Source organism: Carassius carassius, chromosome 7, assembly GCF_963082965.1.
Source record: "Carassius carassius chromosome 7, fCarCar2.1, whole genome shotgun sequence".
NCBI classification, from domain to species: domain Eukaryota; kingdom Metazoa; phylum Chordata; class Actinopteri; order Cypriniformes; family Cyprinidae; genus Carassius; species Carassius carassius.
The window spans coordinates 19,628,869-19,917,226 of NC_081761.1; the positions used below are offsets into that span (position 1 = coordinate 19,628,869).

A 288,358-nucleotide genomic window follows, 5' to 3' on the forward strand; every position below is an offset into this window, starting at 1 on the left:
ATCACTGCCAAAGGTGTTTCAAGTAAGTACTATGTTAAGGATATAAATACTTGTACTCATTTCAGTTTTCCTTTTTAATAAATTCAAGAAGTTATCATAGATTTTTTTTATTTGCCATTATAGTGAACGAAGTGGAAATTGAAGTGGAAAAACCTTTTTAAAGCAGTTTAATATAAGGCTGCAACAAAACAAAATATAAAAGAAATGTATAGGTATGAATACTTTTACAAGTCATCATATATGTGCTATGGTCGGTACAAGGCTACAGTGGTTAAAAGCACTTGGGCACAGGCATATATCTTTTCTCATAGCTATCTCAGTTAGTAAAACAATCAATAAGGCTCATAATTCATGTATCTGGAACTCCCTTGAGCCATTTAAAGTAGAGACCATGGCAACTGGTGCATTTTATTCTTTCCCTTGTATGTGAAGAAAGGCATTAAAAGATGGAAAGGAATAGCAAGAAAATGAATAAAGGAACAGAATAAGAAAAGCAGAGGAAGAACATTGGGACTCCATTCAAAGCTTGACTGTCTGCCGGGTGACTGTCACTCTTTATTAGAGGGTGGAGAGAAGTGTAGCTTGCAGGTTCAGTGGGAGGGAATGAAGGATAGCAAGAGGAAGGGGTGGCAGCTGTGGAACAATGACAGGGTCTGTGTCCAAGGCTCCTCAGGCAAAACACCAGTTTTCCTACTGCTGTGAATTCATCTCACTCTCTCCTGTGGATAGAGAAAGATAGAGAGAGGTGGAGGTCACTGCCAATCATGCATGCTGTCCATCACACTGGATGCTGTGTTCACAGAGGCAATTAAATGTACTTTGGCACTACCGCATATTTATTTACTCACTATCAATTAAACTATGTACAAAACCACACAATGCATAATTCAGTTATGTATTAATTTGAAAACCATGTAATTACTTCAGTTTACATAAAACACTTTTCAGTTGACCTAGATTCAGTCTGACCTAAACAGAAACTGATACAAACTGATACAACTAAGGGGCTTGAAACTGCTTCTCTATAGAAACTAAAAACTGTTTGTCTATAGAATTTGTTTTCAAATTTTCCATCTAATTCTCTGCAGTTCACAGAGGTTTCAATTATATATATATTTTAAGCTGTTTAACTTATTATTATTTAGTAACTAGTTCCAGAGATATTTTACCTTCACTCAGTTTCTCTCTTTAAAGTGTTATCTGAATTGTTAGTTTTTAGTTGGCTCAAACTAATTTTATATTCCATTCAGCTAAAATGTTTTAACTGGTTAAAAACAAAACAATTTAGAAAACTACAACAAATTATGTCAATTAATATCAGTGTGTTTTATATGTAACCTAAACTAAGATTTATTATTTTGGCATCATAAGAAATTGTGGTGTAGTTAGTTTTTACATATTATATATTTTATAGTTTAACAAAATTATTTAAAAAAATATAGCTGCAAGCAGCAATTACAGGGCCAAGCATTACAGAAGCAAGCATCAGACCAACTGCAGTAATGAGTAATTAAAACCATTTTAAGATTATTTTAGTCAAAATGGTTGACAAATCATAAATACAACCAACTAGTAATATGATTTATTGACATCACTTTTGACCAACAGGTTGCGCTGTTATCAGATATGTGTGGTGTGTTCTGCTCTGTGAGGTGACAATGGCAGACACAAAGTTTGGTGTCAATATGTCAAAGTTTTGCAGAGATACAGCCTCAGAGTCATTTTGGCATCATGCCTCAAATTGCCAAAGACATTGTCTTTGTAAAATATTGCATTTTATTACAAAATTCAGAATGGCTGACACCCAAAATGGCTAACTTGGGAAAATTTGACTCAGCATGATCCACAGAATCTAAAGAGATCAGTTTTGTGATTTTTGGCCAAACCATTCAGAAATTATAAGCAAAAATAGTAGTTTTTTCATATATCCTCACCAGTAAGTGGCACTGCGCCGAAACACTGCTGGTAGCCTCAGGTTATGCTTGTTATAACACACACCAAGTTTGGTCTCAATATGCCAAACCGTTGTGGAGATATAGTCTCACAACCATTTTTGCATGCTTTTCATAGAATTCGTTCACGTCTTATTTGAGAATGGTTGGATGAATCAACTTAAACAGCAAACATAATATCAAAATATAACAGTCCTGCATGTTGTTGATAAATAACAATGGTAACATTTTACAAATTGATTGATCAATTTTCCCAAATCCAATGTTTACTGAGCAACGGTCATTCCAAGTGCACAAACTCAGTGCACAGCCTTCTGACTCTTTACCTAGGGAACTGACTGACTGTGACACTTTGATAATGGCCTTGTCAAGGGATTCAGTTAATTTTCAGTCATTTTCGTTCAGAGCGACGAACTTCCCTTCCGAAATGCCATTCACAAGACCAGAAACGCAGTTTGGAATTTACCCTGTACCTTGATAGGAGTGTTATTTCAGTGTGGCTGGTTGTTAGTCAAATTTTTTTTTTTTTTTTTTTGTTCTTGGGGTTTTCTTAAGACTCAACTAATCTCTGCAATTTTCCATCTGTGATCCAGTGTAAATTCCAGTGTGGCTTGTGCTACACAAACACAACACACACACTTTATTGGACAGGTCAAACACAATCACAGCTCAGCCACACAGGGTTGGCTAATTATGGGTGGCAGCTGGCAATGAGGGCTACCTTTAGGGGCCGGGTCCATGCATGAGTTGTGTATGTGTTCACACACCATGGATGAAGTATAAATCTTGTTCTGCTGTCTAGTATGAGCTGTGTGACAGCCCCTAATTTGCAGAGTTGAATTAACAATGTGAATGAGCCTCAGCCCCTTTGTACATGCAGGGATGAACCAGTGATGCAGTTGCATGTGCCTACAAAGTGTATGGCTTGCTTATGATTCTAGTTTTGAAATATGTTTCACATAGTTTGTTTAGAAATGTATCAACTATGAAGCCCCTTTTGGTGTCACTTTATTTGATGGAAAATTCAATGACTTAGAAAAGAGAATATTTCAGCCACACACTGGATGTTCTGTAAATTGGACAGCACAATGACAAAAAAAAGTAATTTCGATGAAAATCAATATAAATATCTGTCTGTAAGGAAAGAACATTACACTGTCCCCCATAACCTACTGTTGGTGGAATATGAAAGAGAAGAACGGTTGGAGAAATAAAGGAAACATTCATCAGACTAATTTTGTCTGCGAGCAAACAGCATCCTTTTCATCGACTGAAAAATCAAAAGAAGGATAAAATGCATTCAGTTTGGCAGATCTAAATGGGATATATCCAACGAGTATATTTTGAATTCCGCTGACATAGCTGAATGATAAGCTCAGAGGTGTGAAGCTTGTAAAGAGAAGTAACATTTCCTGAAGCAGAAAAAAAATGAATAAATGAATGGGTGTTTAAAAAAAGTGAAATATCACCTTGTTATTTCCACCACTGAGTCCGACGGGACATATACAAAATAGGCCATTTGCTCATGTCAAATGATGTCTCTCTGCCCGGTTTTCCGTTTGAATGCTCGCGCTACGATGAGATGGTCGCGCGCTGAGATGTGCAGGCAAGTTTAAACGCATCTGATATGCTCCTTGGATATATCGATCCACTTCATCCCAGCAGAATGAGATGCAAACAGCCTTGTCCCCATCTGTAGCAACCATAATCATGATATAATGGTTTCTTCCAGCCTCAATATCTGATTTGGATATGATGAAATAATTCATACGATGTCTTGTTACGCCAACTGTAGATGCAGTTTCTTTATTCTTTTTCTTTCTTTCTTTCTTTCTTTCTTTCTTTCTTTCTTTTTTTACTGTCCTAGTATTTGGTAAGACAATACAAAAGAATCGTGCTTTATAAAGGACGGTATCAAATATACCAGATACGAAATTTAAAAAATATACCTAGTTTTAAAATCTAGTTTTACTTTTTCTTAAGAGAGTTAAACCTTTTTTCTCCGACTTTCAGCACCCTGGACAGCACACTTGTATTGCTTTATGACGACAAATGTACTACTAGCCTATTGTACGTGTGGTTGTGTATATAAGTTTTATATTTGCACTTTATTTTTTCTCCACTCTACAGCTTTTAACGACCAACACTTTTGAGTCCACGCAAACCAGATAAAAAAATCTTAATATGACTTTAAAAATGTCAAAGGGTGAACTAAAACCCTCTTCAGCAGCCACTGAGTGAGACTGGTTGGCTGATTGGTTAAGGATGGTGGATGTGGGCCAGGTCACAGAGGCTCAGTGGCTGTTTGCCTGCAGGACTCTAGTCTCTGATGAGAGGGACATGTCACATGTTGTTTCTTCATCTGGCCGAGAGGCCACAAATTTATTTGAACACAGACTGAGAGCCAGTCAGAGATGTTCCCAGCTGTCTTAGTCAACAAGCCTGTGCAGAGCAACACATCTGAGCCTATGTATTTATAGAACAAAAACTGATGCTGCGTGTATAAGCACTGAATATTAAGAGAAATGGATATTATATGCAGAATGTCTGATTTCTAGGTATTTAAAAAGACATGACCAGAAGCGCTGATCAAAAAAAAAAAAAAAACACTTGCAGCTGTTACTTTAAGGAGATATTTCTACATGATTTACCCATTTAAAGTAGCTTTGGCAATTAGGTATATAGATCAATATTAAATCATATTTTGCCTTAAATAAAACCAGTTAATTTGGATGTTACCATTTTTTAAGTGCAATACCAAATATGCTAATAAATGTTTTCAACAAAGCATATTACCATGAATTATTTTTGTCTTTTTGTATGTTTTTTTTCCTCAATGTGGCAAAAAACAAACAAACAAAACAAGAAAACCTAGAACTGTTAAAGAACATCCATATGTATACAACAAAACAAGTAGCACATGCTATATGCTGGTAAGGAATAGTATTTTCTTTTGTCAATACTAAGAGGAATGACAATAAAGTGAAACTTGAACTTCAACTTGAAAAGATACTACTGTTCTAAATATCTCTTAAAATGTCCTAAATATATTTTATTCAAGTCAAAAATATTATTAGCATTACAGATTGTAGCTAAATACATGGTTACACCAACAAGACATTAAAGGGTTAGATCAAGTATGCAGTAGCAATTTCAGGTTACCACTTTTTATAGTGTTATAGACATATAGTAGAGGACACTGTAAGGTTTTGTGTACAACACATTAGAAGTCATAGAGTATTGTAGCAAGACAAATAAGAAAGGCCAACAGCATCAGAATAGAAAATAAATAAACAAACAAACAATAGACATAAGAATTGCCACCACAAACACATTGGAGTGCTAAAGAGGTGTGATTACACAAAATGGTGTGAATAAAATTAAATGAAGTGAAAGGAAAATTAGAATGAGAGGAAAAAGGGGAGAAAATGTTATTAGAGAAAAAACAGATGGCCAAATTCAGCATACACTGGGGAATACAGGGGACAATTCACTGCACCTACGGTTATGAGTGCCAAGGAGGTTTTTATAAAGTGTATGCATGTGTACGTGTAAGTGGGGCTATATTATGTTTTAGTCTAAGACAAAGACATTCCAAAAAAGTGAGCTCATGCTACATGAATGATGATGTCATAAAAAGGTTGAAAGATAATACCAATGAATGCTTACTGTCCTACAAGGTATACACATCACGCACATAGAGCACTCTCAGATGACAGGCAGTGAGTGGAAATGAAGGATTTGGGGTTCCATCCCGTTACATTATGCAGCAGATGGCGTGTAGGCCGAGCCAGGCCGGGGCAGTCCCAGAGGTAACGCACACACATAGACACACTCACAGGATGGGAAGGGGAGGGGCAAAAAGCAGTATTGCCCCTGTACAATGCTGTTCTTCTCTCTTGCTCTCATAGAGCTTGCTTTAGTCCTGTGTCTGGTTCAAGGAATCAGGCAGGCTTCTTAAATCCTTCTTCTCTTCTTGAATCTTCTCTTTTTGAATACTGAGTTGTTGAGTTTTCTGAATCAGTAGTTCCAAGGGTTCTGAGAGGGTCAGGGGTGAGAATTCTTCTTTTTTTTTTTTTTACAAACTGTATATCATTCTATACTTGACTTATAAATGCAACATAAAATGGAAAATTTAATTACATTGTTTGGCTTTTGCAATTCATGGTTATTTCTGACATTTTCTATCACTCGTTCAAAGACAGACTGTCAGTCTGTTTTCAGTAATTGCTTCTGAAGTTTGGAATAATAAAAAGATGCAGAAATTTGAATGTTAAGAGTGAGTCAAGAGTGAGTGAATTATTCACTCAGCCAATTTTTTCAAAAACCTAGATTAAGTAGCGTGTTGTTCAGTAATACATCAAAGTTAATTCTGCTTTGGCTTAGTTTAGAACTGTATTTGTTTAGCAGCAGAGACAATAAAAGTATAAGTTGTTTAATATGAACTTTTTGTTTATTAAACTGTTGCAATACAATGTCACATTCGTAATCATGCTTTTGGTCTGAACATCAACTAAGTCATTTGCCACTTGATGTCCACTGTAAACTCTGGGTCCTGAAGCAGTTATAACTCTATCTCTCCTTCTCTTTCTGTCTTCTTTCCACTCTGGTGGAGCTGCACCTGAGGACCACTGCAGAGGGCCATGACCCTGACTAACAAGTGTGTGTGTGAGAGAGGGAGATCACGTCGACAAGGTGTGTGGGTATGAAAAATGAAAACAGCAAGTGTATTCATGGGAGAGGGAGACACTTATAATTGCAGTCACCATCAGTATGGTTCCGGTTGCTAGTTTTAGTGTTATGTTGATTAGTGTCATTATGTTTATGATCATATTCGCTGTGCAAGTTCATTAGTTTTGCTTGGCCGATTATGGACCTCCTGTACCTGAGTCACATGTTCACACAAACATAATGGACACACATTTCAGTCTTATTTTCAGATGGACTCGTGTGGAGATATGTCTTTATTTGTGTGGATTTACAGCATAAGAAACTTAAAACATGCCCCATAATGTTGCACAATAGTAATTTCAGTTAAACCACATTATTGTTGCTGTCATTTGTCATCAGAAGGTGATTTGTTTATTTTAGGCTAAATGTAAGCAGCACTAGTACAACACTGTAATTACAGCAGCAGGGATAATAAGAACCAGTCTGGTCTTTTTACACAGACAGAGTGAAAGACCTCTATTCTGTCACGTTAGATTGTTGGATTCCCTGGCATTCCAACAGTGTGAAAAACAACTTCAGCTTCCTCATGTGCAAAGATGCCATCAAGTGAATGCATTTTTACAGCACAAACACAGAACACAATACACAGGGAAACGATTTATGTGACCATTTTTAAGGTAGTTTTATTTTTTCTTAGTATAAATGTAACATCTTAATCATTTACCAGAAAGCCAACTTCACACTTAGTAACCTATAATCAGTGCCAAGAGTCTGCATATATCTTTCTAAATAAGTAGCTGATGATACAGACAATTCACAAACAAGTTCATTAAAACAAGAGACCCATATCAAAACCCATCCAAAATGTCCTTCCCACTTTGCACAGTACCATGTGGTCATCTTGCCCCCTTGTCCCAATAGAAAATAGATGCCAAGGGTGCAGCAAGCCACCCCTCCCCAAACTACACATACACTCTTGCTCACATGCCCCTTTGATTTAACCGAACCATCATGGAGGTTTGGCATGGCGATGAGTTTAATGAACCCATCAGCCAGCTGGAGCAAAAGGAAAAGAGTCAGTTAAAGAGGAGTGAAGAGAGAGAGAAAGGGGTGACCCATTCTGCTACATGCATCGCAAGCCAAAGGGCCAAAACGATAAGAGAGGAAGGAAAGCCAAGTACTGGAGAGCAAGCGCAAGGGCACAACTAAAGGAAAATGTATCTTTGGAGTCAAAAATAGGAAGGAGACAGACTTGGTAAAACAGTACAACCAAAGGTAAAAATTAGAGAAATGTAATGTAAACTAAAGGGCAACACTAAAGAGGGGGTGTTTAAAATATCAGAGAATGTAGAATGAAGTGAGAAATGAGAGATCATGGATTGTTGCATCCAGATGCTTAGACATCTGCACCCACCTGAATCACTAGCTGACTAATGGGGCCTCCAGACTGCAACACACATCCCATCCTTTGTATCTGAGATTTTTCCCCACTGATTCTGTTGGCTTTATTGTATGTGTAAATTGGTCATACTGTTGACTCAAACTTCACAATTAATCCAAATGTTTGGCAAACAGCAATGAGCAGTTGTCTTGTAAAAAGCTGTCAACTAAATAAATGAGGATGATGTGGCACACAGGCGCTAGAGACCCTTGTAGATGTTAATATACCTCGCAGTTCCTCTCTCTTTGTACATTGCACTTTGTGTGCATTTGTGTGTGTGTGTGGGCTCCCTGCTGAGACTACAGATGGTAGAAGGGGCTGGCTAGGGCCATGGTGATGGTCACATTCTCACATGGGACCACAGGCCCCCTGTTCTCACACCTACACCTCCTGTTCGCTACTGGCCAGCTCCACTGTCATTACCACAGCCTGCTACCCCTGTAAATGCCATGCCAGTAGTGGTGAATAAGGCAAAGGATGTGCCAATCTATTATAACACACATGCACAACACATGGTTATGTGGCTTGAATTACATCTATAGTTGCCATAAGAGCCTCATTTTAGATGCAGCATGGAAGTGCATTAGAATCCTCAGTTTTAAACAGGGCGAGTAACAGCTTCTGATTTTCTGCATAGATTGAATTAACTTAATTTAAACCATCAATAAAATTTATGTTTTCAAGTTTAGTGGGTTGAAATTTGTAGGTTTGGTGGGTTGATCATTTGAACAAGATAACATATTCTTAGTACAGTAAATTCTAAACCTTTCTGAATCAGATTTTGGATATATCTCATCGACCTCATGTGACACCCAAGCACATGAATGTAGAAACCATTTATAGCTGAAATATCTTATCCTATGATGTATCTTTAGGTGGTTCACTTAAAGGTATAGTTAATCCAAAAATGAAATTCTGTTATAATTTACTCACCCTCAAGTAGTGCTAAACCTGCGTGAGTTTCATTCTTCTTCTGAACATAAAGGAAGATATTTTAATGATTCTTTTTTTTCAGATAATGAAAGTCAGTGGCTACCAGCAACTGTTTGGTTATCCACATTCTTCAAAATCTTTATTTGTGTTAAGCAAAAGAAAGAAAGATCTTTAGGGTGAGTAAATGTTGGCACAATTTTTGGTGAACAGTATGCCTTTAATGTAAACCCATACGCAAATGTAATACAGTACATGTACATTTTCATGTTATTATAAAAGTAAAAACCTATATAAAACCTATTAGAAACAATTTAATATATCAACATATATATCTAGCCCATATAATCATGTATGTTTATGTATGTGTAATAATAAAAAAAACATCAATTTCAAAAACTCAGCAACACTCGTTGATATAATAGAATATAAAAAATGTACACTGTTAAATATTACTTGCCTTGTAGTTTGATTTATGTACTCTGTAAATCTGTCTCTTTATAGCACTCCATCATCACATCCATTTGATAAAAAAACTTCATGTGTGATATTTCAAATGTAACTGCTTTTCAAGGTTAATGGCTCTCAATGGGCCCTTCTGTAAGTTCAAAGAAAAATCCTCAGATAACTTTTTTTGCACAGTTGTTTGGACTGTCTTGGTTTATTCAATGTAAGATTTAAATTAACTCTAGATTTATGTTAGTAACTTATATCTTCATCTACCCAGTGCATGAACATGATATATCACCTCATTGGTAACATATATGTCAATCTCACTCTAGATATAGGGCAATATATGTCATATATTACAATTACAAATATGTTTAAAAGAAAACACACAAGATGAAAAGGGGTACCATAGGGACTACAAGTGAACTTACTATCTCATATCATAGGTCAGTGCACCACTGGTGATTCTAGTGCTGACTGAGAGTGATTCAGCTGTTCTTAAACTGTTTGTGTTCTGTAATTGCTCTTGTATGACACAGATCTCTGTGAGTTGTAGTTGCAGGACAAGAGGTCTCTGTCTGCCCCTCTGACCCACTGCAATTAGACTGACTCCTTGTGTGCTTCCTGTCAGTATAGCAATTCCGTTGTCATATGACATGCCTCTGATACACACATGCACAAAGACACAGACACAAAAGTCATATCAACTTGGACACAAGGCTTAAGGCCACTTGTCTATCACAGTACATCCACCCACCCCCCACGCCAATTTTTCTGTTGCCAGCACCAGCTCTTTGTCTCCATACATCATGGCAATATGAAGCAAGTTGTAACTAGCTCTTGTCTCCCCACCCTCCCTTCTGTGGCTCAGGGCCACAGCAAGTCAGTGGAGCCTCCCTCATCATTTTAATCAGCTTGTTAGGCATGGTCAGTCACCATAACACACAGATGCCTGATCAACAAACACACATACTTCTTTGATCCTGCTTTGTGATCTGGGAATATTGTGCACATAATCTCACTATTGCGAGGAAAATATTGATGCTGAATAGCTTTAGGAAAATTGCAATTTACTTTGACAGGATGGGGTTTTAACAAAAGTTGGCTGTTTGGGGAATTGTTCATTGTACATTTGGGAATTGTGCAAATCATACATACCATCTGAACTTGCCTGTTTGATTCCCCCATAGCCACAAATCCAGCAGGGTCTCCTCAGCATCATCTGGACCCACCAACTGGCCCCCAGTTCCTACTGCCCACTTTGTCCCCACCTCTCGCTATGATTGGAATTTTGCTTCAATTCCAAAAGTCCAACAGCTTCTGTGGACTCTCCATTGGCCATTCTGAATTTTGAAAGAGAAGTTCAGGTCCACAGATAACCTCTTGTGCATAATTGTTTGGGCTGTTTTGGTTTAGGTCATGCTGGTTTGAATATTTAAATGTAACTTTTAACGTTAATCAAATTCATACATTTAAAAAATGTGAATCTGAGTAGTCACTTATATTCCACAAATTAACAAAATAATGACTGTTTTCACATGTCATATTTAAAAAATATGATTTCCCTGTGTCTTTCTTACTATCTTATGTGTTAAGATAATGAAGGAGAATATATATATATGTGTGTGTGTGTGTGTGTGTGTGTGTGTGTGTGTGTGTGTGTGTGTGTGTGTGTGTGTATGTGTGTGTGTGTGTGTGTGTGCGTATCTGTGTTTTCCGGCGTTCTGACATCTCTGCTCGTGGGTCTAGATGATGTGTGGAGAGGGGCAAGAGGAAGGTATGATGTGAAGGGGCGGTGTTAGACAATACCACCTCACAAATATATCCCCTCTGTCATTCTGAAGAGATTTTACTAAGAACTATTCTCTCGTACACTGATCCGTTATAGCCCGATCAGGCGACGGAGCTCCAGCGAAATAGAAGAGAAGACAGGATTTACCGGTTTTCGAGTCGAGGGCTGTTTTTGTATAGCCAGTTCATTCCAAATAATCGCAGTCTCGCCCAAGAGGACTGACAACATTTCAGTACTTTTCTACAATCTTATCGACACTGCCATCTCTATTGTCTAGAGTCTGGGGTCACGAGGCATCACCTCCAAATATTTTTATCTCAAGATAAAAGGCATCATCTATTAGTATTTTTACAGACGAATAACAGTGAAAAGCAGAATTGCTCGGCATCATAATTTTGACAGAGACATATTTTACTCAATTTGTTTTCGGGGGATTTCAAAGTAGCTACTAAATGAAGAAATATTTAACACGGTGAGATGCTCCATGAAAGAAATTACAGAAAGACACGCGGATAGAGTAAAGAGTTGGACAGTTTGTAAAGGACAAGGATCTTCTTTCTGGAGCTGTCAAGTGCATAACACGGTTTGTTGAATTATTCGTGTAATAATTATATTTAACGGCTTTATAATAAATCTGCTTGTATGTTTTTAAAGGTAGCAATGTAATAATTATTATAGTTTGTAAAGATGTTAATCAGTAGGTTTCAATATTCGTGTTCTATATTAAATATTTAGACGTTTAGTTTGTTTTAGGCTACAGTTATTTTTAAAAGTGTTCGCGAAAATGCTTTGTACAACTGTTGTTTTACACCTTTTATTCTATTTACCAGTCATTCAAGATTTTTTCAAAACTAACAAAAAAAAAATCTAAAATAATGTAGTCTATTTAAAATGAATTAGCCACGTAGATGTTGCAAATATATTGTATAAATGTTGTATATAATAATTGTGGGTGTTCATTATCAGTTGTGAGAGAGAAATTATGCTGATCTAAAAGCAAAGTTCCCACAACAGATGTTAACCTTTTGAACCATTTATTATTCTGGTTCCGTTTTGTCCTGTCACGCAGCACGCGCCAAGCGTTATAGTGTGACAGATGGATGGCTTTAATTGCAGAACGTGACTCTAGAATTATCATATTTGCACTTAATATTGTATATAGGAAGGACAACAAAAATGTGCGCATTTTTCATTTGTCCGTTTTAAACTGATTGTGTGTGTGTGCGTTATTAGCATTGTATACACACATTGTTATTAGCAATGCTAAACTGTTTTTAACAATGACAATTTCGTTCTCCTTTTACTCTTTTATTTATAGAATTTCAGATGCTCAAAGTGGAAATATGCATTTCCCCCAATAGCTATAGTAGTAGTGCAAAATGCTTTAAAAATGTAGCCTATCACGATGTTTGCTCTGCATATTTTGCTAATGTCATGTACAATTTAGTGTGAGAGCTGTTATGAGAATATAAGTATTGTCTTGCAAATATCGTCGTGTATAGTGTGCAAAGAGGATAATAATAGGCTATGTAGCCTATATTTTGGGGAGCATAAACATGGGGGGAAAAAACAGACAGTGAAAGAATCTTTAAAAACACTACAAAACTGCGTAAAACAAAAATTCGTTTGTTTTCTTTAGTAACCCAAACGTAATTATGAAATATTTGTGTTTCAGGACTTGAGAAATTTCTAAGTCGAAACTGAAAATGATGCTGAGTCCGGAACAAACTGATTCAGATCTACCGTGGAGCCAGTCAGACGCTGAGACAATGCTGAACGATATCAAGGTTGGCTGCATCACGGACGAGCCCATGGAGGGAGAGGGCAAGACGAAGTCGCTGGCCCCGCAAGCCCTCAGCAGGGAGGAAAAGAGGCGGCGCAGGCGCGCCACAGCGAAATACCGTTCAGCCCACGCCACCCGCGAGAGAATCCGGGTCGAAGCCTTTAACGTTGCCTTTGCCGAACTGAGAAAGCTGTTGCCTACACTGCCCCCTGACAAAAAATTGTCCAAGATTGAAATTCTGAGACTAGCTATTTGTTACATTTCATACCTAAATCATGTGTTAGATGTTTAGCACAGGACCCTTTTTACAATGAGTAACGCACTCCAAGGACACATGAGGACCTGTCTGCAGCAAACAAAACGGTATCCTAATTTTTGCAGTTTGCAACTCTTTGCGCATCCTACATTGGAAGTGCAATTAGAAGAGATTGAAACCACATGAGATGGCTATCACCCAAGTGTTCATTAGACTTTAGACATGTATTCATAAATTTAAATGAGATATTAGGCTATAGCTTAGAGCGAAGAGAATACCCTCTTCAACCAAAAATGGTGATTGCTCAAAGAGTCGTGAACCATTTAAAAGACTGTGGTCCCTGCTTTAAGCTAGATACAGAATAAATGATGCAATAAGGTCGAGAGGGACGTAAAACAAATCGAATAACCAATGTTGTAATTTGTGTATATGGGCACAGCAGTGTATAGTGTTTTTATAGCAGGTCAAAGTACAGAGAACACCCGTTGCATCACTCTGTAGAACAGTGAAGAATAAACCAGCCCCTCTCCTCCTCTAATAGCTGCTCGGTAGATCTAGTTAGTAGTTGTATGATCAGGAGGAAATTACGTAAAAGTGCCACTCGAATTATGACATCGTGACCATAACCACTCGCATTAAAATATTTATTTGTTATTTATTATATACTTGTTGAATATATTTTAATATGATTCATGTCATTATTATTTTTATTTTTTTGTTGTTGTTGTTGTTGAAAGATTGTTGTTTAGATTAATGTATGTTGGTTGTATGTAGCTCAGAGGAAAGTTAGCTTGTGTGTTAGATCTTGTCATTCAGTAATGATGAGATAAAAATGTTAAGCATAAACTTGCACCTTTAGTGTTAATTGATTTTATATATATATATATATATATATATATATATTAAATCAATTAACACTAAAGGTGCAAGTACATCTATATATTTTGTGATGCAGTTAGTTAGATAAATTGGCTGTTTTTGCTCACCAGTTTGTCATACATTAGAACAACAAATTCATTATAAAGAAATCTTTTTAATGAACAGCCATTTTCATCAATGGTCTATTAATGTCATCTGAATTGTAGACATATGATTTATGTGACAATAGACTGTCAAATTACTGTATGACCAAAAATGTAATCGTAATTTTTCAATTTTCACGTTTTCACGTCTGAGATGTTTTTGACCCCCACTACCCCATACAACATGTGATATAATGAGTTATATAGACTAAAGTTATAACGAGTTATTTTTTTTATTTTTATTTTTTTGAAAAACATATCTGCTATCCAAAGATATATATTGTATTTTCAGGGTCGTGCCCTTTATTGCTTCATGCACTTATTTTGTAGTAAAGTTTCTGTGACAGATTTTTTTAATCGAATTATTTTGTTTTTCATATTTTGATGTTGATTGTTTTTTTTAATAAAATAACAATCAAAAATGTTTGACTCTTTAATCACAGATTCCGAATAATAAAATAATATTGTCTTATTTAAAGATTAAATAGGTCGCCTGAGAATTACATTTGTGCTTCTGAGTGATAGCCTACGTCATGTAAATTTGATTCTTTATTAGCAGTGACTTTAGTAATTGTGACGTAATTTGTTTTAGGATATTCCGATTACTTGACATAGTCTACCAAGAGATGTGAATTAAGTCAGAAGCGCATAGAAAATGATGTAGAGTGGTCAGTCACGGTAAGCGTTGTCGAGGTTTTGCTCTCCGTGTGTTTGCTCCTCGTTCTCCCTCTTGGCTGAAAGGCCGTTTCCCTAGAGAGGGGGCAGGTGTTACTCCAGACGAGCCAAGACAACCAAATTACTGGCCGTCTGGCACCTCCCGTGGGAAACAGAGTGAGTGAGTGAGTGAGAGAGAGAGAGAGAGAGAGAGAGAGAGAGAGAGAGAGATTTATTCTTATATAACATTTATTCATATATAAACATATTTTACATTTAGACTACATATACATAACGCTTATATTGTATATATATATATATATATATATATATATATATTTAAAAAATCGTGCTGATCATGGTCAAGGGCATACTGAACAATGTTAACCAATAAGTAAAAACATGCAAGGGTTAACTTTGTTCAATCTGCCCTTGTCGATGATCAGCACAATTGTTTGTGTGTTATTAGTTTAGCCAGACTGACACTGACTTCTATGAAGATCAAAGTGTTCACAAACTTCTTCTTGTCACTATATATATAAAACTAAATGATTTCTCACATCCAAAAGATTCAGCAAGCTAATAGCTGCCTACATAGTTTCTCAAGCCTACCACTATGCATGTGTGATTATCAAACCTCAGTTGTCTCAGATCAGTGTTTTTACCCTTGTAAGTCCAAAGTGTTTTTAGGAGAACCATTTTTTCTTGATCAAATCTTTTTTATTTAGATCTATTTAATCTGAAAATCTCTTCACTTGCTGGCAATAAATGAACATTTAACACTTACACAACAGCACTCAAATTCAAACACTGGCTCACTGAAAGGATTTGAAAGAGCTTCTCTTGTAATCCATGACTTAACATGCGTTTTCCAGACTTTGTGTCTATGATGTCTCTAAAAGGATTTGACAGTACAAGTTGTAGTGCATTATAACATAAATACTGTGTCTACAGCCAACAAAAGACAAGTTTCATCATCAAAATGTAAAGAGCATCTTTTTTTTTATGACTCTGGAGGGAGAGTGATCTTAGAGTGATCGTGGTGACCTTATAGCTATAAAGCACCAAATCAAGTATGTGAGTATGATTTTTAGTTCAAAAATGGTTTAAACAGTAATTATAATATTTTCTGCAGTTTGGTTTGGCATGGTTTTCTCTTTAACAAAAATTACTATAATTTGTTAGATTAGTTATTTAATTTTATGTGTTTAAGAATATTTTATCCTCTGAAAGTTTACTTCTCTGGCATTGTTTATTAGCCTACCTGTTAATTTGTCTGTAAAAGGTAACCTGTAAAAGGTTAATTTCAGAAGCAAAGACTAAAATCATCATACTTTCCAATGCCAGAAGGATCAGACACTATAAAGCATAACTTCCTTTCTAAATTGTTGTTAATGCATTTATTATTATTCAGTGGGGTTCTGGCGTTTTAAATGTGACTGAAATTAAAATTAATGAAATGCAAACACTCTAAATTTAAACCAAATACATCACATGGACAAATGCATCACCAACTGATAATAGTTTGTATGTTATTGAAGAGTATTTATGGTATAAGGTGGTATATATTAATTTACTTTACTTTTGTCCATACTGCAGCTCCAAAACAAACCCTAATTTAAATAATATGTCAGCTGTAGTCCTGTTTTGAAAGGGTAACAGACTGTGAATGCAGCCAGCACATGTGTGTTTGTGTATGAGAAAAAGCCATATTGCCTCTCTGTTCACCATGGATTATGTAATGGCAAAGACCTACAAGTGACCATATGTCAGGAAGTGTACAGACGGCCAAGAATCCTATTCACTATAGCCCTGTCTGTGGGTTCTCCCACCATCATTATTCAGGTACACTTTTCTAGAATCAAACATGGAACAATATAGGCGGGAACACATACCCATTTTTTCCAAATAAAGCTTCTTGTTTTTCCAACTAGAGAAACACAAGAAAAAGCAACCATATGTCCACAGGTCTTTACACAGCATTTAAAAGGCAGAAGGGAGTGTTTGCATCTTTCCTCTCCTTCCATTACAAGTGTGCTCATCTTCAATGCCTAGAGGTGTGTGTTGTAGAGTGAGCGTTGCACTAGCAGTGAGGTACAAAGGCAGATCCATGTGTTGAAATGTGGCCCCTGGGATGGGCCACATTATGCTTGCCCACTTCACCAGCAGGGACCCAGGCTGGAGCTGGCTCATGGCCCTTTGTCTCCAAACAGATGGAAATACACTAGAGTAGAGAGAGTGGGAGAGAAAAGAAGAAAGGGGATACAGAAAAAAGAAGTCAGTCTGTTCTCATTACCTCACATATTGTGAGCGACACGCTTACAATACGTCAGTATCGGAGAGGCTCTGTCTTATTCAAGCTCATGCTCAGGCCATCTGTACACACAGCACACATGCATTTAGACATGCAAAGCAGTCAATTTCATATATTTAAGTACCTTTATTGCTATACCACTAAATTAAGTGGCAATTTTAAAAGTATGCTTACTGCGTCTGTTTTTTTTTTTTTTTTTGTGGAGGTGTATTGTAGTTTGTATTTCAACAAGAGCATAATATTGAATGAAGACATTTTAAGTCTGCTATACATTTTCATTAAACGGTATAAAATATGTCAACGCAGGGCATCCATCCCTCGGACTCCAAACAGAATAATCTCAGGGACCCAAACAGACGTGCTGAACAGCGATCATCTCCACAATGACTTCTTACAAAGCACATACAGGTGCATCTCAATAAATTAGAATGTTGTGAAAAAGTTAATTTATTTCAGTAATTCAACTCAAATTGTGAAACTCATGTCTTAAATAAATTCAATGCACACAGACTGAAGTAGTTTAAGTCTTTGGTTCTTTTAATTGTGATGATTTTGGCTCACATTTAACAAAACCAACCAATTCACTTTCTCAACAAATTAGAATATGGTGACATCGCAATCAGATAATCAACACGAAACACCTGCAAAGGTTTCCTGATCCTTCAAAATGGTCTCTCAGTCTGGTTCACATTCATGGAGAAGACTGCTGCTCTGACAGTTGTCCAGAAGACAATCATTGACACTCTTAGAAAAAGAAACTGGCTGTTCACAGAGTGCTGTATCCAAGCATGTTAACTGAAAGTTGAGTGGAAGGAAAAAGTTTGGAAGAAAAAGATGCACAACATCTCTGAACTCTGAACCGAGAGAACCGCAGCCTTATGAGGATTGTCAAGCAAAATCAATTCAAGAATTTGAGTGAACTTCACAAGGAATGGACTGAGGCTGGGGTCAAGGCATCAAGAGCCACCACACACAGACGTGTCAAGGAATTTGCTGAACCACAGACAACATCAGAGGCATCTTACCTAGGCTAAGGAGAAGAAGAACTGGACTGGTCCCCAGTGGTCCAAAGTCCTCCTTTCAGATGAGAGCAAGTTTTTTATTTCATTTGGAAACCAAGGTCCTAGAGTCTGGAGGAAAGGTGGAGAAGCTCATAGTCCAAGTTGCTTGAAGTCCAGTGTTACGTTTCCACAGTCTGTGTTGATTTGGGTTGCAATGTCATCTGCTGGGTGTTGGTCCAATGTGTTTTTTGAAAACCAAAGTCACTGCACCCGTTTACCAAGAAATCCTGGAGCACTTCATGCTTCCTTCTGCTGACCAGCTTTTTGGAGATGCTGATTTCATTTTCCAGCAGGATTTGGCACCTGTCCACACTGTCAATAGCACCAAAAGTTGTTCAAATGACCACGGTGTTGGTGTACTTGACTAGCCAGCAAACTCATCAGACCTGAACCCCAATAGATAATCTATTATATTGTATTGTCAAGAGCAAAATGAGAAACAAGAGACCAAAAAATGCAGATGAGCTGAAGGCCACTGTCAAAGAAACCTGGGCTTCCATACCACCTCAGCAATGCCACAAACTGATCACTTCAATGCCACACCGAATTAAAAAAAGGAGCCCCTACCAAGTATTGAGTACATGTACAGTAAATTAACATACTTTCCAGAAGGCCAACAATTCACAAAAAATGTTTTTTTTTTTTTTTTACTTCTTCAATACTTCTTATGAAGTATTAATTTTTTTTGAGATATTGAACTGGAAGGTTTTTGTTAAATGTGAGCCAAAATCATCACAATTAAAAGAACCGAAGACTTAAACTGTGTGCATTTAATTTAATACACAGATTTCACAATTTGAGTTGAATTACTGAAATAAATAAACATTTCCACGACATTCTAATTTATTGAGATGCACCTGTATGTTTTAGACCCCCTTGCACATCCTTTCAGAAAACCAAAAAGGTGTTGTTTAAATTCAAATGTTATTCAAACGTTGTTCTCACACTATTCGTCACGTCAAGGATCCAAGAACGAATTAAGACATAGATCTTTCTGAGATTGCATCGCCCTCTGTCGGTCACTTTCAGTTGTTGCATATTCAAGCGATATTCTCAGAAAATAGATGTGCACTACATGCATTTGTCCACAAGATAGTGATCTTTGCTTAATAAAGTGAGAGACGTTTCTTCACATATGTGTGTGTGTGATACGTGTGTACTACCAATAATTCTCATATGCTTACTAACAGATACATTGATGCTAGCACATTGTTTTCAGAAAAAAAGATACACTACATAAAACTGAATGACAAAATTGCTAATTAACCTGAATGGCTGAAACTGCTGTAACACTGCTTCGATTCAGTTACATCTTATATTTATATCTGTCTGCAGCCTCAAGAAGTTTGCCAGAGACTTGGCATGAATAATTTAATAGCTGTAATGCAACTGGTCTCGCCATGCTTGTTTAGCCATAGGGAGCAGGTAAAAAGGTCTAAGTCAGAGGTATTGAACTCAGCATGACCCCGGGACATCCTTAATCTTAAGTGTTAAGAAGGAAATTAGTAAAAACATCTGGATGCTAGCGTCAGCTGACTAACATTTTGACTGCATTGTGACGAGAAGCTTTAAGAGCTATAATTATAGCCATTATTTGTTGCATTTGTCATCATTTGTTGATTTAGGCCTACAGTGAATTTAGGTCATCAGTCACCCTTATAGTGCTTTGTAAAACAACTCTAAAATACAATAGTGTCATTCATAATTCGGTTAGTTCAGATAGCAGAGTGAATCTATCAGCTTTCGGCAGTTCTACAATGAGCAGTAATGATATTGTTCAGTTCGAGTCAGAATTCAGTGTTGATTTGATGCAGTTATAGTATTGATGTTGCGAGATGTGATTCAGATAAGCAGCTCTACAAAAAACAACAGTGCCATCACACAGCTTCAGTTCAAGTTTCCAGCCAGTAGTTTTAATCAATGCTGTCATATCGATATATTACAAAAACTTTATGTTATTTATTTACTTATTTAGCTTTTATTAGTTTTACTCCCTTCATTTAATTTATTTTACATCTATATCCTTACTTTTACAAACGTTTGTTTGAACACGGGAATAAAATCGTGTGCTGTTTTAGGCTAATTGTATATTGTGTAGTACATTGTTTTTGGTCGTTACATAATGAATTCTATTCTATTCTATTCTATTCTATTCTATTCTATTCTATTCTATTCAAGGATTCTTAGCCTACCTATAGTAGGCGTTTTCAATAAGTCGGCCACTGTTGTTCCCCTAGCGCGTCATGTTCGTACTGCACTTTTGCCTCACTTCTAAAGGAAGCACTGCCCTAGAGCAAATCCCAGTGTTTCGAGCTGAATCTACCACAGGAAATTCGGTCAGTTTAAGTCTCGGACATAACCGGGGATTATATATAAAATAAAGTCGTTGTTCCGTACTTTCCATCAGAATTCAACGATTCGATAAAGGTGAGTTTGTTAACGTTATATCGACGGACTGTGATGAAGCATTCTGCCGCCGTGAGCTTAACTTAGCTTGCTATAGAACTGCTGTGACACTTGTGAATTCGCAACTTTGCATTGTTTCAATATCTTCTCTTCAACTGACTGTCAAATATTGTCCGTGGGCTACTGTTTTATCTTTTTATGTGGATACACACATAATTCATTTTAATAATGGTGTCATTTTGTTGGCCACTAGCTAGACAGCAGAACATGATTAGATGCCCATACATGTAGGTAACGTTACAGTGATTGTTACCGCACTAAAAATGACACTATTTGCAGAGAGCTCCAACATTAACAGTGGAAAACGCCTTGGAAAGTGCGGGATAGGGATAAAAGCTGAATATCGCTTCTTCTCTTCCAAACTTAATTCTCTCCTGCTTGGGGGGAGTTTTATTCCTTTACAGCGGTCTTTCCCCTGTCTGGGTCGGTTAGTCGTGAGGTAGCCTATACTAACTAGGCTAATATAATTTATGGTTAAAGGAGTAAGGCAAGACGTTTCAGGCCTTGAACAGACCGGGGTTTTTCCTACAGCGTCCGCCATTTATTCGAGTTGCGGGATGCTACAGGTACAATTGGGAGTTGGCAAACAAAAGTTATGGGCTTTTCGCCATTAAATAAAACACAAGCTTCATTTGACCAGTGTAAACAGTACTTCAGTAAAAAGCCAATGTTAAAACTGAGCTGACAGTTTAGGGGAAACTGTGGTCAATTTATAGTTGCAAATCCACAATGTAATATCTGTCTTTTATGCTTCACTGAACACCATGGACTTGATGCTTGTATTGTTTATCTGCAGAATAATTTGTCATCTTTGTTTGCTGACTATCCAAAGCATTCCAGCAGTCATTTCCTGAAGCTCAATTCTTTGTAGCTTGTCATACAGAAATATGTGGTGTGATGTCTTTTTTGTTATAAAACATGCACAACCTGCCACCAAACAGAAAATCATTTAGCAACTTGGAGATTCCCACCATCCTATGAATTATTCAACACTGTCAGTTATATAGATTATATCTGTGCTTTAATCTTTTAATGGCTGGAAATTTCATGATTATTATCTGTGCAGTTTACACAGGATTAACACAGAACCGTGAAAGTGTCTGCTAAATACCTGTCATGCAGCTACAATTTCAAAGCCATTTAATAATTGCTACACCCTTTTTTGAAAGACACCAATGAAATGGCTCTTTAAACGGTAGACCTCTCTCTTACAGTTGTTGAATGTAAGTTGTGGTAACAGTGCAGTTAGAGCTGAAACAACGAATCGATTTAATCGATAAAAATCGATTAATAAAATAGTTGTCAACTAATTTAGTCATCGATTCGTTGCTAAATAACTTTTATTTGCCGTAAGCGGCTCATTTCGTGCATATTTCAAATCTGCGGTGACCAAAGTGTGGCAGTAATGAGCCACCGGAGGTTTTACTCAGCCAGTACAGCAGGAGAAGTAGCGAATAGCCAATAGCTGGCCTCGTTTTATGTCACGTGCTTCCCGAACAGCGTCTCTGCAGCATTCAGCAGGATGTGGGAGACTGGGAGTACTTTACTTTGAGCCTTCAAAAAAGAAGAGTAACCTGTAAACTCTGCACTACTGAACTGTTTAAGGGGACGTTCACATATCGCGTCTTTTGCGCGCTCAAGTTCGTTATTTCCAACACCGCACCGCATCGAGTTAAAAACATCTCAACTTTTCAGAATGCAGCAACCGCACCGCGGGTCATGTGACAAGAACTAACCAATCAGCTTCATCCTTTCCCGTAACAACGTTAAAAGCTCAGTCAAGATGAAAGGAACAGCTGATCATAGTTGTATATGGATTTCCATTTTGAAATAAATTTAGTAGCAGAGCTACTGCAAGCGATTTTTTGAGCTGCAAATCCATTTATCCTTTGCTGAAATTTCCGCGTCTTCAAGGAGAGAGCACGTCATGGTTGCTTAGCAAAGGCAGACGCCTCAGGGGCGCTTCTGCACGAGCGCTTTGGAAAGGAGGAGAAAGCGGCGCGCCTAGCGTTGTCCACGCGTTTTTAGGCACGATATGTGAACGGCCCCTAAGACTTTTATTTGTGCAGATTCTCCAGTACAATGTTGTTTGCAAATGTTTAGTCGTAAAAGCTGATAACATTGCTTTTTAACAGTTAACATTTAAAGCTTTACAAACATGTTCTGTGATCAGTTTGTCGTTTAACAGTTCAAAATTCAGTCGTGCAGCCTAATTATGACTGAATGAGAGAGGTAAATGTTTAAAGATATTTGAAATGCACTTTTTTTCTAAGTATTCACTGCTCTTTTTCACACAGCAGGTTTTTTGTGTGTGACTGTCCAATTTTTTTTTCTGGACAACCTTCTGATGGATTTTACTTTAAATTGTGAGTTCCATTCAGGTTTCATGCCACTGGCACTTTATTCGAAGGATTGTTTACAATTTCACAGCAAAAGCTATAAAGCTGTTTCCCAGTAAATAATAAAATACAATGCACTGCAATTTTATTCTGTTTTATCCTTATTCTTCGTGAAAATATGTTCTGAAAGATTCCGGTCGGGATGTTAAACTACTTTAGGAGCTCTAAGGACTGCCATGGTGAACACATTATTTTAAATCTCCTTGTGAAATTTGCTAGAGTATGGGTCAGTGTTATGATTGCAGAAGAGTTCCACAAAGGATTACTAACACAATAAAACAACTCCAGGTATATTTTTGATTAGGATATGACAGTGCAAAATGGTTAAAATCTCTTAAAAATCTATGCTGAAGGATAAAGACCATTTATTAATAATTTACTTGGGAAAAAATGGAAAAAACTAAAATATAAGTACATAAACCGATTAATCGATTAATCGTAAAAATAATCGACAGATTAATCGATTATCAAAATAATCGTTAGTTGCAGCCCTAAGTGCAGTGTGATTCAGCTTCAATCAAAAAAAAAAATTACATGATGGTTTCAATATTTAAAGGGGTGATATGATTTTATTTCAATTCTTCCTTTCTCTTTGGAGTGTTACAAGCTCTTGGTGCATAAAGAAGTTGCAAAGACTAAAGTCTCAGATCCAAAGAGATATTCTTTATAAAAGTTAAGACTTGTCCACACCCTCCTAAAACGTTTAAACATGCCCTTACATCTACGTCACTGTGTGGGGAAGATTTACATAACAAATTTCCAAACCTCCCAAATGTTCACGCAAAAAAAAGGTGTAACTTTTATTCTCGCTGTAGTATTGTTTGCTATGTGTTTCATTGTGAAAGTTAAACTACTTTGTCTGGCCTTCCAAAAGAGGATGATTTCCGCTTCCATCATACCTAGAGCTGATCCGTGCTGGTCGCTGAAGAAATCATTATGTCCCAACTGGATGAAACAAATGCATTGTTTGTAATGGGTTTTTTTGGTTTTGTCTCGTCATGCCGAAAGATGGCATCACAGTATGTTAAAGGGTTAGTTCAGCCAAAAATGAAAACAAAGCCATAAATTACCCACCCTGAAGTCTTCCTTGGTGTATATGACTTTCTTCTTTCATATTAATCCAGTCAGAGTCCAGTCTTTCCAGCTGTTTGATGCAACTCAGTGGGTGTTGCACTCCATCAGTCCATGAGAAGTTTAATAGAAAGTGCATGCATTAAAAGTGTCTCACACGGCTCCAGGGGATGAACAAAGGCCTCCTGTAGTGAATTGATGCATTTCTGTGAGATGATGTGGCTTCTTGCACAGATCATGCTCTTCTTGCATCTTTCATGCTCTATGTCATAGGCTCCGCCCCAACAGGAAGTCAGCTATTCAGGGCGGTTTAAAAAAAGCATGCTCTGGAATTTGAAATACTCCTCTGAAGTTTTCCACCCGTTCGCCACGAAACTCGGTGAACATGATCTCAAGACATTGGAGATGAAAAATTGCAAGGGGATTTTTGATATCTCGAATGGTTTTCCCGTGGCGAGGCGTTAAATTTATGGCAAAAAATTAGAAACAGGAAATGCCTAATAACATCCACATACATTACCTGAGTTTGATCAAACTTCATCAAGTTTGTTCGTTGTATGATACCGATCGTATATATGTGACTATTAGGAGTCAAAGTTATAGCGCCACCAACTGGCAGCAGGAAGTGAGTCATTTTCAAAATGGTTTGAATTCAGCATTTTATTTTTACTCGATTTGCTTCAGACTTCATCAGAATAATGACAAAACACAGCCAATATAAAACTGTTGAGTGGATATTAATATCTATAATATTGTTGCCATGGCAACGCGTTAAACCTGAATATTCTTCTCTGGTGATTTTGAGGCAGATAACATACATAGAATTTCATGAAACTCGAAACACATATCAGTATTAATGATAGTTTGGATGCCGCAGAGACTTAGACCTGGGCGTGTCACAGGGGTTCTACGGCGCCCCCTGAAACACAGTCAGAAGTCTTGAACCATAGCTCACACACACTTGCATGTATTTATATGAAACTCTGTACACTTATAAATCTCATTGAGCCGAACAACTTTTGCTATTCTTGCAATAGGCTCCGCCCAACAGGAAGTCAGCTATTCAGGGCTGTTTAAAAACTGCATGCTCTGGAATTTGATATACTTGTCATAGGTTTTTTTATCCGATTGCCACCAAACTCGGGTCAATATGATCTCAAGACATTGGGTATGAAAAATTGCCAGGGGATTTTTGATATCTCGAACGGATTGCTCATGGCAAGGCGTTGAATTTATGAAACGAGAAACAGGAAGTTTCTAATACCATCCACATACATTACCTGATTTTAATTATACTTCATCAGTTTGTTCGTTTTATGATGTTAGTCGCATAGTTGTGAATATTTGTAGTCAAAGTTATAGCGCCACCAACTGGCAGCAGGAAGTGTCATTTTCAAAATGCTTTGAATTCAGCATATTATTTTTTACTTGATTTGCTTACAACTTCATCAGAATAATGACAGAACACAGTCGATTTAAAACTGTTGAGGGGATATTGATATCTAAAATATTGTTGCCGTGGCAACATGTCAAACTGGAATAATTTTCAGGTGATTTTGAGACCGATAACATGCTTAGAATTTCATGTAACTTGAAACACATATCAGTATTAAGGACATATAGACACTGGCAATAGCTCATAAAAGGGCATGGAGGAGCCAACAGGAAGTCAGCTATTTTGGTTTAAATGTGGATTTTTGGATCAGAAATTCTTCTACAGTCGTGGCCAAAAGTTTTGAGAATTACATAAATATTAGTTTTCAAAAAGTTTGCTGCTAAACTGCTTTTAGATCTTTGTTTCAGTTGTTTCTGTGATGTACTGAAATATAACTACAAGCACTTCATACGTTTCAAAGGCTTTTATCGACAATTACATGACATTTATGCAAAGAGTCAGTATTTGCAGTGTTGGCCCTTCTTTTTCAGGACCTCTGCAATTCGACTGGGCATGCTCTCAATCAACTTCTGGGCCAAATCCTGACTGATAGCAACCCATTCTTTCATAATCACTTCTTGGAGTTTGTTAGAATTAGTGGGTTTTTGTTTGTCCACCCGCCTCTTGAGGATTGACCACAAGTTCTCAATGGGATCTGGGGAGTTTCCAGGCCATGGACCCAAAATTTCAACATTCTGGTCCCTGAGTCACTTAGTTATCACTTTTGCCTTATGGCACGGTGCTCCATTGTGCTGGAAAATGCATTGTTCTTCACCAAACTGTTGTTGGATTGTTGGAAGAAGTTGCTGTTGGAGGGTGTTTTGGTACCATTCTTTATTCATGGCTGTGTTTTTGGGCAGAATTGTGAGTGAGCCCACTCCCTTGGATGAGAAGCAACCCCACACATGAATGGTGTCAGGATGCTTTACTGTTGGCATGACACAGGACTGATGGTAGCGCTCACCTTTTCTTCTCCGGACAAGCCTTTTTCCAGATGCCCCAAACAATCGGAAAGGGGCTTCATCGGAGAATATGACTTTGCCCCAGTCCTCAGCAGTCCATTCACTATACATTCTGCAGAAGATCAATCTGCCCCTGATGTTTTTTTTGGAGAGAAGTGGCTTCTTTGCTGCCCTTCTTGACACCAGGCCATCTTCCAAAAGTCTTGGCCTCACTGTGCGTGCAGATGCGCTCACACCTGCCTGCTGCCATTCCTGAGCAAGCTCTGCACTGGTGGCACTCCGATCCCGCAGCTGAATCCTCTTTAGGAGACGATCCTGGCACTTGCTGGACTTTCTTGGACGCCCTGAAGCCTTCTTTACAAGAATTGAACCTCTTTCCTTGAAGTTCTTGATGATCCTATAAATTGTTGATTTAGGTGCAATCTTAGTAGCCACAATATCCTTGCCTGTGAAGCCATTTTTATGCAACGCTATGATGTCTGCACGCTTTTCTTTGCAGGTCACCATAGTTAACAATGGAAGAACAATGATTTCAAGCATCACCCTCCTTTTAACATGTCTAGTCTGCCATTCTAACCCAATCAGCCTGACATAATGATCTCCAGCCTTGTGCTCGCCAACATTCTCACCTGAGTTAACAAGACGATTACTGAAATGATCTCAGCAGGTCCTTTAATGACAGCAATGGAATGCAGTGGAAAGGTTTTTTTGGGATTAAGTTAATTTTCATGGCAAAGAAGGACTATGCAATTCATCTGATCACTCTTCATAACATTCTGGAGTATATGCAAATTTCTATTATAAAAACTTAAGCAGCAACTTTTCCAATTTCCAAAATTTATGTAATTCTCAAAACTTTTAGCCACGACTGTAGTATTTTAAAATAATTTAAAAATATTTAGTGGTAATATAGTTTTATATGATTGGTTTACCAATGTTCATAGATAATTAATAGATAATAACTAGCATGATCTAAAAATGAACAATATATTTTAGTTAATTTATTGAAACTTATTTATTTACTGGCTCTTTGACAAAAGTCATGTGGCTCGCCAGATCTCTTACCTTTTACAAACAAATGATCCATTACAAAAATAAAAATACATGACTACACAGGGCCGGCCCTGACCAATTTGCTGCCCTAGGCAAGATTTTACCTGGCACCCCATGCATCACAGCCCATTTCACCCTGTCATTGTGTTCATGATTTAGCATATATATATATATGTATATATATACAACCCGAATTCCGGAAAAGTTGGGACGTTTTTTAAATTTTAATAAAATGAAAACTAAAGGAATTTCAAATCACATGAGCCAATATTTTATTCACAATAGAACATAGATAACGTAGCAAATGTTTAAACTGAGAAATTTTACACTTTTATCCACTTAATTAGCTCATTTAAAATTTAATGCCTGCTACAGGTCTCAAAAAAGTTGGCACAGGGGCAACAAATGGCTAAAAAAGCAAGCAGTTTTGAAAAGATTCAGCTGGGAGAACATCTAGTGATTAATTAAGTTAATTGATATCAGGTCTGTAACATGATTAGCTATAAAAGCTTTGTCTTAGAGAAGCAGAGTCTCTCAGAAGTAAAGATGGGCAGAGGCTCTCCAATCTGTGAAAGACTGCGTAAAAATTTTTTGGAAAACTTTAAAAACAATGTTCCTCAACATCAAATTGCAAAGGCTTTGCAAATCTCATCATCTACAGTGCATAACATCATCAAAAGATTCAGAGAAACTGGAGAAATCTCTGTGCGTAAGGGACAAGGCCGGAGACCTTTATTGGATGCCCATGGTCTTCGGGCTCTCAGACGACACTGCATCACTCATCGGCATGATTGTGTCAATCACATTACTAAATGGGCCCAGGAATACTTTCAGAAACCACTGTCGGTAAACACAATCCGCCGTGCCATCAGCAGATGCCAACTAAAGCTCTATCATGCAAAAAGGAAGCCATATGTGAACATGGTCCAGAAGCGCCGTCGTGTCCTGTGGGCCAAGGCTCATTTAAAATGGACTATTTCAAAGTGGAATAGTGTTTTATGGTCAGACGAGTCCAAATTTGACATTCTTGTTGGAAATCATGGACGCCGTGTCCTCCGGGCTAAAGAGGAGGGAGACCTTCCAGCATGTTATCAGCGTTCAGTTCAAAAGCCAGCATCTCTGATGGTATGGGGGTGCATAAGTGCATACGGTATGGGCAGCTTGCATGTTCTGGAAGGCTCTGTGAATGCTGAAAGGTATATAAAGGTTTTAGAGCAACATATGCTTCCCTCCAAACAACGTCTATTTCAGGGAAGGCCTTGTTTATTTCAGCAGGACAATGCAAAACCACATACTGCAGCTATAACAACAGCATGGCTTCGTCGTAGAAGAGGGCGGGTGCTAACCTGGCCTGCCTGCAGTCCAGATCTTTCACCTATAGAGAACATTTGGCGCATCATTAAACGAAAAGACGTCAAAGACGACCACGAACTCTTCAGCAGCTGGAAATCTATATAAGGCAAGAATGGGACCAAATTCCAACAGCAAAACTCCAGCAACTCATAGCCTCAATGCCCAGACGTCTTCAAACTGTTTTGAAAAGAAAAGGAGATGCTACACCATGGTAAACATGCCCTGTCCCAACTATTTTGAGACCTGTAGCAGAAATCAAAATTGAAATGAGCTCATTTTGTGCATAAAATTGTAAACTTGCTCAGTTTAAACATTTGCTACGTTATCTATGTTCTATTGTGAATAAAATATTGGCTCATGTGATTTGAAAGTCTTTTAGTTTTCATTTTATTAAAATTTAAAAAACGTCCCAACTTTTCCGGAATTCGGGTTGTATATATATATATATACACACACACACACACACACACACACACACACACATTACAGCAGAACTGTTTCTAACACTCATAATAAATCAGAATATTAGAATGATTTCTAAAGGATCATGTGATAGACCGGATGTCACATGTGACACTGAAGAATGGAGTAATGATGCTGAAAATTCAGCTTTGCATCAGAGAAATAAATGATAATTTAAAGTATAATAAATTGAAAACAAATTATTTTAAATTGTAATAATATATCACAATATTAAAAATTTTTTCTGTATTTTTGATCAAATAAATGCAGGCTTGATGAGCAGAAGAAACTTCTTTCAAAAACATTAAAAATAGTAATTTTTCCAAACTTTTGGCCTGTACTGTATCCCCCCAAAACTGCACAACTGTTGAGTAAAACATTAATAAAAAAGTTATAATAAAAAATGTGTCTTAAAACTGACATGATTATACAAAATCACAGTCTGGGGACTCAGAACTCAGAACAACTGCTAACATTAAGTTTAAGGTAAAAATAACTGCCATGAAATTATAGTATCTTACTCCTATGCAATAAATTGTTCTTTCACTACATCTCTTTACCTCTGTCTTTATCCTCTTCTCTTGTTTTTGGCACTGTATCTATCACAGACTATGCTCATTTATAATGTGTCATGTAAATTCGGCCTTCCGTCACAAACAGGAAACTTTCACCGTGTCTAGAACTGGCGCGAGCTGCCAGGCCCGTTTCTACGAGCTGTGTGTTAACAAAAGCAGTGCTGTCTACATTGGATGCGGCGTCGGGCACGCTACACAACAAATTACCAACAACTGATCGTGCGCGTGCTCTGTTTCTGACGCACTTCAAGCACTCGATGGTTGGGGGAAGATTGAAGATTTTTTTTTGCTTTCTTTGGTAGTATTTCGAATTAATGGTTTTTAAATAGTAGCCTATTATTAAAAAAATATGTAAAAAAAAAAAAAATTTCACTCGTTCACTCATTCTGGCGCCCCTATGGATGAGTGGCGCCCTTAGCATTTGCCTGTACCGCCTATGCCGCGGGCCGGCCCTGTGACTACAGATCAGCGATTTGTTGCAGAGTCTAAGTAAGCTGATAAAAGGCATTAAATAGTATTTTTTACCCGCCAATGTGCGTTTTCAGTGCACATTCAGTGCTGTTCGCGAGAGTCACGACAGCAAACCACTGACTTGTCTATGGTAAAAGAGCTGATATACTCAAAATGCTTCGTAGCTTGTTAGATTGTGGCAATAGCGAGAAAAAAGTTTTTTTTAACCACAGAAGAAAGTGTAAAAGTATGAAAAAAGTCACAAGACTGGCCAAGAGCCAGTATGAAACATTTTGCCGGTTACTTTCGCTTTTTCCACGCAGTTTTCAGTGGGAGGGACTGTTAATATTAATAAAGGAACTAGGGCTGAGCGATATGGACAATTTTATTTTTATTTTTTTATTGAATTGATTTCGATTTCAATCACGATTTTGACACACACAGACATGCTTTACTATGACATCCTGTGACATGATATTTATCTGAATTTACATAATCTCTTGGATGTAACAGTAAAACTGTTCAGCTCACAGATCAAGACTAAGCTGCAATGCAAGCAAAACTATTTCACAAATGATCATAGGTCAATAAAATCATTACAAAACACTTTAGTCATTAAAGGATTTGATAACACTGTAAAATAATGTCTCATTTGTTAACATTAGTAAATGCATGGGTAACACTTTATAATAACTGCACTCATTAGCTAAGCATTAGTAAATAGTCAGTTCATGCTTTATAAAGCCAAAATTAATAGTCATTAGTAAGTTTATAAATACAGCTATAAATAAATTGTTCTTGGTTGATAAGCACATATATTACAAAGGAGATTAAAGGCAGGGTAGGTAAAAAAATTTATAAAAAACTTTTTTTCCAAATTTGTTTAAACTTTATTTATATATCAATACATAATTAAAATGTAAGTACTCTGAAAAAGAAAGTATAAAAATCGAGTGACTGTAGACCTCTCACGACTGTTTTAAAGACAGCTCATTATTTCCATTCACTCTACCCCCTCCCTTCTGGGCTCCTTCCAAAGCCTCTACTACGGCTCGCTAAGTAATGTTATGTTAGCTATATTACGCAGCTACGTGTGCTAATGACACATGCTTCATGAAAAAAATATGTATGATCAAAATACAAAAAGAAAGATTTACCTGTCCAGCAGAAATAAAGCCATCAAGGAGTCACTTTTCAGCCCCTTGAGTTCCCTCAGTTCTCGCCATCGCTGGAAAGCCACGCCGATATAAACTCGCGTTTTATTTCTTTGTTTATCCAAAGACTTTTTGTTCATTGCCTTTTCTTGTACTGTTACTGTCTTCCTTTTTTTGCCTGGTTTGCCTTCACTAACTGCATAGGCTGGTACTGTGAAATTTGCTTGCTGTTTCTCTGCCATTGTTTGCCTGTTGAATTCCTCAAATCAAACGTGCACGCGCAAGTGGGCAGGTCATGTGTGGCAAAAGGGTGGTTGCCATGGTTGCGAGAGAGTGACAGTCGCCTAAGCCAATCCTATGTTTCGTCCCGAAATGGAAATAATGAGCTGTGTTTAATACAGATTAAACAGTCTAGAGTCACTCGATTTTTATACTCTTTTTATCAGAGTACTTACATTTTAATTATGCACTGATATATATAGAAAGTCTAAACAAATTTGGAAGAAAGTTGTTTATAAGTGTATTACCTACCCTGCCTTTAAATGCTCAGTTATTTTTATAAGACAATAAGATAAAAAATAAAATAAAAATAAAAACAACACAGATTGATACAGAATTTAGAAATATTTATTTCAAGATGCAATAACAGGAAACTGTACACTTGAATATATATATATATATATATATATATATATACACAGTACAGACCAAAAGTTTGGACACACCTTCTCATTCAAAGAGTTTTCTTTATTTTCATGACTATGAAAATTGTAGATTCACACTGAAGGCATCAAAACTATGAATTAACACATATGGAATTATATACATAACAAAAAAGTGTGAAACAACTGAAAATATATCATATTCTAGGTTCTTCAAAAAAGCCACCTTTTGCTTTGATTACTGGTTTGCACACTCTTGGCATTCTCTTGATGAGCTTCAAGAGGTAGTCACCTGAAATGGTCTTCCAACTGTCTTGAAGGAGTTCCCCGAGAGATGCTTAGCACTTGTTGGCCCTTTTGCCTTCTGTCTGCGGTCCAGCTCAGGTTCAGGTCCGGTGACTGTGGAGGCCAAGTCATCTGGCGCAGCACCCCATCACTCTCCTTCTTGGTCAAATAGCCCTTGATGCCTTCAGTGTGACTACAATTTTCATAGTCATGAAAATAAAGAAAACTCTTTGAATGAGAAGGTGTGTCCAAACTTTTGGTCTGTACTGTGTGTATGTATATATATGTATATATATATATATATATATATATATATACTATATATAAATATTAGAGCCCGACCGATATATCGGCCGGCCGATATTATCGGCCGTTATAAGCTAATTGCATTTAAATCGGCATCGGCATTTATAACGGCCGATGAAACATGAGAAACAGAGTCTCATGCTTCACTCATGTTATGAGTGTTGCATAGTGTGCCCACCAGAGGGAGCTCTGCAGCTCCAGAGTTAACAACAGCGCCAGAAGTCCACTACAGAAGAAAGCGATCAACTGTTTTGACGGTGAGTCTGTCGTTCGTCATGTGAAATGATTGTAGATTTAGTTCATACCCTGTATATAAAAACTGTGTGGTAGTTCTAGCTAACAGTCCTATCATTATCACTTCTAAATAGGGCTGCAACTAACGATTATTTTGATAATCGATTAATCTGTCGATTATTTTTACGATTAATCGGTTTATGTACTTATATTTTAGTTTTTTCCATTTTTCCCCCAAAGTAAATTATTAATAAAGGGTCTTTATCATTCAGCATAGATTTTTAAGAGATTTTAATAATTTTGCATTGTCATATCCTCATCACAAATATACCTGGAGTTGTTTTATTATGTGTTAGTGATCCCTTGTCAAACTCTTCTGCAATCAAAACACTGACCCATACTCTAGCAAATTTCACAAGGAGATTTCAAATAATGTTTTCACCATGGCAGTCCTTAGAGCTCCTAAAGTAGTTTAACATCCCGAACAAAGCTTATTAAGGAATCTTTCAGAACATATTTTCACGAAGAATAAGGATAAAACAGAATAAGATTGCAGTGCATTGTATTTTATTATTTACTGGGAAACAGCTTTATAGCTTATGCTGTGAAATTGTAAACAATCCTTCGAATAAAGTGCCAATGGCATGAAACCTGAATGGAACTCACAATTTAAAGTAAAATCCATCAGAAGGTTGTCCAGAAAAAACGGACACACAAAAAACCTGCTGTGTGAAAAAGAGCAGTGAATACTTAGAAAAAAAAGTGCATTTCAAATATCTTTAAACATTTACCTCTCTCATTCAGTCATAATTAGGCTGCACGACTGAATTTTGAACTGGTAAACGACAAACTGATCACAGAACATGTTTGTAAAGCTTTAAATGTTAACTGTTAAAACGCAATGTTATCAGCTTTTACAACTAAACATTTGCAAACAACATTGTACTGGAGAATCTGCACAAATAAAAGGCTTAGGGGCCGTTCACATATCGCGCCTAAAACGCTAGGCGCACCCATAGACTGTGCGCACCGCTTTCTCCTCCTTTCCAAAGCGCTCGTGCAGAAGCGCCCCTGAGGCGTCTGCCTTTGCTAAGCAACCATGACGTGCTCTCTCCTTGAAGACGCGGAAATTTCAGCAAAGGATAAATGGATTTGCAGCTCTAAAAATCGCTTGCAGTAGCTCTGCTACTAAATTTATTTCAAAATGGGAATCCATATACAGCTATGATCAGCTGTTCCTTCATCTTGGCTGAGCTTTTAACGTTGTTACGGGAAAGGATGAAGCTGATTATTTAGTACTTGTCACATGACCCGCGGTGCGCTTGCTGCATTCTGAAAAGTTGAAATGTTTTTAACTCGATGCGGTGTGCACGCGCCTGGAAAAACGGGTGCGTCGCGACCGCGTCGCTTCCATTATGGGCGCGCATACTGCGCGCCTACATTGGAAATAACGAACATGAGCGCGCAAAAGACGCGATATGTGAACGGTCCCTTAAACAGTTCAGTAGTGCAGAGTTTACAGGTTAATCTTCTTTTTTGAAGGCTCAAAATAAAGTACTCCCACATCCTGCTGAATGCTGCAGAGATGCCGTTCGGGAAGCACGTGACATAAAACGAGGCCAGCTATTGGCTATTCGCTACTTCTCCTGTTGTACTGGCTGAGTAAATCCTCCGGTGGCTCATTACTGCCACACTTTGGTCACCGCAGATCTGAAATATGCATGAAATAAGCCGCTTACGGCAAATAAATTATTTAGCAACGAATCGATGACTAAATTTGTTGACAACTATTTTAATAATCGATTTTAATCGATTAAATCGATTCGTTGTTTCAGCTCTACTTCTAAATATTCTGTAACATCACTTACAGCCGCTAATGCATTGCTATATTAGATAAGCCACAAAGCTAATACCATTTTTATCAGTGGAAGAGCGCGAACGTTAATAGGAGGTCAAACTATAACGTTAGCGTTTAACTTATTCTTATTCTATTGCAGTGTGTTTCCCACATAATGACCGCGTAATTGGGCCTTTCACACAGGACGCGGTATGCACGGCGCTTGCCGCTGGGTTCAGCGTTGCCCTTCAGATACAACGCGATTTGCGCTGCGCTATGGCATAGGCGGAGTTTTAAAAACGTTTAGCGGGAGCTCTTTCATAATCTGTTCCTCCTCCTTTCGGTCAGCAGCAAACATGTATCTGTCCCGTTGTAAGAAGCGAGCGATAGCGCTAGTCCTGCTGATGAGAATTAAGAGAGAAGCAAGGAAGAAGAGGCTACCCTCAGGTCCAGAGAACAATTTGGTGAATTCAGGCTGGTTACGTTACTCTAACGCTAATAGCTTCCTTTTTAGCAGGCCCCTTAAATGCTTGCTATTAACTTGTTTGAAGGTGGTTCTTCTCAAAATTGACAGCGGTGTGTTCATGACACTAACGTTAACCATTCAACTTCGAATTGATTCCGTAATCTTCCGGTAATAGTAGGGCAGACGATGTTCTGTGAGAGCAAATATAGTGTAGTTACAGTAACTACAGTAGGTGCGTCAGAAATGATTAAACCAGAGGGGTCATGTAAATAAATGTGAGCTGAACAAGCGCTTTTTTTTTTTTTTTTTTACATATTGTTTCAAAGCAGCTTTACAGACATAACAGGAAAATGTTGAAATAATATTGTTAAATATAAGTAGGTAATACCTATTGCTTGACAAATAAAAAAATATATATATTTCTCATTTTTGCCTATGTAGGAGATCCCAGTTTATTATTATTATAATTCTAATGATGACATGAGTAATTTTACATGGTGATATTATTAATACACATGCTTATTCTTTCTCTGTCTCTCTTTCTGCCTACAGATGGCTGAAAAAGGTGAATGCTGTAGCAGCAAAGTGTGGGACTACTTCTGCAAATACTTTAACTTTAGTATTATAATTTATTTACAGTAAACACACAGACTGTTAAAACCAGCTTCAACTGGAAGAAAGTAAAAGTGTTAAATGTTAAAAAAAACCAGACTGTTTTTTGATCATTAAAAAATATATACTTTTGATGTGCAATTGTTTAGTCATTGAGACTGTAATCTAAGGCTTTTTTTTAAACATAGTCCATTCTGGAAAATGGTTTATACAGCCCACATACATAGAACAGGCAGATATTTTGCTATTGAATGTTGTGTAAGTGCAGTTTATAGGAAATGGGTCTAATATCCAGATTATTTTTAAAATCAAAATATCGGCTTATAAATCGGCTCTTTTCGAGTTAATATCGGCATCGGCATCGGCATCGGCCCCCAAAAATCCATATCGGTCAGGCTCTAATAAATATAAATAATGTAGTAGGAGCCATTTTGGGGATGGTAAGGGTTTTTTCCACTGGTTGGTGCTGTGGCTATGTTTAATTAGAGCACCTGAGCAACAAGTGTGTGTGTGTTGGTAATTGGGAAACACACAGTTTTTGAGTGCACTGCAGAGTAACTCGCAAGGTGGATTCTAGTTGTATTCGGTCCATAAGGTATGGCTTTGTGTGTACATGTGAACAAGGAGAGACCACTAGAAGTTTGAGATCATGTTTAATGGAGCTCAAGTAATAAAGAAAGACATTTGTTATGCATCTACATCCATCTGCATGGTATCTGATTGTACACGATCTAAACTTTCTTACTCCTGTTATCAACGGCAAAGGCATTGCAAAGCTAGTAAATGATACATTTATATTTCATTTTTTTAATCAAGTGTATAGATGTACAGTTAATTTTTTAATCTTGAAAAAATATTTCTGTTGTCTGTATCCCTCGGTGTTGTTTAACTTTTTAGTTTGGTAGATGAATGATCCTTTAATTCTCCTTTGTGAATGCTTTAAATGTATAAATGGTCCTCACTTTAGATGAGCTCACAAAAATAGATAGCTGGCAATTAGTAAATGTTTTATAAAAACATGACTTTATCATTAATTACAGCAGGAATATATGTTAATAAAGCAGTTATTAACACACTGACCAACAATTATCATGTCTAAATAACAAGATTTATATATTTACATTGACATAGTTTATTAATCATTTAATTTCACTTTCTTAATGATCTCATGAACCACTGACAACTCCTAAATAACTGGTTTGTAAATAACGTAATAATTTATAAATAATAAATTGATCCTTGAAATTATATATGAAATTATACATTATATATGAAAATATAATGATTGATCTTTATAGATATGCTGAAGAAAAAAAAACTTTATAGCTGTATTAATGAACTGCTTTATAATGCCTATTAAAGGAGTGCTATTATGCTTTTTCACTTTTTCAGCATTAGTTAGTCTGTAATGTTGCTGTTACAGCATAAAAAAAGGTCTGCATAGTTACAAAGCTCAAAGTCCAATTCAAAAGGAGATATTTTATTGAACAAAAATCACAATTTAAAAGCAACAATAAATAACTTGTTTGGACTACAGCAAATATTTTCCTGGACTTGTGATATCACAAATATCAACGAATGAGATGATGCTTTGGTTGAGCTACACTAGAGAAGGCAACGAGTGTGATATGTACGTAGTTGACCATGAAGGCTGGAAGAGAAAAATAAACTCTTTATATTCAGTTGTGAAGAATTATTAGGCATTTTTTCCTTTACTGATAAAATGGGCCAAAAAAAAAAATGTTTAACTCCCCATGAGAATTATTCAAAATTAGAGCAGTATAGTACTTGCAAAGTTAAGACTTGACCACTGGACAGCAAAATGCTTACTGGGTAAGAAGGGTGGAGGATAACAGAAACACATTAAATACAAAAGAATTAAGAATTAAAGTGAAGAATTAGGTGTGAAACTATCAGGAAGCATTTAGTCTACAGCACCACCAATTTCCAGAACTGCAACATTCCTGGAGTCTCCAAAATTACAAGGTGTCAGGTTCTAAGAGACTTTGCTTGGGTAAAAAATCTAAAAAATGACTTAATTAGAATAGCATGAAGTATTGTGAAATGCAATATATTATGACTTTATATATAGGCTTCATGAACAGATGGGTTTTGAGTGATTCTTGAAGGACCAGCACCACCTCCTCTTGTACGACAGTTTGAGGAATATATCTTCCAGAATCTGGCGTTAAGATTTAGGAGCTCAGTTTTATTCCATCTCCTATCCTGAAAAGTCTGTCTTGCAGAATTGTCTAAAAATGAATCTTCACATTAATCCTTAATTCTTTTGCAATTCTTTTTGTCATTTCTTCTCCACCTGTTTTTTTTTCTGACCCCACTGACAGCCCACAAGTCAGCATTTTTTTTGTTTTTTTTTGTTTGGCATTAGTTTCTGATATTTCTCATGGGAATTTAATAAGTTTTGACTATTCAGTTTGAGTTAAAACTCTTTTTTGGCTCATTTCATCTGTAAAAGAAAACATGCCTAATAATTCTGCACACCTGAATATAAGGAGTTTTTATCTTCCAGCTTTCATGGACAATTATCTATCACTCATAAATGATTAAATAAAAAATTAATGGTAGTTATTAAGATTGATATGGTTTGTAATTGGTAAAACGTGCTTGGAAAAAAATTACAATAAAACAATATTTTAATGTTTAAGTTTGGAATATTAACTGACATTAATAAATGCAATATAATTATTGATCATGTAAACATAGTTACTGTTAAGTAATGATATCTTATTGTAAAGTGTTACAAAAGTTATATATATTGTTCTGTGTATGTGATTTCAAAGTATAGATGATTTGGATTAATACTTTAACTGCCGTATCCCTTAAAACCTGACTGCCAGAGAGTTACTATAAATGCATGTGGCCGCTGGGCACAGTTTTCATGATGCCACCGGGATGGCGTTGCACTGATGGCTTGAGCCCGCCATCGCTGCTTGCAGCTATATTTTACAATTGTGTTTAAAGTTTTTCTAAAAATAATATAATTATGAAAAACAGTATTCCCCACTCTCAATGCCAGCATAACCAGACAGGTACTGTACCATTAGTTCTTTGACCAGAATCCATGATTTCAAGGCTTCCTGCAAGTGCAACACTGCTTTAAAGAAAGCATTGTAAAATGTTCCCAACAAAGGAATCTGGGCTGTGCACCATTTTCCAGTGGTTCTGCTCCTGATGAAAACAGTTATATTCTCAGAGAAGTCTGCCTTATATTGTCTTGCCTAACAAGCACAAATATGTGAAAATATAATGTGCTAGGAAAATAAAAATATAAAAATTGATAATTAATTGATATGGAACTTCTCAAAGAGCATGTTTGCATGCTGCATTGTTCTCTGACAATTGACATTTATGCATTTGGCAGATTCTTTTATCCAAAGTGACCTACATTGCATTCAAGGTACATTTTTCCTATTCTTGCTTTTGCTGGGACTCAAACCATTGGCATTGCTTGTGCCATTATACTGTTTGAGCTATAAGAAGGCAAGTGTTAGGATGACAGCAGACCCAGACAGCAACAAACGAAGTGACCTCATAACATTAATTTTCATTAAGATTTACTGATTTCCTACAATAGGAGCAGCAGTCATCATTGACAATTCAGCAAGTTAAACAGAGCTCTACTTCATGCAATAAACATAAAACCACCAGATGCTTGTTCTTAGTCCTGCAAAGGATCAAACGCTTTTCTTTTAGTTCATGTAGCTACACCCAACAAACCCACAAATTCGTTTACACACCTATGTGTTTAGACAAGGCTCAGCTTGTTACTTTCAGTCCAAAAACATGTCATTGTGCACTTTAGTTTTTCATCCACCCAGCTTTAGAGATTGTATTGAAAAAAACATGTCTGTCTGAAGAAGAGCCTCACAATGATGTAATTCCAAAATAAGTATATCTGGATTTCTTTTCCTTCTCCATTTCACCTCAGAGATATTCTTTGAAAAATTTACTAACATCTGTATTGGTAAAAATGTCTATTGAGTCTTATGTTCTTTTTCTTTTCCTAACAAACAACAGCAAAATAATATTATATACACTGTATCTTTCTTAGCAATTTATCAGGCCTTTAATGCCTCTATTTACTCAGATTAAACGATAAAATGCTTGTGAAGTGACTCAGAACAGTTCTGGTGATGTTGTTTATGTATTCATGTCCTCTTTGAGACTGGAGATGCTGAAATCACTGCAAGGGTCACGCACTTCCGTCTATGTAGTAAACAAACCCACACGTCTCTGCCATTCATTCATTCACACAGAGATGCACAGAACATGCAGGATTCATATTTCAACCAACTTTTGCGGCATTAATATTTACAGATACTGGTCCATATGGAGATTTGATTTGATTAATTTATGCTAACTTTGACAAATTCCATGACTCCATATTAAAATGTAAGTTTCATTTTCATGACTAGATTTTGAGATTCTGTCCACGTTTTCTGCTTCGCGGAAATCATAGCGCTGTATGCGTCAAGAACCGGGTTGACCGGGTACTCGGTACCACCGGTACTTAAAGAAACCTGGTACCATCACATTTTCTTTTTTTTAGTACCGACTTGGTACCGAAGTACCGGGTCTTTTGACAACACTAGGCATGTCTATTTATAAGCGCTGTAGTCTAAAGTAGTTGATTGACTGGTAAGAAGGCAGACTGTTGTTGTCCAGGATGCAAACAAGATAAATATTATGACGTGTAGAAAGCTGTATTGATTGTTAAAGGGGGCCTATTATGCCCCAATTATACAAGATGTAATATGTCTCTGGTGTCCCCAGAATGTGTCTATAAAGTGTTTGCTCAAATACTCCACAAATAATTTATTATAACCGTAAATGGCTTTCTTGTGTGGAAACAAAATCATGCAGTTTTTTTTTGTCCCCTTAAATGCAAATAGGCTGCTGCTCTCAGCCCCTTTTTTCAGAAGAGAGCAGGGGCGGACTGGCCATCTGTGTGATCTGGAGAATCACAGAACGGCCGGTACTCCAGGATGGCCGGGGGGCCGGCCCACCACGCACGCAGTCATCACCTCAGTCAGACTATAAGTCGCACCTTAGTATAAGTCACATAAGTCCAAAAATACGTCATAACGAGGAAAAAAACATATAAATCGCACTGGATTGTAAGTCGCATTTATTTAGAACCAAGAACCAAGAGAAAACATTACCGTCTACAGCCGCGAGAGGGCGCTCTATTTTTTCAGTGGTAGGCTACAGGAGCACTGAGCAGCATAGAGGGCCCTCTCGCGGCTGGAGACGGTAATATTTTCTCTCGGTTCATGTCAAATTAATTTTGATAAGTCGCACCTGACTATAAGTCGCAGGACCAGCCAAACTATGAAAAAAAAGTGCGACTTATAGTCTGGAAAATACAGTAAGTATGGAACATGAGAGGAGAAAGAGTTACTTGCTAGGGATGATGTTAGGAAGTGATATTCAGGTTGCTGCTACATTTTTAATGATTACAGTAGTTAGAACAGCTAAACTTCAACATTTTAGCTATAAAATGCCACATGCAGTAGCTAATATTAAGAAATATTTTGTGCTTTTACTTTTAAAAATGTTGGTAACGTTACAATTAATGCTTACAAACTTTGAAGATTTTGAATACAGAAGTTACATTTGTAATGGTGTATTTTAATTTAGATGTGGTATTATTATTTGTGCAGTAAGATTAATTACTGCATAAATTAATCAAGACAGCATGGAATAGATTGTATAATATGCTGTTATAACAGCATATTATATAGAGCTGAAACAACGAATCGATTAAAATCGATTATTAAAATAGTTGTCAACTAATTTAGTCATTGATTCGTTGCTAAATAATTTATTTGCCGTAAGAGGCTCATTTCGTGCATATTTCAAATCTGCGGTGACCAAAGTGTGGCAGTAATGAGCCACCGGAGGTTTTACTCAGCCAGTACAACAGGAGAAGTAGCGAATAGCCAATAGCTGGCCTCGTTTTATGTCACGTGCTTCCCGAACAGCGTCTCTGCAGCATTCAGCGGGATGTGGGAGTACTTTACTTTGAGCCTTCAAAAAAGAAGATTAACCTGTAAACTCTGCACTACTGAACTTTTTAAGGGGCCGTTCACATATTGCGTCTTTTGCGCGCTCATGTTCGTTATTTCCAATGTAGGCTCATAATGGAAGCGACGCGGTCGTGACGCGCCCGTTTTTCCGATACTATTGGGCGCGTCCGCACCGCATCAAGTTAAAAACATTTCAACTTTTCAGAATGCGGCAAGCGCAATGTGACAAGAACTAAATAATCAGCTTCATCCTTTCCCGTAACAACGTTAAAAGCTCAGCCAAGATGAAGGAACAGCTGATCATAGCTGTATATGGATTTCCATTTTGAAATAAATTTAGTAGCAGAGCTACTGCAAGCGATTTTTAGAGCTGCAAATCCATTTATCCTTTGCTGAAATTTCCGCGTCTTCAAGGAGAGAGCACGTCATGGTTGCTTAGCAAAGGCAGACGCCTCAGGGGCGCAACTGCATGAGCGCTTTGGAAAGGAGGAGAAAGCGCTGCGTCTAGCGTTTTCTACGCGTTTTTAGGCGCGATATGTGAACGGCCCCTAAGACTTTTATTCGTGCAGATTCTCCAGTACAATGTTGTTTGCAAATGCTTAGTCGTAAAAGCTGATAACATTGCTTTTTAACAGTTAACATTTAAAGCTTTACAAACATGTTCTGTGATCAGTTTGTCGTTTACCAGTTCATAATTCAGTCGTGCAGCCTAATTATGACTGAATGAGAGAGGTAAATGTTTAAAGATATTTGAAATGCACTTTTTTTTTTTCTAAGTATTCACTGCTCTTTTTCACACAGCAGGTTTTTTGTGTGTGTCCGATTTTTTTTTTTTTTCTGGACAACCTTCTGATGGATTTTACTTTAAATTGTGAGTTCCATTCAGGTTTCATGCCATTGGCACTTTATTCAAAGGATTGTTTACAATTTCACAGCATAAGCTATAAAGCTGTTTCCCAGTAAATAATAAAATACAATGCACTGCAATCTTATTCTGTTTTATCCTTATTCTTCGTGAAAATATGTTCTGAAAAATTCCTTAATAATCTTTGTTCGGGATGTTAAACTACTTTAGGAGCTCTAAGGACTGCCATGGTGAAAACATTATTTGAAATCTCCTTGTGAAATTTGCTAGAGTATGGGTCAGTGTTTTGATTGCAGAAGAGTTCGACAAAGGATTACTAACACATAATAAAACAACTCCAGGTATATTTTTGATGAGGATATGACAATGCAAAATGGTTAAAATCTCTTAAAAATCTATGCTGAATGATAAAGACCCTTTATTAATAATTTACTTGGGGAAAAAAATGGAAAAAACTAAAATATAAGTACATAAACCGATTAATCGTAAAAAATAATCGACAGATTAATCGATTATCAAAATAATCGTTAGTTGCAGCCCTAATATTATATAATCTATTCCATGCTATCTTGGAATAAAACTTTTTTTTTTTAATCCATTTCATAATTTGTTTATTCAGGTTGAGCTTAGACCAAGAGCAGAGAAAGACACTCACTCCAGCTCAACTTTAAATTACTTTTAAGCGCCCCAAGTCAGATAGTCACATCCCAGAGTTTTTTTTTTTTTTTGTCAAATCACCCTCAGAAGACAAAATACCTGACAGTACAGAAAGTGTTTAAGTTGAGTGTTTAAATCAACAGTACACAAAGATGGCGCAGACAGACTGTTGTCGAGTTTCCGCACGCCGATTGCTTTGGGCCGGGTTTAGTCAAAGTCCAGGGCCGTTTTTTATTCCCAGTCCATCCCTGGAAGAGAGCCATGCCTTTTCAGCTTATGCTTTGGAAAATGCAGAAGAACCAATATGACTTGACACTGTAAATGCCGTTTTAAGCCTTATACATGTATGTTTGAATCAGTCAGAAACTCTGGCAGAAGTAACAACTATGATGATAAACCAGGATGAATTTCTCAGCCATTTTGCAATGATGGATGAACAATACACACACACACACACACACACACACACACAAACACACACACATACACACACAAATACTACTATATAACGAGACGTGAGATTTTGTGGGACACAAGTCTCTAATATTTTTGGAGAACATACACTGTTTGAAAAAAGACAATCATCAAACTGTACTGTGCATAATAAATTGCAGTTATGAATTATACCAACAGTAAGCATTTTCAGGTTAAAAATAAAAATAATGACTGTTCTAATTTATGTGAATACAATAAGAGATGATGGTTTCTTTAGATGCATTAGCTGTGAAACTTGCTAACAAACAAATTTAGGTAGGTGATTTGAAAACAGTGACAAAATATAAAGTGCAATGCTTATGTCTATTGGGTGTGTAGCTGGATCCTCCCCACCTTACTCGGTGGAGGATATCCACCTTATTTTGCAAAGCGGATGTAGATACAATGATGTATTTCCTTATAATGTGTTAAACTTCCATTTCACTAGCCGGTGGGTAAGAACCTTAGGAGTGATATGTTGGGTGCACACACAGAACACTAATAAACACAGTGATGGTAAATATTTACCACACCCATGGTGTATGACACAGTGGGAGGATGAAATTAAGAAGTGGCCTGTAATAACTTTTTAAATATCCGTTTTGGTGCTTGGAGTAGACGGGTCTATGATGCGAATTATTAAAGTTATAAAAACGTTTTATTTTGGATGCAATTATTCATTTTATAGTACTATTCAGAATGTTTTCCATTTGTTCCATGAATTTAGAAAAAAATGACAAATTGACCATTATTTACCTAGCATTACTAAACTATATAATTTTCAGTGGGGCAAGAAATCAAAAAAAAATTGCACCTTGACATTTCAATTGTGTGTTTGTGTGTGCATATATACAAGGAGAAAGAAGTGAAACAGTGTAAAAACAGTATATTTAATGTTAACACTGAATAACTCCAAACAACTACACAATGTATCCACAATTACTACACCATTCTAAATTTCATATGAAATGACATGAAATGTAGAATCAAGTGCTCCTCCTCAAAGCATTCAGGAAGATCTCCTTGAAGTAAATTCAACTTCAGCTTCATCATGGTCATCAGAATATGATCTATTATCTGCATCTTAAAATTGGAAGTGTAGAACTTAACAGTGTACAATAAAGAGCTAGTGTCATTCTTAAGAATGGCAAGGGTATGGAATTACATTTGCTTCAACAAAAATGAACGAAACTTTATAAAACTGAACGTAACTTTTTCAGAAACTATCAAAAATATGCCATTACAAAAGAAGAAATCTTAACACAGTTGCACAAATGTAACAGGCTCTTCAAATATGCTTCATTTTTGTTAATGTTTTTCAAAGATTCGTTTTCGCTGATCGTGGATTCTGAATGCATTGGCACAGATTTCGCTTTTGCTTCGCAGTTTTTCGTTTGGAGTTTTGACACAAACCTCTCGTGGGGGCTGGGTTAACAGTGATCTACTCTGATTGGATAGTGAGCTTTTGATGGACAGGTGCTCTCTGACCGGGAAGTACAGGCGCCACTCAGTGGTGCCAGAGAGTGGTGCGCATATTGGAAAGCTCTCGCTGTGATTTGTATTACTAAATATGTAAATAATATTTGACCTCCGATCGTCTCAGTCTGTAAAGATGAGCTATTGTCCTTCAAGGCAGCTTGAAGTAAGCCTGTGTTACTGAATGACAATAATTACCCGCAACAACTGTTGCACACTGTAACATTAAAAACTTGTATCGATGTTATTGGTTACTTCAATAACACAAGCTTACTTCAAGCTGCCTTGAAGAACAAGCGGAGGAGGAAGATGACGCCGCTCCGTGTCTCCTGAGAGCTCATCTTTACAGACTGAGATGATCGAAGGTCAAATATTATTTACATATTTAGTAATACAAGGCACGGCGTATTGCATACAAATCACCGCGAGAGCTTTTTTTTCTTTTTCTTTTTTTATTAATGCAGAGAACAAAAACACACAAGTATACACATACATCACATAATATCAACCACAAAAAAAAAACAATAAAGAATAAAATAGAACTAAAGGAAAGAGGGCCAAAATCTAAACAAAATTACACATGATCAAAGGCGGAGCGAATTCTAACGGTCCTTATAGCTTTCTTATTAGTAGATACTGAGATTACATTCAAATAGTTTTCCATTTCTTTTAGAAAAACAGAGAAGACATGTTTACAGTTGGAGAATTTGCATTTGTGAATGTGAAATTTGTTTAGGAAAAAAATTTAAATTAATAACAAAACTGATATTTTTGTTTGTGGGGTCAGAGTCATAATACCCAAATATAATGTTTTTCATATGTACTGAGAAGCCTGGCAAAATCTTACACTTGACAAACACACCAATATCATCCCAAAGTTTCTGAGTGTAGTGACATGACCAAAATAAGTGTACAGCTTAAAATACATGTCTTTCACTTTCTGTGAAAAATAATTTTTGGGGTAGAGACCAGATTTAATCACCGCGAGAGCTTTCAATATGCGCGGCGCGCGCCACTGAGTGACGTCTGTATTTCCCAGTCAGAGAGCACCTGTCCATCAAAAGCTCACTATCCAATCAGAGTAGATCACTGTTAACCCCGCCCCCACGAGAGGTTTGTGTCAAAACTCCAAACGAAAAATTGCGAAGCAATAGCGAAATCTGTGGCAATGCATTCAGAATCCACGATCAGCGAAAACGAATCTTTGAAAAACATTAACAAAAATGTAGCATACGTTCATTATTATTGAACTAAATGTTATTCCATACAAGGGCTAAAATATCTTCACTGTGGAACTGCATTGCCTTGTGTAACATTATTTTATCCCCTGAGGCATAAGTGTAGTCTGTCAATGCCTGGACTTCAGGCATCACTGTACTGAAGGGGCAGCTGCAATGGTTCCGTTCGTGCGGTCTCATGGTCACCTTGCTCATCTTCTGCCAAACACAACACTGAAGTCAGTCAGATGCTCAGGAGAAACTGATAAATTCTCCACCCCCTATTTACAAAAAGTAGCAAAATATTTTGTACATGGCACCATTGTTCCAGTCCCAGTACAGTGGTACTTTTATTCAATACTATCACAGTAATGTTACCTGGCTTTCAGGGATAGTTTACCCAAAAATGAAAATTTTCATCATTTACTAAACCTCGAGTTGTTCTAAACCTGTATAAATTTATTTGTTCTACTGAACACAAAGGAGTATGTTTGGAATAATGTTAATATACAAACTATTCTTGGATCCTTATTAATTTCAATAGTATTTTATCTTACTACTATGGAAGTGAATGGGACCCATATTTTGCTTTGTTACAAACATTCTTCGTTACAAATAGATTCCTTTGTGTTCAGCAGCAAAAAGAAATTAACACAGGTTTGCAACAACTCGAGAGTAAGTAAATGACAATTTTAATTTTAGCTATCCCTCTATGCGCTGTTTTGTTAGTTTTCTTCTGTTATCAACAACTTCAGCTTAGCCCTAAATATTATTCATGCCCAATAGGAGTGTCATCGATAAAGAAATAGTTTAAACAATGTATTTTGCACGTAACTTAACAAAAAGCTGTAAAATACTTGTTTTTAGATATATCAAGTCAAGTCACCTTTATTTATATAGCGCTTTAAACAAAATACATTGCTTCAAAGCAACTGAACAACATTCATTAGGAAAACAGTGTGTCAATAATGCAAAATGACAGTTAAAGGCAGTTCATCATTGAATTCAGTGATGTCATCTCTGTTCAGTTAAATAGTGTCTGTGCATTTATTTGCAATCAAGTCAATGATATCGCTGTAGATGAAGTGACCCCAACTAAGCAAGCCAGAGGCGACAGCGGCAAGGAACCGAAACTCCATCGGTGACAGAATGGAGAAAAAAACCTTGGGAGAAACCCGGCTCAGTTGGGGGGCCAGTTCTCCTCTGACCAGACGAAACCAGTAGTTCAATTCCAGGCTGCAGCAAAGTCAGATTGTGCAGAAGAATCATCTGTTTCCTGTGGACTTGTCCTGGTGGTCGTCTGAGACGAGGTCTTTACAGGGGATCTGTATCTGGGGCTCTAGTTGTCCTGGTCTGTCCTGTAGAGGTCCTCTCTAGGTGCTGATCTACCATCTGGTCTGGATACGTACTGGATCCGGGTGACTGCAGTGAACCTCTGATCTGGATACAGACTGGATCTGGTGGCTACGCTGACCTCGGAATAAGAGAGAAACAGACAAATATTAGGGTAGATGCCATTCTTCTAATGATGTAGCAAGTACATAGGGTGTTATGGGAAGTGTTCCGGTTTACCTAATTAATTCAGCCTAAAAATCCTTTAACGGATTTGGATATTAAAAGCATATTAGTATGTTAAGTGTAAGCCAGGTTAAAGAGATGGGTCTTTAATCTAGATTTAAACAGCAAGACGAGACGAGGCGTCACCTCGAAATCTTCACTGTGGAGCATCGTTTCTCGAAGAATAGATCATTTTCCATGGGTCTACCATCAACGAAGTGGAAAGAGCAAACGTATGGAAATTTCAATGGTTTCTTGGCTTTTAGTTTTAACCAAAGCCGACGAGCTTCTTCTCCTTTCGGAAGGGCCTGCAAATCATAGTGTGCCCCCATCCACATTCAGGTATTTTTTACTCTTGAACCAGCTATTATGACACCCCTTAACTACACAAAGTACGCCAGTCTTTCTGTGGTCCATATTAAAAGTAAACTAGCCTGTGAAATCAACACAGTGACCGCGAAACTAATGAATCACAATACAACTACTATTAGCGGAAGTGCTTTACCAGAAATCTGACACATTATGGTTCTAAAATGGCAGCGCCTGAGTTTAAGTGAAAAATAAGGTGAATATGCTGATGGGGAAGAGACTGTCACCAGTTGTGGGCAGTGCCTGTTTCAATGTGTTGTTACAATGTGTTAAAAATGCTAATGACTAATTTTAAGGCACTATTTATGATTTTTAGGGAGTATAAAGAAAGGAGTGGGTCGGCAAAGATAGCCTTGTGGGCAGTGTGCCAACATACAGCACCGTAGCACTACGGGCATCCCGATCCCCCCCCCCCCCCCTCACTCCCATTTTGCTTCCTGTTAGCTCTAAACTGTCCTATCACAATAAAAGTCAAAAATGCCAAAAATAAATCTTAAAAAAAAAGTGGTTGTGGACACACATTGCTGATCTTCTGGTCAAACACCATGTAAATGTAAATTTAGCATAATAGCTCCCCTTTACCTTCTGCAAATGTGGGACTGAGCATTTCGTGTTTTGGTAAAGCCATAACCGTAGTGGTGGTATCTTGTGTTATGTCACGGTGAATGAATATACATTGACTAGATGGCATTTACATCTCTAGTCCTCGGGACTCACCTCCCAGAATGTTTTAGATGTCTCACTATTCAACACACTAAGCTGATAAATTGAATTAGTGAGACATCCAAAACATTCTGATAGGTGGGTCCCCGGGAGGTTTACACTATACTGGGATCCGATCACAATGCATATGTGGACATCATCTGGATACTGGTCACATGTTAATGGCAATTGTAAATACTGCCTGAGTAGCTGTATATAGTTTGCTTTGATAAATCAGATCACAAAGCGATTTGGGGCCCGTTAACACTCGTATTTAATGTGGTTCAATTGTGAGCAGAGATGTACACAGAACAGAGACACACAATTAGACACCGGAAACAGATAGGAATCTGGGGAAAAAAATAAAATCTTTTGACTGGAATACAGGAAACAGGAGTGTCAGCTGTATTCTGCTGCTCTTGATTTGACTTTTTTAGTCCCACAACTAAAAATCTAACTCTGTCTTTTCAGAATGAACCCTGCTGGTGTAAAGCCTCCAGGCACACATCCAGGATTGAGAACTGACAGATTACTCTCATTGTTCATCTGCTGAGTAAGCTCCTTCTGATAAGACTCTCTAAAAACTTCTGCCTGCCCTTCATCCTGTCAACATCAAAAAAGCCCTCAGCCATTTGCTGGGGCAAAACAGTGCCACCATGGATACAGAGTCCACCTACTCTGGCTACTCATACTACTCCGGACGGTCGAGGGGATCTCACAGACATGGGTAAGAGTTTCCATGAGGGTCTCTTTCTCTTTCAGCTTCCTTTATGCCTGTCAGTTGTTGAGTGGCAAGTTTTAAAGACACTGCAGTGTGATATGCAGCAGGTCACTGGATACTGTCTCCCCTCTGTCTGCCTGTCTTATCTTATGAGATCATTGTCACTCTTTTCTTTTTGCCCTCCCTTTCATTTTCCCTTTCTCTGATGAATTTCTTATTTATCAGATGATTTATCAGCCCAACATCTAGTTAGTTACAGTATTCTAAGGCTCACTCAGGGTTTTTCTATACCCATCTCTTTAAGTTTCCTTTAGACATGGCATGTAACCCAATGTGTCCATGCAGCTGCACTCCCTCATGTCTCTGTTTCTGAATCACTATCATTCTCCATTGGTGTCAGCATCTTGAAAGATAAACTTGGAAGAAAATGAAGGTAACTTTTGGGAATCCTTTAAGTTTAATCAACTTCATTTTATATTTTTTCCTTCCAGTTGGTTTGTGTTACAATAATTCAACGCATTTAATTAAAAAATAATAATGAATTTACATATATCCTTTAGATCTAAGTTCAGTAAGCTTGCATTTTAGAAGTTTAGTTGAACACAAATATTGACTCAAAAGAAGTTGAAATATTTCTAACATGAGATGTCCAGCAGGTTTTTACATGTTTTTATTTACACCATGCATTTACATGTTTGGCAGCATTTTCACCCTGGGTGAAAATTTCAACCTTAGTTCAGCACATTTAAACCTGACAGCAATCTTTATGTTGGTTTGGGAAAAAGCAATACAACAATAATTGAGATGATCATGAAAGCATGATTTGCATAGTTATGGGGAAACACAGTCCTGGTCAGTAATGACCAGTCACTAGTGATTTAGTACTTAGACAATGTCAGTCTATGCTGAAATTAGAAGGATGTAATGATAATAGCCTTTCTGCAGTACTAGTTTTGCCAAGTAATGACTCAATGTGGTACCTGTGAACTGAATGTCTGACTGACAGACAACTGCTTTCAAATGCTGATATGAATAAAGTTGGCTGTCTTGAATGTGAACAGATGGGTCACAAATGCTTGTCAAATGTTTGACAAGTCAGGACTGTGCCTGTGCTTCAGGCCTTGTCATGTAAATGTGATGCTTACTTTGGAGTCTGGAAGTTTGCACACAAACCATTAATATTGATCCCTCTTTCAGAGGCAATCTTTGCACAACTCCAGCGCTGAGCTGACCCTCGTTTGTGAGGCATTCAAGTCCGGTGTAAAATGTTGTGCATGTCAAATGATTGACAAGTCATGTCTGTGCCTGTGCTTCAGGCCTTGTCATGTAAATGTGATGCTTAATTTGTCTGGAATCTGGAAGTTTGTTCACAAAACGTTGGTATTGATCCCTCTTTCAGAAGCGTATGCGTATTATAGATTATATATATATATATATATATATATATATATATATATATATATATTATATATATATATATATATATATATATATATATATATATATATTATATATATGAAGCTGAATACCTTATTCGAAAAAACCTGAATAATGGCTTCAAAAATGAATAACGGATAACGAATAATTTACACAAATAGCGCACAGATCCAAATTACCGTAACACACGTATTTTCATTCTCAACTCTTTACATTAATTTATTACATGACCGATGAAGGTATACATGAATAATCACTAAGCACAGCATTTCGACACATTTTTGCGTGTATTTGAGTGTTTAGGCGCGCAGCTTGAGCTTAATGATGACTTTACATGTCCGTGTTCTGTTCCATCTGTAAGCGCATATCTCTTCCTGAGGAGCAGCGAAAGTTCTCTTTCAAGCTTTTAAAAACATGAATAAATATACTTTTATAAATAAAGCATGTCCCATTATGCAAATGTCATGTAACATGATTTTACTGATTTGCACGGGAAATTGGGCTTTTAATGGAGGAACGAAAGAGCAGCACTGCAAAAAGGGGGCGGAATGGGGCGCACTTGTCATTTTATCTTGATTATTGTATTTTCATGGTCGTTGGAGGCCAAAAATCGAACCGTTTATTTTTCTATTAATTGCACAGCCCTAGTGGCATATGCACTTTTTTGTTTAGTGAAGTTCAAAAACGACTGGTTTAAATAGTTGATGTTTGTCATGAAATCTTCCTACTTGTATGATACATTTATTTTAAATGTATTAACAGTGAGTCATAAACAAGACTGTCTGGATTATTTATTTATTTTTTTTACTTAATGTTTGAAACGTACTCTGTTACTAACGTAACCTCCGTTCTCTCTTAAAGAGGGAACGAGTACTGCGTCTTAGCTAAGACGCTACGGGAAAAGTCTCTTTTCACGAAATACTGAAGCAAAAAATTATCCTTAATTTTGAATTATTGTAAAGCGCATTTGCAGCAGCACACAGCCATAGGCGAGACGGCTCGCTCGCTCATTGGCTGCTCTGCGGCAACTGCACAAGCCTATCGAGCGCAGGCTGATGCAACATCAGACCAATAAGGGCGCTTCGCGCCCTTCATGCCACTTCCCGCCGAAACGGGTGTGGCCCAACCCTATAAAAGGAGCTCGAAAAGGCTGACTTACCTGATTTATTTCATCGCCGAAGCAAACCAGAGTGAATCGTACACACAGCAGAGAACGCAGTACTCGTTCCCTCTTCTAAAGAGAACCGAGGTTACGTTAGTAACCGAGTACGTTCTCTTACGAGAGTTCTCTCGTACTGCGTCTTAGCTAAGACGCTACGGGAACCCCATGTAAAGCGCCGTGCGCGCAGGGGTCACACACCAATAAACCTGGAAGCAACGCCCAGGATTTACAGTGCACAGTCACCCGAGGGACTCACAGAGAGTCCAGGACAGGAGAGGGGGGGGACCCTCCGTCCCATATCTAGCAGCATCCGTAGATGCGGCAATATGACATCACACAGTCGAGGCAAGGACTGACCAATACTGCCCATATAACAGTCGGCAGCGCATAACGCTCGCGATCTCAGAGTTCCAGTCAGGGCCCTGATTCGACTATACCGACAGCAGCCTTGCTTGCAAGGCGGGAACCTCCAGGTTATAGAACCTGATAAATGTAGACGGCGAGGCCCAACCTGCCGCCATACATATATCCTGCAAGGAGATCCCCGTAGACCACGCCCACGACGAGGCGACGCCTCTTGTGGAGTGTGCTCTGACGCCCAGTGGGCACTGAAGGCCCCTGGAAGCGTAAGCTAACGCTATGGTGTCAACTATCCATCTGGATAGGCTCTGTCTCGAAACAGCCATTCCTTTGGAACGTCCACTGAACAAGACAAACAGCTGCTCAGTCCGTCTAAAGACAGCGGAGCGAGACACGTAAGCTCTTACAGGGCAAAGAAGACTCGAGTCTCCATCCTCTCCTGACACCGGCAGGGCAGACAGGGCAATAACCTGAGCCCGAAACGGCGTGTTGAGGGATTTCGGCACATAACCGTGCCTAGGTTTGAGTATGACCCTTGAGTCATTAGGCCCAAACTCCAAGCACGACTGGTTTCGGCTCTGCCCCTATCCAACAGCTCCTGTAGGAAGGAGAGAACCTCCGTCACCTCACAACTAAGGGGTGAACATCCCCGAGCTGTGCACCAGCTGGAGAACACCGACCACTTCGAGGCATACAGCCGTCGTGTCGACGGAGCTCTAGCCTGAGTGATGGTATTTAGCACTCCCACTGAGAGATCAGCGGGTAACCGTTGAGCGCCCACACATGGAGGGACCACAACGGTTGAGGGTGCCAAATCGAGCCCCCGGCTTGCGAGAGGAGATCCCTCCTCAACGGCACTGGCCACGGGGCAGTGTCTGCTAACTGCATCAAATCTGGAAACCATGGTTGGTTCTTCCAAAATGGTGCTACAAGCAGTATTGAGCATCTCGTTTCCCTCACCCGTTCTATCACCTGCGGAAGGAGGGAGACGGGGGGGAAAGCATAAAGCGGGCAGCACGGCCATCTCCTTGACAGCGCGCTTTCGTTCTTGGAAAAGAACGCGGGGCAGTGAGCGTTTTCGTGGGACGCGAAGAGGTCCACTTCCGCCCTGCCAAATCTCTCCCACAACAGCTGGACTGTTTGCGGGTGTAGAGACCATTCGCCCGTGGGAATGTTGTTTCTGGACAGCCTGTCTGGACCCAGATTCTGTAGCCCAGGCACATGAACTGCCCTCAGCGAGCGCAAGTTGCGCTGAGCCCAAACCAGGAGGCGTTCCGCCAACCTGTACAGGTTTCGGGACCTGATACCGCCATGGCAATTTATGTAGGACACCACAGACATGTTGTCCGAACGGACTAAGACGTGGTGGCCTTTGATTCGGGGACAAAAACGCGTTAGCGCGTTCTCCACTGCCAGCATTTCCAGACAGTTGATATGTTGGAGCTTTTCCCGTTCTGACCACAGGCCAAAGGATGGTCTGCCCTCGAGCAGCGCTCCCCCTCCCGAAGTGGAGGCGTCTGTCGACACCATCTTCACTTTCGAGGAAGTCCCCAGGCTTACACCTGATTGGTACCAGTCGTTCGCTGTCCAGGGCTGTAACACAGCTCTGATTGACCCTGAGATGCAGCTGACCGGATATCCACGCTCCGCGCGGTACTCGCGCTCTCAGCTAGAACTGCAGGGGGCGCATGCGGAGCAGGAGAACTGGAGATGCTGAGGCCATGAGACCTAGCATCTTCTGAAATTCTCTGAGCGAGAAGGTCACGCCGCAGCGGAGTGAGGGAGGGCTGAGCGGGTCCCGTGGGACTCGTGCTGTCTATGAGTAATTGTGGGCTGTAAGCGTGCACATTTACTGCTTTAGACTCGCTGTCTGCCTGGGCAAAACGAACGTGCACGGGTTTCGTTGTTACAGAAACCACATGACGCGTGTGACATAGTGTTTGTGGGCACTGAGGAGTGGGCACGTTTACTATGTAGTGCACGCGATCGACTTGAGTTGCTTTTATGGACGCGAGCCCTGTGTGAAGGGCTGTGCTTATATGTGGAGATGGGCACTGAGCAGTGGGCATCGTCACTACATTTATAGCACCATCGGCCATGGCCAGGACACCAGAAATTATACCTTTTTCGGGAAATATCTGGGTAGCCGTGATAACGGTTTTTGTGTGCAGGCAAGCGGGCAACCGTACAGGCTTGCGCATTGCAAAAGACGCTGAAACAGTCACAATCCCTGGAACTGAAACAGCAACTGAACGGTGCTTTCCTAGGAATGCTAGGATGGCTTCGGGGCTTCCGGCCTCACCGTAATCCTCTGCCGTGGTCCCCGCGGCGCGGGGCGACGGCCGGTAGAGTGAGAACGGGGTCTCGAGCTGTGTTGCTGACGCTGTTGTGATAACGGCTTTTGTGTGCAGGCAAGCGGGCAACTGTGCAGGCTTGCGCGTTGCAGAAAACGCTGAGACAGTCACAATTCCTGGAACTGACACAGCGGCGCGCTTGGGTGAGAGCTCGGCCACAGCAGAACTCGTACACCGGCGCTTCGATGAAGCAGCTATAACTCGTCCCATGGCTTGTGCAGCGGATTTAGTAGCGAAGCACTCCTAAAATCCGCGAGACAGATAGCCTCAGGTCCCATCTCGTCCAGTTTACAGAGGAGATCACGCTGGAATATCTGCAGCCATCGTGTGTAGTGCAGACGCAGCCTACTCAGCAGCAGAAAAGATTTGCGCGAGCAGAGATGACGTCATGCGGCAGGCTTTAGATGGCAACACCGCTTTCGTCCGCCGTCCAGCAGAGGGGGGGCAAAGGTGCGTCGCTATCGCCTGTTCCACCGGCGGAAGTGACTGGTAGTTCCTGTTTTTAGCATCATCCAGTGTGGAGAATGCTAGTGAGACAGACGAACGAGTTTGCGCTGAATATGGAGCGTTCCAAGCCTTTGCCACCTCTTCGTGAAGCTCAGGAAGAAATGAGGCGGGCTTTGAGAAGTACGCTCATCCGAAAGGAAACTACCATCCAGCCGGGAACGAGAGGGGGGCGCTGGTGCAGACCACTCGAGGCCGAGACTCGTCACGGCCAGCGTGAGCACTCGCCTCGGCTCCTTCTCGATGTCAGCTCGTTTGCTGGGCTTCTGAGCAGAAGGCGCGAGATCCCCGGAGCTCGCCCAGCCCTCACTGCCCTAAGCTAGCAGAGAGCATGTGTCCTCTTCCCCCGATGCGGCCCTGAGATCGACTTCCGGCGAGCTCGGTTGAGCTGAAGATGGTTCCGGAATCCGCTGGAAGCGACGCTTTTTACGGCGCCCCAGCGCAGCGAAAAATGCATGCTCAGAGAAAAAGGCCAAGCGAGTCCTCAGAGTCACCATTGGCAACAGCTCGCAGTGAGGGCATCTGCCGTCAGCGAGCGCGAGCGCTGCATGATCTTCACCCAGGCAGGAGACACAGATGACGTAACGGTCTCCCTCGCTGAGTGGGGCTCTGCACGAGCCGCAAGAAGGCATCTTAAAAAAGACGCAAGCTCTTTTACGAGTTTACTCTTTTAACACACGCATAAAGAACAGTTGGAAATAATAGAGTTGAAAGGATATGGGCACCGGAACGCGCAGCAGGAACGGCAGTGGAAGGCGGCGTTGGCCAGCGGCTTCAGGAATAGCTCGTCCCGCTGAGATGCTATCTGACGGCGCTTGCTTCCTCCGTGATCCAACGATGCGTGAGCTTTGCTTAAGAGATGAAAAATCAGGTGAGTCAGCCTTTTCAAGCTCCTTTTATAGGGTTGGGCCACACCCGTTTCGGCGGGAAGTGGCATGAAGGGCGCAAAGCGCCCTTATTGGTCTGATGTTGCATCAGCCTGCGCTCGATAGGCTTGTGCAGTTGCCGCAGAGCAGCCAATGAGCAAGCGAGCCGTCTCGCCTATGCCTGTGTGCTGCTGCAAATGCGCTTTACAATAATTCAAAATTAAGGATAATTTTTTGCTTCAGTATTTTGTGAAAAGAGACTTTTTCCGTAACGTCTTAACTAAGACGCAGTACGAGAGAACTCTCGTAAGAGAACAGCAGGTTATCAATTTAGAATATCAAATTATATGAAGTGCCACTATGCATATCCCACAACATTAGACTAAATGAAAAAAGAAAAAAAACTATTCAGAACAGGCACAAACAATAATGTGACAACTTAACCTGTTAGCCAGCACCCCCCATTATGGGACTCACAGCTGAAAGTGCTCTACCTAACTTTTAATTGTAACAGTTTCCTACTTCAGTGTGTTACAAACATAATTTTGGTGTCTTTGGAAAGAAGACACTTTGGGCTTTACTTTCTATCAACCAGATTTGATAATGCTCAAAAATATTAAAAGTTATAGACACTGAAGTGCCTTGACATTTTTTTTTTACCACACTTAAATATTTTTTTATTTGATATAAAAATACATGAAATGAGTCCTGGAGAAATCTAGAAAAGTAATGGGTTGAAAGCCACATGTCTCATGAGTTTCTATTTCAAATCTGAATAAGATATCATGAAAAATGACTATGTCTAGACCCCCCACCCCCCAAATATAAGAAAATAGATTTCCCAACAGTATTGAAGGCTTCTACAAACTATTTAGTCAGTAAACATACCACTGCATAGTTTTTTTCAATTATAAAACACTAGACAGAAACTAAGACATCATATGAGTGATTTATTTGAGCACTAGAAAAATACAATAAGAATAATTTGAGTAAAAAAATATTAAGAAGAAAAATAAAAAAAGATTTAACTTTGTTCGCCAATTACAGAAAATCCTGAGATTGCTAGAAATGCAGCATTTACAATGAATTACGATGCAAATAAGTGCTGATGTGCTGATGGCCACTTATACAAATGGTAATAAATCAAATGTGCCAAACTAAATAATCCACTCTCTCTATTCACATAGACGCGTTCACTTTGGTAGCCGTGATCATACAGTAATAGCGAGCTGATTTGGGCTGATTTGCACTCAGATAGTAATCATGCAGATACATTCACATTCAACATAAAACACACTCTGACATATATAAAAACTGTTGAAAAATAAAACAAACAAAAAGAAAAAGGCGATCGCTATAAGTTCCGCCTCCATCAGCTGACAGGTGCGTCAGAGCGCGTCACGAGGGAGCGCCAAAATTCAAATATACTATCTTTCATTCAGTCTTTTTTCTGGTGGATTGTCTCATTCTGTTTGTGACACTGTACGCTGCAAAACCATGCTGTTTTTTTACTACCAACACGCAGTTTCTGACCGTGAGTTATTCCATAATGGACGCAAACAGTTCTGTTGTGGCTGAAGAACTGAAACGTAAACAAAGGAATTATGATCCATATTACAACGTTATTGCTTCGTTGGACTAAACGTGCTCCATGAGATGTCATTGAGTGGACCCTTACCTTTCTAACTAAACCGGGATTTACAGATGTGGATGTGTTTATGACTCGTTATTACGACGGATCTGGTATGTACAGCGTTTCCATTGCTCATGTTTTTATGTGAACTGCTTACACAAATGTACTAAATACAGTCTTTATAAGCTTTCCATTGAAAAGCAGTGATCTGTCGTCGATGCTTGAGGCTTAGATCTTTATAATGATACATAGTTTGTCAAAATTAAATTTGTCCCGTTTCATTTAATCTATTCGTAAACACTGACACGTGCAAGTTGAGGGGCGTTCAGGATGAGGGCGTCGGGGTGCTGGCTAAGAGGTTAAACAGCAGCAGGAGTAAGGCGCATAGCCTAGCCTAATTCATTTCTTAATATTGTTTGCAAGAAACACCAGTCTATCAACTTGATCTGGATTAAGTGGGGCTCTCTTTTTATTTACAATGTTCCCCGCGTTGGAGAACACTCATTCGGAACGCACAGACGTGCCTGGTTACTAGCTTTTATTCGCTTGATTTGGTCATGGGCCTAAGCTACAATACGTCTAGAGTGCCCTCTACTGGATAAGATGCCAAAGAATAAAATAAAAAACAAATTGTCTAATCATAGATTGTAAAAAATGCGCTACACATGGCATTTTAAAAAACGGATATTTTATTTATAGTTCGATTACGGATATTTCACGTCATGTTCGAATGCATATTCTAATATCAAATAAAAAGTGACAGCCCTAATGTGTGTGTGTGTGTGTGTGTGTGTGTGTGTGTGTGTGTGTATATGTGTGTGTGTGTTAAATATTTTTTCTTTTTTTTACTTTTTAATTGTTCTGTATTGCTTTTTTCCATTTCAATTTTTTCAACTCATTTTTAATAGTTACTTTTTTATCATTTAAAAAGCATGTCTAATTAATTAAAATCATGAAGCATATACATTTTCATATCAATTTATTAAAAGTTTAACAACAATTTCATGTTCAGGGCCCTATGAAATGTAAAATAAATTCTCACTATATTATTTATATTTTTTATTGTTACCAAATTCTTTGTTTTAGCATGTGTAATTAATTATTTGAATGTATAAACAAATTAATTTATTAATAATTTTTTTTCTTAAAGTAGCGTTATGAATTTGTTTTTTCCTCATAAATTCTGTGTTGTGTATTTACATTTTTCTGGTTATCAAATGAAGGCATAAAACATTAATTTCATTTATCTTTTAATTATAAAAAAATAATTAATTAAACTTTTTTTTGGCAAACAAAGGGGATTTACTATTACAATTAAAACATGGAAGAAATGTGTGATTAATCTTAAAAAAAAATCATTTTAGTAGTAGTAGGGGGGACTTTTATTTTGATGGTTTACCGCGAATACATTTACAGTTCTGTGTATGTGATGTGACACTAGTTTTACTCAAATCGTTCATGTTAAAGTCCTCATTTAGTGAGACAGCAGACTCTGAAATCACCGCGAGCGTCTGGCACACTTCAGTATATGTGTAGTAAATGTAACCATGCGTCTGCGCTATTCATTAACAGAGATACGCAGAACATGCAGGATTCATATTTTAAATTGACTTTTGTGGCTTTATATTTACAGATATGGTACATATTGTGATTTGAAGTGTAATGACCTACTTTTTTTTATTGATTAATTCAAAGTTTGACACATTCTGTGACATTCCACGTTAAACTTTGAATTTTGTATTTATGACGGGATAAAGTCTACACTGCGTGATTTTCCTGCTTATCAAGCGGCCACTTGCCTGATGTGAATATAAAATATCTTACAAACCACCACTGGTGAAAGGACCAGTGTCATGCAAATATATTTGAAAGGTCTCGGCGAAGATAGTCACGTTCCAGTCAGATCTCGTGAGATCTCATGGCACCCCTAGTATTTAGACAAATTTATTTAGTCTCAAGCTACTCTCAAATGCGCATTTCTAAGGGACAAAAATGTGATATTAATATTGCAACATGCACTGCAAACTGCTGAAGATACGGGTAAGTGTTAAGCAACACAAACCTGTTTCATGACTTGAAACAATATCACTCATTAGAAAATGCCGAAAACAATAATTTATATATATAGATATATATTTAGATATTTTGTTGAGAAAAAAATGGCTGGTAAAATGTCTAACACAAAAGATATATATTTAATATTTTTATATTTTCTCACACATACACATGGACAAAGTTGTGCTTTTTTTCTTCCTGCGAAAATGACAGTGTAAACGTATCAGGGTGTACTGTCCCGAATCGTACCATACTGTACTGACCCATACCGTTCATTGGAAATGAGACATAAATTGCATCTTGAAACTAATTTTAATTTTGCTCAAAAATAGACAAATGTATCTATGATAATCACATAGGAAATGATTATGCTTCAAATTACTTCCTCATTGCTAAACATCATTTATCAAAACAACCAAGCTTAGTAGTCTGACAGTTCTTCACTACCAAACTGGTTTGATCCAGCTGTTTAAATGTTGCTTATATGCTAAATGACTACTACTACTACTACTACTACTACTATTATTATTATTATTATTATTATTTTCTGTGCACACAAACAATGGTACACTGATTAAATGCATGCTGCAAATCATGAAGTGCACTGATAATCTATAGGCCATACTAGGTTAGGTGAGAGTAGAAGAAGTGCATTGCATGTGAAACATGAAACTGGTTATCCTGGTTTCACCTTTGTCACCCTGCCAAGCTTTGATTTAAGGTCATCAGTATCTGGAGAAACCATAATTTACTGTCAACCCTAGTAATGCATGCTGTCAGATTCCACACACATACGTGCTCAGTTACAAACACTGCACATTTGCAGTGCAACACAGTAAGACTGGCTCCACGTACTGTTGCATGAAATGTCTTCAGATGGAAGAAAGTTTGTAATAGAGCAGCATCACATTAAATCATTACCAACCTATTGTGTGTAATTATTAGGGATGTAACGATTCACTTAAGTCAAGATTCGATTCACAATTCGATTCGATTCATGATTTTTTATTTATTTATTTATAAAATTTGATTTGACAAATTAAATTAAGTGCAATATGTGAATTTTTTTTTGTTATATAGATTCAAAGTCTCTTCAAATCCCGATAGCAATCATTTAAGTTAAGTGATTTAAATGTATTTATATATTCTGTGGAAGGTGTAGGACCAAGAAATTACCAAGCTCGGTCCGAGCGTTTTAAATATCCTTCCTACCTGCCTGTCAACGAATGTATCTGCATACCTCTGCGCACCCTATTCACAGTTTTGTAGTACTTTTATAGTTTTCTCGCTGTTTAATGACACATGATGTAGCCCAGCGGTTCCCATGCATGTCTTACTCAGTTAACACACCTGATTCAGATGACCAACTCGAGATACGTGAATGAACGGTGTTCCAATCGATATTATCCCTACACCATGTTTATTGCTCCCTACTCCCTGAGCAGAGGTTTAGTTCACTTTGTAACATGGACTGGAATTGGGAACCGCTGATGTAGCATATTGTAGTAAGGTTGTCTCTGGTATTCTGGTCTGTGAGCATAAATGCATAAATAAATAAACAAAACAAGGCTTTGTCGGTGCTCATTCCATTTTAAAATTAGAGGCAACCACTGCATTTTAATCATGATCCAAACAAAGGTGACGCATACATGCAACGAGCAGTTTTTGATCTAAATTAGATTACTTTGAGTGAGTGATTGAAGTGACATACAGCCAAGCTGGTGACCCATATTCAGAATTTGTGCTCTGCATTTAACCCATCCAAAGTGCACACAGCAGTGAACAACACACCCGGAGCAGTGGGTGTAACTGGTGTGAATTATTCATTGATGTGTTTCTTTTATATATATTTTTTTTCATTCATTTATTTTCTATATTATTAATATATAAGTATTCTCTCTACTTTTATATTTAGTTAATGAACATCACAAAATTTTGTTCAGATCGTTGTTCATAAGACGACATAACAGTAAAATAGCAGAACTTTTTCTTTGGGTGTTTGTTGGGGAGGGAGCGTCATCAGTGGAACACCTCTGGGTTTTCCCTCGTGCGATCTGTAATAGCCTCAGTCAACCTGTGCGCGAGGCTCACGAGCACATGCAATGTTGCTTCTCTCCGTGATTATTACTGGTATGGTGATGTTTATTGTCTAAAAGCATAACTATCGCTTAAGTGTGATATGAGTGCATTTCATGATCTGAGTGTGTTAGTAGTGATGAGGTGTGTAGCAAAACGATTTTATGAAATTCATCATAGTGCTAACTGATTCATATTTTGCATTCATGCTTAGTTATATGAGAGAAAGAGAGAAGCTGATGTTCCATTGGTCCACTGATGACCTCTATTCGTTACAGGTATGTTTGTAATTAGTTCTGTTTAGTGAAATAATAGAGATCTGGTTTACTGTCAATGTGTACTGTATGAAGAGGATCATGAGGGGAAAGAATCAGATTCATTGATTCACGTGTGAAGCACGTGGTGCGGCCTGCTCATGGTATGTTGTTAAATGCATGTTATGCTTTTCTTTTGGATTTATGTGTATAAATAGTATTATAATTGATATCTGTTTCATCATAGCATGTTATAACATAAATATTTGTAGTAATGCATATTATTATACACTCTAGTATACAATTAATGTACTTTACACTATTGTAGTGTACTAATAACAGAATTGATGTGATGTATCACAAGGAAGATTATGAATGTATGGTAATCAGATTTATTATTTTATTTACATGTTTTATTTATTTTTGTTTAAGTTTGGTAATAGCCTCAGTCAACCTGTGTGCGAGGCTCACGAGCACACGCAATGTTGCTTCTCTCCGTGATTATTACTGTTATATGAGAGAAAGAGAGAAGCTGATGTTCCATTGGTCCACTGATGACCTCTATTCGTTACAGATTAAAAAGAAAACTTTGGATCTCATTGTTGAGTGGTGGTGTGGTCCTTTGAGGTGCGAGAGTCCGTTCCAGACTTGCTACATAATTTGGTGCCGTGACCCGGATGCACCAGATCTGCTGCAGCTGATCGCTGGGGTTGGACAACGCAAAATCACAACGCTTCTGGAATCGACGACCAAAGAATCTTCATCGTTGACGTTTTGGTGGTAGTGTCTGGACACTGATAGTATTGAACTCTCGCTTCACACACCACGCACACGCTCATTGGACTGTTGCAGTTTTTTTGTTGTTTCTTTTTTAGTTTTCTTTACTTGAGAAGAATACAAAAACTGTAAAGTTAATTTTTGTTTATGATCTTCATTGGTGTCATTTTCCATTTCTAAAATGGCCGAAGGGGGATGGAATGAAGACCTGGTAACACCACATATTGGCAGGGGTCAAGGATTTTTTGGGGTAGGCGTTCCTAGAGTCGTTAAACCACGTGTGTTGGCCTATGATTCTGTGACTGTTCCAACTGCGCTTCCAAATAACAAGCCGTGTAAACCAGAGTCTTCCACTCCTGCCAATACTGGTTGTGACAATGTTACACAGCAACTACGTGACCTTATTGGTGAGCTTGGAAGCCAGATAGGTGACTCCATTGTCACACGGTTGCTAACAAACCAGACTTCAGCATTATCTGGTTCCGCTCCGTCGTCTGAGCAGCAACCCTCTAGGACAATGCCTCCGTCCCCGAATCTTGATCTGTCCAAATTAAATCTCATAGTCAAAGCTGACATTAAGGAACCACAAGTGTTCAGAGGGGATGGTAGTGATAAGTTCACCATCCTGGAGTGGATTGAGCAGATGGAGGTATATTTGTCCAAAAAGGGTTGCAACAAAGCCGATAGTGTGGAAGAGATATTGAATCATCTCTGCGGCCGGGCTAAGAGCATTGTTAAGGTCAAGCAGTACTTTGTCCTGAGGTTGTCTATGAAGTACTACGGCGTTATTTTAGCGAAAGCCCTGGCTCTTGCCAGCCATTAGCTGTTTTTTATGCGACACAGCCAAAGCCTAACGAGCACCCTGTTGATTATTGGGTCAGGTTAAATGAGGCAGCCGAGCTAGCAGATGCTCACCTGCAAAGATGTGGTGGAAAGATGGAAAATATGGGCTCAGAGATTGCAATGATGTTTATCAGGAACTGTCCCAATCCTGACCTTTCCAGTGTTTTTAGGTGCAAGCCCATAAGCAAATGGTCAACTGAGGAGGTCCAAGAGGCTATCGACGAGCATGAGAGAGACTTTAAATCTCGGAGGCTGGTCCAGTCTGCACCTAAAGTTGTTGTGAATCAGGCTGTTGTTGCTGAAAAACCTGTCAGCACTCAGATAGCAGTAGGAAGCGAAAGTATGGGCATAACCTCTGCTTCGTGTACTGCAGTCCTGCACCCTAAAACAAGTGAATCCGCAGAATTGGGTAGTTTAGAGCGTGTATTGAAAATGTTCGAAAGGGTGCTGGAGCGCACGACCCTACCTGCTTCAGAACCACATCCCCGAACATCACAGTGGTATCGATCCCCTTCATGTGAAGTCTGTGGAGACAGATCTCACTCGACTCGCTTCCACTGTATGAGAGAAAAAAGATGTCTCGCTTGCCTAGAGATTGGGCATCAACGTAGGGAGTGTCGCAAGGTTGCTGGCCGAGCTGTGGCCCAGACTGGTGACGATCAGGGAAACTAGATCACTCACATTGGGGAGGGGGCAATGTGAGTGTTGAAAGTCAGCCTCTCATCAGTGAAGACGATCCAATGGTCATCTATAGCAACCATTGTCAGGTTGAGTCAAGTGACAGTATAATTTTGTTTCAGGACATCGCAAAGCTGGAAAAAGCTGACAGTTTGTTTTATACCAATGTGTTGGTGAATGATACAGTCACTTGCCAAGGCCTGTTAGATACTGGTTCTATGGCATGCACTATTAATGAGGAAACTGAGCGTAAGCTGTTGGATGCATGCGGGACCCTTGAGCCTGTTCAGCCTCCCACTGATGTCTTGCTAGTCGGTTGTGGTGGTGTTCGGGTCAAGCCCAAGTGCATCCATCAGCTAAAGTTGCATGTGTATGGACATTCGGTTATTGTGCCTACCTTGGTCGTACCAGGGCAAAAAGACCAGTTCATTATTGGTACTAATGTGATCAAGTACGTTCTCAGTCAACTTAAACGGTCTCAAAGTTATTGGCGTGTCATGAATCAGCCAAATTCTACAGGGGAACCAGAGATTCAACGGTTTTTGAGTATGCTGTCTGGGCATAACAGATGGGAGGGTGGTAGTATCCCAAACATTGTCGGTACTGTTAAGCTCACTCAGGCTGTTACACTTTTGCCTCAGCACGAACACCTTGTGTGGGGCAGACTCCCAGCAAGTTCCACTATTTCTGTGGGCAGTACTGTCTTAGTTGAGCCGTCTAAGGCACAAACTCACCAGAAAGGTGTTTTAGTCGGGCGTGTTATAGCCACATTACCTGGTGACAGATGGGTGCCGGTTAAGGTGATCAACCCATCTAGTAAGCCGGTCACTTTGAGGCGGAATGCTAAAATAGCCGATGTATCTCCTGTTTTAGCGGTCGAAGACCTGGACGTGCAACCTGAGTATGATAATGGAGAGACTGTGAGTGTTCAGAGCCAGTCTGTCTCCTCTGGTGTGGATACGGGTAGTTATCCCTTTGATTTTCACAGTGCGATGCAGAAGCTTGGGTTACGTGACCTTGATATCGAGTCTTGCGAAGTAACTCCGTACTGGAAAGAGCAGCTTGTGCAGTTGATTCAGGGATATCAAGATGTATTTTCTAAACACAAGCTAGACTGTGGTAAAGCCAAAGAGTTTGTCCATAGGATTCACCTATCAGATAACCGTCCGTTCAGACTTCCATACCGGCGTGTTCCTCCAGCTCAGTATCAGGAACTGAGAAAAGTGCTCTCTGAGATGGAAGAGCAAGAGATTATCCGGAAGTCATGTAGTGAGTGGGCGTCTCCGCTGGTCCTGGTATGGAAGAAAAGCGGTGATCTTCGCGTTTGTGTTGATTACCGCTGGCTTAATGCCCGGACCATCAAGGACGCTCACCCCTTACCGCACCAAGCAGACTGTTTGGCGGCCTTGGGCGGAAACGTGATCTTTAGTGCGATGGATCTCACTTCCGGCTTTTATAATATCGCAATGGCGGAGGAAGACAAAAATCTTACGGCCTTCACGACACCGATGGGTCTTTACGAGTTTAATCGCTTACCGCAAGGGTTGTGCAATAGTCCCGCTAGCTTCATGCGCTTGATGACAAATATCTTTGGCGATCAAAACTTCTTGACGTTGCTTTGCTATTTGGATGACCTACTTGTATATGCGCCAGATGAGGGTGAGGCAATCAAGAGACTCGGTATGGTGTTCAGTAGGCTCAGAGAGCACGGGTTAAAGTTAGCCCCTAAAAAATGCCATTTCCTCCGGCGGTGTGTGCGATTCTTGGGGCACATTATTGACTGTTCAGGAGTAGCGACCGACCCAGACAAGGTTAGCGCTATAGGAGCAGTGACGGAGGCTGATTTGATGGAAGAGGGGGTAACACCATCCCAAAGGAAGATTAAATCCTTCCTTGGAATGGTGTTGTATTACCAGAGGTTCATCCAAAATTGCTCTACCATCGCGAAACCCCTGTTTTCTTTGACAGCCGCGCCGAGGGGCAAGAAGCCTCCTGAGAAGGGTGCTGCTGTGTTCAAGAAGTTGAGTTCTGGTGACTGGAGAGAGGAGCACAGCAGGGCCTTCCAGCAGCTAAAAGCCGCTCTGATAAATTCCGTGGTTCTGACACATCCTGATTTTAGTCGCCCATTTATTTTGTCCACTGACGCGTCCATGGATGGGGTGGGCGCTGTGTTATCGCAGATCGCAGAGGGTGAGACTAGAGCTCGGCCGATTGCTTTCGCTAGCAAAGCCCTTTCTCGCGCTCAGGCAAAGTATCCTGCTCACCGCTTGAAATGGTCCGTTTGCGACAAATTCAGCCATTGGCTGAAAGGCCATGAATTTGTTGTTTGGACGGACAACAATCCTTTAACTTACATCCTTACAAAGCCTAAACTCGACGCGTGTGAGCAGAGATGGGTTTCCAAGTTGGCACCTTATCTTTTCAGCATCAAGTACATTCCAGGCAGTAAGAACATAGTGGCCGATGCTTTAAGTCGTCAACCCTTTGTCCACAACAGGGTTAGTCAGCGACTGTTGAATGAGCCTTACACTGCATTGCTTGAGGAAGCAGAACAGTTTGAGAAAGACACCGTGCAGGATGCATTCAGGCTTAGTGCTGGTGCCCAGAGTGCTGAATGTCCTCCTTATGTAACTCCTAGTTGTTGTCCGCTCTCCAGTACTGAGGTGTCTGCAGTGTTGGAGGGTCACAGTGACTGGGAAGCAGGAGTTGAGTCGAGAGCAGTCTCCTGGATCGCACAAGACAGCCAGAATTTGTTGCCTCCTGGGCAGTGCCCGTTACCAGTCTTCTCGTTAGATGAACTCCGCGATAGGCAACAGTGTGATCCTTGTCTGTCCAGGGTCCTGTTTTACTTTAATAGAGGCAAGAGAGCCTCACGTCGTGAGCGTGCTGGTGAGACATATAAAGTGCTCAGAGTCTTGAAGCAATGGGACAAGTTGAAGGTACTTGATGGTGTACTGTATCGTACAAGCAAAGACAACCTTACGGGAAAGAAGCGGTTACAGTGTGTTGTCCCATCTTCTTTGATAAAACAAGCGATAACAGGCGTCCACGACGAAGCAGGGCACCAGGGCCAAGGTAGAACTATGCATCTGGCAAGGCAGAGGTTCTTCTGGGTCGGGTTGGAACGCAACATTCGTAGATACGTTAAGTGTTGCAAGCGCTGTGTTGTCAGTAAAACACTCGAACCTGAAGGCAGAGCCCCACTAGAGAGCGTTAAAACGTCAAGCCCAATGGAGCTAGTATGTATTGATTTTTGGACTGCAGAAAGCTCCAAAGGCCGTAATGTGGACGTGTTAGTCGTTACTGATCATTTTTCCCGTATGGCACATGCCTTTCCATGTCGTGACCAATCAGCAAAGCAGGTAGCCCGACAGTTGTGGGATCGATATTTCTGTGTGTACGGCTTTCCTGACAGGATCCACTCGGATCAAGCGGCTAATTTTGAGAGCCAACTGATCCGAGAGTTGCTGCAGGTTGCCGGGGTAAAAAAAGTCCAGAACGACTGCCTATCACCCCATGGGTAATGGCCATGTTGAACGGTTCAATAGAACCTTGGGCAACATGGTCAGAGCACTGCCGCCAAGGTCTAAGGAAAAGTGGTCACAGCTGCTTCAGACACTGACTTTTGCGTACAATTGTACGGCGCACGAGTCCACAGGCTACGCTCCATTCTACCTAATGTTTGGTAGAATCCCGAAGCTACCCGTAGATGTGATGTTTGATAGTGTTGAGAGAGACTGTGACGTTGTTGATTACGACAAATATGTGAAAAGGTTGAGAGATCTTAGATCTAAGATCTAAGATCTTTATTGAAATGAGAATTTATAGTATTAGAACATTGTATTGTATTACAATATTGTTTATCTTTAAGTTGTAAGGTTAAGTCTCTGTGAGTCAGTGCATTTCAGCACATTTGTTGTTCCAGATCCAAGATGAAGTTTCATTTGAGATGAATGGTGTTTAAGGCACCTTTTGCGGGTGATTGCAGTGGGCCTGATCAACCTGCTGTACTCACCTTCCCTGTGAGTGGGAAACATTTTGTTGCACCATGTTCTGGAAAACAGTTGGTCTAATAGCTCCAGTGTATATGATCCCTGTATAAGTTTAAGTAAATATAAGTAAATTTGTGAAGTTCAGGGTGGAGAATGTAACTGGTGTGAATTATTCATTGATGTGTTTCTTTTATATATATTTTTTTCTTTCATTTATTGTCTATATTGTTAATATATAATTATTCTCTCTACTTTTATATTTAGTTAATGAACATCACAAAATTTTGTTCAGATCGTTGTTCATAAGACGACATAACAGTAAAATAGCAGAACTTTTTCTTTGGGTGTTTGTTGGGGAGGGAGCGTCATCAGTGGAACACCTCTGGGTTTTCCCTCGTGCGATCTGTAATAGCCTCAGTCAACCTGTGCGCGAGGCTCACGAGCACACGCAATGTTGCTTCTCTCCGTGATTATTACTGGTATGGTGATGTTTATTGTCTAAAAGCATAACTATCGCTTAATAAGTGTGATATGAGTGCATTTCATGATCTGAGTGTGTTAGTAGTGATGAGGTGTGTAGCAAAACGATTTTATAAAATTCATCATAGTGCTAACTGATTCATATTTTGCATTCATGCTTAGTTATATGAGAGAAAGAGAGAAGCTGATGTTCCATTGGTCCACTGATGACCTCTATTCGTTACAGGTATGTTTGTAATTAGTTCTGTTTAGTGAAATAATAGAGATCTGGTTTACTGTCAATGTGTACTGTATGAAGAGGATCATGAGGGGAATGAATCAGATTCATTGATTCACGTGTGAAGCACGTGGTGCGGCCTGCTCATGGTATGTTGTTAAATGCATGTTATGCTTTTCTTTTGGATTTATGTGTATAAATAGTATTATAATTGATATCTGTTTCATCATAGCATGTTATAACATAAATATTTGTAGTAATGCATATTATTATACACTCTAGTATACAATTAATGTACTTTACACTATTGTAGTGTACTAATAACAGAATTGATGTGATGTATCACAAGGAAGATTATGAATGTATGGTAATCAGATTTATTATTTTATTTACATGTTTTATTTATTTTTGTTTAAGTTTGGTAATAGCCTCAGTCAACCTGTGCGCGAGGCTCACGAGCACACGCAATGTTGCTTCTCTCCATGATTATTACTGTTATATGAGAGAAAGAGAGAAGCTGATGTTCCATTGGTCCACTGATGACCTCTATTCGTTACAGATTAAAAAGAAAACTTTGGATCTCATTGTTGAGTGGTGGTGTGGTCCTTTGAGGTGCGAGAGTCCGTTCCAGACTTGCTACATGGGCAGCCATTTATACTGCTGTTCCCGGGGAGCAGTTGGAGGTCCGGTGCCTTGCTCAAGGGCACCTCAGTCGTGGTATTGCCAGCCTGAGACTCGAACCCACAACCTTAGGGTTAGGAGTCAAACTCTCTAACCATTAGGCCACAACTTCCCCACAGTTTTTTGCCACAACAAATGTGTCTAAAAACACATGGTTACAGCAGCCAACGAAGCAATGATTAAAGTTGAAGCAAAAACAGAATGGTTTGGCTTCAGTTTTGTGAGACTAAACTTAAAAAATATCTGCATGAAACAGAAACAGCAGATGAGTTGAACGAGACGTAGATTCACTCTGTGCCAGCAGGTAGCGCTTAAAGCGTTTCCTTGGTTTCTGCAGTAAACAAAGCAGCGCTGTGCTTGTGGACTCCTAATATGCACTTGTACTTGCACTTGCAAGATGGAAAGAAAAAAAAAAACATCTAAACATTTCTAAAGACCTTAAGTTCCCCTCAGACATGCATTCATATAAACTCCTACCCTGAACTGAATAGTAATTTGCTTAAAGGTGCCATAGGATGCATTGATACAATGTTTTTAATTGTTCTCTGATGTCCCCAGAGTGTGTATTTTTAGTTTTTTCAGAGTGTGTATATAAGTTTTATCTAAAAAAACCCACAGATAATTTTTTATAACTTCTTGAAATTGCCATTTTTAGGGTATGAGCCAAAATGCTCTGTTTATGTGTCTCCTTTAAATGAAAATAAGCTGCTGCACCTGGCTCTCTTCCAGTGTTGCCAAGTTTGCGGTTTTCCCGTGGAATTGGTCTACTTAAACTCTGTTGTCGCGGGTTGCTTTTCATGTCCTGCTCCATTTTCAGAAGAGTGCGGAACTTCAGGAGCTCATGCTTGCAGGCATACCGGTGTTATGGTGACCGTGTTACTGACCTCACACATTGCTTCCACGTCTTTTAACGTGAAGACCGCTTTAGTGAAAACGGGCAGAGACAATGGTAGCTTTAGCAACATTAGCCTTACAGAGAGCCAAGCAGCTCTTTTGGAAAACAAAATATGATGTGTGATGCTTTCTTTGTCTGAAGCCTGGATGTTTGCGCACAAAGCGTTGGTATCAATCCCTTTTTCAGAAGCAATCTTTGCACAACTCCAGCGCTGAACTGACCCTCTTTTGTGAGGCAGTCAAGTCAGGTGTAAAATGTTAGCACAAAGTATAGGACTTTTCAGTTTTTTTTTCCTGGGACATTTCCTTCTAAAATGAAAGTTAACCACTGTGTCCTCAGTGGTCTATTGAGACTCCTGTGTTCATTGTTGTATCCCAACACACAACAATTTTAATTGCACTTTGGCGTTGACATTGCACCTCCAGCAGCTACGGCAAGTAAACATTAATGGTGGACTGCAGTATCTTTCTCAGAGCTGTGTATATGCTAATAAGGCAGAGAGCGTCCCAAATGGGTGGGACTTTCACCAACAACCGATTTGAATCGTCACATATTTGAACCAATTTTCAACTGCGCTATGGTTAAAGGTCCCGTTCTTCGTGATCCCATGTTTCAAACTTTAGTTAGTGTGTAGTGTTGTTGTTGTTAGAGTATAAATAATATCTGTAAAATTATAAAGCTCAAAATTCAATGCCAAGCGAGATATTTTATTTAACAGAATTCGCCTACATCGAACAGCCGTTTTATACTATATCCCTCTACTTCCTTCATTAATGACGTCACTAGAACAGTTTTTTGACTAATCTCCGCCCACAGGAATACACAAAAAAGGGGGCGTGGTCTTGTTGCGCTCCCATGGAGAAGAGGAAGAGTTGCGTTTGTAGACTGTGTTTGTCACCATGTTGTCGAAACGCTGTTATTTTCATCTCGGAGTCCAATCACCTTTGTTTGGTCTTCCCAGGGAAACTGTACTTAGAGATCAATGGTTACAATAAACTAGCCCAATCGCGTTTCCAGGAGGGCAAAGTGCACTAAGCTGCTGTCGAATCACAACACCGGAACCGCTGGCACAATCAGAACTCGTTACGTATTTCTGAAGAAGGGACTTCATAGAACAAGGAAGACATCAGCCTGTTTTTATGACAATGAAAACAGCGGTATACAGATAAATAAATTGTGTGAAAAATACAGTGGTTTTTTTACACGCGAAACATGAACACGTTATTGCACACCGTAAACACAATCAGAGCTTCAAAAAAACACGAAAAACGGGACCTTTAATCATTACATGCCTAGTAATTATTATAGATAATTTGCCTTTTGATATTTTTAAATGGTTGGATTTCACTCATTTATTGCTCGTATAGCAGTTTTCCAGAAATCAGACCTCACAGCATGTTAAAATTGATTTAATATCATAATACACTGTACACTGTGATTTATAGGGTCCCAGTAAGAGTTTCCTATGTTAATTTGGATTAGGACCTTATTCCAAAGGCAGACACTGGTTGCAAGAGTGTACTCTTGTCATTAGTTTGTAGTTTGCCACATTTAATTATGTTTGAGTTTCCACACTTTCCTGTTATGTGTTTATTCTCTTTTGTCACCAATAATAGTGTTATGACTTGTTAAGCCAATGTCTTTCAAACAATAAGATGATAACTGTTTGTCAACTTTAGTTTAGCTTCTTGTTCCCATCTTACATAAGCAGAGCAGATGAGAATGGGAGGGGTTTAACAAGCTGTGCTTGTTTTGACAGGATTGAGAGCATTGCTGTTTAGAATAAACCTGTACAGTATTTTACACTGACTTGGATATTACAGTGGTTGTTTTGCTGTCTGTTGTAGCATCATGCTCTGATTTTTTTAAGCCCAAAATGAAATGTTTGATAACCATTTAAAGCAATAAAGAGGTCATAAACTAAAATCAATTAAATGATTTCATAAAATGAAAAAAATGTGCCACTTTATGACACAATAGTGTGGCTAAACACTGCCTCCTCCGAAGATCAACACCTGCTTCTACATCAATGCATGTTTGGCCCCACAAACCAGTTTGCACACAGTAGATAAATGACAAGAGCAGAAAATGCAGGTCTATGCAGAAACCAAATAATAAACTCCATTTGATTAAAATCTCTGTGTCAGTAAGCAAGAGAATATCAGCTGTTAACGCATCGTTAGAAAGCTCTGTCAGGGTTTTTTTTTTTTTGTTTTTTGTTTTTTTTTGTTTTGTTTGTTTTTTACTTTTACTTTCACTTTCTCTATAGCAGTGTTGGGGTAGTTACTCAAAAAATGTAATTAGTTACTAGTTACTTCTGTAAATTGTAATGAGATTACTTTACTAGTTACTGCATTTAAAAAGTAACTTCACTACTTTACTTTCCTTTTTTAGGGCCCTATAAAATCTGTTTGATGAATAATTGTATTCATCAAAAAGCATGTCTAATTAATTTAAAAAATAACATACATTTTCACTGCAATTTATTAAAAGTTTAACAAAAATTACATGTTTAGGGCCCTATGAAATGTTTTATTTTTTCTTCACCATATGTTTTATTTTTTTAGCATGTGTAATTATTTAAATGCATAAAAACAACTTAATTTATAATTTTTTTCTTAAAATAGTCTTATGAAATGTTTTTTCCCCTCAGAAATTCTGTTGTGTATTTACATTTTTCTGGTTATCAAATGAAGGCATAAAACATTCATTAAGATTTTCTTTTAAAGATAAATTGCATTTCTTTTTTCTTCAGCGATCTGTTTGCTGTAATCTGTGTCAGAATCGATTTTACCGGGACATCGCCTAGCGACCCAAGACACAGATTCCAGTGCTTTATCAGATATGTACCACTGTTTCATCCTTGTTTTTGATTTGTTTTATGTCAAAATACTCTGTCAAGTGTTTTTTGTGCTTTTTCGAAAAGTTTTCTCATATGTGTTATTGTGTGTTTGTATTCAGGCACTCACGACAGACTGTACTTTCACTTTGTTTTCGTTCATTTTCCAAAGTAATATGTTAAGTAGTAGTTCAAAAGACTACTTATTGGTTTAATATGGGACAGTTTGAACCAATCTGGGCACGGGGTGGGACTAAACGTCAACAATCATTTCTGTTTGGCTCAGAGGAACGAAAGCATTGGTTTCTTCTGACGAATCAATGTTGTCAAAATGCGATGCAGAAATCACGTACACAACAGCGCCCATATAAATAGGATATCCTATAAGTAGGATATTTCCGAAACGTGGATAAACTCTGCTTTACATCACTTTTTAAAGCATTCAGATTGGATTAACGGTTCAAAAGTTATTAAACATTAAAGAATAACAGTTATTTTTAGCCGCGGGCGGCTGTCTCTGTCTTTGAGGATTAAGCGCTAAGATCAATCGTTATCGGGAAACCCGGCCCAGAACTTTACACACAGGCAAACACGGCATGTGTAACGCAGGAAACCACTTTCCTATAGTCTAGTAAAGTATTGTAGTTACCAATATTATTACTGTAATGCGATACTTTACATCGTTACCCAAAAAAGTAATATAGATACTGTAATCCGTTACTTTAATGCGTGTACGCGTTATGAGTCATTTTCTCCTGATAACCCCGAAAAGAACTTTAATTACACTTTCAGTTTTGATCGTACAGATAAGAGCAATACATCAATCGAATCTGTAAAGGGTTTACTTTTTTTGTATACAGACATAATAACAACAGAACTTTGTGCACTTAACAAACAAGGTGTGCTGTCTGGAGCCTTTGTCTGCGCTGATCTTCATTTACAAACATGTCATTAAAATGAACTGTAACTCAGCAAATACTAAACGAAGAGACATGAGAGAGATATCTATAGATATTAAATTGTTGTGGGATAATTAACCCTTAGGGTACTAAGCCCTTTTTGGTCCGTTTTCTCTATTTTTACATTTCGGCTTATAAACCATATGTAATGATGATGGACCACCATGTATTTGGTATCGATGGATTCAGAAGACCCTAAGCTACCATAAGCATGCATGCAATATGTTTATAAAGGAAGTATGAGTGAAAAATTGTACAATAAACTAGAGAATTTCAAAACAAAAATGAGATTTTTGTCATTTATTTCTGAAAATCCTACCTCACACAACAAAAGTGAAAAGTTTTTGACCCAAAAATATATTTTTCAAACCCTTTGCTTGACAGAAATGGGTTAATGTTCAATCAAATGTGTAAAGAACAATTCAATAATTAACTTTATTTACAAACAGTCCTAGGCGTTTTTTCATTTTTGGGACTAAGCCCTTTTTGGTCCGTTTTCTCTATTTTTACATTTCGGCTTATAAACCATATGTAATGATGATGGACCACCATGTATTTGGTATCGATGGATTCAGAAGACCCTAAGCTACCATAAGCATGCATGCAATATGTTTATGAAGGAAGTATGAGTGAAAAATTGTACAATAAACTAGAGAATTTCAAAAACGAAAATTAGATTTTTTTTTTGTCATTTATTACTGAAAAACACACAATATAGAACAGTTTTTGAAAAAAAAAAAATTTTTCAAACTCTTTGCTTGACAGAAATGTGTTATTGTTTAATCAAATGTGTAAAGAACAATTAAATAATTAACTTTTTTACAAACAGTCCTAGGCATGCCAGTGAGCAAAGCAAGGCCAGGAGGTCTTGTTGTACACTTTGCTTGCCTTGCAGTGCTCACAGTACTTTCTGACATCTGCAGGCTTGTGTGCAGGGTTTGCTGGGTCCAAGGGACAATGGGTAGGGGTGTGCGGCGAGTTGTCCTGTCTGCATCCTGCATCAGAGCAAATACACAATCAAACTGGAAGCTTTTTTTGTGTCAAAATTCAATGTAGAAAAAATAACTCCTATAAACTCATGTAACCCTATGAAACTCCACTGTACACTAAAAACACATTTCACCTCTCTTGACCTGAGCAGTTTACTTAGTTGAGTAAGTCAGTCTATTGAAACAAATTGCACACCACTCTTGAACTGAGTTTACAGGGAAAGAGTAGTATGGTACACTAAAACAAATATTTCATGCCTCAATCGCTATCTGACTAAAAATCCAAAACATATACATACTCAAGATGTATGATATAATAAATTATAATGATAAAGAGGTTATTTGAAGTTACATACCAGTCCTCAAATGGATCTTCCCCATCCTGGTAAAATACTTCGTCATCTGTGTAAAAGCTGTTTGCTCCAGATTTCCCCTCGTCACTTTCCAGTAATTGTTCCAGAGCTTGTTCTGCCCTAGATCTTTTACTGCTTGCAATTTTGATAAAACAATTCTGTAATAATGCTATATCTCTCTTGAATTTATCTCTTTGTGCTCGCTAATACTCCGATCGTTCTCTGTAACACTCCGATCGCTTTCTGCTTTCTCCACCTCATGCTGATTCTCCGATCGGTTATTGATTACACCTGGCTGGAGGTCGTTTTACTATAGTCCAGCCCAGCTTTAACAAGGCTACAGCAGAGCTACAGAGTCCTCTGAATGGCTAGAATAAATCATGGTAACCTTCCTCTGATTGGGTTAGAAAAATATTCCTCCCAGCGGTTTTTACATTGGTTGTTGCGTGTTGAATCTGCCTAACATAATAGTTTTCATTGGCCTGTTTACGCAGTGGAATTGCGCAATAAGGGAAGCGTGTTTAATATACAAACTGGATACCGCTGTTTTCAGTGGAATCTGAGGAAGACGGCAAAAAAAAACGCATCTCTCTAGCATTAATAGTTTTTGAGATAACTACACATTTGTAAAAGTATGCCATTTTGGGCGGTACCGCCCAATCCGTCCCCAGAGGGTTAAATATATTCTAAATAAACTAAAAACCAAAAATTATCTAGATTTATTTTGTCCTCACATTCTTTTCTTGTAACTCCTCCCTCACAGTGGCACAGCTGACTGAACGGCTCATTATGCAGCCCATTATGCGGGCCTTTGTCTTCTCAGGTGTAAATCACAATGATATTCATGATAGTTGACGCCTACTCGCATATGACTTTTACCAACAAAAAGTGTCTTAGAAAATATAAATCAATATATTGTTTTCTGTGAGTGAGTAAACAAGATGCATAGGTCGTAATCTATATATTTATTTTTTAATGAAAAAAATGCAGTTTTAAAAATGCTAGAAACGTGGCTTTCTAAGGAAAGATTGCTATCAAATAGTACACCTATTACCACACCATTGACAGAGCAGCCATCAAGTCTTAGACAGCATTCTAGGTTATTACATGCAGAGTTTTTAGGTCCTATAATTAACACCTCTGTTTTTTTTTCAGAATTTAGCAGTAAGAAATTACTCGTCATACAGCTTTTTTTTTAATCAACTATGCATTTCGCTAGTTTTTCAAATTGGTATTTTTCACCGGGCCATGAATTATCATCAGCATAACAGTGAAAGCTAACACCGTGTTTCCTGGTGATATCTCCCAAGGGTAACATGTAAAGTGAAGAGTAACGGCCCTAGTACTAAGTCTTGAGGTACTCCATACTGCACTTGTGATTGATACGAATTGATGGCGGTCATATAAGCATGATTTAAACCATGCTAATGCACTTCCATTAATGCCAACAAAGTTTTCTAGTCTATGCAAAAGTCAATGCTATGGTCAATAGTGTCGAACGCAGCGCTAAGATCCAATAGCACTAAATGGAAAGATACAACCACGATCAGATGATAAGAGTAGGTCATTTGTAACTCTAATGAGAGCAGTCTCAGTACTATGATACGGTCTAAATCCTGACTGGAAATCTTCACAGATACCATTTTTCTCTAAGAAGGAATATAATTGTGAGTATACTACCTTTTCTAGTATCTTAGACAGAAAAGGGCGATTTGAGATCTCTCTGTAATTAACTAGTTCTTTGGGGTCATGTTGTGGTTTTTTGATGAGAGTCTTAATAACAGCCAGTTTGAAGGTTTTGCGAGTGTGCTCATTATACCACGTTGTCAGACTGTTTTCCTTAATTTTCCTTAAGCGTAAAGGAGCAACTGTATTTAAAATGCATCTTCATCAAGTTGTTCTGAGGTTTTGGATATGTTAAGGAATTGGGATACATCAGGACGATTACTTACAAAGTAAGTCTTTTCTACCGTACTTGTAACAAGAAGAATTTACCGTTTTAGCTATATGAAGTTTGCACAAAACTAAATAATGATCTGAGATATCATCACTTGGCTGCAAAATTTCAACATCATCAACATCAATTCCATGTGGCAGTATTAAATCTAGAGTACGTGTTATCTAACCCCAGTAGAGTTCAGAATGTCTATGAATGCTGATCCTAATGCAGCTTTTTCATTATCAACATGGATATTAAAATTACCAAGAATTAAAACTTTATCTGTGGCCAGCACTAACTCAGATATAAAATCAGCAAATTATTTAATAAATTCTGTATGGTGCCCTGGTGGCCTGTATACAGTAGCCAGTACAGTATGCAAAATCTCTTTTGCATATCTAACATTGTAACATTAAGTGGAAGTATTTCAAATGAGTTAAACCTGTATCCTGCTTTCTGAGTATTATTATTATTATTTAATTAATTAATTATTTTAATGATTTTAAGTTGTTGCACCAAAAAATGTATTTCCTTACCTAACTGCAGTACCACTCTTGCACTTCTGCTCCATTCATTAACAGAGACACACAGAACATGCAGGATTCACATTTAAATAGACTGTTCCCGCTTAATGTTTACAGATATTAGTCCATATCGTGATTTGATGTAAGTGCAATGACCTATTTTTGATTAATTAATTCAAAATTTGGCAAATTCCGTGCCATTCCGCGTTAAACTGTAAATTCCGTTTTTATGACTGGATTCCGCGATTCCCTCCACGTTTTCTGCATCGCGGAAGTCATAGGGCCCTAGCTGTGGTATGCCAGCTCTATCTTGCAATGGACACACGCCATGGCATTCTCTTTACGTTTGCCCGCGCCCTCAAATCAAAACACTGCTGACTCCTTGCAGTATGCGATTTCGTACGCAGCGCTTGTGACTCCTTCCACTTTGTGGGTGACGTAAACGCGTTGTGTCACATTGAAAAAATCATTGCGAAAGAACCTGACGTGAGATTTAAAATAAATTAAAAGAGGCTTCGAGGCAGAGGAATTTGCCTCGATCATTTTTTGTAATCGAGTTACTCGAGGAATCGTTTCAGCCCTAATATATATATATATATATATATATATATATATATATTAGGCCTGAAACGATTCCTATATATATATGTTTCCCCTTAGTTTACAGCTTTTGGGGGGGGGGGTTGGTTGGTTGGGGAAAATTGACAGACACAAACACTTAAAGAGTCATGGTGTTAATTTGTTTCTTTTAATGGCAGCAGTGTAACTGAACAATTAATTGAACTGTACATTAAACTAAACATGTAATTTAATCACAAAGTGTGCAGCTTTTGTCACTGTGTATCTTTCTGGGCTTCTGGAAGAACATTTCCAGAGCCTCTTGATATGGAAAGTCAGAAATGTCTGGTCCATTTATTGAGATCCGCATGCATGCTGCAAGATTGTCTCCTTGCAGCCTATTGCGGATGTTTGTCTTGACTTGCAAATGCATTAACTGTTAAATGTGATAGCTTAACATATAGCTAAAAGCAGCAAATCCTATTGTGAAAGTTCATGGTTGAGAAGTCCCTTTCACAGTTTAGCTGGGTCAAAACCTGTCATTCGGTGATGACTGGACTTTTGATGCTTGTCAGGGGCAGGATGCACAGCACTTAACACTGTTTCACACATACTCTGTCTGCAGTGCGTATGCGTTGCGTATTTTTTACGCACCCATATTAACGGATTCCAGTGTTCACACTGCACGCTGTTGCGGTCCGTCAGTGCGTTCCAGGAGCGGTGCGTCTGCAGCATTGCAGCGATCGTTTACGTCTATTTTTGCTGTGCTGCAAGCTAGGCTTGCCGCGATAGACGGTGTAACCGGTTTTAAGCCGAGACACCGGTTACATCACTTTCCCACCGTGACACCGTCCCCACCGTCGTTTAGATTTTTTTTTTTAAGTATTAATTTTTTCTTAAAATATTTATTTGAATTAAGTAAAAATAATAATTATTATAATTTAGTTTAAAAGAGAGCATACACTTTAATTAAAAACTGAATGCAGCTACAGTGCTGTGTGCCAAGAGACAGTCACATCACAGATCAGCATAACCGCTTCATCTCTTCTCCCTGTGCTGCGTCTCATTAAAGAGGAATCATTGGCCCCATCGGATGAAGATGGATATCTGACAGCCAACATCATATCTATTTTTGACGAGAAAAATGAAGCTTTGCCAGAAGCAAGCCGGCAGCTTATGTGCTAGACTAGTGGTTTTCAACCCGCGGCCCACCATGCTGAACACACGCACACACACACACAAAAAAACTTTCAGTTTTACTTTTTTTTTTTTTTTTACATTAAAAATGTATTAAAAAAATATAAGCTATAACCTAATGTTTTTGTGAAATTATTTTGTTTTTCATATATTATTTTCAGACATGAGCAGATCACATGACGTTCTGCATTTAAAGAACACGTATAGCCTACAAGCGCGCAATTCAATTCAAAGAGTCATAAAATGGAGCTTAAGAATGGACAAATTAGTTTTTAAGGGAGAGAAAAAAGAAATTTGGAAAATGCCAGCGAATGAACACATACAAACAAGAATAGTCAAAGTGTCAGTATCAGTGAAGGAGAGTGCTGGATTTTCGGGCAAATGGAAACACCCATACTACGCAGCAATCAAACTTTTATTGAAGAAAAGTGGCAAAACATCTCTGGAGAGAACCTCATACTATTAAATTCGAAAGTGCTTTCCACACATTTTCTAAATGTCGCGTGTCAAGTCATGCTCCCGTGCGTGTCCAGACTGCATAATCGCAACTTCATTGTGCTGTTACTCCTTTCCAGCCGAATATCACAAAATGGGTCTTCTAAGCTCCCGACAGCATCAGGTGTTTTATATATGGGGAGTAGGCCTAGAATTATTTATTTGTTTCAATGAATTAGGGCTGAAACGATTCCTCGAGTAACTCGATTACAAAAAATGATCGAGGCAAATTCCTCTGCCTCGAAGCCTCTTTTAATTTATTTTAAATCTCACGTCAGCATCTTTCGCAATGATTTTTTTAAATGTGACACAACGCGTTTACGTCACCCACAAAGCGGAAGGAGACACAAGCGCTGCGTCCGAAATCGCATACTGCAAGGAGTCAGCAGTGTTTTGATTTGAGGGCGCGGGCAAACGTAAAGAGAACGTCGTGGCATGTGTCCATTGCAAGATACCACAACTACAGCCCTATGATTTTCGCGATGCAGAAAACGCAGATGGAATCGTGGAATCCAGTCATAAAAATGGAATTTAAAGTTTAACGCGGAATGGCGCGGAATTTGCCACATTTTGAATTAATTAATCAAAAATAGGTCATTGCACTTACATCAAATCACGATATGGACTAATATCTGTAAATATTAAGCCGGAACAGTCTATTTAAATATGAATCCTGCATGTTTTGCGTGTTTCTGTGCAGAAGCGCGACTTCCTTTGTCACACACACTGAAGCACGCGTGCCGTCTCACTAAATGAGGACGTGAACACATGAACAACATCTCCAGAACTTCTCTGACAGTCACTTCATGAGCGTTTGACCGTTTGATTTGAGTAAAACTAGCGTCACATCACATAACACAGAGCTGTAAAGGTACGCCAACCCGTCAAAATAAAAGTCCGGTTAAAGTCTATTTTCAGCAAAATGTACATAGCCTACTACAAAATAAAATCAAACATTATTATTATTATTTTTTTTAAGGTTTAATCAGACAACATTTCTTCCATGTTTTATTTTTAATAGTAAATCCCCTTTGTTTACCAAAAAGTTAAGTTTGCTTAATTTTCAGTAATTAAAAGATAAATTAATGTTTTATGTGTTTAATGTTTAATGTGCATCTCAGAAAATGCTTTATTTAAAACCCCAACCGAATGGCACTTAAATGCACTTAATTCATCTGTCAACTTTATTGTCATTGTTCACAGTACAAGTACAGACAGAGAAACAATGGGTAATGATTAAATGTTTATTTTTGATGTATGCATTGCATTCTATGCATTTAAAAAATAAACATGGGAGAACATGGAGGAAGCCGACGTCGAGCAGCAGCCCCCCCCCCCCCCCATTTATTTATTTATAGTTTTTTTTTTTTTTTTTAAGTACTGACTTACTTTATTTTATATTCGTTTCTTATTTATATGGTTTTATCTTTTTAAACTTTGTGTAATTTATTTAGGCCTATAAACTTTCTTATTTGTTTTGTTCCACAGTTTGCCGGTTTTTTTTCAGCCTATGCATGGTGGTATTTTTATTCGTTATGGTGATAAAAGGTCTGTATTTAATATCAGTGAGGGTTTTTTTTTTTGTCCTTTTCAAGCAATTGACCCCGAATTGCCAATTGACGCTAATTCAAAACTGAAAGTATAAGGCGCACGCATTTATAAGCTATTTAAAAGCGATGAAGTGAGGAAAAAAGGTTCAATAAGACCCATGGGATTGCTTGTAGTAAAGATTTAAATGCAAAAGGCACAAGAGTCGACTGTTTGTGTCAGTGTTTTAATTTCAATATTTGCAATATCCTAAAAAGAAAAGTAGGCTAATTGTTGTTTAAATGTTTTGCCCCTTAATTGAGCAGCTTATTATACAAACCTAGAAGTCAAATGCATGAATAATGCGTTTTTTAATATTTTTTTAGTTTAAACTGTCTATGAAAGATTATTACTGTACTGTGATACGAGTCACAATGCTAAAAAAGGTTTTTTTTCCTTTTTTCCATGATTTGAAATCATAATAATGAACTAATGTTGTGTTTGTGGACTAAACAGCCACGGATCAGTCTAGTTTTCATCTGTTTGACGCGACATATTTCCCGCCGCATGCTCTCTGTCCGCTAGTGCTCATCTGAATATGACGCAAGTGTTTGTTTGTGTGCGAGTATGCATGTGTGCGCACTCATTGGGATAATTGTAAACGTGCAAACACAGACAGAAAAGACATGCCATCGTGGAAATAAGATAAATAACATATTACAGGTTTGTAGAGGTTTAATAGAACTGGCTGGAAGACTTTCCAAGAGACCATTGCAATAGTCCAGTCTGGACCGAACAAGAGCTTGAACAAGGAGTTGTGTAGCATGTTCCGAAAGAAAGGACCTGATCTTCCTAGTGTTGTATAATTACATCTGAGGGACTGGGCAATTTTAGAAATGTGTGTGTGTTTATCAATGTGGTCTGAGAAATTCATCTGATGATTGATCACAACTGAAAGGTTACTGGCTGTTTTTGAAGGAGTTATGGTTGATGTGGCCAACTGGATGGTGAAATTGTAGTTTTAACAAACCAATCTCTTCATCACAAACTAGGGATGGGCGTTTTCCGCAAATATCACATTCGAATATTTGAGCTCACAAAAAACGAATATTCGAATATTCGTTTATTTAAATTAAGTTTAATGAGACAGAGACGTTATTTTTCAGCAACATTTATTGTTTCCGTCATTTTGAACAAGCTTACACACAATAAGCTTTAACATCACACATCGTGTTTTGTAGCTGAAAACCTTTAACAATGCGTGCAAACAAAAAAAAGTACAGATTAAAAGCAAAAAAAAAAAAAAAAAAGTTAAAGAAAAAACGTAAAGCAGCCTGTAGCAATTAGGCTATTGTAGAACGTAGCCTACACTTAACTTTCAAACTGTCAGCAAATCTTTTTTGCTTTTTTTTCTATTGTTTTACATGTTCTTGTTAAGAAACACGGGCATGTAAACATGATCGGGGGAAAGTCGGCTCCTTAGACTGTTAACAATAAGGCCGGCCGCGGAGAAAACGCACTCTGACGGCACAGACGTTGGTCACAATTCGGTCACTTTCTGTGATTCTCCACGGCATATTTGAAGTAGGAAGACCGCAGTTCTTAGGGGCCGTTCACATATCGCGTCTCAAGTTCGTTATTTCCAATGTAGGCGCGTGGTATGTGCGCTCATAATGGAAGCGGTGCGGTCGCGATGCGCACGCGGTGCGACGCGCCCGTTTTTTCCAAGCGCATCCGCACCGCAGCGAGTTAAAAACATCTCAACTTTTTTTTTAGAGAGCCGCAAGCAAACCGCGGGTCATGTGACAAGAACTAACCAATCAGCTTCATCCTTTCCCTTAACAACGTTGAAAGCTCAGCCAAGATGAAGGAACAGCTGATTATATCTGTATATGGATTGCCATTTTGAAATAAATTTAGTAGCAGAGCTACTGAAACCGATTTTTTGTGCTGCAAATCCATTTATCCTTTGCTGAAATTTCTGCATCTTCATGGAGAGAGCGCGTCATTGTTGCTTAGCAATGACAGACGCCTCAGGAGCGCTTCTGCCCGATCGCTTTGGAAAGTAGGAGAAAGCGGCGCGCCTAGCGTTTTCCATGCGTTTTTAGGCGCGATTTGTGAACGGCCCCTTATTCATTCATTAATTATTTTTTGCTTGCATAGATCCTCAAATATGCCGTGGAGAATCACAGAAAGTGACCAAATTCGGTTTAATTGAGAACTTTTTTTTTTTTGCTAAATTCGAATATCATTTTTATTTATCGAATAATTAGAGCAGAACGAATATTCGAATGTTCGACTATCCGTGCACACCCATACTACAAACAGTTCTGTTTTGGCAAGGTTAAGTTGAAGATGATATTTCATCCAGCAAGAAATGTCTCATAGACATGCTGAGATGCAAGCAGAATTCGTCGGATTGTGAAGGGATGTATTAAGGATGTGACTAAGTGAAGGTACAACTGCAGGAGAAATGGCTTGAAGGAGATGAGATGGAATAGGATTAAGCGGACAATTAGTAGGATAATTAGAAAGGATGAGTTTTGAGACTTCTGCCTCAGAGAATGGAAAGAAGGATGTGAACGAGTGTTTGTTTGCTGGTAAAATATGTTTGACAGTTTGTGTTGTGGAGCATTGTGCACTGATGGTTGTAATATTATTAATGAAGAATGTGGCAAAGTCGTCAACTGTTAGAGTTGATGGAGGGGGAGGACAAAGGAGGGAGTAAAATGTTTTAAAGAGCATGGGAGAGTTAGGCAAATTGTTAATTTTGTTGTGATAGTATGTCCTTTTAGCCTTTGAGAAATTAGCAGAGAAGCAAGAGAGGAGTGGATTTTTTTATTTGCCCCATACCCTTTCTGCAGCCCTGAGCTTAGAACAAAGTTCGCGGAGAACATCAGATAGCCAAGGGGCAGAAGGGGTGGTACGGACTGGCCTGGAAGACAGGGGGCAGACAGATTCTGAACAAGACGTAAGAGTGGAGCATAAAGTATCAGTAGCACTGTTAGCATCACGATATGATAACTGTTTGGGGGAGGAACCGAAGATAAAACCGTAGCAGATGGTCGTGAGGGTGAGAGGGAACGTAACGCATTTAATTCTTCCACAAAGTTAGTTTGTGTTCCTTTGGTACAATAAACAACTACAAAATGGATTTTAAGAGGGTGGGTAATAGTAACTGAATGTGATTCAAAGGAGCTGTTGATATCCAGAGATGGTAAAGAATTACATTTCCAATCATTAGAGATAAGCAGACCAGTACCTCTACCTCTTCCGGTCAAGAAAAAACATGGGATTTTTAGTGACCAAAGAGAAACAGCACATTGTTTAAGTGTCTAATCCAAAGGACGGTTGATAGCATCTTTCGCTGTTCACATCGCTTGATCACGTGTCATACCAGAACTGTTTTCGGAACCAAAAATTAGAAATTACTCACGGTTACGGTTCTTTAAAAAGAAAACGGTGAATAAGAACCGGTTCTTGGTTCCCAACCCTAGGTATGAAGACAGCACTGCTAAAAGTTGTTTCAGATTAATCTTTTTTCAAGAGTGCAGTGGTTTAGTCTGGTCAGACATGAGTTTTGAGGGCTGGGTGGTCAGGCTTAGTGAATTAGAGGGAGGAGGGATGATTTTATGAATAGTTCCGTGTTCGATGAATTTATCAGGGTGATAGATAAAAGACTGACCACTTTGGCAGTGCGTTATGAAAAAGTGTGTTTACTGAACACTTGGTAACCTCATGATTTTATTTATTTATTTTTGTTTATTTATTTTTGGTAGATGGCATAGCTGTCTGATTGGGTATGCATGTTCCTTTTACACTTGGTCACATTAATTTGTCTACTCCAAATTCTGTCCACTATATATAACAGAAAACATTTCCGTGACAGATCTAGCCAATGAGTGCAATGTCATTTTGGATGAATTACTCATGAGAGCACAAATTAATCTCCTTTACGTACTTCTTTGTCTCTATCAGAAGGACCTTTACTTAACTTCACTGTTGTGCCCATGTTTCTCAGAGAGCGTAGCCGGGACCACCACAAATCCCGCAGTAAGGAGAGCAGTCGCTCGGAGAAGTCTGTCACTATCAACGCTCCCCCAGCAGAGCCATTGTTAGGAGACCAGTCAGTGCGAGGAGAAGAGGTTCAGGTGAGAGAGGTTTTCTGTCATTTATAGGACTATATGGTGTGAATCATGGGTTAACTTTAATTTTTAATTAGTGATAACTTTAATATTATTAATACATTTAATAAAACATTAATTAAAAGTTGAATCTTTTTTTATTTATGAATACTGATAAATATGTGATTTTTCTTTTTACATAATGCACAGATGTGCTGTGGTGTTCTTAAAAGAAAATGTAAATTCCTTACACTTTGTTTTTCAATCCAATGTTCTGGAAGTAAATGTACCAATTACATGAATGATTAAGACAATTGTGAGTAATGTTCACAAAAATAATTTGTTGTATTTGTTAGTTTTCTTTTTCATCGTCGTCTTCTGCTGCTGCTGCTTTTGAGTCTATGGCATCCCACAGAACCACATGTGGGAAAGTAATGAAATTTGGCACATGGATAGAGGACAGTCTCATTAACCATAGCAAGTTTGGAGTCTCTAACTCAATCCCTTTAGCACCATCATCAGCTCAAAGTTTCAGTCATGTTTATGCTAATAACCTTTGAACGGTAATGTCTAGGGGTGTGAAAATACACTTAGCTCATGAGACAGTAGTCGATATTGGGTTCACAAGAATGAGACAAGACAATATTTTAACAATATAAAAAAAAAAAAACTTCTATCATGAAGTGACTGGTCTATGACTGGTCTTAGACTATTTATGACTGGGGTGCTCCGATTGAACGGCTACCAATCATTGTCGGCTGATAATTACGTTGGGATTTTTGATCTGCGGTCTCTAAAAAGGCTGATCTCAAGCTGATGATGCTGCCATGAAAAGTTTGAAGGTGCTGAGGGTGAGGTACATAATACACATAATGCCGGGTTCACATTACTCCGTTTGCAGTGCATATGTGATGTGTGTTTTTTCTTCTTTTCTTGACTTTAACAGCATTTATAATTATAAAATTTTTGTTTATTACCAGTGTTGGGGGTAACACATTACAAAATGCGAGTTACGTAATCGGATTACATTTTTCAAGTAATTAATAAAGTAACGCATTACTTTTTAATTCATGAGAAAATATCTATCTAAAATTATTGTTAAATAACACATGTATCTAATCACATTTTATTAACTAATGTCTTTGCTGCTGACCTTAGATGATCCAGTTCAACCATACTAATAAGCAAACATGACTTTAGAGAAACTAACAATTGTGGTTCATTGTGGAGCTGTAATCTGGCCTTAAAAGTTAGGCCCGACAGGACCCAAGCCCAACAGATTTTGGCCCGATCCCGACAAGTACATTTTGATTGACAGCTTTTTAAAAGCCCGAACCTATTTACAGCCCGACACAGGGCTAGGCGATATATCTAATGATATGATCATGCGCATCTAGTCAGTAAATCTGGTTCCGTGATTACTGCTAAATCGCCATAACCTGCATTCAAATGAAGCGGCATTTAATAGACAGAGCCGTAGATCCCTGACAAGCTATGCAATATCGTGTTCATATTGCGTATTCATTAAAGGCAATAATGAACGCGATATTGCGTAGCTTGTCAGTGATCTATGGCTCTGTCTATTAAATGCTGCTCCATTTGAAAGCAGGTGATGGTGATTTAGCGGCGCCAGATTTGCTTCGCCACTAGCAGCTGAAATTTAATAAAAGAATAATGCCAACATTAGCCTATATACTCTGTCTACATTATGCATTTAAGACTCAATTAATATTTTGGTATCATTTTGAAAAACCTTTATTCACCAAGATTAGGCTAGACCTACATGTTTTTGTGGAGGAAAATTGGAGGGCACTGTAGATGGCTTGAGTGCGTTCCTGCTCTCACTGATGATGCGTCCAGCAATATAACCCACTGACTCATTATTCTCATTATAAACATGCTCAAAACTTTTCCACACCTCAGACTTTGCTTTAGTTTCTGGTGCAACAAAAACTTAATCGCCAGAGGCAAGCCTCTGTTTCACCTACTCAGCATACATTTTTGCATCTTTCTCGTGCTAATCGAAACACATCACATGACCGCTCATTTACCTTTACCATTTTTGTTTTTTATTGCTGAAGATTGTTGAACCTTCTTCTCCTGTGCTCTAGTATACAGACATTAATTTACTTTTCCTTCAGCCTGAGGTTTATTCATTACACTTTTTGGTGTGAAAGGGCTTTTACATTTGCTATAAATATAACTGCTTATATTAAAAACAATCAAGCCCTGCTCATATTTAAAAAGTAACATGACAGTAACATAACACATTACTTTGCATAAAACGTAATTAGTTACTTTTTTTAGGGAGTATTGCAATATTGTAATGCATTAATTTTAAAAGTAACTTTCCCCAACACTGCTTATTGCAAATAATCTGTGCCCATATCACAGACCATAACTATCTAAGAATCACTTGGCCACTAAGTGTAGCTTGGGCTCCTCCTCAATGCATCCTATGAATGTTGTCACACATCTTGCACACATCCAATCTGATTTTCTTTGTCAGTGGTGACAAAAGTATTGGCATTCATTACTCAAGTAGAAGTATAAATACTAGGGTTTTAAAATACTTTTGTAGAAGTTGAAGTATCAACTCAAGGTTTTTACTCAAGTAAAAGTGTAAAAGTACTGGTTTAAAAACTACTTAAAGTATAAAAGTAATGTAAGGAAAAAAAATGCCATTAAGAACAAAAGCTTAGGCCACGCTACAGGGGCCTATTGTGCACTACCCCACCTCCTCAAAAAAAAAAAAAAAATTCTAAAGGCCATGTTGTTCATGTTCCTGTTGGAAAATTTGGGATGCACTAGGCTACATGTTTCAGCCACATATATGCCCATTGAAAATGAACGTACTTTAGTACAATGCAAATACATTAAAGGACTAGAGATATGATGACTAGTTGCCTATAAGTATTGTAATGGTGCAAAAAGTCAGACTTCAGAGGCATGTCATCAATAACCTTTAATGGAATGTAAATGTACAATAAGTAGACATCCAAAAGGCCCTTTTTACCGCCACACGTACCGCCGCGGCGGCGGTATAAAGTGCATTTGCAGCTTTTGACCGCTGAGTGGCGCTTTAACCACAAGTTATCAAACAAGCGCATCAAAGCACATTATCGCTAATAGACGTCAGTTTTGCCTCACTGATGTGTTAGATTTGATGGCTTCAGTCAGGGAAAATGAAAGAAAAACACTGTAGTTAAAATATTTAATATTTAATATCCACAGACGAAAGTTTGGTACTTATGAAGTTATGTGCATTTCTTAGAACGAATTCAAGCAGGATGTCAAGCCTGTGCTTGAACCTGGATTATAATTTCTCTAATCTACATGGTATTAAACCATATTTTAGATTTGACACATTTAAAAGGTGTGCAGTATTATTTATATTATATTATGCGTTATATTATTCAAAATAAATTTTGGTTTACTTTGCATTGGAGCATTAAAAGTGGTAGCCTATTTTAGGGGGGTTGGCTACATGGATTAATATGCAAAATGTCAATATAAGGATTACTTTATCACAGAATATCTGTTTTCGGCGGCACTTGTTTAGTTTAAAAGTAGACATGTCAAGCTTTCTATAGATATCTCTCTCATGTATTTTCGTTGAGTAATTACGGAGTTACAGTTCATTTTAATTACGTGTTTGTAAATGAAGATCGGCGCAGACAAAGGCTGCAGACAGCACACCTTGTTTGTTATCTTTATTTTATAAGTGCACAAAGTTTTGTTGTTATTATGTCTGTATCCAAAAAAAAGTAGACCCTTTACAGATTCAATTGATGTATTGCTCTTATCTGTACGATCAAAACTGAAAGTGTAATTTAAGTTCTTTTCAGGGTTATCAGGAGAAAATGACTCATAACGCGTATCCGCGTTAATCGACTCCAGAGGGTTAATAAAACAACATGCATTTTTGTTATTCGTTACCTGTCCTTTAACTTATTGGGAAAAAGACATTTGTCCGTAAACTGATTAAGAAATTGTTGCATGTTTAAATGTGAAGCACTGTATAATGTCGTTCCCATTATTTAGGCCTAATTTGCCTAAAACAAGAAACGAATAAAATTAAACCGGCACGATTAAATCTTTGAAACTCTAAAGAATTAATAAAACGTCCTCACAATTAAACTCAAGTTCTCTCATTATAATCAACAACATTCACACGATGTAAAAAAAAAAAAGCTTTAGTAATTGACAACTAAAGTAATTTTAAAGGGAACCTTCTTTACTTGTTTTTAAAGTAGGGTAATATCATATGGCCTAAAAAAAAAACCCTTTTTTTTTTATTTTAGAAAAAAAATCTGATTTATGATTTAAACCGATTTTTAAATCAATATTCAAATGACGAAGAAATTTTACAAAACAAGTTTTAATATAGTTCTTTATAATTCATTTAGCAGTCAAATTTATAACTGCAACAAGATGATAAAAAAACAGTACTGTTATTACCTTAATGCTGGAAAGATGCTATTTTTTTTAATACTAGCCCATCATGCATCTAACCATCCACTCAGCTTTAAGGGCTGTTCAGATTAAAACTGCCAGCTCCGCAGTGAGTCAGTGTCATGGACGGAGGACCTGTTAATATTTTTTCTAGTTTATATTTCCATCTCGTTATGCCACTGGTTTAGATTTTTTATTTTTTATTTTTTTTTCTTATAGAACTTATTTGTAAATAGAGCAGTCACTGTCTGTGTCTACACCGGACGCGAGAGTTGTCATCTGTGCCCCACAGCGAAAAGTGTGTCTAAACCTGTTTTTGTACAGTCTATGGTCTAAACTTGATGACATCACACTATAGTGTCAAATCATCTGAACACAGTGTCAGAACATTTCATCATAAACAGAAGAGCATCAGTTCACTGAGGGAGATCGTGTCCAGTGTATCCATCACTGTGTTCTGTTGTCTTTTGTTGGATCGTTCCACTTGTGTCCGGTGTAGACCTGGCATGCATTTTTTTATTGTTTTATTTTACAGCCCTGCTTGTCTTAATGTTTTTATTTAATATCTGTATTGACTGCATGGTCATTTTATCGAATTATTTACTGCCATGATGCTACCAACAAAAGTAAAGCTTGGCGAGTCGATGAACGAGCATTGCTGCAGGTTGATTTTCGGCAGATGTGCTGTGCTTGTGCAGCCGCGGTAGTCTTCATTTCGTCGGGTGAAACATCTCTCTCACTCGCAGCAGAGTCTGTGAGAAGCAACAACTTCCCCTCCACGCGCTCTGATACCAGAAACATAACATAGCATATAAAATAATAATAATAATAAAAAAAATAACTGGAGAGTTTCAAAGTGGCTTAAGCTATTTTGTGTTCACTTTTTTCCCTATAGCCTATCACATGCCAAACTAATAACATTGTAAGCATTACATCTTTAATTGCTGCTTTCTGCTGTGAAAATTTTGTTTGTGATGAAAATAACAGTATATTTTTGTCAGTTTTTTTATCTAAACAGATCGATTAACTTCAAGATTTCAAAATCTAGTGACAGGGAGTACAAAAACATTTGGAAAATTGTTTTCCATCCCTTTTTCACAGATGAATTTAAGCGCATCCAGTGGTTTAGATCCAGCAACCAGGCGTCTGCCCAAAGCAGTCAGCTCTTCAAACAATTCATGCCCATCAACATTCTATAATGGTCAAAATTACTCAGGCCAATGGTATTTTTTTAATGACATTATTTTATTATTATTATTATTATTATTATTATTATTTGAATAATTGTAGCTTACATAAATAGGTAAAGCAAAACAAATATTCGGATTGTCCCTAATTTTTTCCCTTGTTTTCCTAAAGAATAAACACGTATTTTTTACAAGAACTAACATGATAACATATTATTAATTAATAAAAAATAATTTAAGCAATTAAAACCTTTTTTTAAACTTGAATTTAAATACTATTAAACTAATTTAAATTCTCAAGGAGTTTATAAGTAAAAAAAAAAGTTCTAAATGAACTTGTGTTAACAAATTAGAACTAACAATGTAATTAATTTTTTTTTAAATGAACAATTCCTGTATAAAATGGGACAGCAACCTTTATATCAGTGGTTCTCAACCTTTTTTTCCAGCGGGCCGCACTATGGTCTAAGTGCAAGTCTACGCATATAATTTAAATATTACGTCAGCAATACAAGCCAACCTGATTTATAATATTATAGCCTAACTATTATGATATATAATCTATCACATTCATTGAAATAAACAATTCAACTCCCCATAAATAAAACACCTGATGCTGTCGGGAGCTGACCAATTTTGTGAGATTCAGCTTGAAAGCAATAACACAAAGAAGTTGCAATTGTAACGCCTGTGTTATAGACTTTCCGCATGAGCAATCCGGACGCAGACACGGCCAGTGCGGACGCAGACTTCTTCAATTTATACTTCTGAATGCGCAGGCTGATGGTCCGCTCTGCAATTGCCCAGAATTATTGCACATCTGACTGTCTTTATATTCTTTTACTGACGGATTGCACAGGTTCGAGTAGCAATGAGCTTCTTCACTCTGTCTGCACATGTGCAATTTTGCTTTTGAAGCCTACTGACCACGCGCACCTGTCCTGTCGTCTGCTCATGAGCCTCATCACACACTCTCCAAAGACGATAAGGATTGTTACATAGTGTATGGTGTTTCCATTTATCTGAACTTCAAGTGAGTTGCGGGGCAAAAAAAAAAACAAACGAAAATCCAGCACTTCTCCTTCAATACTGATACTGCGACTATTCACAGTTTGTAGCCTACATGTTCATTCGCTGGCATTTTTTGAATTTCTTTTTTTTCTCCCTTAAAAAAACAAATGTGTCCATTCTGATGCGCAATTTTACTTTAAAGGCAATTTACCTAATGGCTGTTGATGACTATTTGAATTGAATTCTGCCAAAGTGCGCGCTTGTATGTGTTCGTTAAATGCTTATGCCAGTGCTCATGTCTGAAAATAATATATGAAGAAAAAAAAATCACATAAAAACATTAGGATATAGCTTATATTTCATTAGTAGCATAAATTTTTTTTAATTGATGTAAATAATAAAATTTTAGAAAATTATATAAAAAAAAAATTTTATTCAGCATGTGGTTCTGGTCTCATTTGAATTCGCCACGGGCTACGGGTAGAAAACCACTGCTTTATTTCAAACATTTTTAAATCGTCCACAGCTGAGTTTTGCGGGAGGCTGATCTGCGCCAGATCGCGTGAAGTGAATGTAATGAAGTCATTTTCAGATGCAATGAAGAAAAAAAAAAACCATGGATAACCTAGATTAGTCCCAGGCTCTGTTCTGAAGTAAAATAATTATAATTACTGTTAACCAAGAGTAACACATTTTTAACACATTTTAACGGATTAATCGCCTATTTTCATTTGCTGAATGTTTTCTTTATTTTTTTTTTTTTTAAACACGCTAAAAATTAAATAAAGTTTGTAAGAGGAAAAAAAATATGAGTGGTGTATAGGTTTCATTTTAACTGATCAATCACCTATTTTCGTTTGCTGCATGTTTTTTTTTAAACACGCTAAAAAATAAATCAGAGTTTGTGAGAGGAAAAAAATAGGCTATAAGAAAATATTTTACAACAAATCCTTTAAATTTAACAAATTTATCAAATTTATAACAAAACAATAATTAAAAATATATAATTCTAATGGATAAATATAATTGCAGTATATAATAATATAGGCTTAGTAATAAAACAAAAAAAAACTAAATAATAATAATTTAAAGCTAAGCATAAGGTAAGGTTTGGCTTTCTCAATCGGGAGAAATCAAACGTTTCCATATTTGTGATGTTGCCCATTTGAAGCTTAACTATTATTCATGAGGTAAGTAGGCTGTGTGCGTTTCAGTATCGACAAAAAAAAAAATCATAATTAACAATGTCAAAGTGCTCACGCCGAATGTCTGGTGAAAGACGGCTGTTTCCAGTGAATATGTGCGCGAGGCACCAGCACCCTAAACAGCATAAGGCATTTTGGTCACACATAAGGCATAATTCAAAAATGCTGGTAGTTTGAAAAATCAAGAATAATAACAGAGTTAATACTAATTATTGCTAAATGCTGGACCGTTCCTATTTCGCTCTGCATATGGAACCTGAAGATATTTTTAAACCAAGAATGAACCGAAATGAAAATGAAATGAAAACATTTAGCTTTATATATATATATATATATATATATATATATATATATATATATATATAATTTATATAAGCCTTATATTTATTTACTGTTTAATAAAAATAGCATGCATATGATCCTTTGTGTTAAGGTCTTCTTTTAATTTTTGTTTAGTAGACTGTAGCCTAAGACTATCCTACATTTTAAAAATTAACAAATTATAAAAAAAAATTTTTTTTTTTTTAAATGTTACAATGTTATATCATAATGTTATTGTTGTTTTACTTCCTTCTTTTATCTCATTTTACAGTTACATTCATTCCGCAATCCGTCCCTTTGCGCCACCTGGCGGTAGTTTCGCGAATGATTTTAACACGCGACTGAATTACAGTTTACAGCGGTACACGCGGCGGTAAGCCCCAGATAGGATGGCCACCTACTGTACATCCAAGCTTAGTTGCAGGAATCTGCGAAGGCAATAGACAAGAACAGTGGTGCAGGCTCAGTAACAATTACTCTTGTATGGTTGTGTATTTACAATAAACGTTATAGTGCTGTCAAAATGAATGATTAATCCAAGTGTTTAATCAAAAACTAAAAATGAAAAATAACTCATAATCCTGATACCTTATTGATTGATAGCTTCCTGTATTCGCTACATACGTCTGCTATGTCCAGTGTGGGGGGGCTAACGAGTTACAAAGTTGGTATAGCCTACTTATCACAACATTGTCAATCGCGTTGTCAATCGCAAACGATAATTTATTAAAATGTCTCGTTACCAAACTACCTACAGTAGCTTAATTTGTGGAGGATGAAGAGAAAGCACCCATTTGATAAATGAGCCAGTGAGAAATAATAACTTTTAAGTAGGGTCCAGTGCCTTTTCGATACTTTTATAATGGTACCGGCGCCTAAACGGTGCCTGAACTGATACTTAAAAAAAAAGAACCACAAAAAAAAAACTATGGATAACATTAAAGAACATTACAAATATTTTGAATAAATCCATAGCTTTCCCACGCTCCTTGGATGCTCTCATTTCTCAAGTTATGCTTCCCTTAATCGAAGGCTAATAAATGTATTTCACAATCTGGGTTAATACAAAACCACACATAATGTTTCTACTGTATCCCTGTCAATCTCTCTGATATTTAGTTAAGATGAGTGCTGTCTGTCACTGTCTTTAGTTCAGTTCTGTGAATTACTGTATGCTCATTCTTTATAAAGTAGCAACAATACAAAATAATTTTGTTCTTTATAAACAAAAGCAACAAGAGTGTCAGAAGGAAATATCAGTTTGCCATTAATTTTAATTAATAATCTAGTGCGATTTTGAATGCACAAGCAGTCTGACGACGGCAAAATGAATGTTTGGAAATGTAAACTGATATTTTATACTGACACACTACAGCAAAATATATAAAATAACTGGCCGAACACCATTCTATTGGGTGAAAATACTAACGTGACTTAGACTTTTGCACAGTAGTGTATGTATAAAGTACGTATGATTAAATTAAGTATATTTAAATAAGTGTAATTAAAGTATGTGTTCGTTCATATGTGTCAAGGGCTAGATTTTCGCTGGAGGAAACAGCTGTGGTGTGACAAGCGAAAACTTTACAGTAGCTAGATGAGAAACCGACTGCTCCCTCGTGACCTTTTGTAAACTGTATTTATGACAAAGAACTGCACAGATACTGATATTCTAACAATCTATCGATAAACACATACCTTGTGTCCTCTGTCTCTGTATGAGTCCGCTCGCTGTCAACGGAATCAAGAACGCGCTGAAAGACGGGGAGGAGACCGGTCTGACGCCGGTTTCATATGAAATTTAAGGGGACTGACTCTGAGGCGATCGGATACCGGTTCCATACCCAACCCTACTTTTAAGAAATATATTTTTTGATAAACGAACCCAAAACTGGCTATGTTCTGGCTGGGGTGTGATGTTATTTGGGTCATGTGCAGGTACGATGGATCGCGTACAAACCAATAGGGGGTCGAATAGTATATGTTTATACTTCTCATCCAACCACAATCAAATTCACTCCACCCGGATGGCGCAATTTATCTGGATAGGTTTTTTTTTTTTTTTTTTGAATGATGACTAGCCGGAATGAAATAGCAGTAACGAAGCTATTTTTAAAATGTAAGGAGTAGAAAGTACAGATAGCCTACTTGCGTGAAAATTAGAAGTAAAAAGTCGGCTGAAAAATAATTACTCAAGTAAAGTATAGATACCCAAAATTTCTACTTAAGTAATGTAACGAAGTATTTGTACTTCGTTACTTGACACGTCTGTTCTTTATTAGTAACATGCAATTTATGTTTAATTTTATCTCTAGCTCCTTGCATGATTTCTTATCATGTAGACATCAAGTTAAATAAAAAATATGCCATATAGTGCATACATTTAGCAAAACTCTCATCTTTATAGTTATTTTTTTCTAGCTGACCAGTGAGCTTATGGACACTGAATGGCTATTCTGAGGTAAATATATTGTTACATCGCATTGTTTCAGCTGTCCATTTGTTCATTCAATGTTCATTTCATACTATAGTAGTAAAAGAAAGATATGTTCATGTGCCACTTGAACTAAAGCGCTAAAGTGATCACTCATGCCACTTAAAGAGTGCCAAAACAGTATTTATTGTTTAAATTATATTATGAATGGCAATCACAGCAAAAAACGTCATTCACAAATTAATTTCTGGTCACGAATGTGACTGTTATTCTAGTCACAGCCTGGAGCCCTGTAAGGTTGATATAGTAACATTAATTTCTGCTATTTGATTTTAGCCTTTTTTTTTTATTTGTTACCTGGAAAAAAAAAGTTATACACTGTCATTGGTTGTGGTAATCCCATAAAGACAAGGCTACAAGCAAACAGTCTTTTAATAAACGCTAAGATAATGCAAAGATAAGTCCAGGTATAGATACATCGTGACACAACCATAACAAAGACTAGACAGGACTAATAGCGCTTTTTCCACTGCATGTTACGGCACGGTAGGGTTCACTTTTGGGGGGGGGGGTACTTTTTTTAGTACCACTTCGTTTAAGGTTCCAAGTGAACTGTACTATTACCAAAACGTGACAAACTGATCACGGATTGCCTGGAAATAATCGTCACTTTCTGCGTCACTGAATAAAACACAAAAGAACCGCTAAATATAAATCAGCACAGCCAGCGAAGTATCGAAAGCAACTGTTTTGAACGAGCCCACCTTTATTTAACAACCAAAAAATGTTATTGTCTGTTGCAGAAGTACAGTCTTTCCTCTCTTTGATAGTAGAGGATCGGATCCAGTGAGAGCCTGATGGAGTGACGCGGAATGAAAAAGTTTTTTCAGGAGTCACGGCAGTAGAGGTGGTGCAACTATAACGACATGTGAATAATCCCGCCCACTCTAAAGCGATACTAAACTGCAGTGGAAATGCAAATGGTGGCAAGCTGATCCGTGCTGTACTGTACTGAGCTGTACTGAGTCGTACCACGCAGTGGAAAAGCGTCATAACTGAACTGAAACAAGGGCAACTTAAATACACAAAGCAAACAAGGTTAATTAATGATGAACACCTGGGGACAGTTGCATAAACTTAGCCTCTATGTTAAGACAGTGCCTTATGAAACTATGAAACATTGACCAATTAACAGTAAGCCAAGGGATAATTAGTCTTATATTTTGGATTCCACTTATCAGAATAATCTGTTTTTATGTAACCAAATTTTTTAAATTTTGACCCATCTTAAATAAAATTTTAAGTCTAGTCCAAACCTTTTATGCAACCAGCCCCTGAACAGAATGACACAATCAGCTCAGTAACTATGGCTACTAAATATAGGCAAGAACTAGAACAAAGGAACTGAAGAAACGAATTAGAAACAACCTATAAGTCCATAAAAATAAAAATAAATTAAACACATGACTGACGATACATGACACATTTAGGGGTGTGCACGGATAGTCGAACATTCGAATATTTGTTCTGCTCTAATTATTCGATAAATAAAAATGATATTCGAATTTCGCTATATTTTTGCTTGCCATAAAAAATAAATTTAAAAAAAAAAAACTAATTTGGTCACTTTCTGTGACTCTCCACGGCATAATTGAAGATTTATGCAAGCAAATAATAATTAATGAATGAATAAGAACTGCGGTCTTCTACAGTACTTCAAATATGCTGTGGAGAATCACAGAAAGTGAATCGAATTCAAGAACATTGTTGCGGCATCTCTCAAGCAACGAATAAACACTGCTAACTTGGAGAATGCAGTGAAAACTCCTCTTCTTGCGTCTGCCCTAGACCCTCGGCCCAAACATCTCAGGTTTCTCGATGAAAACATGAGAGAAGAAAAAAAAACTTTTTGAACATTATCAGAACATTTTCCTTGATGTGAGTGGTGCGGATGCAGTCGCCGTCACCAACGTTGCAGAGGATGCGGCAATGCCCACTCGTCGGAAAAGGCAGAGCCAGTTCCTCAGCGATGATTACAGAGAGTCCAGCCAAGACGAGTGGGAACAGTTCTTGCTGGAGCCATGTATTCCACCAGATGAGGATCCCATTCAGTGGTGAAACGAAAACATGAAACGCTTCACAAAACTTGTTCGCTTAGTACACCGTTATTTGTGAGTCCCGCCAACGTCTTTGCCATCAGTGCGTGTTTTCTCCGCGGCCGGCCTTCTTGTTAACAGACTAAGGAGCCGACTTTCCCCCGATCATGTTTACATGCCCGTGTTTCTTAACAAGAACATGTAAAACAATAGAAAAAAAAGGAAAAAAGATTTGCTGACAGTTTAAAAGTTTAACAGTTAAGCGTACGCTACGTTCTGTACAATTGCCTAATTGCTGCAGGCTGCTTTGTTTTTTCTTTGTTCACTTTTTTTATTTATTTGTATTTTTTTGCTTTTAATCTGTACTTTGTTTGCAAGCATTGTTAAAGGTTTTCAGCTACAAAACACGATGTGCAATGTTCAAGCTTTTATGTTGTTTAAGCTTGTTCAAAAATGACGGGAACAATAAATGTTGCTGAAAAATAACGTCTGTTTCATGAAACTTAATTTAAATAAACGAATATTCGTTTTTTGTGAGCTCAAATATTTGAATGTGATATTTGCGGAATAACATCCCTAGACACATTCATTGTTTCCAGCAATTGTAATTCACATGTAAATACAAGTTATATGCACACACTTCATATGCTGGATTTTGCTGTGTGAAAAAATGCTAATACATTTAATTAAGTACAGATAAATATAGAAAATGCACAATAGTGAAACCATTCTAGAATAAAACTTATGATTCTTAACTCCTTTAAGAATATATAATCAATTGTTTTACAAGGAAAATAAAACGTGATGAAATGTTTACATAATGCATACTTGCATGCATAATACATACAGTACAGACCAAAAGTTTGGAAACATTACTATTTTTAATGTTTTTGAAAGAAGTTTCTTCTGCTCATCAAGCCTGCATTTATTTGATCAAAAATACAGAAAAAACACTAATATTGTGAAATATTATTACAACTTAAAATAATAGTTTTCTATTTGAATATACTTTAAAAAAACAATTTAATCCTGTGATGCAAAGCTGAATTTTCAGCATCATTACTCCATTCTTCAGTGTCACATGTAACATCCAGTCTATCACATGATCATTTAGAAATCATTCTAATATTCTGATTTATTATGAGTGTTGGAAACAGTTCTGCTGTCTAATATATTTGATGAATAAAAGGTTAAAAAGAACTGCATTTATTAAAAAAAAAAAAATTTAAAATAATATATATTCTAGTAATATATTTTCTTTACTATCACTTTTTATCAATTTAACACATCCTTGCTGAATAAAAGTATTGATTTTATTTAAAAAGAAAACAAAATTACTGACCCCAAATTACTGACCAGTAGTGTATATTGTTATTACAAAATATTTATATTTTAAAAACTTTTTTTTTTTTTTTTACTTTTTATTCATCAAAGTATCCTAAAACGTATCACATGTTTTGAAAAAATATTAAGCAGCAGAACTGTTTCCAACTTTGATAATGAATCATCATATTAGAATGATTTCTAAAGGATCATGTGATAATGATCCTAAAAATTCAGCTTTGCATCACAGAAATAAATGATAATTTAAAGTATAATAAATTTAAAAACAATTATTTTAAATTGTAATAATATATCACAATATTACATTTTTTTCTGTATTTTTGATTAAATAAATGCAGGCTTGATGAGCAGAAGAAACTTCTTTCAAAAACATTAAAAATAGTAATGTTTCCAAACTTTTGGTCTGTACTGTACATACTTAGTTTTGCCCATTTTCAAATTTAGTACAATCCTTTCATGAACATACAATAAGATTAAAATTATTAAACTTAAGTGTGCATACTAGTAAGGTGGAGGTAAAAGTTTGAGAACCAAATTTGAAATAAATGCTTGTTATTGTTGAATATACAGTACAGACCAAAAGTTTGGACACACCTTCTCATTCAAAGAGTTTTCTTTATTTTCATGACTATGAAAATTGTAGAGTCACACTGAAGGCATCAAGGGCTATTTGACCAAGAAGGAGAGTAATGGGGTGCTGCGCCAGATGACCTGGCCTCCACAGTCACTGGACCTGAACCCAATCGAGATGGTTTAGGGGTGAGCTGGACCGCAGACAGAAGGCAAAAGGGCCAACAAGTGCTAAGCATCTCTCGGGGAACTCCTTCAAGACTGTTGGAAGACCATTTCAGGTGACTACTAGGGATGGGCGTTTTCCGCAAATATCACATTCGAATATTTGAGCTCACAAAAAACGAATATCGTTTATTTAAATTAAGTTTAATGAGACAGACGTTATTTTTCAGCAACATTTATTGTTTCCGTCATTTTTGAACAAGCTTACACACAATAAGCTTGAACATTACACATCGTGTTTTGTAGCTGAAAACCTTTAACAATGCGTGCAAACAAATAAAAGTACAGATTAAAAGCAAAGAAAAAAAAAGTGAACAAAGAAAAAACGTAAAGCAGCCTGCAGCAATTAGGCTATTGTACAGAATGCTTACACTTAACTTTGAAACTTTGAAACTGTCAGCAAATCTTTTTTGCTTTTTTTTCTATTGTTTTACATGTTCTTGTTAAGAAACACGGGCATGTAAACATGATCAGGGGAAAGTCGACTCCTTAGTCTGTTAACAAGAAGGCCGGCCGCGGAGAAAACGCACTCTGACGGCACAGATGTTGGCGGGACTCACAAATAACGGTGTGCTAAGCGAATACGTTTTGTGAAGCGCTTCGTGTTTTCGTTTCACCACTGAATGGGATCCTCATCTGGTGGAATACATGGCTCCAGCAAGAACTGTTCCCACTCGTCTTGGCTGGACTCTCTGTAATCATCGCTGAAGAACTGGCTCAGCCTTTTCCAACGAGTGGGCATTGCCGCATCCTCTGCAACGTTGGTGACGGCGACTGCATCCGCACCACTCACATCAAGGAAAATGTTCTGCTAATGTTCAAAATGTGTTTTTTTTCTTACTTTTCTCATTTTTTCATCGAGAAACCTGAGATGTTTGTGCCGAGGGTCTAGGGCAGACGTGAGAAGAGGAGTTTTCACTGCATTCTCCAAGTTAGCGGTGTCTATTCGTTGCTTGAGAGATGCCGCAACAATGTTCTTGAATTCCTTCTTTTTCTGTGATTCTCCACAGCATATTTGAAGTACTGTAGAAGACCGCAGTTCTTTTTCAATCATTAATTATTTTTTGCTTGCATACATCTTCAAATATGCCATGGAGAATCACAGAAAGTGACCAAATTAGGTTTTATTGTCGACTTTTTTTTTCAAATGTCATTTTTATTTATCGAATAATTAGAGCAGAACGAATATTCGAATGTTCAACTATCCGTGCACACCCCTAGTGACTACCTCTTGAAGCTCATCAAGAGAATGCCAAGAGTGTGCAAAGCAGTAATCAAAGCAAAAGGTGGCTACTTTTTTGAAGAACCTAGAATATGACATATTTTCAGTTGTTTCACACTTTTTTGTTATGTATATAATTCCACATGTGTTAATTCATAGTTTTAATGCCTTCAGTTGAATCTACAATTTTCATAGTCATGAAAATAAAGAAAACTCCGTGAATGAGAAGGTGTGTCCAAACTTTTGGTCTGTACTGTAGATATTAAATGTGTGTGGACTATAAAATATTATTCTGTGTTAAATGTAAACAGTTAACATTATCATGATGGATAGGGGAGACACCACTAAAGGCAATGGTAATGGCTCTCTCCTAAATAGGAATGTGAGCTCAATAAGCCACATAGGACTCCTGCCTGTATTTATATTAAGGCCAAGTCACATTGCAGTGACAGACGCGAACCAATGTGGAGGAACACTAAATTATAATACGTCACTTCTCAGGCATTCCATGACACATCAGGTGCCAGTGCAGCATGTTCAATCAGCGAAAACAGACACCGACAGAGGTAACTTACTGTGACAAAATCCTCAAACAAGTGTCTTTTGCTGTCTGTCAGTGAGTTGTAAATTGGCCTTTACAGAAGGATAGGTACAGCCAGTAGCACAGTCAATATTTTTTTATAATTATATTCATATAGTTTGCAGTACATTTACAGCAGTACTACAGTTTAGTATGGAAATTTTCTTTATGCACAGAATACTCAAATTACCGTTTGCTGAAATGGGCAAACAGTACATCATAGCATGGAATATGTAGAACCCACATCCCACAGTGCAGTATACCCAACTTTCGCTCTGTAGAAATGGCTCTTTGGTGCCTCTGGGGAGATGAGAATTATGCCTCCCTTGATAAATGGTGCTTCATCCTGTGTTCCTGCAGACACTGAAGACATGCAGATATCATTTACCCTCTTTTTAGTCCTCCATTCATGTACTTCCCACTGACTGCTCTCTTCTCTTGCAATTCATCACCAAATGAATTATTACAAGAGCTTAAAATAACCTTGACATCAATGAATGACTGTCTGTGTCTGGGGAAAAGCATCTGTAGCCTGAAAGTCTTATTGGTTGTGAGCACAATGTGTGAGTTGCATGTAGAAGTATTTTTAATCTTTACACAGTTTCCAAACCAGATGCGACTTGATTCTAGCAGCAAGCAATTTGTATATCATCTAGACAATCAGAAGCGTGTGTGGGCAGGCTGTTTCTGGAAGCGTACAGTACTCCCATCAAAATCGATAAGTTTATAATTCAGAAATATTAAACCTTTTAACATTATTGAAGGTTTGATTGTGATTAACTTTTTTAAACTTCAGTTAGTGTGTGAAGTTGCTGTTTGAGCTCAAACAATATCTGTAAAGTTATGATGCTGAAAGTTCAGTGCAAACAGAGATATTGTCTTTTAAAATTATGGTATCTGGTAGGGACAACAACAAGCTTCTTCCCGGGTTGGTGACATCACTAACCCTGAAATTTACATAAAGCCCGCACCTGGGAACATGCAACAAGGGGTGAGGCCATGTTATGCTGATTTAGTTAGTTAGTTATCCCCTTGGGGAAATTTTGTTTCAGTGTCTTGTTTCAATATGCTGTTCTCACAAAAGACAATACAACATAAATTAAGACAATACAAATTTCACACCAGTTAATCAAGAAATACTAATACTGAATGAGATCTGCTCATTAAAGAAAAATGCATGTGATATTAAATATTTTTCACCCTATTTTAAAAAACACAGGTATCCTAAATCTTCTACCCGAAGGCAAAAGCTCAAACTCATTGTCTCATCGTCAGATATAATTTTTATAGCTTTACCAAGGCATCTGGTCTGATAAATTTGTTGTAAGCCCATTACAGGGATACCAAGTAATTTACTCGCATTACTTAACATTTTCCTAAACATACTTTTTTGTTCCACTGTAACATTCCCGAACCAGCAAATAATACAAAAGGTCAGTACACTTTCAATAAAACAGTTATAAAACACCTTTAACAATGGAGGGCTTTCACTAAATGACACTCTCATCTTTCTAAGGAAATATAGTCTTTGCTGGCCCCCTTTTTGTTCAAAGTATCAGTCCATTTATCCCACCTCAATTTGTGATCTAAAACAACTCCACGGTATTTATACTCTTCCACCCTTTAAATCTGCTCCCCTTTAACCCTCTGAGGTCTAAGAGTATTTTTGGGGCCTGGAGAAGTTTTGTCATGCCCTGACATTTGTACTTTTTTCAGTTGCTTATAAACATCTAAATGGCTAAAGTCTAATATCACTGTAATCAGCACAAACTGGACTATAATAATATGTGCATGTATGTACATGATTGTGTTTTTGAGAAAAAAAATGTTATGCGTGGTTAGTGAAAAACTAAAAATTGTTAATGTTAAAAATGTTAAATCACTTGAATAAGGCCATAAAACACATAAAGAACAATGGTTCCCGGGACTTTTGAGAACTGTAGCTTGTAGACTAGATTTTTTTCTTTCCAAATTATGTCAAAATCATCTTGTTTACTCACTCACAGAAAACAATATATTGATTTAAATTTTCTAAGACGCTTTTTGTTTGTAAAAGTCATATGTGAGTAGGCGTCAACTATTATGAATATCATTGTGATTTACACCTGAGAAGAAAAAGGCCCGCATCATGAGCTGCATAATGAGCCTTTCAGTCAGGTTTGTGACTGAAAGGGAAGAGTTACAAGAAAGAATGTGAGGACAAAATAAATGTATATATTTTTGTTTGTAGTTTATTTCAAATATATTTAATTATCCCACAACATAATTTAATATTTACTTGCAAGTGCAGTTAAAAAGTATATTAGGAACAATCAAAGTTGACTTTCAAAGCTGAATTTTTAGCATCATTACTCCAGTCACAGAATCCTTCAGAAATCCTTTTAACAATCTGATTTTCTAAAAAAAAAAAAAAAAAAAAAAAACACTTATTGTCATTATTATCATTATTATTATTATTATTAATGTTGAAAGGAGCTGAGAATATTTTTTCAGGTTTTTTTGGAATAAATTGAAAGAACAGCATTGTTTGTTACATTTGTTACATTTATTTGTTATATTTTTATTATTTACATCATGCTTTTGAATGGTATAGTAGTGTATATTGTTATTGAAACTTCATAATGTTTCACTTGATTATACATTTAGTCAGAAATTATAGTTTGGAAAAAGTCTTAACTATTAAAATGTTTACACATTATGTGAAAACTAATACAAGTATATAAATAAATAAAAAGAGACCTACTCATGTTTATGATCTCTGCTGAATAAAGCGCTTCATTCTTTTTTTTTTTCTGAGGAAATCCAAATCTCAAATCCTCAACCACATCACATCTTTTCGGGGTGAATTATGTTGGATTCCTCTCATCGCGAAGCAAACAGTAAAATAAAAAAACTTGAAGAACAGTCTCGCTGCGTTGTCTTCTGTTATGGGCGTATTCAAGCCGCGCGCTTAAGTGAAACAATATAATCTCAATAGCGCGTTCAGCGCGGGGGCGTGGTCACATTAGAAGATAATGAAGGGAGACGTGAAAAACGGACATCGCATTGTTTTCATATGGATTACTTTATCACAGAATATCTGTTTTCGGCAGCAGACAGCACACCTTGTTTGTTATCTTTATTTTATAAGTGCACAAAGTTCTGTTGTTATTATGTCTGTATACAAAAAAAGTAAACCCTTTAAAGATTTGATTGATGTATTGCTCTTATCTGTAGGATCAAAACTGAAAGTGTAATTTAAGTTCTTTTCGGGGTTATCAGGAGAAAATAACTCATAACGCTTATATGCATTAATCGACTCGAAATGGTTAATAATGGTCACACTCGTCGAGGACTCTTAACTAAAATTAATACACGTTTCTTTTATTTTTAAACATTTAACTTGAGATTTGATACATTACACCAAGAAACAAATTCAGTTGAAAAGGGTCCATCGCTTTCCTCATCTCCTTTAGGGAGATTAACCTTATACCAGTGAAAATCCATGGTTCTCTGTACCAATTTCGGTACCAAAGTAAAACACGAAGTAAAAAAAAAGAAAAAACTTTTTATCACTAAAAATAAAACAAATGCCATGCTTTATACTTATTTACAATTATGTTTAAAGTGTTTCTACAAGTAATATAATTATGAAAAACCTTAACCTGTTAGCCAACACCCCCCATTATGGGACTCACAGCTGAAAGTGCACTACCAAACTTATAATTGTAACAGTTTCCTACTTCAGTGTGTTACAAACATAATTTTGGTGTCTTTGGAAAGACCCTTTGGTCTTTACTTTTTATCAACTAGATTTGATAATGCTCAAAAATATTAAAAGTTAGACACTGAAGTGCCTTGAAATTTTTTTTACCACAATTAAATATTTTTAATACATGAAATGATACCTGGAGCAATCTAGAAAAGTAATGGGTTGAAAGTCACATGTCTCATGAGTTTCTATTTCAAATCTGAATAAGATATCATGAAAAATGAGACTCCTGCAAATATTTTTATGAGACTGTCTACACCTCCCACCCCCCAAATATAAAAAAAATATTTACCAACAGTATTGAAGGCTTCTACAAACTATTTAGTCATTAAACATACAACTGCATAGTTTTTTTCCATTATAAAACACTAGACAGAAACTTAGACATCATATAAGTGATTTATTTGAGCACTAGAAAAATACAATAAGAATAATTTGAGTAAGAAAAATAAGAATAACAAGAAGAAAAAAAAGATTTAACTTTGTTTGCCAGTTACAGAAAATCCTGACACTGCTAGAAATGTATGGAATTACATTTGTTTCAATAATAATGAACGGAACTTTATAAAGCTGAACGTAACTTTTTCAGAAACTATCAAAAATATGCCATTACAAAAAAAAAAACACAAGGAAAATGAAAAAATTAACTCAGTCGCACAAATTTAACAGGCTCTTTAAATATGCTTCATTCTTTGTTAGTGTTTTTCAAAGATTCGTTTTTGCTAATCGTGGATTCTGAATTCATTGCCACAGATTTTGCTTACGTTTCGCAGTTTTTCGTTTGGTGTTTTCAGAATCAGAATCAGAAAGAGCTTTATTGCCAAGTATGCGTGCGCATACAAGGAATTTGTTTTAGTGACATAGGCTTCCAGTACACAGAGACAACTACACACAGACAAAAAAAAATGTAGGCAAATAAATAAGTGTATAAACAATTGTGCTATAATTGATAATGGAATAGGATTGAATAAGATAAGATGCAGGGATGTACTAGGATGGAGGGGTAACAAATAAATATAGGGATATTGCACTTTTTTTTTTTTTTCATAAGCATAAGTGGGGAACATTTAACTGTTCATGAGGTAGATTGCCTGGGGGAAGAAACTGTTCTTGTGCCTTACTGTTCTGGTATTTGCGGCTCTGAGGCGCCGGCCAGATGGCAAAAGTTCAAAGATGGGGTGACTTGGATGTGAGGGATCCAGAGTGATTTTCTGAGCCCTTTCCTCACTCTGGATGTATACAGTTCTTTAAGGGTGGGCAGGGGAGCAACAATAATCCTTTCGGCAGTCCGAACAGTTCTCTGTAGTCTTCTGATGTCTGATTTTGTTGCTGAACCAAACCAGACAGTTTAAAGCTGGCAAAGGAAGTACAACCTTTGTTGGGCCTTTTTCACAATGGAGTCAACGTGATTGTCCCATTTCGGGTCCTGAGAGATTGTGGTTCCCAGGAATCTGAATGACTCCACTGCAGCCACAGTGCTGTTTATGATGGTGAGTGGGGAAAGTGCAGGGGGGTTTTTAGAGGTGCAGTCGTTGGTGTACAGGGAGAAGAGCAGAGGGGAGAGAACACCTCCCTGAGGGGCACCAATGTTGGTGGAGCCGTTTGACATGAATTTCCCCAGTCTCACTAACTGTTGCCTATCTGTCAGAAAGCTGGTGATCCACTGACAGATAGAGCTAGGAACAGAGAGCTGGGTCAGTTTGGTCTGGAGGGTTGTTGGGATGATGGTGTTGAAAGCCGAACTAAAGTCCACAAACAGGATCCTCACATAAGTCCCCGTTTTGTCCAGATGTTGCAGGATCAAGTGCAATCCCATGTTGACTGCATCATCCACGTACCTGTTTGCTCGGTAAGCAAACTGCAGGGGGTCCAGTGAGGGTCCAGTGATGTCCTTCAGATAAGCCAGAACCAGTTTTTCAAACGACTTCATGACGACAGACGTTAGAGCCACAGGTCTGTAGTCGTTAAGTCCTGTTATCTTGGGTTTCTTTGGAATGGGGATTATGGTGGAGCGTTTGAAGCAGGAAGGCACTTCACACAACTCCAGCGATCTGTTGAAGATCTGTGAAAAGATGGGGGCCAGCTGGTCAGCACAGATTTTCAGACAGGCTGGTGTAACTCCATCTGGGCCTGGTGCTTTTCTTCCTTTGTTCTTCTTGAAGACCTGGCACACATCATCTTCACAGATTTGTAGAGCAGGAGGTGTGGAGAAGGGGATTGCAGGGGCTGTTAATGGTTGTGTAGGGAGATGGTCAGAATGGGTGTTGGGGGTTTCAAATCTACAATAAAACTCATTCAGGTCGTTAGCAAGTCGTTGATTAGCCTCAGTGCAAGGGGATGGTGTCTTGTAGTTTGTGATGGCTCTCAGTCCTCTCCAAACTGAAGTTGAGTCGTTGGAAGTAAACTGGTCTTCCAACTTTTTAGCGTAGGTCTTTTTAGCCGCTCTAATCTCTTTGTTCAGTGTGTTCCTGGCCTGATTGTACAAGACTCTGTCCCCATTTCTGTAGGCATCCTCTTTGGCCTGACGAAGATGTCTGAGTTTTACTGTAAACCATGGCTTATCATTGTTGAATGTTAAATAAGTCCTGGTAGGAATGCATCCTCACAGAAACTAATATAGGATGTTACATTCTCTGTGAGTTCGTCCAGATCGGTGGTAGCAGCTTCAAAAACACTCCAATCAGTTAGATCAAAACAAGATTGTAAATCCTGCTCTGTTTTGACAAAAACCTCTCATGGGGGCGGGCTTAACAGTGATCTACTCTGATTGGATAGTGAGCTTTTGATGGACAGGTGCTCTCTGACCGGGAAGACACCACTCAGTGGCGCGCATACTGGAAAGCTCTCGCGGTGATTAAATCTGGTCTCTACCGCAAAAAATTCTTTTTCACAGACAAAGTGAAAGACATTTATTTTAAGCTCATACACAGGTTCTACCCTGTAAAGAAGTTTATACAAAGATTTAAATCGGACATTGATCTTACATGCTCTTTTTGTTCGAGTTCTGAAGAAACTGTACACTTATTTTGGTCATGTCAATACACTCAGAAACTTTGGGATGATATTGGTGTGTTTGTCAAGTGTAAGATTTTGCCAGGCTTCTCAGTACATATGAAAAACATTATATTTGGGTATTATGACTCTGACCCCACAAACGAAATTAACAGGTTTGTTATTAATTTAAAAAAATGTCCTAAACAAATTTCACATTCACAAATGCAAATTCTCCAACTGTAAACCTGTCTTCTCTGTGTTCCTAAAAGAAATGGGAAACGTACTCGGTTACTAAACATTACCTCGGTTCTCTCTAGAAGAGCGAACGAGTACTGCGTCTTAGCTAAGATGCTACGGGAAAAGTCTCTTTTCACGAAATACTGAAGCAAAAAATTATCCTTAATTTTGTATTTTTGTAAAGCGCATTCGACAGCAGTACACAGCCATAGGCGAGACGGCTGGCTCGCTCATTGGCTTGTTCTGCGGCAACTGCACAGCCTATTGAGCGCAGGCTGATGCAACATCAGACCAATAAGGGCGCTTCGCGCCCTTCTTGCCACTTCCCGCCGAAACGGGTGTGGCCCAACCTATTAAAGGAGCTCGAAAAGGCTAACTCACCTAATTTATTTCATCGCCGAAGCGAACCAGAGTGAATCGTACGCACGGCAGAGAATGTAAGTACTCGTTCGCTCTTTTAGAGAGAACCGAGGTTACGTTTAGTAACAGAGTACGTTCTCTTACGAGAGCTCTCTCGTACTGCGTCTTAGCTAAGACGCTACGGGAACCCAATGTAAAACGCCGTGCGCGCAGGGATCACACACCAATAAACCTGAAGCAACGCCCAGGATTTACAGTGCACAGTCACCTGAGGGACTCACAGAGAGTCCAGGACAGAAAAGGGAAAAAAGCCCTCCGTCCTATATCTAGCAGCATCCGTAGATGCGGCAATATGACATCACACAGCCGAGGCAAGGCCTGACCAATCTCCGTGACAGCGCGCTTTCGTTCTTGGAAAAGAACGCGGGGCAGTGAGCGTTTTCGTGGGACGCGAAGAGGTCCACCTCCGCCCTGCCAAATCTCTCCCACAACAGCCGGACTGTTTGCGGGTGTAGAGACCATTCACCCGTAGGAACATTGCCTCTGGACAGCCTGTCTGGACCCAGATTCTGCAGCTCAGGCACATGCACTGCTCTCAGCGAGCGCACGTTGCGCTGAGCCCAAACCAGGAGGCATTCCGTCAGCCTGCACAGGTTTCGAGAGCCGAGACCGCCCTGGCGATTTATGTAGGACACCACAGGCATGTTGTCCGAACGGACTACGACGCGGTGATCCTTGATATGGGGACAAAAGCGCGTCAGCGTTTTGTGAAACATCTGGGTAGCCGTGATAACGGCTTTTGTGTGCAGGCAAGCGGGCACTCGTGCAGGCTTGCGCATTGCAGAGGACACTGAGGCAGTCACAACTCTTGGAACTGCAACAGCGGCGAGCTTGGGTGAGAGCTCGGCCGCAGCGGAACTCGAACACCGGCGCTTTCCCAGCAGTGCTAGGATGCTTTCGGGGCTTCTGGCTTCACCGCAATCCTCTGCCGCGGCTCCCGCAGCGCGGGACGACGGCTTGAAGAGCAAGAACGGGGTCTCAAGCTGCGTTGCTGACGCTGTCGCAATGACGCAGCAGGCGGCGGTGGGCGTGACTGAGAGCTCTGTGGGGCCGGTCTAGAGCGGCTAGCTGCAGAGCTGGAGCGCTTCGGCAAGAAGTGCTTGAACGCCTGCGAAGCTTTCTGGCCCTCGGCAAATCTCTCCACAAACTCGTTGACGGAAGATCCGAAGAGGCCGGCAGGAGTTAGCGGCGCGTCAAGGAACGCAGCGCGCTCAGACTCCTTGATGTCAGAAAGCGTCAGCGAGAATGGAGCGTCCCAAGCTTTCACCACTTCTTCGTGATGCTCAGGAAGAAAAGGGGCGTGCTTTGAGCTTGAGGAAGAGCGCTCATCCGGAAGATAGCTACCATCCAGCCGGGAACGTGAAGGGGGCGCTGGTGCAGACCACTCGAGGCCGAGGCTCGCCGCGGCCAGAGAGAGTACATGCATCAGCTCCTTATCGATATCCCCCCGTCTGCTGGGCCTCTGAGCAGCGGGCGCGAGATCCACGGAGCTCGCCCAACCCTCACTGCCCGAAGCAAGCAGAGAGCACGTGTCGGCAAGCAGCGGACGCTGAACATCGGGAAGCGATGCAGGGGAGGCCGGCAAAGCGGAGGGAACCGGCGAGCTCGGCCGAGCTGGAGGCGGTTCTGGTAGGCGCTGCGAGCGGCGCTTCTTACAGCGTTGCGGCGCAGCGGATGATGCATGCTTCGAGAAGGATGCCAGGCGAGTCCTCAGAGTCACCATAGCCATTAACTCGCAATGAGGGCTTCAGTATTTCGTGAAAAGAGACTTTTCCCGTAGCGTCTTAGCTAAGACGCAGTACAAGAGAGCTCTCGTAAAAGAACTATTTGAACGTAATCTCAGTGTCTAATAAGACAGCTATAAGGACTGTTAGATTTGCTCTGCCTTTTATCTCCTTTTATAATTTTGTTTAGATTTCGGCCCTCTTTTTATTCTTTGTTTTTTTTTTTTTTGTGGTGGATATTATGTGATGTATGTTTATACCTTTGTATGTTTTTGTTCTCTGCATTAATGAAAATAGAAAAAGAAAAAAAAAGCTCTCGTGGTGATTTTTATGCAATACGTCGTGCCTTGTGTTACTAAATATATAAATAATGTTTGACCTTCGATCGTCTCAGTAAAGATGAGCTTTCAGGAGACAGAGACCCTGGGCGGCATCCTCCTCCGCTTGTCCTTCAAGGCAGCTTGAAGTAAGCTTGTGTTACTGAAGTAACCAATAACATCAATACAAGTTTTTCATGTTACAGTGTGCTACAGTTTGTTGCGGGTTATTGTTGTCATTTAGTAACACAAGCTTACTTCAAGCTGTCTTGAAGGACAATAGCTCATCTTTACAGACTGAGTCGATTGAAGGTCAAATATTATTTACATATTTAGTAATACAAATCACAATCACGAGAGCCATTAAACATACCACTGCATAGTTTTTTCCATTATAAAACAATAGACAGAAACTTAGACATCATATAAGTGATTTATTTGAGCACTAGAAAAATACAATAAGAATAATTTGAGTAAGAAAAATAAGAATAACAAGAAGAAAAAAAAAGATTTAACTTTGTTTGCCAGTTACAGAAAATCCTGAGATTGCTAGAAATGCAGCATTTACTATGAATTACGATGCAAATAAGTGCTGATGTGCTGATGGCCACTTATACAGATGGTAATAACACAAATGTGCCAAAGTAAATAATCCACTCTCTCTATTCATATAGACGCGTTCACTTTGATAGCCGTGATCATACAGTAATAGCAGGCTGATTTGGGCTGATTTGCACTCAAACAGATGGTAATCATGCAGATACATTCACATTCAACACAAAACACACTCTCACATATATAAAAAATGTTGAAAAATAAAAGAAACAAAGAAAAAGGTGATCGCTATAAGTTCCACCTCCATCAGCTGACAGGTGTGTCAGAGCGCGTCACGAGAGAGTGCCACAATTCAAATAAACTATCTTTCATTCATTCTTTATTTCGGTGGATTGTCTCATTCTGTTTGTGACACTGTACGCTGCAAAACATGCCATGTTTTTTCTACCAAGACGCAGTTTCTGACCGTGAGTTATTCCATAACGGACACAAACAATTCTGTCGCTAAAGAACTGAAACGTAAACAAAGGAATTATGATCCATATTACAACGTTATTGCTTCGTTGGACTAAACGTGCTCCATGAGATGTCGTTGAGTGGACCCTTACCTTTCTAACTAAACCGGGATTTACAGATGTGGATGTGTTTATGACTCGTTATTACGACGGATCTGGTATGTACAGCGTTTCTACTGTTCATGTTTTTTATGTGAACTGCTTACACAAATGTAGCAAATACAGTCTTTATAAGCTTTCCATTGAAAAACAGCGATCTGTCGTCGATGCTTGAGGCTTAGATCTTTATAATGATACATAGTTTGTCAAAATTAAATATGTCCCGTTTCATTTAATCTATTCGTAAACACTGACACGTGCGAGTTTAGAGGCTTTCAGGACGAGGGCTTTCTGGTGCTGGCTAACAGGTTAAACAAGTTTCACCAAAATTTAATTTGTCTTTTAATTAATTTTCAACAGTAGTAGCAGTATCACATACATTCTACTAAATAATAGTAATATTTATAGCACAATGCCTTTATGTAAAAATGAACTCTTATTTTGACTGGCTACTTTTATTTTGACACTGGTTTTACTCAAATGAAACTGTAAAATGCTTATGAAGTGATTCAGAACAGTTCTGGTGATGTTGTTTATGTATTTATGTCCTCATTACTGCAAGCGAAAAGCGTTTCAGTCTATGTAGTAAACAACCCGCACGTCTCTGTAATTCAATCATTCAGACAGAGACGCGCAGAACATGCAGGATTCATATTTCAACCAACTTTTGCCGCTTAACATTTACAGATACTGGTCCATATGGAGATTTGATTTGATTAATTCATGCTAACTTTGACAAATTCCGTGACTGTCCATATTAAAATGTAAGTTTCATTTTCATGACTAGATTTTGAGATTCTGTCCACGTTTTCTGCTTCGCGGAAATCATAGCGCTGTATGAACCCGAATTCCGGAAAAGTTGGGGCGTTTTTTAAATTTTAATAAAATGAAAACTAAAAGACTTTCAAATCACATGAGCCAATATTTTATTCACAATAGAACATAGATAACATAGCAAATGTTTAAACTGAGAAATTTTACACTTTTATCCACTTAATTAGCTAATTTAAAATTTAATGCCTACTACAGGTCTCAAAAAAGTTGGCACGGGGGCAACAAATGGCTAAAAAAGCAAGCAGTTTTGAAAAGATTCAGCTGGGAGAACATCTAGTGATTAATTAAGTTAATTGATATCAGGTCTGTAACATGATTAGCTATAAAAGCTTTGTCTTAGAGAAGCAGAGTCTCTCAGAAGTAAAGATGGGCAGAGGCTCTCCAATCTGTGAAAGACTGCGTAAAAAAAATTGTGGAAAACTTTAAAAACAATGTTCCTCAACGTCAAATTGCAAAGGCTTTGCAAATCTCATCATCTACAGTGCATAACATCATCAAAAGATTCAGAGAAACTGGAGAAATCTCTGTGCGTAAGGGACAAGGCCGGAGACCTTTATTGGATGCCCGTGGTCTTCGGGCTCTCAGACGACACTGCATCACTCATCGGCATGATTGTGTCAATCACATTACTAAATGGGCCCAGGAATACTTTCAGAAACCACTGTCGGTAAACACAATCCGCCGTGCCATCAGCAGATGCCAACTAAAGCTCTATCATGCAAAAAGGAAGCCATATGTGAACATGGTCCAGAAGCGCCGTCGTGTCCTGTGGGCCAAGGCTCATTTAAAATTGACTATTTCAAAGTGGTTTAGTGTTTTATGGTCAGACGAGTCCAAATTTGACATTCTTGTTGGAAATCACGGACGCCGTGTCCTCCTGGCTAAAGAGGAGGCAGACCTTCCAGCATGTTATCAGCGTTCAGTTCAAAAGCCAGCATCTCTGATGGAATGGGGGTGCATAAGTGCATACGGTATGGGCAGCTTGCATGTTTTGGAAGGCTCTGTGAATGCTGAAAGGTATATAAAGGTTTTAGAGCAACATATGCTTCCCTCCAAACAACGTCTATTTCAGGGAAGGCCTTGTTTATTTCAGCAGGACAATGCAAAACCACATACTGCAGCTATAACAACAGCATGGCTTCGTCGTAGAAGAGTCCGGGTGCTAACCTGGCCTGCCTGCAGTCCAGATCTTTCACCTGTAGAGAACATTTGCCGCATCATTAAACGAAAAATACGTCAAAGACGACCACAAACTCTTCAGCAGCTGGAAATCTATATAAGGCAAGAATGGGACCAAATTCCAACAGCAAAACTCCAGCAACTCATAGCCTCAATGCCCGGACGTCTTCAAACTGTTTTGAAAAGAAAAGGAGATGCTACACCATGGTAAACATGCCCCGTCCCAACTATTTTGAGACCTGTAGCAGAAATCAAAATGGAAATGAGCTCATTTTGTCCAGAAAATTGTAAACTTTCTCAGTTTAAACATTTGCTATGTTATCTATGTTCTATTGTGAATAAAATATTGGCTCATGTGATTTGAAAGTCTTTTAGTTTTCATTTTATTAAAATTTAAAAAACGTCCCAACTTTTCCGGAATTCGGGTTGTAAATGTGAGCCAAAATCATCACCAAAATCAAAGAACCAAAGACTTAAACTACTCAAGTCTGTGTGCACTGAATTTATTTAATACACAAGTTTCACAATTTGAGTTGAATTACTGAAATAAATGAATTTTTCCACAATATTGTAATTTATTGAGATGCACCTGTATAGGCTATGTTACGTTATTATGCTATGTTTTCTTCCCTTGTTTATCTGAAAACTAAATCAAATATATTTCTTATATTCTTGTATGTATATATATGTATTGCATAATGTAATAATATTTAGTATTTTCACAAGGATTTTTAGTGAAGGGTGAGTAATAATATTTTCTTTAGGTGGATTTTTTTTATTTGTACTACTGTCTGTTCAAAATAAATGAAAAGAAATCAAGCATAGTTGATTTATTTTTTTCATTGTATCGAAATCGTATATCGAGCCATGACCCCCAAACCGTGACATCTGTGTACCGTTCCACCCCATATTACATTGTTATGCAGTACATATATACATGCAAGGAATACATTGTTGAAATATATTTGATTTAGTTTACAGATAAAAAAGGGGGAAAAAACTGCAACACGTAACGTAGCCTATAAACGCTGAGTTTCAGTTCATTTTTGCGATATACGCACACACACACACACACACACACACACACACATTAGTTTCAGCATTGCTTACTTGACCAGCGCAGTTGGTACTTTTATTAAAATAAAATACAGTGATACAAACATCAGCACGCCTGCCTCTGTGTCACCGTTGGAATGCGACTAAAGTACAAAGCCTATAATTTACATAAATAATAGTTTCTTTTTCAGATACATTACGTTACATCACAAATATGGAAATATTATGGAATATTTGGATTTGTGCTGAATGAGAGAGGTAGGATACACAAGCACAAAGCTCCATTTCACAAACAGTTGAATGCACAAGCCTTTAAAGTATACTCCTTTGTCAGTCTGTGAGAGACACATTCAGAGTCAGCAAATGGTCACTGTCTAGTGGGCTTTGTTTTCAAGTGTGCAACTCATGGCATTCGTTGTTCTTCTGCTGGCGGGCGTTTATCAAACAGCGTTGCATTGCCTCTTCTGGATTGGGTGTGAATTGCATTTATTCATTGTAAGTCCTCATCCTCACGGTTCGGTACAAATACATGTATCGTTCCACCCCTAATGTTTACATAATTGAACAATATTTGAAAGCTACTTGCTAATGTTTTGATGTAATGAGTTATGTACCTAAAAATTTTGTAAATATATAATATTGTTTGTGAAAATGCTATAGAAACCTTGGGGGGTGAAAAGATATCAGTCAAATTATTTTTTACTTTGTTTCTTTTTCACCTAACGAACATAAGGATACTGATAAACGCAGGGCACAAGACTCTGGCTCCGTCGTCTTTGAAGCTCCTATGAAATAACAGTATAATGAATAAATATTATTATAAAACACTTTACAATAAGATGTCATTTATTAACATTAATGTATTAACTAACATGAATGAAAAACGAGTCAATACATTTATTACACAATTTATTAATCTTTGTTAAAGTTAATAAAAATCGAGTCATTCATTGTTCATATGTATCATGATGTATAAGTAAATGCTGAAATTAACATGAACTAAGATTAATAAATGCTGTGGAAACATTCATTATTGTTTGTTATTTATATATGTTAACTAATTTAATAATCTAATATTAACTAATGAACCTTATTGAAGAATGACCACAGATGAGGCATTAAGTCCATTGGAGTTTAATGAAGCAATGTGGTCGCTCAGTTTTTCAAGAGCGGTTTTAATCATGTAACTGTTAATAGATTTTAAAAAAGAAATAAAATGTTACTATGCACATTGTATTGACCGTATTGATTGTAAATACAAAAACGAGTAAAGAAAATGCAGTACATATTAAAATAATCCCCCTTTACTTAAATATATGAACATAGAAAAACGCTGTTAACAGGTTAATATAACGTTTCCCATTCTATGACTAGTAAAATAATGGCAACTTTGACGAACACAGCTCTGACAGGTGTCAGTGTTAAGGCACAGTACTGCCACCTGGGAGCTCAACCAGGTACTGGCACTGGACTATTTACATGTGGTGTTATCATAAGAGAACTGTTAATTTTAAATATTGGGGTTATTGCTAATACCGGTATATCGTCACACACTAAATTAACACAATATCGATAATTGTTGCTTTTAATACCACGGTTATTGCCAATAATGGTATATCGTGACACCCCTACTACGGTCTTAAACAGTATGTAATATTAGTAATATGATATGTGTAAGAAATAAAATGACTGAAGAAATTTAAGGGAACATAACAGACAACAGTGATGTGATGAACACTGTGATATAGAAATGTTGTCTAAACATCAACAAAACTTGCAAGCAATATTATCTAAGAAAGAGACTGAATGTAACAAAGTATTACAACGGGCTTCTACACAGCCCCTAATTGGTCAATTATGTTATTATGTATATCTCCCTGGTGACTGGAATTGTTTATTTAATGGACTGACGACCTCCCTCCTCCTCCTTCCATGCTTCTCTTTCCTCTCCTTGGATATCACGTGACATACCCTCTCCTCATCTCTTGGACACTTCCAAAGCCTTTTCTTTAATCTGAGCACACAAGAATGTAACAGCTTAGATTGCATGACGGGTAATTTTTTGCAATAAGGCAAAAACAAGTTAGTGAGCAGTGACCGGATTCCAAGTGGAGTGTTTGCTTTACCTGCTGCCTCAGAGAGTGAAAAACCACAATTGCAAATATAAGTTCCATTGTAATGGCAGAACTGGGGCAGGCTGAGATCAGTATGGAAGAACTGGCATTAATCCGTGAACCTTCAGTATACTACAGTATATCTAGTGTGTGTGTGTGTGTGTTTGTGTATATGAAGAGTTGTTTGGTTTCAAAACGCAATAAATCCATTTTGGTTCATTTGAGTAAAAATGTGTTTTCTTTACCAAGAAAGTAGCAAGATGAAAAGAAGTGATGCACCGAAATGAAAATTCTGCGCCGAAACCGAAACCGAAAATTTAGGATGCACTTGGCCGAAAACCGAAACTGAAGCCGAAAATGGCTTCTTTTAAAAACGTATATATATATTGCTTGGATTTAATGGATCTGAATTGAAAAATCACACTATAATAATCAAACTTTTATTAACAGTTACATAACAAAACATAAAATATTTTTTACAATAAATATAAATAATAATTATTCTTCAAGTTTTATGTTCCATCAAATAAAATAGTTTTTTAAAAATTGTGCAAAAAAATCCACAATTTTGGAGATTTTTGCAGAACAAATGTTACATATTGCAACTTTGGTGTCCTCTCGTATAGGGCTGTCACTTTTGTGAAAAAAAAATCCTGTTCGATTTTTGAGACATAGGCAAAGTGTTCATTGAATCGTTAGTAAATTGCCTATATTTGGCGTTGATCCGTTTTTCAACGCCAAATATAGGCAAATCCACCGACAACTAAACAGGCATTAGGGCGAACGTAAAGAGGGCGCTTGAGACGCGCACAAGTCAGCAATGTGGACTGCCATAACGTCAATGAAAAACATTACTGAAGGCTACATTGATATTATGCACTAATAGGCTGTGTGTGTGTGTGTGTGTGTGTGTGTGTGTGTGTGTGTGTGTGTGTGTGTGTGTCAGAACCTGCCGTTGCTGTGTGACGCGCGTTCGCTGCGAGCGTATAGTGACGAGCTGGACGCGCTCCGAGAGAAGGCCGTTAAAATCGATTCCCTGTTTTCGTTTTCGAAACTTGTGTTGGTTGGTCTGATCGATTGTGCAGCTTTTGTGACAAGCTTTTTTTGATTGTGACAGCCCTTTGACATGCTTAATCTTTGATAGGCAGACGCGTGATAACAGCTCGACCGTGAGTGAAACCTAAGCGCTTGCGCATGGATGGGAGGGGCGGGTGACATTCATTTTCGGTTTACGTTTCGGCTGTTTTTTTTTATTTCGGCCCGAAACCGATAATGCCATTTCGGCCGAAAATTTTCGGCGGCTGAAATTTCGGTGCACCCCTAATGAAAAGCACTATTTTATGTTTCAAACTTTCACAAAGCATCTTTAGGTTATAATAACATAAAAAATTAAAATCCAGGTTTTTGTCAGTCATCGCTTCAGAAATGAATTCAACTGGTCATCTTGTTAAGGCTATAAATTAATTATAGCCATGAAATAAAATTTCATCATGAACAAGAACATTAACAATATTACATCAGACCACAGAAATCCCAAAATGACATTTCCCTTACATTCAACTCCCAAAAGTGCATTCATCTTTGCCATATTACATTCATTTAGTTGACTAGTGCTATATGCTGTATTAACAAAAACATAAATGGCATTAATAAAAACACTAACAGCTTGTCCATGATCTACGGCTCTGTGTTTTAAATATTGCTCCATCTAAAAGCACATGATGGAGATTTACCATACTATTAATCACAGAAACGGCTTTACTGACGAGATGCGGATGACAATCACATGCGATTTATCGTACAGCCCTTGTTTGTTGATCACAAAATACAAAGTAGAGAAGTAAAACTAAGATGCGGAGTGTATTCAAAGCCCCGACATTACTGTCCAGAGTGCGTGGAATGATGTGCTTTGATTGGTTGTTACTGTTTACAGTGCGTGGAATGTTGTGATCTGACTGATTGAGCGGATATATCGCATTCTGCAAAAAAGGGAGACTGGCGCTTGTCATAGTTTGGAAAAAAAGGGTCAAAATTAAATCAAAATTTACCTTTCAATACCGACCAGAAACTAAGCTTATTTTGGCGGAAACTCAATTTATTTATTTTTTTAAATGGCGTTTTTCACGTTTTGGAACCAAACTCTTCATATTTACCTCCTTTAAAGTCAACATTGATATTGAAATAAAACTGACAGTGTAAAAGGTCTTTGTAAATCTTGACCTGCAAGCCAAAACTAAAATATTGTTTGACAAAGCTTTGATGCTCTCAGTCCATATGCTCCCAGTGGTCTAGTCAGGATACTCTGCAGGTCTTGTGGAAAGCATGTTAATGTGTCTCTCAACCCCATACATACTATATGGTTTCCTCTCCAAGGGATCCAGTCATTTAATGCATGTCTTTGTGTTACAGTACTCTAGTTATAGATGTTATATTAATACACATTTTATCTCAAATGTCTCAAGCCTGGCTCTCTTTGTCCCTCCCCATATCTCACCTTTCCATATCAATGCAACCCTTTATGGAATCCTGCTTTGTACATAAACTCTATCTATTATTGAGTGCACTAATTTAATTCCACCATGCATCTCAATAATGTGTATATAACCAATGTACACTCAAGGCTAGCCACAAGGAAATACCAATGCACTGTGTGTGATGCACCAAATGAATTCCTGCATCTCTCGTTAAAAGATTACGTCCACAGCACTTCCCAGTTTGTTGTCCTGAAAAAGTGATCTGCCATAAGGGCCATTTGCACTGCAGGAACCTTTTCATAATACCAGAACTAATTTTGGAACTACCCACTTTTTGGCGCTTTCACACTGCTGGAAATGGGTATGATTTTAATACTGGACTGCCTTTTTCAAGAACCAAATTAGCTCCTACTCCGGAGCAGGGTCTAACCAGCAGAACTGGTACTAACTGTGAAGTAAGTATACATTGATTGGGCAAAAGTGTATGAAAACGCCCTCACCAGCCATGATTTAAAACTCAACATACTGTAACATACTGTAAACATTGTCAACTTATTTTGCAAGATGGAGAACAGCGATAGATGGATGGACGCTGAAGTGCAGGCACTTTTTGCAAATGTAGCACTGCCAGTTGTCATTGGTCCTCCTTCAATCACTTTACGTATACTTCGACATTCCATTTTCATTATTGTGAAACCCGCAAGACACAACAAAAACAGAGCTCCGATCACAGCGTCCTCCATCCTCCTGTTGTTAACATTGGTTGTCTTTGTTTTTCGTTGTTGAATGCCATGCACAAATGATGTCGATGTCAATCAGCTTACGTCACTTCCTAGTACACAGAGAATGCAACCCTTTAAATAGTACTGGGTAAAAGTTCGAGCAAAATCGTCCCAGTACTTTAGTACTCTGCATTTAGTTCTGGAACTAAAGTGGTGCGAAAGTCCCTATAGTGTCCCTCAGGGATCTGTCTCGTGCTTTTTATTATTTTTATGCTTCCACTAGGGCAAATTGTTAAGAAATATGATTTAGGGTATTACTTTTATGCTGATGATACAGTACCTACATCAGGGGTGCCCAACCCTGCTCCTGGCGATCGACTGTCCTGCAAAGTTTAGCTTCAATCCTAATCGAACACACCTGAAGCAACTAATTAAGGTCTTCAGGCTCACCTAAAAATTAAAAGCAGGTGTGTTTTATTAGGGTTGGAGCCAAACTTTGCAGGACAGTCGATCACCAGGAGAACACCAGCTCATCAAATTTATATCAGGCTATGGAATGCACTTCCTTGTACTGTTAGAAATGCTCCTTTATGCATCTTTTTAAAAATAATTAAGGTATACAGTATAATACATAAACAGATAATTAATTCAATTAAGTCATTATAATTGGTTAACAGTCATCTGTCTGCTGCCTTACCTGACAGCAATGGATTTTCCATCAGATCAATCCATTCCCCAAACCGCTTGTAGTACGTAGTCACAGAAAATTTATTTTATATCATTATTTCTGAATTACATAGCTCTCCTCAGACTAATTAAACCAACATGCTAATTTCAGATCTCCCTGTCTGAACATATTTGAATACACAGACAACCCTTCTTAGTTTCCATTGCACTTCTGTATTCACCATATCACTGTAGCCTGAGGCTCTGAATGCTTCAGTGACTCTTTCTGGGTTCAGCGTGTGCTGATGTGATCTCATAAATGTAGACTGTTTATATTATACTAATAACAAAGCTTCATATACAAGTCAGAAACTAAGCTTTTTTTTGCACAGGCCTATCTAAAGGGTTAATGGTCCCACCTAGTGATCAACTGTAAAAAATAACAAATGTTACCTCTTCCCAACAGGGAAAACCACCAACAATGAAGAATCTCACACACACACAAACACTATAATTTGCTGTTATACTCCATATAACTCCATATACAAGCCAGAAACTAAGCCTTTTTTTGCACAGGCCTATCTAAAGGGTTAATGGTACCACCTAGTGATCAACTGTAAAAATAACAAATTTTACCTCTTCCCAAAAGGGAAAACCACAAACAATCAAGATTGCATGATTATATGGTGTCATGGCTTTGCAATCAAAAAATGTTGTTATAATGGAAGTCAATGGGGCAAAAACAGCCACCAACAACAAATTAGGGAGAAAAATTTTAAATCTAATGCTGCACAAAAACTAAAAATGCATCAAAGCCAATGTTGCTACTAATCTTTGACATGCCCAAGACTGTTATAAAAAGTAAAAAATTAAATCCAGCCACAATTACTTTTATATTGAAAATAAGTCATTTTGTGTGTTTTTTTTCCAAAATCAGTGACATCATTTATGAACTTGGCAATTAAAGAGTTAAAATCTTGGATTTTTTAAAAACATTTGGTAGTTTTGATCAGGACTGAAGTTGATTAACAGATGATACATTTTTACAGCAGTTTAATTGAGTGTATGTTTTCATCCCAAACATACCGAAAGGGTAGTGAATTTGAACAATCCACAAGGGTTAAATCCCAGTAACCATAAATACTGAAACACAAAAAGACTGCTACATAAATTAAGCATATTGTGTGTCTCAGTTTTAAGCATTTGTGACGCTCATCTGTCATCTCATTTTATGAGGGCATGAACACATGAATATTCATCTCCAGAGCTGCTCTGAGAGTCACTTCATCAGCATTTCACCCTTTCACTTAAGTAAATTATTGTCAGATACACACAAAAACTTCTCCTGGAGGACTGCATCTCTTGCAGAATTTAACACACTTGCTTTGAAGTTTCTGGTAATCCTGAAGATCACTGCATCACTGCTTTATGATGCTTTACTGTTGATGGAACCAGTTTAGTGGGTTTAAATTTGTGACCATGTTTCTATGATTTGTTTCATTAGTTTAAGCAGTGTTACGACATTGTACAGGATACACTCCTCAGTTCAGTATTGCAGTGCTCCAAGTGCTTGAGTGTTTGGCTTCCTGTACAGCTTACAACTGACTAAAACCGACTATGTGATAGTTAAGGATTGCTGCAAGAATAAGTCACTTCAACTTGGGACAATTTTAATGCCCCAGAGGTATTTTTTTTATCCACTTAACATTTTCCTTAATGAGTAATAATTAATTAATAATCAAAATTTTTCTTTATTATATTTTTCTTGTCCAAAATCAGAAAATAATACTTCATTAATGAACTTATGCAAGTGGGTTATTAGCCTTAGCAAGACAGAAACAGTTGCTTTTTTTGTTCCAAAAATTCCATGGCCATTGTTTCCATCCCAGTTGAAAAAAACAGCATATACTGGTTAGGTATGTTTTGAAGCACAGCTGCTTGTTTGAGCTGGTTTACGCTGGTCCTGAGCTGGTTTAAGTTGGTCCTTAGCTGGTCATGTGCTGGTCCTAAGCTGCTGCATGATAAATCGGATATGATTGTCATGTGCATCTCGTCAGTAAAGCAAGCTCTGTGATTAGTAATAAATCTCCATTACATGCTTTTAGATGGAATGGCAGAGCCGTACTTACAAGCTAGACAATATCACATTCATAACCGGCTTTACTGACTAAATGCGCATGACAGTCGGAATGCGATTTATTGTGCAGACCTAGTTCGAAGCGACTAGCTCTTGCTCAGGACCAGCTTAGGACCAGCACATGACCAGCTCATTGTCCAGCTTAAAACATCCCATTACCAGCTTAAACCACCGCAAACCAGCAGCCATGTTTCAAAACATACCTAACCAACATATGCTGTTTTTTTTTTCAACAGTGATGACATGCAAGTGTGGAAATGGTATTTTGGGCAAATGTATCTAAAGTCCACAATGCCAAAAGTGCCAATAGTTGAAGGAAGATTCACATTTATTAATCTTTCTTACTCAAATCTGTCACGTCCTATTGGTCACCCCCTCTTCATGCACAAATGATGCTGAACTATGCATCAGACTTGAGTCTAATCTATCTCCATTTCCCCATGCCCTTATCCCTCTTTCTTTCCAGGATGATAACTGGGGTGAGACTACGACAGCTGTCACTGGCACCTCAGAACACTCTCTATCTCAGGAGGACATTGTTCGCATCAGCAAAGACCTCGACGATAGCGTGGGCCTAGACTGCAAACGTTATCTAAATGTGGCTCTGTCTGTAATCCTGGGACTCGTGGTTTTTCTGACTCCACTTGCCTTCCTTATCCTGCCTCACCTCCTCTGGCCTGATAGACTGATAGCCTGTGGAACGGCCTGTGAAGGTCTCTTTATATCTGTGGCATTTAAACTGCTGATTTTATTGTTGGCAGTGTGGGCTCTATTCTTCAGGCCACCCAGGGCTGGTTTGCCAAGAATCTTTGTATTTCGAGCCTTACTAGCCACACTGGTGCTACTGTTTGTGCTTTCCTATTGGTTGTTTTATGGAGTACGCATCCTGGACTCACAGGTGAGGCTAAAAGTGTACCTTCTTGCCTACTTATTTTACACTTACACTTAATTTACACGGACACTTTGGGCTTAACTGCACTAATACTAAAAATATTAAGCTAACTAGCATGGCCCATTCTCCAAAAACATCTCTGTGTGAGTACTAGGCCCAATTTCCTCTACTTTGTAACTTTAAAGTATCAACATGTTAACATATCACAGAGAAACATTTCCAGTAATGTTATGTACCTGCTAATTCTCATATTGCCCTACTTTATGTAACAGTTACTAACAGTCACTCTATCTGTTCCAGGATGAGGACTACCAAGGGATTGTGCAGTATGCGGTTTCACTAGTGGACGCTCTGCTCTTTATCCACTACCTGGCCATTGTGCTGCTGGAGCTCAGACAGTTACAGCCGTTCTTCTCTCTCTTTGTCACACGCTCCACGGATGGAGCAACACAACACTATAACTTGGGTCAACTGAGGTTAGAACACTCTCAACAAACTGCTAAATTTATGTAGTTATGAAAATTCATTTTGAAATGTCATATGCAAAATGGCAAAGTATTTCGGTATTTAAATTTAAATTTTCCCAAACATATGTGCAACATTTAGTGCAAATTGCTAATAGGCAAATTAAAAGCATGTTTAAACGCTTTATACACTACCAGTCAAAAGTTTTTGAGATTTAAGATTTTTAAAGAATTATCTTCTGCTCACCAAGCCGTAATTTATTTATTTGATCTAAAATAAAGCAAAAGCAGTAATATTGGGAAATATTTTTAATATTTAAAATAACTGCTGTTTATTTGTATATATTGTAAAATGTCATTTATTCCTGTGATTGCAAAGCTGAATTTTTAGCATCATTACTCCAACACAAAAATAAACAATATAAAATGCCCTAAAAATGTTTTCTTGAACAGTATATAAGAATGATTTCTCAAGGATCATGTGACACCGAAGACTAGAGTAATGAATGATGCTGAAAATTTAGCTTTGATCACAGGAATAAATTAATCTCTTCTATTCCATAATGGAGCGCACGTCACATGGCACCTAAGTGTTGCACATGCCTCAAGATTTCTCATTGTTTACACTCCAATTGATGCATGTGACAAAACAGAAAATTGTGCTACTGTTACTCTGCCCCAGATGACACTTAACCAGTCAGATCTAAGCGCAGCTGTCACAGGACATGCCACAACCGAGGTGAGATAACTTCAAAATCACGGGCATCAATCGCAGTGTCCAGTGGCTGTAAACAGTGAGCGATCTTGTGGCAGGTGCGTGACATTTAGTTGCCACGGAACACATGCTATATTACAGATTAAAAGAACATTGAGATGTTGATTTTGAAATTCTCACTGCATTATGCTAAAATGATCACACAGTATTATGATGAAAATGTAATCCCAAGTGTTTTACCCTTAAGTCTAAATGCATTTAGAAAAAAAGCATTTTAAGAATAATTTTGCTACAGTTTTTGCTTGGACAGATTAAACACATCTGATCAATTTGGGTAGCATTTTAATTTTGCTACTTATAAACCATTAAAATATGTTTTTAATTTACATAGTGTAGGAAATGGCAAGTGTAAATAATATAATTGAATTTTCAGTTTAATTTTCAACTAAATGTTGTACATATATATGGGAAAATGTACATTTAAATACAGAAATACATTGCAGTTTTACATATTGCATTGCCATTTTGCATATTACATTTCCAAATGAATTTTGAGAAAGCCCATGAAAGACACAATAACCAATAGAGAGCTTGCTGCTGTGAGAGTGTTTGGAGTATTGTATACAGGGTGTCATCAAGCTCAGGCTCAGAGGTGGGTAGAGCACCCAAAAACTGTACTCAAGTAAAAGTAAAAGTACTTCTCGAAATATTTACAAAAGTAAAAGTACTAGTCTGAATAGCTACTTGAGTAAGAGTAAAAGAGTATCGGATAAACAATCTACTCAAGTAGTTAGTTACTAGTTACTTTGGGTCATATATACTAAGCCTATTTTTATTTAGATATATAGATAAAATGTATGTAATGTATGTGTGTGTATATAAATATATATATTTCATCAGCCTTTACTCCAGTCTTCAATGTCACATAATCCTTCAGAAATCATTCCAATATGTTGATTTACTATCAATGATGTTCTTTTTATCTTTCTATTCATCAAATAATCCCAAACAAAATGTCACGGGTTCCAAAAAAATATTAAGCAGCAAAACTGTTTCCAGCACTGGTAATAAATCAATATATTAGAATTCTATTTTGAAGGATCATAACTCTGAAAACTGGAGTAACAGCTGATGAAAATTCGGATTTGCATCACAAAATAAATAATATTTCAAAGTATGTATTATATATGTATAAATAACCTCTGACACAGAGAAGAGAAAAAACTCCTCACATGACCGCTAAGTTACCGAACATCTGAACTTAACAAACCAAATGCACATTGACGGATCTTTTTCTGTCTGCACGCAGAAGTATATTTCTGCAAGCGTAAATATTGTGGAAATATCATAATCAATTGTGTCTAGGCTAGGGCTGGGACAACGCGTCGAGGTCATATGTGCATCGATTCGTCAACCTGTTTTTATTTCTCTAAAAAACGTTTGCAAAACGTTTACCTTATGTGAGCTGAATATACGCGATGCCCGGATCAACATTCTGTCCAACGTTATATAACCAATCCAGGGGTTTTTCTCCATTGATCTTTTTTTTTGGCGGCTGTCAAAGCCTTATTTGATCGGTGAGTGACAGGGCGCGTACGAGAGAGAGCCCCGGCTGCGCGCGCACTCACAGTCTTCAAACAACACGAGCGCTTCTTGCTCTCTCTCTCCCTTGTGCATATTAATCAAAATCATTAAACACGATAGAAAAAGGGCGAAACACCAAAGTTTCACGCGCGCTCGCGCACTCACAGTCTTCAAACTACACGAGCGCTGTCTTGCTCTCTCTCTCTCTCTCTCTCTCTCTCTCTCTCTCTCTCCCTCCCTCGTGCATATTAACCAAAATCATTAGACACGATAGAAAAAGGGCGGAACGCCAAAGTTTCACGTGGAGCATTCGGAGATTTATTTTTCTCCATGACAGGCTGCTGGCTCCCATTGTTAATTTTTATTTTGGAAAAGCACTCTCTGTATTAGCTTAAAGCCCTCAAGTTTACATTTACATACTGTATTCTTTCAATTGCTCTAAACAAGTATTTTGGGTCACCTTTTTTATTGAACTCTAGACATCAAGTTGTTGTTATTTTCAACTGAAAGAACTTCTTTTTTCAGTAAGCTAGGCCCTATGTGTTCAGTAAGCTTGTTTCAGTAAGCTATGTGTTTTCAAGGCTTCAAGGTTTTATTGAATGCTATCTCTATACAAGTCCAAAGTAATGCATTCTTAGTCAGTCTTTTATTTTGTCATTTTAAGAGCAATAAACATATATTGCAATGTTAAGGAATTTATGTTTTTTTCATTCAGATATGTAAATCAACATGTATAAATTGTTAGTAGTCAATTAATGGGGAGATAATCGAAATCAAATCGGTCTGAAAAAATTAATCGTTAGATTAATCGATGCATCAAAAATAGAATCGCTAGATTAATCGTTTAAAAAATAATCGTTTATCCCAGACCTAGTCTAGGCATATGGGGGTCATCATATCTCGATTCTCACATTTCATAGATTGTTAATAATGATAATATGCGATGGTCAAAGTAGCCTAATTATGTAATTTATTATAAAACCCTGTCTGTTTACTTAAGTAACAGATATAGGTGTCATGCCATAACATATTTTTAATACGACTGACTTTATATTAAATGTGAATTTAACATTGAAAGTTAATGTGATATAAAAATTGCTACTAATCTTTCATTGTTCAGAAAGAGAGTAAATAACATTTACATTATCAAAGATCATTTTCACTGACAGTCTAGAGTTCAATCACTCTCAGAAACTCCCATTAAAATCACTGAAACTGTTAACACTGTGAAATCAATATCTTAATTATAGATTCTTACACACATCTGCACTTTGTTGTCTCCAGTCAGGAGCGAGTGAAGGAAGCACCGGCATTTTAGCGATGACTCATCTGAACACCTCTGATTGGCCATTGCATTCAAAAGCTCAACATAATCTTGTGTGATTGGTTATAATCCGCAGTGCTGTAAAAACGCATCTATCTCTGGCTCAGCGCCAGCAAGTGATCACAGATCTGAATTTAGCAGCTGATGATATGACTCGCTGAATGTACTCGTATGATTGTATTAAAAGTAATAAAATCTTAATCGGCTATTTTTTGTCTTTTGAAAGCTGCATTCAACTTGACTCCCCTCTGTTATAAGCCACACGTACAACAAACTAATGTCACAGGTATCATGCACTGTAATCGAATGTAGCCCAAGTTATTACCTGTTGAACAGTAGACAGCACACGCGGTGTTCATCTAATAAGGATCTCCATCGCAAGCAAATAATAGCCTTTGCAGATTTGCTTTCATTTCAGTGCAGTTCCATAGCCACGTTTTCAACGCATCTGATGTTCTTAAACGTTACAACTCTGAATGAATCGCTTCAGACGCTCAGCGCGTGCGGCAGGGAACTGAACGAATCATTCAAACTGATTCATGAACCAATTCACTCGTTTGCCAATTGGTTTGATCAAGCCTTTGAACAGAATTGACTCAAAAGAATGAATCATTCGCGAATGGGCATCGCTCATTGTCCAGAGAAAAGTAGACGGCGCGTTTGGAATAAACTGAAGCAGTTATAACATTTATTGCGTTAAGATAAAGTAACGAGAGGAGCGTCGCCCACAGTAACGAAGTAAAAGTACAGATTTTCCCCCCAAAATTTACTCAATTAAGAGTAAAAGTACCCATCTTTAAATATACTCCAAAAAGTATTAGTTACCCCAAAAAATTACTCAAGTAAATGTAACGAAGTAAATGTAACGAAGTAAATGTAACTCGTTACTACCCACCTCTGCTCAGGCTAGTATGACCTAATGACCCTGAACGAATATTTCACATTCTTGGAAATTTGTCCACCCTGTTAGATGACATTTTTATAATGCAGTTAAACAAGATGGGCATTTTAAGCTAATTAAGCCCATTGCTAGTTAGGAAAGAACATCCTGCAAGCGGATTAACATTTAGGAAGATATTAAATAGATGTATAAAAAAAAATGTCCAATATAAATTAACACATCAGGTAGACATTACATTTTACACTATTAGATAAGTCTTAAAAATTTAGAAAAAGGAGAAAAGATCAGTGGTACAATTCCTGCAATTCTTTTAAAAAATGTTCCCCTTCAACTTTATTTTTGGCTTGTCACAGAAGTTAATGCGTGTTTTTTTTTTTGTTTTTTTTTTTTTTTAAATGTCTTGTCAGTATAAGCATTGACAGATACTCAAATGTCACTTGTTTCCATTGTAATCTCTCTTCATTATATGGTGGGGTCAATAAGGGTCAAAATACAAGATTTAGAAAAAAGAAATTTAGAAAAAAGCAAACAAGAATCAAACTTATTATTTCTTTCTTCTTCGGAGCGCAAAAAAATGATGAAAGGTCTGTTTTATTTTCCATAAAATGAAAGTCCATTGTATTAAATGATGATCTGACATGATTGACGGTGACAAAGTAGCGCAGAGTAGGGTTGTGCCGATAGATGATAGTATCGTGTACCGACAATAGTCAGAAATATTGATGATTGCAGATGTCTCTGTCTATAGTCAAAACGATATTAGACTCCTTCTCCTATTAATGTATTAATAATAATAATAATAACTTATTATTTATATTAGGCAGCCTATTATAATTCGTCTATCAAACTGCCCAGCTAGTTCCCACGTAAAAAAGTATTAGAGTCTGTAGTTGCTGAAGAAGTTGTAACGCTTTGACACGGATTTTTCATGAATTTAACTCGTTAAATTCATGAAATGAAAGAGACAGAAAACAAGGAGTCGGTGTTCCACACATTTAATGGCTGGTACACGGCAACGCGATCTTACATTTACATACATCATACATGAGAGATCAACTCTTTCTTGACGTTACAAATAAAGTAAAGACAAAATAATAACAAGGCGGCAGAGCGAACTTATCCATAGTACCATACCTGAGAACCACTATGGATGATAAGTTCGCTCTGCTGCCTTGTTATTTTCATGCACACCGCACTATAATGTGATGTATGCAAAATACATAGTTTTGGCCGTTACAAAGTCTCCATCCACAAACAGACGTACATCGTCTGCAGATATAAGAATTTCATTGCACTTTAACAAGTACTTTATTGCAACTTTAACAATCTGAATGGCCTATATATGTGCAATATTTTAAACAAACCCTCACTAACTGAGTTTAATGCCATAGTTTTGTCAGAATGCATCTCATTCTTGTTTCTTTGGTGGTGCGTCGGGTTCGTCATGTATGACTGATGCAGCAGTTCAGTTCAACTTTACTCCAAATATATGAAATTACCTGTTGTGAATACTGTATATTTAATGTGTTCGTTTATGTCCAATATTAGTGTTAAACTGTTGGACTTTAAAAGAAATCTACTATTGATTTTTACCATTGACTGATTTTGCACAACATTTAACTGATAACTTCTGTGCGCAGATGTGGCAAATTTGTCACAGGACACGCGATATGACTGCTTGTCCGACTATATATGAACTAGCTGTTTTAAATACAGTATTTTTATATTTAACGTTAGTTTATCAGTATGTTTGAAAGTATATTTTTTCGATTATTGGTGATTCCATAGGCTCTCTCTCGTGCACCTGCGTGATTTAAAACACAAAATAGTGATGCTATGACAAGAACAGAGAGTCTCTCTCTTGCTCCACCCATTCATGATAATATCAATCTCACGGGCTGACGATATGACGATTTGAAAAATGACCATATAGCCCAACACCTCCAAGACCAGGAGGATTCACAAGGGATTTATTTTATATTACACAAGGCAGGATCACACACGTAGACACATGGATTAACGTTCAACAGCAGACAAAGAAACTTAGAATAGGACTCAGTATAAATAAACAGGACTTGATGAAGGGAAGATGAGGAACACCTGGAACTAATGAAACAACATAGGCAACACCTAGGACAAATGAATAAAATACTCGGGAGACAGAAACTGGGTCACAGGGAGCAAAACACACACAACATGGAACAGAGTCTTAAATGATCCTTAATGTTCTTAAAAATATTTAGTTTTGTGAAAGAAATTAATACAAGTTTGGAACAACATGAGGTTGAGGAGATGACAGAATTTAAAATTTTTGGTTAAACTGTTTATAATATTCTGAATCCATATGTACGTGGATTCAGAGGTGCATTTTAATTGATTAATTGTTGTAACATTTATTTTGTGCTTTGCATTTTTTTGGTTTTGTGCTCCATACTGCAGTGTTTTTTAACCTGTGGGCCGCGGCCCCCTAATGGGTCACGATGGTATTGCAGGTGGTCCACCAATTACTAATAAAAGAAATAATATATTTCATATATATATATATATATATATATATATATATATATAATTAAATAACAAAAAAATACATATTAAACTGTAACTATGCTTCCACTATTCGAGCTTGCTGATTGGTTTAAGAATAAACCGCCACAGAACAACAAATTCAAACATGCTTGCTCCGCTGACTGTCTACCCGCTGCCGAGCTCTGCCTGGATCTGGTTTTCCCGTTTTGCTGAGCGGTGCCAGCCAGAGTTATTTTCTGTTCATTTCCAGTCCATTCTAGGGCTGTGTGATTAATTGAAATCATCATAAAATAACGATTTGAGCCTGCGCGATTTCTAAATCGCTTCATAGTACGATATCCGCGGCCCTGACCTCCAGCAGTATGCTATCCGATCCAATCAGAATGCAGCGCGCCTAGCACGAGAACAGAACAGACTGGGCATATGAATAACTCCAGGTTCACACACTGTCTGTGATGCGCCTTTTTTCCGAGCCTATGTTGACGGATCAGAGCGTTCACACTGCACGTGGTAAAATGCTAGAAATAAAAACGTGCGAAAATAATTAATCTCTAGCACATTAGCATAGAGAGCGTTGTGAGTGCACAGGATGCAGTTTAAGTGAGAGGAGACATGTTTTAAGTGCGCACACTCTCTCTGGGTGAGAGCAGCGTGTATCTGAGCAAGCACGTCTGGTTTTGTGACAGAGCAAAGGAAATCTGCGTGCGAGTGGAGAGATTCGCTCTCGTGCATTATTTTAATGTGCTTTCGCGTTACAATAACCTGATCTCGCTGCTGCTTCTGCATCGCACACACATACTGTATACGCACTGCATTCGTGTGAACCTGTATAATGTATAACAAATCTATTTCAACACCTGAGGCACCGCTACAATTAACGAGCTCTATGAACAATGCATGGCAAAAAAGAAAAAGTCACTGGACACAGGATTTATTTATTTATATTTTATTTATTTTTTTGCCATAAGTCTATAAATGTTTTTACACCTTTACTATAGTGATTATTTTGACTTGTAGGATTATTTAATCCTAAATGCATTTATGACTGTAAAGCATATATGTGTGCGTCAAAATTGTGATTAAAATCGCGATATTTTATTTTTTTTGTCCATATCGCACAGCCCTAGTTCATTCAATAAATACAGTTAACAGTCTAGCTTCTGAGTACTAAGTTATTAACCCAACAACAATAGCGGGTCAGTTAATTTTGTATTTTTTTTGCAGTTGGCCACGCCAACATATATGTTTGGTTTTGTGGGCCGGGATATGAAAAAGGTTGGGAACCACTGCCCACTGTATTTCTTTTCATATTCTCATCCTGTATTGTCCTTCCTTTATTTGTCCTTTATTTTGCAATTATAATAGTTAGTCATTTCCAACTCCAATACATCTGTGCCAAAAACACCAATCAGACAGATCCTTTCAGATTTACACGTCCTTTCTTTTTCCCTCTGATGTTATTAAATTGAAGTTCTTCATGGTGTTTCTAATAATGGGTTCATAATAATGGGTTGATTTGTGCTATTTTTTTTATAGGATTACAAGCTTATTTTTATCTCATGCATGGGTTTATATTTTCAGACTTCAAACTTAAATCCTGTAAAAAAAATTTAGTAAAATACACTAAATAACCACTGTGTTAAGATGATTCATTTTATTTGAAAGAATATAGTCCTTACTACAGCATATTTTATACAAATTTTGTTAAAGGGGTCATCGGATGCAAAATCCACTTTAACGGTGTTTGAACTGAAATGTGTCTTGGCACCCAGTAGTTTTTTTTTAATCCCCCAAAATCATAACTTTCTCAAAAATAAAGGGATAGTTCACCCAAAAATGAAAATTTTATGTTTATCCGCTTACCCCCAGGGCATCCAAGATATAGGTGACTTTGTTTCTTCAGTAGAACATAAACAAATATTTTTTTACTCAAATCTTTGCAGTCTGTCAGTCATATAATGTAAGTGGATGGGAATAACTGCTTTGAGAGTCAAAAAAACATACACAAACAAAACCAAATTAAAAGCCTGACACGTCTTCTTATTCTTGATTGCATTACAGTGGATCGCAGACTCTTTAATTCCATTACCGCCACCTTTTTTAAACAATAATAGGGCCATATAAAATAATATTCTTCATTTTTCTGGCTATCAGATGAAGCCATAAAACAATTTAATTTATCTTAATCAAATGAAAAACCATTTTCTTTTTAGCAAACAAAGTGCTACACAACAGAGTTTACTGTTAATTAAAAAGAAAACAAATGTGATTATTCCTTTTAAAAATAAAGATTTATTAATATTTATTTGTAGTAGCATTGTTGTGACATTAATTCTTAAGACTGCTAAATAGTAACACATTTCTGACAGTTTCTTCACGGTAAACTAAACTTTTATTTTGACAAGGTTGCTGTGAAGAACTTGAAGCTACTGTGTATGTGTTATGATGGTAGGTTTGTCAAATTAAACGGTAAAATGTTAATGAAGTGACTCTCAGAGCAGCTGGGGATGATATTTGTGTATTAATGTCATCCTAGTGAGACAACAGAGGATGAAAACACAGTGAGCATCATCCATGCTTGTGTAAACAAAACATTGCGGAAAGTATGGTGCCTTTACGCGTGATTTCAAATGCTTTCACAGACCTGTAGTATTACTATAGAATTTTACCTGAGCGTTGGAAACCACGCATATTGCTTTGTTCTTGGTTCTTGTCAACGGTATCTCCGCCATGATAAGCACTGAATGAGGGACAGGCTTTCTGTTGTAACATTGCACAAGGTAGATAAGAGGGTGACATCTAGTGAAGACTTATTAAAAGATTCACATTATTTAGATCTTCTTTAAAATGTTTGCTGAAATAAATACCGGAAAAGATTGATTCATGCCTTTTGAGAATCAACCGTCACCGTTATCGAATCAACATCATTTAAAACCTGTTAACCTGCACCAGAACGTCCTCGTCCTCAAAGCCTCCCCACACGCACATGTCAGTGATTATGAATAGATTAAATGAAACAGGACAAATTTAATCTTGACAAACTATGTATCATTATAAAGATCTAAGCCTCAAGCATCGACGACAGATCACTGTTTTTCAATGGAAAGCTTATAAAGACTGTATTTGCTACATTTGTGTAAGCAGTTCACATAAAAAAATAAACATTGAAAACGCTGTACATACCAGATCCGTCTTAATAACGAGTCATAAACACATCCACATCTGTAAATCCCGGTTTAGTTAGAAAGGTAAGGGTCCACTGAACGACATCTCATGAAGCACGTTTAGTCCAATGAAGCAATAACGTTGTAATATGGATCATAATTCCTTTGTTTACATTTCATTTCTTCAGCGACAGAATTGTTTGCGTCCCTTATGGAATAACTCACGGGTTGGAAACTGCGTCTTGGTAGTAAAAACACGGCATGGTTTTGCAGCGTACAGTGTCACAAACAGAATGAGGCGATCCACCGGAAAAAAGAATGAATGAAAAATAGGCAGAAGATAGTTTATTTGAATTTGGCGCTCTCTCCTGAGAGCTGGTGACGCGCTCTGACGCACCTGTCAGCTGATGGAGGCGGAACTTACAGCGATCGCAAATTCCTGTCTTTCTTTTAATTTTTGACAATTTTTATATATGTGAGAGTGTGTTTTATGTTGAATGTGAATGTATCTGCATGATAACCGTCTGTTTGAGTGCAAATCAGCCCAAATCAGCCTGCTATTACTTTTTAATATTTTTATATTTTTAATATTTATTATTAAAATTTCACATAGAGCAGCTGTTACTACACAGAGCCATTGTTAATTGAAAAGCTGCGCAAATCCACGTTCATTATCAGTGTTTATTTGCGCAGCTTCTCAGTTAACAACGGCTCTGTAACAGCTGCTCTGTGAAATCACGCACCTGATGGAATTTACTGCTGATTAGAGAACCGGCTTTACTGACGAGATGCGCATTAACAATCGGCCGATCTTGATCGGTGCACCCCTACTAATAATCAACTTAGATACGGATACATTTTCTATTTGGCCTACATGTTTGCATCTTTATATTTTGCTGGCTTGCCTGGCACACGCACATTTGTTTAGTGAAGTTCACAAAAAGACTCGCTTAAAGAGTTCTGCGTAATGAAAATGTGCGCATTGAATTGATTCAGTCATATTCAAATGATCACTTAACGTTTTTCATGGCATCCCTCTGCTTGCATGATAAATATATTTTTTAGAAATTAATATTTATTTTAGTTAATTAGATAACTATGAAAAAAAAAGATGTACGACGTTCTTTCCGAATGCAGATATGAATAATTTTGTAATTGTTACATATGCAAATACAAATACTGGCTGTTACATGAAAATTTAACACATAATATCATAATTATGAGTTTTTTTTATTAGAATATGAATTAATAAGCGTTTATTGATAAGAACTATTTCATGTCTTTTCATTTACAGTAGCATAAACAACGAGTAACTCAAGTTTTTTTTTAAATAAGAAATCAGTAGTCGTGCAACCCCTAGTTGTAACTATATTTTTCATAAAAACATGGTAGTGTTATGAAGTTGTCTTCTATGGGAACGTATAATTCCACATGCAAAATCATTTTAATAATATAAAACCACTATTAATATTAAGTCAACACTATTCTTTTTTTTTAGACTGTTATTGAACAAATCTGAATCAACACTGAACTTTTTTTTTTTTTTTTTGAGAGAATTGATGTCTGTTTGCATCATTGAATCATTATTGTCATATTTATCCCTGTAAAGCTGCCTTGAAACAGTTTGTATTGTATAAAGCGCTATATAAATAGGTGACTTGACTTCTTCTGGTCTTATCCACGTGTAGCATCCAGAGGGCAGCAGTGGTTATCCTAGAGAACTACTACAAAGACTTCCCTGTCCATAATCCTGCGATGCTAACAGCTTCCAAGTCCCGCGCCGCCAAACACCTGGCTGGTCTTAAAGTCTATAATGTGGATGGTGAGTTCACAACCACTCATTTCCATTTGCTTAGAAATGTGTTTCTCCTCTCAAATGCTTTTCCAGTTTAGTTATTTTAACTCAGACCTCAGAGCTTTGTTAACTTTGACATGACTGTACCGATCGTACTAAACTGATGTGGTAAATTCTTTGTGACCACTGACAATTATGCTGTTGTTAACATTTATCTTCTCTGGTTTTGTGTCCCTGCCAAAAAGTCTTTAAAATGAAAATGAAAGCTTACCTTTTGGACAGTAAGTGGATCATTAAACTGTATTGTCCCTTTATTTTGGCCCGGAACACTTTGTTGCTGCACAGTAATCACTGATGAATGACCAGATGTTTTGGGGCACCAAAGTGGAAGTTTTGTTCATATATTTAATTGCTTGTCTGCACCAGTGAAGTCACATATTTCCCTAAAAACTGCACAGAATGCATGTTAGTTATTATATTTTTTTGTTTGTTTGTTTGTTTGTTTGTTTGTTTTCAGACATAATAACAACAAAACTTTGGCATTTATAAAACAAAGATAACAAACAAGGTGTGCTGTCTGCAGCCTTGGTCTGTGGTGATCTTCATTTAGAAACGCATCATTAAAATGAACCATAACTCAGTGAATACTCGACGAAGAGACATGATATATATATATATATATATATATATATATATATATATATATATAGAAAGCTTGACATGTCTACTTTTAAACTAAACAAGTGCTGCCAAAAACAAATATTCTGTGATAAAGTAATCTATATGAAAACTATGCGATGTCCAGTCTTTCACGTCTCCCTTCATTATCTGATGGGACCATGCGCACGTGCTGAACGTGCTTTTGAGATTATAATGTTTCACTGAAGCGCGCGGCTTGAATACACCCATACAACAGAAAACAACGCAGCAAAACTCTTCAAGTTTTTTTTATTTTACTGTTTGCTTCACGATGAGAGGAATAAGACATAATTCAACCCAAGAAGATGTGATGAGGATTACCTCAGGATTTGAGAATTCCTCAGAAAAAATGAAGCGCTTTATTCAGCAGAGATCATAAACATGAGTAAGTCTCTTTTTATTTATTTATATACTTGTATTAGGTTTCACATAATGTGTAAACATTTTACTAGTTTACTAGTTTTACTAGTTTTTCCAAACTATAATTCCTGAATAAATGTATAATTAAGTGAAACATTATGAAGTTTTAATAACAATATACACTATACCATACAAAAGCTTGATGTAAATAATATAAATGTAACAAATAAATGTAATTGTAACAAATGTAACAAACAATGCTGTTCTTTCAATTTATCAACAAAAAGAAAAACCTTAAAAAATATTCTCAGCTCTTTTCCACATTAATAATAATAATAATGATGATACTAATAACAATAAATGTTTTTTTTTTTTTTAGAAAATCAGTGTGCGACTGGAGCAATGATGCAAAAAAAAATCTGCTTTGAAAGTCAGCTTTGATTGTTCCTAATAAACTGTTTAACTGGACTCGCAAGTGAATATTACATTATTTTGTGGGATAATTAAATATATTCTAAATAAACTACAAACATAAAAATATACATTTATTTTGTCCTCACATTCTTTCTTGTAACTCTTCCCTCTCAGTCACAAACCTGATGCAGCTCATTATGCAGGCCTTTGTCTTCAGGTGTAAATCACAATGATATTCATGATAGTTGACGCCTACTCAATAATGACTTTATACAAACAAAAAGTGTCTTAGAAATTTTAAATCAATATATTGTTTTCTGTGAGTAAACAAGATGATTTTCACATAATTTAGAAAGGAAAATTCTAGACTACAAGCTCCAGTTCTCAAAAGTCTCAGGATACAATGTTCTTTGTGTTTTATGGCCTTATTCAAGAGATTTACAATTTTTAGTTTTTCACTAACCACGCATAACATTTTTTTTTCTCAAAAACACAATCATGTACATACATGCTGCTCACATATTATTATAGCCCAGTATGTGCTGATTACAGTGAGATTAGACTTTACCCATTTAGATGTTTATAAGCAACTGAAAAAGCAAAAATGTCAGGGCATGACAAAACTTCTCCAGGCCTCAATAATACCCTTAGACCTCAGAGGGTTAAAAGAGTGTGTTTATACATGTCTGCACCTCTACAGATGGATGTTTAGATGGACTTCACTTTTGTGTGTGACTGTAACAGTTGCATATTTAAATTTCATACTCTGGGAGCCATGAATATAATTAATTTATTGTTTGCAATTTATGCATTTACCTTAGAACCAACTGAAATTTAGTAATCATCCTGGGTCACAAAAAAGTTCCCAAAGTCACCTATGTCAAAGTCAAAGTCACCTTTATTTATATAGCGCTTTAAACAAAATACATTGCGTCAAAGCAACTTAACAACATTTATTAGGAAAACAGTGTCAGTAATTCAAAATGATAGTTAAAGGCAGTTCATCATTGGATTCAGTTATGTCATCTCTGTTCAGTTAAATAGTGTCTGTGCATTTATTTGCAATCAAGTCAACGATATCGCTGTAGATGAAGTGTCCCCAACTAAGCAAGCCAAAGGCGACAGCGGCAAGGAACCGAAACTCCATCGGTGACAGAATGGAGAAAAAAACCTTGGGAGAAACCAGGCTCAGTTGGGGGGGCAGTTATCCTCTGACCAGACGAAACCAGTAGTTCAATTCCAGGCTGCAGCAAAGTCAGATTGTGCAGAAGAATCATCTGTTTCCTGTGGTCTTGTCCTGGTGACAAGGTCTTTACAGGGGATCTGTATCTGGGGCTCTAGTTGTCCTGGTCTCCGCTGTCTTTCAGGGATGTAGAGGTCCTTTCTAGGTGCTGATCCAGCATCTGGTCTGGATACGTACTGGATCCGGGTGACTGCAGTGACCCTCTGATCTGGACACAGACTGGATCTGGTGGCCACGGTGACCTCGGAACAAGAGAGAAACTAATATTAGCGTAGATGCCATTCTTCTAATGATGTAGCAAGTACATAGGGTGTTATGGGAAGTGTTTCCGGTTCCGGTTTACCTAATTAATGCAGCCTAAAAATCCTTTAACGGATTTGGATAATAAAAGCATATTAGTATGTTATGTGTATGCCAGGTTAAAGAGATGGGTCTTTAATCTAGATTTAAACTGCAAGAGTGTGTCTGCCTCCCGAACAATGTTAGGTAGGTTATTCCAGAGTTTTGGCGCCAAATAGGAAAAGGATCTGCCGCCTGCAGTTGATTTTGATATTCTAGGTATTATCAAATTGCCTGAGTTTTGAGAACGTAGCGGACGTAGAGGATTATAATGTAAAAGGAGCTCATTCAAATACTGAGGTGCTAAACCATTCAGGGCTTTATAAGTAATAAGCAATATTTTAAAATCTATGCGATGCTTGATAGGGAGCCAGTGCAGTGTTGACAGGACCGGGCTAATATGGTCATACTTCCTGGTTCTAGTAAGAACTCTTGCTGCTGCATTTTGGACTAGCTGTAGTTTGTTTACTAAGCATGCAGAACAACCACCCAATAAAGCATTACAATAATCTAACCTTGAGGTCATAAATGCATGGATTAACATTTCTGCATTTGACATTGAGAGCATAGGCCGTAATTTAGATATATTTTTGAGATGGAAAAATGCAGTTTTACAAATGCTAGAAACGTGGCTTTCTAAGGAAAGATTGCGATCAAATAGCACACCTAGGTTCCTAACTGATGACGAAGAATTGACAGAGCAACCATCAAGTCTTAGACAGTGTTCTAGGTTATTACAAGCAGAGTTTTTAGGTCCTATAATTAACACCTCTGTTTTTTCAGAATTTAGCAGTAAAAAATTACTCGTCATCCAGTTTTTTATATCGACTATGCAATCCATTAGTTTTTCAAATTGGTGTGTTTCACCGGGCTGCGAAGAAATATAGAGCTGAGTATCATCAGCATAACAGTGAAAGCTAACACCATGTTTCCTGATGATATCTCCCAAGGGTAACATATAAAGCGTGAAGAGTAGCGGCCCTAGTACTGAGCCTTGAGGTACTCCATACTGCACTTGTGATCGATAGGATACATCTTCATTCACTGCTACGAACTGATGGCGGTCATATAAGTACGATTTAAACCATGCTAATGCACTTCCACTGATGCCAACAAAGTGTTCAAGTCTATCCAAAAGAATGTTGTGGTCAATTGTGTCAAACGCAGCACTAAGATCCAATAAAACTAATAGAGAGATACACCCACGATCAGATGATAAGAGCAGATCATTTGTAACTCTAAGGACTCTATGTGTGTGTGTGTGTGTGTGTGTGTGTGTGTGTGTGTGTGTGTGTGTTTATGTGTATATATATATTGACTGAGACAATCAAATATATGTATATATAATTTACCACTCTAACACGATCTGTTCTCCTTTGTGTGATTTTGGCTGCTATGTTTTCAGATGCCCTCTCACACTGGTTTCCATGAAAAATGCAAAAACTATTTATTTTTTGTGTGTGACTTCCAGCACATTTCACTCCATACACTTCCCACACTTCTTTTTGATTTTGATCTGTATGTCTTCCTGTCTGTCTTGTTGTACTTGACCAGACACACATTCCAACATGCCCACAAACAATTCCATTCTGTCCTGCATTGGAAATGGTTGGGTTGTGGGTAGTTTGCTGGGTTGTTCATGGTAACAAGCATTTAGTGAAACTTCATCCTGCCATCTGATAAATACTGTGACATACCATGCCAACAGTCAGCTGTCATAAAGGGTTTTTCAGCTCAGTTTTTGCAGCTAATTTAAAACCATCACAAGTCTGACCCTTGTGGGGTTTCTGGCCAATTGAGTATGTTTGCTTAGCTAACAAGGGCATGAGAACAAAAACAAAAGTGATAAAAGCAAGTAAATAAAGTCAGCAGGACGCACACAGAAGCTCTTTTAATTTTATGTCATCTTTCCTGAGCATATACATTTGCATATCTCCTGTATTTGCACTGGTTCTGTCCAGCTCAAAAAATCCTGAGTCTCCAGAGATCCTTCTCCCACCTCCTATAAAGTCAGCCAGTTCATCAGCCACACCTATGCTGGTACCCTCCACCTCTTTGGTTATTATTTCATTTACTCCACCATGCTGCATGGATGGACCTTGGTTTTTCCGGTCTCCAGCTTCGTCCTGGCAAAAGGATCCTCTGGACTTTACCTCAGCCCTCCCACCCTCCAGCTCCACCGGGCTCCATCAGTCCTCACACTCTGTTGTGCTCCTCCTCTTCTCCAGTTCTACCATGGTCCTCACACCCACCAATTCTGCTCCAGCCTGCCAAGCATGCGCTTGTTTCTATCTCGGTCCTGTGAGTCTGTAGTGCTGCCTCAGCCTTCCAGGCCTCTAGTATCACCTCAGGTTTCAGGTTCCTTAGCTCAGCGTGGGTCCCAACCTCCATCGTCTTTGTTTCATCCATTTTCCCCGTGGTTTCATCAGCCATGATCAAATAATAACGTTGTATACAAACATTCATTTTTGCTTTTGAAAATAAACAAAGAGTTTTTCTTGTATGGGTCTTAAGTATTTAGCTTATCTCCTTCAATTTCAGAGATGAATAGAGAAACAGATGAGTTCTGAAATACATCACTTATTCACCATCCTGTCCTCTATCAACATACACTGACAGCAGCTTCTGGTAGACTAAGATTCTGCTGCATATTTATTACATGCACAAAATATCATCTTTGAAGTTTCCATAGATGAATATGGAAACAGACTTTTGACACCTAGTCCCAAGAGAGGCTGGATTTGAATACCTTAAAAATAGGGATTAGGTGAAGGAATTTTGAAGGCGTCATTCATCCAAAAATGTAATTTGTGTCATATTTATTTATCCTTATGTCATACCAAATCCACATGACATTCTTCTGTGGAATACAAAAGAAGTTCAATGGTAGCATTTTTTTTCATGCAGTTACAAAGCTTTCAAGCTTTAACAAGTATACAAAAGTAGTTTAAAGTAATCCACGCAACTCTTTTCTTTGAAAGTAGTATGAAAGATTTATGTGTGGAACAAACTGAAATTAATAATTCATTCACACCAGTTTTGTGAATCAAAACCATCTCAAAAGCATTTATTATAAAAAAAAAATAAATAAATAAAAATAGATGAAACATGTCAGTGACTTGATGCCAGGCATGAAAACTGGCCATATATTACAAGCCAAAACATATTTTCAGTCAGACCACAGCTGGATTGGTAAATGTCACTAAAGCACAGTCTGCACTTATCAATACTGACACAAACCTTGTTACTCTCTATCACTATTTCCAGAATCAGTGCACTGAAAAAAAGTTAAATGACCATGTAATTTAAAGTGCATTTTTATATTGTTCTAACCAAAAATAATGGTTTCTGTTTTAAGCTTGTTTTGTTAATTTTGGCTGAAAGCGAATAACATTTCTTATAGAACATAATTTAAACAATTATGTTTAAAGGGGTCATATGATGCGATTTTCTATTTTTCCTTTTCTTTAGTTTGTAATGTAGCTATTTGTGCATGTACTGTATAAGATCTGCAGTTACAATGCTCGAAGTCTCCCACAAAAGGATTTATTCTATCTAAAAGAAAAGGGTGATTCTGACCGGGCTAAAATGCCTCATTCAAACATACCCCCACATCTACGTCGATGTGGAAATTTTAGCATAATGCTTGCCAAATGTTCATTCCAAAGAAAGAAGGCGTGGTTTCAGGAACCACAGTAGTGTTGATGCAGCCATGTCAGGGAGACACTGGTTGGATCAGAAAACTTAGGCAGGTGACTTGCTGCCTCGCTGCCGTATCAGGCATTGACTTTGCAGGCAGCGTTTTTGCACGAAGGCAGCTCATGAAACTGATTTTGGACAGGCTTCTGAGGCAGAGTAATGGTTTAATGATCTACAGCAAAATATAGAGAGCATTGGTGTTAACTAAGTGGATATTTCATTAATGCAATTTTAATTTCTCGCTAGATATTACGTAAAAAGTGGAAAATGTTGACCAAAAACATACATTTTCCACAATATGACCACTGACGGCGACTTTCAGATGCCATCTTTATTTTCTGGCTTAACTGTCATAGAATGGAATGCATAGGATTGTGAGATATCAAAGGCAGCGAAGGATACATGCTGCCTTCAAAATCGGCCAGATGAAGGCATCTCAGGAGACGGGAACTGAAGCTAACATTGAATTCGGACGTGCCTTGATGCCATTTTTCAGTTTTCGGTTGCAGCAGTTGTGTTTCTATACGAAAGCAAATGCACTTTATTTGGCCTTCCGAAAGTAGATGCAATGAGGTATCATTGGTTAAGATTTATTTACAACAGAACAGCTCAACCCAGATTTTCGAATTTGTGAAACACATTGTATGGATGACAGTTTTGTGAACCTTTCTTAGTAGTTTAAGTATTTGCTAAAAAGTGTATTTAAGTATTTGTTCAAAAGTGGAGTTTTGCGCCCTGTAGAATATTGCGTTGTGTGTGTGCGTGTGAAAGAGAGACAGGGTCACATCCAGTGCTTGAAGCGTATATATAATATTTTAGCCTTTAGAGTACCTAAAGAATACCAACACTTCTGACATGTCGCTATATAAATCACACTTCCCAGGCGGGATCACCTTTCATCTTGACCAATCACGTGAATGAATGCAAGTGGAGTGTGTGGGGCTGTCAGGGTAGGCATATTATACAAGGGAGTAGAATAATAATTAATTATTGATTACTAATTTGAGTCAGTATTTTATACCAAAAATGAAAATTATACTTTTAAATTATACTTAAAATGAAAAGAAGCAGGCTTTTACGATCACATAATTTAAAACCGGTAAACTCCTGGAAAGTCCAAGGATCCAGTAAATTAATTTAAACAGTAAGTTCAGACCAGCGCTAATGCGGGGAAAGACCGACGATTGTGGGGAGAATAGTGACTTATGTTCAGATGTCAGAAAAATTATTCTTTTCAGCATGTATTTGGCTTAAAAGCAAGAGTGTTTTATAATGAGCAGATATTATGGCCAGAGATTTAGTGATTCTGAATGGATCCATAAAGGCAGTTGATTTAGTGGTCTTTGACATTTCTCTGTGGTACTGTTTGGTACCGCAACTTGACTTGTGCTAATTTGGCGCAACAAAATACTGTGGAATTCATTATAATCAGTGATGCTCTCTACACCATAGATACATATACATATCTATGGTCTACACTGAATGCGGCATGGCACAACATGACAAATCCTCGACAGAAAACAGCTGCTGCATTCTATTTATGATGTATTGACACAAGTTTCAAATGATTTTCTAGACAGACTTTAGCTGTTTCGGCGTAGACACTGTTACTCTCCTATCGAGAAGAAACAAAACAACCTCAGCGTCCGATTTTTGAGAAATCACCTTTTTTTTTTTAAACGTGGCTTGTGTACTGTACGAGAATCATCAATGTGTCTGTCATGCGACTCTGTTCCACTTTCGGGCTTGAACTGATGTTAAAACTAAGGACATTATTTACTGTCTTTACATTTATGTTGAAAGCTGACGCTCCCGATTATGGAAAGGGGCGTTAATTTACAATACGTGTTTGTCGTGTTCGGCCAATCATAATGCACTGGGTCAGCTGGCCAATCAAAGCAGACTGTGCATTTCGGAAGGAGGGGCTTTGTAGAAAAGTACACATTTGAGAGAGGCGGGGCATAGATGAACTACAATAATGTACAGTATTTGAAATATATGTTTTTTGAACATTAAAGCGTCAACATATTCTGTTAAAGCATCATATGACCCCTTTAAATATAAATTTTACTGAACAAGAAGAAATTCACGTTACTATATTGGGCAAGAGTAAAAGATGACTTAATTTTTAGGTGACCTATTCTTTTTAAATTTCATGCAGTATATCTCAGTTGTTTCTCTCATTACTCTTTTTTTGGATCCTAATCTCATCTATTATGATAAGTCAAGTTGCACCCAGTATACACACCTCTACACAATACAAACTTCTCATACAGACTACATGGTTTGGCTTAAATCTATTAAACTGACACCACCGGGTGAGAACAAAGACTTGAGATGAATCAAGTTGAACTATTGTCTTTTGTGGAGCTGCTCCACATCTGAATCACATCTTGCAACACTGACACTGTTTTTGAACTGCGGTGAATCAACATTGAACTGACAAAAGCTATTGATGCCTTCTGTAAAATTCACAAATTCACTGTAATTGATTTGAACTGAATTAACACTAAACTGACTTGTTCTGAGTAATGACACTGTTATCTTTTATAGCTGCTTTACAGCAGTTTCCATAGTTGAGTTTCCATTCTGCTATTTTTCTTGTTCATCACTGTGAAGCTGCTTTTACACACACTCTGTCAATGTAAAAATCATTATCAAGGTGAACTGACTAAACAATTTCAATGCATGTGTGTCCCATCGTGATCAGGTCCAGGAGGGAATAATGCAGCTGCTGGAATAGCCCAGTCTCAGTCTCGAGCAATGATTGCTGCTGCTGCCCGCCGCAGAGACAGCAGTCATAACGAACTCTACTACGAAGAGGCAGAGCATGAGAGACGTGTCCGCAAACGCAAGGCTAGGTGAGACAACATTAGTGTAGAGATTTAGAAAGACATTTGGCAAATAATTTTACTTATAAAGAATACATGATGAAAAGTTGGAGAGATAAGCTTATAGACTTGCGCTATGCTTTTTTTAAACAGTGATAGTGCCTGCTTATGATATTTATCATGAATGAATCATGATAGAAATAGATTAGCATGAAATGGGTTCATTTCTAATAGTGATTAAGTGATTAAATCAGACAAAAGATTGCATTACTCAGTCTCTAATGCAGAGGTTCTCATATGTTTGGTGACCCTTTTAAAGTAGCAGAGCAATACATTTTTGTCCTCCCATTTGAATCTGACACACGAGATGTGAGTTTACGTAAGTACATATACTGTATATTGTCAACACTGTAGATTTAAAGGTATAGTTCACCCGAAAATGAAAATTCTTTCATTAATTACTCACCCTCATGTCGTTGCAAGACCTCATCTTCGGAACACAAATTAAGATATTTTGATGAATATCGAGGCACAGCTGACACAGAACAGCATACATTGTTTAGGTTCAGTGGATACTCTCTAAAATGGCGCCAGAGTGACACGTAGGAGACATTGTTGAATAAAGTTGTTATTATTTATTTCCTTGTGCACAAAAAGTAATCTCGTAGCATCATAAATTTACAGTTGAACGACTGATGTCACATTGACTATTTTAATGATGTCCTTGCTAGGGCTGTGTATCACCAGCAAAGTCACGATACGATGCGTATTACAATACAGGACTGCACTGAACCTCAGTAGAATTAAGCAAAACAGCTGTTTATGAAACACTGAATACTTTAGGGCCAGTCCTAACTATAAGCAGTTGACCTCTGCAATATGAAGGGCCTCCATAACTGAACCACAGTACAATATAGGTAATGGCATATGTTTAATGTTTACATTGGGCACTCTCCACCAGTTACAACATTCTGATTGTTTGCATTTAGTTTTTAAGCCCATAAATAATAATTTACTCATTCTAATAAATTTATATTTTAATGTACTCATTAATATATATAAAAAAATATCATTGCACAAATGAATGCACTCTACTTTTTAAAAATAAATTGAAGAGTTCTAAACTAATGCACTGTCTTCTGTATCTTATGCACACACGCTCAGTCACTCACACAGATCACGCTTTGCGTGCAATCAGACATTCAGGAACAAACTTTTTAGCACTGCCCCGAAGAGTTTTAAAAACCATAAATAGCTTAATCGCTCAAGAGCTACATTATCTTTCTCAACATGTAGCTGGTAACATCATTGTTTCTAAAGGAATTAAAGCCACAGCTTCAATGTGAATGGAGAAATGTGGCAAAATGGAGGTAATTTATACATGCACAGCCTCTCTCCTCTCTCTCTCTCTCTCTCTCTCTCTCGTGTAAATAAACACTTGATGAATTACAATGTTCTGAGAATAGAATATTGAAGTGAAGATCGCTAAACTGTAAGCAAACAGGTGTTTTCAGAAAGCAAGCGTGGTTATAGTGGAAAGAGAGCGTGTGCACAGGGTTGCCAAAGATAAGTAACACGCGTAACAGATATTTCCGTATTGCTAAATGTTTCGGGGATAACATCTCTTTATATCAGGCAACCCCGGTTGTGTTCCTCTGCGGCAAGATTAAACCTTGTTTAGACTATATATTATGCTCTATTCATTATTTTTTAGAAACCTTGCACTTTTCCACTCAATTTTAAACGGTGTTCTTGAATCCAAATTAAGCACTGTCCACTGCTGTGCATGTGCCACAATATCGATACAGGGCCAGCTGTATCGATATTCGTATTGTAAAATCTCTGTGATACATCGTCATATCGATATTTTGAACACCGCACTAGTCCTTGCTACATTTCTGGACCTTGACTGTGGTAGTATGCTTGCTGTCTATGGGAGGGTCCGAGATCTCATTCACCAAAAATATCTTAATCTGTGTTTCGAAGATGAACGTAGATCTTACTGGTTTGAAATGACATGAGGGTGTGTAATTAATGACAGAATTTTCATTTTCGGGTGAACTATCCCTTAAAATGTGAACATAATTTGAGTACTACACAAAAAAATTGATGTAGGATTTACTTTGCAAACTTTTTTATTCAGAAATAGTAAATTTTATAAATAATTGCATAGAAACACAACTTAAAAAAAATTTAGTCTTAGTCTAAGTCTGCATTCCCCAGTTTACAGTGCCTCACACTTTGGGAATCACTGCTCTAGACAACAACAGATTATGAAACTGAACTTGAGAAACACGAGATTGTGTGACGACACACTTTTCTTTTTCAGGCTGGTGGTGGCAGTCGAGGAGGCGTTTACACACATTCGTCGCATGCAAGAGGAGGAAAAGAAAAAGGCACCTGGTGACGTGATGGACCCACGTGAGGCAGCTCAAGCCATCTTCCCTTCCATGGCCAGAGCACTGCAGAAATACCTCCGTACCACCAGACAGCAGCACCTCCACAGCATGGAGAGCATACAGCAGCACTTAGCTTTCTGCATCACAAACAACATGACACCCAAGGTGAGGCCACTGACAGTAAGAATCCCAGTCAGGTGTTTTTTTTTATCACAAAATAATCCCAGACAGGGTGATCATGAATAATCTTGAAGGGGTTCATTTCACAATAAAGATTGGCAGCATATGGAGATTGGAAGGCAGCCAGACATGTCTGAATCCAATGATCATGTCATATACTGTCGGCTTAGATGCAGTCATCTGATTGATTTTTGAAGGCAGCATTTATGTATCCTTCGCTGCCATTGATACCCCACAATCCTGCACATACTTTTCTGTGACAGTTGAGCTTAAAAATAAAGACGGTGCCTGAGAATTGTCACCAAACCTATACTGTTTTGTTGAAAAATCATTAAACTATAATGCTTCCTCTAAAATCTAAGGCACCTCCATATGCAAACACTGCCTGCAAAATCAATGTCTAATAGGGCAGCAAGGGAATAAGTCAACTTTCTAAGCTTTTAGATGCAGCTGTAAACATAAACAGGGCTTAAAGTTCTCCGGCACCATGCTGGATCTCCGGCGTGCAATGTTTGGCTACAGGAAAAAGTCATCCTACATTTAAAAACACTTGTTGATATCACTTTCGAGTTTATAAATTCACCTACTTATGTATGATAAGGAACACTGCTTTCACTCTCAACCAAACTAACATTACTAGCCAGTCAGAAGTTTTGCTCTTATAACAACGAGATGCACATTAGCTGATAAATGGAAAATAAGCGTCTCAAGCGTGAAACACTGAAAAAGCTGCAAGGCGCAATAGGCAAAGATCTAGTGTCATGTTTACATAGAAAAACTATTTTTTTGAAAAGCAGTGGAGGTTTGTAAACCGTAATCACGTCATTTCCATAAGAATGATATGATTACCAGAACGATTTTTCCGGGATTTTTGAAAAGATCCTGTTCACACATGACCTCTTAACAGTAATTTACCAGTAAAGACTGTATGTGTGAAAGGGGCTTAAGTCCTCTGCATATTTGGTTAGTTTGTGTTGCTTAATGTTCATCTGGGAAAACTCACTTGAAAGTCCTGGAATTTTATTTTGCAGTATCTGCACAAACCCTGTTTAAGTTACAGTTCTTGGACCATTTTAATGTTTTTTTAGCTGAACTGTAGTTTTCTGTAAGTAAACTGTCTTTGTATATTTCCTATTTCATATTAATTTCCTAGTATTTAATTTACCTTTATTTCTTTTGAACAAAATAATTTCAGAAATGTCATGTTTTAGATTGTAGGTCATGTACCCTGTGAAGGTCAAAGCTAACCAGCTAAACTTGATATCAAAAGCATCCTAAATGTTACGTGTTTGCACCATAAAACATAAACTTTCTTGGTATTGCTGTTTCAAATATCCCACCATAATCTGTAGTCTGAGCCTGTCAAGGGCTAATGGCAGTGGCAGATATGTTACTAGTTAGAATCAAGGAAAATCATTTTCATTTTGTTCATCTCATTTTTGCCCCCGTAACCCCCAAGCCCCGGAAAAAAAAGTTTTTTCAGGATTTTTTTTGTTTTTTGTTTTAACCTACATAGTGTATTTAAATAATATTATGTGAGTCCTATGAGAGACACAAAACTGTAAAAATGTAAATGTTTGCTCACAGTAGTATGCCATGATTGAGCTGAATCTAGGATGCCATATGTTTGGATCAAGACTGATACAATGTGCCAGGTTTCAGAACAAGTTTGTGGAACTTTTAAAGCTGTTCACACCAAGGACGATAACTATAAAGATAACGATAAAAAATAGTTCTAAAAACCGTTCTCAATATTAAAGAATAGCAGAGTCCACACTACAGCTATAGGAAAAAAGGCACAGAGAAACAATATAGTTGGAATCACTTTCAGATTTATTTTTTCCAGCTGATGAATCCATCCTTCTATAACGAGCTCAAGAATTATATAAGAAAAAAAATCTTCATAGTTATCTTTCTTGGTGTGAACAGGGCTTTAGTGGAGTCAAAGGTATGATTGTTTAAGACGGCACTGAGATGGGGGAGGTACGTATCAGCTCGTCCAAGTTGAGGGAAGAACATAGTGAAATATGGAAAAACGGTGGTGTTTTCCTTTAAGCTCTCATCTACTGTTATTTGACTATAATGCTGAAGTGTGTTTTTGTTTTTCAGGCATTTCTGGAGAGTTACCTGACCACAGGCCCTACACTGCAGTATGGAAAGGACCGCTGGCTTGCCAGGCAGTGGACCCTTATCAGCGAAGCCTCAGTTACCAGTGGTCTGAAAGATGGGACCATTTTTCTGCTAAAATGCATTGACTTTAGCCTAGTAGTCACTACCAAAAAGATACCTTATATTAAGCTTGATGAAGAATTCATTGACCCAAAGTCACACAAATTTGTGCTTCGACTGCAGTCTGAGACTTCAGTTTAGAGATTTTTTTTTTCTCAGATTTTCTTCTGGGATATATTTTTATTCCACTTTCAAGTAATATATATGTATATCAAATGTTTAAAAATATTTCTTTTTCTTTTATGAATTTGTTTTGTTCATGCTTAAATGTTCATTGGAATTAACACGTTTGCAGTCAAACCAAAAAAAAAAAAAGTCATATCAGATAAAACTGTTATGGAGGTTAAATATAATTTCTGACACTACCTATTAATGTTTGTAAAATACAGAAACAGTAAAGGATGGCGGATAGTGGGTGCAGTCAAATACTTTTTCAGTGGACCACAGAGAGATGAATGGACTCAAATGGGCACATTTTCTCTGCCTTGCTACTCTTTATAAAAACACTCTGGGAATATGATCTGCAGACATTCTGCAAGATCCACAATAGTGCAGTTGGAGCTGAAAAGATGAGACTTTCAGGAACATTGGCCAATTACTTTATCGTTATAGTAACAGGTTTTCCCATCATAACGTTCACAAGCACATCTTCTCAGACAAATGACCTACTACTACTGTAAATGCACATCAAACATTTCCAAGGCACATTTATAACAGTCTTGTTTGTGCTAATAGGACACGTCTTTGTTTATATAAATATATAACATTACACAATTAAAATTATGCAAAAAGTATGTCATATTTTTGACTCACAGTTTATCACTGACTTTTTAATCTTATAATTGTGATTTAAGTAAAAACTTAAATAATTCTGAAATAAAATGTAGTTATTAGATTAAAAATAATAATGAAAAAAATGAAGTAGGCCAGAGTTTTTACAAAAAGTCAAAATTCGAATAATTATGACATGAAAAGCTGATATTTAAATTAAGCTCTTGGTGAGATATAAAATCTGGTGAGATTTTTTTTTTTAATGGATGCAAATACAGTTAAGCTAATGGTGCTGAAGGATACTGTCAAGTTTTTTGAGAAATTAACAGAGAACATGTACCTATTTTTCTTTGTGGCACAATTCTTCTTTTTTTTTCTCGTGACAATTAGAAATATGATCACTAAAACCATATGCTTAAATCCCAGATCTCTGGGAATAAAGAGCTGCTTGGCCTGTACTCTGCATGTCATGTATTTTAAGAGGTGCACTTTCCAAGCAGACTGTAGGGAGTTGTAATTGGACATGGACTCAATTTGAGCTGTTCAGATGAGTAGATGTGTAATCTCTTGTGTCCTGTCCTGTTTCTTGTTCTATGCCTTACAGCAGTGTAGCTATAAAAACTGTCCCAAACAGCTCATGAGAATGTCATGAAGGTCTATGAAATTAAAGAATGTCCCCGCAGAGAACTAGAATGTTTTGTCTGCCAATGTTGAGATACTGCTGAGAAACAACTGGTCATGATCACTGGTCATTTTACCTTGATTTAGAATGTTGCTGTCAGCCCTTGTTAAGGACCGCAAAATTGTTCTAAAACTGATTTTTTCAGAGTGGGTAATTTTAAAAGGATTGTTATCACAAGTGTTCAAATATCATGTCATATCTATGCAGAACATAAAATTTAATTTTCTATTTATTTAGAAAGAATAGACTGCCTGAAATATATATCAGTTAAAGGGATAAATTACCCAACATTTCTCACAACTTCTCCTTTTGTGTTCCACTTTACTTTTACTTTTACTTATCACTTGACATTTTTCTGTCATTGGAAGAATTAACAATCACAGCACCCTTGAGTTGGATTTTTAAGTTACACTTTTTACTTTGGGTTTTTATCATGGGTCATTATTATTGTTCACTCGTCCCTCATTCTCTTCTATATTCCAATGTTATCAAATGCTATTTTTTTGCTAAAACTTTTATATTAAGACGTTTTTTAAGACCGTGATGGTGTGGACTGAGTTACTTTATATAAACCACTTATAATGTGACTGTGCCTCTGCTTTTACACATTGTGTGTATGTATGTGTGTTAAGTCATTCACAATTTACAACTCGCATCTCACTTGCTGAAGGGCACTCTTTGTATGCCTGATTTTGTTATAACAAATGCTTCAAAGCTCACATCATACATTTGAATAAAACACATTTTTAATAACACTGAAAGTAATCTGGAACCTTTCTTACAGACAAATATATTGTTGAGGTTGTTGAACTGTAGGCATGGTTTATAACTGTATTTTGATCTTTTGTCCTGAATAAGCTCATATAGGCCACATTATAAATATTCATTCCTTTTGATTCCAAATAACGAAAGGGTAAACAAATCAGCAGTGTCGCACTCTAAGTTTAGAGTGTACTTTTAACCCTGTGAGACACTACTGTATGTGCATATACATGCCGTGGCAGTAAATCACTCAAGAAGCCTTTCTGTGATTCAGTACAAAGGTGAAACTGCAGTTTTTAAACTTGCCACACTGGATTTTCACCTCAGTTTTGCCAGAGCTTGGCTGCCCTCATAGGTCACATCAGACATGTGGTTGGTCTAGTTCATATGTGCAAGTCATATGTGTATGAGTCATATGGGCGGCATCTGGATTATCATTAATCTTGTTGGAAAAAAGCATCCATATGAAGGTGAGGGTAACTGAGGCTGAGGTTAAGTGTTCTGCATTCCAGTTTAATCACTTAGTCTAGTGGTGCACAGATGTAGTTTCTACTGAATTAAATTACTTTGCAGCCCCATCTGTAGATGTTCCTCCATACTGCTGAGCTAAAGATGTTAGGTTCTAAAATCATTATCAGAAAGTTAAGAAAACCAAACATTTACATGCAGTAGCTATCCTACACTAAAGTATACAATATACATTCACTGGCCACTTTATTAGGTACACCTTGCAAGTACCCTTTTGTCTTCAGAACTGCCTTAATTCTTTGTGTAATAGATTCAAGAAGGTGTTGGAAACATTCCTCAGATTTTGGTCTATTTTGACATGATAGCGTCATGCAGTTGATGCAGATTTGTCGACTGCATGATGCGAATCTCTCGTTCCAGCACATCCCAAAGCTGCTCTATTGGATTGAGATCTGGTGACTGTGGAGGCCATCTGAGTAAGGTGAACTCATTGTCATGTTCAAGAAACCAGTCTGAGATGATTTGAGCTTTGTGACATGGTGCATTATCCTGTCGGAAGTAGCCATCAGAAGATTGGTACGCTGTAGTCATAAAGGGATGGACATAGTCAACAACAATACTCAGGTAGGCTGTGGTGTTTAAACAATGCTCAACTGATACTAAGGGGCCCAAAGTGTGCCAAGAAAATATCCCCACACCATTACACCATCACCACCAGTCTGAACCGTTGAGACAAGGCAAAATGGATCCATGCTTTCATGTTCTTTACGCCAAATTCTGACCTACCATCTGAATGTCGCAGCAGAAATCAAGATTCATCAGACCAGGCAACATTTTTCCAATTTTCTATTGTCCCATTTTGGTGAGCCTGTGTGAATTGTAGCCTCCATTTCCTGTTCTTAGCTGACAGGAGCGGCACCCGGTGTGGTCTTCTGCTGCTTTAGCCTATCTGCTTCAGGGTTCGATGTGTTGTGCATTAAGAGATGGTATTCTGCATACCTTGGTTGTAATGAGTGGTAATTTGAGTTACTGTTGCCTTTCTGTCATCTCTAACCAGTCTTGCCATTCTCCTCTGACCTCTGACATCAACAAGGCATTTCTTCCACACAAATTCCGCTCACTGGATATTTTCTCTTTTTCGGACCATTCTCTGTAAACCCTAGATTTTTTGAAATACTTAGACCAGCCCGTCTTGCACCAACAACCATTCCACGTTAAGTCACTTAAATCCCCTTTCTTCCCCATTCTGATGCTCGGTTTGAACTTCAGCAAGTCGTCTTCACCTGTCATGTGATTTGGCTAATTAGCAATTTGTGTTACCGAGCAACTGAACAAGTGTACCTAATAAAGTGGCTTGTGTGTGTGTGTGTGTGTGAAATTCAATTTAACGCATCTTTGCTAAATAAAAGTACTAATTAAAAAGTGTAATAATAATAATAAAAAATAAAAAACAATAATTATTATACGGACGCCAAGCTTTTGAATGCTATAGTGTATAATGTTACAAAAGCTTTTTATTTCAGATAAATGCTGATCTTTGGATCTTTCTATTCATCAAAGAATCCTGAAAAAAAAAAATACTCAATTGTTTTAAATATTGATAATAGTCATAATAATTGTTTAGTTTACTGTACTTCTTTAAAAAAAACATCTTACTGTTCAGAAATATTTAACTGGTAGTTTAAATAGGGACAGTCCATAGACTTCTGGTATTTTTTATACACAGCTAGTTTTAAATACTATAACCTAATCCAAACAGAAAACTTGTTTTCACAAATTAGGGTATTGCTAGATGCCGCCAGAAGGACATTTAATTAGATTTAATCAAATTTCAACTAAACAAGTTCTGCTTCTTTCCATATCTGTGTCTGTTATTATGTGTAAGATATATGTACGGATACATATACATGAGATTAACTGTTCTATTTTTCTATGTATGTGTATTATTTTTTTTTATTTACGTTTATGCTGGAAAGAAACTTAAGATTTAGCTTTTTACAAATTTGTCCACTAAACATGAAGAAATATAGGTACATTTAGCAATGTTAATAGAAACAGATTATACAACTGAATATTTTGTGTTCTTTATTGAACGTTGATACAAGTAATACTACTGAACAACTTATTTCCTGTAGCCATATTACAGTTCCAGATGAATATACAGCAGCAGAATTATAATATGTCATTATATGTTTTGCATTATCAGATGTCTCTTGCTGGCAATGCAGACAGTTTTATAATAAATCAAGTCAACTCTGTAATTAATAAACCATCAGTCATTAAAATTAACAGAATCAATACAATCTGTGGCAAGATCATTACAGAACTATGTTGTTATAGTTTTTGTATATACCACTTAATCATAATCATCATCATCACCATAATGGTCTTCATCACTACTATCATCATCGATATCGTCGTCGTCGTCGTCGTCATCATCATCATCCTCAGTGTTGACCTTTCCAGAGAGAACGTCCTCTATCCAGTCTTCCAGCTCCTCCGCTGACGGTAAAGCTTCATCATTAGGCATGTTCAACCACACACTGTCAGCCTGATCAACACACACACACACACACACAAGTAAACACAAGTAAAAGATGATAAGAATACAGAATATTTAGGCTTTGAACCTTATTTTCTGTGAATGTGTGATACTTCTAATTCATTAGGTAAATAAATATAAGAGTAAAAAAAGAACCGTAAACCAACTATTTAACAGTTTGTTTATAATTATAATTAATTGTTTGCATTATCAAGCAGCATAAAGGACTGTTTTAGAAGCGAATGAGGAATGTCTACTTTTCAAATTAAAATTAGATTTGATTTAACTGACTTAAAAATAAATACATAACCCTTTAAGAAAAAAAAATAGAAAATTATCTTTTAAGATTATTCAAGTAATTTTTGCAGCTGACCACTGGTCTTATGTTAAAATTCAGGTGGCATATGGTTTGAAAGCATAAATATGGTTTTCAAATATGTGCAGCAATGTTATATTATTTTCTGTATATTATACAGAAATTAATATATTATTATTTTTATTATTATTATTATTATCTGTGTATGTTATATACTGTTATGTAGTTCTGTATATTATTTAATTGTAGAAGTAGAATATTTCAGCAGTTGTTCCACCTGTAAAATATGTGATTAGATGGTTTATTGTGTTGTATATCATGAATATGTTATGTGGATGAAGAGACATTTTCAAATGAAATTGTTACTCACATCAGTCACATTCACCACACCAATCTGGGGTCTGAAAAGGTCCACCTTAAAGGTTTTCTCCCAATATGTAGTTAACTGAAGACAAATTAACCATCACAATATGGACACAAAGTTTAAGTTCAAGCAGTGAAACACTGTGTAGAAATGGAGGGAATATCGTCTCACCAAAGGAAATTCATCAGGATCAATCCAAACTATGCTGAGATCTGGGTTTTTAGTATTGTCCCTTGCAACCTCCTTTAGAATTTCCAGGAATTCATAACCGTCTATGAAATGAAAAAGGAATAAGCACAAATGAAATGTTAAATGTTAATCTTTATTTGACACTCTAACTTTAGCATTCACTATTCTACATTATTCTATTTAAAATAATAATAATAATAAATAAAAATCTAACTAGCTTTCTAATCTTTTTGTATTCTATTTTATTTCATTTATTATACAATTATAAAAAAAGACCTCTAACACTAGCTTGCTCTATTGTTTTTCTGTTCTATCTGTTTTCTTTTTATTTATTATATTATTTAAAAGTCCTTGCTACATGTACTGCGTTTAAGCTAACTGAGACTTGTTATAGCACTTTTATATAATTGCTCTTTTGTTGTTTTTGATTGCTTCCATTGTCCTCATTTGTAAGTCGCTTTGGATAAAAGCGTCTGCTAAATGACTAAGTAAATGCAATTAAGACAATCATTCTGTGATAATTAATCATGTCTTGGTAATGGCAACAAGAAATGTTCAGCTTGTTCTCAGTTATAAAGAATTGAACACCTGGATCCTCCTCCTCAGCAAAGGCCACAATGTGTATTCCGTCCATGTCATCCTCCTGTTGATTGAGCAGAGACAGATCACTTCAAGTAAAGAACCACCAGCCATTTAATTGACAGTTAACTTTTAATAGGCCTACAGACACTCCCACAATACAGTCTTGCTCACCCAAGTCTCAAACATGTCCTCAGCACGAAGCTTTCTCAGAGTAGGCCTGAGTGAAGATCAAACACTGTTTTTAGAATGAAAATTTATATTTTAGATGATCTCTGGCAATGGCAAAGTTCTGAAGATGCCACTGATAACACCTTCTGTGTTGATTAACAAAATCCACTATCTCCTCCTCTGTGTTGGGTTTGCCAGGAATGGTCACAGGCTCGTCCATGAAGGGCTCATAGAAATCGATTTCATTCATTTTTAGTGTCAGCTGTTTAGCCACCTGCAGCAAGAACCAATTACAAATTAAGCCAATACATAATCCTTTTTCCTCAGAGATGGAAGAGACGCAAGTATCCTCTAACTCTTGTGATTATAAATACAAATTCTTCTATATCAGAATAGCACATCTCATTGTTTTCATTCTTGTTATTGTTAAGGAATGGACTGTACGCACCCCTTTGTCAAAAGTGGCAAAAAACTTCAACCTCTCTGGAACCTCTCTGCAGTCTCTGCTTGGAACCTCTCTGCAGTCACCAGAAAAGCCTTATAATCTGAGAAATAAAAAGAACATAAGAAAAATACAAACACAAATCTAAAAAACTAATAACATGGCAAACAGTGGCAGTGCTGAAGCACTACAAAGCTACTGCTCTCACAACATAACCAGAGGTCACAGCAAAGTCTTCCCAGCTAAAATGGTACTTTTAATAAAAGCTGAAGAGCAGTCTTGTAAAGAAATTAAGCCTTTTTTTGTCATTTTCTCTGCTGTGCCTTTTTAGGGAATGGCTCACTGTATTGATCTCTTTGACCAATTAGGCAGCATTTAATAGTCTGTGATGTTATCATAGTCCCTGTTTTTTCTTCCTCAATGAAATTAATGTACTATATTTTAGATTAATATTTTTATTTTATTTAATATTTTGTATTTGGGAGATTTAATTTTACGCAATAGTCATCCTTTCATTACCGGTTTGTCACTTTTTTGAGCACATAGACCTGAAAATGTAGTAAATCATGAATGCTTTAGAGCCCAGACTTAAGTTTTGTCTCTTTTTCAAGAAGACACTTGGAAGACACTTTTAGTGAAATAGCTGTTTACTAGGAATTTTTTTTTTTCAAATATATATTTTCCAAAACATGTTTTCCTTTAAAACTGCAAGAAAACCAAAGCCATGAATCTAAACAAGTTTTGTTTCAAATCTGTGGTTGATATTTGCTCAAAAAAGTAGCTTTTGAAAAAGATTTTGTTTGGAAAAGGTTTAAAAAATCTGTGGCCATAATTCATGTCAAACACGCACTAATTATTACACATAATTAGTCCTCGTATCATGTGTACATTTCAAAATTGCTACTTAAGAATGATTGCATTACATTTTCTCTACTTTTTGCTGATTCTCACTAGGTGTAATGGAAGATCAAGTTTTGGTATGAGTTTGGGTTTGACTTTGAGTTGGTTTCCTGTTCTGTTTCCTTTGTTTGCTTTAGTTAACATTGCTGTTTGATTAATTCATCAAACATTTTTTCTGAATTCTTTCACTCTGTTTGTGTTGTTTATATTTAGATATATGTTATATTTTTCTGTCACTCTTTGTGCCATCTTTGTTCACATTTTGCTGGTTGGTCTGTTCAAGTGTTTTGATATTTCCAGAATCCTGAGTAACTTTGTTATTTATGAGTGTTTGAGTAAATTGAGGCAGCTGCAATTAGATCCTGCTCTTTTATACCTGCTTACAACCATGACGTGACAGATAGATGGAACCCTACATAAAATATGAATCTAGTAGCTCCATCTCTCCCGGGTAGATTACTCCCTTGAAGAGTACAAACAGAGATATTTAGACATTGCTCATCTCTCACTCGTAATGACAACGACAGACTCTGTTTGAGGGGCAGGAATCAGCGCTCAGATAAAGACATGGCTGCCTGGAAATGCTCCTCAAGAGACGTTTGTGGAATATGTGAACTGCGTCCTTTTCCAATGTGGATCCCACTTCACCATCAGCAAGAGAGAAGAAGATCTTTACCCACCCAAAGTCTAGCCCATCCAGCAAATCATTGATCACTCCATGGAAACTGAACCAGAGCCCATCACAGACCCAGAGCCAAAGTTGATGCCCACAAAAGACCAGGTGCCAGAGCTTATGGCCTCTGTGGAGCCAAAGCCTGCAGACACATCTGTCCCAGAGGAAAAAGCTGGCCTACCAGTCTGACGAGGTGCGAGAGCCAGCAACACTGTGTTTTCCAGTGGGCATGCTCATGGAGCTCGAGAGCATGGAGTGGTGCCACAACCATACCCCCATTGCTGAGGGTGAGCTGCAGCTGGTCTATGTGGTATTAGATGAGGATTTCTTCCCCAAAACCTCACTTTCCCACTATTTCTGCCCAGCCCTAAGTCTTTTGTATCACCCCTGGTTCTGCTCAGGCCTGAATCCAGGGTGCGATTTGTGAAAATAACAGGGGGGGATGTTTTGAAACATTTTAATTCATAAAAATAATTAGTGAGAACATGAACTAAATGATGTCATGCACTAATTAGCATATTTAAGACGTAAGTGTGTCGTATTGTATTGCCTCCCTATGTTCACATACTGCAATTTAATTTAGCCATTTAATTTAATTCTCAATAAAACAGTTTTTATTACTATATTTTAATGTTTCTGTTGTCAGACAACGGAATGAATATTATGATGACTGAATGGACCTTGGCTTGGTCCATTAAGACTACATAACCAGCTCTCAAACATTAATCTGCACTAATGAAATCAAATACACATACGATAAAGTCAGTGGTTGTGCTGTGACTGATGTCGGCTATACTTGCTTGTAAAATAGAGTTAGAAGCAACAGAATATATATATTTTTTTTTACTGAAAGTGCTGCTCCTCTCTGCGCTCGCTGAACACAGCAGATACAGAGAGAGAGGCTCGCGCTGCGAAAGAGAGACCACGCGCTCGTACGGTAGCACCAGAGAGTCTCAGAGACTAAATAATGATTGCCCAAAAAGTCGCTAGATTTGTCACAAGTCGCTTTTTTGGAAAAAAGTCGCTAAAACTAGCGACAAAGTCGCCCAGTTGGCAACTACACTGCCCAGCGGACCGGCTTCAACCGTCTCGCAAGTGTTGATAGGCTATTATTCGTGGGGTGTAACCAATCAGATAGCGGCATGGGCGGGACATTGAGCAAGTCTGCTGAGTGGTGAATACAGAGAGGCTGCACGGCAGCTATATCAGAGCCAGCCAGCCAAGTAGTGCATTTTAAAATTAAATTGAAATTAAATTGATTAATCAAACCACGGATCCATAAGTTTTGTGATCCGTCTCACCACTAGTGTAGTAGCACTGATCACTTTGAGGGGGGGATAAATTTATCCCCACTGGGGATAAAAATAATTAAGCGGAGGCAGGTATACATTGACCATAGGAAATCCTACGCCCTGGACTCCACTTTGGCCCTCTGACCCCTTGGCTCCCCCTGGGCTCCACAGAGTTCCGTCACTCCACAGATTCCACAAGGCACCCTCGTCCCTCTGGCTCCGGCTTGATCAGTTGTTGACCAGTTTCCACCACGGTCTTCAAGTCTTCTGGCTGTGCCTCATCCCTCCATCCCTCTTGTTCTGCCAGGCTCCTCCTTCCCTCCAGCTTCAACTTAGTACTCAATGCGTCCAGCTCTGGCCTGGCCTGCTGAGTCCTCATCAACTCTGCGGTCCTGTGAGCCTGAGCCTTGACTCTCAGGGTCTCAGGAGTCTCCCTGGGTCTTTGGCTCATTAGTTAGTATCTGCCTTGGCCCATCTCCACCTCAGTTGGTCAGGCTCCTGACTACACCATGGTACTGCATCCTAGCGGCTCTGTTGAGGGTCACTTTCTGATCCCCTTGACATCTACTCCTTGGCTCATCCTGCCATCATCTCCTCCCTGGGTTCTACCCTGACCCTTCTGCCAGCTCCACAATCACTTCCTAAACTCCCTCCTTGCCTCCTTTTTTTGGACTTATGTTAAGACGCATTGACACACATTTTAAAAGCAGGGTACTGTCACAGTACACAGTACATCACATTTTGGTTTGAGTTATTTTTTCACACTTTACTTTTTTCTTTGTAAGATCTTTTTCAAGGTCCCCTTGAATAGAAATCATGTTCCGGGGAGGTCTACTTGGACCACAGGGCCTCGCGCAATTGTGTGGTTTGTGTGGAGCCTAAACACTACTGATTAGAGCATATCTGTAAAATCATAGTTTTACATGCAGAGTATATTGGTAAGCAAAAAAGCCACTCACGTTCAGAGTCTTCCCCCTTAAAGTATCCTATTAGGCGTATGTCTTCATCCATTCGCTCAAAGGCACGTTGTTCCATGGGATTACTGATCAACTCCACTGGGTCCTCCAGCAGCTGAAGAATGATGTAGAACAGACACATTATGAAAATTAACTGAAAGGTTAAGTAAGAAACATTATTCATATGTAAAAAAAAATCTTATAAAAATGTAAATGTATTTAATATTGCTTAATCAGCTTTAATACATTCATTTATACCACCAATCTACTTTATATAGGATTAATATGTAGAAATTACTCTTTAAAGTAACAATTGCAGGTTACTACTTTTGCAGTTAAAGAGCCATGTTAGCAAGATCCATAATCTTTAAAGCTGTTTAAACAATATATCAAAAATCACAGCCACAGTATATGCACAAATTTCACTCACATCTAGCAGGAATTCAACCAGTGTATCTGCAGAGAGCTCTCCATCAAACTCAATCACTCTTTCATCCTTAAACACATAGATGCTTCCTTCCTCCTCCAGTCCTAACGGACAAAGATCACATGATTCAGTGAGGATGCTGTGTGTCAAACCTCAACAATGCCAAGACATATGAGGTGTTTGTTACTGAAACTATAAAGTCAGAAAACTTTATCTAAAAAGCTATGTAATTAGCACAGTGACTCTTACCAAGCTTTTTTGCAACTTTAGCATCTTTATATGAGTCTACCAATCCAAAACCAATATCCTTGTCTTCGAGAACTTGAGCAGCAAGCTGGTGATGCATGGAAGAGACATATCAGTACCTTCATAGTGTGAGAATTATATACACAACTCTTGTCTATAATAGATATTTAGTCTGGACCAACACTTGTATATCTAAACGGTCATAAACCTGGAAAAGTTTTGTGTAATGTATGGCTGATATCTGCATATAGTTCAATCTATACTTCATTAACTGTTATCTTAAGTAAACCCAGCATTAGTGTTTTTGTCAGCCTCCAAATCAGGTCAGTCTTTACACTAAATTGCACATCAGGTACTGTCTAGACACAGAAAGCAGATGTCTGACACACTGGTGCAGCCAATTGTTACTCTATCAAGCATTTTTTATGGAGCATCTGAAACCATTTTTGATATTCAGGTTTATATAGTACTTCACTCAGCTGCTTATCCTGAAAAGCCTCAGATCTAGTATCTTCAAGGATATTTTATAAGTTAATGATTTCCAACTGGGGGTACTAATGCATGTTCCACAGATCACTTAGGTAAAAAAAATTGATTTGAAACTGGACACTCTGTCGATGACAAATGATTCGTGTCCAAAATAGAGAAAGAAAAAGAAAAGTCTTTAAAAATCGTATTTAAATGAATGTGCCAAGTTGGTATAAATGCAATCTTTGCATCATACTAAATATATCATACCAAAAACTCTCATACCACTTTAAATACAAATGTAATTTAGTTACATTTAAAAAAAAGGTACCTTACATGACCATCCAATAAAACTCCAATATAAAATATAAAAAAATACATATTTTTCATAAACCTTGAAAACAGTGAGTGTACAGTTTTTTTTAAGGTAAACATATCTTACAACCTAAAACACCAATAAAAAAGAGTTAAACTACTAAAAATATCTTACAACCTGAACTAACCTTATCATGTCAGAAAATTTGAAACTACAAGATATTTTAAGTGACTTGTGACTTTGACACAAAGGTTATTCAGCGGTCTTCTCTGATATAATTTCATGTTTTAAAATCAGATTAAAATTATTAAAGCTAAACTGTTAATTTTTTTATTAAAATTAATTTAAAATTAATAATAAAAAAATCCTGCCAGTTTCCACCTCTTGTGTGTGTGATACCTCCTCCCACCCAAATAAAAGTTCATCATAATACATATGATGCTCTCTGGTATGTTCTAAAAATATTCCATTCAATACATCTGTCCTTATTCATCCACCGAAAATTCCTCGGTTGCCTCTTTCTCTCAGTAATATCTTACCTCCAGAACCATCTCCCCCATGTGAAACTGCTGCTGGAGCTCCTTATCTGAAGGCAGGGGTTCGTGATACAGCAAACACATCATGTCATACTTCTTTAATGCCTTCTTGTAGTTCCTCTCATTGACATTAAGAACTCTGTCCTTTCCATCGAAACTGGGAAACTCCAGACCCTCCTCTGCAGAAGAGTACAGGAGAAAATCCATGCAGGAAACCAAGACAAGCCAGACAGACAGCATAGCAATGATTAAACAGGTGAATGAAAAGAAGAGACTGATGGAAAAAGTCCAGGTAAGATCCTGCAGGACAGTGAGGCTAACCAACAAAATGAGACTCAATGTGTAGCTCTTCAGCACTAAAAAACATCTAATGCTACAGTATCTTCCTCCCTCTGCCACCTCAGCTCTTCCCAACAATTAGGCAAAGACATCATAGGATAAGATATTTGATAGATGTTCCAATGAGTATTCCCCTGGTGAATTTAGGCCTCTTTTCGTGACCCACTCATTTAAAATCTAAAAATAAATCATGATCTGAAGAAAAAGAGGACAGATATGAGTGCCATAGGGAATGACAGTTCAGGTCCTCAAGATGTAGATGATAATCATTGTGAAGAAAAAAAAAACTACATTTAGGTAATCTGAAACCATTACAAAGAGTCCTATGTACCTACAGTTAGGATACACTTTCAGAAAAAAAAGGTACAAAAGCTGGTGCTGGAGCAGTACCCTTTCAAAATGCAAACATGTACCTTATTTACCCTACATAAGTGTTTAAAAGGTACAAAATTAGTAACTACAGTGTACATGTTATTTTTTTCTGAGAGTATAATAGGAATACAGGTTAATAGGAAAATCTTGACAGAAGATAAGACATCTTGAATAATACAAAGGTTATACTGTATGGATTTAAATGATGGGTACCAGCTCCAGATGAGAGTAAAAGGTAAAAAGATAGCAAATGGTTGTGCAAAGAAGTACTTTGCAAGGAAAAGAGATATAATCATAAATGTTAAATTTACAGTAATAAGAGCATAATTAAACAATAAATGAGGAGCAGATGGCAAAAACGATGGGAGGAAGACAGAACAGGCAGATAGTTTTATAGCATGCAAATAAAAATAAAAGATCAAACCATAATCTCCAGATTTTGGCCCATTTTAGGAGAATAAGATGGGAGAAGAAGCCCCCCCCCCCCCCCTAAGAACAATGTCCATTTACTGATAAATTGTAACACATTTACATAAGTTTAGCATAGGATCATTAAGCATGACCCAACAGACTTATAGTTAACAGTTTAGTTGTAATGGCACAAAAAATGTAAATATGAAAGCCCCTGCCCCTGGAACAAAAATGACCCACTACCCAGGGCAAGATGCCCCAAGCGGTATCTGACCTTTAATTTTTTAATAATTTAATTTTCAGGAAATAAATGCCATTAACTTAACTGGTAAAATTTGATTTTCCAATTTAATTTGAATAAATTTACTGAAATGGAATGTTTATTTATGACAAATAAAGTTCAGAAGCATTACAGAGAGAAGTATCTGAAAGACAATTACATTCAACATTTAAACCTGAAAACATGTCACAATATAGCAACAGTTACAATGCAGTGAAACTGCACTATTCCACTCACTTTTAATGACCACTGAAGTGTACTGTATTGTTCTTAGGCTGTGGAATTATTAAATAACAACCATCTAAATAACAATAACAAATGAGGATGTCCCTGGATGTCAGGGGTTATTGGTTTGACCACTTAGAATTTGTCCCCAAATATATTGTATCTAAATACAGTTTTTTTATACCCTCATAATCAATACATTCAATTAATATTGTATTGTATATTGATTTACAGTACTACCCATTAAAAGAAGCCGCAGTGCCACCTACAGGCCTATGTGTTTGTGAAGTGTAGTCTGTTGGGGCAAGAACAAGCGAGATCAGGACTTGAAAGGACTACTTTTATGTTAACAATGTAGACTAATAAGGCTATGCACTAAAAGGCTAAATTGGAATTTGAGGCCCTGAGGAACTCTTCACGTGTCTCTGGAAAGCGTCCATAACTAAGGGCAGCATGGTTGCTTTACTAAAATTCCCTAGTTAATCCAAAGTCTAGAGATCCACTAAAATACTTTATTATTTTTACGTCAAAGTGGGGACTTTTAATCTAGTTTCAGACCATACTAGTACATTCATCGACTTCTCCTCAAGTCTCGCTTAATTGATGCAGAAAAATGGAGCTGCCATGGCTGCTCATGCCGTCTTTTATTCTTTTGCTGAATGGAGTTGAATTGTGTCTTTCAGATAATGGTGAGAACTTAGACAAATTTGGTTTGATGCTGACAATTATCTATCTTTGTTCGGTCGCGTTTTAACAACGTTCACAACTGAATCTACTGTAGATTTCTTTACTTTACCTGCGTCTTTTAGCATTAGCGGAGTTTAGACCCAGCAAATCTGATGTTTTTGCAAGTCTCAAATTCATAAATTCATAGCATTACATGTTTTATGCATTACCAATATATATATATATATATATATATATATATATATATATATATATATATATATATATATATATAATCTTGTTCAGTATTTTGTCTTGTTTTATAAAATCCAAACATCCTTAAATGAAGATACATTTACTTGTGATGCGAATTAACGTTATATGAAGTCTTCTTCAAAATCTTCTTAAAATCTGAGTTTATGCTTAAAACATTAAATATCTTTTGATGTGGAAATGAAATGTTTTTTCTCTTTTTTTCCTTTGAATTAGGTCGATTTTTTTCCTGAGACCGCTGGCAAATGTTTGTTTTTGTTTAACCATAAACTCGTTGACTTGATCAAACTTGATCATTTTAAACAATTTCTCAGAAAACAAAACTTTTGCTTTTTAAGAAAATGACACGATTAGAGGTCTGCAGTGGAAAACAAGACAACATACTGAGGACAAGCATTGCATTTTTGCAGGGTGATCAGAGGTTACAGGGTTTTTTGTAAAATGAATAAAAAAATAATAGAGATCAGTTGCAAATTTCATTTTTAAACTTTTATGTATTGCTTATTTACATAATTTAGCTTCACAAAACCTGCAAAAAAAATTGTTTTGAAAATACAGCACATCTTACTATTAAAACCGTCAACAATCTGTGTTTAGAAAAAATATTGAACGAACAGATATTTTATTTATTTTTTTTTTATTTGTTTTTTCCTCTTTCTCTTTCCATCAGCCAAACTCTGGCAGTCATTAATGAGGAAGATCACAGAAGCCACAAATAATTACCAGCCATGCAGTCAGGAGAACTGCAGCTGTCATCTCAGGTCAATTTATAAAGTGGCCCTTGTTCATAGCAGATCTTCCCAAAGAATACACATTGCAGATGCATGCATCTGTGTAATGTAAACTTTCCTCCTTCACTCTTTTAATTGCAGTGTCTTGAAAGATGACCTTAGGCCATTTAAAAACGGCATATCTGAGGAGTTGATGGCAGACACAGTACACAGAGGTGTTGGTACGCACTACCAGATCATCGGGAACAAGTTGTACAGAGAACAAAGCTGCATGTTTCCAGCAAGGTTGGTGTAGTGTATGTTATTAATTTATTTCTTTTTTAAAACCATGATCCTATTGTGTGCGTATGGATGTTGAATATCAGACACTTATCCTTTCTTTGCAGATGCAGTGGTGTCGAGCACTTCATCCTAAAAGTGGTTAACCAATTGCCAGATTTGGAGGTGGTGATTAATGTGCGTGACTATCCACAGGTTCCTGGGTGGGTTCAGCCAGTCTTGCCTGTACTTTCTTTCAGTAAGGTGTGTACAGCCACATCCAGTGTAGCACCACTGAACAGTCTACTAATTTGATTGTATGGTATTGGTATATCTGTAGTATATTGTATATCCTGCTTAATTATATTAAGTTAGTTTACATTATTTTGTGCCTCTGCCTTCAGATTACTAACACTGACTGACTCGATAGCTTTCATTTTTATTAATGTCAAAATATATATATGTGTATATATGTATGTATCTTTTTTTGTAAAAGAATATACATGAAAAGAACATTCATGAATCTTCTATTTTCAACATTCAAAATGTAATTGTTTGTTAATATACAAAATTAGTATTAGTAGGATGAATTGTATTAATGTCTATTAATATTATAGTTATACTTTTGTTCATTATTTAGACGGCAGACTATCAGGACATCATGTATCCAGCATGGACGTTTTGGGAGGGAGGTCCTGCTGTATGGCCCATTTATCCCACTGGACTGGGCCGATGGGACCTCATGAGGGATGATCTGAAAAAGTGGGTAAAAAAAGATTTAAGAATGCTTGAGACAGGTGGTTAACTGCATTACATTGATTTCAGGCCATTATATATCTCTAATGTTTAGTTCACACACTTCAGATCAGCTGCTCAATGGCCCTGGAAGAAAAAAAATCCAAAAGGATTCTTTAGAGGCTCTAGGTCAGTTGCTTTTCCAACATAGTTAAATGCAGTGTTGTTTTCTTCATAAGCTGATCGGTTTTGCCAATCTTTGTAGGACCAGTTCAGAAAGGGACCCTCTGATCCTTCTCTCAAGAGAAGCCCCTGAAATTGTGGATGCCGAGTACACCAAGAACCAGGCCTGGAAGTCAGAAAAGGTTTGTTTATCCTTATTTAATATATAAAAGGCATCCTTGATCAGTATCGCACCATTCATTTGCTTAGGCTACCGAACTTGGTCCCCTGACTGAGCCTAGTTTCTGGCATCCCTAAATCTTTTATAATATGATACTATGGCCAACTAACAGTAAAAAGTGCCCAGAAAAGTGCCCTGTATTAACTACAAGTTCATAAAAATGTAAATGTGATGCCCATACTGCCTTTGATGTGGTGTCAATGATGGGAAAAAAAATGTTTGCTGGTCAAAAGCTTCGTATTTGAACTTGATTAAAATGTTAATAATATAATGACACCTACAACGATGCATATAAATGTAGCAAAACTTATTTTTAGGCCTATACATCTATATGGTAACACTATACAACAAGATTTCATTAAAGGGTTAGGTTGCCCAAAAATGAACATTAAGCCATAAATTACTCTCCCTCAAGTCATCCTAGGTGTATATGACTTTTTTCTTTCAGACGAATCCAGTCAGACTTGTATAAAAAAATTGTCTTTGATCTTTCAAGCTGTTTAATGACACTCAGCAGGTGTTGCAGTGAATCAGTCCAAAAGAAGTAATAAGGTCTCTTCTAAAAGAAGGTCCCGTTTTTCGTGGTTTTTTTGAAGCTTTGATTGTGTTTACAGTGTGCAATATAACATGTGTACATGTTTCGCGTGTAAAATAAACACGGATGACGTATGGAGGTAGGCTTTGCACATGTGCCGCTCAGATGAGGTGAACGCGGAAGCGCAGTGGAGAGATCAAAACAAAACATGGTCACTAATTTTGAAATACAAAACAAGGATTTGTAAAGAAAAATGTCAGAGGATTTTGATAAAAGTGTTTAAAATTTTGTTTCGTTTTTATGTTTACATTCACTTAAGACAAAAACAGCTGTGTTTATAATGATATACTGACTTAGTTTTCTGCATACTGGTCGAAAAATATGAAAGAAGTCGGTTCCGGTCCAGAACAACCTTTTCTGCAGTGGAAATGAACGGAATGATTTGAGAATGGACACAAACCAGGAAACCGCACAGCAACTGCTTTTTCTCTGTGCTCACGCTTGTGCTTTGTGTGCACTGCACGCAAACAAGGCACAGGTTCTTTCCGTTCCTGCAATTTAATAGTTTTAAAGGGGTCATATGATGCGATTTCCATTTTTCCTTTCTCTCTGGAATTTTACAAGCTCTTGGTGCATGAAGAAGATCTGTAAAGTTTTGTGAACCTAGGAGAGGAGGTCATTCTGACTTTGCAATGAACAATCTGGCGCTTTGAATAAGCTGTAGAAGTATTTTGTTTTGTTATTAGTTAAGTATTTGCTGTTGAATGTTCAAATGCTGAGTTTTGCTTATCGTGTGTGTGTGTGTGTGCATCACGTGTGTGTTTGTGTGTGTTTGTGCATGTGTGGTAGTGTGATAAGCCCCTTTCACACTGCATATTGCCGGAACATTGCCGGGTCGCCTTCTGTGTGAAAGCAACCACGTCCCGGGATTGATTCCGGCATTGAACCCGGGTCGGGGACCTAGTAACATTGCCGGGGTCGACCCGGGACAAGCGCTGTGTGAACAAAAGCCAGATCTAATGCCGTGTTGAAGTGATGACGCGCGACTCTTTTACCGGCTGTTTTGAAGGAAGATCAACGTTCGTGCAAACTGTAGTGAAGCAGAGATCAGTTAGTTCCTCACTTTCCGCGCTGACACCGTGATCGTTCGCTAGCTTCAGTGAAAGTATAACGTGCCTAACGTTTTCGACTCGTATATTACACCACACACCCTGATGTCACGTGTCGTTACGGGATCTTTACGGGTTGTGTGTGAAAGCACGCACATATCCCGGGTAATCACTGGCAGTGTGAAAGTGCAAAATCTAGCGACCCGGGAACAATTGCCGGAACACTTTACCCGTGTATTTGCCGGAATGGCAGTGTGAAAGGGGCTATAGAGAGAGCGAGCGAGAGAGAGAGAGAGAGAGGGACATCACAGTGGAGTCAGCTGTCTTAACCGTCCGTGGCTTATGTACTAACACATATGAGCTTCATCACTGTGTCTGTCACACCACTCTTTTCCCATATCGGGCTTGAACTGATGGTAAAACTAAGGACATTATTAACTGTCTTTACATTTATTTTGAAAGATGAAGCTCACAATTATGGAAAGGGGCGTTACATTTCCGACGAGTGCTTGCTGTGTTCGGCCAATCACAATGCACTGGGTCAGTTGGCCAATCAGAGCAGAGTGCGCTTTTCGGAAAGAGGGACTTCGTAGAAAACGACGCGTTTGAGAGAGGCGGGTCATGGAGGACCAACAATAATGTACAGTATTTGAAAAAGAATGTGTTTTTTGAACATTATAGCATGTCAACATATTCTGTTACACCAAATAAAACAAATAAGGATCTTTAAAAAAGCATAATTTGACCCCTTTAAATCACATTAAATGCGAACGCAGGAATCGTTAAGCAGGATCGAAATGCACGTACCTTATCAATATTTGGAAATTAGGAACCGGTTCTAAAATGGAAATGGTTTTCGATAGCCAACCCTAGGAATCAGTTTTAAATGTGTTGTATTGCTTGGATTTTAAGGGGCATACAAGGACAGGCTTGGGAAACACTATGGTAGAGGTGCTTTAATATTTTCAGCAAACTCAAAATCAGTTTGTTTTATCATTCTGCTCTAGACATTTCAGAACAACTAACATATTTTTTTGTTGTTTTTCCTCAGGACACTCTGGGTAGACCCCCAGCCAAAGAAATCCCTCTAGTTGAACACTGTGAATACAAGTAATACCTATCTTATTTCTGCTTTTTCATGACCTATACCACTGAAACAGTGAACCAGCATTAAGATATTTTGTTATAGTTTTTTTTTGTTCTCTCCATCCATCAGATACCTTTTTAACTTCAGAGGTGTGGCTGCTAGCTTCCGTTTGAAGCATCTTTTCCTGTGTGGATCGCTGGTTTTTCATGTCGGCGAGGACTGGCTTGAGTTCTTCTACCCTCAGCTCAAGCCATGGGTTCACTACATTCCTGTCAAACAGGACTTGTCTGATCTGAGGTAACTTAAACATTTTGCTCTGGCTAGCTGATATCCACACTTTTCTTTAACACACATTTTCCCCTGTGTACCCTGTTGTGATTTTATGGTCAAAGTGTTTTACATTCTGTGCTTTTAATTATGTTAGCCGTTGGAGGTGAAGTTTGTTGTTTTTGCAGAATAAACCTATAAATACTTAACTAAATTGTAGCATTTGTCTTTGTTTTACATGCACATGTAAGGTATTATCTCCATTCACAATTTTGCAAAGTTTTATCAGTGGGCCTATAACAATGACAGAGGGTTCAAATCTAAGTTTGTGCTCATAATAATTTGAATTTCACAAAAGTATGTTACGTTTGTATTTCTATATCAAATGTCATGACCATGAGCAATCAAAGTGACAATTTCAGTTTAACATATTTGTCACAAGGGGGAAAAAAAAAGTTAACAATTAGTCAGTACATTGTAAATGAATTCTGTGTAACATCTTCAGCTGAAATGTTCTCAGTTTACTCCCCTTCATATTGTTCCAGACATGTTAAAGTAATTATCATCAAACAAATGAGATGTGTTCATAGAAATGTTAATGAAAACAGCAGGAGAGAACAGCTGATGTTCAAAAAACTAAACCATTTTTCTTTCTGTTGTTAGAGAACTGCTTCAGTTTGTGAAAGAAAATGATGCTGTAGCAGAAGAAATTGCTGTGAGGTAACATATTACTCATTCTTTTAATGAGTTCATCCTTTATTCTTGTATATACAGCTTATAGAGATTCATCAAAAAAAGAAAGACATTTCTGTCATGGTTCACTCACCCTCATGTCATTCCAAACCTGTATTACTTTTTTGGAAATATATCTGGAATATATATATATATATATATATATATATGGTTACCAGTATTGTTTAGACTAGCTTCTTTTGTTTTCTGCAGAAGAAAAAAGGTGCCTATAGTTTTAGAAATAGAGTATGAGTAAATGATCATTGCATTTCATTTTTGGCTAAACTGTCCCTTTAAGAAATTGTCTGTGCTAATACTAATATTTATGGTTCTGTTCTTTTTTAGGGGCCAGAACTTTATTCTGAATCATCTCCGTATGGAGGATGTGTCTTGTTACTGGGAGAGGCTCCTCACTGACTTCAGCAAGCTGCTCAAATACAAACCCAAGAGAAAATCTAATTACAATGAGATCATCCACAGAGCTAGCAGATCTGAACTCTGACCTGAGGAAATCATAATGGGGGAAACCTCATTTTTGTCTGCCTTCATTCTTGCTCTTCATTCTGTTGCTCTTTAAACTGATCTTTACAAGCTGACAAGAGCGTTTAAAGGCAGCTCTGTGTTGTTAATCCAGTGAATCCTGCCAAATGTCTCTAAGACTCTATATTGCTTCAAAGGTTAAGACTCAAGGAATGTTTTAAAATCAGTTCATTTAAAATATAGTGATCTGACTTAATTAAAAAAGACCTGTCCAGACCCTCATCCTCTGGATGTCAGAAATATTACACAGCTAAAATATGCTCAGTGTCTTCATAGCATTCATCACTCTCAACACAAATTCTTAAGGTCATAAGAAGTCAGTTTGAAGTGTGGCGTTAAATTTGATGCAGGTGTAGAAAAATGCAAAAATAACTTGTGAAACAACATAACAGACAATGACCTGACAAAAATGTTTCCTTAAAATTGTATGGCTTCGTCATGGGTTTAGTGGAGGTGTTACTATTATACTATATTTTCTTTCCTTTTGAAGTTATGTAGACATTTTCCATTGCAGATTTATGGGTTATTTCAGTAGAATAGTTAGGGCTAGTTATTTAAAGTGTCAAAATGGAAGCCAGTTTAAATAAATCCTGTCTTCTAGGCCGTGAGACCACATTCAGTACTTTTGTTTACATGAATTAATGTCAGTAGATTACTTTGATCGAGTGTAGAATGAATTTTTGTAGTAAAAAATATCTCTGGATCCAAATGATTAGTGATTTTAAATGAACTCGTACCATTTTTAACGTCTTCAATGTCACTACCAATGGAACAATACCAGCAAACCTCAGTAAAACAGTGTTAGTAGTAAAGTTTTGAAGACTTTCATTTTGATTCCACACTTAAGTGCCATATATGAATGTAAGCATAGCTGAATTGATACTGAGATGTTGAATATGTTCTAGTTTTCCAATAGATAATTGTCACTGTTTTTGGTGTCATTTTTATGACCTCAAACTAGTCAGTTGTTTCAATAAAAGTAATCATGAACAATAAAAGCTGGTTTTTAAACACTAAAAAGTTTTTTCATTAATATATATTTATTATTATTATTATTATTCCTTTATGTTTTGACTGCTTTAAGCAAGATAAACAAGACATTGATTGAATAACTAGTCAGGTCCTCCACCACTAGATGGCGTAACCTGGCCTTTTGTGTAAGGAAGTGAACATGTTGACATTGTAATGGTCGCTGAAGGAGCATTGAAAGAAAGCAGGTGAGAAATTTTATGAGAATTAGTCCATATTGATTTCTACTACGCTGTGCTCCTGTATATGTATTGTGATTTACAGTCAGTCTACTCTTTTTTTAGCATTTTGCTAATTATCCTAAATTGTTAAGCGATGTCATTTGTCCACACTGCAAAATAAACTCAGTACGTAAGACTAGAATTCTGTTAGTGCTTGAGAAAGTAGAATATCATTTTTAGCTTCGATAAACATGCTTCTCTGCTCTTGTTTTGAATATGTTGAATTCTACTTCGTGTTTGACTATTTTTCCTCCAAAGCAGCATTCATATTACCTTTGGTTTAATAATGATTTGATATTGTGGGGTGTCTTCAATTGTAAAACTGGGTTTTTATTTTGCAGTTCTTCTGAGAAAGTGGGAGAATCGTGAGATAAAAGCCCTAATAATAATAATAATAATAATAATAAAAAAACAATGCTATATTTAATTAAAACATTTTTAAGCTAAGTATCCTTCAAATTCATTACCATATTTACTGACTTAAGACATACTGATGTAAAATTATAATTAAACATTATTTGAACTTTTCTTTATTGTACAATGCACATTATTTAATGTCTTAAGACTTGAGGCACCTTCCATCATTTGCCTAAAACTTAAATGAATAATTTCATATTTTCATTGTAACAATAACAAAATTAAGAAAATAAAGTATTAAAGTTATAGTTCACCCAACCAAAAATGACAATTCTGTCATCATTTACTTGGATCATTTTATCAAACAAATTTTTTCTTGCTGAAACTAATTTTTGTAATGTCTGTTTGATGCTTTACACAACAATGACTTTAAACGATATTTTGGGAGTAATTTCTCCAAATTTGATGTGCAATTAATTTGATTAATCACCACATCATGTAATTTTAATTGCTTACCAGCCCTAATTTAAATTTTACATTTACTCACAATCCATCTTTGAATTTTGTGGATAGTTATTTTATTTGATAGTTAATAGCCAGCATGTCTTCTCATTTGATTGAATTTATTGATTAAATAAGAACCTGACATAAGAGGACACAGATATGACAATAACTTTTATAATACTAATAAGCTAACATCCGTGTTTTTTTTTCTTTTTTGCTCAGTTATTTCAGGGTTTTGATCTCTCAACTGAGAGAACACACCCTGTTTATTATATTATAAATAATATTTGATATTGCATTTTTGCAACTTTGACTATAGCATAGACATGTTGCATATTAATTGTACTATTTATTAACCTCAAAGCATATGTTTGTGTATTTTCTGTTACTCCATAATTATGTTCTATATGAGGGCATTTGTAGTGTACAGTAGTTATAGGTCCAAAAACATGACCTCAAGCCCAGGGGCCCCCGTCCCCCAAAGTCCTCCCCTTAAGCACATACATATGTAATTGTATTTATAGTATGCTTAGCACTAAATCAATGTATTTCAAATTAAGTCTTTTTTTTTCAACAGGGAGGTTACAAGTCCCTATAATATGTGACCCAATTTGGCAATAGCCAAAAAACAAAAACATTGTATGGGTAAAAGTTATAGATTTTTCTCTTATGCCAAAAATCATTAGGATATTAAGTAAAGATCATGTTCCATGAAGATGTGTTGTAAATTTCCTTCCTTAAATATATCAAAACTTAATTTTTGATTAGTAATATGCATTGCTAAGAATTCATTTGGACAACTTTAAAGGTGATTTTCTCAGTATTTAGATTTTTTTGAACCCTCAGATTCAAAATTTTCAATGGAAAGCTTATTTATTCACCTTTCAGATGGTGTATAAATCTTAATTTCGAAAAAAATGGACACTTAAGACTGGTTTTGTGGTACAGGGTCACATATATATACCTTTTTATAAAATAAAGTACAATTACGAGATATAAACTCAGAATTCTGAAGAAAAAGGTCAGAATTATTAGATAAAAATGAATTTTAAGGTGTATATTTGTAATTGCACGGCTAAGAGTCTAAATTCTTTGTTAATTTAACTTAAATTTTTCTCAGAATTATGAAAAATAGGTTCAAGCCTGAATTGTGATATAAAAAGTGGCAATTACTTTTTTTTTTTTGGCAATTACAAGCTTCTATAATTTATTCCTCTGTGGTGCAGAAACTCTTTTTGACAGCTGTGTTGCTTCAGGTGTTAAATGCAGCCTGTCTGTATGATTCTGCCGTCTAACCATAGGGCATGCATGTCAGTGTGGATGAACATGCATAAACACACTCCTTTACCTCTGGCCTTGTGTTTCTGTGATTGAACAGCTTGTTGATGCGTACTGCAGGCCAGCAGAATTCATCACCCACATGTGGGGGGACAGATGTACATGGACTTGAGGGCTCACATCTGAGTCTTCTGGGGTTCAGTCCTAGTGTCCATGCATCTGATAGTACCTCCACACAGACCTTACCACAGCACCTAGGTAAACCAGAGTTCCCTGACACAGGATGGGATCGTATCAAAAATCTTTTCTACAGGAGGTAGGTATCAGTGATGTGTCTGCCATTGTAATCAGACTTTAAATGTTTAGTTCTTTGCCTTTCACCGGCCTTGTTTGATACACGTGATATGAGGTTTCATTCACAATTGAATAAGCACAGCCATATTTGTAACACACATCAGAGATACCGTTATGGAATATTTGTGGGCATGGTGCATTTGCCTCTCTTTGACTCTGTTCTGCTTTCCTCTCAGCGAGGGTCAGATGTACTCAGAGGAGTTAAGGAATATAGTAAAGAGTGGGATTGCTGCAGCTGTGGTTGGGATGGTCTATGGAGGCCTACCAGGAGCAAGGCATGCCCGTGAGAGGTTCATCCAGCTCAGCCAGGCTGAAATTTACCAAAACAGAGTGGATGCAGTGGTAAGACAAAAAGTACAAAGGCTGAAAATATATGCATCAAATGTATCTGTTTCGTAGCAACAGATTTTCATTCACATTGATATCTGCTTTCACTGTCGATTAATGCATCAGTATACTTGAGTACTGTAAAATGTTTTTTGATGCTTGAATTGCTTTGTTTTTATATTTTGTACAGCTGAGAAATGCACATTATTATTTTATGGGGCTGAAAGGTGCATACAGTGATGTTTTGTGTATATATTTGTATCTCAAGCGCTCAGCTCATAATGCAGCTATTCGTGGGTTCGTGCGCTTTGGCTGGAGGTGGAGCTGGAGGGTAGCAGCTTTTGTGACCATGTTTAAGTAAGTGTAGATGTGTTTAGGTTTAATTTGTGAAACATTTAATTACATGTTTAAATTAACTTGTCTGACAAAGATATTGTTCACTTAAAAATGAACATTTGCTGTAAATGTACTCCCTCTCAGCCAGTTCAAGATGTAAATGAGATTGTTTCTTCATCAGAACAGATTTGGAGATATTTAGCATTATCATAAGCTTGCCAATGAATCCTCTGCAATGAATGGGTGGCATTAGAATGAGAGTCCAAACAACTGATTAAAAACACTACAGTAATCCAGATGACTCCAGTCCATCTATTAATGTCTTGTGTGTAAAGCTGAATGTTTGTATGAAACAAATCCATCATTAAGACTTTTTAACTTCAAGCCATCACTTATGGCAAAAATACAACCCCAACAATTCATAATATTACTTCCTCCAGTGGAAAAAGTCCATCCCCTGTTGTTCTCTCACATCAAAGTCCACCCATATAAAGTCAAACCAAAAATTATTCCGAATTTCAGACACCAAATTGAATTTTTTACTTGTGGATGCAAGACACTATAGTTCATTTATGTAAGTGAGGATAGCAAAATAAAGTAAACTGAAAAAGTAAACATATTATACCCCAAAATTCTTCATACAGTGGACTACTAGTAAAATTGATTAAAAAATTTGGAACCAGAAATTGGATTTGACACTTATGTTTTTAACAGCTATTTGTTCTCTGAATAAACCAGTTACCATGAGCAAGTGATCTAATGCTAAATTTCCTTTAAAGAAACAAACTCATCTACATCAAGGATGGCCTGAGAGTGTGGACATTCTTAGCAGATGTTCATATTTGGGTGAACTTATTCTATAATTTTACAATTCATGTAGGCCTATTGTTTCACAGACTGTGATGAAGCATTTTAACACTCAACAGCATCGCAAACCATGCAAAGTTTAAAAATATTTTAATAATTCTAATAATATGTAAATTTAAAACACTTTATACTATACCTTTGCATAAAAAAGGTAACGCTGCAATGAGGGTGTTTTCTAATATAGTGTTTATGGAATTGGCGGATGTTTTTTTTTCTCCATTCTGACTGCCGTTGTCAGTCTCTCTATTTTTTTCCTCTTTTTGAAATTTGGGAAAACATTAATGATTTAACCAATAGTGTTATTTTGGAGAAGGCTGAAAATGGTGGTAGGACTGTTTGGGGAAACCTATTTGAAAACAGTCATTATTTCATTTATTTATTTTTTTAGGCACTGCTAGTTAGTTCAAATTAAAAACTATACCTTTCTAATGAGCAGCATTATTTTAACAGCACATTTGAGTTTTAGAAATGTATACAGGATGTGTTTCAAAACAGAAGAATAGGTTTAGAACTACTATACTAGGATTGTTGCTGCAGGAAAATGAATAGCCTGTCAGGTGTCCGCAATTATGAAAACTACTTTATGCTGTTTTTTTTGTTGTTTTTTTTAACCAGCACTGTAAGTACTGGATTGACAGTGTACAGAGACAAAAATGATCTGAGCCATTTTGCTGTTGCAGGTGGTAAGTTCACAAGCTCCTTATCTTCTGGGTCTGTGGGTGATGGTACTTTAGTAGACCTGTCTGTGCCTCAAGTTAAGTGAGTTAAAAAGCATGTTTGCTGAACATACTAAGATGACAGGATAGAATGACAGTTTTTGCATGTGTTTGTGTTCAGCTCTTACAGGAGGAGTGTTTCGGCTGAATCTGGGACTTAGAGGGCTACTGGCTGGCACGGCCATAGGAGCTGTACTGGGGTGAGTAGAACAGAGAGAGAGGGAGATTGTGTGTGTGTGTGTGTGTGTGTGTGTGTGTGTGCGTGCGTGCGTGCATGTGTGCTCGTGTGTATCTCAGTGCTGTTGCTCTCCCTGGAGGGATGTGTCTACCCTGGAGCAACACTGCACTCTTTGCCCCCTCACACTACCATCTCCCTCCCTCTCTGAGGGCGTTCTGTCAGTCAGCTGTGGCCTCCCCTGCAACCCTCTGTCTTACATCTGCATCCCCCAGCCAAAACAACTCCCTTCCCCCCTTTTGCTCCTCCAGTCCTCCTCTTTCCATTCTTCATTTCTCATTACCAGAGGTACCCATATGCTAAACAGAAGTCTTTGATCTGAAGAGCTATCAGCTGTGCTGTGCTCTTTTTTACTTATATTTTTCAGTGTTCCTTTTATATTTCTTCTTGTTTTAGGTTAATTACTACTTGCTCACTTTTCCCCTCATTAGCAGAGATGCTCAAGTTAGAAGAGCCTCACACAGCTGTTTAACACACACCTGGAGCACACAGTGTGCCGGCAGACAGACCTTAATGCCTCAGTCAGGTGCAACAAAGTGAAAAAAGGCTATGCATAGTACATTATGCTCTACAAAGTGAAGACTGTTGCACACTAACATGCTCACTGTTATTGGACTTGGAAATGGGTCAGTGAAAGATCATTTCATCAGTGTTACTGTTGTTAACGAAAACTGAAACTAAAAAATATAAACAAATTGATGACATACTTCTATAAATACACTTTAATTATTCCAAAACTACTACTGGCTGCACATTCGTTTTAGTTTGGCTAGTTTTTGAAGTTTGTCAATTTATTAATGAACACAACACATACAATATACCAAAACTACTTCTGCTGCTGTATAAACAGTATGTTTATGTCTGCTTTAAGTGAAAGTACAAATACTAAGTGAAATTTTTTACTAAAAAGTACACGTATCTGGCTAAAAATAGAAAATAAGTCAAAATGCCCATTTTTGGTGAATATCCTTTTAAGTACATTCTTAATAATAAGTATTATATTAATGTGAACAGTTGGAAGAAAATATGTGATCCATGCATTTGGTCTGACAGCAGATTATTATATCTGCTGCTGTCATGAGTCATTAATGTTAATTCAGGAACAAATGAAAAAGAGAAAGTCACTGGTATATTTAATGTATACATCATATTATGTACCTTGAATACTGTTAGACCTACGTGAAAAACTTAAAGCACTGCGTACTTAACATGAACATTTCTATATATTTGTATACATTTGTGTGTATATGTGTATATGTGTGTGTGTGTGTGTAATATATATATATATATATATATATAGTGGTAATGCTTGGGATTTGTTTTATTTGTTCTTATTTTATTACTGACTGTTTACTTGTCTTTATTCAACTTGTTTCATGGTGGGGCCAAGTTAAAATTAAGTGAGTTTTTTTTTTGCTTAGAACAAGCAAAATAATCTGCCAATGAGGTAAGCAAAATAATCTTTTTTTCTGTTTGAAATAAGTCTATTTTGTTTACCCCATTGGCAGATTATGTTGCTTGTTGTTCTAAATATCAGCATGACTGTGATAACCTGCACACCTTGTGTTTATATCAGCAGCACTTTCGCTTATGTGATATTGCTTAATTGCGACTCTTTTTGATGTTAACGTGATGTTTTAACAGTCTGCCGGCTGGAGTTGTAATCATTGGTCTGCAGAAGCTGGGAGGTGAGACCATGCATGACAAAAGACAACGGGAAAGACAAGAGCTACATGAGCTGAGAGTCGCTGAATGGTTAGTAACACCAGAGAAAGAGAATCTTTTCGTACTTGGACAGAATCGATAAACTAGTCACTTTGAGCCGAAAATTGAGCTGATGTCTCCATTACAGGAATGCTCGTCTCAAGCTTACAGATGATCTCATTGGGGAAATGAATTGTGAGAAACATCAGGACACTGATAATGACCTTCAACGAATAGAGGAGCTCCTCAATCAACCTAGGAATGAAAAAGGTGCAAAGAGCTCTGACAGCCAGTAACATCAGAGACTGGAAAATTCATTAACCAAAACTCCTGGCCAAACATTCGGACTATGGTCTTTCTAGGATGTTCTACTAAATTTCTTGTACCTGTTCCTAGTATATGTGTCAGTCACCATCATTATCAATGCAATACTTCCCTTCAAATGCAAATGTTATTTACTGCACTTATGTGTGTTACCCTATTTATTTTAAAACCTGCAGAAACTTGAAACCGTTGCAGTTGGGTAAAGTATTTGGATTAGACACATATACAAGTAACGGATGTTTTCTGTGTTGGAATTGTAATTGATGGGTTTAACCAAAGTAAAATATCAGTACCAAATAAAGTCAGCAGAAAAGGAAAGTTCATTTTACAGAATAATGTATTTTAAAGATAATTTGTAAAATCCAAATAAGTTTACAAAACAATACTTTCCGTACTTGTTCAATGAACCATTAACGCTTGTTCTGACTGAGAAAAAAAACTAGAAAGAGTCCCTGCTCACCTGTGTGAACATTCCATAGGAGGCATGAGGACATAAAATGTAGCCAATAAAAGGGCTACAGAGAGACATGAAGAGCAGATATTTCTCATTTTCCATTAAACATATTTATATATGTTAAGAAATTTGCTGGAAATAAAAGCATTTTTTTTTGGCTGAGTTTATATACAGGTGAAATTATGATAAAATATTTTTTGCTGAGCTGTTAACAAATGAAGTAAGGAATATTATATATGTAGCATTCCAACATTTTAAAGAGAAATAACAGTATGCTACAACCAGGGGTTATGCAGGTTTTATGAAGATAAAATTAAGATCCTTTTAAGACCAAGTATAGAAAATATAAGGGATAAATTCAAAAGGAACACAATATGATAATATGTTCTCTAAATGTAATTAGTTAGTAATTAGAAAATATAACTTCCTACAGATCTTCATTACTTTTTGATATCTTAAGACTTGAATTGCTCTGCTCTCAAACGATATGAAATGGGTTAATATCACACTTCAAAAAATAAGTTTATTAAATCATGATAAATGTACATGTTTAACAAAATAACATTAAACACGTCTTCTTTATGAGATATTAATATTATATATTATATTAATTAGAGGAGATTAGAATTAGGTTTGTGATTAACAAGAACATATATCTGCAAATAGTGTCATAAAAATCAAATTCAATCAAAGGGAAAACAAATTTTAATTCCCCATGGAAAAAATATTAGTTCTTGTTTTAAGCATAAACTCAGTTTTGTTTCTCAACATGACTTCATATCTTTATTTCGCATCTCTTCATTATGCAGTAAATGTATCTTGATTCAAGGACCTTTGTATATTTGTATTGGAAAGCAAAATCACTAAGCAAGATTTTTGCAATGCATCTTTTTGCTCTGAGATCTGCTCCTTCTGCTTTAAGATCCTAAAGCTTTAATTTGTAGAAGCAAATTAACTCTCTTTAAGCCCCGCAAAAGTATAAATAATAATAAAAACCTGTATAACTACTCACTGATGTTAATGTTATCGTGAAGAGAATAGTTATATATCAAAATTACACTTTGACAATACAGCATATTGAGCAGGGATGATGCCTTGAGCTTGTCAGCTGCTGGGTTAGATCCTTTGTAAACAAGATGTGACAACAGCTGGGTCTCTCTCAGATGTACAGTAATGCCTAAAACAGTCTGGAATTTATGACAGATTTAAAGGGCCAAGAGACATTAATAGACAGCCTACTGTTCCTCATTTCCAGATAAGGTAGTTAACATTTGGCAAACAGCAGGCAAGAAAGAATTAACCCAGTATTAAAATGGCTGTGAATAATGTATACATGTTTAAAAGACAGATTTATGTGATGTGAAATACATATTTAGTTTACAACCAAATTTGATACACCAGTACATTTTTCATTACCGGCTAAAGAAAAGAATGTTTGATTTGATTAAGCTGTGCAGTGCAGTTACACATTCAAGTGGATATTAGATGGATTTATGCAGCCATTTGATTGACTGGAAAAGTTGGATGCTTGTGAAATATGCTACTCATGTTACCCATTAATCCAGTCCAACTGAATCATTTCGGTGAGAATGTACCCAGCAGCATTACTTGTAATTGTAATAAAAAGTCACATTGACTGCACAGGCATAACTGCTCTATGTGCGTCTATCACTGGAATTACTGTGGAAGTCCAATAGCAACACCATGAGTACAAATTGTGAATTGCATCTTTTGCACAAAAACCTAGGCAGAAAAAGTAATAATAATAACTCCTTACATTTATATAGCGCTTTTCTAAGCACTCAAAGCGCTTAACATGAAAGGAGGTATCTCCTCATCAACCACCAGTGTGCAGCATCTAACTGGATAATGCAACGGCAGCCATAGTGCACCAGAATTCACACCACACACCAGCTTATTGGTGGAAAGGAGGCCGAGGTCACACTTCTACTCTCTTCGAAAGACATCCTGGGATTTTTAATGACCACAAAGAGTCAAGACCTCGGTTTAACATCTCATCTGTAGGACAGTGCTTGTTGATGGTATACAGGTGCTGGTCATATAATTAGAATATCATCAAAAAGTTTATTTCACTACATTATTACACTACATACGAAATCTGCATCTCCATAAAGTTGGTCAGCAGCAGGAAGCATGAAGTGCTCTAAAACTTCCTGGTATACGGCTGCGTTGACCTTGGACCTCAGAAAACACAGTGGACCAACACCAGCAGATGGCATGGCACCGCAAACCATCACTGACTGTGGAAACTTTACATTGGACCTCAAGCAACGTGGATTGTGTGCCTCCCCTCTCTTCCTCCAGACTCTGGGACCCTGATATCCAAAGGAAATGCAAAATTTACTTTCATCAAAGAACATAACTTTGGACCACTCAGCAGCAGTCCAGTCCTTTTTGAAGCGGGACACTTCTGACGCTGTCTGTTGTTCAAGAGTGGCTTGACACAAGGAATGCGACAGCTGTAACCCATGTCTTGCATACGTCTGTGTGTACAATCGTGGCCAAAAGTTTTGAGAATTACATAAATATTGGAAATTGGAAAAGTTGCTGCTTAAGTTTTTATAATAGCAATTTGCATATACTCCAGAATGTTATGAAGAGTGATCAGATGAATTGCATAGTCCTTCTTTGCCATGAAAATTAACTTAATCCCAAAAAAACCTTTCCACTGCATTTCATTGCTGTCATTAAAGGACCTGCTGAGATCATTTCAGTAATCGTCTTGTTAACTCAGGTGAGAATGTTGACAAGCACAAGGCTGGAGATCATTATGTCAGGCTGATTGGGTTAGAATGGCAGACTTGACATGTTAAAAGGAGGGTGATGCTTGAAATCATTGTTCATCCATTGTTAACCATGGTGACCTCCAAAGAAACGCGTGCAGCCATCATTGCGTTGCATAAAAATGGCTTCACAGGCAAGGATATTGTGGCTACTAAGATTGCACCTAAATCAACAATTTATAGGATCATCAAGAACTTCAAGGAAAGAGGTTCAATTCTTGTAAAGAAGGCTTCAGGGCGTCCAAGAAAGTCCAGCAAGCGCCAGGATCGTCTCCTAAAGAGGATTCAGCTGCGGGATCGGAGTGCCACCAGTGCAGAGCTTGCTCAGGAATGGCAGCAGGCAGGTGTGAGTGCATCTGCACGCACAGTGAGGCCAAGACTTTTTGAAGATGGCCTGGTGTCAAGAAGGGCAGCAAAGAAGCCACTTCTCTCCAAAAAAAACATCAGGGACAGATTGATCTTCTGCAGAAAGTATAGTGAACGAACTGCTGAGGACTGGGGCAAAGTCATATTATCCGATGAAGCCCCTTTCCGATTGACTGGGGCATCTGGAAAAAGGCTTGTCCGGAGAAGAAAAGGTGAGCGCTACCATCAGTCCTGTGTCATGCCAACAGTAAAGCATCCTGACACCATTCATGTGTGGGGTTGCTTCTCATCCAAGGGAATGGGCTCTCTCACAATTCTGCCCAAAAACACAGCCATGAATAAAGAATGGTACCAAAACACCCTCCAACAGCAACTTCTTCCAACAATCCAACAACAATGCATTTTCCAGCACGATGGAGCACCGTGCCATAAGGCAAAAGTGATAACTAAGTGGCTCGGGGACCAGAATGTTGAAATTTTGGGTCCATGGCCTGGAAACTCCCCAGATCTTAATCCCATTGAGAACTTGTGGTCAATCCTCAAGAGGCGGGTGGACAAACAAAAACCCACTAATTCTGACAAACTCCAAGAAGTGATTATGAAAGAATGGGTTGCTATCAGTCAGGATTTGGCCCAGAAGTTGATTGAGAGCATGCCCAGTCGAATTGCAGAGGTCCTGAAAAAGAAGGGCCAACACTGCAAATACTGACTCTTTGCATAAATGTCATGTAAGTGTCAATAAAAGCCTTTGAAACATATGAAGTGCTGGTAATTATATTTCAGTACATCACAGAAACAACTGAAACAAAGATCTAAAAGCAGTTTAGCAGCAAACTTTTTTGAAAACTAATATTTATGTAATTCTCAAAACTTTTGGCCATGACTGTAGTGGTTCTTGAAGCATTGACTCCAGCTGCACTCCACTCTTTGTTAATCTCCCCCACATTTTTGAATGGATTTTATTTTACAATCCTCTCCAGGGTGCGGTTATCCCATAGACAGTAAAAGAAATGGACACAGCGACCCCATTGGAACTCAATTGAGACAAGTGAAGCCCATTTTTAGTGATTTTTAGCACTTCCGTTTCTGACACGCAGACTCAAACTAAGCTTGATGACGTCAGCAACCTGTCTGACAGATGTAAATCTTCTGGTAGCTGTGCGTGCAAACTGCCATCGTTAATCTTGCAGAGACGGCGAGCTTGAGCGGGGAGTTCTTTGGCGTGAGTGAGCAGGAGTAAGTATTCTGATTAATTATTTTGTATTGTATTTTAAAATGTAACGCCAGGGCTTGTATCTATGGGCTTCTCTCTTGACGTCTCCCCGATTGCCTGCGAGCTTCTCCTCCTGTCTGTACGGTAATTTCTCTACTGTGCGACAGAGAGTCGAGTGGTTATGACGCAATCGTTAGCCTATTTTTACAAAAACTGTTTTTACGGGGCCATAATGTAACATAGAAGGTAATGGAGCCCTTTATACATTGTCGTGTATCTTTAGAAATAAATAATGGACAAATGGAGTCTTTAAACGCCTCAGATGTAAAGTTATTTGCTGTCAAAGTGACGCCAAAATGAATGGGAGTCAATGGGATGCCAACGCAAGTGAAGTTCTGCTACAAGATGGTGGCACGCGGCTGACTTCAACTTCCGGTAGACTTCCTTCCCGCCTGGGTTATCCCTATGTTTTCCTTCCCTTCGCCTCTCTATTAATGTGATTGGACACAGAGCTCTGTGATCAGCCAGCCCCTTTTTCAATGATCTTTTGTGACTTGCCCTCCTTGTGCAAGGTGTCAATGGTCGTCTTTTGGACAACTGTCAAGTCAGCAGTCTTCCCCATGATTGTGTAGCCTACAGAACTAGACTGAGAGACCATTTAAAGGCCTTTGCAGGTGTTTTGAGTTAATTAGCTGATTAGAGTGTGGCACCAGGTGTCTTCAATATTGAACCTTTTCACAATTTTCAAATTTTCTGAAATAGTGAATTTGGGATTTTCCTTAGTTGTCAGGTATAATCATCAAAATTAAAAGAAATAAACATTTGAAATATATCAGTCTGTGTGTAATGAATGAATATAATTTACAAGTTTCACTTTTTGAATGGAATTAGTGAAATCAACTTTTTAATGATATTCTAATTATATGACCAGCACCTGTAGTGTCCCCATCACTACACTGGGGTGCTAGGACCCACACTAGAGCCGATATTTCCCGCCACCGTCCTCGGGCCGGGTCGGGTCGGGCCCTTGATAAAGCACGTCATGTGTCATGCGCAGCGTCTCGTCCACTCACAGTCTCGCATGCGTGACGCATCACACCTGCTGTGCGTGCTGTACTATTCAGTAGAATAAAGGCCCTTTCACACCGGATGCGTAACGAAAAAGCGAAACGAAAAATTAAAGAACAGAGAGTCTGAAGGGGAGTATGCCAATCTTGTACAGGAGCTAAAACCTTATCATGGCCGGTTCCGCACTTACTTTCCGATGTCTGTGGGACAATTCAAGGAGCTCCTTCAGATAGTGGCACCGCATCTGACGAGACAAACCACAAACTTCAGGGAACCAATTGATCCGGAGCAGCGTCTGGCAGTCTTTTTTGCTGAGACGTCACCTTTGTTTCCTTGTATGTGATTGGCTGTAGCCTTTTTGTCGCCTCAAAAGTAAAAAAAAAATCGACATCGAAGCGAAAAAAATAAAAGTCGTTTTTTCGCCTCAGCACATTCGCGTTCGGTGTGAAAGCACTCATTACACAAACAGCTGATCAAAAAATAAAACCATCGCGCGAATTATTCGCGCGTCAAAATCGCGTCCAGTGTGAAAGGACCTTAAGTGCAACATGGAGCTTGAAGAATCAAAGAAAAAAATTAAAACAGGAGAATTAACTTTGAGCAAGTTTGGAGGAAAATCGGAGGTATGGAAACATTTTAAACTAGTCGTGGGGGGTGACAACATATGTGTTGGCTTTGTCTCGTGCATTAAATGCGGCACGCATATATATATATATATATATATATATATATATATATAACTGCGCAGCTCCCCCGTAGCCTAAATGATCTACAGCACAGCAGAATCTGCGGTAAAAAATAAATAAATAAATAAATAAATCTGGCGCCGCCCCTGGTTATAACGGCCCACATATTAAAAATGGTGGGTTTAAATCGGGCTCGGGCTCATAATTACAGTGAACATGTCGGGCCGGGCCGGGCCGGGCCGGGCTCGGACACAACATGCTCGGGCTCGGGTAGGGTCGGGCTGGATTTGTTGGGCCCGATCTAAGCTCTAACCCACACAGACTGCAGGGTGAGCAGCCCCTGCTGGCCTCACTAACACCTCTTACAACAGCAACCTAGTTTTCCCAGGAGGTCTCCAATCCAGGTACTGACCAGGCTTAACCCTGCTTAGCTTCAGTGGGCAACCAGTCTTGAGCTACAGGGTGACATGACTGCTGTGAAATGACATGTTAATGTCATTTTTGTTTCATTCTCATTTGTGGGAATGAAATACTGTACCCAGTTCACAAATGTCAGAAACAAAAAGAGTAATGGGATCCCACTATGAAGAGTAACTTATATTGTCAGTGACAACATGGATGGAAGAGAAGCCCTTGAATCCAACATCAGAATCAGCTGATGAACAGAAATTAGAAACCTGTTATTGCTCTTCTGTCTGAAAGCAAAAATCAAGCTGATAACAACAACCAACTCCCTATGGCTTCTCAATAGTCCAGTCAAATTAGCTTATGTTTTCACTTCAGAATGTGGTGACACAACTGGTCTTTAGTGAAGTGATCCAGTCTCACCCCTTCTGCTCTAACTCCAGTGGCTCTCAGTTGTTACCAAAATTAACAGCACATCCCTAGCTCACACTACTTTAAGTGTATTCTTCCTCTTGTCAGATCAGGTCACTGCATGAGAGATGTCTTTATGTTCCTTCACAGTGAGACAAAAAGTGACTATCCAAAACCTTCACCATCTCAGTTCCTCTCTGGTCGAATGATCTGCCAACCTCCACCCAACTAGGACACCTAGTAGGCACCTTTATTTATATAGCACTTTATACAGTACAGATTGTGTCAAAGCAGCTTTACAGTGTTAAACAAGACAATAGTGTCAATAATGCAAAAAAAAAATTAAGTTCTGCTGTAGAGCGGCTCTAAAAAGAGAACAATAGTAAACAGTTAGTTTTTCAGTTGAAATCAGTTCATTGTTGATTAAGTGATGTCATTGTCCAGCTCAGTTCAGTTCTCTTCCAAAAATGTCTTTGGAATCAAGTTAACAATATTGCCAAAACAATTAATTGTCCCCAACTAAGCAAGCCAAATGTGAAAGTGGAACTAAAACGCTATTGGTGACAGAAATGGATAAAAAATAAATAAATAAATAAATAAAACCTTGGGAGAAATCAGCTCGGTTGTGGGGCCAGTTCTCTTCTGGCCAGATAAAATCCAACATGGTGTGGTCTAATTCCAGGCAGCATCAAAGTCAGACTGTGAAAAGGACTCTCTCTGGTTCTCGTAGTCTTTATTGAGGATTTTTGCCGATGACCTATGAAGTATTTGCAGGGGATCTGTCTCTGGGGTTCATCTATTTGTCTAGGTCTCTGTTAACATTCAGGGCTGTGACTAGGTTCAGATCCACCATCTGGTCTGGATACAGACTGGATCCAGGTGACTGCAGTAACCAATGACATCTGATCTGTATATGGACTGCCAGTCCTGCATCTGGGTGGCTACAGTGACCTTGGAATAAGAGTGAAACAGACTAAAAATAGATGCCATTCTTCTTAAGATGTAACAAGTGCATGGGTGTTATGACAAGTGTTCCTGGTTCTGGTTGACCTAATTAATGTGGCATAACACATTTCTTCCACAAACACATTTTGTTAGTCGTTTTGGATAAAAACATCTGCTAAACACAAAAAAAGCTAAATGTACTTGTATGAATTATTGAAAAAGAAGCATGCCCTGTTAGCAGCAAAAGGTTGGCATTTTTCAGAAATAAAGCTCTTACCTGCTCTGATCTATAGTCACAATAAGCTCTTAAAGGGGTCATATGATGCTTTTATAAAGATCATTATTTTGTATATTTGGTGTAACAGAATATGTTGACATGCTTTAATGTTCAAAAAACACATTATTTTTCCAATACTATACATTATTGTAGGTTCTCCATGCCCCGCATCTCTCAAACTAGTCGTTTTCTACAAAGTCCCTCCTTCCGACAAGCGAACTCTGCTCTGATTGGCCAACTGACCCAGTGCATTGTGATTGGCTGAACACTGCAAGCACTCGTCGGAAATGTAACACCACTTTCCATAATCGCGAGCTTTGTCTTTCAAAATAAATGTAAAGACAGTTAATAATGTCCTTAGTTTTACCATCAGTTCAAGCCCAAAAGAGGAACAGAGTCGCATGACAGACACAGTGATGAAGCTCGTATGTGTTAGTACATAAACCACGGACGGTTAAGACAGCTGACTCCACTGTGATGTCCCTCTCTACTTCTCACTTGCTCACACACACATGGACAAGCGTGCCACACACACACGCGATGCACAAAACTCTGCATTTGAACATTTAATAGCAAATACTTAAACTAATAACAAAACATACTTACAGTAGCTGATTCAGAAGTGCCAGATTGTTTCAGATTGAAGTCAGAATGGCCTCCTCTTCTAGGTTCACGAAACGGTTGTCCTTAAAATGCATTGCTGTTCTGTTTTAGTAAGCTTAAAGATTCCTAAATCCATCAACTTTCGGAAGGCCAAATAAAGTGCTTTTGCTTTCGCCTAGATACACACAGCATCTCCCTGACATGGCTGCTTCCACACTACAGTCGTGGCCAAAAGTTTTGAGAATTACATAAATATTGGAAATTGGAAAAGTTGCTGCTTAAGTTTTTATAATAGCAATTTGCATATACTCCAGAATGTTATGAAGAGTGATCAGATGAATTGCATAATTCTTTGCCATGAAAATTAACTTAATCTCAAAAAAACCTTTCCACTGCATTTCATTGCTGTCATTAAAGGACCTGCTGAGATCATTTCAGTAATCGTCTTGTTAACTCAGGTGAGAATGTTGACGAGCACAAGGCTGGAGATCATTATGTCAGGCTGATTGGGTTAGAATGGCAGACTTCACATGTTAAAAGGAGGGTGATGCTTGAAATCATTGTTCTTCCATTGTTAACCATGGTGATCTGCAAAGAAACGCGTGCAGCCATCATTGCATTGCATAAAAATGGCTTCACAGGCAAGGATATTGTGGCTACTAAGATTGCACCTAAATCAACAATTTATAGGATCATCAAGAACTTCAAGGAAAGAGGTTAAATTCTTGTAAAGAAGGCTTTAGGGCGTCCAAGAAAGTCCAGCAAGCGCCAGGATCGTCTCCTAAAGAGGATTCAGCTGCGGGATCGGAGTGCCACCAGTGCAGAGCTTGCTCAGGAATGGCAGCAGGCAGGTGTGAGTGCATCTGCACGCACAGTGAGGCCAAGACTTTTGGAAGATGGCCTGGTGTCAAGAAGGGCAGCAAAGAAGCCACTTCTCTCCAAAAAAAACATCAGGGACAGATTTATCTTCTGCAGAAAGTATAGTGAACGGACTGCTGAGGACTGGGGCAAAGTCATATTCTCCGATGAAGCCCCTTTCCGATTGACTGGGGCATCTGGAAAAAGGCTTGTCCGGAGAAGAAAAGGTGAGCGCTACCATCAGCCCTGTGTCATGCCAACAGTAAAGCATCCGGACACCATTCATGTGTGGGGTTGCTTCTCATCCGAGGGAGTGGGCTCACTCACAATTCTGCCCAAAAACACAGCCATGAATAAAGAATGGTACCAAAACACCCTACAAAAGCAACTTCTTCCAACAATCCAACAACAGTTTGGTGAAGAACAATGCATTTTCCAGCACAATGGAGCACCGTGCCATAAGGCAAAAGTGATAACTAAGTGGCTCGGGGACCAGAATGTTGAAATTTTGGGTCCATGGCCTGGAAACTCCCCAGATCTTAATCCCATTGAGAACTTGTGGTCAATCCTCAAGAGGCGGGTGGACAAACAAAGTCCCACTAATTCTGACAAACTCCAAGAAGTGATTATGAAAGAATGGGTTGCTATCAGTCAGGATTTGGCCCAGAAGATGATTGAGAGCATGCCCAGTCGAATTGCAAAGGTCCTGAAAAATAAGGGCCAACACTGCAAATACTGACTCTTTGCATAAATTTCATGTATTTGTCAATAAAAGCCTTTAAAACGTATGAAGTGCTTGTAATTATATTTCAGTACATCACAGAAACAACTGAAACAAAGATCTAAAAGCAGTTTAGCAGCAAACCTTTTGAAAGCTAATATTTATGTAATTCTTAAAACTTTCGGCCACGACTGTAACTGTAGTTTCTGAAACCACGCCTCTTAACTGTAGTTTCTGAAACCACGCTTCTTTGCGTGAACATTTGGACGGCATTATGCAAATATTTCCACATAGTGACATAGACGTGGGGGGGGGGGGGGGGGGGGTTTGAACAAGCCGTTTTAGGGGGCAGGGCCGGCCCGAGGCATAAGCGAACTAAGCGGCTGCTGGGGCCCCCCAATCATATTTTTTTTTTTTTACAATTAAATAACTTAAACAAGTGATATAAATGAATGAATGAATGAATAATGAACGAATAAATGAATAATTCAAGACAAGAAAATTCTTATTTACCGACAACTGCTGCTGTGTCTGCTAGCGTTTGAGTCATGCGCAATTGCGCATAGACACCTCTCGTGCATTGACAATTCGCGCCGGCGCAAAGTGCGCGTCACTGTAATAAATAATAAGCCATGTCACAAAAAGGATGTATCCCTCTGGTGCCGAAAAGAGAAAGAAGAAAAGGACATAAAATTGGCTTGACGTTGGACGTTCGAGAGTCTCAAATTTAGGGACCGTCTCTAAAGTTACATGCGATATTGGTATACACTTTTCTAACGTCAGTAGCATTTGAGGAGAATGACTTACAGTCATAAAAACAACTGTAATGTGTTCATTCAGGTGTCAGCTACAATGCACACCTTATACATTTTTAATATATATAAAAATAAATTATAAATCATTAAGGTAAAAACAAGGCCCGTTTATCACTTTCAGGCACATTCCTGTTAAAGTTTTTTTTTCTTCTTTTTTTTAAGGTGGCGGCAGAGGATTACGGTGAGGCCGGGAGCCCCGAAGCCATCCTGGGAAAGCCATCTACGCATGCTGCATGACGCTGCGTCGGCACTACACCCGATGGCTGCTTCATCGAAGCGCCGGTGTACGAGTTCCGCTGCGGCCGGGCTCTCACCTAAGCGCGCCGCTGCTTCAGTTTCCAGAGATTGTGACTGTTTCAGCGTTTTTTGCAATGCACAAGCCTGTACGGTTGCCCGCTTGCCTGCACACGAAAACCGATATCACGGCTACCCAGATATTTCCCGAAAAAGGTGTAATTTCTGGTGTCCCGGCCACGGCCGATGGTGCTATAAATGTAGTGACGATGCCCACTGCTCAGTGCCCATCTCCGCATATAAGCACAGCCCTTCACACAGGGCTCGCGCCTATAAAAGCGACTCAAGTCGATCACGCGCACTACATAGTAGACGTGCCCACTCCTCAGTGCCCACAATCACTATGTCACATGCGTCATGTGGTTTCTGTAAAAACGAAACCCGTGCACGTTCGTCCGGCCACGGCCGATGGTGCTATAAATGTAGTGACGATGCCCACTCCTCAGTGCCCATCTCCACATGTAAGCACAGCCCTGCACACAGGGCCTGCGCCCATAATGTCGACTCAAGTCGGTCGCGCACACTGCATAGTAAACGTGCCCACCCCTCAGTGCCCACAATTACTATGTCACACGCGTCATGTGGTTTCTGTAAAAACGAAACCCGTGCATGCTAGTCCGGCCACGGCCGATGGTGCTATAAATGCAGTGACGATGCCCACTACCCAGTGTCCATCTCCACATGTAAGCACAGCCCTGCACACAGGGCTAGCGCACATAAGATCGACACAGATCGGTCGAGCGCGCCGCATAGTAAACGTGCCCACTTCCCAGTGCCCACATACACTATGTCACATACGGCGCGGGGCTTCTGTAAAAACAAGGCCCGTGCACGTACATTCTGCACAGGCAGACAGCGAGTTGAAAGTGGTAAAAGTGCACACATGCAGCCCACGGTTACTCGCAGATATATCGAGTCCCACGGGACCCACTCAGCCTCCCTCCAGTCGGTTAAGCGCCGGAACGGGGTCGAGGAAGAGCGATCTGCCCGCTGTGATCAGCGCGCTCCCCGCCTCAGATGCGCAGCACACTCGAGCGCCGCCGTTGCCCAGTCAACAGAGCGCGTTTCGCATCCAGCCCTTAGCCATTCATGCAGATGCATGGTCAGTGCTTCCAGGGGTTTCAGATTGGATGCTAGGCATTATAAAGAGAGGCTACTCGCTACAGTTTTCTCGACGCCCACCGCGCTTTTCAGTGCGCGTCGAAACTACGGTCAAAACAGTAGTAGCACACATACTTCGGGCCGAAATATCAAAACTGTTGAGCAAAGGGGCTGTAGAGCCTGTGTCTCAAAGCGAGGGGGGGCTGTACAGCAGATACTTTCTGGTGCCCAAGAGAGACGGGGGTCTCCGGCCCATACTGGATCTAAGACAGCTGAACAGGCATTGATGAAACGCAGTTTCAAAATGCTCACGACCAGGAAGCTCCTCGCGCAGATTCGCAGAGGGGACTGGTTCATGTCAATAGATCTGAAGGACGCGTATTTTCAAATACAGATAGCGTCAAACCACAGGCGATATTTGAGATTCGCCTTCGAGGGCCAGGCATACCAGTTTGCAGTCCTGCCATTCGGCTTGTCCGTAGCTCCTCGTACGTTTACGAGGTGCATGGATGCAGCGCTCGCTCCTCTCAGACTCAGAGGCATACGAGTGCTGAATTATTTGGACGACTGGCTGGTTCTGGCCCGATCATGAGCGGAGCTCGTGGACCACAGAGCAGTTTTACTCGATCACCTCGAGAAGCTCGGCCTCAGTGTCAATTGGGTGAAGAGTTCGCTGAACCCCAGTCAGACGATCCTGTTTCTGGGTATAGTTCTGAACTCGTGTTCCATGACGGCGCAGCTGTCACCACAGCGCGCGATGGGCATTCAGCGTGCAGCGAGTTCTTTCCGCTGTGGCGCGACTGTGTCGCTCAAACACTGTCAAAAGATGCTGGGTTTCATGGCCTCAGCATCTCCGGTTCTGCGGCTGGGCCTGCTCCGCATGCGCCCCCTGCAGTTCTGGCTGAAGGCTCGGGTGCCGCGCAGAGCGTGGGCGTCTGGCCGGCTGCATTTCAAGGTCGATCAGAGCTGTGTTGCGGCTCTAGCACCTTGGACAGCGAACGGCTGGTACCGATCAGGTGTAAGCCTGGGGACTTCCCCTAGTGTGAAAATGGTGTCGACGGACGCCTCCACTTCGGGATGGGGAGCGCTGCTCGAAGGCAGACCGTCCTTTGGCCTATGGTCAGAACGGGAAAAGCTCCATCATATCAACTGCCTGGAAATGCTGGCAGTGGAGAACCCGCTGACGCGCTTTTGTCCCCATATCAAGGATCACCACGTCGTAGTCCGTTCTGACAACATGTCCGTGGTGTCCTACATAAATCGCCAGGTCGGTCTCGGGTCCCGAAACCTGTGCAGGCTGACGGAACGCCTCCTGATTTGGGCTCAGCGCAACGTGCGCTCGCTGAGAGCAGTGCATGTGCCTGGACTGCAGAATCTGGGTCCAGACAGGCTGTCCAGAGGCAATGTTCCTACGGGCGAATGGTCTCTACACCCGCAAACAGTCCGGCTGTTGTGGGAGAGATTTGGCATGGCGGAGGTGGACCTCTTTGCGTCCCACGAAAACGCTCACTGCCCCGCGTTCTTTTCCAAGAACGAAAGCGCGCTGTCACGGAGATGGCCGTGCTGCCCGCTTTATGCATTCCCTCCCGTCTCCCTCCTTCCGCAGGTGATAGAACGGGTGAGAGAAACGAGATGTTCAATACTGCTTGTAGCACCTCTTTGGAAGAACCAACCATGGTTCCCAGATTTGATGCAGTTAGCAGATGTCGCCCCGTGGCCGGTACCGTTGAGGAGAGACCTCCTCTCGCAGGCCAGGGGCTCGATTTGGCACCCTCAACCGGAGTTGTGGTCCCTCTATGTATGGGCACTCAATGGTTACCCGCTGATCTCGCAGTGGGAGTGCTAAATACCATCACTCAGGCTAGAGCTCCGTCGACACGACGTCTGTATGCCTCGAAGTGGTCGGTGTTCTCCAGCTGGTGCACAGCTCGAGGTTATTCACCCCTTAGTTGTGAGGTGACGGAGGTCCTCTCCTTCCTTCAGGAGCTGTTGGATAAGGGCAGAGCCCCTTCCACGCTCAAAGTTTATGTGGCTGCCATCGCGGCGTTTTCTGAAACGGCGTCCGGTCAGTCAATAGGAAGGAATGATTTAGTCATCCAGTTCCTCAGAGGAGCTAGGAGGCTGAATCCTCCCAGACCTCCGTCAGTCCCTATGTGGGACCTCGCGGCGGTTTTGGAGGCCTTGAAGGGTCCCCCTTTCAAGCCTATCCAATCGATTAGCCTTCATCATCTGTCGTTCAAGACAGTATTCTTGTTGGCTCTCGCTTCTGTGAAGCGTGTGGGTGATTTGCACGTGCTCTCGGTGAGCCAGTCGTGCTTGGAGTTTGGGCCCAATGACTCAAGGGTCATACTCAAACCTAGGCACGGTTATGTGCCGAAATCCCTCAACACACCGTTTCGGGCTCAGGTTATTGCCCTGTCTGCCCTGCCGGTGTCAGGGGAGGATGGAGACTCGAGTCTTCTTTGCCCTGTCAGGGTTTTAAGAGCTTATGTGTCTCGCTCTGCTGCCTTTCGGCAGACGGAGCAGCTATTTGTCTCGTTCGGTGGGCGTTCCAAGGGAATGGCTGTTTCGAGACAGACTCTATCCAGATGGATAGTTGACGCCATAGCATTAGCTTACGCTTCCAGGGGCCTTCAGTGCCAGTTGGGCGTCAGAGCACACTCCACAAGAGGCATCGCCTCGTCGTGGGCGTGGTCTACTGGGATCTCCTTGCAGGATATATGTATGGCGGCAGGTTGGGCCTCGCCGTCTACATTTATCAGGTTCTATAACCTGGAGGTTCCCGCCTTGCAAGCAAGGCTGCTGTCGGTATAGGCGAATCAGGGCCCTGAGGGGAATTCGGAGTTCACGAGCGCTATGCGCTGCCGACTGTTATATGGGCAGTATTGCGTAAGACCCGCATTGCCACATTGGTCAGGCCTTGCCTCGGCTGTGTGACGTCATATTGCCGCATCTACAGATGCTGCTAGATATGGGACGGAGGGCTTTTTCCCTTTTCTGTCCTGGACTCTCTGTGAGTCCCTCAGGTGACTGTGCACTGTAAATCCTGGGCTTTGCTTCAGGTTTATTGGTGTGTGATCCCTGCGCGCACGGCGTTTTACATTGGGTTCCCGTAGCGTCTTAGCTAAGACGCAGTACGAGAGAGCTCTCGTAAGAGAACGTACTCGGTTACTAAACGTAACCTCGGTTCTCTCTAGAAGAGCGAACGAGTACTGCGTTCTCTGCCGTGCGCACGATTCACTCTGGTTCGCTTCGGCGATGAAATAAATCAGGTGAGTCAGCCTTTTCGAGCTCCTTTTATAGGTTGAGCCACACCCGTTTCGGCGGGAAGTGGCAAGAAGGGCGCGAAGCGCCCTTATTGGTCTGATGTTGCATCAGCCCGCGCTCGATAGGCTGTGCAGTTGCCGCAGAACAAACCAATGAGCGAATGAGCCGTCTCGCCTATGGCTGTGTACTGCTGCAAATGCGCTTTACAAAAATACAAAATTAAGGATAATTTTTTGCTTCAGTATTTCGTGAAAAGAGACTTTTCCCGTAGCGTCTTAGCTAAGACGCAGTACTCGTTCGCTCTTCTAGAGAGAACCGAGGTTACGTTTAGTAACCGAGTACGTTTTATCATAGTAAAACTGCTTAATTTCCTTTTGCATGATTTCTGAATGCTTAAGACTATGAAATAAATTAGTCATAATAAAGTTATAGCCATAGGTAAATGTCGAGAGCTACAATTGTAATTAGTAAATAATAAAATTTATTCATTTACTCTTTTATTTGATTAAAGTTCTATTTTCACCCCTACAGTGGGTTTTTTTTCCATCATCATATTTGAGGAAGGGGGGCACAACTATACAGTACAATCCTGCTGTCCCGATGTTATCAGTGACTTTGCCTCCTGAAAAGCTAGGAAGGAACAATTTTGAAGTCATTGTTGTACAATTGTCATTGTTGAATCCTAGCTGTTCTTATGTTTGCTTTCATTATTTAAGTTTTTAACTATTTTTTGTAACATTATATTTTTTTATTATATTAATGTTTGTCTATTTTGGTTTCATTTAAAAGATTGCACATTTAATGCACATTTGCATTTGGACATTTGCAAATCATTTATTTCATGTTTTGTGACAGTTTGTATTCAGAAGTTTAAGAGTAAAGTATGTTATTTAAGTATTGATTTTTATTTATTTATTTTGTATTAATACATAACCTCACTGTATTCATTTATAATGTAACATTATAGCGTGACATTTGTGTCAATAATCTTGAAGCACAGGTGACTCCGCATGGTGGGAGGGGGGCCCCCAAATCAAATTCTGCTTAGGGCCCCCAAGAGGCTCGGGTCGGCACTGTTAGGGGGCATGGCAGAGTCTTAAGTTTGATAAAGATTATCTCTTTGGATTTGAGACTTTAGTCTTTGCAACTGTACAGATCTTATTCATGCACAAAGAGCTTATAACACTCCAAAGAGAAAGAAAAAATTTAAATCGCACTATGACCCCTTTAAGTGGGCCGCACTTGCCATTAGTCTGGGCCGATGGATTAGTACGTACGTTACTATATTTGCATTCTTTTTATATATATTCACGCAATGTGCAGAACATCGGCCCACATTGTACAGCAACCCACCGGGGAAACTCCCGGTGCTACACATGGCCAGCTGCCACTGCATAAGGTCACATTTATTTGAATGAATTATTAGCTACGTGTATTTCAATTATCGAGAGAGAGAGAGAGAGAGAGAGAGAGAGAGAGAGAGAGAGAGAGAAAATGTCAGATCCTAAGTACCTGCGTGCTACGTCTGCGCGTCTCTCTACAAACAATTACTTCAAAAACAGCCATTTTACCATCATTGCTGATGAATAATGCAGCGATCTAGTATCTAGGGCAGGCTATTTTATTAATAAAAAATTGCGGGGAAACGTACAACAAGTTTATGTGTGTGTGCAGCGCAATCTGCGATCTCTTTCTCTCTCTCTTTCTCTCTGTGTGTGCGAGTGATGTTTGTTGATTAGCGTGCGTCAATAAAAGCACCGCATTAATATGGAACGGTGATTAAACTGACTTGGTACTACCTGTGCATTAAACTAGTTTACTCCGTGATCCATATATAGATCAGTGGTTTTACTGCATTCCTGCCAGCCAACCAGAATCCAATAATCAGACAGACCATTGAATAATATCTTATTTTCATGATTAATAATAATTAATACAAATTAATTAATAATTTAGAATCGTGCAAATGGTAGGCCTAATGTATAAAACATTGCCTTACTAATCACAAAACCATAATGCCCGTCGTAATATCATACATTTACATTTAGTAATTTAGCAGACACTTTTATCCAAAGCGACTTGAACTGAGGACAATGGAAGCATATATATATATATTATATACAGTATATATATATATATATATCCAGACCTATGTGGGTCCTCTGCCATTACACCATTACAGTTGATTGATGACTAATATGAGGCAGGGCAACAACTTACTGTGTGATGGAGCCTAGAAAATGTCCCTAAAATTCAAGATATGGGGCAAAGCGCCTGTCTGAGATTGTGTCTCATATTTACATAACATAGTTAAGAAATATCACATGAGAAGTAGGCTAAGTGCAATATAACACTAGTGCAAATGTGATACTCATCTTATACAACAGTTCATTAAGAAGTTAATATTGTTATTTTTGATACAATGTTGTCTGTTTTGAAATTGAAAAAAAAGTGAAAGTCGTGACATTTGCCAAGTATGGTAACCCATACTCGTAATTGGTACTCTGCATTTAACCCATCCAAGTGCACACTAGTGATGGGAAGTTCGGATCATTTTACCGACTCAGACTTTTGAGTCACATTCAACAAAATGAACGAATCTTTTTTCGAGTCATTTCATTAATTTCGTTCATTTTAGCAAAATGTAATTAAAATGTTACGTGTTACTTCCCCAACACATCTAGTACTTACGCAAACGTTGATCACACTACAAACAATACAAAACTAAAATGCTATAAGATACAGAAAAGATTAATTCATTTTTCACCTGGGTCTTCAGTCTGTGATTAGCTCACCTCACCTCTTGTCTGACAAGTCTTCAGGTTCATGTCATTCCTTAATCATGTGACAGCCCCGTACAGAACCAGTGCAGTCTGAGCAGGAAAGAGAATTGATTAGTTTATCTCTTGAGTCTTTTGGGTCGAGTCGTTCCTTAATCACGTGACAGACCCATACGCTAAAACCATAGACAGTAAAAGAAATGGACACAGCGACCCCATTGGATTCAACCATAGACAGTAAAAGAAATGGACACAGCAACCCCATTGGATTCAACCATAGACAGTAAAAAGAAATGGACACAGCGACCCCATTGGATTCAACGGAGAAAAGTGAAGTCAATTAGATGCACGCACTTCCTGGGGGTCGAGCGTACTGTGCAGACTCAAACTGAGCTTGATGACTTAGATGTCACGTGAGCAGCCTGTCTGACAATTGTAAGTCTTCTAATAGCTGTGCCAAGAGAAATCTGAATCACCCACAGAATCTTGCAGAGAAGGCGAGCGTGAACAGGAGCAAGTTTGGGTAAGTATTCTGATTAATTATCTCCCTTGACTTCATGCCTCCCCGTCCCCCCGATAGCCTCATAGACAGTAAAAGATAGCCTGCGAGCTTCTCCTCCTGTCCATACGGTAATTTCTTTACTGTGCGACAGAGAGTCGCAGGTTATGACGCAGTCGTTAGCCTGTTTTTACAAAAACTGCTTCTACGGGGCCATAACGTAAGATACAAGGTAATGGAGCCTTTTATACATTTTCGTGTTTTAGAAATAATTAATGGACAAATGGAGTCTTTAAACACCTCAGATGTTAAGTTATTCGCAGGTGGGGGTCCGCTAGCCAATTGCAGCGCCCAGGGCTGCTTCAATAAAATATGAAACCCTGCCCCCTGCTCAAGTAGAAAGACAAAATTTCTAACCAGCATGCACTACTTCAAGTCAGATAGCGATCGGTTTGTGCAATGCTGCTCAAAAACCCGAACTATGAACTAATCCATTCTCTTTCCCGCTCAAGTTGGCATTGACTGACACAGGTGAATTACTACTAGCAGAACAGAACCTACAGCGCCTGGGGAGCAACTGGGGGTTCAGTGCCTTGCTCAAGGGCACTTCAGCCAAGGGTATTGAGGGTGGAAGAGAGCACTGTTCATTCACTCCCTCCCACCAACTCCTGCCAGCACCAAGACTCAAACCAGCGACCTTCGGATAACTAGTCCAAGTCTCTAACCATTAGGCCACAGCAGCCCCAGCTGTTTTGCTCAATTTGGCCAACCAGAAGATAAAGACAAATCAGAACTGTTTATCTCCGAGCAACCCACAGTGGCATTTCATTTCTTAATCTACATTTTGAACGAATTTGGTGAACCATTTAGCGTGTTGAACCCACTAGCGGCGCCAGGATTTTTATTGTAGGTGGGCCTGAGGGCTGTCAAAATTGCTAAAAAATGACCTTCGAATATTCCCTCTAAAAAATACACGAATATTCCAACTATTCTAACATCTGGTTGCACATGTCGTCAGTGACGCGCATTAAGTCAATACCAGGCCAAAATAATACAAAGAGACATAACTACTTGTATAGATAGTTTATTTAAGTTTAAACATATATGACAACGTATTACCTACACAAAAACAAGGAAATCAACTAATGGCCAAGACTGCAGACCTCACGCTCTCTCACCCTCACGTTCTCTGCGCATAATGGTTTAAATGAAAAAAAAAAATTTGTGCATGCAATTTAAGGTCGCGACTGTTGTCCCAAATATAGCAGGCTTCATTCAGTGATTGAAACAAATATTATTATTATTAATTGAAGTTTTACAGCATATAGAACTGACATTGAATGCTCCGAGCGAGCTGTGCTGTGGTAAACATGGAACTTTTCCTTGACATGACACGATAAATAATCAAACCTCGGATCCATTGCTTGACAGAACTCCCTGAAGCGTGCCCCATCCGCGATACTGATCGGTCTCATGTCCTTACAAATGAACGAAATTATTTTATCCGTTATGGCCTCTTGTCGTGTTGCTGACAAAGAGCTTGCGGCGGGCGATGCAAAGTAACGTTAAGTGTCAAGACGTGACTGTTTAGCTGGAGCTCCACAGATTATGCCATGGGGACCAATGGTAGCATCGCGGCTTGTTGAACCATTGGCATATGCGTTGGCTTTGAAGTGGCACTGCACAGACCAATCGGTGTATGACATCAAAGGCCCTGTCCCAAATGGCACACTCTGGACTTGTGGACTTCCTCAGAGTCCACACTTCGGTGACGTCATGTAGTGCAGACCTATAGGGCCCTTAGCGCGAGTCCGCGAGGGTGCATTGAGAGGTATTTTGGGACAGACTCGATCGTCACGCCGGAAACAGGAAGAAGGTCTGGTTGACTTATCCCTCTCCATACGGAGCTGAATAAACTTAAAGGTCATCTCATCAGTCCCTTTATTAGAAAAATATCACAAATATCATTAAACAAATTACAGTCTTTAGCATAGAGAACAGGATTAATTTTAATTTCCCAAATAATATGTCCATGTGAAATACACAGCCTGCTTTTACAGTTCTATAATTGTAAATGCCACCTGGGCATTAGAATAGATGTCATGGTTATTTAAATGATAAATACATTTGTACATAATAATACATAATGTTAAATTTTAACACAAAATTAAAATGAGTTTAAGAAAAATGTATAGGTTTCAATATTCATACTACGTTTATATGACTCATAAAGCCATGCCATTCGGTTCTATTTATGTAATGAATCATAATGCGATCGTATTATTTAACGCGCTATTATTATGTTTGAGATATCAACTGGTCGATAATGTTTGTATAACTGTAAGTAACAACTGGTAAAATGTACGCCTATGTCATAAAAAACATTGATACTTTTACACTTAAATATTCTCTTCTCAGCCATGTTTACAGTCCGTGAGCGAAATATCCTCCCATCTGTTGTCTGATTGGTCTTTCGCAAGGATTCCTGGGTAGTTGAAGTGCGTGGAGCCTGCTTCTATGCGGGCTTCGCGGAAGACCGCTTCAAGGGTACAAAGGGGGCGCTGCTGAGCACACTTCGGAGCGTTAAAATGCTGAATGGGACGGCCTACGGACTCGTAGACTCGGCGAGCACGCGCATTTCAAGTCCACGAGACCGAAAGTCCACATGAAGTGCGCGATTTGGGACAGGGCCAAAGTATCGCGAGAGTGATTCAAAAGCACAAGGAGTCGTCTGCTCTCTAAGCTCTTGTAGTTCTTTGATGTCACACACTGATCGGTCTGATGGTGATGATCCGCTTCAAGTCGAACAAGCCTAATGATTCAATGAACCATTCATAAAGAACCATTTACTTCACTCCTGAACGAATCAGCAATTTGAACGAATAAAATTAATGAATAAATGACTCGATGACCTTATCATTCAGACGTTTACCACCACCTACTGGCAGTTTTAGTTTATTATTTAGAGTATCATTTAATTAAATAAATAATTTCATATTTTCATAGTAATAATAATAAAATTAAGAAAATAAATGATTAAAGTTATTGTTCACCCAACCAAAAATGACAATTCTGTCATCATTTACTCACATGGTCCAAAAGAGTAGGCTATATTTTTTACATTTTATCAAACAAAATATTTCTTGCTGAACTTACTTTTTGTAATCTCTGTTTAATGCTTTACACAACAATAAATTTAAATTGTCTTTTGATATATACAAATATGATGTGCGATTAATGAATCACTACATCATGTACTTATTTAGATTTAAAAGCCCTAATATATATATATATATATATATATATATATATATATTAGGGCTTTTAAATCTAAATAAGTACATGATGTAGTCATGTATCATGTACTTATTTAGATCATGTACTTATTTAGATTTAAAAGCCCTAATATATATATATATATATATATATATTTATATATTTATATATATTTATATATATATATTAGGGCTTTTAAATCTAAATAAGTACATGATGTAGTGATTCATTAATCGCACATCAAATTTGGAGAAATTATATATAAAATTTGAAAACATAGAGCAGAGTTGCTATTGGTAGCCAGTGCAAATTGATAAGCTGAGGTGTGACGTATTCATTTCGCCTCGTTAAAAATTATTCTTGTTGCCGCGTTGTGGATTAATTGCAAAGGTTTGATAGAACTGGATGAAGACCTGCCAAGTGAACATTCCAATTGTCCAGCCGGGACAGAACAACAGCTTGAACAAGGAGTTGTAAAGCTTATATCACATTACATAATTTATTGCATCTTGTACAAGTTTTATTACAAATTGTATTATATTTCTCTATAATGAAAAGTTTAAACTTCAAAGTTTAGATTCCAGCGTGTGACACCTTTGGTAAATAGTGTATGGGGCGTGTGTTTACGTCATCACGTTCCGCTGCGCGTACTCGCAGACGTCAAAGCGGGAGTAAGGGCGGGCTCGGAGCGCATAGCAGTGAGGCCAGCCAGCGTCCAGTCTTAAATTTCTGGCTGCTGTGGTCTTCCACTTATTCAATGAACGGCACAATGGCTGCATCGTCGAACAGAATCATGCTGGGCCCACTCGTAGCCGCTATCGACCAAGGCACGAGTTCCACGCGCTTTCTGGTAAGTCCCATCTTGAGGACTGTCATCGTCGTGGTGGGGCTAAATTGGCTCGCATACAGATTGGAGAGTCCTCTCCGTGCCCTTGTCAACATGTGCGGGTAAATATGTCGGAGCCGGTTCAGATGGACTTCGGTCATGCCAGTTAACGTTACCCACGTGGATTCTCTTGGTCGGCGTTACGTCACAAATCATGTGACCTGCATAGCAACAAGCCGCCGCCGTGTTTGAAGGGTAAAACAAACCGAAGGCAATCAAGGCAAAGCCCGAGGAAAATAAAAAAGGTATCTATTCACAGAAGTTTTGTAGTGGATTATGTCAGTTATGGATACTAACGGACTACTTTGTATTAATGATGAATGATATCTGTGTATGCGAATGTATGTCGGTGGTGTGAAGTGAAGTGAATGTAATAAAACACTCATGTAAAGCGCTTTGTGACTAACGTTAGCTAACGTTACATGTATGTGAAAGGCGCTAGCAGCTATACAAATACAGATCTTCTTTCTTCTATTACAGAATGTCTTATCAATATATAGAAAGTCTACTTGCGCCTGCCTTGACCAGGTACCACAGAAAGCTGTCGCTTGTAGGTTTAACGTTACAATCTTGTCCCTATCGACATCCAGCTGAGTCATGGGAGAACAACCCAAAGGCATGGCCCAGGCTCGAGTATCCAGACATATACAATTACCTCATCAAATCCCCTGGCGTGAACACCATGTGTACATACCATGTGTCCTACACTTGCAGTCATGTTTAAATACCCATCAAGCATCGATTACATTAACTGTTCATTTAGAAAAAAAAAATGTTTATTCAAAAGCACTGTGTTACACAATGGCTGTAATGAGCTCAGTCTGTCAGTGGCACAGCTTGTACAGTGTCAGTGAGGGACACGGTTTTTTCAAAAAAGCAAAAATAGACTAACTGCAGAAACGTATCTTATTCCCCACACAACTAGTGCATTTCATTGTTGCTTATCAGTGTAGAGCTGCCGACCATTATGCATAGCAATGTCATAACATAGCAACAGAAAATTGAGTGGCCATCTCTGCAGTGGTATTATTTTGTTATTCTTTGATTTGCCGAATCATTGCTAATTTTTTAGGCATGATTCTCGGCAGTTTTCTCGACATATCTGCGCTCATTTGTCTTCCGCTTCGTGTTGCTTAATGGCGAGCGCTTGTTTGTTTTACCCTTCGCCGCGGTTGCTATGCGCGCGCAGTGCATTATGGGAGTAAAAGTCCCGGATGTCCGACCTCGAGAATTGCGTCTAGTTTCTGAATCGTTAGCTCAATCCCAGTCCTTCTAAGGCCTAAAAAACTTGGTTGTCAGTTGAGGTCATTGGTCGGTAGGGATTTTTTTTTATTATTTATTTTTTTTTTTTTTCTCCAGTGGCAGTTTTACACACACACACACACACGCGCGCTGATTTTAAATGTGTGTACGGGTACTTTTACGACAGTGATTCTGTATTCCCGTTTAAAGTCTGTTGTTGCCATAGACACGCAAAACGCACACACACACACACAAAAAGCCTTCGCGGGAGTTTGACAGGCGATCTCATAGTAGATTAACATGGAGGATTTGAACTTGAAAAACGGAGTGTACAGACATCTTTTTGTAGTCAAACAACATTCTTTGTTATGTTCATTTATGTGGTTTATTTGATTTTGATGCTATAAATTAACTAGAAGCAAGAGACGATCAGTTAGTTTTAACTGATGATCTAACTTACAGCGATCTGTTCGACACATTCAAGAGCCACAAAACGGTATTTATTGTTTACATTTCTTTAAAAAATGACCACATTTGAAAGGTGAAATAACCAAATGAGACTTTGTTTCATATTAAAAGTAATGTTAATGTCCTGTCTGTCAGCATTCTCGAGGTCGGACATCCGGGACTTTTACTCCCATAATGCACTGCGCTCGCATAGCAACCGCGGCGAAGGGTAAAACAAACAAGCGCTCGCCATTAAGCAACATGAAGCGGAAGACAAACGAGCGCAGAGCTGTCGAGAAAACTGCCGAGAATCATGCCTAAAAACTGTTGTGTTGTTAGTTGCACAAACAACAGCGTAAAGAGGAGTGACGTCTCATTTCATATGATACCTAGCAAGGCAACTGAGCCAGACTGATAAGCAACAATGAAATGCACTAGTTGTGTGGGGAATAAGATACGTTTCTGCAGTTAGTCTATTTTTGCTTTTTTGAAAAAACTGTGTCCCTCACTGACACTGTACAAGCTGTGCCACTGACAGACTGAGCTCATTACAGCCATTGTGTAACACAGTGCTTTTGAATAAACATATATATATTTTCTTTTTCTAAATGAACATTGTTAATGTAATCGATGCTTGATGGGTATTTAAACATGACTGCAAGTGTAGGACACATGGTATGTACACATGGTGTTCATACCAGGGGATTTGATGAGGTAATTGTATATGTCTGGATACTCGAGCCTGGGCCATGCCTTTGGGTTCTCTTACGAGAGCTCTCTCGTACTGCGTCTTAGCTAAGACGCTACGGGAAAAGTCTCTTTTCACGAAATACTGAAGCAAAAAATTATCCTTAATTTTGTATTTTTGTAAAGCGCATTTGCAGCAGTACACAGCCATAGGCGAGACGGCTCGTTTGCTCATTGGCTTGTTCTGCGGCAACTGCACAGCCTATCGAGCGCGGGCTGATGCAACATATCCTTGCCGAAACGGGTGTGGCCCAACCTATAAAAGGAGCTCGAAAAGGCGGACTCACCTGATTTTTCATCTCTTCAGCGAAGCTCACGCATCGCTGGATCACGGAGGAAGCAAGCGCCGTCTGAGAAAGCACATCAGCAGGACGAGCCATTCTGAAGCTGCTGGCATCGCCGCCTTCCACTGCCGTTCCTGCTGCGCTATCCGGTGCCTATATCCTTTCAATCCTGTTATATCCAAGCTGTTCTTTATGTGTGTGTGTGTGTTCGCCCTGCGACACACACTCGTAAAAGAGCTCGCGTCTTTTTTAAGATGCCTTCCTGCGGCTCGTCAGAGCCCCACTCAGCGAGGGAGACTGGTACGTCATCTGTGTCTCCTGCCTGGGTGAAGATCATGCAGCGCTCGCTCGCTGACGGCGGATGCCCCCACTGCGAGCTGTTGCCATGGTGACTCTGAGGACTCGCCTGGCCTTTTTCTCTGAGCCTGCATTCTCCGCTGCGCTGAGGCGCCGTAAAAGCATCGCTTCCAGCGGATTCCGGAACCGTCTTCAGCTCAACCGAGCTCGCCGGTTCGCCCTGCTTCACCGGCCCCCCTGCATCGCTTCCCGGTGGGCAGCGCCCGCTGTTTGCCGGCGCGTCGTCCGAGGAAGTCGATCTCAGGGCCGCGTCGGGGGAAGAGGACACGCGCTCTCTGCTAGCTTCGGGCAGTGAGGGCTGGGCGAGCTCCGAGGATCTCGCGCCTTCTGCTCAGAAGCCCAGCAGACGAGCTGACATCGAGAAGGAGCCGGGGCGAATGCTCGTGTTGGCCGCGATGAGTCCCGGCCGCGAGTGGTTTGCACCAACGCCCCCCCCCTCTCGTTCCCGGCTGGATGGTATTTCCCTTTCGGATGAGCGTACTTCTCAAAGCCCGCCTCATTTCTTCCTGAGCTTCACGAAGAGGTGGCGAAGGCTTGGAACGCTCCATATTCAGCACGAACTCGTTCGTCTGTCTCACTAGCATTCTCCACACTGATGATGCTAAAAACAGGAACTACCACTCACTTCCGCCGGTGGAACAGGCGATAGCAACGCACCTTTGTCCGCCCTCTGCTGGACGGCGGCAAAAGCGGTGTTGCCATCTAAAGCCTCCTGTGTGACGCTGCGTCGGCACTACTAACGATGGCTGCTTCATCGAAGCGCAGGTGTACGAGTTCCGCTGTGGCCGAGCTCTCACCCAAGCGCGCCGCTGTTTCAGTTCCAGGAATTGTGACTGTCTCAGCGTTTTCTGCAATGCGCAAGCCTGCACAGTTGCCCGCTTGCCTGCACACAAAAGCCGTTATCACAACAGCTTCAGCAACACAGCTCGAGACCCCCGTTCTCGCTCTACTGGCCGTCGCGCCGCGGGGACCGCGGCAGAGGATTACGGTGAGGCCGGGAGCCCCGAAGACATCCTGGGAAAGCCATCTACGCATGCTGCATGACGCTGCGTCGGCACTACACACGATGGCTGCTTCATCGAAGCGCCGGTGTACGAGTTCCGCTGCGGCCGGGCTCTCACCTAAGCGCGCCGCTGTTTCAGTTTCCAGAGATTGTGACTATTTCAGCGTTGTTTGCAATGCGCAAGCCTGTACGGTTGCCCGCTTGCCTGCACACGAAAACCGTTATCACGGCTACCCAGATATTTCCCGAAAAAGGTGTAATTTCTGGTGTCCCGGCCACGGCCGATGGTGCTATAAATGTAGTGACGATGCCCACTGCTCAGTGCCCATCTCCGCATATAAGCACAGCCCTTCACACAGGGCTCGCGCCTATAAAAGCGACTCAAGTCGATCACGCGCACTACATAGTAGACGTGCCCACTCCTCAGTGCCCACAATCACTATGTCACACGCGTCATGTGGTTTCTGTAAAAATGAAATCCGTTCATGTTCGTCCGGCCACGGCCGATGGTGCTATAAATGTAGTGACGATGCCCACTCCTCAGTGCCCATCTCCACATGTAAGCACAGCCCTGCACACAGGGCTAGCGCACATAAGATCGACACAGATCGGTCGAGCGCGCCGCATAGTAAACGTGCCCACTTCCTAGTGCCCACATACACTATGTCACATACGGCGCGGGGCTTCTGTAAAAACGAGGCCCTTGCACGTACATTCTGCACAGGCAGACAGCGAGTTGAAAGTGGTAAAAGTGCACACATGCAGCCCACGGTTACTCGCAGATATATCAAGTCCCACGGGACCCGCTCAGCCTCCCTCCAGTCGGTTAAGCGCCGGAACGGGGTCGAGGAAGAGCGATCTGCCCGCTGTGATCAGCGCGCTCCCCGCCTCAGATGCGCAGCACACTCGAGCGCCGCCGTTGCCCAGTCAACAGAGGGGCTGTAGAGCCTGTGTCTCAAAGCAAGGGGTGCTGTACAGCAGATACTTTCTGGTGCCCAAGAGAGACGGGGGTCTCCGGCCCATACTGGATCTAAGACAGCTGAACAGGCATTGATGAAACGCAGTTTCAAAATGCTCACGACCAGGAAGCTCCTCGCGCAGATTCGCAGAGGGGACTGGTTCATGTCAATAGATCTGAAGGACGCGTATTTTCAAATACAGATAGCGTTAAACCACAGGCGATATTTGAAAATCGCCTTCGAGGGCCAGGCATACCAGTTTGCAGTCCTGCCATTCGGCTTGTCCGTAGCTCCTCGTACGTTTACGAGGTGCATGGATGCAGCGCTCGCTCCTCTCAGACTCGGAGGCATACGAGTGCTGAATTATTTGGACGACTGGCCAGTTCTGGCCCGATCATGAGCGGAGCTCGTGGACCACAGAGCCGTTTTACTCGATCACCTCGAGAAGCTCGGCCTCAGTGTCAATTGGGTGAAGAGTTCGCTGAACCCCAGTCAGACGATCCTGTTTCTGGGTATAGTTCTGAACTCGTGTTCCATGACGGCGCGGCTGTCACCACAGCGCGCGATGGGCATTCAGCGTGCAGCGAGTTCTTTCCGCTGTGGCGCGACTGTGTCGCTCAAACACTGTCAAAAGATGCTGGGTTTCATGGCCTCAGCATCTCCGGTTCTGCGGCTGGGCCTGCTCCGCATGCGCCCCCTGCGGTTCTGGCTGAAGGCTCGGGTGCCGCGCAGAGCGTGGGCGTCTGGCCAGCTGCATTTCAAGGTCGATCAGAGCTGTGTTGCGGCTCTAGCACCTTGGACAGCGAACGGCTGGTACCGATCAGGTGTAAGCCTGGGGACTTCCCAGAGTGTGAAAATGGTGTCGACGGACGCCTCCACTTCGGGATGGGGAGCGCTGCTCGAAGGCAGACCGTCCTTTGGCCTATGGTCAGAACGGGAAAAGCTCCATCATATCAACTGCCTGGAAATGCTGGCAGTGGAGAACGCGCTGACGCGCTTTTGTCCCCATATCAAGGATCACCACGTCGTAGTCCGTTCGGACAACATGTCCGTGGTGTCCTACATAAATCGCCAGGTCGGTCTCGGGTCCCGAAACCTGTGCAGGCTGACGGAACGCCTCCTGATTTGGGCTCAGCGCAACGTGCGCTCGCTGAGAGCAGTGCATGTGCCTGGACTGCAGAATCTGGGTCCAGACAGGCTGTCCAGAGGCAATGTTCCTACGGGCGAATGGTCTCTACACCCGCAAACAGTCCGGCTGTTGTGGGAGAGATTTGGCATGGCGGAGGTGGACCTCTTTGCGTCCCACGAAAACGCTCACTGCCCCGCGTTCTTTTCCAAGAACGAAAGCGCGCTGTCACGGAGATGGCCGTGCTGCCCGCTTTATGCGTTCCCTCCCGTCTCCCTCCTTCCGCAGGTGATAGAACGGGTGAGAGAAACGAGATGTTCAATACTGCTTGTAGCACCTCTTTGGAAGAACCAACCATGGTTCCCAGATTTGATGCAGTTAGCAGATGTCGCCCCGTGGCCGGTACCGTTGAGGAGAGACCTCCTCTCGCAGGCCAGGGGCTCGATTTGGCACCCTCAACCGGTTGTGGTCCCTCTATGTATGGGCACTCAATGGTTACCCGCTGATCTCGCAGTGGGAGTGCTAAATACCATCACTCAGGCTAGAGCTCCGTCAACACGACGTCTGTATGCCTCGAAGTGGTCGGTGTTCTCCAGCTGGTGCACAGCTCGAGGTTATTCACCTCTTATTTGTGAGGTGACGGAGGTCCTCTCCTTCCTTCAGGAGCTGTTGGATAAGGGCAGAGCCCCATCCACGCTCAAAGTTTATGTGGCTGCCATCGCGGCGTTTTCTGAAACGGCGTCCGGTCAGTCAATAGGAAGGAATGATTTAGTCATCCGGTTCCTCAGAGGAGCTAGGAGGCTGAATCCTCCCAGACCTCCGTCAGTCCCTATGTGGGACCTCGCGACAGTTTTGGAGGCCTTGAAGGGTCCCCCTTTCAAGCCTATCCAATCGATTAGCCTTCAGCATCTGTCGTTCAAGACAGTATTCTTGTTGGCTCTCGCTTCTGTGAAGCGTGTGGGTGATTTGCACGCGCTCTCGGTGAGCCAGTCGTGCTTGGAGTTTGGGCCCAATGACTCGAGTCATACTCAAACCTAGGCACGGTTATGTGCCGAAATCCCTCAACACACCGTTTCGGGCTCAGGTTATTGCCCTGTCTGCCCTGCCGGTGTCAGGGGAGGATGGAGACTCGAGTCTTCTTTGCCCTGTCAGGGTTTTAAGAGCTTATGTGTCTCGCTCTGCTGCCTTTCGGCAGACGGAGCAACTATTTGTCTCGTTCGGTGGGCGTTCCAAGGGAATGGCTGTTTCGAGACAGACTCTATCCAGATGGATAGTTGACGCCATAGCGTTAGCTTACGCTTCCAGGGGCCTTCAGTGCCTGTTGGGCGTCAGAGCACACTCCACAAGAGGCATCGCCTCGTCGTGGGCGTGGTCTACTGGGATCTCCTTGCAGGATATATGTATGGCGGCAGGTTGGGCCTCGCCGTCTACATTTAGCAGGTTCTATAACCTGGAGGTTCCCGCCTTGCAAGCAAGGCTGCTGTCGGTATAGGCGAATCAGGGCCCTGAGGGGAATTCTGAGTTCACGAGCGCTATGCGCTGCCGACTGTTATATGGGCAGTATTGCGTAAGACCCGCATTGCCACATTGGTCAGGCCTTGCCTCGGCTGTGTGACGTCATATTGCCGCATCTACGGATGCTTCTAGATATGGGACGGAGGGCTTTTTCCCTTTTCTGTCCTGGACTCTCTGTGAGTCCCTCAGGTGACTGTGCACTGTAAATCCTGGGCGTTGCTTCAGGTTTATTGGTGTGTGATCCCTGCGCGCACGGCGTTTTACATTGGGTTCCCGTAGCGTCTTAGCTAAGACGCAGTACGAGAGAGCTCTCGTAAGAGAACGTACTCGGTTACTAAACGTAACCTCGGTTCTCTCTAGAAGATCGAACGAGTACTGCGTTCTCTGCCGTGCGCACGATTCACTCTGGTTCGCTTCGGCGATGAAATAAATCAGGTGAGTCCGCCTTTTCGAGCTCCTTTTATAGGTTGGGCCACACCCGTTTCGGCGGGAAGTGGCAAGAAGGGCGCGAAGCGCCCTTATTGGTCTGATGTTGCATCAGCCCGCGCTCGATAGGCTGTGCAGTTGCCGCAGAACAAGCCAATGAGCGAACGAGCCGTCTCGCGTATGGCTGTGTACTGCTGCAAATGCGCTTTACAAAAATACAAAATTAAGGATAATATTTTGCTTCAGTATTTCGTGAAAAGAGACTTTTCCCGTAGCGTCTTAGCTAAGACGCAGTACTCATTCGCTCTTCTAGAGAGAACCGAGGTTACGTTTAGTAACCGAGTACGTTGTTCTCCCAGGACTCAGCTGGATGTCGATAGGGACAAGATTGTAACGTTAAACCTACAAGCGACAGCTTTCTGTGGTACCTGGTCAATGCAGGCGCAAGTAGACTTTCTATATATTGATAAGACATTCCGTAATAGAAGAAAGAAGATCTGTATTTGTATAGCTGCTAGCGCCTTTCACATACATGTAACGTTAGTTAACGTTAGTCACAAAGCGCTTTACATGAGTGTTTTATTATTACATTCACTTCACTTCTCACCACAGACATACATTCGCATACACAGATATCATTCATCATTAATACAAAGTAGTCCGTTAGTATCCATAACTGACATAATCCACAACAAACTTCTGAGAATAGATACCTTTTTGATTTTCCTCGGGCTTTGCCTTGATTGCCTTCGGTTTGTTTTACACCCCCCCCCCCCCCCCCCCGTGTTTCTCTTAATGTTACGATTTCCAAACCTTAAGTTATAGCTCACTTTAGGAATTGACAGTTAAAGGGTTTTGATGCAATACTTAATGGTTTTTAACGGATTACTTAAGTGTAAAACAGCATTTAAAGGAAACTGTAATTTAATTAACGATGTGTGAAAGACCGTTCTTCCCCAGTCTCATAAAATAAATTTGGGTCGCACATAAATTGACAGGGTCGGTCGGAAACCGGAACCAAACAAATTTTTTTTTTAGGCCTAACGTTAGTTGGTTTTCTGTTTGCTCGGTGCTGAAGAATCTGCACTGAGAATCTGCTCAGAATCTGTGCAATTAATCTTGCTTATAATTTTCGTTTTACCCAGTTACACAATCTTTGGATTTGAGCAGCATTACAAAGTCCAAATGTTTGCTTAAAACACACTTTAAATTTCCACAATGATGGCAGCTGTATATGGAAGCATATGGGTAGCAATTAGAGCCCGACCGATATGGATTTTTGGGGGCCGATGCCGATATTAACTCGAAAAGAGCCGATTTATAAGCCGATATTTTGATTTTAAAAATAATCTGGATATTAGACCCATTTCCTATAAACTGCATTTACACAACATTTAATAGCAAAATATCTGCCTGTTCTATGTATGTGGGCTGTATAAACCATTTTCCAGAATGGACTATGTTAAAAAAAAAGCCTTAGATTACAGTCTCAATGAATAAACAATTGCACATCAAAAGTATATATATTTTTTAATGATCAAAAAACATTAAACATTTAACACTTTTACTTTCTTCCAGTTGAAGCTGGTTTTAACAGTCTGTGTGTGTACTGTAAATAAATTATAATACTAAATACATGTTTGCTGCTGACCGAAAGGAGGAGGAACAGACTATGAAAGAGCTCCCGCTAAACGTTTTTAAAACTCCGCCTATGCCATAGCGCAGCGCAAATCGCGTTGTATCTGAAGGGCAACGCTGAGCCCAGCGGCAAACGCCGTGCATACCGCGTCCTGTGTGAAAGGCCCAATTACGCGGTCATTATGTGGGAAACACACCGCAATAGAATAAGAATAAGTTAAACGCTAACATTATAGTTTGACCTCCTATTAACGTTCGCGCTCTTCCACTGATAAACATGGTATTAGCTTTGTGGCAAAATCTAATATAGCAATGCATTAGCGGCTGTTAGTGATGTTACAGAATATTTAGAAGTGATAATGATAGGACCGTTAGCTAGAACTACCACACAGTTTTTTATATACAGGGTATGAACTAAATCTACAATCATTTCACATGACGAACGACAGACTCACCGTCAAAACAGTTGATCGCTGTTGTTAACTCTGGAGCTGCAGAGCTCCCTCTGGTGGGCACACTATGCAACACTCATAACATGAGTGAAGCATGAGACTCTGTTTCTCATGTTTCATCGGCCGTTATAAATGCCGATGCCGATTTAAATGCAATTAGCTTATATCGGCCGATAATATCGGCCGGCCGATATATCGGTCGGGCACTAGTAGCAATATTCAATTTGGAATGTAATATGCAAAATGACAATGCAATATGTAAAATGGCAATGCATTTCTGTATTTACATTTACATTTTCCAATACATTTGTGCAACGTTTGGTGTAAAATGAAAATGAAAATTAAATTACATAATTTTCATTTGCCATTTCATACACCAGTTTTAATATGTAAAATGAATACTAATTTTAACACTTTATAAGTTGCAAAATTAAAATTAAAATGAGAGAGCAGTGCATGTGCCTGGACTGCAGAATCTGGGTCCAGACAGGCTGTCCAGAGGCAATGTTCCTACGGGCGAATGGTCTCTACACCCGCAAACAGTCCGGCTGTTGTGGGAGAGATTTGGCATGGCGGAGGTGGACCTCTTTGCGTCCCACGAAAACGCTCACTGCCCCGCGTTCTTTTCCAAGAACGAAAGCGCGCTGTCACGGAGATGGCCGTGCTGCCCGCTTTATGCGTTCCCTCCCGTCTCCCTCCTTCCGCAGGTGATAGAACGGGTGAGAGAAACGAGATGTTCAATACTGCTTGTAGCACCTCTTTGGAAGAACCAACCATGGTTCCCAGATTTGATGCAGTTAGCAGATGTCGCCCCGTGGCCGGTACCGTTGAGGAGAGACCTCCTCTCGCAGGCCAGGGGCTCGATTTGGCACCCTCAACCGGTTGTGGTCCCTCTATGTATGGGCACTCAATGGTTACCCGCTGATCTCGCAGTGGGAGTGCTAAATACCATCACTCAGGCTAGAGCTCCGTCAACACGACGTCTGTATGCCTCGAAGTGGTCGGTGTTCTCCAGCTGGTGCACAGCTCGAGGTTATTCACCTCTTATTTGTGAGGTGACGGAGGTCCTCTCCTTCCTTCAGGAGCTGTTGGATAAGGGCAGAGCCCCATCCACGCTCAAAGTTTATGTGGCTGCCATCGCGGCGTTTTCTGAAACGGCGTCCGGTCAGTCAATAGGAAGGAATGATTTAGTCATCCGGTTCCTCAGAGGAGCTAGGAGGCTGAATCCTCCCAGACCTCCGTCAGTCCCTATGTGGGACCTCGCGACAGTTTTGGAGGCCTTGAAGGGTCCCCCTTTCAAGCCTATCCAATCGATTAGCCTTCAGCATCTGTCGTTCAAGACAGTATTCTTGTTGGCTCTCGCTTCTGTGAAGCGTGTGGGTGATTTGCACGCGCTCTCGGTGAGCCAGTCGTGCTTGGAGTTTGGGCCCAATGACTCGAGTCATACTCAAACCTAGGCACGGTTATGTGCCGAAATCCCTCAACACACCGTTTCGGGCTCAGGTTATTGCCCTGTCTGCCCTGCCGGTGTCAGGGGAGGATGGAGACTCGAGTCTTCTTTGCCCTGTCAGGGTTTTAAGAGCTTATGTGTCTCGCTCTGCTGCCTTTCGGCAGACGGAGCAACTATTTGTCTCGTTCGGTGGGCGTTCCAAGGGAATGGCTGTTTCGAGACAGACTCTATCCAGATGGATAGTTGACGCCATAGCGTTAGCTTACGCTTCCAGGGGCCTTCAGTGCCTGTTGGGCGTCAGAGCACACTCCACAAGAGGCATCGCCTCGTCGTGGGCGTGGTCTACTGGGATCTCCTTGCAGGATATATGTATGGCGGCAGGTTGGGCCTCGCCGTCTACATTTAGCAGGTTCTATAACCTGGAGGTTCCCGCCTTGCAAGCAAGGCTGCTGTCGGTATAGGCGAATCAGGGCCCTGAGGGGAATTCTGAGTTCACGAGCGCTATGCGCTGCCGACTGTTATATGGGCAGTATTGCGTAAGACCCGCATTGCCACATTGGTCAGGCCTTGCCTCGGCTGTGTGACGTCATATTGCCGCATCTACGGATGCTTCTAGATATGGGACGGAGGGCTTTTTCCCTTTTCTGTCCTGGACTCTCTGTGAGTCCCTCAGGTGACTGTGCACTGTAAATCCTGGGCGTTGCTTCAGGTTTATTGGTGTGTGATCCCTGCGCGCACGGCGTTTTACATTGGGTTCCCGTAGCGTCTTAGCTAAGACGCAGTACGAGAGAGCTCTCGTAAGAGAACGTACTCGGTTACTAAACGTAACCTCGGTTCTCTCTAGAAGATCGAACGAGTACTGCGTTCTCTGCCGTGCGCACGATTCACTCTGGTTCGCTTCGGCGATGAAATAAATCAGGTGAGTCCGCCTTTTCGAGCTCCTTTTATAGGTTGGGCCACACCCGTTTTGGCGGGAAGTGGCAAGAAGGGCGCGAAGCGCCCTTATTGGTCTGATGTTGCATCAGCCCGCGCTCGATAGGCTGTGCAGTTGCCGCAGAACAAGCCAATGAGCGAACGAGCCGTCTCGCGTATGGCTGTGTACTGCTGCAAATGCGCTTTACAAAAATACAAAATTAAGGATAATATTTTGCTTCAGTATTTCGTGAAAAGAGACTTTTCCCGTAGCGTCTTAGCTAAGACGCAGTACTCATTCGCTCTTCTAGAGAGAACCGAGGTTACGTTTAGTAACCGAGTACGTTGTTCTCCCAGGACTCAGCTGGATGTCGATAGGGACAAGATTGTAACGTTAAACCTACAAGCGACAGCTTTCTGTGGTACCTGGTCAATGCAGGCGCAAGTAGACTTTCTATATATTGATAAGACATTCCGTAATAGAAGAAAGAAGATCTGTATTTGTATAGCTGCTAGCGCCTTTCACATACATGTAACGTTAGTTAACGTTAGTCACAAAGCGCTTTACATGAGTGTTTTATTATTACATTCACTTCACTTCTCACCACAGACATACATTCGCATACACAGATATCATTCATCATTAATACAAAGTAGTCCGTTAGTATCCATAACTGACATAATCCACAACAAACTTCTGAGAATAGATACCTTTTTGATTTTCCTCGGGCTTTGCCTTGATTGCCTTCGGTTTGTTTTACACCCCCCCCCCCGTGTTTCTCTTAATGTTACGATTTCCAAACCTTAAGTTATAGCTCACTTTAGGAATTGACAGTTAAAGGGTTTTGATGCAATACTTAATGGTTTTTAACGGATTACTTAAGTGTAAAACAGCATTTAAAGGAAACTGTAATTTAATTAACGATGTGTGAAAGACCGTTCTTCCCCAGTCTCATAAAATAAATTTGGGTCGCACATAAATTGACAGGGTCGGTCGGAAACCGGAACCAAACAAATTTTTTTTTTAGGCCTAACGTTAGTTGGTTTTCTGTTTGCTCGGTGCTGAAGAATCTGCACTGAGAATCTGCTCAGAATCTGTGCAATTAATCTTGCTTATAATTTTCGTTTTACCCAGTTACACAATCTTTGGATTTGAGCAGCATTACAAAGTCCAAATGTTTGCTTAAAACACACTTTAAATTTCCACAATGATGGCAGCTGTATATGGAAGCATATGGGTAGCAATTAGAGCCCGACCGATATGGATTTTTGGGGGCCGATGCCGATATTAACTCGAAAAGAGCCGATTTATAAGCCGATATTTTGATTTTAAAAATAATCTGGATATTAGACCCATTTCCTATAAACTGCATTTACACAACATTTAATAGCAAAATATCTGCCTGTTCTATGTATGTGGGCTGTATAAACCATTTTCCAGAATGGACTATGTTAAAAAAAAAGCCTTAGATTACAGTCTCAATGAATAAACAATTGCACATCAAAAGTATATATATTTTTTAATGATCAAAAAACATTAAACATTTAACACTTTTACTTTCTTCCAGTTGAAGCTGGTTTTAACAGTCTGTGTGTGTACTGTAAATAAATTATAATACTAAATACATGTTTGCTGCTGACCGAAAGGAGGAGGAACAGACTATGAAAGAGCTCCCGCTAAACGTTTTTAAAACTCCGCCTATGCCATAGCGCAGCGCAAATCGCGTTGTATCTGAAGGGCAACGCTGAGCCCAGCGGCAAACGCCGTGCATACCGCGTCCTGTGTGAAAGGCCCAATTACGCGGTCATTATGTGGGAAACACACCGCAATAGAATAAGAATAAGTTAAACGCTAACATTATAGTTTGACCTCCTATTAACGTTCGCGCTCTTCCACTGATAAACATGGTATTAGCTTTGTGGCTAATCTAATATAGCAATGCATTAGCGGCTGTTAGTGATGTTACAGAATATTTAGAAGTGATAATGATAGGACCGTTAGCTAGAACTACCACACAGTTTTTTATATACAGGGTATGAACTAAATCTACAATCATTTCACATGACGAACGACAGACTCACCGTCAAAACAGTTGATCGCTGTTGTTAACTCTGGAGCTGCAGAGCTCCCTCTGGTGGGCACACTATGCAACACTCATAACATGAGTGAAGCATGAGACTCTGTTTCTCATGTTTCATCGGCCGTTATAAATGCCGATGCCGATTTAAATGCAATTAGCTTATATCGGCCGATAATATCGGCCGGCCGATATATCGGTCGGGCACTAGTAGCAATATTCAATTTGGAATGTAATATGCAAAATGACAATGCAATATGTAAAATGGCAATGCATTTCTGTATTTACATTTACATTTTCCAATACATTTGTGCAACGTTTGGTGTAAAATGAAAATGAAAATTAAATTACATAATTTTCATTTGCCATTTCATACACCAGTTTTAATATGTAAAATGAATACTAATTTTAACACTTTATAAGTTGCAAAATTAAAATTAAAATGTATTACAAAAATGATTATATATCTATAACATGTTCAAGCAAAAACGGTGGCAAAATGATAATTTAAATGCTATTTTTCTTAAATGCATTAACACTCACAGTCAAGACACTTACGATTGCATTTTCATTCAATGTCCCGCAATGAATGTAGCAAAATTCAATGTGCACATTGAAAATGCATTCCAAGCCGATCACGTCTCCGCCCCCTCGCGCCATGTCAATCACTGCGTGAACAAGGCGGGGCTTGCAGAAGATCAGAGACTCAAATCTCAAGAAGAGGATTCAAGTGAGAGAACATGGACAAGACAGTTGGTCCATGTACGTTTTGATCATTTCGGCTTATGGCTTCAATATTTCATTCGCACTTGTGGGCGGAGCTGAAACGCTGCTTTCATCTGATTGGTCGAATCGCTTCACCTTCAGCTCGGTCTTTTCATTCTTTCTGGCAGAATAAGAGTCAGTGCGAGTGAAGCACTGTAATGTCTGAAACCACCGCTCACTGTTAATTAGCATAATATTTGAATCCGATGTACCTGTGCACATAATTCGTAAATAGCATTTAAATGATAATTTTGCCACAGTTTTTGCTTGAACATGTTATACATATCTAATCATTTCTGTAATAGGCTACATTTTCATTTTAATTTTGCAACTTATAAAGCGTTAAAATCAGTTTTCATTTTACATATTAAAACTGGTGTATGAAATGGCAAATAAAAATTATGTAATTTAATTTTCATTTTCATTTTGCACCAAACGTTGCACAAATGTATTGGAAAATGTAAATAAAGAAATGCATTGTCAAGTAGTGGCGATCTGTTGGAAATTCAATGTGTTCCTTAAATTTTCTTAAGTCTTAAATTTAACTTCAGAAACCCTGCTTGTGGTGCTCTGTAAGAAATGTCACTGTAGGCTATTGTGGGCTGTATGTGTTAGATCTGACAAGGTTGTGGCACTAAAAGTGGACAATTCATTATCATTTCTTTGTGTGTCCAGTAGAAGAGGTTTGTGTTTAAAGAGGGTGTGCTTGTAATTCTTGGGCCTGACAAAGAAACATTCCTCATATTGTTAAAATGTTGTGGCCAGAATTGTTACTCAACAGAAAAGCTTAAAATGAGGTCAAATACTGGGATTAATGGCCTTTGCAAATAATTTCTGGAAATTTCAGTTTTAAACATCAGTGACAAATCACTGCAATACCACGCTGAATTGCAGCAGGTACAAGTCAGAGAAACACATCTCTGGTGTTTCTTTCTGAAAGATGATTTTTTTTTTTTTCTTTACTTTGACTTGTGTCTTCTAATATTAAATGTTGAATTTGGACAGATCGGAGTATTATCAAAATTAACTCTCATATGATCAAATACCAAAACATATATTTTTTAATAACTTAAAAATTCGTTGTTCTTTTAATTGTAGGTTTTCAATGCAAAAACAGCAGAGCTTCTCAGTCACCATCAGGTTGAGATTAAACAGAGCTTTCCTAAAGAGGGGTGAGTATTGTGTCCTTTGTGTTGACACTGGTTCAATGGGGCAATGGATTATGCAATATAGTAGAAGTACAATTTGTGATTCAAATCATAAGTTCACTATTGGTTCATACTGTTATTCTGGATGAGCTGAATAGGATTTTTTCCTTTCACATTGATGGCAAAGATGTCAGCTGTGTTATGCACAGTGTGCTATATTTAAGAATCATGCAAATTTCATATGGCTGGCTGGAAGTGAGAACCAGGGTTATTTTTGTATCACTGAGATCCTGTTATATTTTTTAATTTAATATTTTCTGTTTTAATTTTAATTAGAGTTGTAGTCATGTAATGTGTGTTTGTCACATTTCTTAGTTGTTGTTTTTTAATGTTTATATACATTTTTATTTTTTATTTTGAAGTACATTAGTTAAACAAAAAAAAAGAGAGAAATATTGTATAATATAAAGTTTTTAGGTATTTCTTTATGTATGTTTAAGTTAACTATAGTAACCTGTTAAAAATGATATATTGTCTTCCCTCAGCTGGGTTGAGGAGGATCCAAAAGAGATTCTTCAGTCTGTGTATGAGTGCATGGACCGAACCTGTGAGAAACTAACCCAGCTCAACATTGACATCTCGAACATTAAAGGTAACAAGACAACTTATTTCTCCACTCGCCTGCTATTACGTGCTCATGGTTGTTTATTTTTATTTCTTCATGTTTTAATCGGTCTGCAGCTATTGGTGTGACCAATCAGAGGGAAACCACCCTTGTTTGGGACAAGGAAACAGGAGAACCACTTTATAATGCTATAGGTAAATATTATTACCTTCATATTATATATGCCTGGGGTGGACTGGCCATCTGGAGCACTGGGAGTTTTCCCGGTGGGCAGTTGGACAATGGGGAAAATTTTAATTATAGTAAATTTATGTATTCTTCATCGGCCCACTTGAGTTAAAATTATTAATCCAATTAACTTTCTCAGACTCCGATAGCAGTGTAACAGTGCTCGGCAATGACAAAATGATTGAAATGGCCAATCAAGTCATAGGAGGTGAGATTGAAATTGTTCATATAAGCTGAGCAGGAATTCTGTCACAGTGCTGTTTAACACTTGAAGAATGTTCAGCTGCTTACATCTTCTCAATGTATTTGTTAATTTTCACACAATGTAATTCCTCATTGTGTGTAATGAGCAATGAACTGGATAGTGAATGTGAAAAGTGTTTGCATGTTGTGAATGTTACTTGTCTTTTGTGGTAGCCTTTTGGTGACTTCACTTGTCTAAGAAAACGATTCATTAAACTCAAAGTAGGAGAGTTCTCATCTTTAGACTTGGCTTTCACTCAAAGTGTGTCGTTGTTTGGACTGTCATGTATTAACATAAAAATATTGTTTGTTTGCAATTAGTTTGCATGCACTATTTTATTGGAAATAAGTGTTCTTTATTATATATATATATATATATATATATATATATATATATATATATATATATATATAATATTTATGAAAAGAGTAGAGGTGTGACCTCGGCATCCTGGCTAAATTCGTCCATTGGCCTCCTAACAATCCCCATATCTGCTGATTGGCTTCATCACTCTGTCTCCTCTCCACCAGTAAGCTGGTGTGTGCTGGGCGTTCTGGCGCAATATGGCCGCCGTCGCATCGTCCAGGTGGATGCTGCACACTGGTGGTGGATGAGGAGATACCCCCCTGACAATGTAAAGCGCTTTGAGTGGCTAGAAAAGCGCTATATAAATGTAATGAATTATTATTATTATTATTGTATGTTTGCAATTAGTTTGCATACATTATTTTATTGGAAAAGTGTTCTTTAACTGTTTACAGCCTTAGTTCTCTCTCTTGGACAAGACAAATTCAAGTGTCATCTTTGGGTAAAGTCCAGGGTTCATGAACTGCAGCCATTTGATTTTGGGTTTGTCCTTTTCAGGTCTGTGTTTAAAAGCAAGCATCCAGTTAAAGGGTTAATTAGCCTAAAAATGAAAAATATGCCATCATTTACCCACCCTTAAATAATTTCAAACCCATTTGACCCAGTTTTTTCATAAAATATAAAAATAATTTTTACACAGTCAAACACAATAATCCTGTTCCATAGGAGATAGTGAGTAGGGACTTTTTAAAGCTCCAACAAAGAACAAATTACCACAAGAAAAGCACCGTAATGACACCGTAATGAGTTCACATGACTTCTGCACTATATTCATATAATCTTTTTTTATGGCGTAATTCAACTTTAGCAACCCTGTATAGAAAAGAGCAGAGCAAACATTTGTCATGTACATCAGAAAAGAATAGGTGAATTAAAATTTAAAGTAGTATGTCAGTCATTCATGGTAATTGGCATAAAAAAGGTGTTTTTATTTCAATTAAAACATTTTAGTAAGTGATGTCAAAAACACATAATGAGCTGGAGTGTCATGGTGTTGTGGGCCACTCTATGCCAGAAAGTCCCGGGCAACTTTTTAGTCCCAAGTCCACCCCTGCATATGACCATTGTTTAGTATATGAGTAATGATATCTTCTGCTTTACAGTCAAGAATTAAATAACCAAATAATTTCTGATTTGCTTGGATGTTTAGTTTGGCTTGATCTGCGGACCCAGTCAACAGTAGAAAGGCTCATCAACAAAACTCCAGGCAGAAACAAAAACCATCTCAAGGTGAGAGTGCCATTGTCTCCTTGTAAATAAGACTGACATGATCTTGAACAGTTACATCCACAATCCATTATTATGTTAAACAGGTTTCAATATGTCAGATAGGAAGTCTACAGGAAATGAAAATTGAAGTTTTGATTGAAGTCTTTTAATCTTGTCCCACCCTAATTTTTTATTTAAACAGAAATATATTCAAACATAGAGGAAACATTGCACTTATCAGTCCACTTCGAACTGCACTTGGGTTATTTTTTATTTCTGTTCCTGTACACAAAGTTTTTGTACTTCTCTTGCTTCATACAGCACAAGACTGGCCTACCCATCAGCACATACTTCAGTGCAGTGAAGTTACGCTGGCTGATGGATAATGTTGAAAAAGTACATGAAGCTGTGCTCTCTCACAGGGCCATGTTTGGAACAGTGGACTCCTGGCTTATCTGGGTAAGAGCAGTGCCAGTGAGGTTTCTCTTCTGCATCTCTATAGTGTTTGTGTATATGTTTTTGAAGTTTAATGGTAAAAGAAGAAATCAGTGCACGATTAAGGAGCATTCCAAGGTTTTAGACTGCTTAATGATTACACTTATCCTTGTAGATACTCAAAAATAAACTCAAGCACTTGGTCTTGGATTGAATTCAGATGCTGTAATGGTTTACAACCACATTTCTGAATACATTTTGCATGTATTCTTAATCAAGCAAACCTGATTCAGGTCATCAGCTCAGAGGAGATTCTAAGACCTGAAATGGATGTTTAAAAAAAAAAAAAAGATATGAGAAATGAGCAGAGTTGAGGAGACTCCAGGAACGTTGTTGGGAACCACTGCTCTATTCAGTTTGAAGTGATCATGATGTAAATATTTTAACTTGTCTAAATAATCTGTGATAACCACTAACTTTCAGTGCCTGACGGGGGGGAAAAAGGGAGGTGTTCATTGCACAGATGTAACCAATGCCAGCCGGACAATGCTCTTCAATATTCACACAATGGACTGGGATCCAGAGCTCTGCAAGTAAGTACAAATTTGCATACATACAGTTTTATATACATTTTTATGGCCCAAAGCTTATTTGCATATGTAAATGTCAAAAAGAGTGTTGGATACTCCACCCAAAATATAAAAATGTTATCATAATTTACTCAACCTCATGCCATCCTAGACTTTTTTTCTTCTATGTGACTCAAGTTTACGAATCACTGTCTTCTCAAGCAAACCTATAGGTTTTTGCTTCTGACCAGCTGTCCCTCCAAGGTTTGCTTGACATAAATGTTAGCATGTTTGTGAAACATGATGTCCAATTATGTTGTGAAATAAAACTGAAAAGTGGTTAGAAACGTTTGAAATGACACCATTTGAGTCAGAAGACTTGGGTCATATGGATTACCATCATGTTTGTTGAGTGTGGTTTTTGAAGCGTAAACTTTGAGGGTTCATTCACTTGTTTGAGTTCATCTGAATAATTCATACATTTGGAAAGTGATAGTGAGTAAATAATGAGGATTTTCATTTTGGATTTGGAGTATCCCTTTAAGACTGGAATACACTACATAACTTTTTTAATTTACACTGCACATTACACGCTTGACAATTTGTGAATGGTTAAAGAGAAAAACTGACCATCATACACTGAATGACAGACTATCACACACTACCAGATTTTCAAGTTATTTCAAACACAACAAACCCGCTCAGAAAGATGCCCATCATACACTGTGGTTTTATTTATTGATTTATTTTTCTTCCTCCTCTTTATAAAATCTGTCAGTTATGCCTAAAATATCAGAGCAATAATCTGGGCAAAAGATGTGTAGGGTATTGTAACGGTAGCGGGCCCAAAACTTAAATAAAACGTCTAACTTAACTATACACAGTTCGGGCGCCAGACAAGCTGAATCTTGTCAAAATACATATGCTATTTGTTGCTTTTTACCACGGAATGTCTCTATTAGCCACCGATTACAAACATAAATCAGAGTCTCACACAAAGAAAGTTAACCTTCACAGTTATATATTTTCACCAAACTAACAAGGAAACAAAACAAAAAAAAATAATAATTCACAAGTTCATTGTCATGTTATGTAGGTATATTTTCTTAAACAATGAAGGTAAGAAAATCACAAAACACCAACAAAGGAGATCAAAAATAAATAATAGGAAAAGAATTATTATGCACCCTTAGTTTCACGCAATATTTCCTCAACAGGAGGTACTGGAAACAGAAAGGATGAAAAAGTCTATATAAAGTATAAAGAGATCACCTTGGTTTGAATTCAAAATAAAAACATACGTTCTTCAACACAAAAAAAAACAATTACAGGAAAAAAAATATATATAAATACTTCTACACGCTAAATCAAATCAAACACCATGAAATGGAAAAAGTCTCTGACTTGGTGCGCTGTGATGAATGGGCGTGCTTGAATGTTCAGGTAGGTTTGCATGACGCGTGTTAGTGTAGTGTGTGTGTTTGTGTGTGTTTGCGAGGAGCGCTGAGCTCGGCCGATAATGGCAGGGAGGAAACTGTTTTTCTTTTTTGTGGGTTGGAGTCTTTTAAACTAAGGAAGTTTAAACAGGAGTTCGTTCACCTGAGTAGCTCACTCGCTCTCGTCAGCCACAAAGACTACGTCGCCCTGCAACCAGCAGCCGAGAGTGCATGCCGCACTCAGTGATCGCCCTGGAAACTCGCGTCCGCTTCAGCAACCCAGACTGGCCCAAACAGCAGCGATGCGTTCAGTCTCACCAACTAGGCGGTTGTCTCAGGTAATCGGTTTTCTCTTTCTCTCGTTCTTTCTCTCACTTCTCTCTCCTCTTTTTGTTCCTCCTATAACTCCTCCTTATATACACACGTTTCCAATTACCGGTTAATTTACTTCCCTCCTCCATCCAGCCACACAGCAAAAAAAAAAAACTCCTCTTTTTCCCCCTCGCAACTGCCACAGTATTCCAGCCTTTACTGTTTTAAAAAATGCATTCATAACGTATATTTCTTACATATATAACAGATATTTTGATATACCAATGGAAATCCTGCCAAAAGTGAGAAGTTCTTCAGAGATTTATGGTTTAATGGTAAGTGTTTGACTCCAAAGAGATCATTTCTTTCTGTACTTCTGTTACATAATGCATTGATAGGATTCTGTTGTGAAAAATTGATGAGAGAAATGCTCTTTGCCCCAGAGCAGTGTCTGTCAAACAGTAACTGTTAATTCTTTAACTGTACATACACAATCCACAACTCCAATAACATCTTTACATCCAAAGTTGAATTTTGCTGTGGAGCAGTCATTTAACCCTTTGGAGATTTTAGTGTGTCTTTATCATGATTATATTTTGTGTCCTGTGATCTCTTTGGGCTGACTGATAGAAAATCAGCTCTAATCTGGTGAGTATCTCTAGCTGTCATGTCTGGCCAAACTTTGCTGTCATGTCATCACAGAAGTTGGTGCATTTCCAATATGGAGCAAAAACATTTTTTTTTAATATATATTTTTATTGTAAGTGAATTTGATATATTCCAGAGTTAAGGTCTTATTGGAAATGTACCGGATGGTGATCTTTTCATTGTGTTTTGGCTTGTCGCCCAATGCACTGCCTGTCCTTTCCAACAGCTCTTGGATTTTAGGAACTTTTTCCTGTAGTTTTCTGGTTATGGTCCTTTTCTTTGTTCCCTTTTTCTTTATTCATTCACTATGGCTGAACCCACACCATCTTGAGTTGCAGTGATGGAAATCAAGCATATTTTCACAGTTTTTAACATGCTTGGTCAATGATTCTTCTTTTTTTGTTGAGATTGTTTAGAGCAGATACTTGCAGCATACAGCGGCAGATGATTTGCCAAAGATGTTCATGTCCGCTACAGTATTAGAATTTATAATTATTAATCTGACTCGAGTGTTTGAGTTCTGGTTTAAAGCAGGGGGCTGTATAATGCATGTTAATTATTACATTTATTTGTATATTAGTAAATTCTTCCCTTAATGATTTACTTTTTACATTTATTTTTTTCCTTGCAGAAATCTGGCCCTTTAACTGGTGTCCCCATATCAGGGGTAAGATTATTAGATATTTTTTTTTAGAAAGATAACATTGTCTTGCGCTCTTGCTTCCTAAATTGTGTTTGTGTAAATATAATTATTTTGAGTTGGACAATTAAAATCATAATGCATATAAAATAGTGTTTTCAGAAATTCACAAATACTTTCTGATGTCCTTTAAAGTGACTTTACATCTGTTTACAGTGTCTTGGTGACCAGTCTGCTGCGCTGGTGGGACAGATGTGTTTCAAGGATGGACAAGCCAAAAATACGTATGATTTTGTTTTGTTAATCTGTCTTTATTTCAGTTCTTCATAGCCTAATTTGTCAACATGCAAAAATGCGCACTTGGACTAAATGAAAATACATTTGATCACAATGTGTGACCTACTTAAAATTTTTTTTTTAATTTTCAGTTATGGTACTGGTTGTTTCCTGCTTAAAAATGTAGGAACAAAGGTATTCAACATACTTTAAGCCTCAAAAATACATTTTTTTTTTAATTTAATCTACATTGGATTTAAAAAAAAATTTTTTATATATCTTAAAGCCTGTAATGTCGGACCATGGACTCCTGACAACGATCGCATATAAACTAGGGCGTGACAAGCCAGCCTGCTATGCACTAGAGGTAATGTTGAATGTTGACATTGTTGATTACATTATTATTTTCCTGGCAGATTATTTCTTACCAAAGCAATGCACATGTTTTGTTTCTGTGTTTATTTATTTAGCTATTTAATTCTACTCTCAAAAACATAGAAGCCTATTCATTTTTGATAATTACTTTGCGATTTAGAGTAGCCAATACTTCACTCTTGCTCAACTGGAGTTTTTCATCTCTAGGGTTCAGTTGCCATTGCAGGAGCAGTTGTGCATTGGCTGATGGATAATCTCGGAATTATCCAAACCTCTACAGAACTAGGTGTGTTTGTGTAAAGGTTCTATTTTTACCCTTATGCAAAAGTATTTAACCCAGTTTTGGAATATTACATTTTAAACATTTCACTTTCCACCCCAGAGAAACTAGCTGCTGATGTTGGCACGTCATATGGCTGTTATTTTGTCCCTGCATTCTCTGGATTATATGCGCCATACTGGGAACCAAGTGCTAGAGGGTTAGTGACTGATACATCCATTTGAAAGATCATTTTCAGTTGATGTAAGCAATGTAGAAACACTATAAAGTCTAAGGAGAATGAGCTTTACATTATAGAAAGGCGTTAGAAGCTAAAAATAAAAATAATAATCATAAATAATAATCCTGTTGTGAATTTCATTGTGAATTTTTTATTTGAAGTGCAGTTGTTAATACAGGTGAAATGTACAACATTTAACCTTTTTTTTCTTTTTTTGGCTTACAACAGAATCATCTGTGGTCTAACACAGTTCACCAATAGGAGTCATTTGGCTTTCGCAGCACTTGAAGCTGTCTGCTTCCAGACACGAGAGGTAGCCTAAGTTTGTGAATTGGCATCTGCATGATTATATGTTCTTATTACGTCGCTCTCTAAAATAATTGATCTTGAATATTAACTGTTGAAGGAATTTTGTGTTCTATTTAAACTAATTAATAGTTAAACTCCAGTCTTTTTCATATTAATTTGTTTTAAAAATAGATGTGTTATAAGCAGGATAATATACATTTAGCTGTCCAGTTAATTTTCTGATCAACCTGTTGAGGTTATTTTGCAGGGTCAGTTTGCTGTATATTATCCCTTACTTATTTTTACAGCCTTAAGGATAGAGGTGCGTTTTTAGAGTATGAACTTTAAGGATGCTAAAGGATGCTCAAATTTGTTTCAGATTCTGGATGCAATGAACCAGGACAGCGGTATTCATCTGTCCCAGCTCCAGGTTGATGGAGGCATGACGTCGAACCGGTTACTGATGCAGCTGCAGGCAGACATACTGTCTATCCCAGTGGGTAAGATACACATTTTCTTCGTTTAAGTCTTTATATAAGGATATACGTAAACACTGGTGTAAATTAAACATTTAGTGGTATTTGCATATGGGTGGATATGTGATATAGTTTGTATTTATTTACAGTAAAGCCATCTATGCCTGAGACCACAGCTCTTGGTGCTGCCATGGCAGCAGGAGCAGCTGAGGGGGTCAGCGTGTGGAGCCTAAACCCAGAAGATCTCACTGAGGTCACTTCAGAAAAATTTGAACCTCAGATCAACCCAGAGGGTAATGGAATCTAAAGTGCACCAATTCAAAACTGATGAAAATTATGGAAGCATATGAGTAGCATTATTCAATTTGGGATGCAATATGTAAAATGACAATGCATTTCTGTATTTACATTTACATTTTCCAATACATTTGTGCAACGTTTGGTGCAAAATGAAAATGAAAATGAAATAACATAATTTTCATTTGCCATTTCATACACCAGTTTTAATATGTAAAATGAATACTAATTGTAACGCTTTATAAGTTGCAAAATTAAAATTAAAATGTATTACAGAAATGATTAGATATGTATAACATGTTCAAGCAAAAACTGTGGCAAAATGATAATTTAAATGCTATTTTTCTTAAATGCATTAACACTCACAGTCAAGACACTTACGATTGCATTTTCATTCAATGTCCCGCAATGAATGTAGCAAAATTCAATGTGCACATTGAAAATGCATTCCGAGCCGATCACGTCTCCGCCCCCTCGCGCCATGTCAATCACTGCGTGAACAAGGCGGGGCTTGCAGAAGATCAGAGACTCAAATCTCAAGAAGAGGATTCAAGTGAGAGAACATGGACAAGACAGTTGGTCCGTGTACGTTTTGATCATTTCGGTTTATGGCTTCAATATTTCATTCGCACTTGTGGGCGGAGCTGAAACGCTGCTTTCATCTGATTGATCAAATCACTCAACCTTCAGCTCGGTCTTTTCATTCTTTCTGGCAGAATAAGAGTCAGTGCGAGTGAAGCACTGTAATGTCTGAAACCACCGCTCACTGTTAATTAGCATAATATTTGAATCAGATGTAGCTGGGCACATAATTCGTGCTGCTGAGACCTGCAAATTATTTCTAGGTTGTAGTATTGCATGAATATTTTCCCACTGATAAATACAGTGCAAATAGTTCTGTCTCTTTGGATAAAAGTGAAGTGGAAATAAAATTCAATAATAGACTGAACAGTTCCATGTCTGTAACATTTACCACTCTCATATTTTAAGTCATAAGGCACTAGGTATGTGTGTGTGACATTAATAAATAATTGTAAAAATTAATATAGTTACATTTCTAAATAAAAATAGTAAAATTAGCTCTGTGCTGCTCAGTGCTCCTGTAGCCTACCCCAGAGCGCCCTCTCGTGGCTGTAGACGGTAATGTTTTCTCTTGGTTCTGAATAAATGCGACTTATATATGTTTTTTTCCTCGTCATGACTTATTTTTGGACTGATGCAACTTAAACGGGTAACATTATTATTATTATTTATTATGACAGTAATTGACACAGACTAGAACTGTAATGTTTCACCAAATTCAGCTCAGATCTTCAGACTCGTCTGACTTGTGTTGCTGTATAACTGGCCAGACTTACCTTCCCAAAAAAATCATATTTAATTTTATTTCATAAATTTAACTATATTTATTTCCACTTCACTGTTATCCAAGGAGACAGAACTATTTGCACTGTTTTTATCAGTGGGACAATTTTATACAATACAGTATACAACCTAGAAATAATTTAACGGGGTCTCTTGCAAGTCGCAGCAGCACAAATTATGTGCCCAGCTACATCTGATTAAAATGTTATGCTAATTAACAGTGAGTGTAGTTTCAGACATTACAGTGCTTCACTCGCACTGACTCTCATGTTGTGTTCACACCAAACGTGAATAGAGCGTCAAATTCGCCTCTACCGCGTCTAGTTTGCCGCTTGACCATTTTGAGATCATTCGCTTCATTCGCGCGAGTAATTCGCTTCATTCGCGCGTGAAATTAACTTCACAACATTCGCGTCAACGAATTCGCGTCATGGGGGGGCTTCTGCCAGCTGAGTTCACGCAGCATTTTCAACCGCCATTTTTATTCGGATAATTTTCAAAATATTACTGTTATTGTCATGAAATGTAGTTTTAAAAGTATTTCAGGCGAGAATGTAGTTGTTTTAAACTCAAATATGCGGTTTATTTATAATGACAGCGTCTATTTAAAAAATGTGTTTCGCCGAGCTCGTAGATGAGCTCCATGCGATCAGCGGGAGCTCAGAGCTCAAGTATCCGCCGAGAGCAGCCTCACCTCGGCTAGACCCTCTGACATTTGCCGTTGGCTCTGATGTCTCTTTAGTGGTTCAAGTTAAAATATAATTCGTTTGGGGTAAAACGAAACGTTTCTTATCTTTGGCCTTTATTCGATTAATCTATTAATATGTTTTATATATATATATATATATGTATATGTGTCCTTTATTTTATTCCTGTCTCTATAGAAAAATGAACTTTTGTAATATAGGTCTGGTTGACTGCTCACTGACAACATCAGTCGTTCCTCCTTGTTGAATGAGTGGAGAAAGGTATTCCTGCACAACCGGAGGCTGCAGGAACATACTATTGAATGAGTGACTCCTAGCAGGCTCCTGATTGGTTAACGCGGCGCGAATTGACGCCAAAGTTCAAATTTTTAAACTCGGGCGGCAGACGCGAATTCGCGTCAAACGCTTAAATGCACAAAAGCACCATTCGCGCGAAACGATCAGACGCACGAAAGTCATCATAGCTTGCTTCTCAACCCAACTTTGAGAATAGATTAACGGCGATATTTTTTTCTTAGTGCCCGATAAGAGTCTCATGTTTTGTGCTCCCCAAGGTTTGGATGGCATCATTCCGGATTAAAATAAATGCTGTGAATGATGCCATCCAAACCTTGGGGAGCACAAAACATCAGCATTGTTTACGTTCAGCATGCGAGTGCTATCTAATAAACATAAACAACGCCGATTACATTGATTACGTTCTGGGGTACTCTCTAAAATGGCAGAAGATGGTACCTCGAGGAGAAGATTTATTGAAAAAGTTATTATTAGTGGTGGGCCGTTATCGGCGTTAACGTGCTGCGTTAATGTGAGACTCTTATCGGGCGATTAAAAAAAAATATCGCCGTTGAACTATTCTCAAAGTTGTGTTAAGAAGCAAGCTATGATAACTTTCACCATGATATTTTATATAACCGACTGGCTGAGGCCAGCCTAAAAAGATGCTCAGGACAGTTGACGGGCCACTTCTGCGCATCGTCAAGAAAGCTTATCTTTTTCACGTGTTTTTAAGCCTTACCGCTTGTCGATTTAAACATTAAAGCATCCAAAAACAAGACACGGAAAAGCTGAACAGAGTAGCTGGTTACTTGCGCACTGTGTTCGGTGCGGAGAGAGAGATCGAGAGCCGCGTATCACGGATAGCGACACTGAACCGAGCTCTCTTCTGTGAAGTTCTCCTTGAAGTCCCTCCTGCACCTGAACGAACAAATTCAAATCGCAGTTTGAACAAACAAAAAAATGTGACAGAGCCCAATTCAGTACTCGCGGTGTTCAGGGCTCACGCAGAGAAAGGCGTCTCAAAACACTTGAACATCGAATTTGCTTATTTTTGCTCTTGTGCCGACCAATACATACAAAATATGTCAAAATATCCACCTTGGAAATTATGCTCAAAAAAACTGTCAGTTATTTCTTAAGTGAAAGTAAACAGTTGAGGAAAAAAATGGGATGTGTATTATATTGGATGAGTTCATCGTCTCTTAAAGTGACCGCACCTAATTTAGCTACTGGCTGCTGTAATGTTAATCCAAGAAAATGAAAATCACTCACTGCTCTTGATTGAATTGCTTTGTAGTTTTAACAGTCACACCAAAAATTATTCAGACACCAGATGTAATTTTTGATATATATAGCAAAACTGATATAATGTCAGAAATGTTGAAGGTGCCTGAATAAATGTAGGTTTGATTGTGTATTTCATTTTTACATTGAAGACTATCCAGTGCTATTTTACATTTAATTATTTGCTTGATAAACCCCTTCTCAAAGACTTATTGTTTGTCAATTTTATTTGGATAACACACATATTCTGAATGCCGTCGGCAGAGTTCGAATGAGCCATTTTAATCTAGATTAATCTAGATTAATTTCAAGATCACAGTGAGATTAATCTAGATTAAAAGAAATGAATGTATGCCCACCACTAGTTATTATAATTGCTTTCTTTGCACACAAAAAGTATTCTCGCTACTACTTTGCGCTAAATTGGGGTTCAATTGTAATTTTACAATGATGCTTTTGAATCGAAACAATAGTTCCCTATGGGGCTATATTAACACCAGGCGTAATACTTCCTGTTTGTCAATTTTTTCCTCTGTTGCTCCACGATGAAACGGTCCGTCCAATCAGATTTGAGCTTAGATCACATGCCTAGAGCAGCTGCTGTTGCACAAAAGGGTAAGAGTAGTGGTGGTGTAGTTTCAAAAACCAGTGTAAACAAGAAGAGTATCCCGGTAGAGAGAAGAGAGTGGATGACAAGCTCCAGTTATCTCTGGTATCTGAGAATAGATTTATTCTCACATGTGCTTAATATAAATTCTATAAAAATAACCTACTAAGTGTGAACACACCGTAAATAAAGGTCCAGTTGAAAATTAAATTTATTTTATTTTTTTTCTCTTTGCAGAGAGTGAACTGCGATACGCTCGCTGGAAGAAGGCTGTTCAGAGGGCTATGAACTGGGAAACCACAGAACCAGTCAACAATGGAAATGGTGTGTTTTATTTATTTACATTTTTTTTAACTCCACTAACCAATCAGTCAACTAATCAGAAACGCCTTATAAAAATGCAAATAATAAAAAAAATTGATTAAAATTAGTTTTTTTTTTATTTATTTTTTTCTGGAAGATCTGAACCTCTTTCCTCATGTTTGTTCCATTTCCAAAAAAACTAACAAAATAACAAAACAAAAAAAAAACATTTCAACCAGGCCCACAAAAGTAGTCAAAGACTAAGGTCGGTTTGTAGTAATCAATAACCAGAGGTATTGACCAAGAATGTACAAAGTCAGGGGGAATGGATGTTTTGCAAGAGTTTTTTTTTTTTTTTTTTTTTTTTTTTAGGGAGGTACAAAGTCCTGTTTCTGTTTTTTTTTTTTTCTGCAAAGTTATTGATTATCTGGTTCAGTTAGAACTAAACTTTGAAGTAAATTAAATCTCCAGGAGCAGAAATTTAATTTTATTTGGTTTGACAAAATCAGTATTTACTTAATTGTCCCACTTGTTTTCTCTCTTCACTGTCTTGCGTGACATGGACCTGTGTTCTGGACAACCAACAGAGGAGACTAGTATCTTCAGTAGTGTTCCCTTGGGCTTTTACATTCTCGGTAGCATGTTTATGTTAATTGGAGCAAAGTACATTGCAGGTCAGTGTGAGAGTGAGTGAATGAGAGATGGCGAAAGAGCCCGATGCATGTTTTGTATGTGTGTCCTTTAAGTTCACTGGCCTGGGAGAAAGTGGTGAACATGAGTGTATAATGACCACTCATTAGTTTTCTTGTAGTAGTGTGAATGAATGGCATAGAATAGCATTTCATCTGAGTCTATGAGAAGGAAATTGTAGAACAGGTCCCATTCATGTGTGATGGGATTTAATTGAAAAACAAAAATCCACAGTTCCCAATTTTTGATCAATTGGAGAGTGCTGTGTTAATGATGGATTTAAACAAAAGGCTTGGTTTGGTGAAAATAATGGGGGGAAAAAGGTACCTGTTCTAAGAATCTCCCTCTCTGCCCCAAACTTTGCTTTTGCTGTCACTTCTATTCAGTGTTGATTTTCCCTTCTTCACAGTCTCCTCTTCTGTTCTCTTCCAGTGTCACGCTATCTCAAACATTTGTGTGCATGCTGAAAACATCTCTGCTCATCAGCTGAGCAAACATCTAGTTTTAGCTGTTTTAACTTTTCATTTTTTTTTTCTCTCTCACTAAAGCAGGGCAGAAGTAGACTTGAACCTTACTGCACTTCAGAAGATGGAAAATTAAGTCATTAGGTCCATGGCTTACCCCTTCAAAATCAAGATGTGCTGTTGTGGCCTTGGCAAAAGACATTCCAACTGAAAGAGTTGTTAATGCTTTCTGCAGAAATGGTACCATAAAATGATAAATTAAGACCTTTCTGGACATGTAGCAGGAGGTTTTATTGACCATATCGGGTCTAATGAAGTCTTCATTACTGTAGTTTCTCCACACTCTTCTCTAGAAGCAGCAGCTTTAACACTGAAGCTGCTGTGGCTTGGTGTTTCTGGTATTTCATGTACAGTACATTCTAATGGAATTGTCAATGATAGTAAGCAACTCTTGGCTGTGCAAAACAGTCATCGTTAAATTTGATATATTTTTATATATATTTAAAGGCACTAACCATCACAGACATCAGCAGATGTGTGTCTATGTACGGTGGTTTTAGTTAGAAGTTTGAAAGAGTGAGACATACTATTAGTACAATTGAGTTACTTCTCAAATCCATTCAGGAGAGTTTTAGTGCACTTTATAATGTATTATGCTGTTATGTGTAACAGCAAGGGAACTGTACAATCTAATGTACATAATGTTGAGATTTTTTTTTCCTCTTTTACAATTTCATATGCCTGTTGAAAATTTTGTTGACAAAAATACTGTGCGTGGAAATCAAGTCAACCTGTCCAAAACACTGTTGGCCCTGCTGATAGAAGTTGCACTACTATTAGAGACTATTAAACAGGAGGTCACTTGAGCATTATTGAGTCAATATCTGAACAATTACTGCGTAACTATATTTGAACAAACATACTTTAAAGGGGTGGTAAAACGCGGTTTTTCGAAGGCTTGATTGTGTTTGTGGGGTGCACTGTAACATGTGTTCATGCTTCGTTTTTTAAAAAATCGCATTATTTTTCATTTATTTTACCTTTACTCTACACTGCTCTGTCCCTCCTTGTAAAACGGTCTGATGGTTACGGGTTCTATGAAGCCAGTCCCACAAAAATAGCAATGGGCTCAGATTGGTTAGCTGGCCCAGTGTGTTGTGATTCGCTAACCGCCTAGAGCACGTTTTTCGGTAACGTCACGCCCCTTACCTTTACCAGTAGTCTGTGCTTTGGTGGTATTAGAAACAATGGCGTCAATAAAACCATACCAATTTGAGCCCGAATCGGACCCAGAAAATTTTAATGAAGATGAACGAGCAGAACCTGTTCAAGAACGGCGTTTAAATGACGTTTCAGAATGGTATGTTTTTTGTTGTTGATATCTAATACTTTTTTAGATACGCTGTAATTTAATTGTACTAATTATAATAGTTGATGTTTAATTTATAACAATAATAAGTGTTTGTCTATTAACAAAAGTGTATTCAAGAACCTTTTTTATTTAAAAAATATATATTTTATTAGGTGTACATGTAATAACTGTGCAAAAATGCCAATTGAAGAGGAAAACATCTGCTGCAAAGAAATACAGAAGGTAGTGTAATCTAGTACCAAAATTATGCATAACGTGTTAATAGTTCTGTATAATTCTTTTTTCATATTTAAAAGATAAACATAGGTTAATTGTACAGTATGTTCTCATTGTCTTATATTACTGTTTAGGTTGTAAAACGAATGATGGAGGTTCCAGACCCTCCTAAATGTATGGTTGAGCATCCAGGTTTTGAACCAAACTGCTTAAATCCGTATACTTTGCAAAATATCAATAATATTTACAGAGCCTACTATGGACCAGTGAGACGCAGAAATGAAGAGGAGTAAGTATTTATTAAATTTTATGAAATTATGTTGTGTAAAAGAACATAAATAAAAGACAATAGATACAAAATATATATATTTACACAAGACATGTTATTCAAAGACAAAAACTAATCAAAATATACATTTTTATCAAACATATTTTCACATCACATATACATGTTTCCAATATACCACTGGTTTTATACACAATATTGAGGTTTTCTATTCCTGCCATAGGCGTTTCCGTTATCTGGCCTATCGCAGCTTTGTCTGCTGGTGCTGGGGCTACCTAGGACGTAGTGTGAGGGTTGTCATCCCCTCATGTGTTGTTAACCGGATCCGTCTACAGTTTCCTGATCCAGCGGGACAGTATGTTGGGTTCCGGCCACCCCTCGACTGAATCGTGACACACGCTGGGCAATCACCTCTTCTTTGGAAGGTTTTTCATACTGTGATGACAGAGGAGGTGGAATGGGGATTGCATGCAGCTCTTCCGCATATGGCTTGGGGTCCACAAAGACTTTATGTAACAGAAGGCTCATAAGGTCATCGACATAGTCTGTAAAAAACAGAATACTGAGTCACTCTATGGTTTTACATAATTACTGATAAATAATCTACCTTTGTTTTATAATAAACATTTGTGTAATATTTATAAATATTTTTGGTAAGCTTATATTTATTTTATTATAGATTTTTTTATATTATTGTTAATAAAACAAACTTACTGTATGTTGGTTCTATTTTCACTGGCTTTGCTGTGCATTCCCCTTTTTTGGACTTTGGAAAAACGATCTTATACACAGCCTGTCCTTCAGTTGTTGTTGCCTGCTCACGGTTAGCATTTTCATTATAGTGCATTGCTGCAAGATACAGCCTGTAATCAGTGCACAATCCATAAAATATGAAAAGATTAGTAGACTGTGTTGTGACAAATAAACAAACAATTCAGAATAAGAGACAAATGTTCAATCCATGATTATAATGGTTTCTTTCTTGCAAGAAAGGCTCACAGTCGCACAGTCAGTCAAGAGAATGTGAGAGTTCTCGCCAAGATGGGAGGCTTTATAGCTCTTTATATCTCTGCTACTCATAACATAGATAACACTGTAGGGCCACAGGCAAGGCTCCTAACCTATTTAACCTTTTTCTTACTTATTAGGAAAGAACATTATTTATTATAGGGAAAGATATTTAATATTAATAAAATAATGAATAAAAAACATTTCCATAACAATTGTTAGAAACAATGCTTATAAATATTACTGAATATGTCAAAGATTATTACCTGCACAACATTCCTATGAAAGGGAAAATCACGTTCTTTGGGGCAAAATGCAAAATCAGACTGTGGAAAGCCTCCAGTGATGACGTCTGAAAGTTGTGGCTGAGCTTTTCTATATCCTTGAGAACTCTCTTGTTGTATAATAGCTTTTCCACTTTATGGAGCGCTATTGATCCTGTAACCAAACAGATAAAATATGCAGAAAATCTCAAAATTTTACTAGTTTACTGTCATTTTATTGTCATTTGTCTCTCTATACAGTCATACCTGGTTGGATCCATTTTTTTGGATCCCTGGAAACTTTGTCTGGGTGTTCACACTTGGGGAAGAGGTGGTTCTCATGAACATGTACATTTTGGATGTGGTTCTGCAGTGAATTCCACTTCGCCACCTTTTCTGGCCCAGACTCAGAGGAAATCGCACTCCAGTAAACATGGTTTTTGATGCTGTGCAACCATTTTTTCAGCACCTCACAGTCCTTCATTTTTTAAAGTTTGTCAAGTTTCTTAGATAAACCTGTACAAAGTAAAAGCTTGGTTGTACAATCATGATTTCAAGATAATCAAATTAACACAAAAATAAAAATGTACTTGAACAATTAACTGAATAAGGATCAATTAATAATACAAAGATAAATAATTACCTTTCTCAAAGTGCCACACGTCATAGAACTGAGTGATATTGCGGTCCCTCAGGCACTTCTGAATCTGCGGATGGCGATCGGTGACGATGTAGTCAACAGCTAAAACATTAGACTCGAGCTTATCGAGACAACGCTTCAATCCCTCCTTTTCCATATGATAACTTCCACCAACCTCGTTGCTCTGTTGTTGGGTACACAACATTTCAAATGTATAAACAGAGTAGAGTATAAACAATAACAGATAAAAGAAAATGTAACATTTTTTTTAATGCTTAATTACTAACCTGAACTAGTTGAAGATCCAGAATTTTGTTGGTTTCCATGTGCATAATGGTGTAGCTGCCAAATTTTGCTGAGTGTCCTATTGTAAACATCATAATCATATATAGAACATTACTGAGAACATCAGTATCATAATATTTTAGGAAAACTCAAAGACTATAAAATAAACAGCGTAATTTTTTTGTAATATACTGTAAACGTACCTGGCGTGTCAGCAAGCATATCTCCAGCCACAGCAACATTTCCTCCCTATGGCAGCTGTCTTATAAGATTCAGTTGATCTTGGTTCCACTTGTGTATTATGGTAGGCTCAATGAAATTCCTGGCATGAATCCTAAAAGTTACAAAATGAATCATCTGGAGCTTCATGGCCTTGAAAATCTATTAACATAGAAATCATACAGTACATACATAATGAAACCACAGTATTTTTTGTGAATTTTATTGTAATTGTAATACCTTCTCTAGTTGTTTAAAAGATCCACCGGTAAAATACGTTGCAGCAGACAATAGCAGGTTTCCAAGTGGGGTACTCCCTACAATGGGCTGGCTCTGCCACTCTCTGTAGTAGTTACAGTTTTCACAAAGCTGGGTGAATGCAACAAAAAAAGTCCCCCTTCGTCTGCTCTGGACAACACACTTTGTCTTACAAATTGGACAGGACACAAACAGCTCTCGAAGACAGCTTTCAAAAACAATGTATTTGTTATCGCTGTGGTCAGGCTGTGGATCTATCCTAAGGCAATATAAAAAGAATAAATATTAGGAAGTTGCTTTCATGTTTTATATATATTTTTAAACACAAATGTATTGGTAAAAAATTATGTAAATATGTATTTATATCTTACGCCAATTCTGATTCTTCAGTAACAATAGAATCTGGGTTATATGTGGAATCAGTGGGTTCGACATTTAATTCTGATTCTTCTTCCTCATCTAACACCAGACGAGGTCTCTTAGTGGGCCTGAAGACTGAACCCCTTACTGGTGTTGAAGACAGCTGCACATCAGGAAACATGTCAGTTGTTTGGGTGCCCACATTAGGACCATAATATGTTGCCTGAATGCCTACAAGTACAAAAAAAAGTAAAAAATAGAATTACTCATAACCATCTGTCATGCTATTACAATTTTTTTTACAGTGAGAAACATAAGCCACTTTCTAATACACATAAGTTTCAGTAGCCGGTATAACAATTATAATAAAAAAAGACAATATGTACTAGAACTGCATATGATAAAGTAACACAAACACATTTAATGTCTGTATTTCATACCTTTGCTCCTTAAGTGGAAACTGCTCAATGTACCCATTGAAAGTTGTGTGCCCACTGATCGCATCTTTGGCTTTATCTCTATGGCTACAGTTTCGGTCTCTATAGGGTCTGACTGACATCCAACTTCATGAAGTGTAGATGTAGTGGGGAGCTCTTGGGAACTCGAACCCTGCTGAGATGTTGTCTGTAAGAAATAATGACAATATGTAATCAATGATCAAATTACAGCTTAAAACATACATTTGACATGTAAAATAGTAGGAAAAAATTAATTACTGGATAATAATCATTGGACCACAAAAAATAAGCTTCATAAGCAAGAATTTCATATAATTGTTCTAACAAAATATATTAGTCCTCAAAGGGATTTTTTTGATTAAAGAGTGAAGATCTATAGTAATCGGTACTGAATGGAATCGTTACTTTTGTATTTTTAGAACGCTTATAGCCAAATATCTGTCGCTATAACTATTAACCCAAAACGAACACTAAACATTGGCTTTACTATAGTAGCCAAATCAAACACAGAACCATGTTTAGCATGCCTGCAGATAAACAAACATGTAGATAAACAATACATATACGCTCTAATCAAATAATAATATACACTAATTCCAAGTTCGCTGTTGAGATTAAGAAAAAAAAGTTTGTAACGTTAACGTTAGGGGTTTGTCGAATGCATGAATGAGCATTTAACAAACTGGTTTGCTGAGCCAAACAGCGTTGTTATTTGTTCACTTCCTTGATACAATGTACAATAAGCAATACAAACTATTACAGTAAAACACATCGACGAAAAATAAGTCATACTTACAGGTTGTGGCCCGTAAACAGCTTCTGTTTTTAAAGTTGGAACTGCTCCATCTTTCAGGACAAGCCGTTGGGCGAATCCTGCATTGAACTCGCGAAGATTGTGGAAGCTTTCCTCCGTAAAATGAGCAGCACAGAGAGCGAGATTTGGGTAATAATTTTGAGGGACCGAGTTAAAAATAAATTTTAACCATTGATCCCTAACTTCCCCGTCCCTGGGAAGGCTGAACAAAGTGGACCTGCAATCCGGATGAAAATAACAGCGTTTCGTCGGCATCGCGGCAATGACACTCCACCATACAACAACTCTTCTCAATCTCCACAGCAATATAAAATGGCCTCGCTCCCCACCCCGCCCCCCCTAATTTATTATTCTCGGAGGAGGGGTTTTGGGCTTAGTGACGTCAGCAACCCTGTAGGAATGTCGTGTAGTCCCTACCGGCCGTTTGCTGTAGTCCTTAGAAATGGATTTCTTTAAAAGCAAATATCTCCCTTTGCTTAAAACTTTGAACATTGTAACTTTGCAGATGTTGTTTATGCTCAAACAGGAACATTACACACTAGCTAAAGTTAGAAAAGTGAAATTGTGTTTTATCACCCCTTTAAAATGAAAAGAAGCAGGCTTTTACGATCACATAATTTAAAACCGGTAAACTCCTGGAAAGTCCAAGGATCCAGTAAATTAATTCAAACAGTAAGTTCAGACCAGCGCTAATGCGGGGAAAGACCGACGATTGTGGGGAGAATAGTGACTTATGTTCAGATGTCAGAAAAATTATTCTTTTCAGCATGTATTTGGCTTAAAAGCAAGAGTGTTTTATAATGAGCAGATATTATGGCCAGAGATTTAGTGATTCTGAATGGATCCATAAAGGCAGTTGATTTAGTGGTCTTTGACATTTCTCTGTGGTACTGTTTGGTACCGCAACTTGACTTGTGCTAATTTGGCGCAACAAAATACTGTGGAATTCATTATAATCAGTGATGCTCTCTACACCATAGATACATATACATATCTATGGTCTACACTGAATGCGGCATGGCACAACATGACAAATCCTCGACAGAAAACAGCTGCTGCATTCTATTTATGATGTATTGACACAAGTTTCAAATGATTTTCTAGACAGACTTTAGCTGTTTCGGCGTAGACACTGTTACTCTCCTATCGAGAAGAAACAAAACAACCTCAGCGTCCGATTTTTGAGAAATCACCTTTTTTTTTTTAAACGTGGCTTGTGTACTGTACGAGAATCATCAATGTGTCTGTCATGCGACTCTGTTCCACTTTCGGGCTTGAACTGATGTTAAAACTAAGGACATTATTTACTGTCTTTACATTTATGTTGAAAGCTGACGCTCCCGATTATGGAAAGGGGCGTTAATTTACAATACGTGTTTGTCGTGTTCGGCCAATCATAATGCACTGGGTCAGCTGGCCAATCAAAGCAGACTGTGCATTTCGGAAGGAGGGGCTTTGTAGAAAAGTACACATTTGAGAGAGGCGGGGCATAGATGAACTACAATAATGTACAGTATTTGAAATATATGTTTTTTGAACATTAAAGCGTCAACATATTCTGTTAAAGCATCATATGACCCCTTTAAATATAAATTTTACTGAACAAGAAGAAATTCACGTTACTATATTGGGCAAGAGTAAAAGATGACTTAATTTTTAGGTGACCTATTCTTTTTAAATTTCATGCAGTATATCTCAGTTGTTTCTCTCATTACTCTTTTTTTGGATCCTAATCTCATCTATTATGATAAGTCAAGTTGCACCCAGTATACACACCTCTACACAATACAAACTTCTCATACAGACTACATGGTTTGGCTTAAATCTATTAAACTGACACCACCGGGTGAGAACAAAGACTTGAGATGAATCAAGTTGAACTATTGTCTTTTGTGGAGCTGCTCCACATCTGAATCACATCTTGCAACACTGACACTGTTTTTGAACTGCGGTGAATCAACATTGAACTGACAAAAGCTATTGATGCCTTCTGTAAAATTCACAAATTCACTGTAATTGATTTGAACTGAATTAACACTAAACTGACTTGTTCTGAGTAATGACACTGTTATCTTTTATAGCTGCTTTACAGCAGTTTCCATAGTTGAGTTTCCATTCTGCTATTTTTCTTGTTCATCACTGTGAAGCTGCTTTTACACACACTCTGTCAATGTAAAAATCATTATCAAGGTGAACTGACTAAACAATTTCAATGCATGTGTGTCCCATCGTGATCAGGTCCAGGAGGGAATAATGCAGCTGCTGGAATAGCCCAGTCTCAGTCTCGAGCAATGATTGCTGCTGCTGCCCGCCGCAGAGACAGCAGTCATAACGAACTCTACTACGAAGAGGCAGAGCATGAGAGACGTGTCCGCAAACGCAAGGCTAGGTGAGACAACATTAGTGTAGAGATTTAGAAAGACATTTGGCAAATAATTTTACTTATAAAGAATACATGATGAAAAGTTGGAGAGATAAGCTTATAGACTTGCGCTATGCTTTTTTTAAACAGTGATAGTGCCTGCTTATGATATTTATCATGAATGAATCATGATAGAAATAGATTAGCATGAAATGGGTTCATTTCTAATAGTGATTAAGTGATTAAATCAGACAAAAGATTGCATTACTCAGTCTCTAATGCAGAGGTTCTCATATGTTTGGTGACCCTTTTAAAGTAGCAGAGCAATACATTTTTGTCCTACCATTTGAATCTGACACACGAGATGTGAGTTTACGTAAGTACATATACTGTATATTGTCAACACTGTAGATTTAAAGGTATAGTTCACCCGAAAATGAAAATTCTTTCATTAATTACTCACCCTCATGTCGTTGCAAGACCTCATCTTCGGAACACAAATTAAGATATTTTGATGAATATCGAGGCACAGCTGACACAGAACAGCATACATTGTTTAGGTTCAGTGGATACTCTCTAAAATGGCGCCAGAGTGACACGGAGGAGACATTGTTGAATAAAGTTGTTATTATTTATTTCCTTGTGCACAAAAAGTAATCTCGTAGCATCATAAATTTACAGTTGAACGACTGATGTCACATTGACTATTTTAATGATGTCCTTGCTAGGGCTGTGTATCACCAGCAAAGTCACGATACGATGCGTATTACAATACAGGACTGCACTGAACCTCAGTAGAATTTAGCAAAACAGCTGTTTATGAAACACTGAATACTTTAGGGCCAGTCCTAACTATAAGCAGTTGACCTCTGCAATATGAAGGGCCTCCATAACTAAACCACAGTACAATATAGGTAATGGCATATGTTTAATGTTTACATTGGGCACTCTCCACCAGTTACAACATTCTGATTGTTTGCATTTAGTTTTTAAGCCCATAAATAATAATTTACTCATTCTAATAAATTTATATTTTAATGTACTCATTAATATATATAAAAAAAATATCATTGCACAAATGAATGCACTCTACTTTTTAAAAATAAATTGAAGAGTTCTAAACTAATGCACTGTCTTCTGTATCTTATGCACACACGCTCAGTCACTCACACAGATCACGCTTTGCGTGCAATCAGACATTCAGGAACAAACATTTTAGCACTGCCCCGAAGAGTTTTAAAAACCATAAATAGCTTAATCGCTCAAGAGCTACATTATCTTTCTCAACATGTAGCTGGTAACATCATTGTTTCTAAAGGAATTAAAGCCACAGCTTCAATGTGAATGGAGAAATGTGGCAAAATGGAGGTAATTTATACATGCACAGCCTCTCTCCTCTCTCTCTCTCTCTCTCTCTCTCGTGTAAATAAACACTTGATGAATTACAATGTTCTGAGAATAGAATATTGAAGTGAAGATCGCTAAACTGTAAGCAAACAGGTGTTTTCAGAAAGCAAGCGTGGTTATAGTGGAAAGAGAGCGTGTGCACAGGGTTGCCAAAGATAAGTAACACGCGTAACAGATATTTCCGTATTGCTAAATGTTTCGGGGATAACATCTCTTTATATCAGGCAACCCCGGTTGTGTTCCTCTGCGGCAAGATTAAACCTTGTTTAGACTATATATTATGCTCTATTCATTATTTTTTAGAAACCTTGCACTTTTCCACTCAATTTTAAACGGTGTTCTTGAATCCAAATTAAGCACTGTCCACTGCTGTGCATGTGCCACAATATCGATACAGGGCCAGCTGTATCGATATTCGTATTGTAAAATCTCTGTGATACATCGTCATATCGATATTTTGAACACCGCACTAGTCCTTGCTACATTTCTGGACCTTGACTGTGGTAGTATGCTTGCTGTCTATGGGAGGGTCCGAGATCTCATTCACCAAAAATATCTTAATCTGTGTTTCGAAGATGAACGTAGATCTTACTGGTTTGAAATGACATGAGGGTGTGTAATTAATGACAGAATTTTCATTTTCGGGTGAACTATCCCTTAAAATGTGAACATAATTTGAGTACTACACAAAAAAATTGATGTAGGATTTACTTTGCAAACTTTTTTATTCAGAAATAGTAAATTTTATAAATAATTGCATAGAAACACAACTTAAAAAAAATTTAGTCTTAGTCTAAGTCTGCATTCCCCAGTTTACAGTGCCTCACACTTTGGGAATCACTGCTCTAGACAACAACAGATTATGAAACTGAACTTGAGAAACACGAGATTGTGTGACGACACACTTTTCTTTTTCAGGCTGGTGGTGGCAGTCGAGGAGGCGTTTACACACATTCGTCGCATGCAAGAGGAGGAAAAGAAAAAGGCACCTGGTGACGTGATGGACCCACGTGAGGCAGCTCAAGCCATCTTCCCTTCCATGGCCAGAGCACTGCAGAAATACCTCCGTACCACCAGACAGCAGCACCTCCACAGCATGGAGAGCATACAGCAGCACTTAGCTTTCTGCATCACAAACAACATGACACCCAAGGTGAGGCCACTGACAGTAAGAATCCCAGTCAGGTGTTTTTTTTTATCACAAAATAATCCCAGACAGGGTGATCATGAATAATCTTGAAGGGGTTCATTTCACAATAAAGATTGGCAGCATATGGAGATTGGAAGGCAGCCAGACATGTCTGAATCCAATGATCATGTCATATACTGTCGGCTTAGATGCGGTCATCTGATTGATTTTTGAAGGCAGCATTAATGTATCCTTCGCTGCCATTGATACCCCACAATCCTGCACATACTTTTCTGTGACAGTTGAGCTTAAAAATAAAGACGGTGCCTGAGAATTGTCACCAAACCTATACTGTTTTGTTGAAAAATCATTAAACTATAATGCTTCCTCTAAAATCTAAGGCACCTCCATATGCAAACACTGCCTGCAAAATCAATGTCTAATAGGGCAGCAAGGGAATAAGTCAACTTTCTAAGCTTTTAGATGCAGCTGTAAACATAAACAGGGCTTAAAGTTCTCCGGCACCATGCTGGATCTCCGGCGTGCAATGTTTGGCTACAGGAAAAAGTCATCCTACATTTAAAAACACTTGTCGATATCACTTTCGAGTTTATAAATTCACCTACTTATGTATGATAAGGAACACTGCTTTCACTCTCAACCAAACTAACATTACTAGCCAGTCAGAAGTTTTGCTCTTATAACAACGAGATGCACATTAGCTGATAAATGGAAAATAAGCGTCTCAAGCGTGAAACACTGAAAAAGCTGCAAGGCGCAATAGGCAAAGATCTAGTGTCATGTTTACATAGAAAAACTATTTTTTTGAAAAGCAGTGGAGGTTTGTAAACCGTAATCACGTCATTTCCATAAGAATGATATGATTACCAGAACGATTTTTCCGGGATTTTTGAAAAGATCCTGTTCACACATGACCTCTTAGCAGTAATTTACCAGTAAAGACTGTATGTGTGAAAGGGGCTAAAGTCCTCTGCATATTTGGTTAGTTTGTGTTGCTTAATGTTCATCTGGGAAAACTCACTTGAAAGTCCTGGAATTTTATTTTGCAGTATCTGCACAAACCCTGTTTAAGTTACAGTTCTTGGACCATTTTAATGTTTTTTTAGCTGAACTGTAGTTTTCTGTAAGTAAACTGTCTTTGTATATTTCCTATTTCATATTAATTTCCTAGTATTTAATTTACCTTTATTTCTTTTGAACAAAATAATTTCAGAAATGTCATGTTTTAGATTGTAGGTCATGTACCCTGTGAAGGTCAAAGCTAACCAGCTAAACTTGATATCAAAAGCATCCTAAATGTTACGTGTTTGCACCATAAAACATAAACTTTCTTGGTATTGCTGTTTCAAATATCCCACCATAATCTGTAGTCTGAGCCTGTCAAGGGCTAATGGCAGTGGCAGATATGTTACTAGTTAGAATCAAGGAAAATCATTTTCATTTTGTTCATCTCATTTTTGCCCCCGTAACCCCCAAGCCCCGGAAAAAAAAGTTTTTTCAGGAATTTTTTTGTTTTTTGTTTTAACCTACATAGTGTATTTAAATAATATTATGTGAGTCCTATGAGAGACACAAAACTGTAAAAATGTAAATGTTTGCTCACAGTAGTATGCCATGATTGAGCTGAATCTAGGATGCCATATGTTTGGATCAAGACTGATACAATGTGCCAGGTTTCAGAACAAGTTTGTGGAACTTTTAAAGCCTGTTCACACCAAGGACGATAACTATAAAGATAACGATAAAAAATAGTTCTAAAAACCGTTCTCAATATTAAAGAATAGCAGAGTCCACACTACAGCTATAGGAAAAAAGGCACAGAGAAACAATATAGTTGGAATCACTTTCAGATTTATTTTTTCCAGCTGATGAATCCATCCTTCTATAACGAGCTCAAGAATTATATAAGAAAAAAAATCTTCATAGTTATCTTTCTTGGTGTGAACAGGGCTTTAGTGGAGTCAAAGGTATGATTGTTTAAGACGGCACTGAGATGGGGGAGGTACGTATCAGCTCGTCCAAGTTGAGGGAAGAACATAGTGAAATATGGAAAAACGGTGGTGTTTTCCTTTAAGCTCTCATCTACTGTTATTTGACTATAATGCTGAAGTGTGTTTTTGTTTTTCAGGCATTTCTGGAGAGTTACCTGACCACAGGCCCTACACTGCAGTATGGAAAGGACCGCTGGCTTGCCAGGCAGTGGACCCTTATCAGCGAAGCCTCAGTTACCAGTGGTCTGAAAGATGGGACCATTTTTCTGCTAAAATGCATTGACTTTAGCCTAGTAGTCACTACCAAAAAGATACCTTATATTAAGCTTGATGAAGAATTCATTGACCCAAAGTCACACAAATTTGTGCTTCGACTGCAGTCTGAGACTTCAGTTTAGAGATTTTTTTTTTCTCAGATTTTCTTCTGGGATATATTTTTATTCCACTTTCAAGTAATATATATGTATATCAAATGTTTAAAAATATTTCTTTTTCTTTTATGAATTTGTTTTGTTCATGCTTAAATGTTCATTGGAATTAACACGTTTGCAGTCAAACCAAAAAAAAAAAAAAGTCATATCAGATAAAACTGTTATGGAGGTTAAATATAATTTCTGACACTACCTATTAATGTTTGTAAAATACAGAAACAGTAAAGGATGGCGGATAGTGGGTGCAGTCAAATACTTTTTCAGTGGACCACAGAGAGATGAATGGACTCAAATGGGCACATTTTCTCTGCCTTGCTACTCTTTATAAAAACACTCTGGGAATATGATCTGCAGACATTCTGCAAGATCCACAATAGTGCAGTTGGAGCTGAAAAGATGAGACTTTCAGGAACATTGGCCAATTACTTTATCGTTATAGTAACAGGTTTTCCCATCATAACGTTCACAAGCACATCTTCTCAGACAAATGACCTACTACTACTGTAAATGCACATCAAACATTTCCAAGGCACATTTATAACAGTCTTGTTTGTGCTAATAGGACACGTCTTTGTTTATATAAATATATAACATTACACAATTAAAATTATGCAAAAAGTATGTCATATTTTTGACTCACAGTTTATCACTGACTTTTTAATCTTATAATTGTGATTTAAGTAAAAACTTAAATAATTATGAAATAAAATGTAGTTATTAGATTAAAAATAATAATGAAAAAAATGAAGTAGGCCAGAGTTTTTACAAAAAGTCAAAATTCGAATAATTATGACATGAAAAGCTGATATTTAAATTAAGCTCTTGGTGAGATATAAAATCTGGTGAGATTTTTTTTTTTTAATGGATGCAAATACAGTTAAGCTAATGGTGCTGAAGGATACTGTCAAGTTTTTTGAGAAATTAACAGAGAACATGTACCTATTTTTCTTTGTGGCACAATTCTTCTTTTTTTTTCTCGTGACAATTAGAAATATGATCACTAAAACCATATGCTTAAATCCCAGATCTCTGGGAATAAAGAGCTGCTTGGCCTGTACTCTGCATGTCATGTATTTTAAGAGGTGCACTTTCCAAGCAGACTGTAGGGAGTTGTAATTGGACATGGACTCAATTTGAGCTGTTCAGATGAGTAGATGTGTAATCTCTTGTGTCCTGTCCTGTTTCTTGTTCTATGCCTTACAGCAGTGTAGCTATAAAAACTGTCCCAAACAGCTCATGAGAATGTCATGAAGGTCTATGAAATTAAAGAATGTCCCCGCAGAGAACTAGAATGTTTTGTCTGCCAATGTTGAGATACTGCTGAGAAACAACTGGTCATGATCACTGGTCATTTTACCTTGATTTAGAATGTTGCTGTCAGCCCTTGTTAAGGACCGCAAAATTGTTCTAAAACTGATTTTTTCAGAGTGGGTAATTTTAAAAGGATTGTTATCACAAGTGTTCAAATATCATGTCATATCTATGCAGAACATAAAATTTAATTTTCTATTTATTTAGAAAGAATAGACTGCCTGAAATATATATCAGTTAAAGGGATAAATTACCCAACATTTCTCACAACTTCTCCTTTTGTGTTCCACTTTACTTTTACTTTTACTTATCACTTGACATTTTTCTGTCATTGGAAGAATTAACAATCACAGCACCCTTGAGTTGGATTTTTAAGTTACACTTTTTACTTTGGGTTTTTATCATGGGTCATTATTATTGTTCACTCGTCCCTCATTCTCTTCTATATTCCAATGTTATCAAATGCTATTTTTTTGCTAAAACTTTTATATTAAGACGTTTTTTAAGACCGTGATGGTGTGGACTGAGTTACTTTATATAAACCACTTATAATGTGACTGTGCCTCTGCTTTTACACATTGTGTGTATGTATGTGTGTTAAGTCATTCACAATTTACAACTCGCATCTCACTTGCTGAAGGGCACTCTTTGTATGCCTGATTTTGTTATAACAAATGCTTCAAAGCTCACATCATACATTTGAATAAAACAGACATTTTTAATAACACTGAAAGTAATCTGGAACCTTTCTTACAGACAAATATATTGTTGAGGTTGTTGAACTGTAGGCATGGTTTATAACTGTATTTTGATCTTTTGTCCTGAATAAGCTCATATAGGCCACATTATAAATATTCATTCCTTTTGATTCCAAATAACGAAAGGGTAAACAAATCAGCAGTGTCGCACTCTAAGTTTAGAGTGTACTTTTAACCCTGTGAGACACTACTGTATGTGCATATACATGCCGTGGCAGTAAATCACTCAAGAAGCCTTTCTGTGATTCAGTACAAAGGTGAAACTGCAGTTTTTAAACTTGCCACACTGGATTTTCACCTCAGTTTTGCCAGAGCTTGGCTGCCCTCATAGGTCACATCAGACATGTGGTTGGTCTAGTTCATATGTGCAAGTCATATGTGTATGAGTCATATGGGCGGCATCTGGATTATCATTAATCTTGTTGGAAAAAAGCATCCATATGAAGGTGAGGGTAACTGAGGCTGAGGTTAAGTGTTCTGCATTCCAGTTTAATCACTTAGTCTAGTGGTGCACAGATGTAGTTTCTACTGAATTAAATTACTTTGCAGCTCCATCTGTAGATGTTCCTCCATACTGCTGAGCTAAAGATGTTAGGTTCTAAAATCATTATCAGAAAGTTAAGAAAACCAAACATTTACATGCAGTAGCTATCCTACACTAAAGTATACAATATACATTCACTGGCCACTTTATTAGGTACACCTTGCAAGTACCCTTTTGTCTTCAGAACTGCCTTAATTCTTTGTGTAATAGATTCAAGAAGGTGTTGGAAACATTCCTCAGAGATTTTGGTCTATTTTGACATGATAGCGTCATGCAGTTGATGCAGATTTGTCGACTGCATGATGCGAATCTCTCGTTCCAGCACATCCCAAAGCTGCTCTATTGGATTGAGATCTGGTGACTGTGGAGGCCATCTGAGTAAGGTGAACTCATTGTCATGTTCAAGAAACCAGTCTGAGATGATTTGAGCTTTGTGACATGGTGCATTATCCTGTCGGAAGTAGCCATCAGAAGATTGGTACGCTGTAGTCATAAAGGGATGGACATAGTCAACAACAATACTCAGGTAGGCTGTGGTGTTTAAACAATGCTCAACTGATACTAAGGGGCCCAAAGTGTGCCAAGAAAATATCCCCACACCATTACACCATCACCACCAGTCTGAACCGTTGAGACAAGGCAAAATGGATCCATGCTTTCATGTTCTTTACGCCAAATTCTGACCTACCATCTGAATGTCGCAGCAGAAATCAAGATTCATCAGACCAGGCAACATTTTTCCAATTTTCTATTGTCCCATTTTGGTGAGCCTGTGTGAATTGTAGCCTCCATTTCCTGTTCTTAGCTGACAGGAGCGGCACCCGGTGTGGTCTTCTGCTGCTTTAGCCTATCTGCTTCAGGGTTCGATGTGTTGTGCATTAAGAGATGGTATTCTGCATACCTTGGTTGTAATGAGTGGTAATTTGAGTTACTGTTGCCTTTCTGTCATCTCTAACCAGTCTTGCCATTCTCCTCTGACCTCTGACATCAACAAGGCATTTCTTCCACACAAATTCCGCTCACTGGATATTTTCTCTTTTTCGGACCATTCTCTGTAAACCCTAGATTTTTTGAAATACTTAGACCAGCCCGTCTTGCACCAACAACCATTCCACGTTAAGTCACTTAAATCCCCTTTCTTCCCCATTCTGATGCTCGGTTTGAACTTCAGCAAGTCGTCTTCACCTGTCATGTGATTTGGCTAATTAGCAATTTGTGTTACCGAGCAACTGAACAAGTGTACCTAATAAAGTGGCTTGTGTGTGTGTGTGTGTGTGTGTGTGTGTGTGTGTGTGTGTGTGTGTGTGTGTGAAATTCAATTTAACGCATCTTTGCTAAATAAAAGTACTAATTAAAAAGTGTAATAATAATAATAAAAAATAAAAAACAATAATTATTATACGGACGCCAAGCTTTTGAATGCTATAGTGTATAATGTTACAAAAGCTTTTTATTTCAGATAAATGCTGATCTTTGGATCTTTCTATTCATCAAAGAATCCTGAAAAAAAAAAATACTCAATTGTTTTAAATATTGATAATAGTCATAATAATTGTTTAGTTTACTGTACTTCTTTAAAAAAAACATCTTACTGTTCAGAAATATTTAACTGGTAGTTTAAATAGGGACAGTCCATAGACTTCTGGTATTTTTTATACACAGCTAGTTTTAAATACTATAACCTAATCCAAACAGAAAACTTGTTTTCACAAATTAGGGTATTGCTAGATGCCGCCAGAAGGACATTTAATTAGATTTAATCAAATTTCAACTAAACAAGTTCTGCTTCTTTCCATATCTGTGTCTGTTATTATGTGTAAGATATATGTACGGATACATATACATGAGATTAACTGTTCTATTTTTCTATGTATGTGTATTATTTTTTTTTTATTTACGTTTTTGCTGGAAAGAAACTTAAGATTTAGCTTTTTACAAATTTGTCCACTAAACATGAAGAAATATAGGTACATTTAGCAATGTTAATAGAAACAGATTATACAACTGAATATTTTGTGTTCTTTATTGAACGTTGATACATGTCAAATGTCCCATAAAATTCACAAGTAATACTACTGAACAACTTATTTCCTGTAGCCATATTACAGTTCCAGATGAATATACAGCAGCAGAATTATAATATGTCATTATATGTTTTGCATTATCAGATGTCTCTTGCTGGCAATGCAGACAGTTTTATAATAAATCAAGTCAACTCTGTAATTAATAAACCATCAGTCATTAAAATTAACAGAATCAATACAATCTGTGGCAAGATCATTACAGAACTATGTTGTTATAGTTTTTGTATATACCACTTAATCATAATCATCATCATCACCATAATGGTCTTCATCACTACTATCATCATCGATATCGTCGTCGTCGTCGTCATCATCATCATCATCATCATCCTCAGTGTTGACCTTTCCAGAGAGAACGTCCTCTATCCAGTCTTCCAGCTCCTCCGCTGACGGTAAAGCTTCATCATTAGGCATGTTCAACCACACACTGTCAGCCTGATCAACACACACACACACACACACACAAGTAAACACAAGTAAAAGATGATAAGAATACAGAATATTTAGGCTTTGAACCTTATTTTCTGTGAATGTGTGATACTTCTAATTCATTAGGTAAATAAATATAAGAGTAAAAAAAGAACCGTAAACCAACTATTTAACAGTTTGTTTATAATTATAATTAATTGTTTGCATTATCAAGCAGCATAAAGGACTGTTTTAGAAGCGAATGAGGAATGTCTACTTTTCAAATTAAAATTAGATTTGATTTAACTGACTTAAAAATAAATACATAACCCTTTAAGAAAAAAAAATAGAAAATTATCTTTTAAGATTATTCAAGTAATTTTTGCAGCTGACCACTGGTCTTATGTTAAAATTCAGGTGGCATATGGTTTGAAAGCATAAATATGGTTTTCAAATATGTGCAGCAATGTTATATTATTTTCTGTATATTATACAGAAATTAATATATTATTATTTTTATTATTATTATTATTATCTGTGTATGTTATATACTGTTATGTAGTTCTGTATATTATTTAATTGTAGAAGTAGAATATTTCAGCAGTTGTTCCACCTGTAAAATATGTGATTAGATGGTTTATTGTGTTGTATATCATGAATATGTTATGTGGATGAAGAGATATTTTCAAATGAAATTGTTACTCACATCAGTCACATTCACCACACCAATCTGGGGTCTGAAAAGGTCCACCTTAAAGGTTTTCTCCCAATATGTAGTTAACTGAAGACAAATTAACCATCACAATATGGACACAAAGTTTAAGTTCAAGCAGTGAAACACTGTGTAGAAATGGAGGGAATATCGTCTCACCAAAAGAAATTCATCAGGATCAATCCAAACTATGCTGAGATCTGGGTTTTTAGTATTGTCCCTTGCAACCTCCTTTAGAATTTCCAGGAATTCATAACCGTCTATGAAATGAAAAAGGAATAAGCACAAATGAAATGTTAAATGTTAATCTTTATTTGACACTCTAACTTTAGCATTCACTATTCTACATTATTCTATTTAAAATAATAATAATAATAAATAAAAATCTAACTAGCTTTCTAATCTTTTTGTATTCTATTTTATTTCATTTATTATACAATTATAAAAAAAGACCTCTAACACTAGCTTGCTCTATTGTTTTTCTGTTCTATCTGTTTTCTTTTTATTTATTATATTATTTAAAAGTCCTTGCTACATGTACTGCGTTTAAGCTAACTGAGACTTGTTATAGCACTTTTATATAATTGCTCTTTTGTTGTTTTTGATTGCTTCCATTGTCCTCATTTGTAAGTCGCTTTGGATAAAAGCGTCTGCTAAATGACTAAGTAAATGCAATTAAGACAATCATTCTGTGATAATTAATCATGTCTTGGTAATGGCAACAAGAAATGTTCAGCTTGTTCTCAGTTATAAAGAATTGAACACCTGGATCCTCCTCCTCAGCAAAGGCCACAATGTGTATTCCGTCCATGTCATCCTCCTGTTGATTGAGCAGAGACAGATCACTTCAAGTAAAGAACCACCAGCCATTTAATTGACAGTTAACTTTTAATAGGCCTACAGACACTCCCACAATACAGTCTTGCTCACCCAAGTCTCAAACATGTCCTCAGCACGAAGCTTTCTCAGAGTAGGCCTGAGTGAAGATCAAACACTGTTTTTAGAATGAAAATTTATATTTTAGATGATCTCTGGCAATGGCAAAGTTCTGAAGATGCCACTGATAACACCTTCTGTGTTGATTAACAAAATCCACTATCTCCTCCTCTGTGTTGGGTTTGCCAGGAATGGTCACAGGCTCGTCCATGAAGGGCTCATAGAAATCGATTTCATTCATTTTTAGTGTCAGCTGTTTAGCCACCTGCAGCAAGAACCAATTACAAATTAAGCCAATACATAATCCTTTTTCCTCAGAGATGGAAGAGACGCAAGTATCCTCTAACTCTTGTGATTATAAATACAAATTCTTCTATATCAGAATAGCACATCTCATTGTTTTCATTCTTGTTATTGTTAAGGAATGGACTGTACGCACCCCTTTGTCAAAAGTGGCAAAAAACTTCAACCTCTCTGGAACCTCTCTGCAGTCTCTGCTTGGAACCTCTCTGCAGTCACCAGAAAAGCCTTATAATCTGAGAAATAAAAAGAACATAAGAAAAATACAAACACAAATCTAAAAAACTAATAACATGGCAAACAGTGGCAGTGCTGAAGCACTACAAAGCTACTGCTCTCACAACATAACCAGAGGTCACAGCAAAGTCTTCCCAGCTAAAATGGTACTTTTAATAAAAGCTGAAGAGCAGTCTTGTAAAGAAATTAAGCCTTTTTTTGTCATTTTCTCTGCTGTGCCTTTTTAGGGAATGGCTCACTGTATTGATCTCTTTGACCAATTAGGCAGCATTTAATAGTCTGTGATGTTATCATAGTCCCTGTTTTTTCTTCCTCGATGAAATTAATGTACTATATTTTAGATTAATATTTTTATTTTATTTAATATTTTGTATTTGGGAGATTTAATTTTACGCAATAGTCATCCTTTCATTACCGGTTTGTTACTTTTTTGAGCACATAGACCTGAAAATGTAGTAAATCATGAATGCTTTAGAGCCCAGACTTAAGTTTTGTCTCTTTTTCAAGAAGACACTTGGAAGACACTTTTAGTGAAATAGCTGTTTACTAGGAATTTTTTTTTTCAAATATATATTTTCCAAAACATGTTTTCCTTTAAAACTGCAAGAAAACCAAAGCCATGAATCTAAACAAGTTTTGTTTCAAATCTGTGGTTGATATTTGCTCAAAAAAGTTGCTTTTGGAAAAGATTTTGTTTGGAAAAGGTTTAAAAAATCTGTGGCCATAATTCATGTCAAACACGCACTAATTATTACACATAATTAGTCCTCGTATCATGTGTACATTTCAAAATTGCTACTTAAGAATGATTGCATTACATTTTCTCTACTTTTTGCTGATTCTCACTAGGTGTAATGGAAGATCAAGTTTTGGTATGAGTTTGGGTTTGACTTTGAGTTGGTTTCCTGTTCTGTTTCCTTTGTTTGCTTTAGTTAACATTGCTGTTTGATTAATTCATCAAACATTTTTTCTGAATTCTTTCACTCTGTTTGTGTTGTTTATATTTAGATACATGTTATATTTTTCTGTCACTCTTTGTGCCATCTTTGTTCACATTTTGCTGGTTGGTCTGTTCAAGTGTTTTGATATTTCCAGAATCCTGAGTAACTTTGTTATTTATGAGTGTTTGAGTAAATTGAGGCAGCTGCAATTAGATCCTGCTCTTTTATACCTGCTTACAACCATGACGTGACAGATAGATGGAACCCTACATAAAATATGAATCTAGTAGCTCCATCTCTCCCGGGTAGATTACTCCCTTGAAGAGTACAAACAGAGATATTTGGACATTGCTCATCTCTCACTCGTAATGACAACGACAGACTCTGTTTGAGGGGCAGGAATCAGCGCTCAGATAAAGACATGGCTGCCTGGAAATGCTCCTCAAGAGACGTTTGTGGAATATGTGAACTGCGTCCTTTTCCAATGTGGATCCCACTTCACCATCAGCAAGAGAGAAGAAGATCTTTACCCACCCAAAGTCTAGCCCATCCAGCAAATCATTGATCACTCCATGGAAACTGAACCAGAGCCCATCACAGACCCAGAGCCAAAGTTGATGCCCACAAAAGACCAGGTGCCAGAGCTTATGGCCTCTGTGGAGCCAAAGCCTGCAGACACATCTGTCCCAGAGGAAAAAGCTGGCCTACCAGTCTGACGAGGTGCGAGAGCCAGCAACACTGTGTTTTCCAGTGGGCATGCTCATGGAGCTCGAGAGCATGGAGTGGTGCCACAACCATACCCCCATTGCTGAGGGTGAGCTGCAGCTGGTCTATGTGGTATTAGATGAGGATTTCTTCCCCAAAACCTCACTTTCCCACTATTTCTGCCCAGCCCTAAGTCTTTTGTATCACCCCTGGTTCTGCTCAGGCCTGAATCCAGGGTGCGATTTGTGAAAATAACAGGGGGGGATGTTTTGAAACATTTTAATTCATAAAAATAATTAGTGAGAACATGAACTAAATGATGTCATGCACTAATTAGCATATTTAAGACGTAAGTGTGTCATATTGTATTGCCTCCCTATGTTCACATACTGCAATTTAATTTAGCCATTTAATTTAATTCTCAATAAAACAGTTTTTATTACTATATTTTAATGTTTCTGTTGTCAGACAACGGAATGAATATTATGATGACTGAATGGACCTTGGCTTGGTCCATTAAGACTACATAACCAGCTCTCAAACATTAATCTGCACTAATGAAATCAAATACACATACGATAAAGTCAGTGGTTGTGCTGTGACTGATGTCGGCTATACTTGCTTGTAAAATAGAGTTAGAAGCAACAGAATATATATATATTTTTTTACTGAAAGTGCTGCTCCTCTCTGCGCTCGCTGAACACAGCAGATACAGAGAGAGAGGCTCGCGCTGCGAAAGAGAGACCACGCGCTCGTACGGTAGCACCAGAGAGTCTCAGAGACTAAATAATGATTGCCCAAAAAGTCGCTAGATTTGTCACAAGTCGCTTTTTTGGAAAAAAGTCGCTAAAACTAGTGACAAAGTCGCCCAGTTGGCAACTACACTGCCCAGCGGACCGGCTTCAACCGTCTCGCAAGTGTTGATAGGCTATTATTCGTGGGGTGTAACCAATCAGATAGCGGCATGGGCGGGACATTGAGCAAGTCTGCTGAGTGGTGAATACAGAGAGGCTGCACGGCAGCTATATCAGAGCCAGCCAGCCAAGTAGTGCATTTTAAAATTAAATTGAAATTAAATTGATTAATCAAACCACGGATCCATAAGTTTTGTGATCCGTCTCACCACTAGTGTAGTAGCACTGATCACTTTGAGGGGGGGATAAATTTATCCCCACTGGGGATAAAAATAATTAAGCGGAGGCAGGTATACATTGACCATAGGAAATCCTACGCCCTGGACTCCACTTTGGCCCTCTGACCCCTTGGCTCCCCCTGGGCTCCACAGAGTTCCGTCACTCCACAGATTCCACAAGGCACCCTCGTCCCTCTGGCTCCGGCTTGATCAGTTGTTGACCAGTTTCCACCACGGTCTTCAAGTCTTCTGGCTGTGCCTCATCCCTCCATCCCTCTTGTTCTGCCAGGCTCCTCCTTCCCTCCAGCTTCAACTTAGTACTCAATGCGTCCAGCTCTGGCCTGGCCTGCTGAGTCCTCATCAACTCTGCGGTCCTGTGAGCCTGAGCCTTGACTCTCAGGGTCTCAGGAGTCTCCCTGGGTCTTTGGCTCATTAGTTAGTATCTGCCTTGGCCCATCTCCACCTCAGTTGGTCAGGCTCCTGACTACACCATGGTACTGCATCCTAGCGGCTCTGTTGAGGGTCACTTTCTGATCCCCTTGACATCTACTCCTTGGCTCATCCTGCCATCATCTCCTCCCTGGGTTCTACCCTGACCCTTCTGCCAGCTCCACAATCACTTCCTAAACTCCCTCCTTGCCTCCTTTTTTGGACTTATGTTAAGACGCATTGACACACATTTTAAAAGCAGGGTACTGTCACAGTACACAGTACATCACATTTTGGTTTGAGTTATTTTTTCACACTTTACTTTTTTCTTTGTAAGATCTTTTTCAAGGTCCCCTTGAATAGAAATCATGTTCCGGGGAGGTCTACTTGGACCACAGGGCCTCGCGCAATTGTGTGGTTTGTGTGGAGCCTAAACACTACTGATTAGAGCATATCTGTAAAATCATAATTTTACATGCAGAGTATATTGGTAAGCAAAAAAGCCACTCACGTTCAGAGTCTTCCCCCTTAAAGTATCCTATTAGGCGTATGTCTTCATCCATTCGCTCAAAGGCACGTTGTTCCATGGGATTACTGATCAACTCCACTGGGTCCTCCAGCAGCTGAAGAATGATGTAGAACAGACACATTATGAAAATTAACTGAAAGGTTAAGTAAGAAACATTATTCATATGTAAAAAAAAATCTTATAAAAATGTAAATGTATTTAATATTGCTTAATCAGCTTTAATACATTCATTTATACCACCAATCTACTTTATATAGGATTAATATGTAGAAATTACTCTTTAAAGTAACAATTGCAGGTTACTACTTTTGCAGTTAAAGAGCCATGTTAGCAAGATCCATAATCTTTAAAGCTGTTTAAACAATATATCAAAAATCACAGCCACAGTATATGCACAAATTTCACTCACATCTAGCAGGAATTCAACCAGTGTATCTGCAGAGAGCTCTCCATCAAACTCAATCACTCTTTCATCCTTAAACACATAGATGCTTCCTTCCTCCTCCAGTCCTAACGGACAAAGATCACATGATTCAGTGAGGATGCTGTGTGTCAAACCTCAACAATGCCAAGACATATGAGGTGTTTGTTACTGAAACTATAAAGTCAGAAAACTTTATCTAAAAAGCTATGTAATTAGCACAGTGACTCTTACCAAGCTTTTTTTGCAACTTTAGCATCTTTATATGAGTCTACCAATCCAAAACCAATATCCTTGTCTTCGAGAACTTGAGCAGCAAGCTGGTGATGCATGGAAGAGACATATCAGTACCTTCATAGTGTGAGAATTATATACACAACTCTTGTCTATAATAGATATTTAGTCTGGACCAACACTTGTATATCTAAACAGTCATAAACCTGGAAAAGTTTTGTGTAATGTATGGCTGATATCTGCATATAGTTCAATCTATACTTCATTAACTGTTATCTTAAGTAAACCCAGCATTAGTGTTTTTGTCAGCCTCCAAATCAGGTCAGTCTTTACACTAAATTGCACATCAGGTACTGTCTAGACACAGAAAGCAGATGTCTGACACACTGGTGCAGCCAATTGTTACTCTATCAAGCATTTTTTATGGAGCATCTGAAACCATTTTTGATATTCAGGTTTATATAGTACTTCACTCAGCTGCTTATCCTGAAAAGCCTCAGATCTAGTATCTTCAAGGATATTTTATAAGTTAATGATTTCCAACTGGGGGTACTAATGCATGTTCCACAGATCACTTAGGTAAAAAAAATTGATTTGAAACTGGACACTCTGTCGATGACAAATGATTCGTGTCCAAAATAGAGAAAGAAAAAGAAAAGTCTTTAAAAATCGTATTTAAATGAATGTGCCAAGTTGGTATAAATGCAATCTTTGCATCATACTAAATATATCATACCAAAAACTCTCATACCACTTTAAATACAAATGTAATTTAGTTACATTTAAAAAAAAGGTACCTTACATGACCATCCAATAAAACTCCAATATAAAATATAAAAAAATACATATTTTTCATAAACCTTGAAAACAGTGAGTGTACAGTTTTTTTTAAGGTAAACATATCTTACAACCTAAAACACCAATAAAAAAGAGTTAAACTACTAAAAATATCTTACAACCTGAACTAACCTTATCATGTCAGAAAATTTGAAACTACAAGATATTTTAAGTGACTTGTGACTTTGACACAAAGGTTATTCAGCGGTCTTCTCTGATATAATTTCATGTTTTAAAATCAGATTAAAATTATTAAAGCTAAACTGTTAATTTTTTTATTAAAATTAATTTAAAATTAATAATAAAAAAATCCTGCCAGTTTCCACCTCTTGTGTGTGTGATACCTCCTCCCACCCAAATAAAAGTTCATCATAATACATATGATGCTCTCTGGTATGTTCTAAAAATATTCCATTCAATACATCTGTCCTTATTCATCCACCGAAAATTCCTCGGTTGCCTCTTTCTCTCAGTAATATCTTACCTCCAGAACCATCTCCCCCATGTGAAACTGCTGCTGGAGATCCTTATCTGAAGGCAGGGGTTCGTGATACAGCAAACACATCATGTCATACTTCTTTAATGCCTTCTTGTAGTTCCTCTCATTGACATTAAGAACTCTGTCCTTTCCATCGAAACTGGGAAACTCCAGACCCTCCTCTGCAGAAGAGTACAGGAGAAAATCCATGCAGGAAACCAAGACAAGCCAGACAGACAGCATAGCAATGATTAAACAGGTGAATGAAAAGAAGAGACTGATGGAAAAAGTCCAGGTAAGATCCTGCAGGACAGTGAGGCTAACCAACAAAATGAGACTCAATGTGTAGCTCTTCAGCACTAAAAAACATCTAATGCTACAGTATCTTCCTCCCTCTGCCACCTCAGCTCTTCCCAACAATTAGGCAAAGACATCATAGGATAAGATATTTGATAGATGTTCCAATGAGTATTCCCCTGGTGAATTTAGGCCTCTTTTCGTGACCCACTCATTTAAAATCTAAAAATAAATCATGATCTGAAGAAAAAGAGGACAGATATGAGTGCCATAGGGAATGACAGTTCAGGTCCTCAAGATGTAGATGATAATCATTGTGAAGAAAAAAAAAACTACATTTAGGTAATCTGAAACCATTACAAAGAGTCCTATGTACCTACAGTTAGGATACACTTTCAGAAAAAAAAGGTACAAAAGCTGGTGCTGGAGCAGTACCCTTTCAAAATGCAAACATGTACCTTATTTACCCTACATAAGTGTTTAAAAGGTACAAAATTAGTAACTACAGTGTACATGTTATTTTTTTCTGAGAGTATAATAGGAATACAGGTTAATAGGAAAATCTTGACAGAAGATAAGACATCTTGGATAATACAAAGGTTATACTGTATGGATTTAAATGATGGGTACCAGCTCCAGATGAGAGTAAAAGGTAAAAAGATAGCAAATGGTTGTGCAAAGAAGTACTTTGCAAGGAAAAGAGATATAATCATAAATGTTAAATTTACAGTAATAAGAGCATAATTAAACAATAAATGAGGAGCAGATGGCAAAAACGATGGGAGGAAGACAGAACAGGCAGATAGTTTTATAGCATGCAAATAAAAATAAAAGATCAAACCATAATCTCCAGATTTTGGCCCATTTTAGGAGAATAAGATGGGAGAAGAAGCCCCCCCCCCCTAAGAACAATGTCCATTTACTGATAAATTGTAACACATTTACATAAGTTTAGCATAGGATCATTAAGCATGACCCAACAGACTTATAGTTAACAGTTTAGTTGTAATGGCACAAAAAATGTAAATATGAAAGCCCCTGCCCCTGGAACAAAAATGACCCACTACCCAGGGCAAGATGCCCCAAGCGGTATCTGACCTTTAATTTTTTAATAATTTAATTTTCAGGAAATAAATGCCATTAACTTAACTGGTAAAATTTGATTTTCCAATTTAATTTGAATAAATTTACTGAAATGGAATGTTTATTTATGACAAATAAAGTTCAGAAGCATTACAGAGAGAAGTATCTGAAAGACAATTACATTCAACATTTAAACCTGAAAACATGTCACAATATAGCAACAGTTACAATGCAGTGAAACTGCACTATTCCACTCACTTTTAATGACCACTGAAGTGTACTGTATTGTTCTTAGGCTGTGGAATTATTAAATAACAACCATCTAAATAACAATAACAAATGAGGATGTCCCTGGATGTCAGGGGTTATTGGTTTGACCACTTAGAATTTGTCCCCAAATATATTGTATCTAAATACAGTTTTTTTATACCCTCATAATCAATACATTCAATTAATATTGTATTGTATATTGATTTACAGTACTACCCATTAAAAGAAGCCGCAGTGCCACCTACAGGCCTATGTGTTTGTGAAGTGTAGTCTGTTGGGGCAAGAACAAGCGAGATCAGGACTTGAAAGGACTACTTTTATGTTAATAATGTAGACTAATAAGGCTATGCACTAAAAGGCTAAATTGGAATTTGAGGCCCTGAGGAACTCTTCACGTGTCTCTGGAAAGCGTCCATAACTAAGGGCAGCATGGTTGCTTTACTAAAATTCCCTAGTTAATCCAAAGTCTAGAGATCCACTAAAATACTTTATTATTTTTACGTCAAAGTGGGGACTTTTAATCTAGTTTCAGACCATACTAGTACATTCATCGACTTCTCCTCAAGTCTCGCTTAATTGATGCAGAAAAATGGAGCTGCCATGGCTGCTCATGCCGTCTTTTATTCTTTTGCTGAATGGAGTTGAATTGTGTCTTTCAGATAATGGTGAGAACTTAGACAAATTTGGTTTGATGCTGACAATTATCTATCTTTGTTCGGTCGCGTTTTAACAACGTTCACAACTGAATCTACTGTAGATTTCTTTACTTTACCTGCGTCTTTTAGCATTAGCGGAGTTTAGACCCAGCAAATCTGATGTTTTTGCAAGTCTCAAATTCATAAATTCATAGCATTACATGTTTTATGCATTACCAATATATATATATATATATATATATATATATATATATATATATATATATAAAATCTTGTTCAGTATTTTGTCTTGTTTTATAAAATCCAAACATCCTTAAATGAAGATACATTTACTTGTGATGCGAATTAACGTTATATGAAGTCTTCTTCAAAATCTTCTTAAAATCTGAGTTTATGCTTAAAACATTAAATATCTTTTGATGTGGAAATGAAATGTTTTTTCTCTTTTTTTCCTTTGAATTAGGTCGATTTTTTTCCTGAGACCGCTGGCAAATGTTTGTTTTTGTTTAACCATAAACTCGTTGACTTGATCAAACTTGATCATTTTAAACAATTTCTCAGAAAACAAAACTTTTGCTTTTTAAGAAAATGACACGATTAGAGGTCTGCAGTGGAAAACAAGACAACATACTGAGGACAAGCATTGCATTTTTGCAGGGTGATCAGAGGTTACAGGTTTTTTTGTAAAATGAATAAAAAAATAATAGAGATCAGTTGCAAATTTCATTTTTAAACTTTTATGTATTGCTTATTTACATTTAGAGACTATTGATGTATTGTGTTCCATTTAATTTTTTCTTTGGTCTTAAATTTAGCTTCACAAAACCTGCAAAAAAAATGTGTTTTGAAAATACAGCACGTCTTACTATTAAAACCGTCAACAATCTGTGTTTAGAAAAAATATTGAACGAACAGATATTTTATTTATTTTTTTTAGATTTGTTTTTTCCTCTTTCTCTTTCCATCAGCCAAACTCTGGCAGTCATTAATGAGGAAGATCACAGAAGCCACAAATAATTACCAGCCATGCAGTCAGGAGAACTGCAGCTGTCATCTCAGGTCAATTTATAAAGTGGCCCTTGTTCATAGCAGATCTTCCCAAAGAATACACATTGCAGATGCATGCATCTGTGTAATGTAAACTTTCCTCCTTCACTCTTTTAATTGCAGTGTCTTGAAAGATGACCTTAGGCCATTTAAAAACGGCATATCTGAGGAGTTGATGGCAGACACAGTACACAGAGGTGTTGGTACGCACTACCAGATCATCGGGAACAAGTTGTACAGAGAACAAAGCTGCATGTTTCCAGCAAGGTTGGTGTAGTGTATGTTATTAATTTATTTCTTTTTTAAAACCATGATCCTATTGTGTGCGTATGGATGTTGAATATCAGACACTTATCCTTTCTTTGCAGATGCAGTGGTGTCGAGCACTTCATCCTAAAAGTGGTTAACCAATTGCCAGATTTGGAGGTGGTGATTAATGTGCGTGACTATCCACAGGTTCCTGGGTGGGTTCAGCCAGTCTTGCCTGTACTTTCTTTCAGTAAGGTGTGTACAGCCACATCCAGTGTAGCACCACTGAACAGTCTACTAATTTGATTGTATGGTATTGGTATATCTGTAGTATATTGTATATCCTGCTTAATTATATTAAGTTAGTTTACATTATTTTGTGCCTCTGCCTTCAGATTACTAACACTGACTGACTCGATAGCTTTCATTTTTATTAATGTCAAAATATATATATGTGTATATATGTATGTATCTTTTTTTGTAAAAGAATATACATGAAAAGAACATTCATGAATCTTCTATTTTCAACATTCAAAATGTTATTTGTTTGTTAATATACAAAATTAATATTAGTAGGATGAATTCTATTAATATTATAGTTATACTTTTGTTCATTATTTAGACGGCAGACTATCAGGACATCATGTATCCAGCATGGACGTTTTGGGAGGGAGGTCCTGCTGTATGGCCCATTTATCCCACTGGACTGGGCCGATGGGACCTCATGAGGGATGATCTGAAAAAGTGGGTAAAAAAAGATTTAAGAATGCTTGAGACAGGTGGTTAACTGCATTACATTGATTTCAGGCCATTATATATCTCTAATGTTTAGTTCACACACTTCAGATCAGCTGCTCAATGGCCCTGGAAGAAAAAAAATCCAAAAGGATTCTTTAGAGGCTCTAGGTCAGTTGCTTTTCCAACATAGTTAAATGCAGTGTTGTTTTCTTCATAAGCTGATCGGTTTTGCCAATCTTTGTAGGACCAGTTCAGAAAGGGACCCTCTGATCCTTCTCTCAAGAGAAGCCCCTGAAATTGTGGATGCCGAGTACACCAAGAACCAGGCCTGGAAGTCAGAAAAGGTTTGTTTATCCTTATTTAACATATAAAAGGCATCCTTGATCAGTATCGCACCATTCATTTGCTTAGGCTACCGAACTTGGTCCCCTGATTGAGCCTAGTTTCTGGCATCCCTAAATCTTTTATAATATGATACTATGGCCAACTAACAGTAAAAAGTGCCCAGAAAAGTGCCCTGTATTAACTAGAAGTTCATAAAAATGTAAATGTGATGCCCATACTGCCTTTGATGTGGTGTCAATGATGGGAAAAAAAATGTTTGCTGGTCAAAAGCTTCGTATTTGAACTTGATTAAAATGTTAATAATATAATGACACCTACAACGATGCATATAAATGTAGCAAAACTTATTTTTAGGCCTATACATCTATATGGTAACACTATACAACAAGATTTCATTAAAGGGTTAGGTCGCCCAAAAATGAACATTAAGCCATAAATTACTCTCCCTCAAGTCATCCTAGGTGTATATGACTTTTTTCTTTCAGACGAATCCAGTCAGACTTGTATAAAAAAATTGTCTTTGATCTTTCAAGCTGTTTAATGACACTCAGCAGGTGTTGCAGTGAATCAGTCCAAAAGAAGTAATAAGGTCTCTTCTAAAAGAAGGTCCCGTTTTTCGTGGTTTTTTTGAAGCTTTGATTGTGTTTACAGTGTGCAATATAACATGTGTACATGTTTCGCGTGTAAAATAAACACGGATGACGTATGGAGGTAGGCTTTGCACATGTGCCGCTCAGATGAGGTGAACGCGGAAGCGCAGTGGAGAGATCAAAACAAAACATGGTCACTAATTTTGAAATACAAAACAAGGATTTGTAAAGAAAAATGTCAGAGGATTTTGATAAAAGTGTTTAAAATTTTGTTTCGTTTTTATGTTTACATTCACTTAAGACAAAAACAGCTGTGTTTATAATGATATACTGACTTAGTTTTCTGCATACTGGTCGAAAAATATGAAAGAAGTCGGTTCCGGTCCAGAACAACCTTTTCTGCAGTGGAAATGAACAGAATGATTTGAGAATGGACACAAACCAGGAAACCGCACAGCAACTGCTTTTTCTCTGTGCTCGTCTTGTGCTTTGTGTGCACTGCACGCAAACAAGGCACAGGTTCTTTCCGTTCCTGCAATTTAATAGTTTTAAAGGGGTCATATGATGTGATTTCCATTTTTCCTTTCTCTTTGGAATTTTACAAGCTCTTGGTGCATGAAGAAGATCTGTAAAGTTTTGTGAACCTAGGAGAGGAGGTCATTCTGACTTTGCTATGAACAATCTGGCGCTTTGAATAAGCTGTAGAAGTATGTTTTGTTATTAGTTAAGTATTTGCTGTTGAATGTTCAAATGCTGAGTTTTGCTTATCGTGTGTGTGTGTGTGTGCATCACGTGTGTGTTTGTGTGTGTTTGTGCATGTGTGGTAGTGTGATAAGCCCCTTTCACACTGCATATTGCCGGAACATTGCCGGGTCGCCTTCTGTGTGAAAGCAACCACGTCCCGGGATTGATTCCGGCATTGAACCCGGGTCAGGGACCTAGTAACATTGCCGGGGTCGACCCGGGAGAAGCGCTGTGTGAACAAAAGCCAGATCTAATGCCGTGTTGAAGTGATGACGCGCGACTCTTTTACCGGCTGTTTTGAAGGAAGATCAACGTTCGTGCAAACTGTAATGAAGCAGAGATCAGTTAGTTCCTCACTTTCCGCGCTGACACCGTGATCGTTCGCTAGCTTCAGTGAAAGTATAACGTGCCTAACGTTTTCGACTCGTATATTACACCACACACCCTGATGTCACGTGTCGTTACGGGATCTTTACGGGTTGTGTGTGAAAGCACGCACATATCCCGGGTAATCACTGGCAGTGTGAAAGTGCAAAATCTAGCGACCCGGGAACAATTGCCGGAACACTTTACCCGTGTATTTGCCGGAATGGCAGTGTGAAAGGGGCTATAGAGAGAGCGAGCGAGAGAGAGAGAGAGAGAGGGACATCACAGTGGAGTCAGCTGTCTTAACCGTCCGTGGCTTATGTACTAACACATACGAGCTTCATCACTGTGTCTGTCACACCACTCTTTTCCCATATTGGGCTTGAACTGATGGTAAAACTAAGGACATTATTAACTGTCTTTACATTTATTTTGAAAGATGAAGCTCACAATTATGGAAAGGGGCGTTACATTTCCGACGAGTGCTTGCTGTGTTCGGCCAATCACAATGCACTGGGTCAGTTGGCCAATCAGAGCAGAGTGCGCTTTTCGGAAAGAGGGACTTCGTAGAAAACGACGCGTTTGAGAGAGGCGGGTCATGGAGGACCAACAATAATGTACAGTATTTGAAAAAGAATGTGTTTTTTGAACATTATAGCATGGCAACATATTCTGTTACACCAAATAAAACAAATAAGGATCTTTAAAAAAGCATAATTTGACCCCTTTAAATCACATTAAATGCGAACGCAGGAATCGTTAAGCAGGATCGAAATGCACGTACCTTATCAATATTTGGAAATTAGGAACCGGTTCTAAAATGGAAATGGTTTTCGATAGCCAACCCTAGGAATCAGTTTTAAATGTGTTGTATTGCTTGGATTTTAAGGGGCATACAAGGACAGGCTTGGGAAACACTATGGTAGAGGTGCTTTAATATTTTCAGCAAACTCAAAATCAGTTTGTTTTATCATTCTGCTCTAGACATTTCAGAACAACTAACATATTTTTTTGTTGTTTTTCCTCAGGACACTCTGGGTAGACCCCCAGCCAAAGAAATCCCTCTAGTTGAACACTGTGAATACAAGTAATACCTATCTTATTTCTGCTTTTTCATGACCTATACCACTGAAACAGTGAACCAGCATTAAGATATTTTGTTATAGTTTTTTTTTGTTCTCTCCATCCATCAGATACCTTTTTAACTTCAGAGGTGTGGCTGCTAGCTTCCGTTTGAAGCATCTTTTCCTGTGTGGATCGCTGGTTTTTCATGTCGGCGAGGACTGGCTTGAGTTCTTCTACCCTCAGCTCAAGCCATGGGTTCACTACATTCCTGTCAAACAGGACTTGTCTGATCTGAGGTAACTTAAACATTTTGCTCTGGCTAGCTGATATCCACACTTTTCTTTAACACACATTTTCCCCTGTGTACCCTGTTGTGATTTTATGGTCAAAGTGTTTTACATTCTGTGCTTTTAATTATGTTAGCCGTTGGAGGTGAAGTTTGTTGTTTTTGCAGAATAAACCTATAAATACTTAACTAAATTGTAGCATTTGTCTTTGTTTTACATGCACATGTAAGGTATTATCTCCATTCACAATTTTGCAAAGTTTTATCAGTGGGCCTATAACAATGACAGAGGGTTCAAATCTAAGTTTGTGCTCATAATAATTTGAATTTCACAAAAGTATGTTACGTTTGTATTTCTATATCAAATGTCATGACCATGAGCAATCAAAGTGACAATTTCAGTTTAACATATTTGTCACAAGGGGAAAAAAAAAAGTTAACAATTAGTCAGTACATTGTAAATGAATTCTGTGTAACATCTTCAGCTGAAATGTTCTCAGTTTACTCCCCTTCATATTGTTCCAGACATGTTAAAGTAATTATCATCAAACAAATGAGATGTGTTCATAGAAATGTTAATGAAAACAGCAGGAGAGAACAGCTGATGTTCAAAAAACTAAACCATTTTTCTTTCTGTTGTTAGAGAACTGCTTCAGTTTGTGAAAGAAAATGATGCTGTAGCAGAAGAAATTGCTGTGAGGTAACATATTACTCATTCTTTTAATGAGTTCATCCTTTATTCTTGTATATACAGCTTATAGAGATTCATCAAAAAAAGAAAAAAAAGAAAGACATTTCTGTCATGGTTCACTCACCCTCATGTCATTCCAAACCTGTATTACTTTTTTGGAAATATATCTGGAATATATATATATATATATATATATATATATATGGTTACCAGTATTGTTTAGACTAGCTTCTTTTGTTTTCTGCAGAAGAAAGAGGTGCCTATAGTTTTAGAAATAGAGTATGAGTAAATGATCATTGCATTTCATTTTTGGCTAAACTGTCCCTTTAAGAAATTGTCTGTGCTAATACTAATATTTATGGTTCTGTTCTTCTTTAGGGGCCAGAACTTTATTCTGAATCATCTCCGTATGGAGGATGTGTCTTGTTACTGGGAGAGGCTCCTCACTGACTTCAGCAAGCTGCTCAAATACAAACCCAAGAGAAAATCTAATTACAATGAGATCATCCACAGAGCTAGCAGATCTGAACTCTGACCTGAGGAAATCATAATGGGGGAAACCTCATTTTTGTCTGCCTTCATTCTTGCTCTTCATTCTGTTGCTCTTTAAACTGATCTTTACAAGCTGACAAGAGCGTTTAAAGGCAGCTCTGTGTTGTTAATCCAGTGAATCCTGCCAAATGTCTCTAAGACTCTATATTGCTTCAAAGGTTAAGACTCAAGGAATGTTTTAAAATCAGTTCATTTAAAATATAGTGATCTGCCTTAATTAAAAAAGACCTGTCCAGACCCTCATCCTCTGGATGTCAGAAATATTACACAGCTAAAATATGCTCAGTGTCTTCATAGCATTCATCACTCTCAACACAAATTCTTAAGGTCATAAGAAGTCAGTTTGAAGTGTGGCGTTAAATTTGATGCAGGTGTAGAAAAATGCAAAAATAACTTGTGAAACAACATAACAGACAATGACCTGACAAAAATGTTTCCTTAAAATTGTATGGCTTCGTCATGGGCTTAGTGGAGGTGTTACTATTATACTATATTTTCTTTCCTTTTGAAGTTATGTAGACATTTTCCATTGCAGATTTATGGGTTATTTCAGTAGAATAGTTAGGGCTAGTTATTTAAAGTGTCAAAATGGAAGCCAGTTTAAATAAATCCTGTCTTCTAGGCCGTGAGACCACATTCAGTACTTTTGTTTACATGAATTAATGTCAGTAGATTACTTTGATCGAGTGTAGAATGAATATTTGTAGTAAAAAATATCTCTGGATCCAAATGATTAGTGATTTTAAATGAACTCGTACCATTTTTAACGTCTTCAATGTCACTACCAATGGAACAATACCAGCAAACCTCAGTAAAACAGTGTTAGTAGTAAAGTTTTGAAGACTTTCATTTTGATTTCACACTTAAGTGCCATATATGAATGTAAGCATAGCTGAATTGATACTGAGATGTTGAATATGTTCTAGTTTTCCAATAGATAATTGTCACTGTTTTTGATGTCATTTTTATGACCTCAAACTAGTCAGTTGTTTCAATAAAAGTAATCATGAACAATAAAAGCTGGTTTTTAAACACTAAAAAGTTTTTTCATTAATATATATTTATTATTATTATTATTATTCCTTTATGTTTTGACTGCTTTAAGCAAGATAAACAAGACATTGATTGAATAACTAGTCAGGTCCTCCACCACTAGATGGCGTAACCTGGCCTTTTGTGTAAGGAAGTGAACATGTTGACATTGTAATGGTCGCTGAAGGAGCATTGAAAGAAAGCAGGTGAGAAATTTTATGAGAATTAGTCCATATTGATTTCTACTACGCTGTGCTCCTGTATATGTATTGTAATTTACAGTCAGTCTACTCTTTTTTTAGCATTTTGCTAATTATCCTAAATTGTTAAGCGATGTCATTTGTCCACACTGCAAAATAAACTCAGTACGTAAGACTAGAATTCTGTTAGTGCTTGAGAAAGTAGAATATCATTTTTAGCTTCGATAAACATGCTTCTCTGCTCTTGTTTTGAATATGTTGAATTCTACTTCGTGTTTGACTATTTTTCCTCCAAAGCAGCATTCACATTACATTTGGTTTAATAATGATTTGATATTGTGGGGTGTCTTCAATTGTAAAACTGGGTTTTTATTTTGCAGTTCTTCTGAGAAAGTGGGAGAATCGTGAGATAAAAGCCCTAATAATAATAATAATAATAATAAAAAACAATGCTATATTTAATTAAAACATTTTTAAGCTAAGTATCCTTCAAATTCATTACCATATTTACTGACTTAAGACATACAGATGTAAAATTATAATTAAACATTATTTGAACTTTTCTTTATTGTACAATGCACATTATTTAATGTCTTAAGACTTGAGGCACCTTCCATCATTTGCCTAAAACTTAAATGAATAATTTCATATTTTCATTGTAACAATAACAAAATTAAGAAAATAAAGTATTAAAGTTATAGTTCACCCAACCAAAAATGACAATTCTGTCATCATTTACTTGGATCATTTTATCAAACAAATTTTTTCTTGCTGAAACTAATTTTTGTAATGTCTGTTTGATGCTTTACACAACAATGACTTTAAACGATATTTTGGGAGTAATTTCTCCAAATTTGATGTGCAATTAATTTGATTAATCACCACATCATGTAATTTTAATTGCTTACCAGCCCTAATTTAAATTTTACATTTACTCACAATCCATCTTTGAATTTTGTGGATAGTTATTTTATTTGATAGTTAATAGCCAGCATGTCTTCTCATTTGATTGAATTTATTGATTAAATAAGAACCTGACATAAGAGGACACAGATATGACAATAACTTTTATAATACTAATAAGCTAACATCCGTGTTTTTTTTTCTTTTTTGCTCAGTTATTTCAGGGTTTTGATCTCTCAACTGAGAGAACACACCCTGTTTATTATATTATAAATAATATTTGATATTGCATTTTTGCAACTTTGACTATAGCATAGACATGTTGCATATTAATTGTACTATTTATTAACCTCAAAGCATATGTTTGTGTATTTTCTGTTACTCCATAATTATGTTCTATATGAGGGCATTTGTAGTGTACAGTAGTTATAGGTCCAAAAACATGACCTCAAGCCCAGGGGCCCCCGTCCCCCAAAGTCCTCCCCTTAAGCACATACATATGTAATTGTATTTATAGTATGCTTAGCACTAAATCAATGTATTTCAAATTAAGTCTTTTTTTTTCAACAGGGAGGTTACAAGTCCCTATAATATGTGACCCAATTTGGCAATAGCCAAAAAACAAAAACATTGTATGGGTAAAAGTTATAGATTTTTCTCTTATGCCAAAAATCATTAGGATATTAAGTAAAGATCATGTTCCATGAAGATGTGTTGTAAATTTCCTTCCTTAAATATATCAAAACTTAATTTTTGATTAGTAATATGCATTGCTAAGAATTCATTTGGACAACTTTAAAGGTGATTTTCTCAGTATTTAGATTTTTTTGAACCCTCAGATTCAAAATTTTCAATGGAAAGCTTATTTATTCACCTTTCAGATGGTGTATAAATCTTAATTTCGAAAAAAATGGACACTTAAGACTGGTTTTGTGGTACAGGGTCACATATATATACCTTTTTATAAAATAAAGTACAATTACGAGATATAAACTCAGAATTCTGAAGAAAAAGGTCAGAATTATTAGATAAAAATGAATTTTAAGGTGTATATTTGTAATTGCACGGCTAAGAGTCTAAATTCTTTGTTAATTTAACTTAAATTTTTCTCAGAATTATGAAAAATAGGTTCAAGCCTGAATTGTGATATAAAAAGTGGCAATTACTTTTTTTTTTGGCAATTACAAGCTTCTATAATTTATTCCTCTGTGGTGCAGAAACTCTTTTTGACAGCTGTGTTGCTTCAGGTGTTAAATGCAGCCTGTCTGTATGATTCTGCCGTCTAACCATAGGGCATGCATGTCAGTGTGGATGAACATGCATAAACACACTCCTTTACCTCTGGCCTTGTGTTTCTGTGATTGAACAGCTTGTTGATGCGTACTGCAGGCCAGCAGAATTCATCACCCACATGTGGGGGGACAGATGTACATGGACTTGAGGGCTCACATCTGAGTCTTCTGGGGTTCAGTCCTAGTGTCCATGCATCTGATAGTACCTCCACACAGACCTTACCACAGCACCTAGGTAAACCAGAGTTCCCTGACACAGGATGGGATCGTATCAAAAATCTTTTCTACAGGAGGTAGGTATCAGTGATGTGTCTGCCATTGTAATCAGACTTTAAATGTTTAGTTCTTTGCCTTTCACCGGCCTTGTTTGATACACGTGATATGAGGTTTCATTCACAATTGAATAAGCACAGCCATATTTGTAACACACATCAGAGATACCGTTATGGAATATTTGTGGGCATGGTGCATTTGCCTCTCTTTGACTCTGTTCTGCTTTCCTCTCAGCGAGGGTCAGATGTACTCAGAGGAGTTAAGGAATATAGTAAAGAGTGGGATTGCTGCAGCTGTGGTTGGGATGGTCTATGGAGGCCTACCAGGAGCAAGGCATGCCCGTGAGAGGTTCATCCAGCTCAGCCAGGCTGAAATTTACCAAAACAGAGTGGATGCAGTGGTAAGACAAAAAGTACAAAGGCTGAAAATATATGCATCAAATGTATCTGTTTCGTAGCAACAGATTTTCATTCACATTGATATCTGCTTTCACTGTCGATTAATGCATCAGTATACTTGAGTACTGTAAAATGTTTTTTGATGCTTGAATTGCTTTGTTTTTATATTTTGTACAGCTGAGAAATGCACATTATTATTTTATGGGGCTGAAAGGTGCATACAGTGATGTTTTGTGTATATATTTGTATCTCAAGCGCTCAGCTCATAATGCAGCTATTCGTGGGTTCGTGCGCTTTGGCTGGAGGTGGAGCTGGAGGGTAGCAGCTTTTGTGACCATGTTTAAGTAAGTGTAGATGTGTTTAGGTTTAATTTGTGAAACATTTAATTACATGTTTAAATTAACTTGTCTGACAAAGATATTGTTCACTTAAAAATGAACATTTGCTGTAAATGTACTCCCTCTCAGCCAGTTCAAGATGTAAATGAGATTGTTTCTTCATCAGAACAGATTTGGAGATATTTAGCATTATCATAAGCTTGCCAATGAATCCTCTGCAATGAATGGGTGGCATTAGAATGAGAGTCCAAACAACTGATTAAAAACACTACAGTAATCCAGATGACTCCAGTCCATCTATTAATGTCTTGTGTGTAAAGCTGAATGTTTGTATGAAACAAATCCATCATTAAGACTTTTTAACTTCAAGCCATCACTTATGGCAAAAATACAACCCCAACAATTCATAATATTACTTCCTCCAGTGGAAAAAGTCCATCCCCTGTTGTTCTCTCACATCAAAGTCCACCCATATAAAGTTAAACCAAAAATTATTCCGAATTTCAGACACCAAATTGAATTTTTTACTTGTGGATGCAAGACACTATAGTTCATTTATGTAAGTGAGGATAGCAAAATAAAGTAAACTGAAAAAGTAAACATATTATACCCCAAAATTCTTCATACAGTGGACTACTAGTAAAATTGATTAAAACATTTGGAACCAGAAATTGGATTTGACACTTATGTTTTTAACAGCTATTTGTTCTCTGAATAAACCAGTTACCATGAGCAAGTGATCTAATGCTAAATTTCCTTTAAAGAAACAAACTCATCTACATCAAGGATGGCCTGAGAGTGTGGACATTCTTAGCAGATGTTCATATTTGGGTGAACTTATTCTATAATTTTACAATTCATGTAGGCCTATTGTTTCACAGACTGTGATGAAGCATTTTAACACTCAACAGCATCGCAAACCATGCAAAGTTTAAAAATATTTTAATAATTCTAATAATATGTAAATTTAAAACACTTTATACTATACCTTTGCATAAAAAAGGTAACGCTGCAATGAGGGTGTTTTCTAATATAGTGTTTATGGAATTGGCGGATGTTTTTTTTTCTCCATTCTGACTGCCGTTGTCAGTCTCTCTATTTTTTTCCTCTTTTTGAAATTTGGGAAAACATTAATGATTTAACCAATAGTGTTATTTTGGAGAAGGCTGAAAATGGTGGTAGGACTGTTTGGGGAAACCTATTTGAAAACAGTCATTATTTCATTTATTTATTTTTTTAGGCACTGCTAGTTAGTTCAAATTAAAAACTATACCTTTCTAATGAGCAGCATTATTTTAACAGCACATTTGAGTTTTAGAAATGTATACAGGATGTGTTTCAAAACAGAAGAATAGGTTTAGAACTACTATACTAGGATTGTTGCTGCAGGAAAATGAATAGCCTGTCAGGTGTCCGCAATTATGAAAAATACTTTATGCTGTTTTTTTTGTTGTTTTTTTTAACCAGCACTGTAAGTACTGGATTGACAGTGTACAGAGACAAAAATGATCTGAGCCATTTTGCTGTTGCAGGTGGTAAGTTCACAAGCTCCTTATCTTCTGGGTCTGTGGGTGATGGTACTTTAGTAGACCTGTCTGTGCCTCAAGTTAAGTGAGTTAAAAAGCATGTTTGCTGAACATACTAAGATGACAGGATAGAATGACAGTTTTTGCATGTGTTTGTGTTCAGCTCTTACAGGAGGAGTGTTTCGGCTGAATCTGGGACTTAGAGGGCTACTGGCTGGCACGGCCATAGGAGCTGTACTGGGGTGAGTAGAACAGAGAGAGAGGGAGATTGTGTGTGTGTGTGTGTGTGTGTGTGTATGTGTGCGCGTGTGTGTGTGTGTGTGTGTGCGTGCGTGCGTGCATGTGTGCTCGTGTGTATCTCAGTGCTGTTGCTCTCCCTGGAGGGATGTGTCTACCCTGGAGCAACACTGCACTCTTTGCCCCCTCACACTACCATCTCCCTCCCTCTCTGAGGGCGTTCTGTCAGTCAGCTGTGGCCTCCCCTGCAACCCTCTGTCTTACATCTGCATCCCCCAGCCAAAACAACTCCCTTCCCCCCTTTTGCTCCTCCAGTCCTCCTCTTTCCATTCTTCATTTCTCATTACCAGAGGTACCCATATGCTAAACAGAAGTCTTTGATCTGAAGAGCTATCAGCTGTGCTGTGCTCTTTTTTACTTATATTTTTCAGTGTTCCTTTTATATTTCTTCTTGTTTTAGGTTAATTACTACTTGCTCACTTTTCCCCTCATTAGCAGAGATGCTCAAGTTAGAAGAGCCTCACACAGCTGTTTAACACACACCTGGAGCACACAGTGTGCCGGCAGACAGACCTTAATGCCTCAGTCAGGTGCAACAAAGTGAAAAAAGGCTATGCATAGTACATTATGCTCTACAAAGTGAAGACTGTTGCACACTAACATGCTCACTGTTATTGGACTTGGAAATGGGTCAGTGAAAGATCATTTCATCAGTGTTACTGTTGTTAACGAAAACTGAAACTAAAAAATATAAACAAATTGATGACATACTTCTATAAATACACTTTAATTATTCCAAAACTACTACTGGCTGCACATTCGTTTTAGTTTGGCTAGTTTTTGAAGTTTGTCAATTTATTAATGAACACAACACATACAATATACCAAAACTACTTCTGCTGCTGTATAAACAGTATGTTTATGTCTGCTTTAAGTGAAAGTACAAATACTAAGTGAAATTTTTTACTAAAAAGTACACGTATCTGGCTAAAAATAGAAAATAAGTCAAAATGCCCATTTTTGGTGAATATCCTTTTAAGTACATTCTTAATAATAAGTATTATATTAATGATAACAGTTGGAAGAAAATATGTGATCCATGCATTTGGTCTGACAGCAGATTATTATATCTGCTGCTGTCATGAGTCATTAATGTTAATTCAGGAACAAATGAAAAAGAGAAAGTCACTGGTATATTTAATGTATACATCATATTATGTACCTTGAATACTGTTAGACCTACGTGAAAAACTTAAAGCACTGCGTACTTAACATGAACATTTCTATATATTTGTATACATTTGTGTGTATATGTGTATATGTGTGTGTGTGTGTGTAATATATATATATATATATATATATATATATATATATATATATATATATATATATATATATATATATATATATATATATATAGTGGTAATGCTTGGGATTTGTTTTATTTGTTCTTATTTTATTACTGACTGTTTACTTGTCTTTATTCAACTTGTTTCATGGTGGGGCCAAGTTAAAATTAAGTGAGTTTTTTTTTTGCTTAGAACAAGCAAAATAATCTGCCAATGAGGTAAGCAAAATAATCTTTTTTTCTGTTTGAAATAAGTCTATTTTGTTTACCCCATTGGCAGATTATGTTGCTTGTTGTTCTAAATATCAGCATGACTGTGATAACCTGCACACCTTGTGTTTATATCAGCAGCACTTTCGCTTATGTGATATTGCTTAATTGCGACTCTTTTTGATGTTAACGTGATGTTTTAACAGTCTGCCGGCTGGAGTTGTAATCATTGGTCTGCAGAAGCTGGGAGGTGAGACCATGCATGACAAAAGACAACGGGAAAGACAAGAGCTACATGAGCTGAGAGTCGCTGAATGGTTAGTAACACCAGAGAAAGAGAATCTTTTCGTACTTGGACAGAATCAATAAACTAGTCACTTTGAGCCGAAAATTGAGCTGATGTCTCCATTACAGGAATGCTCGTCTCAAGCTTACAGATGATCTCATTGGGGAAATGAATTGTGAGAAACATCAGGACACTGATAATGACCTTCAACGAATAGAGGAGCTCCTCAATCAACCTAGGAATGAAAAAGGTGCAAAGAGCTCTGACAGCCAGTAACATCAGAGACTGGAAAATTCATTAACCAAAACTCCTGGCCAAACATTCGGACTATGGTCTTTCTAGGATGTTCTACTAAATTTCTTGTACCTGTTCCTAGTATATGTGTCAGTCACCATCATTATCAATGCAATACTTCCCTTCAAATGCAAATGTTATTTACTGCACTTATGTGTGTTACCCTATTTATTTTAAAACCTGCAGTAACTTGAAACCGTTGCAGTTGGGTAAAGTATTTGGATTAGACACATATAAAAGTAACGGATGTTTTCTGTGTTGGAATTGTAATTGATGGGTTTAACCAAAGTAAAATATCAGTACCAAATAAAGTCAGCAGAAAAGGAAAGTTCATTTTACAGAATAATGTATTTTAAAGATAATTTATAAAATCCAAATAAGTTTACAAAACAATACTTTCCGTACTTGTTCAATGAACCATTAACGCTTGTTCTGACTGAGAAAAAAAACTAGAAAGAGTCCCTGCTCACCTGTGTGAACATTCCATAGGAGGCATGAGGACATAAAATGTAGCCAATAAAAGGGCTACAGAGAGACATGAAGAGCAGATATTTCTCATTTTCCATTAAACATATTTATATATGTTAAGAAATTTGCTGGAAATAAAAGCATTTTTTTTTGGCTGAGTTTATATACAGGTGAAATTATGATAAAATATTTTTTGCTGAGCTGTTAACAAATGAAGTAAGGAATATTATATATGTAGCATTCCAACATTTTAAAGAGAAATAACAGTATGCTACAACCAGGGGTTATGCAGGTTTTATGAAGATAAAATTAAGATCCTTTTAAGACCAAGTATAGAAAATATAAGGGATAAATTCAAAAGGAACACAATATGATAATATGTTCTCTAAATGTAATTAGTTAGTAATTAGAAAATATAACTTCCTACAGATCTTCATTACTTTTTGATATCTTAAGACTTGAATTGCTCTGCTCTCAAACAATATGAAATGGGTTAATATCACACTTCAAAAAATAAGTTTATTAAATCATGATAAATGTACATGTTTAACAAAATAACATTAAACACGTCTTCTTTATGAGATATTAATATTATATATTATATTAATTAGAGGAGATTAGAATTAGGTTTGTGATTAACAAGAACATATATCTGCAAATAGTGTCATAAAAATCAAATTCAATCAAAGGGAAAACAAATTTTAATTCCCCATGGAAAAAATATTAGTTCTTGTTTTAAGCATAAACTCAGTTTTGTTTCTCAACATGACTTCATATCTTTATTTCGCATCTCTTCATTATGCAGTAAATGTATCTTGATTCAAGGACCTTTGTATATTTGTATTGGAAAGCAAAATCACTAAGCAAGATTTTTGCAATGCATCTTTTTGCTCTGAGATCTGCTCCTTCTGCTTTAAGATCCTAAAGCTTTAATTTGTAGAAGCAAATTAACTCTCTTTAAGCCCCGCAAAAGTATAAATAATAATAAAAACCTGTAAAACTACTCACTGATGTTAATGTTATCGTGAAGAGAATAGTTATATATCAAAATTACACTTTGACAATACAGCATATTGAGCAGGGATGATGCCTTGAGCTTGTCAGCTGCTGGGTTAGATCCTTTGTAAACAAGATGTGACAACAGCTGGGTCTCTCTCAGATGTACAGTAATGCCTAAAACAGTCTGGAATTTATGACAGATTTAAAGGGCCAAGAGACATTAATAGACAGCCTACTGTTCCTCATTTCCAGATAAGGTAGTTAACATTTGGCAAACAGCAGGCAAGAAAGAATTAACCCAGTATTAAAATGGCTGTGAATAATGTATACATGTTTAAAAGACAGATTTATGTGATGTGAAATACATATTTAGTTTACAACCAAATTTGATTTTTTAAAGAAAAGAATGTTTGATTTGATTAAGCTGTGCAGTGCAGTTACACATGGATATTAGATGGATTTATGCAGCCATTTGATTGACTGGAAAAGTTGGATGCTTGTGAAATATGCTACTCATGTTACCCATTAATCCAGTCCAACTGAATCATTTCGGTGAGAATGTACCCAGCAGCATTACTTGTAATTGTAATAAAAAGTCACATTGACTGCACAGGCATAACTGCTCTATGTGCGTCTATCACTGGAATTACTGTGGAAGTCCAATAGCAACACCATGAGTACAAATTGTGAATTGCATCTTTTGCACAAAAACCTAGGCAGAAAAAGTAATAATAATAACTGCTTACATTTATATAGCGCTTTTCTAAGCACTCAAAGCGCTTAACATGAAAGGAGGTATCTCCTCATCAACCACCAGTGTGCAGCATCTAACTGGATAATGCAACGGCAGCCATAGTGCACCAGAATTCACACCACACACCAGCTTATTGGTGGAAAGGAGGCCGAGGTCACACTTCTACTCTCTTCGAAAGACATCCTGGGATTTTTAATGACCACAAAGAGTCAAGACCTCGGTTTAACATCTCATCTGTAGGACGGTGCTTGTTGATGGTATACAGGTGCTGGTCATATAATTAGAATATCATCAAAAAGTTTATTTCACTACTTTCATTCAAAAAGTGAAACTTGTATATTATATTAATTCATTACACACAGACTGATATATTTCAATAGAATAGTACTTAAGACCAATACAAAGAAAGGAATTATAGAAATCTTGGCCAACTGAAAAGTGTGAACATGAAAAATATGAGCATGTACAGCACTCAATACTTAGTTGGGGCTCTTTTTGCCTGAATTACTGCAGCAATGCGGCGTGGCATGGAGTCAATTAGTCTGTGGCACTGCTCGGGTGTTATGAGAGCCCAGGTTGCTCTGATAGTGGCCTTCAGCTCTTCTGCATTCTTGGGTTTTGCATATTGCATCTTCCTCTTCACAATACCCCATAGATTTTCTATGCGGTTAAGGTCAGCGGAGTTTGCTGTCCAATTGAGAACAGGGATACCATGGTCCTTAAACCAGGTACTGGTAGCTTTGGCACTGTGTGCAGGTGCCAAGTCCTGTTGGAAAATGAAATCTGCATCTCCATAAAGTTGGTCAGCAGCAGGAAGCATGAAGTGCTCTAAAACTTCCTGGTATACGGCTGCGTTGACCTTGGACCTCAGAAAACACAGTGGACCAACACCAGCAGATGACATGGCACCGCAAACCATCACTGACTGTGGAAACTTTACATTGGACCTCAAGCAACGTGGATTGTGTGCCTCCCCTCTCTTCCTCCAGACTCTGGGACCCTGATATCCAAAGGAAATGCAAAATTTACTTTCATCAAAGAACATAACTTTGGACCACTCAGCAGCAGTCCAGTCCTTTTTGAAGCGGGACACTTCTGACGCTGTCTGTTGTTCAAGAGTGGCTTGACACAAGGAATGCGACAGCTGAAACCCATGTCTTGCATACGTCTGTGTGTACAATCGTGGCCAAAAGTTTTGAGAATTACATAAATATTGGAAATTGGAAAAGTTGCTGCTTAAGTTTTTATAATAGCAATTTGCATATACTCCAGAATGTTATGAAGAGTGATCAGATGAATTGCATAGTCCTTCTTTGCCATGAAAATTAACTTAATCCCAAAAAAACCTTTCCACTGCATTTCATTGCTGTCATTAAAGGACCTGCTGAGATCATTTCAGTAATCGTCTTGTTAACTCAGGTGAGAATGTTGACGAGCACAAGGCTGGAGATCATTATGTCAGGCTGATTGGGTTAGAATGGCAGACTTGACATGTTAAAAGGAGGGTGATGCTTGAAATCATTGTTCATCCATTGTTAACCATGGTGACCTCCAAAGAAACGCGTGCAGCCATCATTGCGTTGCATAAAAATGGCTTCACAGGCAAGGATATTGTGGCTACTAAGATTGCACCTAAATCAACAATTTATAGGATCATCAAGAACTTCAAGGAAAGAGGTTCAATTCTTGTAAAGAAGGCTTCAGGGCGTCCAAGAAAGTCCAGCAAGCGCCAGGATCGTCTCCTAAAGAGGATTCAGCTGCGGGATCGGAGTGCCACCAGTGCAGAGCTTGCTCAGGAATGGCAGCAGGCAGGTGTGAGCGCATCTGCACGCACAGTGAGGCAAAGACTTTTGGAAGATGGCCTGGTGTCAAGAAGGGCAGCAAAGAAGCCACTTCTCTCCAAAAAAAACACCAGGGACAGATTGATCTTCTGCAGAAAGTATAGTGAACGGACTGCTGAGGACTGGGGCAAAGTCATATTCTCCGATGAAGCCCCCTTCCGATTGACTGGGGCATCTGGAAAAAGGCTTGTCCGGAGAAGAAAAGGTGAGCGCTACCAGCAGTCCTGTGTCATGCCAACAGTAAAGCATCCTGACACCATTCATGTGTGGGGTTGCTTCTCATCCAGGGGAATGGGCTCACTCACAATTCTGCCCAAAAATACAGCCATGAATAAAGAATGGTACCAAAACACCCTCCAACAGCAACTTCTTCCAACAATCCAACAACAGTTTGGTGAAGAACAATGCATTTTCCAGCACGATGGAGCACCGTGCCATAAGGCAAAAGTGATAACTAAGTGGCTCGGGGACCAGAATGTTGAAATTTTGGGTCCATGGCCTGGAAACTCCCCAGATCTTAATCCCATTGAGAACTTGTGGTCAATCCTCAAGAGGCGGGTGGACAAACAAAAACCCACTAATTCTGACAAACTCCAAGAAGTGATTATGAAAGAATGGGTTGCTATCAGTCAGGATTTGGCCCAGAAGTTGATTGAGAGCATGCCCAGTCGAATTGCAGAGGTCCTGAAAAATAAGGGCCAACACTGCAAATACTGACTCTTTGCATAAATTTCATGTAGTTGTCAATAAAAGCCTTTAAAACGTATGAAGTGCTTGTAATTATATTTCAGTACATCACAGAAACAACTGAAACAAAGATCTAAAAGCAGTTTAGCAGCAAACCTTTTGAAAACTAATATTTATGTAATTCTCAAAACTTTTGGCCACGACTGTAACTGTAGTTTCTGAAACCACGCCTTCTTTCTTTGCGTGAACATTTGGACGGCATTATGCAAATATTTCCACATAGTGACATAGACGTGGGGGGGTGTTTGAACAAGCCGTTTTAGGGGGCAGGGCCGGCCCGAGGCATAAGCGAACTAAGCGGCTGCTGGGGCCCCCCAATCATGTTTTTTTTTTTTTTTACAATTAAATAACTTAAACAAGTGATATAAATGAATGAATGAATGAATAATGAACGAATAAATGAATAATTCAAGACAAGAAAATTCTTATTTACCGACAACTGCTGCTGTGTCTGCTAGCGTTTGAATCATGCGCAACTGCGCATAGACACCTCTCGTGCATTGACAATTCGCGCCGGCGCAAAGTGCACGTCACTGTAATAAATGATAAGCCATGTCACAAAAAGGATGTATCCCTCTGGTGCCGAAAAGAGAAAGAAGAAAAGGACATAAAGTTGGCTTGACATTGGACGTTCGAGTGTCTCAAATTTAGGGACCGTCTCTAATGTTACATGCGATATTGGTATACACTTTTCTAACGTCAGTAGCATTTGAGGAGAATGACTTACAGTCATAAAAACAACTGTAATTGTTCATCTAGGTGTCAGCTATAATGCACAATTGAACATAATGTTTAATATTTATTAAAATAAACTGTAAATCATATGTAAATTATGCTACTTTTTCACATGGGCTCAAAGGCAAATTTGAAGCTCAGTAACATTTGAGGAGAAAGACTTGCAGTCATAAAACAATTGTAATGTGTTCATTCAGGTGTCAGCTACAATGCACACCTTATACATTTTTAATATATATAAAAATAAATTATAAATCATTTAGGTAAAAACGAGGCCCGTTTATCACTTTCAGGCACATTCCTGTTAAAGTTTTTTTTCTTCTTTTTTTTTTAAGGTCCCCGTACGAAAATTACCCATGGTTTTATCAATAACACCACAAATCATCGTTCTTGTAGCCATGGCAACTGCAAATTAACCATGGTTTTGTTACTTCAAATAATAATTTACAAAGAAGTATTGATATACTGTAATCTTTTTTTGTTGTTGTTGTTGCTATAAAAACAGACCTAAGCCATCAATAGCCTTTAAAATGACTTAAAATGCATTATATATAAAAAAAACTATTAGGCAATAATGATTGGTTAATAATAACACTGTTA

General features: G+C 38.2%; 12 protein-coding genes across 17 annotated transcripts; 8 read left to right on the top strand and 4 right to left on the bottom strand.

Annotated features, from left to right (window-relative positions):
• Window positions 1-11,272: 11,272 nt before the first annotated feature.
• LOC132143666 (helix-loop-helix protein 2-like) lies at window positions 11,273-14,697 on the top strand. The gene is made up of 2 exons (XM_059554091.1): window positions 11,273-11,819; window positions 12,912-14,697. Exon 2 carries the CDS (start codon window positions 12,943-12,945, stop codon window positions 13,309-13,311), a length of 369 nt encoding a protein of 122 aa, XP_059410074.1. The 5' UTR covers window positions 11,273-11,819; window positions 12,912-12,942; the 3' UTR covers window positions 13,312-14,697.
• A 5,869-nt stretch (window positions 14,698-20,566) lies between these two features.
• On the top strand, window positions 20,567-154,016 carry LOC132143667 (vang-like protein 1). The gene is made up of 9 exons (XM_059554092.1): window positions 20,567-20,753; window positions 49,947-50,202; window positions 86,862-86,991; window positions 125,875-126,306; window positions 126,601-126,776; window positions 138,667-138,800; window positions 148,238-148,388; window positions 150,688-150,922; window positions 153,047-154,016. The coding sequence occupies exons 2-9, from the start codon at window positions 50,132-50,134 to the stop codon at window positions 153,305-153,307; spliced, it is 1,590 nt and encodes a 529-aa protein (XP_059410075.1). The 5' UTR covers window positions 20,567-20,753; window positions 49,947-50,131; the 3' UTR covers window positions 153,308-154,016.
• A 3,941-nt stretch (window positions 154,017-157,957) lies between these two features.
• Window positions 157,958-166,844, bottom strand: LOC132143078 (calsequestrin-2-like). Of its 2 annotated transcripts, XM_059553233.1 has the most exons (12): window positions 166,270-166,844; window positions 164,950-165,034; window positions 164,704-164,804; window positions 164,277-164,388; window positions 160,525-160,555; window positions 160,459-160,489; window positions 160,154-160,284; window positions 160,014-160,059; window positions 159,849-159,903; window positions 159,243-159,343; window positions 159,078-159,152; window positions 157,958-158,400 (listed from the first exon to the last, which is right to left on the bottom strand). In XM_059553233.1, exons 1-12 carry the CDS (start codon window positions 166,504-166,506, stop codon window positions 158,206-158,208), a joined length of 1,200 nt encoding a protein of 399 aa, XP_059409216.1. In that variant the 5' UTR covers window positions 166,507-166,844; the 3' UTR covers window positions 157,958-158,205. The 2 variants fall into 2 exon arrangements, with proteins under 2 accessions (XP_059409216.1, XP_059409217.1); XM_059553234.1 differs by lacking the exon at window positions 160,525-160,555 and having other exon boundaries at window positions 160,459-160,513; window positions 164,273-164,388; window positions 166,270-166,835.
• A 1,610-nt stretch (window positions 166,845-168,454) lies between these two features.
• On the top strand, window positions 168,455-175,248 carry LOC132143668 (protein O-glucosyltransferase 1-like). Its single transcript, XM_059554093.1, has 11 exons — window positions 168,455-168,582; window positions 169,503-169,593; window positions 169,705-169,848; window positions 169,950-170,085; window positions 170,462-170,583; window positions 170,686-170,745; window positions 170,822-170,921; window positions 173,655-173,713; window positions 173,820-173,987; window positions 174,621-174,677; window positions 175,035-175,248. Exons 1-11 carry the CDS (start codon window positions 168,507-168,509, stop codon window positions 175,189-175,191), a joined length of 1,170 nt encoding a protein of 389 aa, XP_059410076.1. The 5' UTR covers window positions 168,455-168,506; the 3' UTR covers window positions 175,192-175,248.
• Window positions 175,249-176,373: 1,125 nt separating this feature from the next.
• On the top strand, window positions 176,374-184,943 carry LOC132143669 (complex I assembly factor TIMMDC1, mitochondrial-like). Its single transcript, XM_059554095.1, has 8 exons — window positions 176,374-176,446; window positions 178,719-178,934; window positions 179,149-179,314; window positions 179,568-179,656; window positions 181,118-181,185; window positions 181,340-181,418; window positions 183,098-183,208; window positions 183,306-184,943. Exons 1-8 carry the CDS (start codon window positions 176,415-176,417, stop codon window positions 183,451-183,453), a joined length of 909 nt encoding a protein of 302 aa, XP_059410078.1. The 5' UTR covers window positions 176,374-176,414; the 3' UTR covers window positions 183,454-184,943.
• A 22,011-nt stretch (window positions 184,944-206,954) lies between these two features.
• On the top strand, window positions 206,955-238,644 carry LOC132143670 (glycerol kinase-like). Of its 5 annotated transcripts, none has more exons than XM_059554096.1 (21): window positions 206,956-207,174; window positions 223,710-223,783; window positions 224,305-224,411; window positions 224,501-224,578; window positions 226,373-226,452; window positions 226,753-226,890; window positions 227,350-227,459; window positions 229,452-229,518; window positions 229,814-229,831; window positions 230,463-230,498; window positions 230,688-230,755; window positions 230,900-230,942; window positions 231,034-231,114; window positions 231,330-231,408; window positions 231,505-231,601; window positions 231,851-231,935; window positions 232,290-232,410; window positions 232,536-232,679; window positions 237,163-237,249; window positions 237,816-237,902; window positions 238,467-238,644. In XM_059554096.1, exons 1-21 carry the CDS (start codon window positions 207,082-207,084, stop codon window positions 238,478-238,480), a joined length of 1,707 nt encoding a protein of 568 aa, XP_059410079.1. In that variant the 5' UTR covers window positions 206,956-207,081; the 3' UTR covers window positions 238,481-238,644. The 5 variants fall into 5 exon arrangements, with proteins under 5 accessions (XP_059410082.1, XP_059410084.1, XP_059410079.1 ...); XM_059554097.1 differs by having other exon boundaries at window positions 238,470-238,644; XM_059554099.1 differs by lacking the exon at window positions 237,816-237,902 and having other exon boundaries at window positions 206,955-207,174.
• Window positions 238,645-240,250: 1,606 nt separating this feature from the next.
• LOC132143079 (uncharacterized) lies at window positions 240,251-242,011 on the bottom strand. Its single transcript, XM_059553236.1, has 5 exons — window positions 241,795-242,011; window positions 241,531-241,702; window positions 241,060-241,119; window positions 240,971-241,002; window positions 240,251-240,801 (listed from the first exon to the last, which is right to left on the bottom strand). Exons 1-5 carry the CDS (start codon window positions 242,009-242,011, stop codon window positions 240,572-240,574), a joined length of 711 nt encoding a protein of 236 aa, XP_059409219.1. The 3' UTR covers window positions 240,251-240,571.
• A 3-nt stretch (window positions 242,012-242,014) lies between these two features.
• On the bottom strand, window positions 242,015-244,816 carry LOC132143290 (uncharacterized). The gene is made up of 5 exons (XM_059553409.1): window positions 244,544-244,816; window positions 243,763-243,913; window positions 242,455-242,531; window positions 242,171-242,351; window positions 242,015-242,043 (listed from the first exon to the last, which is right to left on the bottom strand). The coding sequence occupies exons 1-5, from the start codon at window positions 244,814-244,816 to the stop codon at window positions 242,015-242,017; spliced, it is 711 nt and encodes a 236-aa protein (XP_059409392.1).
• Window positions 244,817-246,782: 1,966 nt separating this feature from the next.
• LOC132143671 (vang-like protein 1) lies at window positions 246,783-253,571 on the top strand. The gene is made up of 3 exons (XM_059554102.1): window positions 246,783-246,950; window positions 249,249-249,483; window positions 251,609-253,571. Exons 1-3 carry the CDS (start codon window positions 246,853-246,855, stop codon window positions 251,867-251,869), a joined length of 594 nt encoding a protein of 197 aa, XP_059410085.1. The 5' UTR covers window positions 246,783-246,852; the 3' UTR covers window positions 251,870-253,571.
• A 3,014-nt stretch (window positions 253,572-256,585) lies between these two features.
• On the bottom strand, window positions 256,586-265,510 carry LOC132143672 (calsequestrin-2-like). Its single transcript, XM_059554103.1, has 12 exons — window positions 264,905-265,510; window positions 263,590-263,669; window positions 263,338-263,443; window positions 262,911-263,022; window positions 259,161-259,191; window positions 259,095-259,125; window positions 258,790-258,920; window positions 258,650-258,695; window positions 258,485-258,539; window positions 257,879-257,979; window positions 257,714-257,788; window positions 256,586-257,034 (listed from the first exon to the last, which is right to left on the bottom strand). The coding sequence occupies exons 1-12, from the start codon at window positions 265,139-265,141 to the stop codon at window positions 256,834-256,836; spliced, it is 1,206 nt and encodes a 401-aa protein (XP_059410086.1). The 5' UTR covers window positions 265,142-265,510; the 3' UTR covers window positions 256,586-256,833.
• A 1,575-nt stretch (window positions 265,511-267,085) lies between these two features.
• LOC132143673 (protein O-glucosyltransferase 1-like) lies at window positions 267,086-273,917 on the top strand. The gene is made up of 11 exons (XM_059554105.1): window positions 267,086-267,213; window positions 268,173-268,263; window positions 268,375-268,518; window positions 268,620-268,755; window positions 269,123-269,244; window positions 269,347-269,406; window positions 269,483-269,582; window positions 272,312-272,370; window positions 272,477-272,644; window positions 273,278-273,334; window positions 273,704-273,917. Exons 1-11 carry the CDS (start codon window positions 267,138-267,140, stop codon window positions 273,858-273,860), a joined length of 1,170 nt encoding a protein of 389 aa, XP_059410088.1. The 5' UTR covers window positions 267,086-267,137; the 3' UTR covers window positions 273,861-273,917.
• A 1,125-nt stretch (window positions 273,918-275,042) lies between these two features.
• Window positions 275,043-282,478, top strand: LOC132143674 (complex I assembly factor TIMMDC1, mitochondrial-like). Its single transcript, XM_059554106.1, has 8 exons — window positions 275,043-275,115; window positions 277,382-277,597; window positions 277,812-277,977; window positions 278,231-278,319; window positions 279,781-279,848; window positions 280,003-280,081; window positions 281,841-281,951; window positions 282,049-282,478. Exons 1-8 carry the CDS (start codon window positions 275,084-275,086, stop codon window positions 282,194-282,196), a joined length of 909 nt encoding a protein of 302 aa, XP_059410089.1. The 5' UTR covers window positions 275,043-275,083; the 3' UTR covers window positions 282,197-282,478.
• The last annotated feature ends 5,880 nt before the right edge of the window (window positions 282,479-288,358 follow it).

Coding starts and splice junctions, on each gene's coding strand:
- LOC132143674 (XM_059554106.1), top strand. CDS start 275,084: ATGGTCGCTGAAGGAGCATTGAAAGAAAGCAG. Junction 277,978..278,230: donor AAAACAGAGTGGATGCAGTG/GTAAGACAAAAA, acceptor TTGTATCTCAAG/CGCTCAGCTCATAATGCAGC. Junction 280,082..281,840: donor GCCATAGGAGCTGTACTGGG/GTGAGTAGAACA, acceptor ATGTTTTAACAG/TCTGCCGGCTGGAGTTGTAA.
- LOC132143670 (XM_059554096.1), top strand. CDS start 207,082: ATGAACGGCACAATGGCTGCATCGTCGAACAGAATCATGCTGGGCCCA. Junction 230,499..230,687: donor CTGGTGTCCCCATATCAGGG/GTAAGATTATTA, acceptor ATCTGTTTACAG/TGTCTTGGTGACCAGTCTGC. Junction 232,680..237,162: donor ACCTCAGATCAACCCAGAGG/GTAATGGAATCT, acceptor TTCTCTTTGCAG/AGAGTGAACTGCGATACGCT.
- LOC132143672 (XM_059554103.1), bottom strand. CDS start 265,141: ATGCTGTCTGTCTGGCTTGTCTTGGTTTCCTGCATGGATTTTCTCCTG. Junction 258,540..258,649: donor AGGACATGTTTGAGACTTGG/GTGAGCAAGACT, acceptor CTCAATCAACAG/GAGGATGACATGGACGGAAT. Junction 257,035..257,713: donor GTGTGGTGAATGTGACTGAT/GTGAGTAACAAT, acceptor TGTGTTGATCAG/GCTGACAGTGTGTGGTTGAA.
- LOC132143666 (XM_059554091.1), top strand. CDS start 12,943: ATGATGCTGAGTCCGGAACAAACTGATTCAGATCTACCGTGGAGCCAG.
- LOC132143671 (XM_059554102.1), top strand. CDS start 246,853: ATGATTGCTGCTGCTGCCCGCCGCAGAGACAGCAGTCATAACGAACTC. Junction 246,951..249,248: donor GTCCGCAAACGCAAGGCTAG/GTGAGACAACAT, acceptor TTTCTTTTTCAG/GCTGGTGGTGGCAGTCGAGG. Junction 249,484..251,608: donor CAAACAACATGACACCCAAG/GTGAGGCCACTG, acceptor TTTGTTTTTCAG/GCATTTCTGGAGAGTTACCT.
- LOC132143669 (XM_059554095.1), top strand. CDS start 176,415: ATGGTCGCTGAAGGAGCATTGAAAGAAAGCAG. Junction 181,419..183,097: donor GCCATAGGAGCTGTACTGGG/GTGAGTAGAACA, acceptor ATGTTTTAACAG/TCTGCCGGCTGGAGTTGTAA. Junction 183,209..183,305: donor GAGCTGAGAGTCGCTGAATG/GTTAGTAACACC, acceptor TCTCCATTACAG/GAATGCTCGTCTCAAGCTTA.
- LOC132143673 (XM_059554105.1), top strand. CDS start 267,138: ATGGAGCTGCCATGGCTGCTCATGCCGTCTTTTATTCTTTTGCTGAAT. Junction 268,756..269,122: donor CTGTACTTTCTTTCAGTAAG/GTGTGTACAGCC, acceptor TTCATTATTTAG/ACGGCAGACTATCAGGACAT. Junction 269,245..269,346: donor ATGAGGGATGATCTGAAAAA/GTGGGTAAAAAA, acceptor CACACACTTCAG/ATCAGCTGCTCAATGGCCCT.
- LOC132143668 (XM_059554093.1), top strand. CDS start 168,507: ATGGAGCTGCCATGGCTGCTCATGCCGTCTTTTATTCTTTTGCTGAAT. Junction 169,849..169,949: donor AGCTGCATGTTTCCAGCAAG/GTTGGTGTAGTG, acceptor CTTTCTTTGCAG/ATGCAGTGGTGTCGAGCACT. Junction 170,746..170,821: donor GGATTCTTTAGAGGCTCTAG/GTCAGTTGCTTT, acceptor CAATCTTTGTAG/GACCAGTTCAGAAAGGGACC.
- LOC132143079 (XM_059553236.1), bottom strand. CDS start 242,011: ATGAAGGACTGTGAGGTGCTGAAAAAATGGTTGCACAGCATCAAAAAC. Junction 241,703..241,794: donor AAAAAAATGGATCCAACCAG/GTATGACTGTAT, acceptor GTTTGGTTACAG/GATCAATAGCGCTCCATAAA. Junction 240,802..240,970: donor GAAAATAGAACCAACATACA/GTAAGTTTGTTT, acceptor TGTTTTTTACAG/ACTATGTCGATGACCTTATG.
- LOC132143290 (XM_059553409.1), bottom strand. CDS start 244,816: ATGCCGACGAAACGCTGTTATTTTCATCCGGATTGCAGGTCCACTTTG. Junction 243,914..244,543: donor CTGTTTACGGGCCACAACCT/GTAAGTATGACT, acceptor TATTTCTTACAG/ACAACATCTCAGCAGGGTTC. Junction 242,352..242,454: donor TGGATCTTCAACTAGTTCAG/GTTAGTAATTAA, acceptor ACCCAACAACAG/AGCAACGAGGTTGGTGGAAG.
- LOC132143078 (XM_059553233.1), bottom strand. CDS start 166,506: ATGCTGTCTGTCTGGCTTGTCTTGGTTTCCTGCATGGATTTTCTCCTG. Junction 159,904..160,013: donor AGGACATGTTTGAGACTTGG/GTGAGCAAGACT, acceptor CTCAATCAACAG/GAGGATGACATGGACGGAAT. Junction 159,344..159,848: donor TGCTGAGGAGGAGGATCCAG/GTGTTCAATTCT, acceptor TTCATTTCATAG/ACGGTTATGAATTCCTGGAA.
- LOC132143667 (XM_059554092.1), top strand. CDS start 50,132: ATGGATACAGAGTCCACCTACTCTGGCTACTCATACTACTCCGGACGG. Junction 126,777..138,666: donor TATAACTTGGGTCAACTGAG/GTTAGAACACTC, acceptor ATCCACGTGTAG/CATCCAGAGGGCAGCAGTGG. Junction 148,389..150,687: donor GTCCGCAAACGCAAGGCTAG/GTGAGACAACAT, acceptor TTTCTTTTTCAG/GCTGGTGGTGGCAGTCGAGG.